The sequence below is a fragment of the Dipodomys spectabilis genome, unplaced genomic scaffold (genome assembly GCF_019054845.1).
Source record: "Dipodomys spectabilis isolate Male_0828 unplaced genomic scaffold, ASM1905484v1 ptg000024l, whole genome shotgun sequence".
In the NCBI taxonomy this organism is placed as follows: domain Eukaryota; kingdom Metazoa; phylum Chordata; class Mammalia; order Rodentia; family Heteromyidae; genus Dipodomys; species Dipodomys spectabilis.
In genome coordinates, this window is record NW_024870701.1 from 23804234 (window position 1) to 24092591 (window position 288358).

A 288358-nucleotide genomic window follows, 5' to 3' on the forward strand; every position below is an offset into this window, starting at 1 on the left:
AAGGCCCGTGCTGGGAGACAGAGTTCAAGGCTGACTCAGCTGATTATCTGGGTAAGCTTGATAATCGCACGTGTGCAACATTACCCTTCATCTGCTTCTCTACCTTCACACGATGGGTGGGGAGAAGCCCCAGAAAAAGGTTTGTCAATCCTATTTGAGTCCTTTGATACCCAAATCCTATCATTCTAAATTTGTGCCGCGCTCTAGGAAAGCAACCTGATGTCTACTGAGTGCATTCCAGTTTGCTGTTTTGTAGAGGGGAGTAATGATACTTTCCTTTCCAGGCATCTTGAGGATTAGATGGATTCATAGTGAAAATGAAAGGTGCCTAGTAGTGGCACACCATCTTAAAAGTAGTATTTTTTTTTTAGCATTACCATATAAATTTCCAAACTAGGAAAGTATGTCAAAAATAATAGGAAAGTGAGACATGTATAAGTATTCTTAGTATACATTTTAGACAGTCTATGAAAATTGCACATGTAGAAAAAAATAACCCAGGGCTGGGAAGGTGGCTCAGTGGCAGAGTGCTTGCCTTGCATGCTTGAGGCCCTAGGTTTGATTCCTCAGCACCACATAAGCAGAAAAAGCTGGATGTGGCGCTGTGGCTCAAGTGGTAGAGCACTAGCCTTGAGCTGAAGAGCTGAGGGACAGCACCCAGGCCCACAGTTCAGGCCCCACGTCCAGCAAAAAAAGAAAAAGAAAAAAACAACCCATCCACTTTTCCTAATTTCCTGATTTCTTTTTTCCTAAGCACTTAGCATCTCTTAGTATGTTGTTCTATATTTGTTGGAGCCTATCTAAAATGTTTGCGACATCAGCTCCTCAATTATATCTTTACCAGATATATCTCCAAAGTTTTCTATAACAGTGGCCATTACATAGTAGATAATATTTCATGAATAGAGTAAATGGATATGAGTTGTTTTGTCTAGGGATGGAATAAAACAGGTTTTGGTTTGGTTTGGTACTGGTACTAGGGTTTGAATTTAAGGTCTCTCATTCTTTGCTAAGCTTCCAACCCTCCTCCCACCTCCCACACCCTACCCCAGCTTGCCATTTGAGCTATAGCTCCACTGCCAGCTTTTCACTAGTGTACTGGAGATAAAAATCTCATAGACTTTTCTGCCACAGCTGGCTTCAACCTCAATCCTCAAATCTCAGCCTCCTGAGTAGCTTAGTAGTTGTGAGCCACTGGTGCTTAACTAAGTTTAGATAGACTAGGTGGAAGAGGAAAAAAAGACTAAATCCCCCATACACACCAACATACACACACACACACACACACACACACACACACACACACACACACACACACACACACACACACACACCATGCCCAAAAATGAAAAATCCCAAAATAGGGCATGAAGAAGAGAAAGACTTCATAGATTCAGTCTATGATGTGTTGCTTATAAGCTAATCATATAAAATAGTTTTGTGGATTTGGGATGGGGACTAAGGAGTGTTAATTTGTTATTGCTTTACAGAACAGCTGAGCTACATCCCAGCCCATAAAAAAAGTATCAGACTCTCCAGAACATATATGTATATATACTTTGTATGTCTTAAGGTGTGTGTATACAAATCTTTGAAAAACTGATTCCAGGACCTCAAACCCCCAGATGCTCTATACCCCTCACACCCCACTTCCAGAGATACCAAATTCTGCAGATACTTAAATCCCTCATATAAAACAGCATAGTATTCTCATATAACCATTTATATCTCTATATATACTGTTTTGCCTATTTTTTAATTTGCAGTTGGCACATAAAGTTACACATATTTATGAGGTGAGATGTTATGTTTTGAAAGCCTTTAAAAGCAGTTGTTGCCTGTAGTCGCCCTACAATGAAAGAGAACAACAGAATTTATTTCTCCTATCTAAGGGTAATTATCCACTTAGTGACCATTGCCCATCCCTCCACAGGCTGAAGCAACCCTCCTGCTTCAGCTTCCTGAGTAGATGGGGTGCCACATTGTCAAGCCACTATCAGTGACTTAGGCTGAAGTCTAAGTGACTCCCTGTCTGGAATACATTCACTGGCCTCCACCAATTCTTTTTGGCCTTTAAAGTTCTCAACATGCTACCTATAGTTAGGTGGCAAAATGGAACCTGCTCTTCCTTGATTTTACATTTTTCACAATTTGGGAAGGAGATAGAATACTATGGGGCCATGGAGAAGCCTACTTTGTGAAAGGCTGAATGAAAAGAGGAAACCAGGTAGATGTTACATTTCATATGAAAAAGTTAGGGATTCTGGGGGTAAAGGAGAGAAATAAGAGCTCTTTAGAAAGAAACTGAAAGGCTGGGCACCGGTGGCTCACACCTGTAATCCTAGCTACGCAGGAGGCTGAGATCTGAGGATTGGTTCAAAGCCAGCCCATACAGGAAAGTCCAAGAGACTTTTATTTCCAATTAACCAGCAGAAAACCAGAAGTGGTGCTGAGCCTCAAGTAGTAGAGATATGAAGAGCTCACTTTGAGCTGAAGAGCTCAGGGACAGCACCCAGGCCCCAGACATTAAGTCCCATGACTGACACAAAAAGAGAGAGAGAGAAAGAAAGAGAAAGAGAAAGAGAATGGAAGGAAGGAAGGAAGGAAGGAGGGAGGGAGGGAGGGAGGGGAGGAAGAAAACTCGAAGAGGGGCTTGAGGTTGAAGCTCAGTGGTAGATCACTTGGTTAGCATGCTCAAGGCCCCAGATTCCAACCATAGCACTACCAAAAAGAGAGAGAGGAAAAAAAACTCAAAGAGCTGCTTGAGAGGCCAAGGCAGAAAGATCAGGAGCTCCAGGGCAGAGGCTAGTCTCTAGCTAAAAAGTCTATCTAAAAAAGAAAATAAGTCTATCTAAAAAAGAAAACAAGTCTCTATCTTAAAAAGAATAAAGCAATTCAAAGGAATTAGGCTATAGCTTGTTAAGAGATGTAGCAAATAAAAAAGATTGACAAATTACAAAGTAGGTTTTTTTTTGCATGTATGAAAAGAGAACAATGAAACTCATTGAAATTGGGGGAAAGAGAGAAGGAACAATCATTCTCATTTTTGTGTTCCAGTATTGGGGCTTGAACTCAGGGCTCATGCTCTTGCTTAGCTTTGTTGCTCAAGGCTAGTGATTTGCCATTTGCCACACCTCTACATCTGGCTTTTTGTTGGTTAATTGAAAATGAGTCTCAGATGTGTCTGCCTGGACTGGCTTGGAACTAGGATTCTCAAATATCAGTCTCTTGAGTAACCAGATTACAGGCATGAGCATGCATGAGCACCCAGCTTCATTCTCATTTCTATTTTTGATAAACATATGCTAGGATTCCCTCTAATAAACTATCTTAATTGTCACTGAAACTTTTTAATCTCTTGAGAAAAATTTCAACCAATTTAAAACAAGCACCACAAAGAAAAAAACAACCAGTCATTTATATAAGGACTGCAATTCTCATGCTATATTGTGACATTCCAAAATTGACTATGATTTATGATACACAAGTCAACTAATAATCTGAAACCTTTCTGAAACTGTTTTACCAAATCCTAATCCAGAGTCTCTATTGCCCTCTGGTGGCAATTTCTCATTGGTGACATGTTCCACACATGATTTCCAGGAAAGTCATTCTATAAAAACTCTACTGTACACCACCCTGTAGAGGGAATTATTTCACCATTCCTGATAACTAATTCATTTCACAAAATTAAACCAGACTAGTTGTAGATTATTTCCATCTATTGAGACAATTAATTTGCAAGACAAGTGCATACCAAAAATGTCCAGCTACATTTGTGTGTGTGTGTGTGTGTGTGTGTGTGTGTGTGTCTGCATACACGTGCATGTGCTGATACTGAGGCTAATCCAGAGTCTAGGCGCTGTCTCTTAGCTTTTCTGCTCAAGCATAGCACTGTACCACTTAAGCTATAACTCGACTTCCAGCTTTTTGGTGGTCAATTGAAGAGAAGAGTCTCATTTTCTGAGTAGGATGGCTTTGAACCATGATCCTCAGATCCCAACCTCCTGAGTAGCTAGGATCATAGGTGTGAGCCACTGGCTCTTGGCTCCTAGCCTACATTTTTAAAAAACTCTTCCACAAACAGGCTCTCTTCTATTAACAGACTTTTGTTTTTATACCTTGAAAAGCACTTAAAATGAGTCTTTTACCTTCCTTTTCATAGCTTCCCTACTTAAAAAAATCAAAAGAGCTGAGTTGTAGAAGTAGCTTTTACATTCCCAAAACATCATGCCTGGGTAGTGCCTCCTTGGTATTGTTTGGCACTTATGGTTATGAGTGTGCGCCCCTTCCCCATCCCAACTGCTGGCATATTTTTGCCTCTGAGTTCACTTCAGCCTCTGCTTGTGGCCAGCCTCTACACATGCACACAACTGTTCTATCTTTCTCTTCTTGTGAGGATGCTAGGCCATTTTGGCTTAGAGTCCATTCCAACAGCCTCGTATCAACTTAACTGTCTCTTTCAAGAGATGATCTTGATTTCTAACATACAAATTGGGGTGTGCAAGAAAGGAAACAACAGAGTATTTTAGAGGAAGGAGAGGATGAACATCGATTGTGGAGTTAGAACTATTTGTAAACATAGGGACTAGAGCTTATCCTACTAAACTTGCTGTTTCTCTTAGGCATCTGTGAGTTTGTTTTGGAGAGCTGAGACTTCAAGAAGAAATAACAGGATGGACTCAAATTAATGTGGCACAATATGAGTATGTAGAGACCAGACATTGCCAGTGCCCCATCTACATCTCCCCAATATCTACCATTTCCTGAAACACCAGCCCAAGTTCTTACTGCCAGTAATAATGTTGTTGCCTGAAGACCTGGACCACTGGAATGCACTCTGCCACTATCAGAGACAGCCCAGAAGTAATACCTAGTATATGTATGAGTCAAGCAGAAAAGGTCAGATAATGTGATGTTAGGAAAATGAACCCTTAGATATGTATTTTAATGTTTTTTTCTTTCATGCATGTGTTTCTAACGCATTTATAAGATTATTTCTTTATTGCTTTGTAAGTCCCTCCCCCACAGTATAACCCCCACTTTCACTATATTTGATGTCCGTATAACTTGTGGAGGAGATGAGGAAAAACAAGTCGTTTAAGGATTCAGGTGGACCTGTTGCAACAACAAGAAGTACAAATTGTCATGTCAAAAATGAGCTTTACAATGTCGTGGGGGGGAGGGGGGAAGGGTTGGGGGGAGGGGGGAGGCTGGGAAGGGTGGTGAAGGGTAAACAAAGGAGGAGGCTGCAATGCTTGGTAAGAAATGTATGCATTATCCTGCCCATGTAATTGTAACCCCTCTGTACAGTATGTTCACAAATAAAATAAAATAAAATAAAATAAAGAAGTAACAGAAAAGTTGTGTGCCCCTTCTAGGAGCAGCCCTCTACCAGGAGTTCCAGGCAGGATCACACCCCAAGTACCAGCTGCAATATTCTCTAAGTAAGACAGACCTGGAATTATTATCCCATTTAATAACAAGGAAAAGGAGTAATGAAATAGTAAAATTCACTCCAGCAGTAAGACAGGGACAGTACCTCAGAGGAAATAACGTGGCAACTGACATAGACGAAGAGGAAGTGTGATAGGCTCCATCTCTACCTGGCCTTCCTGACCAGTGGTCTGGTATTCTGTAGTCTAACAATTGCAAATCAAATAAGAGGTCGAAGGAAGCTTGCACTAATGCAAAATAAATCTCCATCATCTAGGATCTTTATTTTACCTCAAATCAAACTAAAAGAACAGTAAAAGAAAAATATTACTTTCCACTCATGAAACATTTTTATGACCACACTGACCAATAGAAATATGAAATCCCTGAGGACTTGCCAACATAAATAATATACTCAAAATAGAATGTTCTGAGTACGTAGGAAAATTTCTTGAAACAATTTGGTACAGTATGGGGAAGTCAGTGGTCCTTTGCAAACTTGAGTTTCTCAAAAGGATGCCCAGCTGATGCAAGTTTCCTGTGATAGCAAAAAGTTGCCACGTTCAGTAGCACTGCATATTTTAAAAGAGGGGAAATAATCAATCTTCTTTTAATCAATTTGTCTATAGTCCTAGAAAACCTATTACATAGAGAAGGAGAGGAAAACATTGGCGCTTTGTGGTAACAGAATTTTACAACATACCCAATAAGTAATAGTGCTATTTTAACTTGCTGTAACTAAAAGTTACCATAGTCTCAAGGTGCAAATATACAAAAGGTATAATGTAATTTCCTTGCTGTTGGGTGACAAAGAAAGATCCAGATATTTGTGAAAGAGTAAGATTTGCTCTTTAAAGACCCCAAGATCTAGTATCTCTGTGAAGACACAGTATTGTATATTGCCTTTGAAACCGAAATTCTCTATGAGAATCATCAAAATATGATAGTTCATTGACTCTAGGACTTTTTGTCCTATGCTTTACTGCCTGACATTCAGATGAGTTTGGCCACCATACCCTGTTTTAGTTTATTGGCAACTTTCCATCCCACATTCCTGGTGGTACATTAGTATATCTATGACTTCTTAGATTAAATATGCTGTTCCTTAGTTCAATACATAATTACATAAATGAATCTGGCATTTAAATCTTGATGATTTTCCCAATTGAAAATAAAGCTAGGAAAAAATATATTTTGCCTTTTAAATTGTAGTATCACAAAGGGTTAGAAGAATGACTTTTTAGATTGGGCTGCTGTTCTGTCACAACAGCACAAAATTTATTTCATGCACCTGGGCTTTGTTTCCTCATCTGCAACATGAGAAAGTGCTCTTCGGTGATTTGAAGTCTTCCAGCCAAAAAGGAAGGTGATGACTTTATTTTATTTTATGTTATCTATTTTTTGTGCTAGCTACTGGGGCTTAAACTGAGAACCCGGGTACTGTTTCTAAGCTTTTTCCTTCATGGCTGGTGCTCTCTCACTTAAGCCAAAGCTTTGCCCCAGCATTTTGGTGGTTAATTGGAGATAAGAGTCTCATAGACTTTCTTGCCCAGGCTGGCTTTAAACCATGATCCTCAGATCTCAGCTTCCTGAATAACTGGGATCACAGGTATGAGCCACTGGCATCCAGCTGAGAAGATGATTTTAAAATCTTGCATGCTGAGAGTATGTGTCGCTGTGGAAATTTCAGTCTTGGTTCCAAAAGCCTAAGCCGCTTCTTCCACAGCTGATGGCTCAGCATCCTCTGCAGCTGCCTCTGCCCCTTCGAGTGCCAATACTCAGGGATAGTTCTGCTTCCAACTAGGAAAGAGAACTCATCCAAGTTGACTAACTGGCTGAGGAAGGAATAATTCTTCAGACTAGGGCAATTCTGTAAACTTTGCCAAACAATTATAGAGCTTTACTAACTTAAGTTGAACTCAATGCCTACAATAAATTTAGCATATCAAAAAATTACAGCAAGGGTTCACATCAAAGTCTTCATGATTTGGCTAAGATTCTGCTGCTCTGGCCGCCTCTTTCTGAGCCACAGAGCACCAAATGGAAAAAGCTTTCTTTTCTGAAAGAAAAAAAAAACAAAGAAATTGTATTAGAACATTCATATCATCACCCACTCTCATCCTGCAAATGCATTCAGACAATGTAAACGTGCTTGCCCAAATAGTGAAAAATGAATAATTCCATGTGATGACAAATGACAAATGTGACAAGTGAGATAATTATGGAAGTTTCTTAAGATGAATGACACATATTTATATTTTTGATACTCCTTTTTATTTTTGTCTGGTACTAGGGCTTGAACTCGACCTTGAGCTTCTGCTTAGTTTTTTTCTCAAAGTTAATGATTTACCACTTAAGCCACAGCCCTACTTTTCTTTTTTTTCTGGTTAATTGGAGATAAGATTCTCTTGAATTTGTCTGACCAGGTTGAATTCAAACCAGGATTCTCAGATCTCAGCCTCTTGAGTAGCTATAGTTATAAGCATGAGTTATGCCAGTATCTGGTATGATACACATTTTTAAATTCAAAAATTAAAAACTGTCTTTATCTAAACATATTAGGATTCAAAACTAGAATAGCAGCTAAAATTCAACAACTGTAATACCCATTGCAAATTCCTAAATCTTACTATTTAAATTTCAAAGCTAAGATTCACTCAAACATTTTAAATATCATAATTGTTCAACTAAATTATTATTTGTGTGTGTGTTGCAGGTGCTGGGGCTTGAACTTAGGACCTGGATATTATCTCTGGGCTTCTTTTGCTCAAGGCTAGTGCTCTGTGTTCTACTACTTGAGCCACATTGCAACTTCTGACTTTTTCTGAGTAGTGTTTTGGAAATAAGAATCTCACAGGCTTTTCTGCCTTGGCTGGCTTTGAACCACCATCCTCAGATCTCAGCCTGCTCAGTAGCTAGGATTACACATGGGAGCCACCAGCACCCTGGCTAGTTCAACTAAATTATTAACTAACCAAATCAAGGCTCTTTTCTCTAAAATTCTCTGAAATTCATCCAAATATGTATATAAATATTGAGCCTCTATTCATTGAGCTGGTACAGTAAGATTAGAGAAAGATAGCTGAAGTAAATGCATGGCACTAGCACCACACATTCACATATCCAAGAATTCATTTTCTTGGGCTCTGGGGAGTCCAAATGCTAGTTCCTACCATGTATGCTTTATCCATACAGGAAACAAAGGTAATAAAACTCATAGGAGTGCCAATGCTCTGTCCCTTAGCCATCATTTGCACCATGTCTAGAGAGCAGGTTTTACCTCTGAATTCCAATCACTGATTGACTTGCCATATCCACGCTCTGAATCTAATCAGGGCTTTATCCCTTCTCTCTGAGAAACAGAGCAAGGTTTTTGAAGAAGAAATTGTAAGTACATGAAAAAACAATTCTTGGAGGTCAGAAAGACATATCTAGTTAGAGAACAGAAGATTTTGTCTTCAGTTTGCTCACCTTTTACAGCAAAGTTACTTACATATTATATTTCTTTTTCTTTGTGTGTGTGTGTGTGTGTGTGTGTGTGTCTCCGTCATGGTGCCTGAACTCTGGGCCTGGGTACTGACACTTGGCTCTTTAGCTCAAGGCTAGTACTCTACCACTTGAGCCACAACGCCACTTCTGGCTTTTTCTGTTTATGTAGTGCTAAATCGAACCCATGGCATCATGCATGAAAGGCAAACACTCTACCACTGAGCTACCTTCCCAGCCCCCATATCAGATTTCTTAAATTTGTGTTTGACATAAACTGATACTAGCTGATTTATTTTTATCTAGTAAAAACTATGTGGCACATGTCCTATTTTAGCTAATTGCTATAAGTTAAAATATAGGTGCTTTGAATATTGAAGTAATGTTTGATGTGCTAACACTGTAGGAAATCACCATAGGAAACCTATTGGGTTTCAGTTATGAAATCAAACACTACAGTCAATGTCATCAACAGGAATCCAGGAAGGGTGGAGAAGAGGCTATTCCAGTTCTCCTATGACTTCTGGCATCCCAGTCACCCACTTCCTGTAACTCCCAGAAACTCACAGCATCAGGAAAATACAAAACTTCAAAACTTTTCTTTGAGCTGGGCACCAGTGGCTCATGCCTGTAATCCTAGCTACTCGGGAGGCTGAGATCTGAAGATTGTGGTTCAAAGCCAGCCCAGACTAGAAAAGTCTGTAAGACTCTTATCTCCAGTTAAGCACCAGAAACCCAGAAGTGGTACTGTGGCTCAAGTGGCATAATGCTCACCTTAAGCTGAAGAGTTCAGGGACAGTGCCTCAGCCCAGAATTCAAGCCCCACTACCAACCAAAAAAAAATTTTTTTTCTTTGCGTGTGTGGGTACTAAGGCTTCAACTCAGGACCTGGACACTGTCTCAGCCTCTTCTTTTTTTTTTTGTTGGTTGTGGGACCTGAACTCTGGGCCTGGGCACTGTCCCTCAGCTCTTCAGCTCAAGGCTAGCATCCTACCATTTGAGCCACAGCACCACTTCCAGTTTTCTGAGTGGCTTATTGAAGATAAGAGTCTCATGGACTTCCCTGCCCTGGATGGCTTTGAATCGAGATCCTCAGATCTCAGCCTCCTGAGTAGCTAAGATGACAGGCATGAGCCACAGGCTCCGGCCGTCTCAGCTTTTTCTAACACTTTGCTTTTTCTCAGTATTTTACCATTTGAGCCATACCTCTACTTCCAGATTTTTTGGTAGTTAACTGGAGAGAAGAGTCTAACAATTTTCCTGCCTGAGCTGCCTTTAAACTTTGATCCTCATATTTCAGCCTCCTGATTAGCTAGGATTACAGACATGAGCACTTGGGCTCAAAACTTTTAGTTAAACAAGTAACACATTCTCATCATGGGCAAATTAGAAAACAGGAATTTTTTTAAAAAAAATAATAATATTAGGAATATTCTTTCAGACTTTTTCTTTGCTCATGTATGCCTACATAATTTCACCAAGCATTTCATTTATTGTGTTACTTTGGCTTCACATTGGTGAAGAATGACTTTGACTTAGGGCATATTCAAAGTGCCTGAGTGCCAAAGAGACCAGCTATCATTTGATGATCTTTGACGACTCAGTTGGCAGAGTAGTGTTGAGTTCTCTTCCAAGAATTCTGTGGCTTGCTACTTCCGAGCAGGAACAATTAGGCACAGGATGGCCCCTGTGATGTGTTTGGTAGTATTTGTGATATCATTCATTTTATTTTCACTGACTTTTTACTTTTCCCTTTTAGGGAAGCAGGAATACAATAAAGACTAAATGACTTAGTGAGACCCATGTATGTTTTGTTTGTGAGCATGCCTAAATAGAGGTGTGTAATGGCTACCAAAAGAGCTTAACATCTAGCAGAGACTCAGAGAGTAATGAAAGGAAAATACCTTCCTTTAAATAAATATGGAGCAAGCCCAGTGCTGGTGGTTCATGCCTGTAATCCCAGCTATTCAGGAGGCTGAGATCTGAGGATCATGGTTCAAAGCCAACCCAGGCAGGAAAGTCCATGAGACACTGATAAACCACTCAGAAAAAGGCGGAAGTGGTGGTAAGGCTCAAGTGGTAGAATGCTAGCTTTGAGCACAGAGAGGCTCAAGAACAGAGCCCAGGCCCTGAGTGCAAGTGACAGGACAGGTAAAAAAAAAAAACAAAAAAAAACAGTATGGATCAGTCTCCAGTCATCTTTCAGTTGTAGGACTCAGAGATCCTGAAAGGGCATCATCTCTACCAGAATGCTGAGTCATAAAGAAACTTCTAAGGCTTCAGAAATATGATCATAAGTTCAACTTGATTATGTGAAAGTTCAAAGTTCTTACCATTGATGTTACTGATAGAGCAAACTGTAGTCATCGACCAAAGAATAATCAGGGTCACCTACAAAATGAAGAACATAGCACTAAGCTATTTTTTATAATAAAATCTTAGTCCTTTCAAACCTTGTCATTCCGCTTAAAGATTTGGATGACTGGCCTTTTATAAGGATAAAAATATATGTGGCACCAAAACCTATCATTAGTTGTCATGACTACAAGCCAGAGAACATTCTAGAAAATGCTGTTAAGATTTCTTTGCTCTTTTTTATCCAGGCCCAGACAGTAACATCTGTAGTGATCTTCAAAACTAAATAAAAGTGAAGTCCATATTATCTAGTAGTAATTATAAACTGACACAGAATAAACCATCCTATCATCCAAAAAAGATATACAGCTGGCGCCGGTGGCTCACACCTATAATCCTAATCTTAGGAGGCTGAGATCTGAGGACCATGGTTCAAAGCCAGCGCCCAGATTCTTGTTTGTTTGTTTGTTTGTTGGTCATGTGGCCTGAACTCTGGGCACTGTCCCTCAGCTCTTCAGCTCAAGGCTAGAGCTCTACCACTTGAGCCACAGCACTACTTCAGGTTTTTCTGCTTATGTGGTGCTGAGGAATTGAACCCAGGGCCTCATGCATGCAAGGCAAGTACTCTACCACTGAGCTACCTTCCCAGCCCCAAGATTCTTATAAGTTTCGTTTGGATTCTCTTGCATAAGCTATAAATACAGAGCATCACTTACCAAATTTCACTCTGTGGTAGAGTATTATAATAAGATTCTAGTAATGCAGGCTCATTCTCTCATTCTTTCTGTCTCTCTCCCTCCCTCTCTCTCTCTCTGCCTCTCTCTCTCCCTCCTCCCCCTCTCCTGTTGTAGGGCTGGAAATCAGGGCCTATGTGCTGTCCCTGAGCTCTTTTGCTCTACCACTTTGAGCCACACCTCTACCTCCAGTTTTCTGGAGATGAGTCTCATGGGCTTTCCTGCCCAGGCTGGCTTTAAACCACAATTCTCAGGTCTCAGCCTTCTGAGTAGCTAGGATTACAGGTGTGAGCCACCAGCACCAGCTTCAGGTTTGTTCTCTTGAGAATTTGATTCTATTAAGTTCTTTTCCCTTATTTCAAAATTCTAGTTATTCGGGCTGGGAAAGTGGCTCAGTGGTAGAGTGCTTGCCTTGCATGCATGAGGCCCTGGGTTCGATTCAGGCCCCACAATTGGACCAAAAAAAAAAAAAAAAAGAAAGAAAAGAAACCTAAAAAAATTCTAGTTATGTGCTGGGAAGGTGGCTCAGTGGTAGAGTGCTTGCCTTGCATGCATGAGGCCCTGGGTTCGATTCCTCATCACCACATAAGCAAAAAGAAAAAAGCTGGAAGTGGCACTGTGGCTCAAGTGGTAGAGTGCTAGCCTGAAGCTGAAGAGCTGAGGGACAGCGCCCAGGCCCAGAGTTCAGGCCCCATGACCGGACCCCCCCCAAAAAAAAATTCTAGTTATTCAGCCATAAATAAAACCTAAATTAAGAATTCCAAAAAGCCTTTCTAATGACATACCTGGTAAATTTTTAGGAATTGGAAGAGGTCCTCTCCTGTAAGAAAGAAAAAGACCTTCAGATAAATTCTTGTGTTTATAATGTTCTACTCCATGTTACAAGCATATTCTACTGTAATCAGCTCTGGTTTCTACACTAGAGGGTTAAGAAGGGTCAGATGACTGATGCCACTGATCTGCAGTCCCAACCTGTTGAAATGTAAGGATCAGAAATCACAAGATACTGACCATACTGGTCAGGAGCACAGAGCACTTCCCCCATAGCCCAGTCTGGTATGACCAAAATCTCAGCACGAAATCTCCTCCTTCATCCACATCTTCCTTTGCAGAATGGGAAACACAAACAGATCCTACCTTGTTGTGTTCATTCATATTAACCGTTTTTGAATAGTGCCTGGCATTCCTAAATTTTGATGGTAAACACATAATCCCTCTCAAACACTTTCCATCTTTCCTAAAACTGAATGGAAAATTCAACAGCTTAAACTGCTGCTGACTTTATATGAAAGAGAAGTTTCTCTTCTCTCAAGATTCTTTATAGTAGAATGCCAGGCACTGGTGGCTTATGTCTCTAATCCTAGCTACTCAGGAGGCTGAGATCTGAGGATTGTAGTTCAAAGCCAGCTGGAGCAGGAAAGTCTGATAGACTCTTATCTCCAATTAACCACTAGAAAACAGGAAGTGGAGCTGTGGTTCAAAGTGGTAGAGTGCTAGCCTTCAGCAGAAAAGATCAGGGACAGCACCCAGGCCGTTAGTTCAATCCCTGTGACAGAGGCGGCAGGGAGGGCAATTCTTTATAGCAGAAGCAGCAAACATTCCCTGTGGGCCCATTTACCGAATTAATGGTAAAGAGTTTAGGCTTTGCTGGCCATATGGCACCTCTGTTGCAATTCTCCTCGGCTCCAGTGAGGAAACAGTCATACATGATCCATTAATGGCTATGTTCCAATACAACGTTCCTCAAAAAGGCAGAAATTGAAATTTCATTTGACTTCCACATGTCATGAGACAATATCTCTCCTTTTCAATTTTTTCCAGCCACTTAAAAATACAGACACTCATCTTAACTCAAAAGCCCTAGAAAAAATTTAGATCAGATATGATTCACAAGGGGACATAGTTTGCTGGTTCCTGCTTTTTTTCTTCATATTTTTATTGTCATCGGAAAGGTGATGTACAGAGGGATTACTGTTTCATATGTCAGATAATGAGCATATTTCTTTTTGGACAATGCCACTCCTTCACTCTCTCCCAGTTTTCCCACGCATCCCCACCCACAAGTTGTCTAGTTCATTTTCAACATAGGGTCGACTGAGTCCCACTGCTGCATTTGTTCATTCTTTGTTCCTCCATTTCTGTGCTCTCCGTTGCCTCCTCCACCAGATAAATGAACAAACAAGACAAAAAGAAAAAAAAGCCTCATGTTTCCATTTCCTAGAATTCATTCAATAAATATTATTTTATACGATCAGAGGCACAGAGGCACTGCACCTTTGTGTTTCCTTCCCTACGTGGCTCCTGCTTCTTATAGTCTCTAAGAAGAAAAAAAAAAGTAATGATGGTCACGCTACAGCATGACATAGCCCTCCTTGGACTGTGAGTAATAAGAATCCATTTAATATTCATCCTAAAATGCTATTTTTATGTAATTGTAAATATGTACACGTTTTATTAATTAAAACTAAACTTGCCAAGCACTGGTGGCTCACAGCTATAATCCTAGCTACTCAAGGGTCTGAGGATCAAGGTTTGAAGGCAGCCCAGGCAGGAAATTCTGTGAGACTTTTACTTCCAATTAGACAGTAAAAAGCAGGAAGTAAAGCTGTGCCTCAAGTGGTAGAGCAGTAGCCTTGAGGAAAAAAACAAACAAACAAGGGATAGAACCCAGGTCCGAGTTCAAGTCCCCATACTTGAACAAACAAATGAACAAGAAAAAACTTTAGTCAGGTGCTGGTAGCTCATACCACCAGGAGGCTGAGATCTGAGGATCAAAATTCAAAGCCAGCCTAGGCAGTAAAGTCCATGAAACTCTTCTCTCTGATTAATCACCAAAAAACAAAACAAACAAACAAAAAAAAAAAACAGAAGTAGAGCTGTGGCTCAAGTGATAGAGTACCAGCCTCAAGAGAAAAAAGCTAAGTGACAGTGCCTAGGCCCTAAATACCAGCACAAAAACAAAGCAAAAAAAATCTTTAAAATTTAATACTCCTTCCAACATTAATAATAAAAACATTAATCGAATGTATTTTTCTTCACATGAAAGACAGCAGGTATTACCTTGCCAACTTAGGCCCTGTGGCCTTTCCTGGAGGAGCTGCATTCCGCTGTGGGCAGTAGAAATTCTCATACATGATGGGTGCTAGGAGAGTCATTGAGAAACAAGACAGTAAGATGGGGTAGTATCATCTGAGTCTGGAATATCCCCCAAGGACTCAAGTGTTAGAGGTTCCCAGCTTGCCATTATTGGGAGGTGTTAGTACCTTTGAGAGGTGTTACCTATTTGGGAAGGTAACTGAGATAACTATGGTAACTGAGGGTGTACTTCTGAAAGGCCATAGTAGGATCCTGATACTCATGAGGTAATTAATGGTTTTCTGGACCACATGCTCTCTATCATGACATGCTATGTCACCATAGACTCAAAAGCAATGGGAACAGCTGGCTGGGAACTGCAAGACTCTAAGACTGGGATCCAAACTCCTTTTCTGTTATAAGTTGATTATCTCAGGTATTGGTTGCAGTTACAGAAAGACTAACAACATTGCATGGAGAACTCTCCTTACCCTGCTATCCCCATTCAACTCACCTGGTGGAATCTGTCCAGTTTTGCGTTGGTTCACAAAATACTGGATGTCCTTCTCAATGCTGCACATTTCTAAACTCTTACGGACTTGTTCATACATCTAATGAAAAGAAGATGAATTGGTAACTAGAGGTATAGTGATGATGATTTTGAAGTGTTTCTTTGCTTGTTTTTTTAATTAAGTATATTTTTTTATTGTAAAGGTACTGTATAGAGGGGTTACAGTTACATGAGTAAGGTAATGAGTACATTTCCTATCAAGCATTGTTACCCACTCCTTTGTTTTCTCCCCTACTATCCCTTCCCTCCCCACCTTCCTAACTCCTCCCTCTGGCTTTAGACTCAAAACACTCCTCCTATCTCAGCTTACCAAGTACTAGGACTACAGGTATGTATTGTCATATCCAACTTGAAATAGCTCTTTAAAAAAATTGCCAGGGCATTGTGTAGTCATACCTGTAGTCCTAACTATTCAGAAGGCTGACATATAAGAATCACAGTTCACAGCCAGCCCAGTCAGGAAAGTCGGTGAGAATCTTATCTTCAATTAATTACCAAAAAGCTGAAGTAGAGCTGTGCTCAAGTGATAAGCATACTAGCCTTGAGCAAAAGTCTCAGAAACAGTGCTCAGGCCCTGAAAAAGCCCCAAGACTAGCATACATGCACACACACACACATACACACACACACACACACACACACACACACACACACACACACTAGTTTTTCCCACACTGACTATTTTTGAGATAAGGTTTTGAAAATGAACTATACAACTTGTGAGTGGGAACAGGAGGGAAAAACTGGGAGAGAGTGAGGGCAGGGGTGATGTTGTTCAGAAAGAAATGTACTCTTTACCTGACATATAACTGTAACCCATCTGGACACCACCCTTATAATATCAGTTTTTTATGAAAAAAAAAAACTTTGGCTGAACTTAAAAAATACCAATGGAACTAAAAACAACTTACCAAATCCAATGAGATAAGACTAATGTTACACAGAAATGCAAAGAATGATTACTTAACTTCAAGAAAAGTTCTTCCAGCTGGGCACCGGTGGCCCACGCCTGTAATCCTAGCTACTTAGGAGGCTGAGATCTGAGGATCGAGGTTCAAAGCCAGCCTGGGCAGGAAAATCCATGAAACTCTTATCTCCAATAAACCACTCAGAAAACCAGAAGTGTTGCTATAGCTCTAGTGGTAGAGCAGTAGCCTTGAGCTGAAGAGCTGAGGGACAGCGTCCAGGCCCAGAGTTCAAGCCCCATGACCGACCAAAAAAAAAAAAGAAAGAAAAGAAAAGTTCTTCCATGCAATCCTATGGGTTTTCCACATGTTTAATAATCATTCTATAGTAAGTGTCCCATCTAAGTGAAGGGAGCTGTTTATAAGGTTGTGCTATCCTGATTTAGTGCTTCTGAGGTCTGGGGGCCCTATTACTATAGCTGTGTACAAGTTAATTCTAGGAATATTGTTGAAGAAAATATTAAGCTCTTCAGTGATTGCTAGCCCAAGTATGGGTCAGTCTGCTAATACTTGCTGCTGTCTGGAGTCATCTTATCCTAGACTAGAGCCATCTCTGAGACTCATATTCATGCTGTGACATCTCTCTCTCCCAAACATTAAACTGCATTGAGGTTCTTTCTCTGTTCTCCTGGACAAACATTATTTTTTTTTTTTTTGTCAGTCATGGGTCTTGAACTCTGGGCCTGGGTGCTGTCCCTCAGCTCTTCAGCTCAAGGCGAGCGCTCTACCACTTGAGCCACAGCGCCACTTCCTGTTTTCTGGGGGTTAACTGAGATAAGAGTCTCATGGACTTTCCTGCCTGGGCTGGCTTTGAACTACGATCCTCAGATCTCAGCCTCCTGAGTAGCTAGGATTACAGGCGTGAGCCACTGGCATCCAGCTTTCACTTATTTTTTAAAAAGATTTTTTTATTACCAGGAATTCATTGTACAGGGGTGGTAGGTTATTGTGACATTTCCACACACCTGTTATTAGCCCATCAATATTAATCCCCTCTAACACTCTCCATTATCTCTTCTCCCACTTCTTTGTGTGTATGTATATGTGTGTGTATGTATATGCATGTGAACATGCATGCACACACTCGGGCTTGAGCTCAGGACATCATATTCTTGCTTGACTCAATCCTCAGATTTCAGCTTTTTGAGTAGCTAGGATTACAGGCTGGAGCCACTGACGTCCAGGCCTTCCCCTGCTTCTTGAATCAACTCCAACAGTTTCATTATTCTGTTTTCATACATGCATATAAAGTACTTGTGTTTGTGCTACCTTCACACTCATTTACTCTCTTCATTCACTTTCCTCCTCTTGCAGATACCACTCCCTCCTCTCCCCCTGCCCCCACCCCCGCCCTGGCAAGAGACCCTGTTTTCCTCTCCTCTCAGTTTTTTTAAGTGTATATTAGTTGTACCAAGGGGCCTCTGTGGTATTTCAACAAACTATGAATTTCTTAATTAGAAAGTCATGGTAGCAGCTGGGAAGGTGACTCAGTGGTAGAGTGCTTGCCTTGCATGCATGAGGCCCTGGGTTTGAGTCCTCAGCACAACAAAAACAGAAAAAAACAGAAATGGCACTATGGCTCAAGTGGTAGAGTGCTAGCCTTGAGCTGAAGAGCTGAGGGACAGCACCCAGGCCAGAGTTCAAACCCCACAACCAACCAAAACAAAAAAAAAAAGAAAGAAAAGAAAAGAAAGTCATGGTGGTAGCAGGGCATGGTAGTTACTCCTATAACTCCAGCACTAGTGAAGTACAGGCAAGGAGATTGTGAGTTTGAGGTTGGTCTGAGTTACATAATGAGATCTTGTCAAATAACAAATGAAGAAAGGAAAGAGGAAATGAGAAAAGAGAGGAGGAAGAGAGAGAGGAAGAGAGAGAAGAGAGAAAAATAAGTAGAAAATGTAAATGAGTGGGTCATATCATCATACTAAAATGGGCTCGCAGGTTAGGTGTTTGTCTGGGACCTTGTATCATGTCACTTGGCTTAGAGTGACTCATTTAACCTCTTGACTTCAAATAGAAGAGGGGAGCAGGGAGATGATGAACTAATAAGCCTTTGTTGGGTTCTTTCCACTCTAAGGAATCCAGTCACAGTGTCACAACCCTCTGTGGATGCTTCCAACTTACCTCATCGCTTGTGACACACTGTTTTGACAGCTGATTCACATGTAACCACAATGTATTCCGGAAGAAGTTTATTCGTTCACATTCTTGAGCTTCAAACACCTACAGAAAAACAATTACATGATTATACACATGCACTTGTTTACACTGGTTATGACTTAATGTCAACTCCTCATGATCTGCAAGCTGAGTGTCTAATTTAGGGTACTTCCCCCAGCACCAGGGAGAAAGGTGATAAACTCACCACAGACAAAAAGTACAAATGGATTCAAATTTCATATCAACACAAACAGGACTAGATAGAGTTCTTAGGCAAGAGGAAATGATGATCCCAGGAGACAAAGGTCTAACCTGAGTTCCAGCTGATATTTCCAAATGCCTAATGTGCATCTCTGCCCAAATAACCTGCTAGAACATCAGTTTCAACACACTCTCACTCTGGGGTGAACTAATTGTTTTTCTTTTCTTTTCTTTTCTTTTTGCTGGTCCTGGGGCTTGAACTGAGGGCCTAGGTGCTATCCCTGATCTTCTTTTGCTCAAGTCTAGTGCTCTACCCCATAGTGCTATTTCCAGCTTTTTCTGAGTTTGTTGGAGATAAGAGTCTCACAGACTCTTCTGCCCTAGCTGGCTTCTAACTGTGATCCTCAGATCTCAGCCTACTGAGTAGCTAGGATTACAGGTGTGAGCCACCAGCACCCCATAGAGGGTGAAGTAACTTGACTGGCAAGATGATTATGATTATTTAAGCAGTTCAAGAGGACATAGGAGACCTTGTACTTGTCTTTTTATCTTTGTGTATGTTTTAAGTTTTTCCTTAATAAAAAAATAGAAGTCACTACCTGAATAATAGGTTTTTGGGGTTTTTTGTTTTGGGGTTACTAGGCCTTGAACTCAGGGCCTTGTACTCTCACTTATCTGTTTTTACTCTAGGCTGGTACTCTACCACTTGGGCTATACCTCTTCTTTCAGCTTTTTGATGGTTAATTGGATATGAAGAGTCTCACAGACTTGTCTTTCCAGGGTGGCTTCAAACCACAATCCTCATATCTCAGCTTCTTGAGTAGCTAGGATTACAATCATGAGATGCCAATGACCAGCTTTGAATGACAGTGTTTTTGAGATGTAAGCAAATATGAGTATTTGAAAACTCAGGCTATTCAACAAAGTGGTTGATAGTCTATTCAATAGTATATGTTATATATACTAACATATTTTATAATATTGAATACTACAGCCTTCACCTTTAATAATATAAAATTTTAGAAGTTTTCAAAATAGGGAGACTAGCGTAATGAATCCCTGCCAATGGTTTAAATATTTATCAGTGGGGCTGGGAAGGTGGCTCAGTGGTAGAGTGCTTGCCTTGCATGCATGAGGCCCTGGGTTTGATTCCTCAGCACCAAATACGCAGAAAAAACTGGAAGTGGTGCTGTGGCTCAAGTGGTAGAACACTAGCCTTGAGCTGAAGAGCTGAGGGACAGTGCCCAGGCCCAGAGTTCAGGCTCCACAACACACACACACACACACACACACACACACATATACACACATACACACACACACATATCAACTCACTGTCCATTCTATTAACTGATATCCCTGCCAACCTACTTCCTACTTCCTGGGCATTTTGAAGCAAATGCATTATTCCACCTGTAAATATTTTACATATATTTATATACTAAAAAATGCTTACACACTAAAAATTATTTTGGAATATTTCACACAGAATAAGACAATAATATAGTGAATACTCACATACCAATCACCTAGCTTTACTATTTTCAGCCACTGGTAGGTATCATGGATCACATCTGTACATACCTGTCATCTAAGCACTTAGAAGGCTGAGGTAGGAAGAGTTCAAAGCTACCCTGGGCCACATAGCAAGAGTTTGTCTCAAACTTCCCTTAAATCAAAAATTTTTGGCCGTCCTTGTACCAGATCTTGTTAAAGTCCCTATGTGATTTTCCTGATCTCTGTCACCTTTCCCCTTCCCCAGAGAAAATCTAAATGTCATCATTTCTACGCAGGTTCTAATAATACCTATGTGTCCATGAGAGGTGTGTCATATTGTCTTGTATATGTTTTAAATTTAAAAGGAAATCCTCATCTGAGCCTTTATATGAATTCATATAAAGTTAAGAAAATAAAGTAAAATGGAATGCTTTCGTGGGGGGGATGGCATCATGGCATAGAGAAATCAAAGGAGAAAAATTAGAAACCACAAAGGCCAGGTGAGTGTGCAGCTCAATAGTAAAGTGCTTCCCTCCCATGCATGCAGCCTGGGTTCTACCATCACCAAGGATAATGAAGAAGCCACAAAGGCCCACTAGACCTCACACTGAAGGGTCCCTGGTAGCCCCCAAGAGAGAAGTGAGCTTCTTCAGGGAAGCAGACTGGGAAGGCTGAAATAAGAACTGGGAAATAGGGCTGGGAAGTTGGCTCAGTGGTAGAGCACTTGCCTTGCATGCCTGAGGCCCTGGGTTCGATTCCTCAGCACTACATAAGCAAAAAGAAAAAAGCCGGAAGTGGCACTGTGGCTCAAGTGGTAGAGCGCTAGCCTTGAGCTGAAGAGCTGAGGGACAGTGCCCAGGCCTAGAGTTCAGGCCCCATGACCGGACCCAAAGAAAAAAAAAGAACTTGGAAAAAGAACTTTCCTTCAAAAGATTAGAATGGGGCCAAGCAATGGTGGCTCATGCCTGTAATCCTAGCTACTCAGGAGGCTGAGACCTGAGGATTGAGTTACAAAGCCAGCCCAGGCAGGAAAGTCCATGAAACGCTTATCTCCAATTAACCACCAGAAAACTGGAAGTGGTACTATGGCTCAAGTGGGAGAGCAAAAAGCTCAGAGCCAGTGCCCAGGCCCAGAGTTCAAGCCTCATGGCTGATAAAAATAAAATAAAATAAAAGATTAGAATGAGGCTGGGAATGTAGTTCAGTAGAGTGGGCACATATAATTTTACTTTGTCTTGAGACAAACTGGCCTCTTATTTGTGGGCCTTTCTGCCTGAGCCTCCACAGTGCTCCAGTTCCAGTGGTGTGCCATGACACCCAGTGATCTGATGGGCTGGGAGGATAACAGCTGTTGACGTTCAGGGAACTGTGCCCTAGAGAGCAGGAAAAGGCCAGCTAGATGGGATACGAGCTTGCTAGATGGAAAGAGCCCAGTTTTCTACTCTCAGAGGAGAGAGGGGCCCTGTGAACTAGTGGTTCTCATTCTCCAATGCACAGAGATTGCTGGGCCCCCACTCCCACAGTTCCTGACTCTGGAGTTCTGTGGTTGAGTTGAGAATATTCATCTCTAACAAACCTCCAGTTGATCTGCTTCTGTTAGTCCTGGGGCCATGGAGTAGTCATTAGAAAGTGTGTAGACATGGTGACAGAAACTTGAGGAAGTTACCAAATTATTCTAAGTTCCTCTGGGAAATCGTGAGGTCATGTCCAGAAAACAAAAGGGCTAGTAGTGAAATAGATGGGAAGAGAATTTAAAAAAACAAACACCTAAAAACCAACATTCCAAAGCCTTCATTTCCTCTCTTCTAACCTAGCAAGTATAGGCAAGGTTCTCAGAGGTAATTACTGTGTGCATCCCACCACTAACTGATTCGGCTGGTTCAGGCCTGCCTAATCAAACATTACACTAAAATGGACACAGTGATACAGTGTGATCTGGATGGAGAAGAGGCAGAAAGATGAAGTTTGGAGGAGGCGGGGGGGGGGGGGGGGAAGTATTCAAGTTACCTGATGTTTTTCACTTAATTTCCTGATTTCTAACTTACTCTCAAGCTCCTTAACAAATGAGAATCGGGACTAAAATATGAGAGCAGGACAGGGTACTAAGAAATAGATGCACAGGGCTGAAGTCCTGGATCCCAAACCCCATCCCACCATTCTGAGCTGCTTCCAGTTCCAAGTACCTCACAGGCCTTGATGTGCTCGCTCTGCCAGTCTTCTCGGACCTTGTCCAGTGTGTTGATGTGCTGCATGTACACTTTGTCTGCAGTGGAAGGGAGGGGCCTGGGTTCAGAAACTAGACAGTTGGTCAGAGTTGTGGTAAACTCACAAGGCCCCCACAGAGCTTTGAACAATGTTAGAAAGTCATAATTCCTTCCTTCTCCCTACTTTGTATCCATACACTCTAGTAGTTTTTAGGATAACAGGTTTAGGATAAGGTAAGCCCACCACCAGCCCTCCCCCAATCCATGGCAGCAAAGCCCTCACCTGAGTCCTCCACTGCAGTCTTTGAAGTCGCCAGTTTCACAAACAGCTGTGAGGATACAATGTAGCAAGAAAGCAGCTGAGCCAGGCTTACATGAGTAAAACCCATGTAAAAGCAGTGACTATGGAGAGACAAGTTCTAGTCCAAGTCCAGACTAGGTTTCTCTCAAAAGTAAATCATTGCCTTTAATTTTCTCACCATTAGAAAGATGCAAGAGCATCTTGCCGTATGTCTTCATAAACACACCCCTGCCTCTAATTGTTAATAATCTTATATTCAGATCTTATAATATTAAATTTACAATCCTCCCACGAAAAGGCAATCTGACAACAAAGAATACATGAGGTTTGAAAACACATTAAAGAAAAAAGCAGATCTCTTATATGTCACCCCATATTCCTTAACGAGACATGATTTCCCTAACCCCAAAAATATGACAATAGTTTTTCTGGTTCACAGGACTCAAATATCCTGAATGAAGATATTACCATAGGCTTTGGTCCATATGTGTATATGTGCACGTGTGCGTGCACATGCGTGCATACATGTTGTGGACATTTTCTGGGGCTTGAACTCAGGGCCTGGGTGCTGTACCTGAGCTTTTGTGCTTAAGGCTAATACCACTTGAGCCACAACTCCTATGGCTTTTTGGGTGATTAATTGGAGATAAGATTATCAGGACTTTCCTGCCTGGGCTGGCTTTGAACCACGATCCTCAGATCTCAGCCTCCTGAGAAGACACTGGCACCTGGCCATGTCCATTTTTTAAATTAAGATTCTTAGTTACACCTGGGTGTAGGTGGCTCACGCCTGTAATCCTAGCTACTCAGGAGGCTGAGATCTGAGGATCACGGTTCAAAGCCAGCCTGGGCAGGAAAGTCTGTGAGACTCTTATCTCCAATAAACCACCAGTAGAGCACTGAAGAACTCAGGGACAGCATCCAGGCCCAGAGTTCAAGCCCCACGACCAACAAAAGGAAGAGAGAGAGAGAGAGAGAGAGAGAGAGAGAGAGAGAGAGAGAGAGAGAGAGAGAGAGAGAGAGAGAGGGAGGGAGAGAAAGAAAGAAAGATTCTTAGTTACTTATTTGATAGAATTTCATTATATAGCCCAAGCTGACCTCAGACTTGTAATCTTCCTGTCTCAACCTCTCCAGAGTGCCACCACTCTCAGTCCTTAGTTGACTTTATATGAATATAGGTAAATCTCAATTTTTTCAGTTTGGGAATCCTCCTAGGTACCTTTTCTTGTTGTTTTGGGTTTACTGCATTGGCACTCCGGTGCACAGCTTGCTCAGCCTCATCTTTGTCCCGGCATTTCTGTTCATAAACCTTCTTTGCCTTTGTTATTATGAACAAAGAGAAAAAGGAGACAAGTGAGTACACTGTAGTCCTGAAAAGCAGTCCCGTAGTGCTCAAGCCCAGCACAGATGAGGACTCTGGCTAGTGTTGGGATTACCATTCGTCATGGGCTTTGGAGAGCAAATGCTCACTCTGTCAATCATTTTACCTTCAGGATTTCTAAGGCTTTAAGAAAAAGGAAAGCCAGGCCACTTAAGATTAGATTTCCCCTAAAACACTACACTAATAAATAATAGTATCATTGAAATGTTATTTGAGTAGGGATATACCCTTTCACAGCACAGGATTTCAGAAAATATCACGATTACTCCTCCCCTCACAAAGGCAATGAAGTGTGACTCACATCCATAGTTTTCTTGAACTGTAAGTTTCTTTGTTTATGAGCAGCATCCATTATGAGTTCTGTCTGTGAAGATAATAAAAGTATTTTTATTAAACACAGAAACCATTATTAACATTAGAGTAACTTGAAGCTAAATAGTCCATATGAATTATTCTGTGTAGTTCTCAGACCTCCAAGAATGCAGGTTCTAATAATAAAGATATATCTCTCAGCAGAAAATGGAAACTAGAAACAAGATCTTATGTCTGATTGACAATGACCTTTGAACTTGGGCCATGGAACACCAGAGATTGAACCCCAGGTTTCTATGGCTCATGGCTCATGGATCACCTCTGAGCACTCTCTTCAGATTAGCTGAAATCAAGGAACTTTGGTTTCATAAAGAAATTTTAGGACTGGGTGTGGCTCAAGTAGTAAAACATTTGCCTTGCATGTATGATGTCCTGAGTTTAATCCCCAATACTGAAAGAATTCTGAAAATGTAAATACCGGATTACATTTTAAGAGTAGTCTTTAATATCAAGATACATCATACTCACAAATTGACCTGTTGGATTGAAAATCCTTGGTACAATTACTTATAATTAAAAAAATAATGGGCTAGGAACATGGCTTTGTGGTAGAATGCTTGCCTAGCATGCATGAGCTCCTGGGTTTGATTCCTTGGTACCACATAAACAAAAACTAAATAAAATTAACTTTTAAAAAAAAGAAGTACTTTTAGAAGGAAATGTAAACAAGAAAAAAATAATAAGTTATGAAAGTAAAAGGCGGTTGTAGATGTAGCTCAGGTGATAGAATGCCAGCCAGTGAGTGAAAACATAAGATACCAAGTCCAGGTCTGAGACAAAAAAAGTAAATGAATAAATAAAAATAAACAAAACAATAAATCTATAATAATGTGTTTTTAATATATAAAATAAACATTTGAGGAAAAGAGAGGTATTTATTCTGTAAATTTATGTCAATGCAACTAAATTAGTAACATAAATATCCATTTCTATGGTCCATCAGTGACACGCCTTTTGTTTTTCTAGCTGAGTTTGTTACTGCTGCTGCTGCTGCTGCTTATTTGACACAAAGTCTCACTCTGCAGCCCAGGTTAGCCCTGAATTCATGATCTTCCTGTCTCACCCTCACAAGTACTAGGAGTACAGGCATAGCTCACTATGCCTGGCACCAGTAACAAATCCTTTCCCAGCAATATTACCCAGGCAATATGAAGGAAGGAAGTGTTTACAGGACAGCTAAAAGACACTGCTATGCTATTCCTTTCCCTGGTTAACCTAGCAAGGGTCAATTGTTCCATCAAGTTCATCTAAGAGCAATATCTTCATCATTGTGGCTGGAATGATAATGGCACTAATAATAAAGATATATATCTCAGGGGCTAGGGGTTTAGCCCAGCGGAAGGGTGCCTGCCCGGCACGCGCAAAGCCCTGGGTTCGGTCCTCAGCCCTGGGGGGAAAAAAGAGATATATCTTTCAGACACAATCATAATGCCTCACATTTATCAGATGTTTCAGAAGTGGAAAAAGACTGTCCCATGGGCCATATAAAATTTGATATAAAACAGGACAGCCATGTATACTACTCATCAGCTGCCCATGGCTTGTCTGCCTGCGTTAATAATTTTCTATGGCCTATAAATGATGATATAAACATCCAAATGACCCTTTGCAGAAAAAAGATTCCCTAGCCCTGTGTGCTAAGCAGTTTTCATGCACCACAACAATAGTATGAGTACTATTATTTCTATTTTCTTGATGGTAATAAATTTAATAAACTTATCCCAAGTAGCAAATATCAGCAAGTAATAGAGCTAAAACTTGAACCCAGGAGCCTGACTCCGGTACTCTAGTTCCTAGTCATTAACCTAAAGCACCATTATCCCTATGATAGCTCAATAAAACCAACCAGCAGAACAAACTGAGAGATACAATGACTTCAAAATAAGCAGTGACAGTGATTTTGTGCAAAAATGATAAAAAATAATATTGACAATGAAATTCAAATGTAATTGCTTCTGAATCTATTAAAAACTAAGGGTTGCTGGGGTTTTTTGTTTGCTTGTCTGTGTCTTTGTGCCAGAACTGGGGCTTGAACTCAGGACAGTACCGGGGCTTGAACTTAGGATCTGGGCCCCATCGATTTTTCACCCAAGGCTAGGGTTCTACCACTTGAGCCACAGTTTCATTTATGTCTTTTTGCTGGCTAAATGCACCTACGAGTCGCATAGACTTTCTTTCCTGGGCTGATTTCAAACCTAGCTTCTCAGATCTCAGTCTCCTAAGTAGCAAGGATTACAGATGTAAGCCACCAGTGCCTCAACTAGAAATTAAGTGTTAACCCATTACCATATACATAGATAACAAAATATTTTCAAGATTATAGAGTATTTGAGATAGTCTCACTTCCAAGATGAACTTTGTGGAGAACATGAAATTCCCTTGAAAGAGTCTCAAAGGGCCTTCAGAGGGCCCAGTAGTCATCTTCCAGCCTGGCTGAAAAACAGGTACCAAGAGATGGTATCATCTGCTAACAGGAAAGAAGATAGAGACACTGAGAGCAGACAAGGCTTTTACTTCAACTCATGGCAGGTTTTTGTTATGACAGGCAGGGGCCTGTGGTTCACAGAAGTGACTGTGCCCCTCTACCAGGAGGAAAAGCCAAGTTTACTGATTTAATAATGCTTCCTGATGTGCTCTGGCTACTAGAACACATCGGTTAGCAATGTTGTTTTATGCCATCTCCTTTTTAGTCCAAATACACACTTCATCACTTTTCCAGTTTGGAGTTGCTACTGTCTTATAGTTGGTAGGTTGAGACAGGTCTCCTTATCTCCAAGTTAAAAAAACAGCACCTGCTCCAAGCACCTTGTAGGTGTAGCCAGTATCACCACTGACAAATATTTTCACTTCCTATCTGCCTTCAGGAATTCCTGGCATTTGAAAGTTGGCAGGAACCTAGAAAGCAGCTACCCAACTCTACCCAGATACAAGAGAGTCTTGGCATCCCAGATTTCACATGCTTTGCTCAAGGTCACCCAGTGACCTTCTGTCTACTATACCAAAAATAAGCCTCCTTTCCCTAACCATGACATGTTTACTTATAGGCTGACCCCAGAGAGTAAAAGCTCCTTTTTCAGATGTGCTGAGGGGGCGGGGAGAAAGAAGGTCCTTCTAAAACTCAGACTTTTTCTTTGCTCAGTCCAAATCTGGTGGAAATAAGAATTTTATTTGGCTAACACAAAGGAGAGCAAAACCACAACCATTTGGATCTAGGATGGGAAAGAATGAGGGAGGGAAAAACGAAGGAGAGATTTGTGAATGACCCAAATAACTGGAGGCAAATTCTTGAAATAGCTGCTTTATGGTCCGTTTTCCTGCTTGCCTATACTTTTCACTCTGATTCTACAAACTGGAAGCACCATTCTCAGTAACAAAGAGGCTCCTGGCTTTGGAAATGGCTCTCTACACAGACAGCACAAATCCCTTCAAAACCACTCTGATTTTCTCCCATGATTCCAAAACAGTGTGAACACCAGAGGACAGAGTGATTGGCCATTTTCTGTCTCTGTATATCAAAGACATTTCTGGGATGGAAAATAAGCCTCAGCATCCTTAAACATCCAGATTTCTGAGCATGCAATGCAAAGACCCCTTCCTTATCTGCCAACACCAGGGGTTTCCTGGCCTTTAACTGCTGGTACTTTCACACTATTTCTGCCAAGAGGTTTTCCTCAAACCACAGATGAGGTTATACATCCCCCACCTCTGATGCTCAGACGTCACCTTCTCTTCCCTATCTCCATAGAAGTCTCATCATGATGTATCATTTTCTAGAGTCACATCAGTCTATCTGGACATGCTCTATGCTTAGTGACAGTGAGATAGCTATGTCCTTCTTGGTGTCCATCCTTAGAAAATATGAGCTTTATGAGTGATTAGCTATAAATGTCTGACCAGCCATTCTACCGGTGCGTCTCCTACCAGTAAGGTCTGCCCCGGGCCATGAAGGCCCCATGTGGATACTTCCCTACCTCTTAGATAAGTTTCTACCCAGTATCTGTGTTACCTAGGTAACTGGCATACCAGGAAGCAGTCATCTCTCCCTCCTGCTAGGTTACATCCTAGTCTGCTCCTAGTCTTGCCTCTCATGTAACCATAGGAAGGGTCCCAGGCCACAAGGTCATATCCTTTCCCCTACCTGGACACACCTTTCCCCCACCTGGCCACACCTCTTCCTGTCCCTGACCTGGCCCAGTGCTGAGTTGCCCCTTTCATCTATGCCTTTCCACCATGCTTGGCAGGACAGCAGTTCAGTAAATAAACTTCTTTTTTTGGGGGGGAGGGTCAGTCGTGGGGCCTGAACTCTGGGCCTGGGCGCTGTCCCTCAGCTCTTCAGCTCAAGGCTAGCGCTCTAGCACTTGAGCCACAGTGCCACTTCTGGCTTTTTTCTTTTTGCTTATGTGGTGCTGAGGAATCGAACCCAGGGCCTCAGGCATGCAAGGCAAGCGTTCTACCACTGAGCCACCTTCCCAGCCCCGTAAATAAACTTCTTTTCCTGCCTGAATATCACTTGGTGTTCTCTTCATCTGTTACCTACTGAAACCTACCTATTTAATATACCCATTTACTGAAAAAATCTAACTCTTGGTTTTCCTTGAAAAGTAGAAATGCCTTCATTTCCAAAAAGCAGAAGGTCATAGTGTGTAAAGTTTGACCACTGAAAATGAGAAGTTAGTATTGACACATTTTCTCCTAACATGTTTGTTTTATCTAACTACAGAAATGATGAAAATCCTGAGCTCACTGTGATGCACAAAACTGCAAATTCCTTAATGAACTTTGGACTTGTCAATGTTATGAATGTATCTGCCTGCTAGAGAGGGAAGTTGGTTGATAGCAAGGAAGCTAAGCATAAACTAGTCTATTGCTTAACAGAATTCACAGCATGCTCTAACAATAATGACTTGGTCTGTGTAACTTGTTGGAGGGGAAGTTTCAGAAGCTTTGCAAAAACATCAAAATTCTACCTGAAAGGAACAGTGCTGGGCTGGGAAGGTGGCTCAGTGGTAGAGTGCTTGCCTCACATACATGAGGCCCTGGGTTCAGTTCCTCAGCACCACAAAAATAGAAAAAAAAAAGCTGGAAGTGGTACTGTGACTCAAGTGGTAGAGCACTAGCCTTGAGCTGAGGGACAGCGCCCAGGCCCAGAGTTCAGGCCCCATGACCAACAACAAAAAAAAGGAACAGTGCTTCTCAAAGACACTTAAAAACATGAGGAATAACTCTCCTCTGATCATACTGAAGGTATTTTGCTTCTGAAAATAAAATTTTAATCTCCATAGAAAGAAGGGCAAGCCTGGAACTGTCCTGTAAAAGGATCTGGCCATCTATTTGGTTAACATACATAGTGTGGAAAAAGATTTTGGGACAGATGTCCTCTTCATGTCTAATATATGAGCTTGAGAGAATGCGTGAAAGTACCTGACACAGTTTTCTGAAATGTTCATGTCTGCATTTGCTTCTGGAAAAGAGGTAGAGCACAAGAATAGGCTGAGAAATGGGATGAAGCTGTGGTTTGCTAATAGCAGTGTTTGAGGAAGCTATAAGGCAGGCAGGCAGGATCTTAAGATACCAATACTAACCCTAGAAACCAGTAGCTACCAGGGACCAGTGGACTCATACAAGGCAAAGTTTCCAAGATAGAAGGAGGGGTGGAGTAGGGAAAGGAGGGAAGAGAGGAAAGGAGAGAAGAGAGGAAAGGAGAGGAGCATTTTTGTGTGGGTGTGGAAACTGAGCTTTTCTGCAGGAAGAAAGGTGACATTTTCATACGTGTACAAATCCAACCTTTTTCTGTTGTAGCTTTTGCTTTTCCCTGAATTCTTCCATTTTCCTGGCCTCTTCTCTTAGAGTTTGTGCAAGGTGAATGTGACATTGAGCCACATTGTCTATTTCTGCAAAAAAAAAAAATTTAAGACAATAATTAAGATCAAATATATGCCTAAGCTTATGCCTAAGCTCAAATATACAGAACTATACAATATTCTAAACACACACACATATATACTACTGCTACCATGACTAAACATTGATATCTTCATCTTACAACATATGTTCTGAGTATCACTGTTGAATTTGTTTACCCTTTGTTCCTCCATTTTTATGTCCAAAGACAGATAAATGAAAAAACAAGACAAAAAGAAGAAAATAAAAACAAAAAATCCCCATGTGTTCTGGTCCCATCCTGTAAGATTCTGAACTACTGCCACAGTAGAATATTATATATATTGTTGACCATAAATATATAGCATATATGGTGAATATATAGTCTCTATATGGTATATATGTGATATATGATAGCTATAACATGTATATATACCATCACATACATGACATATATTGTGTTTCCTATATGATCACTGACTTATAACATGCTCCTCTGCCATTAGCTGGTCATATAGAAATTCCTTAGCCTACCTTGTCAGATAAGAGGTCAAAGACCATCCTATTCAAAAAAAATTATTTCCTCTGGTAGGACACCACTTACCTAACTATAGAAACACCCGAAGCACAGGTGTTTAGAAAGCCTCCAGCTTTTCTAAAGTATAGAAAGCCTCAGAAGCAGAGTCTGAGCACTGTAAGCTCTATGAGACACCTTAACTGCACAATTCCCTTTAAAGAGCAAAGTACCAGGCCTCACCCTCAATTTCTCAGCTTCTAGTGTGATGACCCCCCCCAAAAAAAAGACTATAAATGCGCAATTAGAAACAGAACAAACTCATTGATTATTAAGAATAGGGCCAAACTGGAAAGGCAGGATCTCCCTGTAGAGGAAAAAAAACTCCAGGCTAGTCATTAAAAGGAGAAATTCCAAAGATAAAGGCTTGAAGTAACTGAAGAGTTAAACAACGAGTTACTACCATTTGGTAAATAACAGTGAAACTAAGAAAGAGCCAGAAAACCTGGAAGGTGGTTTGATTTTGGGTGGGATAAGTAAGAGGTTTGGAATGTGTTCTGGTCAATATCAATTAAAACCAAAACCGGAAACTGAAAAAAGGGAAGTTGGGATATGAACTTTCCCTTGTGACTTATTGCCTTGGCTATTGGAACTGTAATCGCCATTTTGTAACCAGTAACTGCTAGCTCTGCTTCTGTAACTTGCTTCTTTGCCAATTGCGAAACTACCACTGGTCACCTGTGGGTGGCCCCCTTGCTGGTTTTTTTCCTATATAAGCCTACCCCATTTTGAGCTTGGTTGCTGCTCACTGTCTTGGTATGGTGAAGGGCAGTTGCCGCGGATAATATCCATTCCTAGCCCATTTGACTAAGTGTTGGTAACTCGTTTTGCCAATTGTGGGTTCCAGTCCCGCCACCCCCGGGAAATTGGGATACTTCACTAGTTGTCACCACAATAGAATAATCTGAACTACATAAAATCCTGCTGACTGGCTTGTCACCAGGCGCTCATGCCTATAATTCTAGCTACTCAGGAAGCTGAGATCTGAGGATCAAAGTCAACGCCAGTCCAGGCAGGAAAGGCCATGAGACGCTTATCTCCAACTAACCACTAAAAAGCTGGACGTGGAGCTGGGCGCCGCTGGCTCACGCCTGTAATCCTAGCTACTCATGAGGCTGAGATCTGAGGATCACGGTTCAAAGCCAGCCCGGGCCGAAAAGTCCATGAGACTCTTATCTCCAATAAACCACTAGAAAAACTGAAAGTGGCGCTGTGGCTCAAGCGGTAGAGCGCTTGCCTTGAGCTGAAGAGCTGAGGGACAGCGCCCAAGCCCAGAGTTCAAGCCCCACGACCAACCAAAAAAAAAAAAAAAAAAGCTGGACATGGGGCTGCGACTCAAGTGGCAGAGTGCTAGACTTAAACAAAAGACCAAAGACCTCAGGGGCAGAGCCCAGGCCCCAAATTCAAGCCCTATGGCCAACACACACACACACACACACTTCTGATGGCTGAAGTCCAAGTTAGATTTATAACCAAAGGCAACAATACAGAAAGAAGAACTTGGAGATTAAGAAAGCCTACTGTTGGCATGGTAATTCCTGCCTTCCATCTAAACTCTGGGTGGAGACAAATAGATAATTAGCCATACCTTGAGTTCAAACCCCATGACTGGCACACAAACAAAAAAAAAAATTCTGCTGGATGAAGTCCAAGTTAGATTTACAATAAAGACAACAATACAGAAAGAAGAACTTGAAGATTAAGAAATCCTGCTGAGGACAGGGTAACTCCTGCCTTCCATCTAGCTTCTGGGTGGAGGCAAACACATTAGCTATGAGAAAAACCACACAAAAAGCTATTATCTTTTCCACTGAAAACAATGCAGAAAAGTATAACTTCACTCCAGCAGATATGACCCTGACAGTGAATATCAGTATTTCCAAAGACTCAGTTTCCTTTCTGATCCTTTCTCATATTCAAGACGCATGATTAAACTAGAATGCCCAGGGGAAACATTTATAAAAGAAATCCAAAAACAAGAGGGAGCTCCATTCCAATAGGATGTCTTCCTGAGAGGATGACAGAAAACAGGGGCAGGAATCCTGTCATTCGTAGGACAGCATCCTGACTCTAGGGATAAAAAGAATAAATTAAGAATTAAGAGAACACTGAGATCTGAAGGATGTGGTTTGAAACCAGCCTGGGTAAAAAAGTCCATGGAGATTCTTATCTCCAATTAACCAGCAAAAAGCTGAAAGTAAGATGGAATTAAGTGGTGAGCACCAGTCTTGAGTGGAAAAGCCAAGTGAGAGCTTGAGGCCCTGAGTTCAAGCCCCGGTATTGCCCCTACACCATATATACACATGTACACACACACACACACACACACACACACACACACACACACACACACACATGGCAACATCTACTTTTTTCTTTTTAAAAAATTTTTCAATTAATTAATTTACTTTTTGCCGGTTCTGGGGCTTGAACTCAGGGCCTAGGCACTATCCCCGAGCTTCTTTTGCTCAAGGCTAGTACTCACCACTTGAGCCACAGCACAACTTCTGACTTTTTCTGTGTATGTGGTACTGAGAAATTGAACCCAGGGCTTCACGCATGCTAGACAAGCACTCTACCACTAAGCCACATTCCCAGCTCCTCTTTTTTTTTATAAGGTGCAAGTTCTGGACTTGAACTTGGTACCTGATGTTCTGGCTTATTGGTTAGTGCTCTACCAACTGAGCCATGCTGTGGCCTGTGGTGATGTCCCAGAAAAAGGAAATCAGACCATACAGAATAATATGCAAGGTTAGACTGGTATATGAGTCTGTCTGGTGGGGTGTGAGTAAGTACCTCAGTAACTGTATCTCTGAGTTAGAATAAAACAGTATAGACAATCCTCTAAATGTGCCATTCCCACTGAGGTCCCTGGACCAGTGCTCTGAGCATCAGTTGGGAACTTATGAGAGAGTCAAGATCTCAGACCCTACCCCACACTGCCTGAGTCAGAACAAGCCCTCCAAGTGAGGGCTAGAGTGAGAAAGCCAGAGGCACAGCATGATGACCAAGTGTGTAGGAGCCTCCTGGTTACCTTGGCTCTGCCCATTTTTCTCCCCTTGGGAGTTGCTCTCATCTTTTTTAATTTTACTCATTGTGAAATTGCTCTTCAAATTAAAACTTGCCTTTGATGAGGCAGAACTTATTTTGGCCCACAGGTACATTTTTTAGCTAGATGCCCATGGGTCATGCTTATAATCACAGATGCTCATGGTCTAATGCCTGCCTAAGCAGAAATGTCCACTAGACTCTATCTCCAAGAAACAGGGCTAGAGGCATAGCTCATGTATCAAGTGAGAACCTAGCAAGCATGAGGCCCTGAGTTCAAACCCCAGTATCACACACACACACACACACACACACATGCACACATAAGTTTTTAAAAATAACTTACGCTGCTTGAAGACTTCAAGGGCCCGCTTCAGGGTGCTATAAACCAAGAATATATATATACATATATCATTTCAGTGCTGGAAATTATCTTTACAGCTTTATTATAATCCCTTTGTATGATTCTCTCTGTCTATATCTTAATTTAGAGCTATGGATTCATCCTTGTGAACTTGAAAAGAGAGTGAAAGACCAAATGTTCTTAAAGTTGAATTCCCTCAAGTGAGAGAATTCCTGTCTTCCTTGGATAAAGATGCCAAAACTCTTTGTGCTACCATTTTCCCTGTGATAGTCTTGGAGCCATGGCTTCTTCATCATAAGAATATCAGCCAGCCAGGCACCGGTGGTTCACACCTGTAATCCTAGCTAGTCAGGAGGCTGAGATCTGAGGATCACAGTTCAAAGCCAGCCCAGGCAGGAAAGTCATTGTGAGACTCTTATCTCCAATAAACCACTAGAAAACCAGAAGTGGCACTGTTGCTCAAGCGGTAGAGCGCTAGCCTTGAGCTGAAGAGCTGAAGGACAGTGCCCAAGCCCAGAGTTCATGCTCCATGACTGACAAAAAAAAAAAAAAAAAAGAATATCAGCCATCCTTTAATGTATAGAAATTATAAATACAGAAATGCAAGGCAATAAAGAAGGGCTAGGAAGGAACCCTAGTTATTGGTTGCCTCTTTTTCATTCATTTATCAATCATCATAAACTTAATTGCCTTATACTATGGATCAGGAATTGTATCAGATTTTGGAGATCAATGGTGTAAGGCAGACACTGTCTCAGACTTCACAATCTAATGGAAGAGATATTGGACAAATTGTACTGTGTTAGTTTTTCTGTTACCACATAACAAACAGCAGCAAATCTAGTTGACAAATTAAAAACGTGTATATCATGTACAATGTGACATTTTAAAATCTGTACACAGTGTGGAATAGCTCATGAGAAATAAAATATGCATTATCTGCTATTCTTAAACTACTTCTTTTCTTTTTTCTATTTTCTTTTTTTTTTTCCGGTCCTGGGGCTTGAACTCTGGGCCTGGGTGCTGTCCCTAAGCTTTTTTTTTGCTGGAGGCTAGCATTGTACCACTTAAACAACAGTGCCCCTTCCAGCTTTTTTATTTAGTTTATTGGAGACAAGAATCTCATGGACTTTCCTGACCAGGCTGCTTTTGAACCACAATGCTCAGATCTCAGTTTCCTGAGTAGCTAGGATTACGGCATGAGCCATCAGTACTTGGCTTCTTACCATTTATTGTGCTGCAACAGTTAAAATTGACTCTCTAGGTAATTTTCAAGATTACAATAAATTCTTTCTGATGATAGTCACAATGTAAAATAATTCTCCTGAATCTACTTCTCTTAACGAAAAGCTTGTATCTTTTGACCAACGTCTCTCCAGCCTTGATCTCAGCCCCTTGTGATTTTGTTTTCATTTCTATTCAATTCTCTTTCAGAATTTCTTGGGTGCTTCTGAAAATCATCTTGCTCATGCTATCAATTAACTTCTTTATTTTCTTTAAACATATTGTATATATTTTGTTAATTGCAGAATGTGAAATCTACAAGCAATTTACTGCTTTTGTTGAATTCATACTAATTTAGTTTCATGTGTGCATTTATCTGTGTACTTGGACGTATGCAATTTAGTTTGCATGTGTGTGTGTATTCATGTGTGTGTCAGGTAGGTAGAGAACTTACCTAGGATTGTTTTAAATTAAACTTTTCATATGATGTTGATGGAACCCCAAACCATGCCTGTCCTACTAGGACCTCTGTAGGGACACAGACCTCCAAGCATCTCTGCAGGTGTCTATAGCACAGCTAAAGTAGTATTTAGGTAAATATAACTGATTAGGTCTACAGAGAGTAGAAATGTTAATGAGAGATTATGGCTTCATAATTTAGTTTTGCCTTCTTTCTGATTATCTAAAATTTTCACAATTTAAAACTTTTTTTTGTCAGTCATGGGACTTCAACTCTGGGGCTGGGCACTGTTCCTTAGTTCTTCAGCTCAAGGCAGTGCTCTACCACTTGAGCCACAGCACCACTTCTGGTTTTCTAGTAGTTTTTATTGGAGATAAGGGTCTCACGAACTTTCCTGCCTGGGCAGGCTTTGAACCTCGATCCTCAGGTATCAGCCTCCTGAGTAGCTAGGATTACAGTCATGAACCACTAGTGCCCGGCTTTGAAACACTTTTTTGAAAAGCATTAATTTTATGTTTTATCTAATAACTGCGCACCTTAACATGCTGAAGCAGAGGGAGCTCCAGTAGATCTTATCCAACTTAGAAACGAGAAATATTCATCTAGATACCTACTTGATCTCAGATTGTCCATAGGGCTTCTTCTTAGAGAGGCTGAGCAGATCTTTGCCATATTTCTCTTCAATCGATGCCCTGGGAAAACAGAAAAGAGGGTCACAGGTCATTTTTGGAGCTAACTCTAAAAGCCATCTCTAGATCTTTTCCTCCCAAATAGCTGGGTTTGCAAGCATGAGCCACGGGCTATATTAACAATTGCTTAAATTATTACCAGCCTTTAAAGAAACATTAAAAAATAGAGAAGAAGAAATAGAATAGAAGCCAAGTATGGTGGTACATGTCTGTAATTCTTTCATTTGGGATACTGAAGCAGTACAATCATGAATTCAGGGTCAGCATGGTCTATACAATAAGACTTTCAAACTCACACAAATAACTTTGGGAATATCCACATTGAGAAACTGTTGTTTATTTATTTACTTATTTTTCCATGCTGGGAACTAAACCCAGGGCCTTATACATATTAGGCATGTACTCTATCATTGAGCTACATCTCCAGCTGAGCAATTTTATCTAAGAGAGAGCGAGAGAGAGAGAGAGAGACTCTCCCTTTGAATTTACATTTCCCTGATTTCTACTGTGGTTGTACACCATGTATATGTTTACTGAACTTTTTATTTCATCTTCTATGTTGTCATCCTGTTTCACCTGAATATTTGGCCCTTTTCCTATTATTTGGTAGAAGTTCTTCATATACTATGAATATGGTACTTATTCTTACATTAAAAAGTTTCTCCATTTCTTTTTTTTAGCTTTTTTAAAATAACCTTTATTTAAGATGTGCATTGCAGAAAACATATATAAGCAAAGAGCAAAGTATTACTGCCACAAGCAGTTCAATGGGACATGACTACCTAGATCCTCCATATAAACACACCAATCCCTTTTAGGCAACTGAGATTGTATGGTATGTGTCATGCTTTTCCAAAAGTTGTGAATTCACCAATTCAAAAATCCAAAAGCTGCATGAAAATTTTGATAACGAAGATTAAACTATATCATATAATCTCTCCATTTCTTTATAAAATTTATTTTATTTATTTGCTTGTTTATTTTATTGTACTAGAAATTGAACTATGGGCCTTATACTTTTTAGGCAAGTGATCTGCCATGTGAGCATGCTCCAGTCCTCTAAATAACTTTATGTATTATATTAAAATAATATGGGCCAGGTGCTAGTGTCTCATGCTTGTAATCCTAGCTACTCAGGAAGCTGAGATTTGAGGATCAGGGTTCAAAGCCAACCAGAGCAGGAAAGTCTGTGAAACTCTTTTTTTTTTTGGGGGGGGGGCCAGTCGTGGGGCCTGAAATCTGGGCCTGGGCGCTGTCCCTCAGCTCTTCAGCTCAAAGCCAGGGCTCTACCACCTGAGCCACAGCACCACTTCTGGCTTTTTTCTTTTTGCTTATGTGGTGCTGAGGAATCGAACCCAGGGCCTCATGCATGCAAGGCAAGTGCTCTACCACTGAGCCACCTTCCCAGCCCAGAGCCACCTTCCCAGCCCCTGTGAAACTCTTATCTCCAATTAGCCACCAAAAAATCAGAAGTGGTGCTGTGGCTCAATGTGGTAGAGTGCTAGCTTTGAGTGAAAGAGCTCATGAACAGCCCCCATTCCCCAAGTTTAACTCCATGACTGACCAAAAAAAGCATATTTTTTACTTTTTTAATTAAGTAAAAAGCAAAGCATAGAGGACATAGTAAAAGTTCACCAAAAATAATTTCACTAAAAATAATTTGTTTTGAAACCTGGTAATGATTATAATGAATATACCTTTATATAAATACACAGGTTGGACAGATTGATACAACAAATACTTTTGAGGGATTTTGTTTTTTTTTGGGGGGGGGGGCAGTCATGGGGCTTGAACTCTGGGCCTGAGTGCTGTTCCTAAACTCTTCAGCTCAAGGAGAGCACTCTATCACTTGAGCCACAGTGCCACTTCTGGTTTTCTGGTGGTTAATTGTAAATAAGGGTCTCACGAACTTTCCTATCCAGGGTTGGCTTTGAACCATGATTCTCAGATCTCAGCCTCCTGAATAACTAGGATTACAGATGTTAGCCACTGACCCCCAGCCACAACAAATAATTTTTCTGTGTGTGCCCATCCTGGGGCTTGAATTTGGAACTGGGTTCTGTCCCTGAGCTTTTTGGCTCAAGCCTATAACTCTTCTACTTTAACCACAACTCCACCTCTGGCTTTTGGGTGGTTAACTAGAGATAAAAATTTCTTTCCTGCCTAAGCTGGCTCTGAGCTGTAATCCTCAGATCTCAGCCTCCAGAGTAACTTAGATTACAGGTGTGCACTGCCAGCACCCAATCACAACAAATGATTTTTAAACATGAAACAATACTGTACTGCTTTTTAAAACTTGAGTATGAAAACTGATCTTTAGTTTCTTGGGAGAAGAGGAAAATGAAGTAAAGCTGAAGGAATTGCTAAATTTAATTGTTTCTTTGCCACAGGCAAAAAAATGTTCACAAATCATACTTGTAAAATTAAAAGAAAAAGTTTATGAAAATGATCAAGAGAAGCCAGATGTCGGTGGCTCATGCCTGTAATCCTAGCTACTCATGGAGCTGAGATCTGAGGACCATGGCTCAAAGCCAGCCTGGGCAAGAAAACCATGAGATTCTTACCTCCAATAAACCACTAGAAAACCTGAAGTGGCACTGTGGCTTAAGTGGTAGAGCCCTAGCCTTGAGCTGAAGAGCTGAGGGACACCACCAAGGCCCAGAACTCAAGACCCACAACAGACAAAAAAAAAGAAAAAAGAAAAAGAAAAGAAAAGCATCAAGAGGATTGAGATGTTAAAATATTTCTTCTTTCCTTGCTTTCCTTCTTTTGTGGCTGAGGTGCATTTTCTTGGCTGCTGGCCCTCCTATTCTCTAGCAGGCCTATCTGTTTGCTCTGAAACTAGGTCAGTGAGTGTTCCTTCTTATCCTTCTGGCTTCACATGGTGCTCTGCCTCACAGTTGTAACGAGACCATTTCTTCTCATGCTTCTGCTCTTGGACTCCTTGTGAAGTTTTTCCCAGGTCCTGATCTTTCTCTAATTATAGAAACAAATGCATTTGAATAACAAAAAACTATTTCTATCTTTCTGAATTCCTATTGATTGAATTTATAGTCTAAATTATGATAGTATGCAATGAATAATAATTTTATTGTGTGTTAATACTGGGGCTTGAACTCATGGCCTTGAACTCTTGCTGGTTTTTTTTTCTCACAGCTGGAGCTCTTCCACTTGAGCCACATCTATAGTTCAGGCCTTTCGTTGATGAAGATAAGAGTCTCTCAGATTTGTCTACCCTTCTCTGCCTGGGATGGCTTCAAACCACAATCCTCAGCCTCCTGAGTAGCTAGAATTACAGATGTGAGCCACTAGTACTAGGCTAACATTAACCAGTAAATTAATGTTTAATTAATTAATGTTTAAAGGGAAATTACTGTATACTAATTTACATTAATGTTTAAAATGTTAACATAATTTAATGTTTTGTTTTGTTTTGTCAGTCGTAGGGCCTGGGCACTGTCCCTCAGCTCTTCAGCTCAAAGCAAGCACTCTACCACTTGAGCCACAGCACCACTTCCAGCTTTTTCTGCTTATGTGGTGCTGAGAAATCAAACCCAGGGCCTTATGCACGCAAGGCAAGCACTCTACCACTGAGCCACCTTCCCAGCCCATAATTTAATGTTTAAATTAACTTACAGGCAAAAAAGTTTTACATGCAGAATTGTGTTAAGGCCATTTATACTTTTTTAAATATATGCTGTATGTATGTCCTATCCTTTTGGAATTATGCCCACTAAGAGTGCTAGAGAATCTTTTGTGGTTTCCAGAAAAAAAAAAAAAAGACGTTATCTAACATTCTAACATTAAGGAAACCTCAGGCAGAATCTGTTCCCCATGGGAAACCCTAGAATGTGGTAAAGATGAATTTCCAGGAAGTGCCATGGCCTGCTCTTTGGAGAAAAGAAGGAGCTTTACTGAAGTGAAACTGCAGTCTCATCTGCTGGAAGCCAGAGGACCCACATGCAATCAAAAGAGGATGTTCTCTGGCACAAATGGGGAGTACCAGGTCCCAGGGCCTGAATGCAAGAGAGGAGTCACCAGGACCTCAAACAAATCACCACTGACTAGGGAGGCCTTTCCCTGTCTTCCCTCCATCCCAGTGCACCCTCTTATCTGCTTATCCATTTATGTCTTAAACATAGATGATGCATCCAGCATCCTCCTAGAAGCTAAGACCACAGAAATGAGAAATATAAGAATGCCTAGCAGAGTTCACAGCCTTGTGGAAGAGAAAGATGCCAACCAATACTATAGTTTACAACGAAGTAACCATGGCCATATGCAAATGTACAGAGCAAGAGATCCTATTCCTTTTTTGTTTCTAACTGCTAATTTATTTTTTAACTTTTTAATTGTAAAAGTTAACACATTAATCGGATATTTTGATGGGTTTCACCCATAAAGCATATGCCATGCTTTAATCAATCAATTCCATCCTCCCTATTGCCCTTACCTGCCTTCTCTTTCCCTTTCCCACCTCCACCCTATGTGCCTTTCTCCTTCCCTTTGTGGTCCTTCTATATTCAATTCATCTTTTTGTTGTTAGTTTTCCTTTTTCCTTAAGACAGAATCTCAATACATAACCCAGATTGGCCTTGAACAAGTTATCTTCCTATCTCAGCTTCCAGAGTGCTCGTAGTGCAAGAGTGTGGTATTATGCTCAGATTTTATTCTTTTTCCTTCTATTTTTTTGTTTTTTGTTTGTTTTTACATGTGATAGGAAACACACAATGTTTGTCTTTCTTCTGTGCGTGTGTATGTCAGTACTATGACTTGAACTCAGAGCTGTGAGTTCTTACTTAATTTTTCTGCTCAAGACTGGCACTTTATCACTTTAACATTTCTGGCTTTTTGTTGGTTAACTGGAGATAGAAGTCTCTTGCCTTTGTCAGCCAGAGCTAGCTTCAAAACTCCTCTATCCAGTCTAGAAATTGAACCCTGGGTTCAATTCCTCAGTACCACATATATAGAAAAAGCTGGAAGTGGTACTGTGGCTCAAGTGGTAGAGAGCACAGCCTTGAGCTGAAGAGCTCAGGGACAGCGCCCAAGCCCAGAGTTGAAGTCCCTTGACCAAAACAAACAAACAAAAAAACCACCTCCTCTATCCCTTCATCTTTAGGTCTCAGCCTCCTAATTAGCTATGAATGCATGCATGAGTCACTAGCACCTGGCCATAATATTTGCCTTTCTGTGTCTGAGTTATTTCATATAACATGATGATTTACAGTCCCATCCACTTTTCTGTAAACAATGCTATACACTTCCTCTTAAAACTACTTAGCTGGCTACATTCTTTACAAAGCTCCCCTTGAAAATCCCAGCTCTCTTTGCCCTGTCTGAACTTTCTCCGGTCTGACTTCCCAGACTAAGAATGATGCATATGCTCACTCCCCTCCATGAACTCATGGCCAATATCATCAAGACTTCATTAGCAGGCTTAAAGCAGCTGGAGTTCACCCACAACCTGAAGCTCTAGCAGCCCCCATATTAGAGTGGTACTGACAGTGAAAGCCTTTTGCCATATACCTGACATTTGGGTAGGTAGCTTATTTTTTTTTTTTTTTTTTTTTTGGGTCCGGTCGTGGGGCCTGAACTCTGGGCCTGGGCGCTATCCCTAAGCTCTTCAGCTCAAGGCTAGCACTCTACCACTTGAGCCACAGTGCCACTTCCGGCTTTTTTCTTATGTGGTGCTGAGGAATCGAACCCAGGACCTCGAGCATGCAAGACAAGTGCTCTACCACTGAGCCACCTTCCCAGCTTATTTTTACTGAATATGCTAGTTATTGCATCACAACTGAACCATGAATTCCTTGGGAAGATCCTGCTGTTAGCTCAAAGGGGATCTTACAGAACATCCAGTACAGAGCCTCCAGAAACAGACACTTTGATGAATCTCACTGCTGATAGCTAGGGACCAGGGTCAGAAGTCAGAGGCTCATGACTCATCCCCAAACTGTTTTATTGTGAGCTCCCCTCCCAGATATTCTGTTGGGAAAGTATTGTGGGTTGCCACCCCACTAAAATATTAAATATACTAAAGGCCCAACCACAGTCCTGCAGAGGATGGCTTTCTCTGGAACAGAGTCAATACAGATGTAATTAACTGAAAGGAGGACACTCTGAAGTAGTCCATTTCTTTATCCAACATGACAATGTCACCACACCATGTGAGGGTAAATGGGGGCCTTGGAAATGACAGAGCTGCAAGCCAGGGCACACCAAGGCCTGCTGGTGACACAAGAAGCTAGCAGGGGGCTGGGAAGGTGGCTCAGTGGTAGAGTGCTTGCCTTGCATGCATGAGGCCCTGGGTTCGATTCCTCAGCACCACATAAGCAGAAAAAAAAGCCGGAAGTGGTGCTGTGGCTCAAGTGGTAGAGCATTAGCCTTGAGCTGAAGAGCTGAGGGACAGCGCCCAGGCCCAGAGTTCAGGCCCCACAACTGGACCAAAAAAAAAAAAGCTAGCAGGGCACAGACCACAACATCCTCCACAGCCTCGTGGAAGGCCCAGTCCTGCCTCCCCTTACCCACAGCTCCATACCCTCCTGCTCTCAGAATCAGCCCCTGCCTCCCACTTGCCACATGGACCATGCTCACTGCCACCATAGAGTGGCCACTGTCACTTTCCACAGGAATCCAGATACCCTCCCCCACCCCACCTCCACACACACCTGTCAAAACCAAAACCAGCAAATGGCTTCCAACCTGGCCCGCCATCTTCAGAGGGGCCTATACATCATACCTTTCTTTTAAAAAGTCTTCAAACTCTTTGCAGGTTTTTCGGCCATTGTTCAGATGCTGGATGATGCTGTCATAGCCCACGGTGCTGAGGATGTCAGAGCTCTGGGAGGAAGAACAACATGGAGTCAGACCAGGAGCACACAGGCAGCCCCAGGGTATAGAGCCCAGACAGGGATAGGTGGGGGGAGAAGTCTGCATTGCCACATCACTGCATCTCTTTACCTCCAAGACATGAGACCAAACCTGAACAGTGAGCATTCTCACCATTGGAGGAATATATTCAACATGAGGAACCTAGAGGGCCACAGAACAGGAATGAACATGGAGGAGGGAGAGGTAGGCTTCAGTTCCTTGCTAGGCTTCTACTTACACCTACGTTGGGCCAAAAGAGAAGAAGGAGGGCAGATCACCAGGTACCGGATTGCAGAACAGCGGATAGCCAGGAACAGAGAAACCTACCAGCCGGGAGTCTCCACGAGGATCCCACCCCCACCCCTCACTTTCCACTGGAGCGGAGAGGCTCCATCCCACCAAAGCCGCCCGGCACCAGCAGCGCAACAAAGGGACCTGTTGGCAGACCACCCGCCCAATCACAATCGCAACGACCCGGCGGGGGCCACCCAACCCAGCCCGCAACCACCCCAACTGAACTCGGATTGCAACAACAACTGACGACCTACACCACACAGAAACAAACAGCTCCAGGGTGAGTACCCCACAGGGGACACTGTATCCCTCAAGGGAGACCAGAGCTGGAGGGAATCCCCAGACCCTGACCTAGACTCCCTACCCCAACACCCGGACCACAGGACCCACTAAAACTGGGAACTGTTCGAGAGCTCCACCAGCCGGTGGAGCACACTCTGCTGGCCAGGCCAGAGCAAGAGTGCCCCTGGAAGGGAGCTTAAATGCCCAAGCCAGGAACAGCGCCCCTGGGTCAAGACTACCAACAGTAGAAGAAATTTGAACTGTGTCCTCCAGGCTGCATAACCTAGGTGGTATACACAGCAGCACAGGCCCAACGAGCGCGCTCCAGGCAGGGGCTGGAACCAGGCCTGGGGATCCGGTGCCTGAGCAATACAACCAACTCCTCCCAACTGAAGTCAGAAGCTGAGCATACGCCTCAGCAGAGGGGAGAAAACCAGGAAACAACACTCCCCGGGAAGCACGCCTGTGACAACAAAAGACCTGGAGGCTCAGGACAAGAGAAGCCCAAACCCCACCAAAACTCCACCCATATACCCTAGGCTGGGAATTGGGCAACACAGGCTGCCAGCACCTGATAGTAAGCAGGAGCTCAGGCTGATAAGGCAGCTCAGCAATAGAGTGATAGTCTTGGATGTATGAGGCCCTGGATCTGATTCCTCAGCATCACAAAAGCAAAAAGGGTCAGAAGTGGGGCTGTGGCTCAAATGGTAGGGTGCCAGCCTTGAGCTGAAGAGCTGAGGGACAGCACCCAAACCTAGAGTTCAAGCCCACAACCAGCCCAAAACAAACAAACAAAAACACATCAGGAGCCCATAGCAGACTCCAGTATTTGGGAGAGTGCATCCAGAGCATCTGATCTTCCCAAGAGCACCCGTAGGAGCAAACACAAGCAGTCTAGGCTGCTCAACCCTTCCAAAGGCGGGAATTGCCAGCAATCTACAGCAGAGAGCTGAGAATCCTAAGTAAGTCAGAATAGCAGCTGGAAATAGGCTCCCAACAGAACCCAGATCAGGCACAGACTCTCTCTACCAATACAGAATCAGAAACCAAGCAAAGACAGACACACCAAAACAAAATTGAAGAGCAGTCTCCTGAACCTCCATGCGAAAATCACAGAGAAAAATCACAAGGTTTACCACCACCCAGGACAGCAAGCTCACCTCAAAAGCCAGCAGCCACGCAGGGGAGAGCCCCAGTGGGAGCAAAGCAGGAATGGAAGACAAAAGCTACATCCAAGGGTTGCTGGAGGCAATGACTCAAGAAATAAAGCGAGAAATGGATCAGAAATTGAAAGAGCACAAGGATGAACTATCAAAAGAGATAAAGGATATTGAACAAAAGTTGAATGCAAATTAGAAGCTGCACAAACCTCAGTAAGAAGTGAGATAAATGCCAAATTAGAGGTAATGCATACTCAATGAGGTGAGATCAGTACTCTGAGAACCAACATTGAATCCATAAAGGGATCCATTTCCTCCATGCAAACCACAATAGAAGCCACGGTCAACAGAGTGAATGAAATGGAAGGTAGAGTGTCAGATACAGAAGACAGAATACACCAACTGGACCAAAAAGTGACAGATATGGAAAAATCACTCAAATTAAACCAAAGGGAAATTCAAGAGCAAGCAGATAATGCTAAAAAATTTAACCTTCGCATAATCGGAGTGGACGAAGGTGAGGAATTCCAGAGCAAGGGAATGCAACACCTATTTAACAAGATAGTCAATGAAAATTTTCCCCACCTCAAAAACGACCATCTTAACTACATCACAAAAGCTTATCGAACACCCAACAAGCAAGATCCCAGGAGAAACACTTCTAGACACATTATAGTAAACATGATGGATCTGAATAATAAGGAAACAATCCTGCATGCAGCAAAAATGAAGAAGGAGCTATACTACAACGGGAAAAAAATTAGAATCACTGCAGATCTCTCCACACAAACAATGAATGCAAGAAAAGCCTGGGAAAGCACCATACGAGCCCTGAGAGCCAATAACTGCCAACCCAGACTGATATACCCGGCAAAGCTAGCATTCACATTCGATGGAGAACTGAAAACTTTTAATAGCAAAGAAAAACTAAATGAATACATAAACATTAAGCCAGCATTACAAAGAATTCTAAGAGGGGGGACACAACCTGAAGAAAGCAACCAGGAACTGGGACCTGCCCCAAACAGGCATTACTCAAAGTCTAACTGAGCAAGCACAGGAGGAAAGGAAAGAAGAAAAACTTAGGAAAACGGAATGGCAGGGACAACAATGCATCTCTCTATACTTTCTCTTAATATAAATGGGCTGAATTCGCCAATTAAAAGAAAACGAACTGAGGACTGGACCAGAAAACAAGACCCATCCATCTGTTGCCTTCAGGAGACCCACCTCTCAGCCAAACATACAAACAAACTCAGAGTGAAGGGGTGGAAAAGGATCTACCAATCAAATGCCCCCAGTAAGAAAGCAGGTGTAGCTATCCTGATATCTGACAAAATAAACTTTTCATTAAAATCAGTACAGAAAGACAAGGACGGACACTACATATTAATAAAGGGAACAATCCAAGAGGAGGATATAACCATCATCAACTTATATGCCCCAAATATTGGTGCACCCAGATACGTCAAACAAATGCTCTCAAACTTACAGAATAAAATAGATCCCAATACGATAATACTAGGAGACTTTAACACGCCACTCTCACCAAAGGACAGGTCTACCAACCAGAGGATTGGCAAAGAAGCTACCGAATTAAGTGAGGCCATACTTCAAGCGGAATTAACTGACATCTACCGAGTATTTCACCCTAAAACAACACAGTACACATTCTTCTCAGCAGCTCATGGAACTTTCTCCAAAATAGACCATATCATAGTTCATGCAAGGAACCTAAGCAAATACAAAGGGATCGACATAATCCCCTGTATCCTATCTGACCAGAGTGGAATCAAGCTAGCTCTCAATAACAAAGCATACCGCAGAAATTTCTCTAATACATGGAAATTGAACAGCACACTCCTTAACAATGCCTGGGTAACAGAAGAGATCAGAGAAGAAATAAAGCATTTCCTACAACTCAATGAAAATGAAAACACCTCACAAAGAAACTTGTGGGACACAGCAAAAGCAGTCCTGAGGGGCAAATTTATTGCCCTCAGTGCCCACATCAAGAGAATGGAGACAGACCAAGTAAATAATCTCATGTTGCAACTAAAACAGCTAGAAAAACAAGAAAAAATGGGACCTAAAGCTACTAGACGAAGCCAGATAACCAAATTAAGAGCAGAGATTAACCAATTAAAAAATCAGAAAACCATAACCAAAATAAACCAAACAAAAAGCTGGTTCTTTGAAAAAATAAACAAAATTGATGGCACGTTGGCAAGATTAATTAAAAAAAGAAGAGAGGAAACCCATATTAATAGGATTAGGGATGCCACCGGAAACATCACAACACGTACCCAAGATATCCAAACAATTCTAACAGACTACTTTCAAAAGCTATACTCTCTAAAGGAAGAAAATCTGGCAGAAATGGATGCATTCTTAGAGAAATACAAGTTACCCAAACTGAGCAAAGAAGAAGTTAACCAATTAAATAAGCCAATATCCTATAATGAGATACAGGAAGCTATCAAAAGTCTTCCAACAAAAAAAAGCCCAGGACCAGATGGATTCACAGCAGAATTCTATAAGACCTTTAAACAAGAACTAATACCCATACTCCTCAAGCTCTTCAGAGAAACAGAGAAGGAGGGAGCTATCCCAAACTCATTCTATGAAGCCAATATCACACTTATCCCCAAACCAGGCAAAGACCCAACCAAAAAGGAGAATTACAGGCCAATTTCCTTGATGAACACAGATGCAAAGATCCTTAACAAGATTCTAGCTAACAGAATCCAGAAACACATAAAAAAAATAATACACTATGATCAGGTAGGCTTCATCCCAGAGACACAGGGATGGTTTAACATACGTAAGTCAATAAATGTAATCCAACATATCAACAGAGCCAAGGTCAAGAATCACATGATTATGGCCACAGATGCAGAAAAGGCCTTTGATAAAATTCAACATTCATTCATGCTAAAAGCTCTGGAGAAAATAGGAATAGAAGGAACATTTCTAAAAACAATAAAAGCCATTTATGACAGACCAATAGCCAATATTATACTTAATGGGGAAAAGCTACAACCAATCCTCCTAAAAACAGGAACAAGGCAAGGATGCCCACTGTCTCCACTCCTGTTCAACATAGTCCTAGAACCCTTAGCCAGGGCAATAAGGCAAGAAAAAGACATTAAAGGGATCTGCATAGGGAAAGAAGAAGTTAAACTATCCCTTTTTGCAGACGACATGATACTATACCTCTACGATCCCAAAAACTCCATCCCCAAACTTTTAGAAATCATAAGTCACTTCGGCAAAATAGCAGGATACAAAATAAACCCACAAAAATCAGTTGCCTTCCTATACACTGATAACGCACAGGAAGAGAGGGAAATAAAGGGAGCAACCCCATTCACAATAACCTCCCCAAAAATAAAATATTTAGGAATTAACCTAACCAAAGATGTAAAAGAACTATTTAACGAGAACTATAAAAAGTTAAAGAAAGAAATTGCAGAAGACACTAGGAAATGGAAAGACCTCCCATGATCCTGGATAGGCCGACTTAATATAGTAAAGATGGTAATACTTCCAAAACTAATATACAAATTCAATGCAATTCCTATTAAAATCCCAATGACGTACATCACTGAAATACAGAAAACAGTCCAAAAATTTATATGGAACAACAAAAGACCTAGAATAGCCAAAACAATTCTAGGGTATAAAGACAATATGGGAGGGCTATCCATGCCGAACTTCAAACTCTACTACAGAGCTATAATAACAAAGACAGCATGGTACTGGCACAAAAACAGACCCGAAGACCAATGGAACAGAATAGAAGATCCAGAAATAAATCCACAGGCCTACAGCCAGCTGATATTCGACAAAGGAGCCAAAGACATACAATGGAAGAAACACAGCCTCTTCAACCGCTGGTGCTGGGAAAACTGGGCAGCCACATGCAGAAAACTAAAAGTGGACCCCAGCCTATCACCATGCACCAACATCAACTCAAAATGGATTAAAGACCTTAACATTAAACCTGAATCTCTGAAACTACTGCAGGACAGAGTAGGAGAGACACTTGAACTAATAGGCACAGGAAGGAACTTCCTGAACAGAGTCCCAGGGTCACAACAAGTTGGAGAGAGACTCGACAAATGGGACTACCTTAAAATAAAAAGCTTCTGCACAGCTAAATCTATTGCAACTAAGCTAGAAAGACAACCAACGAATTGGGAAAAAATATTTACCAGCAATATATCAGACAAGGGGTTAACATCCTGTATATACAGGGAACTCAAGAAACTAATCCCTCCCAAACCTAACAAACCAATTACTAAATGGGCAAGGGAACTAAAGAGGGACTTCTCAAATGAAGAAATAAAAATGGCAAAGAAACACATGAGGAAATGTTCATCATCCCTGGTGGTGAAGGAAATGCAAATAAAGACAACCCTGAGATACCACCTTACCCCAGTCAGAATGGCCCACATCCACAAATCAGCCAACGACAAATGCTGGACTGGATGTGGAGAAAGAGTAACCCTATTACACTGCTGGTGGGAATGTACATTTATACAACCACTTTGGAAAGCAGTCTGGAGGGTCCTTAGAAAGCTAAAGATTGACCTCCCTTATGACCCAGTCATACCACTTCTAGGCATCTACCCTGAACAACAGGAACCAATACACAAGGACACGTGCACCTCCATGTTTATTGCAGCACTGTTTGCAATAGCTAGGATATGGAAACAACCTAGATGCCCCACCACAGATGAATGGATCCAAAAATTGTGGTATCTATACACAATGGAATATTATGCAGCCATTAGAAATGACAAAATAATGGCATTTGCAGGGAAATGGATGGAGCTAGAAGGAATCATGTTGAGCGAGGTAAGCCAAGAACGAAGAGACAAACGGTACATGGTCTCCCTGATAAGTGGATGCTAAATCCAAAAGGTTAGGTGATACGACAAAACTAACAGGACTTAAGAAACAAAGAACTCCCGCTCATCTGGTTGAACCACTACTAAATATCCCCATGCTGCTGATCACAAATATGGTATATAACATGTGAACACTGTTATATATTACAGACTGTGGTAGACAATTTGCTCCAGGGAAGTTAGAATGAACTTGTGACTTTGAAATTATGTAATCATTTAATCACAATCAAAAAAAAAAAAAAAGAACCTCGGGGAAGGGAGGGAGGGAGGGGATGGTAGGGGGAAAACAATGGAGGGGGTAACAATGTTCAAGAGGAAGTGTACTCAGTACCTCACTCATGTAACTGTAACCCTCTGTATAGTACCTTTACAATAAAAAAAAAAAAGACTTAAAAAAAAAAAAAAAGAGAAGAAGGAGCCTGGTGCCCACTGGGACCTCTGCCATGCCATCATCACACTGCTGTGTGGAAACTGGATCAATCCACTGGTCCATTTCAACCAGGGACTATGCAAGTATTGTTCTTAAACTTGCCACTAAGCTTGGCCCTGACACTTTACCCCACAGCCAGTTAACCCACATGAGAGTCCAGGTATGTCTGCCCTGAGAGACACTTAAATCACTCCCCACTCCCTCCGCCCTTTGTTACTCCAGTTATTTTTCATGTAGGGTCTTCCATTTTTGCCCTGGGCCAGACTTGAACCACAATTCTCTTCCATGACCTCCATTGTAGCTGGGATCACATGTGAGACCATGCCTGGCTTGCTTTGTTAAAACTGGTTTCTCACTTTTCTTTTCCTCAGTGTAGCCTTAAACCACAGACCTCTAGGTTTGTATCTCCTGAAGAGCTGGGATTACAGACATGAGCCACCATGCTGAGCCACTCTAAATTAGAAGTTTGTTCATATTTCATTCTACTGTGCTCTCCCCAGATTGAGAACATTAGCTAAATTCCCCTGCCCCATAGCTCTAGACACAGAACATTTAAAAATCAAGGTTAATTCAGCCCCTCGAAGCAACAAATCAGCAACTTGTAAAGAATATCAAAGTATCCTCTAATGAGATTGGCTTTCTGCTTTCTACCCCATAGATACAATAGGTTGCCTGAGTCAGACTCCAGTCTCTATAGACTGAATCTAGATGTGTTCTGGAACTTTAAGCTCACCCCGGCAGCCCTGTCAAGTAGGACTTCACCAGGAGGCTCTTCTCCTGACCAGTTTGCAGAGCCAGGAGCTAAGAATAAACACTGGATGAACTTGAAGTCAGTCATTCACTCCCTTGTATACTGTGGCAGCAAATCTTGCAATGACTTGCACTGATGATTTACCCAGAGCTCTAGATAGGCACATTCTAGGTAAATAGCTAAATATATATCTAAATATAGATAAATAGATAGATAGATAGATAGATAGATAGATAGATAGATAGATAATAAATCTCAACCTTAGATTAAAAGATCTTTTCTGTGTTTTTTTATTTTGTTTTTGTTTTTGCTTTTGTTTTTTTGGCGGTCGTGGGGCTTGAACTCTGGGCCTGGGTGCTGTCCCTCTGCAGTTCAGCTCAAGGTGAGCGCTCTACAATTTGAGCCACAGCGCCACTTCTGGTTTTCTAGTGGTTTATTGGAGATAAGAGTCTCTCGGACTTTCCTGCCTGGGCTGGCTTTGAACTGTGATCATCAGATCTCAGGCTCCTGTGTAGCTAGGATTACAGGTGTGAACCACCGGTACCCAGCGTTGTGTTTTTGTTTTTGTTTTTGCCCATCCTGAGACACCTAGGGCCTGGGTGTTATCCCTGAATCTCTTTGTGCTCAAGCCTAGCACTCTACCACTTGATCCACAGGGACACTTCTGGCTTTTCTGAGTAGTTTATTGGAGATAAGAATCTCACAAGGACTTTTTGGCCCAGGCTGGCTTTGAATCGTGATCCTTAGATCTTAGCCTCCTGAATAGCTAGGATTACAGGTGTGAGCTACTAGCACCCGATAAAAGATCTTGACAAGGAGAAAACATAAAGCTCCTAATTGAGGGGCTTTTCTGCCCTAAGAAAACATCCAAAAGAAAGCACCTTGCAGATTTACAACCTATATGTCACTTATGTTGAAATAAGGAAGTTATTCTCTGGGAATCCCAAACTTCTCAGTTTTAGAACCACAAGATACAATTAAAGGGGGACACCACAGCAAACAATGAACCTGGAAGGTGGTAGAAATCGAAGAGCACACACAGAGATAAAGACCCAAAGACCAATCACTAACTTGAACCTTGTAATTATGAGTCAGACACAGGCCTTAGCTTGCTTCTCATGTGTCCACATTTGTGCCCACATCTCAACTTATTAGATGTGCTGTTCCCTGCTTTTTTGGCTTTGCCGAACAAAACTTCTATAAATTTCTGACTAGACTGGTCCAAAAGTCTTCTGTGACAATGTCACAAATTTGGTCATCATCCATGCCATGAACATGGCATGCTATGTCACAAACTTGGAGCCTCAGGTTAAGGACCCTGCCCTCTAAGACCCACCCTAGGATTTTAGACATACGATGGTGACTCCATTAGAATAGTTATGATGGAGATACAAATACAGATGATAGAGATAGAGATAATATAGAGATGATAAAGATAGAAATAGAGATGAAGGGTTAGGAATGTGGCTTAGTGGTAGAGTGCTTGTCTAGCATGCATGAAGCCTTGGGTTCGATTCCTCAGTACCACATAAACAGAAAAATAGCAGTGCTGTGGCTCAGGTGGTAGAGTGCTACCTTTGAGCAGAAAAAGCTCAGGGACAGTGCCAAAGCCCTGAGTTCAAGCCCAGAACTGTAAGAAGGATGAAGGAAGAAGAGGAGGAGGAGGAGGAGGAGGAGGAGGAAGAGGTGGTGGTGGAGGAGGAGGAGGAAGAAGAAGAAAGAAAGAAATGGAGATGAAAGGAAAAGTAAATTGGTACACAGCATAATGAACACAGAAAATCTTGGGTTTACAAAAATAGCACTAAATAAATTTAACAAGGTTGTAAGACACAAGGAGAATATACAAAAAAAATTATTTCTATATAAAAGTGGCCAAACAAAACATGAAAATGAATGCTTACACATTTATTACAATGAAATGAAAATTATAAACTATTTGGAAATAAAAGTTAAGATGGCCGGGCGTCAGTGGCTCATGCCTGTAATCCTAGCTACTCAGGAGACTGAGATCTGAGGATCTCAGTTCAAAGCCAGCCTGGGCAGGAAAGTCAATGAAACTTTTATCTCCAATAAACTGCTAGAAAACTGGAAGTGGTGCTCAAGCGGTAGAGCGCTCGTCTTGAGCTGAAGAGTGCAGGGACAGTGCCCAAGCCCAGAGTTCAAACCCCACAAAAAAAAAAGTTAAGATGTCTTGCAAAATTTCTTCACTATGAGACCAAGGGAGACAGGGAAGGAAAACAAAAGCACAATGTCTCTGGGCCTCTGATACTGTGTCCAGGAAATAGAAACAAGAGGTTGTTGTTTTTTTTAAGTTTTCTTTCTTTTTGTCTTGTTTCTTCATTTATCTGTCTTGGAGTGGGTGGGTAAGGAGGGCACAGAAATGGAGGCACAAAAGGTGGTGGTACTCACTAGACACTATGTTGAAAATGAACTACACAACTTATGGGCAGGAATAGGAGGAAAAACCTGGGAAAGAGTAAGGGAAGGGGTAACATTGTCCAAAAGAAACGTACTCATTAACTGACTTACGTACTGGTAACCCCTCTGTATATCACTTTTATATAATTTTTAAAAATTTCTTCACTTCAAATTACAAAAGTAGCATTGCTGAATTGAAAGAAGACCTAAATAGGGCTGGGAAGGTGGCTGAGTGGTAGAGCGTTTGCCTTACATGCATGAGGCCCTGGGTTCGATTCCTCAGGACCACATAAGCAGAAAAAGCCAGAAGTGGCACTGTGGCTCAAGTGGTAGTGTGCTTACCTTGAGCTGAAGAGCTAAGGGACAGTGCACAGGCCCAGAGTTCAGGCCCCACAACCAACAAAAAGAAATAAGAAGACCTAAATAAAGGTGCCAAAGCTATTACATGAGGAAAATGTTCTTTTTGACAAATGGTCCTAAAACAAGGACATTAATCTGCTGAGAAAAGAGTAGTTACTCATTCCTCATGCTATATGCAAAAGATAACTTAAATAATTCATGAATTCAAATGTTGTTAAAGGTTCCTCTCCTTGTTGAAGGGCAGTTCCTTTGTACAACTACTTAAAGATAATTTTTTAATCATAAAAATAAAAAAGTCCCTTTCCTAAACATTTTCCCAAGTTAGATAAAAAAAAAAACATGTCCAGGAAAAGACATATCCAAGATCATTTTACTCATAATAGTCCCAAACTAGAAACAACCCAATGTCTCACAATTGCTGGATGGATAAATAACTTGTGTTCTACTCATACAATGAAATACTATGAAATGACAAGAAAAGAATTACTGACTAAAAAAATGAAAATATTCTAGACACAAGAATTACTACATGATTCCATTTATATAAAGTTGTAGGACAAGCAAGACAAAGCTATGATTAAAAAAATAAGTCTAGTGCTCGCTTCGGCAGCACATATACTAAAATTGGAACGATACAGAGAAGATTAGCATGGCCCTTGCCCAAGGATGACACGCAAATTCGTGAAGCGTTCCATATTTTATCTAAAAAAAAAAATAAGTCTAGGGAGGAAGGGTGAACAAATGCAGTCATAGTAATCAGCAGACACTGTGGAAAGTGAACTACACAATTTGTGGACAGGGATGGGAGGGGGAAACTGGGAGAAATCGAAGGAAGGGATGACATTGTCCAAAAAGAATTGTATTCACTTATGAAATGGTAACCCTTTGTGCAATACCTTAATAATAACAATAAAATTATATTTTAAAAAATAAAATATAAATTAAAGCATACAGAGATGGTGGAAGAGTCAGGGAGAAATTACTGGAGATGCCCAGAAAGAACCAGGAGGGAACTTTCTGGCTGGAACAATGCTCTATAGAGATGTGGGGTGTGTGGTTGCATACAATTTTCAAAACAAACACTGTGTGTGTGTGTATATATATATATATATATACATGTGAGCGTGCACGCGCACTCCAGTACTAGGGCTTACACTCAGAACCTCAACTCTTGCTTAGTTTTTTTTTTTTTTTTACTAAAGACTGGTGTTCTACCATTTGAGCCATACCTCCACTTCTAGATTTTTGCTGGCTAAGTGGAGATCAGAGTCTCTTGGATTTGTTTGCCTAGGCTGGAGATCTTGGCCTCCTAGGTAGCTGGGATTACAGGCATAAACCATCAGCACCTGGTACTGTGTCTTTTCTACCTGCTGATTCCCAAGCTGGGATATATCATGAAAGTCCCCACTTCTTTATAATTTTTCCAAGTAGTTGGAATGCAGTCTGAGAATCACTGCCACAGGAAATATAAAAGTTACAAAGAACATCATGGTTTGTGACTGAAGGAACTTAGGAGAATTCGCAGAATGGGACAAGGAGGGTAAGAGGAGGACAACAGGAAAGTGCAAAGAAGAGGCTGTAGTTTGCATTTCATTTTATAACCCCCAGTTTTGAGTAATGCATACAAATTGTCATTGAGGCCTTTTGGAAGCCCAGTAATCCTGGCTGAACAGGGAAGAGGCCAATCGCTTTGCATTGCATACCAAGACTGGGTTTGTTTGAGGCCCAGGACAGCGTTCACATGTGTGTAGTAGCACTTTGCATCAAAGGACCACAACATGTTCCAGAAACAGAGTAGAATGGAGCAATTTCCATGTTTTACAAGTGGAAGAAATGACACACAGGAAGCTAATGTTTCACTATTGCTGTTATCAACCACAGTGAAGTGTTTCAATTATCTACAAGTATTACTATCCAAATTGTTCAGTTATTTATTAAAAGCTGCAGATTCCAGGTTCCAGTGGATCACACCTGTTATTCTAGCTACTCAAGAAGCTGATATCTAAGGATCATGATTCAAAGCCATCCCAGGCAGAAAGGTATATAAGATTATCTCTAATTAACCAGAAAAAAAGCTAGACTGGAGGCATGGATCAAGAGGTAGAGCACCAGTCATAAGCAAAAAAGCCAAGCAAGAATAGGAGTCCTTGAGTTTAAGACCTAATATTGGTATACACATAAACAAACCATAAGAAAACAAGAATTCATTTCCACACCATCCCTGATCCAGCATTGTTATACAAACCCACAGTCTGCCTACTTCACCTCCTATATGTCCCCTGCTCTGTCTCAGTTAGATCCACACCTGACATTTCCTCTCTCCTAAACTTCCTTCCTCTTCAAGTCAGCAGTTCACTGACAAATTAGACTTTACTGGAGTTCAAATAAATGAAAGGAGAATGAGAGAAAGTACTATTGAATAGAAGAACACATTAGGGCCAGGCTCATGTATGGAATCCCTCAGGAGACTGAGATCTGGGGATTACAGTTCAAAGCCCGTCCAGGCAGGAGAGACTATAAGACTCTTATCTCTGCTTAAACACCAGAAAGCTGGAAGAACTGTGGCTCAAGTGATTGAGTGCCAGTCTTGAGCAAAAAAGCTAAGGGACCGCATTTAGGCCAGAATGGCAGCCCCAGTACTGGCACACACGTACGTTTGCACACGTGCACGAGTGCACGCACACACACACACACACACACACACACACAGACACACACAGAGAGAACACATTACAGGAAAAGATGAGAAAATGTACACCAAATGTTGGAAGTAATTCCATTTTAGCACTTTTTCCCCTTATTTTCTAAGTCTCTAGAAGCCTTTGTTCCCTACCTCCATCCCTTCATAGCAAATGAAAACTCTCTTTAACCCACATCACAGGGGCTGGGAAGGTGGCTCAGCGGTAGAATGCTGAGAGTGCTTGCCTTGCATGCCGAAGCCCTGGGTTCGATTTTCCACATAAGCAGAAAAAGCCAGAAGTGGTGCTTGAGCTGAAGAGCTGAAGGACAGTGCTCAGGCCCAGAGTTCAGGCCCCATGACAGGCAAAACAAAACAAAACAAACAACAACAAAAAAAAACAAACAAGCTCCACACCAAAATAACCAATGATCCACAGCAGCAAGAGAAAACATGAAAAGACCCAGTGATGAATCTGGAGATTTGTGGAAATATCTGCAATGTAAAACACATATGAGACTAGATGGATTAAGGCTGGAAGACAGCAGTGTGTTCCAACCCAGGCAAAATAGAGGCCAAAGCACACAAAGTTTCCTAACAAAATCCTAACACCTTAGTCACAGCCCACAGTCAGCAGGAACTGAAACCCAAGCAGCTGTGGAGAAATCTGCAGGGTATTAAGAGGACACTGGGAGCTGGGCCAGTGCCCTGCCCCATACCAGGTGCCAAACAGAGCAGCTGGTTCTGACATTTGTGTCAAAACTACAGCTGATTAGGACTCTACCCTGCAGCAGGCTCCTAGCTTGGACATGATGACCACAGCAGCCTCAGGGCATATTTCTTAGTCTGCAGAGTCCACAGTGAAAATGAAAAGAAATGGGCCAGCCCAGCTCTGAGGCTCTCTAAATGCTTTCCTTTCCAAGGAAATGTTTTTTCTACATCCTCATTCCAGGTAGAAGCTACGCATTAGAATTTGTCAAATACAAGTATTTACTGGGGGCTGGGAAGGTGGCTTAGTGGTAGAGTGCTTGCCTAGCATGCATGAAGCCCTGAGTTTGATTCCTCAGTACCACATAAACAGAAAAAGCTGCAAGTGGCTCTGTGGTCCAAGTGATAGAGCGCTAGCCTTGAGCACAAGGAGGCTCAGGGATAGAGCCCAGGCCACTAGTTCAAGCCCCAGGACTCGCAAACAAACAAACAAAGCAAACAAACAAGTATTTACTTAGAAAATCAGAGATTATCAAAGGTTGAAAAGGGAAATAACAAAATGCTGAAACAAGGATACAGGTGGACCCATTATAACAATGAGATGTACAAGACACTATGTTGAAAATGAACTTTACTACTTTGGGGGAAGGGAGAAGTTGGGGAGGTGAGGAGAGAAGGGATGGTAGGGGAAAAACAACGGAGGGAGTAACAATGTTCCATATGAAGTGTACTCATTACCTTGCTCATGTAACTGTAACCCCGCTGTACAGTATCTTTACAACAAAAAATATTTAAACAAAAGAAAACCTCTCTAGTCATAAAAGAAATGCAAATCAAGACAACATTAAGATTCCACCTCACCCCAGTTAGAATGGTTATAATCAAGAAATCTAATAACAACAGATGCTGGTTGCATTGATGGTGGGAATGTAAACTTGTTCAACCACATTGGAAAGCAGTATAGAGGTTCCTCAAAAGACTCTACATAGAGCTCCCCTATAACCCACCAATCCCACTTTTGGGCTTTTACCCGAATGATCACAAACAAGGCTATACTAAAGCTCCCAGCACAACTATGTTTATCACATCATTATTTACCATAGCTAAGATACAGAATCAACCCAGATGCCCCTCAGTAGATGAATGGATCAGGAAAATGTAATATATTTATATATATGAAAGAACTCTATGCCTCCATCAGAAAGAATGAGACCGCCCCATTTGTTAGGAAAAAAAATTATATTAAGTGAAGTAAGCCAGGCCCAAAGAAACATAGGTCCCATGGTTTCCCTTATTTGCAATAACTAGTCTATGTCTAGGACAAGCAGAAAAGGTCAAAAGCTATTGACCATATATGACCATATAAGATGATGCTAAGCAAAATGAACTCCAAGATAGGGACACTGTGGTTTTATCTTTCTTGCTATTGTTTTTAATGTATTTATAATGTACTATGTGATTTTTTTTCTTTTGTATGTTCTTGCCCCACGGATAAACCCTGTTTTCACTGTATTGATTCTGGTACCCTGCATCTTGTATAACCATTTTTCTAATTTGGGGATGAGAAGGGAAATAACAAAATGCTGAAATAAGAATACAGGTTGACCCATTGTAACAATGAGATGTACAAGACACTATGTTGAAAACAAACTTTACAACTTTGGGGGTGGGGGGTAGGAGTTGGGAAGGTAGGAAGGGAAGGGATAGCAGGGGGAAAATAAAGGAGGAGGTAACAATGCTCAATAGGAAATGTACTCATTACCTTACTCACGTAACTGTAACCCCTCTGTACAGTAATTTTACAATAAAAAATATAAAAAGAAAACAAAATAGAATTAAATATACCAAAAAAGCAATAGCTTTAATATATACCAACAACTTGTGTGTGTGTGTGAGGGAGAGAGAGAGAGAGAGAGTATATCTGGGACTTGAACTCAGGGCCTAGGTGCTATCCCTGAGCTTCTTTAGCTCACGGATAATGCTCTACCACTTGAGCCATACATAGCATCACTTCTGGCTTTTCCTGAGTAGCTTATTGGAGATAAGAGTCTAACAGACTTTTCTGCCCAAGCTACCTTCAAACCACAATCCTCAGATCTCAGCCTCCTGAGTAGCTAGGATTACAGGTATGAGCCACTGGTACCCAGCCACAATAAGCGTTTTTAACTGTACTTAAAATATGGATGCCAGGGCAATAATAGTGATGCCTGTCTGTAATCAGCTCTTGAGAGGCAGAAACAGGTTAGGTGGATCGCCTCTTCTGGGCCAGCCTGAGACACCTAGAGTGACTGTCTCAAAATTCCAAGGGGGAGGAGAAGTAACTGCAGTATAGCCATAAAGCATGGAAACAGAAGTTAAATGTACATAATAAATGATTGATTAAGAGCACCTTACACAACATATTTGTTGACATAGTATGTTCAATACATTGTCTTTGATTTGCAAGGCATGGTTTAATGTATTATGTAAAAGTGTGAATGTAGTTTATTAAAATAGAATTTCTACTGGCCACCAATGGCTTACTTCTGTAATCCTAGCTACTCAGGAGGCTGAAATCTGAGGATCACAATTCAAAACCAGCCTGGGCAGGAAAGTCCATGAGACCTTTATCACCAATTAACCACCAAAAAAAGCCAGAAGTGGAGCTGTGGCTCAAGTGGGAGAGCACTATTTTTGAGTACAAAAACTTGGACAGCAACCAGGCTCTGAGGTCAAGCCTCAGAACAGGCACACACACACATACACATAATAGTATTTCTATCAACAATGTACATACATCTTTGATGCATTCATTGTTTTGGGTGATTTATGTTTCTGTTTTTCATAGAACAAACTAATGTCACTATTTGTCCCAGAAGTATTCCAAGAGATGAAGTTTTTTCCTGATAATGCAAAATGATGCTGTATTTTAAAAATAATAATGCACAATTCCAGATGTTGCTGTCTTTCTATGTAGGATACTGCCTTTAAAAAAAAACTATTGTTATTATAAGGGTGTTATACAGCCAGGCACTGGTGGCTCATGCCTGTAATCCTAGCTACTCAGGAAGCTGAGATCCAAGGATTATAGTTTGAAGCCAGCCAGGTAGAAAAGTCCATAAGACTCTTAGCTCCAATAAATTACTCAGAAAAGCTCAAAGTGACACTGGCTCAAGTGGTAGAGTGCTAGCCTTGAACTCAAAGAGGCTCAGGGTCAGTGCCCAGGCCCTAAGTTGAAGCCCAAGGATAGCCAAAAAAAATTAATAAATAAAAGTGATATAGAGAGGGGCTACAAATACATAAACCAGATAAAAAATACATTTCTTTTAAGATGTTGCCTTTTATACCAGAAGAGGAAATGGGAAAATATATTAATGTGCTTATTTGTGCAAAAAGGATAACCCAGAAATGAGTTAAATGAGTCATTTAAAAGTGGCAGCTGGCTTACTTCGCTTCAAATCATTTTTCCAAGTCTTTTTACTCCTTTATGAATGGTACAATATCATTCTTTCTAATAGATAAGTAGAATTCTATTGTGCATTGTCTTGATTCATTCATCTGCTGAGGGGCATCTGGGCAGATTCTTGATTATGGTAAATAATGCTGCAATGAACATGATTGTGTTGGTAGCTTTAATGTAGATTTGTTTGTGTTCTGTCGGATAAATGCTCAGGAGTGGAATTGCTGGGTCATAGGGTAACTCTACGTTTAGTTTTTATAGGAACTTCCACACTGAAGCCAGACTCAGAAAAACAAAGTTTCATGGTTTCCCTCATTTGTGATAGCTAGAATGTGCCAATAAATCTACATGTAAACACACTGGATGGTAAAAAAAGAAAAATACACTGGAACATTACAAATTATACAGGTCTCTAAGCTTTTACATAGTGAGACCAAAGGAGGATATTCTTAGGGGAGGAGAACAAAGGCACAATACCTATGTGCATCTGATCATATAAATAATGTTTATCAAAATAAACTCCAAAAAATTGAAATAAGAGATTTTTTTCTTTGTTGCTATATTTGTTTTATTTTCCTTTGTCTAGTTTTTTCATTTACCAGTCTTTGAGAGGGTAAGGGGTGCACAGAAATGGTGGGACAAAGGGAAACAAATGCAGCAAGGGTACTCATTAGATACTATGTTGAAAGTGAACTATACAACTTGTGGGTGCAGATGGGAGGGGAAAACTGCGAGGGGGGGGGGAGACTGCTTAAAAAGAAATGTGCTCATTACCTGATTTATATAACTGTAACCACTCTACACATCACTTTTACAATAACTATTTAAAAATGCATGAAAGGCAAAAAAGTGGCAGCTACAACCCACAGAAAAGAGGGCAAGGAATGAAACTGGAAGGAATGAATAAGGGAGACACTTCTCTGCTCTTGAAAGTAGTTCTGTCACACTTGTAGTCTTAGCTACTCAGGAGGCTGTTCTCTAAGGATCTTGGCTTGAAGCCAGCCCAAGTAGATAAATCTAATTAGCCAGCAAAAAGCTGGAAAGAAGGCCAGGCACAGGTGGCTCATGCTTGTTATCCTAGCTACTCAGGAGGCTGAGATCTGAGGATCGAGGTTCAAAGCCAGCCTGGGCAGGAAAGTCCGTGAGACTCCTCAATTAACCACCAGAAAACCGGAAGTGGCACTGTGGCTCAAGTGGTAGAATGCTAGCTTTGAGCTGAAGAGCTGAGGAACAGTGCCCAGGCCCAGAGTTCAAGCCCCATGATGGACAAAAACAAAAACAAAACAAAACAAAGCTGGAAAGAGAGGGATGGCTCAAGTGCTGAAGTGTTAGCCTTGAAAAGCTAAGCAAGAGCCAGGCCTTGAGTTCAATCTTCAATTCTGGCATGGAAAGATGGAAAGAAAGAAATAAAGGAAGGAGGAAGGGAGGTGGAAAGGGTGGAAAGGAGGAGGGAGAAGGGAAGGAAGGAAAGAAGAAAGGAGAAAAGAAGAGAGAATAGTAGAGGAAAAAAAAACGAACACAAATTAACAAGTTGGAAGAAATGCTAAAATGGATTACAAACAGAAATAGGAGAACCTCCCTCTTTAAAGTGCTGAGGATGGCCGGGCGCTGGTGGCTCACGCCTGTAATCCTAGCTACTCAGGAGGCTGAGATCTGAGGATCGCGGTTCAAAGCCAGCCCAGGCAGAAAAGACCGTGAGACTCCTATCTCCAATAAACCACCAGAAAACTGGAAGTGGCGCTGTAGCTCAAGTGGTAGAGCGCTCGCCTTGAGCTGAAGAGCTGAGGGACAACGCCCAGACCCAGAGTTCAAGCCCCACAACCGACAAAAAATAAAAATAAAAATAAAGTGCTGAGGATAAAGCCCAGAGCCCTGCACATGCCATGTAATCACTCTACCACTGTGCTACAACCTTAGCTCTCCCTGAACGCCATATGTACCCCAGGCTTGTATGGAATTCAGGTTTCTCCTGCGTCTGCCTCCTGAGTACTGGGATTATAGATGAGAACCATACATCTGGCTCCTGACTTTGTTTTGAATAACTGTGAAAGAAAAAGAAGAGAACTAATCCAACTAACTGGGAACACAGTATTCTAACTGTGCCCTCGTTTTTCCTGTTTTCTGATCTTCAGAGCATATTAGTTAGACAAAGGGATCATCTTAACCTAAAACAAATATAAGTACAAATATTAAGCTCTAGCTCACTTTTTTTTTTACAATTGTATTGCTAACAATCCTGAAAACTCTATCTATGTATGTTAGGATTCAATAAATGAGTGAATATATTGTGGGAAATGAGAAGTAGGTTCTCACAGAAAAGGGAAGAGTGGCAGGCTGGAGTCAATTCACACTATTTGGTAAGAACAAATTGTGAAGCTGAGCACCAGTGTCTCATGCCTGTAATCTTAGCTACACAGGAGGCTGAGATCTGATGATCCCAGTTTAAAGCCAACCCAGGCCGAAAAGTCTGTGAGATACTTATCACCAATAAACTACTCAGAATAGGCAGGAAGTGTGCTGTGGCTCATGTCATAAAGTGCTAGCCTTGAGTACAAAGAGGCTCAGGGACAGTCACAGGAGTTGAAGCTCCAGCACAGCACCCCCCCCACCACCACCACCAAGAAAGAACAAATTATACACATCTCTTCCTGATTCCCTTAATTTAATATCCTTTTGGCAGCTTGAAATTTGTCATGGAAGGGAGGTTCATACCATGGATAGTGGCAAATGCTGTAATTCAGACATTTGATGCATAGGAGAGCCATTGTTAAACATTTAGCATTACCTACACATCATTGGAAGGAAATGAAAACTAACAGGTAGGGGAAGAATACAATGATCCTGTGGTGGTAGAATGGACCTGGGGTGTCTTTGGGCAGAAATATACTTCCTAGATCTGTCCATTGAGAGATCTTAGAAACAATAACAGTAAGCTTGCTCTGAGCATAAATCTCAATTTCTTTTCTTCTTTTTCATATTCTTTCTTCTTTTCTCCTCTTTCTTCCTTCCTTCCTTCCTTTCTTTTTTCTTTTTTTTCTTTTTCTTTCTTTTCTCTTTCTCTCCCTTCCTTACTCTCTCTCTTAATACCCCCCTCTCTCCCTCCTCTTTTTTTTTAAATAAGTTTTTTATTGTGAAAATACTGTACAGAGGGGTTACAATCACATGAGCAAGGTAATGAGTACATTTCTTATCAAGCATTGTTGCCTCCCCCTTCCCCCTCTTTTTTTTAATGCCAGTATCAGGGTTTGGACTTAGGGCCTCCCACTTTCCTCTAGTCTGGCATATTTTGAGTTAACTGGAGATAAACTGTTGCAGATATTTTCTTCCTGGGCTGGCTTTGAACCAAGATCCTCCAGATCTCAGTCTCCCAAGTAGCTAGGATTACAGGCTTAAACCACCAACACTCAGCTCACAAATCTTAGCTTCTAAATATTATTCTCTACTTACAGAAAACAGAAATCTGAATAAATGGCAGATTCTAAACTAGGATAAGAAAATGGCCTATTAAGCCAATAACATCTTGTGACAGAAAGTAATCATGTGTTTAGTATCTAAGAGAGAGAATCTAAGTTTAAAAGCTCCTTACTAACCATGTCTTAGAACAATTTCAGCTTTAAAATCAACAGTAATGGTTCAAAGGGCACCAAAGGGGAAAAAAAGGATCCATTAGAACAATGTGCTGAGCTGGGTACCAGTGGCTCATGCCTGTAATTCTAGCTTCTCAGGAGGCTGAGATCTGAATATTTGGTTCAAAGCCTGAGGTCAGGAAAGTCTGTGAGACTCTTATCTCCAATTAACCACCAAAAATCAGAAGTGGAGCTGTGGCTCAATGTGGTAGTGTGCTAGCCTTAAGCAGACAAGCTCAGAGACAATGCCCAGGCCCTGAGTTCAAGCTCCACCACAGACAAAAAAATACAGAAAACATATTGAAAGAATGGATAGCTCTGACTTATATTCAAATGCCAACTTCATTATGCATGCACATGGAATTATAAAATCACTATACAAAAATGTACACATGAATGTTCTTAGCAATTTTATTCATAATTAGCTCCAAACTGGAAAAAAATATCGCTCAACAAGTCATAGAATAAATAAAACTATGTTTTGGTCATAAAATAAAATATTACTCAGTAATAAAAACTATAAATACATGGAACACACATAAGTGAATCTCAAAATAAGTGTAAGTAAAAGAAGCCAAATGAAAAAAAAATGTATTTAGGCTGGGCGCTGGTGGCTCACTCCTGTAATCCTAGCTACTCAGGAGGCTGAGATCTGAGGATCGCGGTTCAAAGCCAGCCCGGGCAGGAGAGACTGTGAGACTCTTATCTCCAATAAACCACCAGAAACCGGAAGTGGCGCTGTAGCTCAAGTGGTAGAGCGCTCACCTTGAGCTGAAGAGCTGAGGGACAGCGCCCAGGCCCAGAGTTCAAGCCCCACGACCGACAAAAAAAAAAAAAGTATTTACTGTGTTCTAATTATACAAACTCTAGTAGTGGTCTGGGAAGTTGTCAGTGATTGTCTGAGAAGGGAATGATGGAGTAGGACAGACTTCCTGAGCAAACTTTGGGATGAGGAATGGGTTTCTTGTCTTGATTATGGTGTTTTCATGAATGCACGCACATGTCAAATTCTATCAAGGCATATACTTAAAACAGTTGTCAACTGGGCTGGGAAGGTGGCTCAGTGGTAGAGCGCTTGCCTTGCATGCCTGAGGCCCTGGGTTCGATTCCTCAGCACCACATAAGCAAAAAAAAAAAAAAAAGCCGGAAGTGGCACTGTGGCTCAAGTGGTAGAGCGCTAGCCTTGAGCTGAAGAGCTGAGGGACAGCGCCCAGGCCCAGAGTTCAGGCCCCATGACCAGACCCCCCCCAAAAAAACAGTTGTCAACTATTTGGCAACACAGAAAATACTTTAATTAGTACTTGGAAACTATTTTAGTAATAACTGATTCCAATAAAAATCATCAATAGATGTTTTTTAAATGTACTTAGAATTTGTTTGAGGAAAAAAAGCAATGTTTACATGTATCTCCCCTCAAGATACTGATTAATTAAAGAGGACTTCACTAGAAACCTAGGAAACTCCACTGTGGTAGGCTGAATAGGGATCCCAAAAGATGTCCCCATTCTGATCCCCAGAACCTGTGACTTTGTTTCCATACATGGGAAAATGGACTTCGTAGATGTGATTAAAATCTTGAGATTGAGAGTTGATCCTGAATTATGCAGGTGGGCCCATTATGATCACAAGGACCCTTATAAGAAGGAAGCAGGAAAGTTAGTATAAAAGATGTAATGAAGCCGGGCGCTGGTGGCTCAGGCCTGTAATCCTAGCTACTCAGGAGGCTGAGATCTGAGGATCGCCAGCCCGGGCAGGAGAGACCGTGATACTCCTATCTCCAATAAACCACCAAAAAACCGGAAGTGGCACTGTAGCTCAAGTGGTAGAGTGCTCACCTTGAGCTGAAGAGCTGAGGGACAGCACCCAGGCCCAGAGTTCAAGCCCCACGACCAACAACAACAACAAAAAAAGATGTAATGAGGGGCTGGGAAGATGGCTCAGTGGTAAAGTGCTTGTCTTGCATGCATGAGGCCCTGGGTTCGATTCCTCAGCACCACATAAACAGAAAAAGCCAGAAGTGGTGCTGTGGCTCAAGTGGTAGAGTGCTAGCCTTGAGCTGAAGAGCTGAGGGACAGCGCCCAGGCCCACAGTTCAGGCCCCATGACCAACCAAAAAAAAAAAAAAAAGATGTAATGACAGTACTAGAAATCAGAGGAGGTGGGGAGAAGAGAGCTTTGAAGATACTTTTTCCCTAGCTTTAAGATAGAAGGAAAGGCCGGGCACCAGTGGCTCACGCCTGTAATCCTAGCTACTCAGGAGGCTGAGATCTGAGGATCGCGGTTCAAAGCCAGCCCCGGCAAGGAAAGTCCATGAGACTCTTATCTCCAATAAACCACCAGAAAACCAGAAGTGGCGCTGTGGCTGAAGCAGTAGAGCAGTCGCCTTGAGCTGAAGAGCTGAGGGACAGCGCCCAGGCCCAGTTCAGGCCCCATGACCGACAAAAAAAAAAAAAAAGATAGAAGGACAGAAGCTGGGTGCTGGTGGCTTACACCTAAAATTCTAGCTACTTAGGAGTCTGAGATCTGAGGATCGTGGTTCAAAAGCAGCCCAAGCAGGAAAAACTTTTTTTTTTCTTTTTTCTTTTTGGTCGTGGGGCCTGAACTCTGGGCCTGGGCGCTGTCCCTCAGCTCTTCGGCTCAAGGCTAGTGCTCCACCACTTAAGCCTCAGTGCCACTTCCAGCTTTTTCTGCTTATGTGGTGCTGAGGAATCGAACCCAGGGCCTCATGCATGCAAGGCAAGCACTCTACCACTGAGCCACCTTCCCAGCTCAGGAAAGTCTTACAGACTCTTATCTCCACTAAACTACCAAAAAAGCCAAAGGGGAGTTGTGGCTCTTCTGGTAGAGTGCTAGACTTGAGCAAAAGAAGCACAGGAACAATGCCCAGGCCCTGAGATTAAGCCTCAAAACTAGCACAAAAGGGCTGGGAAGGTGGCTCAGTGGTAGAGCGCTTGCCTTGCATGCATGAGGCCCTGGGTTCGATTCCTCAGCACCACATAAGCAAAAAGAAAAAAAAAGCAGGAAGTGGCGCTGTGGCTCAAGTGGTAGAGCGCTAGCCTTGAGCTGAAGCGCTGAGGGACAGCGCCCAGGCCCAGAGTTCAGGCCCCACAACCAGAAAAAAAAAAAGATTAAAAAAAAAAAAAACTAGCACCAAAAGAAAAAAAAAAAAAGAAGGAAGGTGCTGAAAGCCAAAAGCCAATGGATTATAAGCAGTTATAAGCAGTCTCTAGAATTGGGGGAACAGATTCTTCCCTAAAGCCTTCAGAAGGAACCACCTTACAGACTCCTCTATTGTAGTCATTTTATACTCGCATTTTATACTCCTGACCTCTTGAATTATATTTTTTTAATGTATGCTGCTTTAAACTACTTTGTAGTAATTTGTTACAGCAGTAACCATTTACTAATAGAAGGAACATAAGCCAGTACCTCTTAATTCTGTAAATAATCCAGCATAGCTTTTGTGTATCTCCTGCCAGAAATGCACTGCCTGCATCTAATCATAATGAAACAGGCAAACTCAAACTGATAGACATTCTACACAAAAACTATCTCCTTGAACTAATAGGCACAGGAAGGAACTTCCTGAACAGAGTCCCAGGGTCACAACAAGTTGGAGAGAGACTCGACAAATGGGACTACCTTAAAATAAAAAGCTTCTGCACAGCTAAATCTATTGCAACTAAGCTAGAAAGACAACCAACGAATTGGGAAAAAATATTTACCAGCAATATATCAGACAAGGGGTTAACATCTTGTATATACAGGGAACTCAAGAAACTAATCCCTCCCAAGCCTAACAAACCAATTACTAAATGGGCAAGGGAACTAAAGAGGGACTTCTCAAATGAAGAAATAAAAATGGCAAGAAACACATGAGGGAATGTTCATCATTCCTGGTGGTGAAGGAAATGCAAATAAAGACAACCCTGAGATACCACCTTACCCCAGTCAGAATGGCCCACATCCACAAATCAGCCAACGACAAATGCTGGAAGGGATGTGGAGAAAGAGGAACCCTATTACACTGCTGGTGGGAATGTACACTATACAACCACTTTGGAAAGCAGTCTGGAGGGTCCTTAGAAAGCTAAAGATTGACCTCCCTTACGACCCAGTCATACCACTTCTAGGCATCTACCCTGAACAACAGGAACCAATACACAAGGACACGTGCACCTCCATGTTTATTGCAGCACTGTTCACAATAGCTAGGATATGGAAACAACCCAGATGCCCCACCACAGATGAATGGATCCAAAAATTGTGGTATCTATACACAATGGAATATTATGCAGCCATTAGAAATGACAAAATAATGGCATTTGCAGGGAAATGGATGGAGCTAGAAGGAATCATGTTGAGCGAGGTAAGCCAAGAACGAAGAGACAAACGGTACATGGTCTCCCTGATAAGTGGATGCTAAAACCAAAATGTTAGGTGATATGACCGAACTAACAGGACTTAAGAAACAAAGAACTCCCACTCATCTGGTTGAACCACTACTAAATATCCCCATGCTGCTGATCACATATAGGGTATATAACATGTGAACACCATTATATATTACAGACTGTGATAGACAATTTGCTCCAGGAAAGTTAGAATGAACTTGTGACTTTAAATGAGCATCATTATTCCACAATACTGTGAATTTCCGGAAATTATGTAATCACAATCAAAAAAAAAAAAAAAGAACCTCGGGGAAGGGAGGGAGGGAGGGGATGGTAGGGGGAAAACAATGGAGGGGGTAACAATGTTCAAGAGGAAGTGTACTCATTACCTCACTCATGTAACTGTAACCCTCTGTATAGTATCTTTACAATAAAAAAAAAAAACTATCTCCTACTCACGTGTCAAAGTCAAGTCACCTGGAAAGACTTGGGAACTGTTCCAGATTAGAGACCAAAGCAATTTAACAACTAGATGCAATGCTGAATCCTGAATAAAAAATGTTTTCTTCCTTTGCTATAGAAGAAAGATGTTATCGGCCACTTGGGATATTTGAGAAAGGTCTATATATTAGCTAATAGTATTATATTGATATTATTTTCTGATTTTTCTTAAAAAAATCATTGTGATTGCAAGTAGTCTTATATGTAGAAAATGTATCCTTTATATTTAGAAAATGCACATTGAAGGGTTTATGGATAAAGAAAACTTAAGCCTGTTCCTTTGTTTTTCACGTGGCTCAAATAATAATGTATGCTGAGAGCAGATCACCAGTGCATGCTTGTAATCCCAGCTACTCAAGAAGCTGAGATAGAAGAATTCTTATGCTCCAGGTCCACCTGACAACCTAATAAGACCCTGTCTTTAGGGAAAAAAACAACAACAATAACAGCAGGTGAGTATGTAGCTCAATGCTAGAACACTTGCCCAGCATTCAAAAGGCTCTGGATTCTAGTATAAGCTTGACTAAAAAAAAGTGATGTGCATATATAAAAAGAGGGAGAAGCCAAGCACCAGTGGCTCATGCCCATAATCCTAGCTACTCAAGAAGCTGAGATCTGAAGATTTTAGAACAAAACTAGCTGGAGCAGGAAAGTATGTAAGACTCTTATCTCCAAATAACCACCAAAAACCCAGAAGTAGAACAGTAGCTCAAGTGATAGAGCCCTAGCCTTGAGCAAAAGAGTTCCGGGACAGTGTCCAGGCCTGGAGTTCAAGCCTTAGGTCCAGTAAAATTAATTAATTAATTAATTAATGGTAGAAGTGGATAGGGGGATTCTCATATTTGAGAAATGCAAGTAAAGGGCATATAGGAATTATTTGTTTTACTTTTGCAACTGTATTTTTTTAAGTTAGAAAGGCTAAAGTTCATCATAACAAAATATTACCCAAGTAGAATAAAAAGTGACAAATTGAAACCGGATGCCAGTAACTCGAGCCTATAATCCCAGCTACTGAGGAGGCTGAGATCTAAGAATCATGATTCAAAGCCAGCCCAGCCAAGAACGTCCATGAGACTCTTGTCTCCAATCAACCACCAGAAAAACCTGTGGCTCAAGTGGTAGATTGCTCACTTTGAACTGAAGAGCTCAGAGACAGCACCCAGGCCAAGAGTTCAAGCCCCCATCTGACCAAAAAACAAGTGACAAATTGAAAAGGCCATGATGTCTAATCAAGGGATAAGTTACATAATGAACCTGAAATCAATACTGTAAACAACCAATGTTTTGGGTTTTTTTAATGGATAAGAGCTGAGACCAATGTCTCACAGCTATAACTGTAGCTATTCAGAAAACTAAGATCTGAGGATCATGGTTTGAAGCCAGCCTGGGCTGACAAATCTGAGAGACTCTTATCTCTAATTAACCAGCAAAAAAAAAGTCAGAAGTAGAAGTGTGACTCAAGTGGCCAGGTGGCAGAACACCAGTTGTGAGCAAAAAACTGTCAAAGCATGAGGCCCTGAGTTCAAGCTTCAGTTCCAGACACTCTTCCCTTCCCCCAAAAAAAGTAAAATGGATAAATTGCTTTTTTGTTTTGTTTTTTTTTTTTGGGTCGGGTCGTGGGGCCTGAACTCTGGGCCTGGGCACTGTCCCTCAGCTCTTCAGCTCAAGGCTAGTGCTCTACCACTTGAGCCACAGCGCCACTTCCGGCTTTTTTCTTTTTGCTTATGTGGTGCTGAGGAATCAAACCCATGCATGCCTCATGCATGCAAGGCAAGCGCTCTACCACTGAGCCACCTTCCCAGCCCCAAAATGGATAAATTGTGACACCTTCTCACCATGGGATGTTACAGAAATGAGAATGGATAAACAACTGCACACAGAACAGGATTAATCTCATGGCATAATGTTGAGTGAGAGAAAGACACAAAAGAAGAGATACTGTGTGATTCCACTAACACAAACCACAAAATAGCCAACATTAATGTAGGCTGTTAGCATCAGCAAAGGTACTGGTTACTGGGTAGGGTCTGGAAGAGAACATAACAGCTACGATAACTTCCTGTTATGTTCTGTTTCTTAATCTTGGTGTTGACTGCATGGTCAGTGTGGTCATTTACGATATTAGACTGTCACCTTCAGGGGCATGAGAAATTTTAATTTACACACTAATTGGGAGAAGAAATCTGAGAATTGAAGAAGGGTGTTTTAAATCACAGAAAACATTAAAACACTCCTGAGAGTACTACTGACATTCATGCTAAGAGTTTTCCAGTTAATAAAAAGCAAACAAACCAACAAAAACAGCTGAAGATCTAGAGGGTGCTGGATTTAGGCCTCCCTAGTCTAAATGTGGGACCAAGGGAATAGAGTGAAACATCAAACCTCAGCAATCCAGAACTCAAACTAAGAAATCAAGCCAGATCAAACAACCAATATGTTGCTACTACTGCCAAAAGCAAATATAGAACTGGAAACCAGGAATCCAAAGTAGGTCAAACCTAAATGCCCAAAGGCACTACACTAACGTGTGTTCTTTTCACTCGAGTGTGAGCTGGAGCCGCATCCATGGAAATTTCCGAAGCCTGTTACCTCCTCATTACAACAGTATTTGAAGGTCTCTCGCCTCTGCCCACATCCTTCTGATGAACTAGAGAAAGTAAGGGGAATAAATGATGGGGTATTAAGAAGCAATGTAACTGTAAAGACAGGAAGTCTGGAATGCGTTGCCTAGTTGCTAGCTAGGAAACCTCGGTTTCCTCTTCATTCCAAGAAATTGCAAGTTAAAAGAAAGTATGTCATGTTAATGACAAAAAAAAAAAAATGTTTTTCCTAGGGTGAAATCTGGAGGAGTCTAAATTTCGCTTGTCCTAATAATTCCTAAGTTGGTGGTGGTGGTGATGTGGTGGTGGTGGTTCCAGGGCTTGAACTCAGGGCCTTGGAGTGGTCCTGGGCTCTTTTGCTCAAGGCTAGTGCTCTACCACTTTGAGCCACAGTGCCACTTGCATTTTTTTGGTGGTTAATTGAAGATAAGAGTCTCACAGAGTTTTCTGCCTATGTTGGCTTTGAACCTCAAGCTTCAGATCTTAGCCTTCTAAGTTGCTAGTATTACAGGAGTGAGCCACTGGTGCCTGGCTTAAGTTTTAAGATTAATTCTACTAATCACTTTCATTCATCATCTTAATTGTTTTGTACTGGAGCTTCAATTTAGGGCCTGGGTGCTTTTTCCCCTAAGGCTAGCATGCTACAACTTGAACCACAACTGGTTAATTGAAGATAAAAGTCTTACAGACTTTTCTGCCTAGGCTGTCTTTGAATTACAGTCCTCCCTGAGATCTGAGTAGCTAAGATTACAAGAATAAGCTGCCCACTCCCACCTCATCATATCAATTGTTAAAATTAATTTAACTGCAAAGACACTTTACTCTGGACACAGCAAGCACCGTGCACAATGCCACGTCCTTAGCACAAGGACTCTTTTATCATTAGAGGCTTGAGCTCAGGGTGGTTAGCTGGATGATTTGTGTAAGCCATTCAAATAATGAGCACCACAGGGTGTAGAGCTCATATGACACCAGTCAAGGCCAGGAGGGTTGCACCTGCCCTTGGCTGTTGGTCTTGCCTGCCACATATGCGGTTCTTTCTGGATCCATTACAAATCACAACTCTCTCCTAAATGGCTGCATTTTTCCTAGATTCAGACTGTCTCAGATCTTTTAAGCTTCCAGCATCAACATCTGAAACCTCACCCACAAGACTCATTTCCTGTTGTGCTGATAAGAGCTGGACAAGACCTTTGGCCTTGGGCCCTTCACTTTACTTTCTTCCTGGAGGAGCTCCATAGTCACAGTCAGGTGCTTTGAATCTGCAACTCAGCTACCTCCTTTGACTTTGAGCCAAGGACACTTGAGAAGAGTACAAAGATCCCTCATGCGCAGGTACCCACCTGCACTACCCAGAGAAAGGTAATAGCCTGCCTGTGTCATCCAGAGAGAGGCCTGCCCACCAAGATGATGTCTCAGGGCTGAGGCTGGTCAGAATCCATTTTGACCAATCAGGTGAGAGTTCTGCTAAGCAGAAAGGCACTAAGATAGGTGAGCAAGAAAGTCTGAGGTTGGAACAGACAATCCACAGACTCAACTCTCAGTACCAAGACCTGGGCAACTATAGAAGTGCAAGGACTATTGTAAATGTTTTTTATTCCTCAGAGTGAGGTCTTCTTGAACCTCTAATTCAGGTCCCACAGAGCAGGATCTGGATCTCCTGGGATGGAGAAAAGTATCTGTGCTTGATAATGAGATATATATAGATAGATAGATAGATATAGATGTATATATATATATATATATATATACCCTTGGAGAGGACTCCCAAAGGTGGAGCCACCCAGATCTGGAGCAATAGACTTTGATTCCTGTATTTCTAGAGCTTTAGGACATTTAGGACCACTTATGATCCTATCACTCCCAATAAAGACAGGTTAAATAGTGTATTGGTCCTCTAATCAGTATAGAATCAAGCACTATATATATATATATATAAATGTGTGTGTGTGTGTGTGTATATATATACACATATATATGTATATATATATTTGTATGCCTAATATATATTAGCCTAATATATATATATATTAGCCTTTTTTCCTATACATGCATACCTATAATAACATGCATACCTATAATAAAGTTCTACTTATAAATTAGGCTCAGTAAGAGATTAAGCAACATGGAAACGTAACGATGAAATTCCACTTTGTATAATTAATGTAAGCTAATTTTAAAAAGAGATTAACTGACAACAAAAAACAGAACAACTATACTAATATAATGAAAGTTATGTGGAGTTTTCTCTCAGAAAACATTTTTATTATACTTTTACTTCTTTTTGTTGGTACTGGTCTTTGAACTCAAGGCCTCACATCATCATCTGATTTTCTGGAACTCTGCCTCTTGAGACATGTCTCCAGGATTGCTTTTTGCTGGTTGTTATAGAGATTAAGCCTCTCATACTTTTCTGTCTCGACTGGCTTTGCACCACAATTCTTCAGATCTCAGACTCCTGAGTATCTAGGATCACAGGCATGAGCCACCAGAACCCAGGCTATACCTCCACTTTTCCACTTAAAGGAAAAATGCCTTTACTTTGGCATATTTAAGTGTCAATGTCACTATCTTGTGTTATGAAGTCATTATTAAATAAAATAAGGGCTCCTTGAAGGCAGCTCTATGACTAGCTGATATTATCAAATTAGTTCTAAAGGATGGGTGAGAATGTTGAAAGAGGTGACATTGATCAAAATATATTGCATGCATAAACTGCTTGTTAAATGGCAAAAAACAAAGTTACTAAGTGACTAACAGGAGATTAGTGCATACAATGTGGATAAATGAACTGAAGGATGACCACCTGCCAGCAATGAAAAGGATACAGACAGCCGGGCACCAGTGGCTCACACCTGTAATCCTAGCTACTCAGGAGGCTGAGATCTGAGGATCGTGGTTCAAAGCCAGCCTGGGCAGGAAAGTTCATGCGAATCTTATCTCCAATAAACCACTAGAAAACCGGAAGTGGTGCTGTGGCTCAAGCGGCAGAGCACTGGCCTTGAGCTGAAGAGCACAGGGACAGTGCCCAAGCCCAGAGTTCAAGCCCCACGACCGACCCAAAAAAAAAAAAAGAAAGAAAGAAAGAGAGAAAGAAAGAAAGAAAGACAAGGATACAGACTTCATCACATGATGCACACTGGGCTAGAATGTTGCTCAGTGTTAGATGCTTGCCTACCATGCATGAATGAAGTCCTGGGTTTGATTCTTCAGTGCTACATAAACAGAAAAAGTTGGAAGTGACACTGTGGCACAAGTGGTAGAGTGCTAGGCTTGAGCAAAAAGAGCAAAAGAAGCTCAGGGGCAGTGCCCAGGCCCTGAGTTCAAGTCCCAACACTGGCCAAAAAAATAAAAAAATGATGTGCAACTTAAAACATTTGACTTGGGCTGGGAAGGTGGCTCAGTGGTAGAGTGCTTGCCTTGCATGCACGAGGCCCTAGGTTCCATTCCTTAGCACCACATAAGCAGAAAAAGCCAGAAGTGGTGCTGTGGCTCAAGTGGTAGAGTGCTAGCCTTGAGCTGAAGAGCTGAGGGACAGCGCCCAGGCCCAGAGTTCAGGCCCCATGACTGACAAAAACAAAACAAAAACATGACTTATTTCTGGAATTCCATTTAATTTCTTTGGACTACAATTAGCCATAGTAAACTAAACCCCCTGGAAAGGAAATTGAGGTAAGAGGGAACTACTGTTGCATTCAAACAGGATCAAAAACTAATCACTGTGAGGAAAGATAGAGGTGAAAGGTCATGGCAACTGTTTGTCTGGAATTTCAGTGTATGTTCATCACTGTGCCAGTACTGGCACTAGGACTCAGAGCTTGCTTGGCTTTTTTGCTCAAGGCTTATGCTCTACTGCTTGAGCCCCACCTCCATTTCTGGGTTTTTGTTGGTTAACTGAAGACAAAAGTCTCACAGACTTTCCTGTCTGAGCTAGCTTCAAACCTCAGTCCTGGGCTGGGAGGTGGCTCAGTGGTAGAGCGCTTGCCTTGCATTCATGAGGCCTTGGGTTCGATTCCTCAGCACCACATAAGCAAAAAGAAAAGAGCCGGAAGTGGCTCTGTGGCTCAAGTGGTAGAGTGCTAGTCTTGAGCTGAAGAGCTGAGGGACAGCACCCTGGCCCAGAGATTAGGCCCCACGACCGGATGCAAACAAAACAAAACAAAACAAAAACCCTCAGTCCTCAGAGCTCAGACTCTTCGAGTAGCAAGTATTACAGGTGGAAGCCATCAACGCGTTCAAGTCTAGGGCTATTATTCAAGTGGCAAAGGCCTGCTCAGCCCCCAGTATTGCCAAAGAGAGAAAAAAAATAAACAAATAAAAGTCTAGAAAACCGGGTGCAGGTAGTTCACGCCTGTATTCCTAGCTACTCAGGAGCCTGAGATCTGAGGATCACAGTTCAAAGCCAATCCAAGTAGGAAAGTCTGTGAAACTCTTATCTCCAATTAACCACTAGAAAACCGGAAGTGGCACTGTGGCTCAAGTGGTAGAGTGCTAGCCTTGAGCTGAAGAGCTGAGGAACAGTGCCCAAGCCCAGAGTTCAAGCCCCACAACTGACAAAAAATAAAAAAAAAGGTCTAGAGCTGAATTCTCAGTTTCCCTATCCAAATATCCTCCCCAGCTAAGTGCTATAACATTCCTCCCTATAAGATACTTCACAAACAGGAATTCAGTCTTCTCGTTGTATGCTATGTGCTATTTTAGACTTTACAGACTCGTACTCTCTAGCACCCCTCCCACAAGACCTTCTCCAGAACCTTGCCCTTTCCCCCCCACTACTGTTAGCCTGTCTCACTGGATTTTAGGCCATGTGAGTTACACACATCTACACACATTTTACATGCATGTATATATAAGAATATGTATTCAAATGTATGTAAAAAAAGAATATCATTTTTAATAGTTTCTAAATTTATAAGTAACTATGGAGAAGGAAGCAAAACTATTTGGAAACAAGGAAATACAATAAACACATGTTCATTCTCCCTGGTAATAAAAATGCAAATGGAGATACAAATCAAAGAAATGAATGACAGGAAAGTAAACTAGACTCAATGAAGGGAGGGGTACCAGCAAAAGCAGGAGAATGAAGAGAGTGGGGGAATGAGGATGAATATTTGTATGTATGCAAATAGAATAATGAAATCTGTTGAAATGATTTTAAGAAGAGGAGTAAGAGGTAAGGAAGAGTGATGGTGGAAATGAGTTTGATCAGGATACACTGTATACATGTATGGAAATGTCACAATGAAACCTCCCTTCTACAACTAACATATGCTAACAACAAACCTCATAAAAATGCAAATGAAATGGATTGAAGCACCAGTGTTTGACTTGTACATGGAGAAAAAACTACAATAGCTACCAGTCATAAAGTGAAACAAGAATCTTCAGTAATTGGAAATGTCAAGATCATGTCTACCCTTTCAGAAAAAGTTTCATGCTGGACACTGGTGGCCCACACCTGTAATCCTAGCTACTCAGGAGGCTGAGATCTGAAGATGATAGCTTGATTCTATATATTAAGTATTTAACGAGTCCTATCATTAATTAACTGTATTTTAGTCAGCTGCTGATAGCACTCTGACTCTATCACATACAGGCATTGGAGCAGGTGCTACAGGAATAACTCGACAGGAGTGTAACTATATAATGGAGTATAACTATATGAAAGAGTATAACTATACAAAGGAGTACAACTATACGAAGGAATATAGTTATATGTGGTGGCCATGGGAGGCCAGCCCTGAAATGTTTGCCCAGCCAACTCTAATCCTATTAGACAGAAAGTAAGTGAGACTCACAGGCTGGTGTCCTGGTTTCTTGATGAAATAGAAGTGAGATCACGTGGAACAGAATTTCAAGAAGAAAAGGTATGAAATTATCCTTTGGAAAGGTATAACATGGCTGGACAGTGACAAGTTCTGTCATGTGTTTCCAGAAATAGATGTTTAAAGAATCCAAATTCTCACTGAGTACCGGTGGCTCATGCCTGTAATCCTAGCTATTCAGAAGACTGAGATCTAAGTATCACAGTTCAAAGCCAGCCCAGGCAGGAAAGCCCATGAGACTTTTATCTCCAGTTAACCACCAGAAAACCTGAAGTGGCACTGTGGCTCAAGTGGTAGAGAGCTTGCCTTAAGCTGAAGAGCTGAGGGACAGTGCCCAGGCCCAGAGTTCAGGCCCCATGACTGACAAAAAAGAAATAAAATAAAATTGAGCAACAGCCTAAGCATTGTGTAAAATAGCATATGGGGATAGGCAATGTGGAGTAGCTGCTGTAATAACATGTTTTCTCTCTGTTTACTTTGTTGCTGGTAGTGGTCATGGAGCCTGGACGCCCTGAGCTTTTTCACTCAAGGCTAGCGTTCTACCACTTTGAGCCACAGCACCACTTCCAGTCTCCTCTATGTTTGAAAAAAAAAGGGGGGAGGGGAGAAAGTCTCCTTATAGAAGCCCTGGCTCCATTCTGGTAAGATCCCAGAATGACCAGTTTCCAATTGGATCTGAAGGTCAGCACTAAGTCAACAACAGGATAATGCATTCAGAGGGCCACAATACTTCCCCAGGTCAACCCCCAGGTAAAGAGAAAGGTGCTACCCATGGCAGGTAAAGAGTGCTGACTGCAAATAGGAAACTGCTCTGGCCCAGGAGCCTTGGGGCCCATAAAGACATCAAGAGATAGGTTGGGCCTCTATTCCTGTGAGACACCTGGAAATCAGGTTCTCCCGTCACCCTGGCATGCCTACATCTGAAAGGACTACTTGATCTGAGCACACCCACATCTGAAGAGCTCTATGTCTGACCATGCCAAAGACTGAAATTTTTTTTCTTCTTCAGTTGGAGGGGCTGCCCCTCTAGAGCTCTGGAAACCACATCACTGGTCATTATTACACGAGGAACCACCCGAGTTAACCAAGAAAAATTACACAGTACTGTTTAGCTAATGAGCCACAAAGAACTTACACATCCGGAAACGTAATAGAAGTAATACTAAAGTATGCACCAAGACCAGACAAACTTAGTTGGAGTGGATCCCACTTTTGAAGAATACTGAGAAATTCTCTTTGGGAGTTAACCATAGGCTTTCAACTTCCTTCAAACTTCCCTTCCTTGGGCCTGAGATAGATCTGTTATCCCTGCCCCTCTTCTTTCCCCCCTCACTGCTCCTTCCTAAGCACAAGATCTTCACCCAAAGATCTTCAGTGTGTGTGTGTGTGTGTGTGAGAGAGAGAGAGAGAGAGAGAATGAATTCTAGGGCTTAGAATTTTTTGTTTGGTTTGTTTTTGCCAGTCCTGGGGCTTAAGCTCTGGGCCTGGGCACTGTCCCAGAGCTTCTTTTGCTCAAGGCCAGCACTCTACCACTTGAACCACAACACCACTTCTGGTTTCATCTGTGTATGTGGTACTGAGTAATTGAACCCAGGGCTTCATGCATGCGAGGCAAGCACTCAACCACTAAGCCACATTCCCAGCCCCTGTCCTTAAAATTTTGCTCAAGGTTAGCACTCTACCACTTGAACCACAGCTCCACCTCCAGCTTTGTAGTAGTTAATTGGAGGTAAGGATCTCATAGACTTTCCTGCCTGGGCTGGCTTTGAATCTTAGATCCTCAGATCTAAGGCTCCAGAGTAGCTAGGATTGCAGATATAAGCCACTAGTGCCTGGCTTCCCCTCTCTCCTCCCCCACTTCTTATCTCTTTATTCTTTCTCATTAAATAACTGTTGCTTTCCACTTTTGTGCTCTCTCTCTCACTCTCTCTCTCTCTCTCTCGCTCTCTCTCTCTCTCTCTCTCTCTCTCTCTTTCACACACACACACACACACACACACACACACACACACACACACACACACACACACAATGTCCTGATAGTAACAATAACTAACCATTAAAAGTGCTTGCATGTACCAGGAAATGTGTTAAACTCTCTTTTGGAATCCTCATAAGAAGCATTCCTATGAAGCAGAATTTTGTCCTAGTCTCGTGCTTGGTAAAAATGGAAGTTTTGGGAGTAAAGTGATCTGCACAAAGCCAGGCCATCTCAGACCACCTGCTGACTGTTGATGACATTCTGGTATAACCATGTTCTTCCATGAGCTTTTTCACTGGGACACTCTTTCCAAGGATAGAAATCACCTCTACAATCTGACATCAGACAGTACCCACTGACATGCTTGTACTAATTGTCTAAATATAGAATGCTTCTAAACTCTGCTTCCTGACACCCTGTCCTCTCCCTTGACCACCTCCCCATACCCAGCAACCTTCGCCTGGTATGCAGAGTTAGAAGGCGAGGCAGAGGAGAGCTCTGCACTGAACTAGCCTTGGAGGTGCTACACCTAAGTAAATATTGTTAATATCATATCTGCCTCTTCCTACTTCTGTCTTCACAAGCCAGTTCCCCCTGCTGACTTCCTGATTTCAGGGGCCCACATGTTGCTCTCCAGTTCCCCTTCTATAGAACTGCTTCAGCCACCCCTCTCCCATCCCACACCTCTTCTCTCTGCTATTCACCTTCAACTGACTGGCCTGGCCTGGGCTTTGCCCAGGTTTCTCCAATTTCCTTCCCTTCTTTACTGTCTCCACACTGGAACAGACCCCTCCACCTTTGGTCCAATTTGTCTTTAGCCCATTCTAGACACTTCCCACTCCTAGCTCTTCCCTCCTCCATATTCCTTTTTCAAGGTAGGAGCTTGTTTTAGGCCTAGGCTAGCCTGGGCTGCCATTCTCCTTCTTGGACTTCCCCATGTTATGATAACAGGTACATGCCACTGTTCCCACCCTTGGGTGAGAGGCCATTCACTGAGATGGAGTCTCACAGACTTCTTTTGCCCTGGCTGGCTTCAACTGAGATTCCCTAGATCTCCAACTCCCAAGTAGCTAGGATGACAGGTAAAGGCTTTAAACCACCACGCTTAGATCCTCCTCCATATTCTTAAAATCAAGGCTAAAAGCTGCCCTCCCCACCTCCCTTCCTCATGAGACATGCTACCTTCTAACCAAGCTTGTGACAGGGAGTAGTTTCACCCCTGGAAATGCCCCCCTCCTATTATAACACTGAAGACAGAGAGAGTTTTTCATGAATATTAGCTCTAGTAAACCAATAGCCAGCTGTGTTTCCAAAGTTTTCTCCCTTATCCAGTCACAACTTTTTCATCCTTGAAACAAGAACATGATGTCCATCCTCTCAGCTCTATCTATAGCTGCACCCAGCCGGCTCCCTGAGAGCAAGGACCCCTGACAAGCACCCCTTCTCTCTACTCCCTTTCTCTCAAGTCCTGGCTGCTCGTGTCCTATACGCCTGATCCAGGGCACACATGTGCCAACCACAATGGCAGTCCCTGGGAGCCTCGCTCATGGTGACACCGTGGCTACCCTCCAGAACCTCATGAGAGGAGCAGAAAGAGAAAAGCAGATTTTTTATGAACAGTTCAATAATGGCCCGATATCTACCTGAGCAGCTGGTACAGACAGCTATGCTGGGACTTGCTCACTCCATACCCCTTTCTTTTGTGAGGCACCTACTGAGCAGTGAGTCCAAACAGATGGATTATTTAACAGCTTTCAGGCACTGGGAATATTGTTTAACTTTTCTATCACTCAGTGACATCACCCACAAAATGCTATTGTAAGTAAGCTACCCCATAGTGTAGCTAGGAGGCTTAACTGAACAAAACATATAAAACATTTAGAGCACTGGGCACTGGTGGCTCATACCTGTAATCCTAATTGCCCAGGAGGCTGAGATCTAAGGATCACAGTTTGAAGCCAGCTTGGGCAGGAAAATCTGTGAGACTCTTATCTCCAATTAACCATCAGAAAACTGGAAGTGGCACTCTGACTCAAAGTGGTAGAGTGCTAGCCTTAAGCAAAAAAGCTCAGGGACAGCACCCAGGCCCTGAGTTCAAACCCCATGACTGACCAAAACAAAAAACATTTAGAGCAGTGTTGGACAGTCTATGTATAGTGATGTTAGCAATCATTGTTTTTATTATTTGACAAATGGAATTAGGAATGGAAGATATCTTTGCTAACTGTCTCACAGACTAAGGCAATTTCTGAAAGTATAAACTCAGAAAGTGCTCCCCTAGCCCCAACCTCTAACTCTCAACCCAGACTTCACTCTGTCCCCACCCCTGACCATTCCTGCAAGGATGTGTATGGAACAGCTGAAAAAGGGGGCTGCCTTATTATGGCCAGGGAGCCTCTGAGGATGAAGCTTCAGCAATTATCAAGTCCCGTGTCCTGTTGGCTTTTGACTCATTTGATTCATTGAACAAATACTTGGTGAGGATCCATTGCATGCTAGCCTGTGCAAAGAACAGCAGTGTTGAGAACTGGGACACATCTAACCACAAGTACTTGTGCACTCTACACCATCAAAGTTACAAGCTGGCAAATGCTAGGAAGGAACAGAACACATATAAACAAAAGCTACTGGGTACAATGGAGAAGACTTCTTGGTGCCAGCTGCTACTAGCTCACACCTGTAATTCTGGTTACTCAGGAGGCTGAAATCTGAGGATCATATAGTTTGAAGGTAGCCTAAAAGGAAAATCTATGAGATTCTTATTTCCAATTAATCAGCAAAAAGCCAGAAATAGAAGTATGGCTCAAGTGGTAGAGCACTAGCCTTGAACAAAGAAGCTGAGGGACAGCACCTGGCTCTGAGTTCAAGTCCTAATATTGGCACAAAAGAAGAGGAAAAGGAAAGACAAGAAAGGAGATAAGAGCAGAGGGGAGGGGAAAAAGAGGGGAAGGGATCAAAGAAGGTAAGGGAAGTCCTGGTGGAAGTGATATTTGTCTCGGGGCTGGGAAGGTAGCTCAGAGGTAGAGTGCAGGCCTTGCAAGCATGAGGCCTTGGGTTCGATTCCTCAGCACCACATAAACAGAAAAAGCTGGAAGTGGCGCTGTGGCTCCAGTGGTAGAGCGCTAGCCTTGAGCTGAAGAGCTGAGGGACAGCGCCCAGACCCAGAGTTCAGACCCCATGACCGGCAAAAAAAAAAAAAAAAAGAAGTGATATTTGTCTTGAGATCTAAAAAGTCTGCTCTGTGCTCAGTGCCTATCACAGGACTCCAAAATCTGACATTCTCTCTGAAGAATCCTCAGACCTCCTCTTAGGGCCAGCTTTGTCACTGTTGACCCTCTCTGTGATACTACCCCAGCCGTGATACTACTACTTCACTTGACAGGCAGGCAGTGACACAGAAGGACCCAACCTAGACAGTATGTCCTGAGGTCACCAGCTTTCTCCACCCAGAAACTCACTATGGAGAGAGGGACCTGCTAGGCAAATCTGAAGCTAAATGGAGGACAAGCAAAGTCCCAAGTAAGGAGCTAGACCCTTTCACAGCTTGGACCAGGTCTCAGGAGGCAACTTCCTATCCTAACTTAAAGGGATTAGGGGCCAGGTGGCTCACCACCTATAATCCTGGCTGTTCAGGAGGCTGAGATCCAAAAGATCTTGGCTCCAAGCCAGCTGGAGGGGGGAAGTCTTCAAGACTCCATTTCCAAAATAACCAGCAAAAAGCAGGACTGGAGGCATGGTTCAAGTAATCATAGAGTGCCAGCATAACAAGCAAATAGAGTAAATATGAAGCTCTGGGTTTAAACCCCAGTACTAGCAAAAAATAAAATAAAAGGTACCGTCTCAGAATTAAAGGGCACAGATTCTTGATGGCTACCTGGGAGTGACAGAACCATCACAAGGACTGTTAGGAGGGGAAGGGGGTGATCAGGAAAACCAGCTGCCTCCAAACTAGACCTTTCCCGGTGAGGTAAGAGGGCCCCATGGGCTGGGGAGGAAACTCCAGAGAACAGCTGCCAGTCCAAAGCTCCAGCAAAGAGCACCCCTCTGCCTACACATTCCCTAGTAAAGGTACTCCTCAAGAGTGACTGCCCTGTCAGCCTGGCAAAGCTCACCCCCCCACACACACACACACTGCTCACCTGGCAGCTCACCCTCCACCACACACACACACACACACACACACACACACACACACACTGCTCACCTGGCAGCTCACCCTCCACCACACACACACACACACACACACACACACACACTGCTCACCTGGCAGCTCACCCTCCACCACACACACACACACACACACACACACACTGCTCACCTGGCAGCTCACCCTCCACCACACACACACACACACACACACTGCTCACCTGGCAGCTCACCCTCCACCACACACACACACACACACACACACACACACACACACACACACTGCTCACCTGGCAGCTCACCCTCCCCCCCCCACACACACACACACTGCTCACCGGCCCAGGCCCCAGGCTCAGCCTTGAGGATCACTGGTGACTCAGCTGGGACGGGGTGACCCTTTTTTTTTGGGGGGGGGGGGGGGAATCCATTCCTTATGTCCTGATCTAAGGTGTCCCCTGCTATATCCGTCCTCGGAAGTTCTCAAGGTGAGCCCTAACTAAACACTGGCTCCAAGAACTTGTAAATAAAAGGGGGTGAGGGTTAGAGGGGGCCACAGCACCGGGGGCCACAGCACCGGGCATGCGTTCTGGGTCTGCCCTGGAGCGGGAGGACTGGGCCCCTATGGCAGCCCTGACCTCAGCCCGTGCCCTGACCTCAGCCCGTGCCCCGGCGGGACGTCAGCCGCGCGCGCCCCGCAGACTTACCCAAAAGTTTCCCTTGAACAGGGAGCCCGTCATGCCGGCGCGTGTCGGGGCAGCAGGCGGGACCGAGCGAGCGGGGTGTCCTGACGGTCACAGCCCACTGGCAGGCACGTCTGAAGTCCACAGTCGCACCGGGAAGCCGCCCCGGGCCCTAAGCCACACCCCCGGTGGCTCTGCGCTCCGCCCGCCTGGCGCAACTGGATGGACACGCGCCGTCCCGACCTGGACCCGGGCAGAAACTCTGGGCCAGAGCGCCTGGCAATCGTCATTAGCTGTGCGTTTCCGTCTCCTTCTTCCTGAAGGACTGGTCCTGTCCCGTCTGTGCCCACGAGGCCGCCCTGACCTAATGCTCACACAGACATCCAGGTTCCGTGGAGTGGTGAAAGGAACCCGGGCTCCAGTCCCTAACACTGCAGAGAGTCGTGTGCACGACTAGGGGGCAACAGATGAGGTCCAGGGTCACGTTTTAGTCTAAAATGTCAAGGGAATGTCACTGCTGCTCCAGAAATCTAGGTCACATAGCCTGAGCTTATCTAATGACCCAGGATCTTTCCCTGACAGTAGGAGCCACCGCTTCCTTCCTCTTCCTCCTTGTGTCACTCTTGAAAATAATAACCCAGGGCAAGTCAGACTCATTTCTGCCTTGTACTTATAAAACTGAGCTGGAAGACAAGTGTTACTTGTGCCCTGTGCCACATGCCCATTATGTGCTACAGAGCCCAAACTGCAGAGAGGGTGAATGACTCACTCAAGACCACAGCTTATTTAAAAGGCTGGAGAGGCCAAACTTAGAGGTCAGAGACTAAGAAGGCCAGCTGTCAGTCCTGGGGCTGACCTGCCCAGAGCCTGGAGTAAGTGCTTTTTTTTGGGGGGGGGTCTGGTCGTGGGGCTTGAACTCTGGGCCTGGGCGCTGTCCCTCAGCTCTTCAGCTCAAGGCTAGCGCTCTACCACTTGAGCCACAGTGCCACTTCCAGCTTTTTTCTTTTTGCTTATGTGGTGCTGAGGAATCGAACCCAGGGCCTCCGGCTTGCAAGGCAAGCACTCTACCACTGAGCCACCTTCCCAGCCCTGGAGTAAGTGCTTAAGGAGGGAAGGTTGAAGGTCAAGGTTATCAAGACTAGTTTATGCTCAGCCCACAACCTCAGGCTTAGAGAAGCAAGCAAGTGCCAGTTCTAGCTAAGTCCAAGCACTGGGAAAGGGCAGTTACTTGTGACTTCGATGACCTCTAAAAGGTTTTGCCCAGTAACTCTACCCCAAGTCCCACTGTGCTCCAATTCTATTAACATAGTCATTCATAGCTACAAAGAGGAGAGATTGCCCTAGCTCTCTCCAAGGACATAAACCTGTTTACTGGGTTACTCAGGTGCTTTGAAAGCAGTAGGGTAGCACCAAAGCAGAAAAGCCTGGCAGTGCTAGCAGGGGCAGCAGAGACCATATGGTGATCTAAACTGAAGTGAGTGGGGAACAAATAGCACTTTTAATTGGGGTGGCCCACTACGGTGGCCCATATCTGTAGTCCCAGGTACTTACTTAGAAGGCTGAGATGGAAAATAGAAGTCGAAGGCCTTTTTAGCACAAGACCCAGTGTGAAAACAAACTAAAAGAAAAAAGAAACAACAACTGGGAGTTGAACTCAAACTGGTACAGTGCCTACCTAGCAGACCAGGAGGCCCTAAACTCAATCCCCTAGTACAGCTAAAGAGAGATGAGGGAAGAGAAAAGAAGTAACTGAGAAAGTGCCAAGATTCCTTATGGAAAGTTTAAATACTTTGGCAAATATTTTAGTTAATGTTCTTATTGTCTATGCTTTAATTTTAATGCATGTACTATTTTTAAAGTCTCAACAAGTTCTAATGATGCATGATTTTCCTGATACCTAAGATCCTTTCAATCTAACTCTCTTCCACCATCTGGTGGCAAAATTGGTCCATTGCACCAGGAAATATTCTTCGAATATTTATTAAACATAAGATTGGGGAAAGTATTGTGTTAAAAAGATAAGTAAAGCGCAGGCTAACTCTAAGGGTCTATAAGAAACTTAGGATCTTTTACTAACAAAGTTAAATAATATTACCACAGCAGTACAGAAGAATCCCCAGCACTGAAAAAAAAATTACAAAATTAGGCAGCTTAAAGCAATTAACATTAGTTTGTCATTTCTTAGAATCAGGTTGTAGGCAAGCCAAGGTTGCTGGCATCTTACAATCACTTTCATGCTTACTCCCCTACTGGTTGGTAGCTTGTAAAGCTGCTCCCAGAATAGCAACCTGCTTTCCCCCAGAGCATGAGGAGCAGAGAAAGAGAAGAAAGAAACACTCAGAAGCAACATTATTTTTGTAACATAATCTCAAGTCCTATTTTGAGCCATGTCATCAGCAAATCACTGGAGTTTCTACCCAGCTCAGACCTCATCTCATGCCTTAGTCCATCCCCTACCCTCTGTCTGAAAGGATATTCTCATTCAGTTCAGATACACTGAATGTGTGTTTCCTGCCTATTATTAGTGGTCATCCATGTACAAATAAACACTTCTAGCTGTTTGCTTGGGCAGGAATGCCTGACAGAGCTCAGTGCATGCACAGTCATCCCACTTGGGAATTCTCTGGTCTCAATATTGGTTAGAAACCTTTCTATTGGGAAACAAAAACCAAGACCAGTCAGAGAGAGAGAGAGAGAGAGAGGTGAGAGCGAGAATAATTAATTCACTCCGCTGAAAAGTTGTTGGCTAATACTGACGTTATGCTCTGCTGGATTCAAACCATCACTGAGATCTGTTTCTTCGCCTTTGAGCCTTGCCTTTGTTGTGCCAGTTTCATTCCAAACTCTGAATGGCAACTTCTAACTACACAGATAATCAGGTTATTATTCTGTTTAGATAGATAGGATCTATCTATCATCTATCTATCTATCTATCTATCTTGTTGGTTGTGGGACTTGAACTCAGTACCTGGGGCTCTGTCCTTTAACATTTTTGCTCAAGGCTAGCACTCTACCATTTGAGCCACAGCACCCCTTTGGGTTTTCTAGTAGTTAACTGGAGATAAGAATTTCAAGGCCGGGCGCCAGTGGCTAACGCCTGTAACCCTAGCTACTTAGGAGGCTGAGATCTGAGGATCACAGTTCAAAGCCAGGAAGCTGAGAAGGAAAGTTCGTGAGACTCTTATCTCCAATAAACCACTAAGAAAACGGAAAGTGGTACTGTGGCTCAAGTGGTAGAGTGCTAGCCTTGAGCTGAAGAGCTGAGGGACAGCACCCAGGCCCAGAGTCCAAGTCCCATGACTGACAAAAAAAAAAAAAAGAATTTCACGGACTTTCTTGTCCATGCTGGCTTCAAACTTCAATCCTCAGATTTCAGCTTCCTGAGTAGCTAGGGTTACAAGTGTGAGCCACTGGTACCTGGACCAGGACTAGGTTATTCTATTTTTTAAATATATAATTTTATGGTCATTAAGGTATTTACAGAGGGGTTACTATTTCATATGTCTGGTAGAGGACATTTTTTTTTTTTGGTCATGGTATTATGGCATGAGCCACCAATGCCCAGCTAAGAGTACATTTCATTTTGGACAATGTTGCCCCTTCCTTTGTTTTCCCCGTTTCTCCCTCCTGTCCCTGCCCACAAGCTGCATAGTTTATTTTCCACATAGTATCTACTGAGCATCAGGTTATAACTTCTTAATTTCTCATCCCTTACACCAAGCTTCTGCAAAGCTACCACATTTCCTTGTTGTATATCCAAATTAGATTCCAATGTCCTTGTCAGGCCCTACCCTGCCTACCCATCCCCCTCCCTCACGTGTAGGCCCCAGCCCTTGAGCCAGGCATTCTGCTCATTACCCTCCTTGGCCAGCCCTCTGGGTGGTGCCTCCTGCTGCTAGCTTTCCCATCAACTTAAATTTCTCCAGTCCTCCGTGTCCTCTCAGTTCCTGAATTTCTAGAACTTGTCATCTTTATCCCACAAAGTAACCTTCCTTCTCCACCCACCTGCACCAGTTTCAGTTCTTATTGAATATCTTACCTCCCCCAAAAGACTGCAGAGCATTGCAGGGTAAGGATAAGATTTCTCTCCTACAATAATTAGGACTCAACAACAATAAAGCCAGCCAGGGGGTTCCGTGGATGCCTCAATAGCAGTGCTCCTTTTATTTCAGGTCCCACCATCTGATCCTTCCCTTCTAAGGAAACCTGGTAGAGGAGCAAGTGGCCTGAGTTCAAGCCCCAGGACCAATACCACATAAATAAAACAAATAAAGCTGAGTAAGAGTGTGAAGCCTTGGAGGTAATAATGCTCGATAGGAAATGTACTCATTATCTTACTCATGTAACTGTAGCCACTCTAGAGGTACAGTATCTTTACAATAAAAAAAATATTAAAAAAAAAGTTTGAAGCCTTGAGTTCCAGCCAACTGAAAGGGCTCCCAAAAGTCAAATCTGGGACAGTTTAAACAGCAAAAGAAACCCAATACTGGATTATTCTAATCCAAAGCATAAAATAGGTAATTATGAATCCATGATATAAATGATTGAATACCTAAATAAAGGGAACATAAACAAATCTCTTATGCATAAAAATTCCAAATAGATTAATAGCCTTCAAGGAAGTAAAGCAGTATCCCTTAAGTGGAAACTTTTAGTGATTTCCTTCCAAAGAATCAGCATGGAAGGGAACAGAATGGAGTAAGAAGAGACAATAGCTCAGGCAGGTGGTCAGTGAAACTTCATGTTGATAGTATGGGCCCTTAATATCATGTGATGAAAATGGAACATTACCTCTGTGCCCTTCCCCCTGAAACTTGTAACCCTAGTCCAACCATGAGAAAAGTCTCACATAGCCTCAAATTGAACAGCATTCTATAAATATCTAGCCAGTACTTCTCCAAACCATCTACAAGGTCTACAAAGTCTGAGAAACAGCCCAGGGGAAGCTAAGTAGATCTTTAAACAAGTGTGGTATCCTGGAAGGAATTAGGTAAAAACTAGAAAATGGAAATAAAGTTTGTATCTTAGTCAGAAATACACTATATACTTAACACACTATTGTGAAACTTCATCATCCCCTGGAAGTTATTTGTTACCTGACCAGTCAGGGTTGTTTGAAGTAAAAAGTTTAACAGATGGGCTAGGAAGGTGGCTCAGTGGTAGAGTAGCTTGCCTTGCATGCATGAGGCCCTGGGTTTGATTCCTCAGTGCCACATAAGCAGGAAAAGCCTGTGGCAAGAAAAAGCACTGTGGCAAGTGGTAGAGCGCTAGCCTTAAGCTGAAGAGCTGAAGGGACAGTGCTCAGGCCCAGAGTTCCAGGCCCTACAACCGACAAAAAAAAAAGTTTAACAGAAACTTGAGGCAGCTGTTGCCAGAATCGACCTTTATGGTTAATTTGTTCTAACTGGCTACACCTTGGACCTCTGGAGAGTAAAACTCAACAATGCAGTTGCTGTCACCATGCCAGAAGCCTCTACTGGTAATTTTGTTATTGTTGGTGGTGGTGGGGCTTGAACTCTGGGCCTGGGCACTGTACCTGACCTCTTCAGCTCAAGGCAAGTGCTTTACCACTTGAGCCACAGCACCACTTCCAATTTTCTGTGGTTAACTGGAGTTAAGTCTCCCGGGGATTTCACTGCCTGGGCTGGCTTTGAATCGAGATGCTTAGATCTCAGCTAGGATTACAGGCGTGAGCCACCAGCACCCAGCTCCTACTGTTAATTTTGCTGTGAAGATGCCTGCAGTGTGTGTGTGCATACACACACACATACACACACACATGCAGACCTGGTACTGCTGTCCTGAGAAGTCAGCAAGGTTGACCCTTTGTTGGTATCTGAGGTATCTGCCTGGTAAGCAATTTCCTGTAAGTGACATCAGACTTTCCCTAAATGCAAGAGTGCCTTGTTGTGCCTATACTAGATGAAAACACAATGTGGTTTGTCCTGATCATCTGCACTCCTCTAGAAGTTTGAAATATTGGTACATAGTGGGCAATGTCTAGATGACTGGCCTTTGTAAAGTTCTGGGGCAGTGAGCTTTCCTGGTGATACTTCACATACATCAGTTAGTGGCTGGAGCAATTACATGCATCCTGTCACTCCACTGGGAGACCTAATGGTTCCTTCTACATTTCACCCCAAGACTATTGTCGCCTTGCATCCTTACTTCAAACTGAGTACTACCTCCATGCTGAATTCTGAATTCTACCCCATCACTGACCTCAGGAGCCAACACATAGACCTAAATGTGAAGGGGCCAGGTGCGGTGGTACAAGCTTAAATTCCAACACTAGAAAAGCAGAATCAGGAAGAGGAAAGGAGAAAGGAAGGAGTAGGAAATGTTCCACATTGGAACCTCATTAATTCCAATAGCTTTATATCATATTACTTTTGGCCATCTCTTTTGTACGTTTCTCTTTGCAGATATTATCTAGAACGGATAAAGCCATAGTATTTTGATTGCCTAACACTGTGGTTAACAAATATTTAAAAGAATTTGAGCAGTGTGCTGGTGACTCATGCCTGTAATCCAATGAAGTGCATCCTGAGATCTATGGACAGACTTTGGTACTTTTAAGCAACTCTATATTTTTCCTGCCTAAGTAACTGTGCACGAGTGTTTGGTCATTTTGGGGTGAGGATAGGGAGGGGTCCGTGGGGCTTGGCTGTTGACTCAAGGCAAGGTCTCAGCATACAGCCCACCTAGCTGGAATTTAAATCCTCTGCCTCAGCTTTCTAAGTGGGCCATGACAAATACAGTAAACATGTTCCCCTTATTAGGAAAGAGGACAATGGAGATTGATGAAGCAGGAATCTGAATGTAGGTCAGTGGTAAACCACTTGCCTAGCCCTGGGTTTGATGATTAGCATGGAGAAGGGGGATGCTACCTTTGTGACTGTGAAGATTCCCTAAACAAGACCAAAAATACTTACCACACTGACCAATTTGATCATAGTTAAAACCTGCTGAGGCAGGCATGGTGACACACACTTGTAATTCTGGCTAACGAAGATAAAGTGTGAAAGCACGTGAACCACTTGGTGAAACCTTATGGGAAAATAGAGCAGTTATTCATGAGAACCATTATTTCTATTCATTCTGATGTCTCCCATTTTTTGTCATATTATCTTGGGAATTTTACCTTTTTTCATAGTTACTAATTGTGGGGCTTGGACTCAAGGCCTGGGTGCTGTCTCTGAGCTCTTTTGCTTGAGGATAACACTATACTATTTTGAGCCACAGCACCACTTCCTTTTTTTCCGATCGTTAATTGGAGATGACTCTCCCAGACTTTTCCTGCCTGGACCTGCTTTGAACCATGAACCTCGTATGTCCTTCTCCTGAGTAGCTACAATTACAGGCATGAGCCATCAGTGCCTCACTACCTGTCTTTTCTTTTCCTACCTAGAGCACCACTTTGTTGAACTAAGGCTTCTGGACAGAGAGAACTTACTAAGTCAGCTCTTCAATAGCAATTTGCCACATAGGTTCAGTTATCTAGTTTATGAATTTCTCTCCTCAACCACAGCCCTGTTGATTGATTTAAAGAGAATGAGATGAAAAACATTTCACCAATTCCTCAACATTTCAGCCGGTTTAAATAACACAAAGCACAAAAAACGACCACACAACACGGAAGTTTTATTTTTCACGTGATTTCTGTACATGAGGAATATGAGAACTGTTTTATAAATGGAAACAATTTTTCTAGAAGAAGCAACCAACCAGTATCTGATATGAATCCATAGGCATTTATGACTCGAAACCAGCCAAGAAGTTTGTTACAATCTCCTTCAGCTTTGCATCTGATTCCTCTGAGATCTTCCCATCAGCCCTATTTGGAAAAAAAGCAGATTTTAAGTTGTGACCTGGACAAAAACTTAATGAATAGGTTAACTAAAACTAAAAAAGAGTAACATTTCCTATCTTGAAATTTTAAATATTTAGGGCTGGGAAGGTGGCTCAGTGGTAGAGCGCTTGCCTTGCATGCATGAGGCCCTGGGTTCCATTCCTCAGCACCATATAAGCAGAAAAGCCAGAAGTGGCGCTGTGGCTAAAGTAGTAGAATGTTAGCTTTGAGCAGAAGAGCTGAGGGACAGAGCCCAGAACCAGAATTCAGGCCCCACAACCAAAAATAAATAAATAAATAAATATTTAGGGACTGGAAATGTGGCTTAGTGGTAGAGTGCTTGCCTAACATGCATGAAGCCCTGGGTTCCTCAGCAACACTTCAACAGAAAAAGCTGGAAGTAGCTCTGTGGCTCCAATGGTACAGTGCTAGCCTGAGCAAAAGAAACTTAGGAACAGTGCCTAGACCCTGAGTTCAAGCCCTTATATTTAGCAGGGTGCCGGTGATTCATGCCTATAATCCTAGCTACTCAAGAAGCTGAGATCTAAAGATTAAGGTTCAAAGCAGCACAGGCAGGAAAGTCCTTGAGACTCTTATTTCCTAATTAACCACCAAAAAGCCACAAGTGGAGCTATGGCTCAAGTGGTAAGAGCATTAGCCTTAAAAAAAAAAGCTCAGGGACAGTGCCCAGGCCCTGAGTTCAAGTTCCAAGGCCAAGACATATAGGTAAGACAGACAGACAGACACAGACATCTACACACCCACACCTACATGAGTCCATTAACTACATTCATACCTGATATTGGCCAACAAGGATTGGTGCTGGCCGATAACATGAGACAAGAAAGAATTCTCAAATTTTGTGATCTTGCTGGGCTCCAGTTTATCAAGATACCCCCTTACACCCGCATAGATAACTGCCACTTGTTCTTCAATAGCCATGGGAGCTGGGGAGAGAAAAACAAATGAATTGGTGAAACAAGTAAAATGCCATGTTACCAAGATCAGAGAAACTTTTCTTCCAATTATTAACATGTCTCTATCCCCTACTGTCATATTCTCATCAATCTACATCTCTACATGATATTCTTTCTCACCTCCTTCCTAGTAAACAGAAGCATAATCTTACAGTACAGCTAATAACCACTGTTTATAATCTCAAAGTGTTTAAACTGTTTGGGGAGTCTTTTTTCTTTTTTGATGGTGTTGGAGATCAAATCCAGAGACTCACAATGCAGGATAAGCACTATCCCACGAAACCCACCCAACCCAATACATTAATCTCAGTAAGAGTATCTAAAACCAGTTTCCTGGCAAGATAGAAACATATATTTTAAAAATTTTCCCAATCTTGTAGATTAAGAAAATCTATAGATTTTGATCATTGAAAATGTTAAAACAGATCTAGGGCATTTTCCTGGTGATAAAAGTTCACAGCATTTATGCTATGAAGGTAACGATATGTGATGACTAATTAAGTGAAATAGTCTACCTTTGATAAAACATACAAACCTATGGTACATGATATCTCTCTGTAGGCCTGAGAAATCCCTAACATACAGTAGAAGTTCAGCCCTTAAAGAACAACTCACAATACTGTCCTTGCTTCAGCAACTCAGTCAGACGCACACCACGACTCAGGAGTTGTTGAGTGGCAGCATCAAGATCAGAGCCAAACTGGGCAAAGGCAGCAACCTCACGATACTGAGCCAACTCCAGCTTCATGGTACCCGCCACCTGAAACACAGAGGTTACAGTAGTCCAGAGCACTACGTAGCTGATGTGCTATTAAGACTTAATAGCATTCCCTTTCCCTGTCAAAATGGTGTATCATTTTCATTACCTGCTTCATGGCCCTGGTTTGGGCAGCAGAACCAACACGGGACACAGACAAACCAACGTTAATAGCAGGGCGAATACCTTTGTAGAACAACTCTGTCTCCAAGAAAATCTACAATGTAAAAATAAACAAGGCTAGCTACTTAAATTAAGAAAACAACTATTTTAAAATTTAAGTCATTATGCCAAAAAACTGAAACATGAAAACTTGAGGAAGAATGCTAAGTAACCAATTTTTTCACAACTGAAACTGATTTTAGATGTTCTATTACTGAGATTAAGACATGTTAGGATAAGGAAAAGAACAGTAACATTTATATTGAAATACATATGGGAGGTGATAACAATCTCAAGGATGTATTTCAAAACTATCTAGAGGTGGTGTTGGGCACCTGCAATCCTGGGTACTCAAAACACTGAGATCTGAGGATCAAGGTTCAAAGCCAGCTTGGGTATAAGTTTGAGAGACTCTTATTTCCAATTTACCACTATAAAGTGAGAAGTGGAGATGTAGCTCAAGTGTTAGAGAATTCCAACCTTGAGTAAAACACGAAACAGCTAAGGGACAATGCTCAGGCCTTGAGTTCCAGCTTCAGTTTTGGCACAAGCACATGTGCGCATATACACACTCACATAGTCAGGAGTGGAGAATCATAAGGAACAAACATACAGAATGAGAAACATTACCCTGTGAAATAATTGAGCTGACAAATATGTGAGGTTTTATTAGTCTACTCTCCTTTTATAAACATTTGCAATTTTCTGTAAAAAAAAAAAAAAAAAAGGCAGTTGTTCATAGCCATTAGCCTCTACTAACTGTCTTGTAAGTATCCAACCATTTCTTACGTTTGTTTTAGTTATTAAAATAATACCTGTCCATCAGTGATGGAAATGACATTCGTTGGAATGTAAGCAGACACATCACCAGCCTGTGTTTCTATAACTGGCAGAGCAGTCAAGGAACCACCACCAAAAGAATCATTCATTTTGGCAGCTCTCTCTAGCAGCCGGGAGTGTAGGTAGAACACATCACCAGGATAGGCCTCACGGCCAGGGGGTCGGCGGAGCAACAGGGACATCTGACGGTAAGCAACAGCCTATGATACAGAAAGGGTTATCATTCAACCTAGTAAACAAAGGTTCCATTTGTCAACTACTACTCTATTGCAAACATGTAGATTACAAAATGTTTCTTTTACCTGTTTCGATAAATCATCATAGATGATCAAAGCATGTTTGCCGTTATCTCTGAAATACTCTCCCATAGAACAGCCAGAATAAGGAGCCAGGTACTGAAGTGGGGCAGCATCAGAAGCAGTCGCAGATACTACAATGGTGTACTTCATGGCATCTGAGGAGAAAGAAGTTTCACATTTTGCCAAAGTTTTCAATATTGTGGTCTTCAATCAAAGGCTACTGTCATAAAATTGCCTATGTGGTAAAATTCACTATAAGAATTAACCAGAGGTGGGGGGTGGGGGGAGTATGGGAAGGGATGGGAAGGGGAAACAAAGAGGAGGCAACAATGCTTGATAAGAAATGTACTCATTATCTTGCCCATGTAATTGTAACTCCTCTGTATGGTATTCTCACAAAAAAAAAAAAAAAAAGAATTAACCAGATTGAGGCTGGGAAGGTGGCTCAGCAGGGGAGTGCTTGCCTTGCATGCATGAGACCCTGGGTTCAATTCCTCAGCACCACGTAAGCAGAAAAAGCCAGATGTGGTGCTGTGGCTCAAGTGGCAGAGCACTAGCCTTGAGCTGAAGGACCGGACCCAGGCCCAGAGTTCAAGCTCCATGACCAAAAAAACAAAACAAAACCAGAATTTACCAGAGTCAGGGGCTGGGAATATAGTTCAGTAGCAGAGCACTTGATTAGCATGTAACAAAGTCTGGGTTTGATCCCTGGTACTACATTATGTAAAAGTAACCCCTCTGTTCACCACCTTTATAACAATAACAAAATTAAAAAGCTAACCAGATAGGCATAGTGATACATGCCTGTAATTCTAGCTACCTGGGAGGCAGAAGCAGGGGTTTAGGGCCAGCTAGAAAGTTATGAAACCACATTTCAAACCAACACTAAAAATCTCAAAACATAAACAAAAAGCTTAGTACAAATGGGAGAGCATTTGTCTTATATATGTGAAGTGCTGGAATCAATATGTAACATAGCAGGAATTACGTAGTCAAATAACATCCATTTGAAAGAAACAGATAAAATCCTTAAATGCATTGTTGTTTTATATCATTTTCCTGGTTTTGCTTACATATAGCATATACATATGCATACATATGTATGCACATACAACATAAATATAATAGAAAGTTCAATTCATTAGGGTTAAACAAAGCTGTTCTAAAGTTAAAATTAAGGAATTACGGTAACAACAGGCTTCAAGTTCTTTTAATACCTGCATCTGTCAGTCTCTTTACCAACTGGGCAACAGTGGATCGCTTCTGACCAATAGCAACATAGATACAGTATAGCTTCTTCTTTTCATCAGTTCCCTCATTGAAACGCTTCTGGTTGATGATTGTGTCAATAGCAATGGAAGTTTTCCTTTAAAAAAGGAAAGTAAACACAAATGCCATTAGTACTTCAAAGGAATTCCTAAAATTTATTAATTATATTCTACTCTCTTTATAGCCAAAGCATTTCCCTTTCCAAAATGAAAAAGTAACCTCTGCCTAAAGTACTTCTAACATAATCTTGAATCTTTACCCAGTCTGTCTGTCGCCAATAATCAGCTCACGCTGACCACGGCCAATCGGCACCAAGCTATCCACAGCCTTAATGCCAGTCTGCATGGGTTCCCGCACTGAGATTCGAGGAATGATTCCAGGAGCTTTCAGGCCCACTCGCCTACGGCTCTTGGAACCAACTGGACCCTGTTTTAAAAAAAAAAAAAAAAGTTTTGTTAAAATTAAAAGGAATCCTCTGAATAATGCGTTTAGATGTTAGTAGTTGCCATTACATCTAATAAACACTAAACCCACCTTTCCATCAATGGGATTACCAAGGGCATCTACCACACGACCCAAGAGCTCATCACCAACTGGAACATCCACAATAGCTCCTGTCCTCTTCACAATATCTCCTTCCTTAATCAGTTTATCATTCCCAAACACGACAACACCAACATTGTCTGGTTCCAAATTCAGAGACATACCCTAAATAAAGACATAGCAGGGAGATTGACAGAAGGGACAAGATTGATTAGAATACGTTGAACATGTGTGTAAATGTAACTAATGTGAGCTAATAAAAAATATTTTAGAAGACATACTTATGAAGCTAGAGCAATTTTCTTCCCCTTATACCCATACAACATGATATACAAATTATGGGTGAGGGGTAGTACCTTTCTACATGGCTTATAGTATTTTTCCAACCTTGGTTAAGACTCTTAAAATGGCAACATGTTCCCTTGAATAATCTTTTTTTTGGGGGGGGGTCCGGTCATGGGACCTGAACTCTGGGCCTGGGCGTTGTCCCTCAGCTCTTCAGCTCAAGGCTAGAGCTCTACCACTTGAGCCACAGCGCCACTTCCAGCTTTTTTCTTTTTGCTATGTGGTGTTGAGGAATCGAACCCAGGGCCTCATGCATGCAAGGCAAGCGCTCCACCACTGAGCCACCTTCCCAGCACCCCCTTCAATTATCTTAAAAATAGCATTATGTTAGCCTAACTTGCTCATTATCACATCCTAGAAGGAATGAAAGAAACCAAGAACTTGAACAGGCTAAGCTTCTTTCCAATGTCATTTCCTTTTTCAATGTCATTACTTTAAGGCAAAGGATTAGTTTGAATAAAAATTTAAGACAATTTATCTTTTATCTTTTTATCTGTGAGAAGCTCCATAATAAACAGTTTTGTGGTTCAAAGCCAGCATTGGTAGCAAAGTCTGTGAGACTCTTCACTTCAATTAACCACCAAAAGGCTGTCACTGTAGCTTAAGTGGTAAAGTGCTAGCCCTGAACAAAAAAAAAAAACACTTGGGAATAGAGTCCCCAGTTCAAGCCCTAGGACTACGTGTGCATGTGTGCATGAAGGTGCACACGCAAGTACACACACACACACCCTATGTAATAAGAACCTATACTCATCATGTTAAAATTATTTAAAACTATCTAACCGTATTCCATTTAGAACAAAATTTCAGGACTGGAAGCTTGTGTGGTATAGCCCTCTTCCACTAGGTAGCAAGCACAAGGCTCAGAGCTCAATCTCTAGTACTAGAAAAAAGTATTTTTCATTAATATAATAGCAATATATCATCTCTCATAATTACAACTGTTAAGACATTAGGTCCCTAAATCATGTCTAAAGTATAGGAAAGCATCTGGAATGTCATTGTAGATACAAACTCGTATCAAGCCCTGGGTTCAATTCCTCAGCACCACATAAACAGAAGAAGCTGTGCTTTCAAGTGGTAGAGGGTTAGCCTTGAGCAAAAGAAGGTCAGAGACAATGCCCAGGCCCTGAGTTCAAGCCCCAGGACTGGCAAAAAAAAAATTACACCCTTATAAAAGTAACAAGGTCATTAGGGGAACAGTACTACATACTATATTTGGTCTACCCAGATGCCCTATGCTTTCCCCAGAGAACCTACAACTTTAATTTTTCACTCTACTGGTTGACTAAGCTCAGCCAAAAAACAAAGTGAACTTCTATCATCAAAGCTTGACAACCTTTTAATACATTTTCTCTTACTGGCATACAAAGCCAATGGCTTTCAACTTTCTAACAGAACTGGTACGTCTTTTAAGGTTTCAAAAGCTTTTACCTAAGGTCATCTTATGAACACTTAGAATAGACTTGAATTTCTTGAAATTTCGGTGAAAATTTATGTTTAAATCAGCCCATAAAATACAACATCTGGCCAACTAAAATCTTTGAAGTTTATCTTCATCTTTATGACAAGAAGGAAAAAACAAAGACCAAAAATATCTAAGGCACCTGGGCTGAAGCCAGGAGATTGAAAAATTCTCAAGACACCTTCTCAGGCAACAGTTGGGTGCAGAGGCACACATCTGTTATCCCAGCTTCAGCAGGAAGCAAGTAGGATCTTGGTCTATGCTGGAAAAAAAGCCAGCTCCTATCTGGCTCAAGCAGGAGCTTGAGGGCCTACCTAATAAGCTCAAAGAGAAGTTTAGATTGAGTTTAGATTGAGGCATGGCTCAAGTAAATTCCAAACTCTTGAGCCAAAGAAAGGAAAAGAAAAAATAACAGTTTGACACAATTTCTGCTTAATTGATAGTAAAAATATGTAACCCTAAAGCAGCAAATTCTCATTAAAGGTTCCTACCTTTAATCCTGAAGAAAATTCTACCATTTCTTCTGCTTGAACATTCCTTAGCCCATGTACTCGGGCAATACCATCGCCAATACTTAGGACTCGTCCAGTCTCTTCAAGATCAACAGAGGTATCAGCTCCAAGAATACGCTCCTCAAGAATAGAGGACACCTCGGCAGTGCCTGAAAGAGGGCACTTCAATTAAAAAATAAGCCATAACCACGATCTCTTCACAGTTTATTCCTCAGCAACATAAAAACTACCCAGTTATATTTTTACTATGCTTTTTATTGTAAAAATACTGTACAGAGGGGTTACAGTTACATGAATAAGGTAATGAGTACATTTCCTACCGAGCATTGTTACCTCCTCCTTTGTTTTTCCCCTACCATCCTTTCCATCCCCTACCGGTACATTCTGAAACAAATTCTCTACCACTACCACTATAAAAATGAAGAAACTCAAGTGGTTGAGAGAAAAATGTTCTGCAGAAGACAAATGTAAACAAGAGGTTAATAAACAGTTAAGCATTAGTTTCCTCTACTCCTTAAATGTTCTACCATCCTCTGCTTTCTTTTTTCTTTTTGCCAGTCTTGGGACATAACTCTAGGCCTAGGTACAATCCTGAGCTCCTTTATTCTCAAGGATAGCTCTCTACCACTTGAGCCACAGCATCACTTCAGGCTTTATCTAAGTAGGTTATTGGAGTTATGAGACTCATGGGCTTTCCTGCTTGGGCTGGCTTTGAACTGCTATCCTCAGATGTCAGCCTCCTAGGTAGCTAGGATTATAGGCATAAACCACTGGCCACTGGCTCCTGTTATAATTTCTAAGGAATCTGTAGTTACAGTGAAGCCTGAACTTTTTAAAATAAATGCTATAAAAAGCATAATTTAGTCTGGAGGCATAACTCAGTGGAAGTGCACAAGGACCAGAGTGCAAACCCTAGTATCAATATTTTTTAAAGCATAATTTAAAATCTCCTCCTCCTCCTATCCTAAGGCTTGAGCTCAGGCTTAGGCACTGTCTTTGAGCTTTTTTTTCTTCTTCTTTTTTTGCCCCAAACTAGCACTCTACCACTTGAGTCACAGTTCTACGTCTAGCTTTTTGGTGGTTAATTGGAGATAAAGAGTCTCATGGACTCCTTGCCCAGGCTGCTTTGAACCATGATCTTCAGATCTCAGCCAAGATTGACAGAGACTAGCCATCAGTGCCTGGCTTATAATGTTTTGCATATCTATTTATTTATTGCCAGTCCTGGTGCTTAGAACTCAGGGCCTGGCCTGGGCACTGTCCTTGAGCTTTTGCTCAAGGCTAGCATTCTACAACTTGAGCCACGGCACCACTTCTGACTTTCTGTTCATGTGGTACTAAGGAATTGAAACCAGGGCTTCTTGCATGCTAGGCAAGCACTTTACCACTAAGCCACATTCCCAGCCCAAAACATGTTGCATTTTAAAAAACTTCTCTTTTAAAAACATCAAAGTTGGGGCTGAGAAGGTGGCTCAGTGGTAGAGTGCTTGCCTTGCATGCATGAGGCCCTGAGTTCGATTCCTCAGCACCACATAAGCAAAAAGAAAAAAGCCAGAACTGGCACTGTGGCTCAAGTGATAGAGTGCTAGTCTTGAGCTGAAGAGCTGAGGGACAGCGCCCAGGCCGAGTTCAGGCCCCATGACCGGACCCCAAAAAATAAATAAATAAATAAAAACATCAAAGTTGGGGGGAGGGAGAGAATCAAAGTACAATTGGGAGAAAGTAAGGGAAGGGGTGATATTGTCCAAAAAGAAATGTACTCTTTACCTTACTTAGGTAACTGTAACCCTCATATATACAACACCTTTATAGTAATCAATTTTTTAAATCAAAGTACTACATTCTTCATTTTGACATATAGAAAAATCCTAATATACACAGCCAAGTATAACCTCAGTATTAAGAGTACTTGCTATTTGTTTTATATCTTTCCTTTCAAACAAATAGTTCTGAGTTTGGTCAAATACCATGGAAGTATTTGCAACAATAAACAAAATTCTGGTGTTTTAAAAACAAACTGTACTTGTCTATAAATGTACAAAGGTCCCAGATTTGCCATCCCCCCCCCCCCCCCAAAAGCTCTCACTATATCTCCAAGGATATTCCAAACAACAGCAGCTTCTTATGCTCAACTCCAATCCCACTTCTCCAAGTATTTGTCAGGTACAAGGTTAACAGCTACTGTCTTTGGAAAAATAAAAATCTATTGATATGAACTGCTTATTTTCTAATTTGGGGGGGCAGAGTATAGAAATATTCATAAATCAGAAAATTTGGGTTTATCCAAAAGGAACTATCAGAAGCAGCTAGAAAACCTACTAAGGCAAAACAAATGGTATACTATGGCTTAAAAAAATGAGAAAAATAAAAAGTTTAATGGAAAAAAAAAAAAATCAACCTTCACAATGCAGATTTAGAAATAATGACTTACCAGTCTTCTGAAGGCGGGTGTTAGAAGCATGGAGGTTCCTTGCAGCAATGAAAGATGATCCCAAAGCATTTTTGGAGACCTAGTGCAAAAATAATCTTAAAATTTTGAACTTTATAAAATTCTAAATAAAACTAAAAAATTTAAACAAATTAAGGCTGATCAAATTACTGGGTGAAAAATGTTAATTATAGTTCTAAGTATTCTGTCTAAAATTTTAACACGATTTAATCATATGAGAAAGCACCTTCTGACTTAACGTTATGCGGTTCCTGGCACACAACAGGCACTCTGTAAGTACTATCATTTTGACCTCAGATTTCACTTAAGTAGAAATCTCACTAAGATAAATGTATTTATCTCAATATGTTTATCAAATATATATGCCTCAATATATTTCCAACTCTTAAAACAACGCGCACACACACACACAAAGAAAACAAAACTGAGTTACAAAATAATGTGAAATTAAGAGAGGTATAGCATATGCACTTTTTCTTTTACTGCCCTGGCCAAATCCTGCAGCAACTGGAACGTGGACATCTTTATCTTTCCTTCAAGGTTAAATACTGTGACGTCAATTCTGAAGCCACTACCATTAAGATTAAGACCTTGCTGAAAATAGTGTAAAATGCTTTTCTGCTAAGAGGAAAGAAACCACGATGCTGCCAGTAGCTGCGTTAGGACAGCAAAATGGCCAATATATGTACCTCACCTTTCAAGTTTAGGTTGCTTTTATGAAGAACATTAAAAAGTAAACGCTTTTTTCCAGGACATAAAAGTCATACTCTTGGGGCTGGGAAGGTAGCTCAGTGGTAGAGCGCTTGCCTTGCATGCCAGAGGCCCTGGGTTCAATTCCTCAGCACCACATAAGCAAAAAGAAAAAAAGCCGGAAATGGTGCTGTGGCTCAAGTGGTAGAGCGCTAGCCTTGAGCTGAAGCGCTGAGGGACAGCGCCCAGGCCCAAAGTTCAGGCCCCATGACCGGACCCCCCCCCCCCAAAAAAAAAGTGATACTCTTAACTACCAGGGAGATAAAAATAAGTAAGGAGGAGTGATGTCAAGGCACCAAGTGTATATCTCAAGGGCAAAAATCTCCAGAATCTACATGAAAAGTAGCACAAACTCAGGGCCCCATGAAATTCTCTTCGGCACCTGTCCGATTGTTTTCACGATCGTTTGAGTAATCAACCCTTGAAGATCGCCTCCCCGAGGGGAAAAACAAATCATTTACTCCTTCGCTCCGATCTGACCTCGGACCGGGGCACGCTGACCTTCATCCAATGTCAGGCTCCCCCCACCCAGGGCTGACGGCAGTCCGCTGACCTTCGGCGGTGCCAGACCCCGACCGACAGGACCTGGCCCGCCCCGGGCCTCGGACAGCACAAGCCCTGACCTTCAGCGCAGGCCCCCGGCCGGGCCGCTCTCGGACAGGGAGTGAGGCCCGGCCCCCGGATAACACCGAGGTCACCGCCTCCCGGTCGCCACGGTGCACCGTTCCGTGCCCAGGCCGATGGCGGCCACCCGTGCAAGATGGCGGCGCTCGCCCCGGCCCTTCGCGCTCCCCGCAGCGAGCTCGAGCCAGCGCCCACCGCCCGTGCAGCCCCGCGGGGATGCCGCTGCCAGGCCCCCGCAGCTTACCAGCCCGGCCCGCCGAGGGAGGGCACGGGCTACGGCCGCGGCGACGCGCACGGACAACATCTCTGCAGCTCCTCGTCGAGTGGGTCCTCCGCAGCCGCAGCCTCAGGACTGACTGGGACAAAATGGCCGAGCGGCGGCGAAGGTCAAAGCAGCCGGCCCACCTGACCCGGAAGTACTGCCTCTCGCTTTCGCCTCCGGATGCAAATCCACTCTTTTTTCTTTCTTTCTTTCTTTTCTCTGAAGCGTAGTATCTTTTGGAGGTTTAAACCCCAAAACGAGTGGCTAGACTGTGGCTGGCCTCTGCCCTGGGGTCTGTCGTGCCTTTAACTTGGAGCTCTCGAGTCGACCTTGCGGTTGCCCCGACAACCACGTGAGTAGCAGTTCCCGCAGAAGTGCGGTTCCCGGGCCTGTGGGCGGAGCTGGCTGATGGGCGGCCCCGGCCCGGGAGCGCCGCCCTGGCGACCCGGAGGACTCACCGCGCCGGTGCCCGAACACCCTGGTGCTGGAGCCTAGGATGCACAGTGAGACCCCGCAGGGCTGGGGCACCCGGGCCGCCTCCCACCCCGTAGGTCAACCTGCCACTCAACAGTCCCCAGCGCAGACCTTGAGGGAAACTTTGGACCATCTTGACGTCCATACCATGTATGATTTGTATTCACCTTAAAGAATCAACTGTTAACGTTTAACCTAAAAGAATCTTGTATGAATGAGATAAAACTGTTTAAAACTTCTGACCATCACAGGGCAGTAATCCACACTAGCACAGAAGTTGCTCAAATTGATTGAGAATAGTCCCGAAGCAAAAGTGTCACTCTAGGGCGGGAAGTGGGTTACTCAGCAGTAGACACCTGCCTAGTAAGAGTGAAGGCCTGAATTCAAACCCCAGTACTGGCAGGAAAGAAAAAAAAAGTCAAACGATATGGTAGACTCTACTGGGGCTCAAGTTTTCTTTAGCCAACAACTAGTTTTATAATATTGTAGACTCGACTTTCAGAATGCAATAGACATCATTAATCCACACAAATGAACACACACCACATACTTTCTATACCTACCTACTCTATGAAATTGGGGAGTTCCTCCTCCCGGAATATTTAGAGAGAGAGAGAGTGTGTGTGTGTGTGTGTGAGAGAGAGAGAGAGAGAAAGAGAGAGAAAGAGAGAAAGTGTTTGAGAAAGAGAGAGAGAGAGAGAGGAGAGATTAGCTCAGAATTTGGGGGGAGGGTGATGCTGAGTATTAATTATGTCAAAGCAGAAACTATTAAAGTTGATTTCACCTGTAACTTGTAAGAGGCATCTTTCAGTTCCAGCCAACCAAATCTTGGCTTACATTCAAAGCCAGGGTTTGAGTATCCTGAATTTTAAAAAGGTCATTACTTCGTTGGGCAATGGTGGCTCACACTTGTAATCCTAGCTACTACTCAGGAGGCTGATACCTGAGGATCGCAGTTCAAAGCCCACCGGGGCAGGAAAGCCTGTGAGACTCATATCCAATTAACCACCAGAAAACCAGAAGGGTGCCGTAGCTCAAGTGACAGTGTGCTTGCCTTGAGCTGAAAAGCCCAGGGACAGCACCCATGCCCAGAGTTCAAGCCCCACAACTGACAAAAAAAAAAGTCATTACTGGAATTGGCTTGGCTGACCAAACATGGTCAGCAATCCCTTGCTGATATTCTATTTTCTTTTCAAGGTGAGTCTTAGTTAACTGTAGTAATTCTCCTGGGAACCAGGGGTGAATATAAATAAACTTGACAGGAACAAAATGTGTCTAGTAAAAATAACAATATTGCTGAAATATTTTGTAAAATTTACAATGACAAAGGACACAAAGCTTCCACTCCCCTAATTCCCAAGGGTTGCAACCATTTATGGGAGATTTAGCTACTGAGCAGAAATGTATTTTTTAATAAAATAAAAATAAGGAGGGGGAGCATTGATACAAGGCCCTGAGCTCTTCAGCACTGCCAAAAGTAAAAATAAAAGCCATAAAATATGGTATTGGGGGGCTGGGAAGGTGGCTCAGTGGTAGAGCGCTTGCCTTGCATGCATGAGGCCCTGGGTTCGATCCCTCAGCACCACATAAGCAAAAAGAAAAAAGCCGGAAGTGGCGCTGTGGCTCAAGTGGTAGAGCGCTAGCCTTGAGCTGAAGAGCTGAGGGATAGCACCCAACAGAGTTCAGGCCCCACGACCAGACCCCCCCCAAAAAAACAAAAAACAAAAAAACAAGGGAGGGGGTAACACTGTTCCACAAGAAATGTACTCACAACCTTCCATACATAACTGTAACCCCTGTGACATCTCCCTTGTAATAAAATATTTTAAAAAGAATATGGTATTGGTTACTTATAAGATTCCTTTGAAGATGGTTTTGGTGGTATTAAAGGTTGAACTAAGGGCCTCACACTAATTTTGCAGGCCCTCTACCTTTTGAGCTACCTACACTAGCCCTTATTTTAGTTATTTTGGAGAAAGTCTCCATGTTCACCTGAGAAGATCTATACCAGGATCCTCCTATTCATGCTTCGCCCACAGAATAACAAGCATGAACCACTACACCTAAGTATTGGTTGAGTGGGATGTTTTGGTAACTTTTTGCTCAGGCTGGCCTCTGAACCGCCTCAACTAGCCTGAAAAGACTTAAATCATTTTAAATATACTACATCAGAGATGGTAGTGTTGCTGAAGTGTTAGAAGGAGTACTTGCATCGCATGTGCAAGATCTTGAGTTCAAACCTCAGTAACACAACAAAAGGAAGCAAAGAAGGAAGATTTAATACAGGAGAAAGGTAACTGCATATGTCTAATTCACAACTGCATTTAAATCACATATTACAGAAAATTTTGTGTATCATTCTTTGAAGTGTCTGCTTGTCCTAGTATACTGGATAGGTGATTGCTAGAGGCACTGTGGATTATGAAGCTTCCAATTGGAACCAGAAGACTTTGATCAAGTTGTATAACTACTACCTAATTTCAATCCTTTGGTTCATGTATATGTGTATTAATATGTAGATAAGACAATGTGTCCAGCTCTTTTTTTTTTTTGAGTCCGGTCGTGGGGCCTGAACTCTGGGCCTGGGTGCTGTCCCTCAGCTCTTCAGCTCAAGGCTAGTGCTCTACCACTTGAGCCACAGCGCCACTTCCAGCTTTTTTTTTCTTTTTGCTTATGTGATGCTGAGGAATCGAACCCAGGGCCTCATGCATGCAAGGCAAGCACTCTGCCACTGAGCCACATTCCCAGCCCCGTGTCCAGCTATTTTACAGAGTATTTTTTTTTCAATTGTGGGGCTCAAACTCAGGCCTAGGCATTGTCCCTGAGCTCTTTTTGCTCAAGGCTAGTGCTATACCACTTGCCCATCTTTTATGGAGTATTTTAGAAACTATGAAAATGTATAGAAAGCTGAATGTGCTGGTGGCTCAAACCTGTTAATTCTAATTATTTAGGAGGCTGAGATCTGAAGATTGAAGGATCAGATTTCAAAGCCAGCTCTGGCAGACAAAGCTGACAGTTAACCAACAGAAAGCCAAAAGTAGAGATGTGGCTCAGAGTGCTAGCCTTGAATGGAAAAAGCTGAAGGACAGCACCCAGGCTCCGAGTCCAAGTCTCAGTACTCTAATATTTGCCCATCTTTTACAGAGTATTTTAGAAGCTATGAAAATGCACAGAAAGCTGAATATGCTGGTGGCTCAAGCCTGCTAATTCTAACTATTCAGGAGGTTGAGATCTGAGGACTGAAGAGCTGAGAATCATGGTCTAAAGCCAGCCTGAGTAGAAAGGTCTATGGGACTCTTACCTCCAAATAAGCGCAAAAAAAAAAAAAAAAAAAGGAGCTGTGGCTTAAGTGGTAGAGAGCCAGTATTCAACAAAATAATTGAGGCACAGCACCTAGACCTTGAGTTCAAGTCCCAGTAATGGCACTAAAAATAAATAGTAAAATGCAAAACAAAAACAAAAAACACAAACCCATTGCCTCAGAAAAACGAAAGTACTTGGCTGAGTGTGTGGCTTAGTGTTAGAGCGCTAGCCTTGAACAAAAGAAGCTCAGGGACAGTGCCCAGGCCCTGAGTTCATGCCCCGGTAGTTGCACCACACACATAGACACAGACACACACACACACACACACACACACACACACACACACACACACACACACGAGTTTAAGATACAACAGCTCTTATTTTAAGGGTAAAATTAAACACTTAAAAGTTTATACAGTTGTGTTGTAGAATAAACACAAACATGGGTAAGAAAGGGTTCAGGTTCTTTTTTTTCTTTTAGTTGGTGGTGGGGCTTGAACTCTGGTCCCGGACGCTGTCCCTCTTGCTCTGTCAGCTCCAGGAAAGCGCTCTACCACTTGAGCCACAGCGCCACTTCCGGTTCTCTGGGTGGTAAATTGGAATAAAGAGTCAAATCCAGCCTGGGCTGGATTTGAACTGCGATCCTCAGATCTCAGCCTCCTGAGTAGCTAGGATTACAGGTGTGAGCCACCAGCGCCCAGCAGTTTCGGGTTCTTTTTAAAGACACGTCGATTCAAACGAGAAATTAAAAACACAAGTAAGAAAAGAAAGACATGCTGTTGGCAGCAGTCATTCTTCGCATATTTTATCCACAGAGGGCGCAAAGAGCTGCAATGTAGCACTCATGGTCATCGATCTGTCTTGAATCAGTGGTCATCAGCAGGCTGCATCGCAGCACTTTGGAGTCGGACTAAAAACCACAATTCCCAGAAGCCCCGGGCCCGGCGGGGGCGTGGCCAACGGCGTGTGGGCGGGCCCTCCGAGCGCGCGGGCCGCTTCTCCCGCGAGGTGTGGTGCGAGGAGTGGCGGGAGCGGCCGCGATGGAGGCGCCGGGCGAGAGAGAAGCGCAGGTGATGGGGCTGGAGCGGGCTTGGCGGGCCTCCGGGGACGGCGCCTTCGGTACCCACGCGCCGCCAGCGGGCCTCCTGTGCACACGTGGTGTTTTCGATTCCTCCCCATTCGACGCGTCCCCTCGCACCCGGGAAAGGGCGTTTTCCTTCCCTTCCCGGACCGTCCTTTTCCTTTTTGCCGGGCCCGGCCTTGAACGCAGGGCCTGGGCGCTGTCCCTGAGTTGCTTCTGCTCAACCCCTTGAGCCACAGCGCCGCCACGTCCGGTTTGTTTTCTGTGTATGTGGTACCCAGGAATCGAACTCAGGGCTTCACGCGAGCTAGGCAGGCACTTTCCCGCTGAGCCACATTCCCAGCCCCCCCCCCCCCCCCCCCCCCCCCCGAGCTGCTGTGTCAAAACTCCAGCGCGGGACCCGAGAGCCCGGACCCACCTCCTACCTTGTCCCAGCGCTGCGCACTGCTGCTTCCTGCTGGAGTGTTCACTCGGAAGCCGCATCCCACCTCGGGCACTGAGAGGTTTTGTCGTGTGTTTGAGACAACTTGTTTTTTGTATTGTTTTGGGTTTTTTGTCGGTCGTGGGGCCTGAACTCTGGGCCTGGGCACTGTCCCTCAGCTCTTCAGCTCAAGGCTAGCGCTCTATCACTGAGCCACCTTCCCAACCTGAGACAACTTGTTTTTCAAACCATGCACCTGTAATTATGCTTTCCCATGTGTGCATTAAACAAAAAAGCATTGCCAGATATCCTGAGTTTGCAGCTTTGGAAAGAATAGATTGGTTTCTGATAATTTTGACTTTTGTGCCATTTTTTTCCATTGTGTTCACTTTTTTGTGTTATGTATGTGTGCCAGTCCTGGGGCTTGAACTCAGGGCCTGGGTGCTGTCCCTGAGCTTTTGTTCTCAAGGCTGGTGCTCTACCACTTGAACCACAGCTGTTCTTCTGGCTTTTTGGTGGTTAATTGGAGATAAGAGTCTCAAGGACTTTATTGCCTGGGTTGGCTTTGAAACATAATGCTCAGATCTCGCCTCCTGAGTAGCTAGGATAGGCTTTATCCTTAAGTTATGATGTGATGTGGAACACCACAATTGTCATAGAAAGTAATTTGTTTTTGAGCACATTTAAGACATATTCTAATAGTGCTATTATACTATAATATTTGCCTTTCTTTTAATGGTTAGGTTGCTGCATGGTTGAAGAAAATTTTTGGTGATCATCCTATTCCACAGTATGAAGTGAACCCAAGGACCACAGAGATTTTGTATCACCTTTCCAAACATAACAAGATCCGGGACAGGGATGCCCATCTGGTAATAGAGGACTTGAAACAGAAAGCGAGTGAATATGAATCAGAAGGTGAGATCAAGTCTAGAATTTTGGATGAAATAATAAATAGAGATAATCAAATTTTATCATACCAAAGTTTACAAGATTTGTTTGTATATACTACTTTTTTTTTTTTTTTTGGAACCATTCATGGGGCCTGAACTCTGGGCCTGGGTGCTGTCCCTCAGCAATTCAGCTCAAGGCTAGCATGCTACCACTTGAGCCATAATACCACTTCCGGCTTTTTTTTTCTGCTTATGTGGTGCTGAGGAATCGAACCCAGGGCCTCATGATGCAAGGCAAGCGCTCTACCACTGAGCCACCTTGCCAGCCCTATACTACTCATTTTACTTCTTTATTTTACCTAGATTTGATTCCAAGTCTGTTATAGTACTACTTTCCAAATCGTATATTACATTATAATACATTTTATTGGCACTTTGGTAGCAAATCATGAATAGTAAAAGATAAAAGCCTAAACTTACTAGCTTAACATAAGATGTCTTATAGCTTTTATTTTACATTTTTTTTAGTCTGTTTTCATGCTTTAGTCACAAGGAACATTCAGGACATGGTAGTTATGAAGTGGAATTTCCTTAGGCATATGTAGTATGAAAAAGTTCATTCAAGTCACCTATTGGTTGATTGATTGATTGATTGACTGATAGATTGTCCATCGTGGACCTTGAACTCAGGGCCTGATAGCTATCCCTGAGCTTTTTTTTGTTCAGGCTACCACTCTGTCACTTTGAGCCATAGCACCACTTCCAGTTTTCTGGTGGTTCATTGGAGATAAAAGTCTCATGGACTTTCCTGGCTGGGCTGGCTTTGTTTTTTTTTGTTTGTTTTTTTTTTGTCGGTCGTGGGGCTTGAACTCTGGGCCTGGGCGCTGTCCCTCAGCTCTTCAGCTCAAGGCGAGCGCTCTACCACTTGAGCTACAGCGCCACTTCTGGTTTTTTCTGGTGGTTTATTGGAGATAGGAGTCTCACAGTCTCTCCTGCCCGGGCTGGCTTTGAACCGCGATCCTCAGATCTCAGCCTCCTGAGTAGCTAGGATTACAGGCGTGAGCCACCAGCGCCCGGCTTGCTGGGCTGGCTTTGAACTGCCATCCTCAGATCTTTGCCTTCTGAATAGCAAGGATTATAGGCATGAGCCACTAGCACCTGGCTTCACCTATTGTTTTATAGTACAAACTACTAAAGATTGAAAATAAGTTAAAAAAAATTTTTTTGAACTGAGAGTCTCACACCTGTTCGGTGGACCTAATATTGCTGCACTATGCCTCTGTCCCTTTTTTGCCCTGGTTATTTTTCAGATAGGGTCTTATTTCCTTCCCAGTCATGTTCTTCAACCCTGATATGCCTATGTCTTGTTATGTCTCATGGTTGCTGGGATGATAAGTACATGTCACCATACCCAAGTTTTGTTGAGATGGAATTTCTCAAACTTCCTGCCTAGGCCTTGAACCTCTGTCATCCTAATCTCAACTAGCCACATAGGTAGGATGATAGATGTATGATACTACTCTGTTATCAATTAAAAAGGGGTCTCAAATTTTACTACTCAGGCTGATCTGAGCTACACTTCTAGTCTCAGCCTCCTAGATACTTAAGACTATAGGTGTGACCCACTTGCACTTGGCAGAAGTTTAGATGTGAGAATGTATCAAAGGGAGAGGAAGTATGATCCATATTTGCCCTATATTTAACCAAGTGGGTGGTTTGTTGTTTTGTTTTGTTTTTTGGGGGGGTGGTTTTTTTTTTTTTTTTTTGTCTGTCATGGGCTTGAACTCTGGGCCTGGGCGCTGTCCCTCAGCTCTTCAGCTCAAGGCAAGTGCTCTACCACTTGAGCCACAGCTCCACTGGCTTTGAACTGCTATCCTCAGATCTCAGCCTCCTGAGTAGCTAGGATTACAGGCGTGAGCTACCAATTTCTATTGTATATGTACTTTTTCCAGTTGGATTTTAAAAATCACCATACAGTAAAATTGACTAATTTGGTGTGCTGTTTCAACAGACTAGACCAACTCCCACAAAACAATTCCATCACCTCAAAAATCTCCCATATACTTATTTCTCTTTTTACTGCTAATAGAGAAGGAAGGAGTAGTCTTGGTTTGAAATACCCCAAACACTCAGCTTCAGTGCTGAATTGTCCTAGATTTTCTAGAATAGGTTAATTTGTTGTTTGCCTTTTGGACAATTTCCAGGGTCCTTAAATGGTTACTTTTTTTTTTTTTCTCCTCCACAATTTTCACATTTTGTTGGAAGGCAGATCAGTAGCAGGTCACACTTGTACTAGAGTGACCTCCTAGTCAATTCAATGAAAGAAGAGCTGGGCTCACACCTGTAATCCTACCTACTCAGGAGGCTGAGATCTGAGGATCTCGGTTCAAAGCCAGCCTGGGCAGGAAAGTCCATGAGACTCTTATCTCCAATAAACCACTAGAAAACTGGAAGTGGCGCTGTGGCTCAAGTGGTAGAGCGCTTGCCTTGAGCTGAAGAGCGCAGGGACAGTGCCCAGGCCCAGAGTTCAAGCCCCACGACCGACCCCCCCCCCCCCCCCAAAAAAAAAAAAAAAATCTTTTTTTTTTTTTCTCTTTGCTGGTCATGGGGCCTGAACTCTGGGTCTGGGCACTGTCCCTCAGCTCTTCAGCTCAAGACGAACACTCTACCGCTTGAGCCACAGTATCATTTCCAGCTTTTTCTGCTTATGTAGTGCTGAGGAATTGAACCCAGGGCCTCATGCATGCAAGGCAAGCGCTCTACCACTCAGCCACCTTCCCAGCCCAAGACAACTTGTTTTCAATAAAGCCCTGATACATACTACAGCCTGATTGGACCTTGAAAGCATTTTTCTAGGTGGGACCACAGTCACCAGGAAACACATGGTATATGGTTCATGTGAAATGTCTAAAATAGGCAAGTAGAGACAGAAGAGGGGTTGTTAGGGTCTCATGAGTTGGGAGATTTGAAAGTGATAACTAAGGGATGTGGGGTTTTTTGTGGTGATGAAAATAATCTGGCAAGGGTTGGGAAGGTGCTCAGTGGTAGAGTGCTTGCCTTGCTTTCATGAGGCCCTAGGTTCAATTCTTAGCACCACATAAGCAGAAAAATCCGGAAGTGGCACTGTGGCTAGCCTTGAGTTGAAGAGCTGAGGGACAGCGCCCAGGCCCAGAGTTCAGGCCCCATGACCAGCAAAAAAAAAAAAGAAGAAGATAATCTGGCATAAATTGTGTTGACAAATATACAACTCTGTCTATTGTAAAGAGCTACTGAATTGAATAATTTAGTGAGTAGATTATATGACGTGAGTTGTACTCCAATAAAGATAGTGAAAGAAAAGATATCTTAGTACCTGCGAAATTCTCTTGTCTTTTCAGCCAAGCATCTTCAGGACTTTCTCATGGAGAGTGTGAATTTCTCTCCTGCCAGTCTGTCTAGCACAGGGTCCAGGTATCTGAATGCTTTGGTTGACAGCGCTTTGGCCCTTGAAACAAAGGACACCTCACTGGCAAGGTAATTATTGTTAACAGTTTAATTGCTGTTCTCATAAGAGAGCTAGTTAGTTCTCAAAGTAATCCTGTATAGAAAATTAACAGAACACCAAATTTTAATTAACCCATTACTTTTGTTAGTGAATAAGGTTAATTCAGAGAAGTTTGATATTGGTTAACTTTGTAGTGTTTTTTTCAGGATTTGGTTGTGAAGGTTCTTCTCGTGTATTTGGAAAGAAAATTGAGTATAGGTTAGGGACCTTCCTTCTTTGTGATAGACATTTTACTTGTATAAATGACATGGCTCCAGAGGTTTGGTTTAAATAAGTTCTCCAAACTAGTAAGTGGCAGAATTGAGTTTCTAACCCAATCTGAGTCCAGAATCATTTTTGGTCATATCTTAGCTAGGACTACTACTACAGTTAATTATAATCAGAACTGCACAGCTGTTCTGCTTAATTTCCAGAATAAATGTCTAGAATTTATAAATAAGCTTTGAGAGTAGTAGCTGGGCACTAGTGGCTCACACCTGTAATCCTAGTTAGTCAGGAGGCTGAGAAAGATCTGAGGATTGTGGTTCAAAGCCAGCCCAGGCAGGAAAGGCCTTGAAACTTTTACCTCCAATTAACTACCAGAAAACCGGAAGTGGTGCTGTGGCTCAAGTGGTAGAGCACTTGCCTTAAGCTGAAGAGCTGAGGGACAGTGCCCAGGCCCAGAGTTCAAGCTCCATGACCACCACCACCAAGAGCAAAAGAGTAGTATTTTGGGTATAAAAACATGCAAGCTATATGGCAGTAGCAATATAGACTTTAGTCATTCTGCTGACACCAAATACCAGTTTTAAGCTCAGTGTATAAATACTGGGGAAATAGAGATAAATAGATAGTAACTACCTTTACTTACAGTCTTTGCTTACAGTCAAATGGACATGTGAAACAATAGTGAGAAGGCTGTAACATTACAAGAACATTCAAACTGTAAGCACAATGACAAAGATACTAGTCCAGGATAAAAATGAATCATCCTGAATTTTGAAGGACAAATGGAACTTTGCCAGATGAAATACTTTCCAGACAATGAGAAAGCATGTTAAAAACAAGCTGGGCGCTGGTGGCTCACGCCTGTAATCCTAGCTACTCAGGAGGCTGAGATCTGAGGATCGCAGTTCAAAGCCTGCCTGGGCAGCAGAGACCATGAGACTCCTATCTCCAATAACCACCAGAAAACCGGAAGTGGCGCTGTAGCTCAAGTGGTAGAGCGCTCGCCTTGAGCTGAAGAGCTGAGGGACAGCGCCCAGGCCCAGAGTTCAAGCCCCACGACCGACAAAAAAAAAAAACAAAAACGTATAAATTGCTGGGCTGGTGGCTCATGCCTGTATTCCTAGCTACTCAGGAGGCTGAGATCTGAAGATCACAGTTCAAAGCTAGCCCAGGCAGGAAAGTCTGTGAAACTCTTTATCTCCAATAAACCACCAGAAAACTGGAAGTGGTGCGGTAGCTCAAGGGGTAGAGCGCTGTCCTTGAGCTGAGGAGCTGAGGGACAGCGCTCAGGCCCAGAGTTCAAGCCCCTTGACTGACAAAAAAAAGAAAAGAAAAAAACATATATAAAGGGGGGTGGGGGGAGGATGGGAAAGAATGGGAAGGGGCAACAAAGGAGGAGGCTACAATGCTTGATAAGAAATGTACTCATTATCTTGCCCATGTAATTATAACCCCTCTGTACAGTATTTTCACAATTTTAAGAAAAAAGAAAAAAACATATAAATGATAGGTAGCTGGGTGCCAGTGCTTCCATGTGTAATCTTAGCTACTCAGGAGGCTGAAATTGAGGATCACAGTTTGGAGCCAGCCTGGGAAAATCCTTGACACTCTTACCTCCAGTTAAACACACACACACACACATATGTATATGAAATAATCTGATTGTATAAGAATCTACATAAAGATAATGTCATTTTTAGAAATGACAAGTAACTCATTATTGTCCATAATGTGTATAAATAACCTGAATCTTCTTTTAGTTTTATTCCTGCAGTAAATGATTTGACCTCTGATTTTTCTCGTACCAAATCCAAAAATGAAGAAATCAAGCTTGAATTGGGAAAACTTGAAAAAAATCTGACTGCAACTTTAGTATTAGAAAAATGTCTACAAGAGTAAGTGAGTTGAAAGTTGACAATGTGGGGCTTGGGTGTGGCTCAGGTAGCAGGACATTTTCCTAGCAAGCAAGCACAAGGCCCTGAGTTTAAACCCTACTACCACTGCGGGGGAGGGGGGGGGGAAGTGTTGGTGATTTTGACTTTGACTAACAAAGGCAGGCATCAATGGCTTATACCTGTAATCCTAGCTACTTAGGTAGCTGAGATCTGAGGATTGAAGTTCAAAGCCAGCCCCAGCAGGAAAGTCCATTGAGACTTATCTCCAGTTAGTGACAGAAAAAGCCAGAAGTGTCACAGTGGCTCAAGTGGTAAATGTTAGCCTTGAGCAAAAAGAGCTTAGAGACAGAGTCAGGCTCAGAGTTCAAGGCCCAGGACCAACCAAATAAAAGACTAGTGAAAGGTTTTTTTGGGAAGTAGGTAGAATTTTAATTTTTTTTTTAATACTCATTTAACTGAGGAGGAAGAGAAGAAGAAAATGCTTTTCACTTTACTTCTAAAGGGATCTCAAGAAGGCAGAGCTACATCTGTCTACTGAAAGGGCCAAAGTTGATAATCGTCTTCAGAACATGGATTTCCTAAAAGCAAAGTCAGAGGAGTTCAGATGTGGAATCAAAGCTGCAGAGGTATGTATAAAGGATGGAATACAACTAGCTCTTTTTCATTTCATCCTCATAAGTAGGCAGTATTAGTTTCTCTTTTTAAGAGTGAGAAGACTGCCAGAAGAGGAAATTTGCTGAAAGGTACATGACTACTTAGCACAACATCCAGATTCAGAGTTAGGTATTAGGCTCTGAAATTCAGGCCCTTACATTTAGAACCTATCTTGCTATATAAAATATGAGTTAAAATGGATTTATTTGTGTTATATACTTTTAATTCCAGTAGTTGGGAGATGGAGGTAGGAGGATCTAAAATTCAAGGCAACCCTGGGCCTTGAACTGTAGGAAGTGAAATCCTATAACATAAAAGAACATAGATTTCTCCTGTGATTTTAGCTCCTCTTTACAATGTTTAAAATATTCCCTGGTTGTCACTTTCAAAATAACATTTTAACTGAATCCTCTTGTATTTATAGGAGCAGCTGTCAGCTAGAGGCATGGATGCTTCTCTTTCTCATCAGTCCCTAGTAGCACTGTCAGAGGTGAGCTTCTTATCTTAGTCTACTTTCTGCTGTTGCAACAAAATACCATACTGGATATTTTATAAACAGTGGAACAGGGCTGGGAAGGTGGCTCAGCGGTAGAGCGCTTGCCTTGCATGCTCGAGGCCCTGGGTTCGATTCCTCAGCACCACATAAGCAAAAAGAAAAAAGCTGGAAGTGGCGCTGTGGCTCAAGTGGTAGAGCTCTAACCTTGAGCTGAAGAGCTGAGGGACAGCGCCCAGGCCCAGAGTTCAGGCCCCACGACCGGACCCAAAAAAAAAAAAAAAAAACAGTGGAACATTATTTGGTTCAAGGTTCTGGAGTCTGGGAAGTCTAAAGCTTGAAAGGTCATATCTAGGTAGATCTTGTTATGCCCTTAGATGGTAAGAGGGAAAGTGAATATTTAGTCACTTACAAGAAATGCTTGAAAGCTGGGTGCTAGTGGCTCATGCCACTAGCATGTAATCCTAGCTACCTAAAGGAGGCTGAGATCTGAGAATCACAGTTCAAAACCAGCCTGGGCAAGAAAGTCTGTGAGATTTTTTTTTTTTGGGTCCAGTCGTGGGGCCTGAACTCTGGGCCTGGGCGCTGTCCCTCAGCTCTTCAGCTCAAGGCTAGCGCTCTACCACTTGAGCCACAGCGCCACTTCCGGCTTTTTTTTTTTTTCCTGCTTATGTGGTGCTGAGGAATCGAACGTAGGGCCTCGTGCATGCAAGGCAAGCGCTCTACCACTGAGCCACCTTCCCAGCCCCAGTCTGTGAGACTCTTATCTCCCAATAAACCACTAGAAAACTGGAAGTGGCACTTGGCTAGAGTGGTAGAGCGCTAGCCTTGAGCTGAAGAGCTCAGGGACAGTGCCCAAGCCCAGAGTTCAAGCCCCATGACCAACAGAAAACAAAACAAAGAAATGCTGGAACTTGTTCTTTTCATCAGTCACCATTTGTTCCAAACGGGCATTAATCTATTCATGGCTAATCACCTCTTGGAGGTTCCTTTTGTTTTGTTTTGTTTTTCCCTGTGTGCATCAAAGGATTTGAATTTAGTCTTATACTTGGGTGCTCTACCACTGAGCCCTTTTTTTGCATGTCTTTGTGTGGGCACGCCAGTCCGGGGCTTGAACTCAGGGCCTGGTCACTGTCTTTATCTTTTGTGCTCTAGGCTAGCTCTCTACCACTTGAGCAATGGCTCTACTTCCAGCTTTTTGGTGGTTAATTAGCTATGAATTTCAGACTCTCTTGCCCAAGCTGGCTTCAAATCCTGTTCCTCAGATCTCAGCCTCTTAAGTAGTTAGTATTACAGGTGTGAGCCATTGGTGCCTGGCTTTTCCTCACTATTTATTTTCTTTTCCTTTGTACTTTTTTATCTTTTTGTGGCCTAGGTATTGAACCCAAAGCCTCACACATATTAGGCAAGCTTTCTATCACTGAGCTACATTGCCAGCTATACCTTTGTACTTCATGTTCATCAGTATTAATATCTTTTTTTTTTTGCCAGTCCTGGGGCTTGAATTCAGGGCCTGGATGCTGTCCCTAAGCTTCTTTTGCTCAAGGCTAGAGCTCTACCACTTGAGCCACAGTGCCACTTCCAGCTTTTTCTGTGTATGTGGTACTGAGGAGTTGAACCCAGGGCTTCATGCACACTAGGCAAGCAGTCTTACCACTGAGCCACCTTCCCAGCTTAGTATTAATAACTTAATTACTTCTTGAGCTCTGTATCTTAACATTTGTTTGGTTTCTTTTTTTTTCTTTTTCTTTTTTTTTTTTTTTGGTCAGTCATGGGGCTTGAGCTCAGAGGTAGGGTGCTGTTCTGAGCTCTTTTTTGCTCAAGGCTGACACTCTACCACTTTGAGCCAGAGCTCTACTTCCGGTTTTCTGGTGATTAATTGGCAATAAGAGTTTCACAGACTTTCCTGCCTGAACCATGACTTCAAATGATGTCTTTGAACCATGATCCTTAGATCTCAGTCTCCTGAGTGAGCCACCAGCGCCTGGCTGTTTGGTTTGTTTATATGCTACTTTAGGCTAGCATCTTTATTGGAGTCAATGAAACATTATTGGCTTATTTATTAAATTTAAAAATCTGGGATGCTATCTTTGGTGTTCCCCTCTCTTTCAGTGTAGAGCAAATGTACAGGTTCTCAAACTCTTGTGACTTCAGAATCTCCAGTTTATTCTTAGTAAATGGAATTGTAATTTTTCTATTTTAAGTATCTTGTTTCCACTGGAGGCCAATTTATTTGAAGTTCTTTGATACTTCATGTAAAATATTTTTGGGGTGTAGCTCAGTGGTAGATTGCTTGCCTAGCAAGTATGAGGCTCTGGGTTAGATCTGTAACACCATAAAAAAAAAAGTTATACATATCCAAACAGTAATACTTTCTTGTGTTTTATTTCAGAAATAAACTATTTCATTGCATTGTAAGTATTTGCTATGCTGTAACTTTTTTTACTTTCAGAAACTTGGGGAGTTAAAACGACAGACTATACCTTTGAAGAAAAAATTGGAGTCTTATTTAGATTTAATGCCGGTAATTATTTTCATTTTTCCTCTAACTTTCCCAAAAGATACTTAATGGTCATAAAAATAGTGAGTTTGTGTTTAAGGGTTTAGTCAGTGTAGGCGAGTATGATGGCTCAGTCTATATTGTCTAAAGCAGGAAGATCTCAAGTTAGAGGTCAGCCTGTGTTCCATAGTAAGACACCCCCCCCATATATATACACAAACACACACACATGTGTGTATATATATATATACATACATGTATACACAAATATAGACACACATACATGTATACATACACTATATGTATACGTGTATATATACATGTATATACAACATATACTCTCATCTCCAATACATACACACATATATGTATCTATTATATATATATATATATATATATGTATCTGTATATAAACATATACATATATAGATTAGTAAATAAAGTCAGTGAATTCCAATATTGAATGCATGTTGGATACTTTGCGGCATGGTATTTTTCCCCTTTGTATCTGATTTGAAGCACTTTGTTTTTCTTTAAAAGAATCCATCTCTTGCTCAAGTGAAGATTGAAGAAGCAAAGAGAGAATTGGTAAGAGGTTCCCATTTTTCTTTCTTCAAATTTCTTAAAAGTAGTAAAATAAATGCTGATGTAGCTAAAGCCCCTTTCACCTTTTCATCTTAACTAGATCTTGGAAGTTAACTGCAGTACCAGAGTTGCTCTGTTATTCTCATACATCTTGTAATATTGTTGGGTTATCTTTGTGTATATTTTTCTTTTCACGAAAAGTGCATGATGGTATTTTATGTGTTTTAAGGCTTTACATAGCTACCCTAGTAGAAAAGAGGGATTGAAAGATATAGAATATTCTAGTTACCAATGTTCTACTTACCAAAGGCAGGGCAAGAGTTATGATTCAATGCTAGAATACATGTGCAGGGCCCTGGGTTCATCTGAAGCACTGCCAAAAAGGGAAAAACTCTCTGTGGTAGCACATGTTTGTAGTCCTAGCTACTCAGGCCTACCTACCCTAGAGGTTAATGCAGCAAGTCTCACCTAAAAAAAAAGATAAAAAAGAATTAGCAAAGGCATAAAGCTAAAATTGGAAGACTTTTCTAAGCAGCGGCAAGTGATAAAGTATGGCTATTTAAGAGTATACAGCCTGGGGATGGGAAGTTGACTCAGTGGTAGAGTACTTGCCTTGCATGCATGAGGCCCTGGGTTCAATCCCTCAGCACAGCGTAAGCAGAAAAAGCTGAATGTGGCACTGTGGCTCAAGTGGTAGAAGGCTTGCCTTGAGCTGAGGGACAGCGCTCAGGCCCAGAGTTCAGGCTCTATGACCGACAAAAAAAAAGAGTAACAGCCTCAGTGTTTATGCTAAGTATGGTTGGCGCATGCCTTTGATCTCAGCACTGAGGAGGCTGAAGCCAGATGATCATTAGTTTAAGGCCAGCCTGGACTATGAAATGAATCCCAGCTCAATACACACACACACACACAGAATCCCAGCTCAATACACACACACACACACACACACACACACACACACACACACACACACACACACACACACACACACACACACACACACACACACACACACACACACACACACACACACACACACACACACACACACACACACACACACACTAGCTAAGGTAGCAAGATTTCATGTTGAAGGCCAGCCTAGACCTTGTTTGCTTGCTTGCTTGCTTTTGTCCTAAAGAAACCAGGTACTGGTGGCTCATGCCTGTAATCCTAGCTACACAGGAAGCTGAGATCTGAGGATCATAGTTTGAAGCCAGCCCAGGCAGTAAAGTCCCTGAGACTCTCATCTCCAGTAAACTACTCAGAAAAGGCCAAAAGTGGCACTGTGACTTAAGTGGTAGAGGGTTAGCCTTGAGCAGAAGGAGCTCAGGAACGGTACCCAAGCCCTGAGTTCAAGCCCCAGGACTAGAAAAAAAGAAACCAAGGCTGTGCATATAGCTTAGTTTTAGTGTATTTGCTTAGCAAGGCCCTGGGTTTGATCCCAGTACCAAAAAGTCAGTGAATAAATAAAATTTGTTCTAATATTTTCTCCTCTCATCTTAAATATCATTAGAAATTATAGCATGTCATCTTTTCATTTGAGATATGGAATTTATGATATCTTTTTCTTCTTTTAGGATGCCATTGAAGCTGAACTTACAAAGAAAGTAAACTTGATGGAACTGTGACTAGAAATATGTAAACAGGCTGGGATTGTGGCTTAGAGGTAGCGTGCTTACCTAGCATGCATGAAGCCCTGGGTTCGATTCCTTAGTACCACATAAACAGAAAAAGCCAGAAGCGGTGCTTTGGCTCAAGTGGAAGAGTGCTAGCCTTGAGCAAAAGAAGCTCGGGACAATGCTTAGGCCCTGACAATGCTCAGAACTAGCAAAAAAAAAAAAGAAAAAGAAGAAGAAAGAAAGGAAGAAAAGAAATACATAAACATGTTTTCCCTAACAGAGTAAAGCAAATAAGACTTTAAAATATTTTCCTTTAGCTTTGCTTAATAGCAATTTTTGTGTTCTTGCATGATATCCTTTGATAATTCTTGTTCTGTATTGCATTTTTGTACCAAAAAATATATGAAAAAGCACTTTCTGTTACCTGTTTGTTTTTGTGTGTGGTTGGCAGTTAAGAATCTTCAGTAGGAGCTGGGAAGGTGGCTCAGTGGTAGAGCGCTTGCCTTGCATGCCTGAGGCCCTGGGTTCAATTCCTCAGCACCACATAAGAAAAAAGCCGGAAGTGGCGCTGTGGCTCAAGTGGTAGAGCGCTAGCCTTGAGCTGAAGAGCTAAGGGACAGCGCCCAGGCCCAGAGTTCAGGCCCCACGACCAGACCCAAAAAAAAAAAAAAAAGAATCTTCAGTGGTTCTATTAGGTGGACATAACAAAAGCTGTCACATGTGCTTCTATCAGCAGTAAGGTTTTGCACTTTATTCTCCAGGGGTTTGCTGCTACTGTTCTTTCTGATCAGTTCATCTGCTTACCTCTAAATGTTAATATATTCAGGAATTTATGAAGAAAATATGACCTTTAAGTCAGCAGTAGAAAAATAGATAATTCTACATATAGGGCTAGATCCATACTTCAGGTCTAGGTTAGGATAACTCAAGGAACAAAGATTAAATCGAAAAAATTTTAAAAATAAAAGTACTAAGCCAGGTATCAGTGGCTCATGCCTATAATCCCAGCTACTTTGCAGGCTGATACCTGGAAGATTACAATTCAAAACCAATCTGGTCATAAAAATCTGCAAGACCTTTGTTCCTTGAGTTATCCTAACCTAGACAATAACAATAGAAGTGATCAGTAAAGGGGATGATACCTTTAAAATGTGTTTAACAGAGCCACAAGAAGTAGTACACACCTGAATCTCTGAACTAGGAAATCTAAGGCAGGAGGATTGAATTTTAAGACTAACCTGGGATACATATTGAGACCCTGTAAAGAAAGAAAGGAAGAAAGAACTATCAAGTCGAGCTGAGAGGGTTGCTCAGTGGTAGAGCACTTGCCTTACATGCCTGAGGCCCTGGGTTCGATTCCTCAACACCATATAAGAAAAAAGAAAAAGCCAGAAGTGGCACTGTGGCTCAAGTGGTAGAGCGCTAGCTTTGAGCTAAAGAGCTGAGGGACAGCGCCCAGACCCAGAGTTCAGGCCCCACGACCGGACCCCCCCCCCCCAAAAAAAAGAACTACCAAGTCAAAAATGTATATGTAAGACAAAAAAAAAAAAAAAACCCAGTAAATTTAAAAAGATACAAATACAAAGCAGAACTCTGCTGTGAACTGTCACTCCCCCACACTTGCTTAATTTATGTGTATAGAGGAGGTGATGGCATGAGAGTATTATGCCGAGGTCGCAGGACCCCCACCAAGAAGACCACCGAGAGTCAGACTCTACAGCTGTTTTATTTAAATGGGCTGCAGCTCCGGCCTCCTCCTACACTCGACACAGCGGAGCCCAGGAGGAGAGCCCCGGCTAAGGATTTGCAGGTCTTAATAAGGGCACACAACCAGGTGGTTTAGCACCACGTGTTGCTCTGCTCTGAAACAAGCAACAAATGGTCACTGCCTCAAATACTCTAACCTTTCAGCTATCACTAGCTTTATGAAATGTCCCCAAATTCAGATGTCTGAATTCTAGTTTAATAGAGTGGCACAACTGGACATAGATGAAAATGAGCTAAGCAATTCAAAGGCAGTGATAGGAGGGAGGGAATAAGAGGGAAAGAGGGAACAGCTTATGCTAAACAAAAGGAAAGAAATGTAAATATCACCTGATAGGGAAGAAACAGTTGTATTGTCAAAGCTTATAGAATTCACAAACTTTGGGGCTGGGAAGGTGGCTCAGTGGTAGAGCACTTGCCTTGCATGCATGAGGCCCTGGGTTCAATTCCTCAGCACCACATAAGCAGAAAAAGCCAAAAGTGGTACTGTGGCTCAACTGGTAGAGTGCTAGCCTTGAACTGAAGAGCTGAGGGACAGTGCCCAGGCCCAGAGTTCAAGCCCCACCACTGACCAAAAAAAAAAAAAAAAAAAGAATTCACAAACTTTATAGACCATGATAATGACAGTTTGTCTTGCGAAGGTTAAAATGTGTTTGTGACTTTAAGTATCACTATTCCACAATACTGTGAAATTTATGTAATCACCTAATCTCAATTAAAAAAAAAAAAAGTGGCACAGACTTAGGGAACATTGCCTATCGAAGCATTATCCCTGGAGGCTTACTGTCCCAATGTTCTGCCTTCTGAGAGTGGCAGTACTATAGAAATAGATGTGCTTTTGCCTATATTAAACTGAGAACTCTGACCTAGGCAGAGGTTTGAGTTCTCATAGAGTGGCATTAGATTTGAAGGCTGAAGGCTTCGGCTCTGTGGGAAGCACGTGAGGCTGGAAATTGGGAAGAAATACAGCATGAATGAAGAGATGTTCCCTGTGAAACGCTGTCTGATGCTATTTTAAGAGTGGATTGAGGATTGTGTGTGTATGTCCTTGCAGCCTGTTTAGTTGCCAAGGGGACTTTTTCTTGTGGATTGTCACAGGAACACGTGACAGATGGCTCACCCCAGGCTGGCTGTGACCCTGTGCCTGAACTACTGATGTGGGTTGGATGAGACACCACCCAGAGAGACCAATCTGCGAGCTTTATTTAGTGCCATGATGCACAGACGTCCTTTTGATCTCAGCCTGCTTCCTCTCGCATTGTGTGGAACTGTATTTTTAGGCTTATCTAGCAGTGCCAAGCTCCCACGTGTGCAGTTTTCTTGAAATTCTGCAACAGTGGTTGTAGGCTGACAGCCTGCCTCCACAGTGCTAGGAGGAGATTGCTCTCTCCCTCTCCTCAGGATGCAGATTTTCTGTACCATGAGCTGCAGACACTGAGCGTGGAAGTTGGCTCTGATGCTATCAAGCAATGTGACCTTAAAGATAGCATGTAAACTCTTGGTGCCAGATGGATACCACAGCTTCCATGAGTTCACTGCTCACTCCCTCACTCATTAATCTTAATAGTGGGGTTATAGAGATAAATAAGAATTGTCCCTCAGCCTCAAAGAAGCTGTTTATTATCAATCCACAGACTATCAGACTGGCAGAGACTGTCCTGTCTAAATTTTAGCCTTGTGTATAGGGACACTGAAGCCTCACAAAGTGACTACATGTCTCACTGTCAGGTTTGATACCCTGAGTTCTAGTTATCCTTACCAGCATCATTCCTCTGCATCACTTGCTTTTGGCTAAACGTTAACAGCTTAATCTCAGTGTGTGTGTGTGTGTGTGTGTGTGTGTGTGTGTGTGTGTGTGTGTGTGTGTGTGTGTGTGTGTTAAAGCTAGCCTGGGCTTGATCTGAGTGCTTTAGCATCCCTTATGCTGGATTTACAAGTATGCACCACCACACTTGGTCAGATTTCCCGTCCTCAAACCTAAGAACAAAAAATTTTAAACAAATATAAATATAACAGGAGGCTTGCTGATAGCTCAGTGGTAGAACGTGTAATTAGCATGTATGAGGCCATAGGTTCAATCCCTAGTTGCCGTAAATAAAAACTCTATTTTTAGTCACAAAATGACTGCTTATGTATAATTTCAGTTATTCAAAATGATATAAAAATTCAGCCCAAGATGGTGGCAAAAGCCTATAATCCCAACACTTACAAGGATGAAGCAGAAAGATGGAAAATTTGCAGTCATTCTGGGCTACATAGTTAGAGCCTGTCTCATAAAGAAGAAAAACAAAAAAGGGTACGGTTGTAGCTATGAGGCAGAACACTTACTTAGGCTGCCCAAAGTCTTGTGTTCAATCTGCAGCACTGAAAGAAAAGAAAAACTATATGAGCTTTATAAATCTAAGCATTAAACTAATGAAAATGCCAACTTTCATCAGATGGGTTAATTAATTTTGGTACTAGTCCTGGGCTTGTACTCAGGGCCTGAGCACTGTCCCTGAACTTTTTTGCTCAAGGCTAGTGCTTAACCACTTGACCCACAGCCCCATTTCTAGCTTTGATTAACCACTAGAAGTGGTTAATTGGAAATAAGAATCTCACATACTTTCCTGCTCCAGTTGGCTTTGAACTGTAATCCTCAGATTTTAGTTTTCTGAGTAGTTAGGACACAAGCATAAGCCTCCATATCCCAGAAGGCTAGTTTATTTAAATGAAGCTAAGCTGTGTGTGGTGGTACAAGCCTGTAATCCTGGCACTTGGGATGCTGAGACAGAAGGATCCCAAGTTTGAGGCCAGCTTGGGCTACATAGTTTTAGACAAATCTGGCTACTTAGTGAGAATCTGCCTCCAAAATGAAACAAAAAAGAGGAGTCATACAGTATTTGTGTTCAGCTTCTTTTACCCACATTAGATGAAGGCTTATCTACAATGCTTCATGTAGCAGTTTATTTTTATTGTCTTAGAGTAGTAGATCTTAAGAGAGGGAGCTGGGAGGGGATGTAATACCCCTAGAAGAAATATGACAATGTCTGGAGACCCTTTGGATTGTGAACTAGGGGAATATTACCAGCATTTCATGGGTAGACGCAGTAGCCAGTCTATAGTTCACACACTAGTCTCCACAAGAAAATCATCAGGTCCAAAATGGCAGCAGTGCTCTATTTTGTTTTATTTATACATTCTCTTATTGAGGGACATTTGTGATGCTTCTATTTGAGGTTTATATGAGTAAAATTTCTATGTATAGCATTTGCATATATTCTACTTCCAACTTTTTTTATCTGCCTCTGCTGGCTTCAAACCAGGATCCTCATATCTTAGCCTCCTGAGTATACAAGACTACAGGTGTGAGCCACCTATGCCTGGCTGAACTTTGCTTTTTATTCCAGCACACATAAAGAGATATTACTTAGATATTCCCATCCCAAATAGCTCTGTAACCTGTCCCACCTTGGATCATGTTTGAAAGGCATGGAAATCAACAACATAATTTTAGCCACCAGAGGGCAGTCACATCTTTAAACTTCCAAGGAGAGTTAAGAGGGGACAAACGCAGCCTTTGAAATGCTATCCTTTTTTTTGGGGGGGGGGGGGGGGGAGGGGGAGGAGCCGGGTCTGAAGCCAACTTAATGAATCAACAGGGCACTCATTCCAGCAGAGACATAAGCCCAAAACTCAAGCCACTCTTCTGACTCAGGCCTGGAATTGCACCAATTTACCGTGAGGCTGTGGTTCCTCTAGTGGAGGATGATGTAATGAAAATTAATTGGTGCCCTGATGAACTAGATCAGAGGAGTCTCCCAAACCAATCATTCCTGGGAACCTCTGTGTGTGTGTGTGTGTGTGTGTGTGTGTGTGTGTGTGTGTGTGTGTGTGTGTGTGTTTGGGGGATGAGGGGAGGCTTGAGCTTACACAGACCAGTCAAGAACTCACTGAAGAGTGAGTCAGCAGCATTTACTAAACAATAGGAGTGGGGGGGGGGGGTCCACTTTCATTCTGGGTTTTGTTGTCCTCTCAGCTTTTTTTTTGTTGGCTGGTTGGTTTTTGCTTTCCGTTTTTGTCAGAGCCTATCAATCTAAGGCTTGAGCAGTTTTGATAAAGCCTCAGCAAGGAAGACTCAGGCTCTCCCAGCCCCCAAACCCTATCCATGGATGCAAAGCCTACCTGAGAAGAGGAGAAGAGATATAGAGAGAAAAATGGCTAATATTTCAAAGATCCTATGCCTCCATCGGACTGGGAGAATGCAGGTGTGTACGGTAAGAACTCAGTGAGCATCAGTTACTACAGGTTCATGGTGTCTTACTGGAATTTCCAAAGCTCTCAAAACCAAAAGGGTTTCCATAATTTATTTGACAAAACCTGATCTGACCTGAATTCATTCACCTGAGCTGCCATGTGGTCAACTTCAGAAGTCTAAACATGTCATGACTGGTCCTGTCCCAGATGCCACTCTGGGGGGTTATGAGTTTCTGGTATAAACACCTGCTTTCTAGAATCTGAAACAAAGCTAACCCCAGGTACCTGCATCTCTGTGAAATCTGGGCTCTCTGTTTTCTCACTACTGTTACCTGGCTGTGTGGTAGACAAATCCTAAGCAGTTCTAAGGTTCTCATCTACTGCTGTTCAGGCCCTGTCTGACTCCCTTCCTCTGAGTGTGGGTGGGACCTTGTGAGGGTTCATTTATGTCTCATCTGGGCTGAAATTTAAGGATACCTAGAGAATTGCTAGATTGTTAAGGATACCTAGAGGACTGCTAGATCCTTGTTTCTGATGGTGGAGGTGGGAGGATTTCCAGAGATTAGCATGTGGAGCTGGGAAGGTGGCTCAGTGGTAGAGTGCTTGCCTTACATGCTTGATGCCCTGGGTTCGATTCCTCAGCACCACATAAGCAAAATGAAAAAAGCCGGAAGTGGCGCTGTGGTTCAAATGGTAGAGCTCTAGCCTTGAGCTGAAGAGCCGAGGGACAGTGCCCAGGCCCAGAGTTCAAGCTCTACAACCAGACTCCCCCCCAAAAAAAAAACAAAAAAAAAACAAAACAAAACAATGATTAGCATGCAAGCTGGTAGACTATGTACGAAACTGACTTCCATGCCGGTGGGTTCTACCGATCAGCTTAGGGGCCAGATAGAATAAAAAAAAGCCAGAGGATACTCTTCTCCTGCTTTTGGATTCCAGGGCTTAGAACAGTATCCTCTGAGTACTTAGGTCTTTAGTTTTCCATCATAAGCTTCCCTGATTCTGAAGCTTTCAAACATGGACTGAGTTACTGGTATTTTGGGACTGCGGTAGGAATCCTCAGCCTTCATGATCACTTAAGTTCCCCCTTCCCTTCTTAAAAAAAAAAAAAATCCCGACTTGGAATGTCTCTTAGTGGTAAGAGTGCTTGTCTAGCATGCATGAAGTCCTGGGTATCACATAAACAGAAAAAGTCAGAAGTAGCACTGTGGTTCATGTGGTAGAGTGCTATCCTTGAGCAAAAGAAGCTAAGGGACGGTGTCCAGGCCAAGTTCAAGCTCCAGGACGAGCAAAAAAAATCTCTCTCATTCTCCTTTTCCTTTTCCCTCTCCCTCTCCTCCTTCCCTCTTCTCTTTCGCCTTCTTTTTCTATGTGCTGGTCCTGGGGCTTGAACTCAGGATTTGGGTGCTATCCCTGCACTTTTATGCTCAGGGCTACCACTTGAACCACAGCTCCACTTTTGGCTTTTTTTCTTTTGATCACTCATGGGACTTGAACTCAAGTGCTTGAATTCAGCCCCAAGGTACTGTCCCTGACCTGTTTTTTTTGTTGTTGTTGTTTGTTTGTTTTGCTCAAGGCTAGTAGCACTCTACTACTTTGAGCCACAGCTCCGCTTCTGGTTTTCCGGTGGTTAATTGGAGCTAAGAGTTTCTCAGACTTTCCAGCCCAAGCTGGCTTTTAACTGTGACCCTCAGATTTCTGCGTCCTGAGTAGCTACAATTGTGTGAGTCACTGGTGCCCAACTCTGTTTTTTTCTTTTTTCTTTTCTTTTTGGGATAGGGTCTTCTTGTATATACCAGGTTGGCCTTGAATTCACAATTTTCCTGCCTCAGCCTCTTTGAATGCTGGGAATACAGGCAGGCATCACCATGCATAGCTAGCTCTATCAATTTTTTTTTTATATACTTGGTTTTGATTTGTTTTTTGTTTTTGTTTTTTTTTTTTTTTTTTGGTCTGTCGTGGGGCTTGAACTCTGGGCCTGGGCGCTGTCCCTCAGCTCTTCAGCTCAAGGCGAGCGCTCTACCACTTGAGCTACAGCGCCACTTCCTCTATCAATTTTTCTATCTATCTTAATGTTGGTTCTGTTCCTCTGAAAAATCCACTTAATATAGACTTGTGACTTGCTACCCCCCAACAGAATCTGGCAAAGATGGAGAGTTTTAAATATATAATTATTATCTCGAATTAGTTGATTTTCATTCAATCAAAAGGAATTGGGCTGGGGTAGCTCAGTGTTAAGTGTTACTTAGCATGCATAAGGTACTTGGTTTGACCTCTAACACTGCAAGGGGGGAAAAGAGAAGAGAGATAGAAAAAGAAAGAATTACTTTTGGTGGTCACGACTTAATCAGATAAAGCCTTTTATTTTTCTTTTTATTGCCAGTCTTGGGGACTGAACTCAGGGCCTGGGCACTGTCTCTGAGCTTCATTTTGCTTAAGGCTAGCACTCTATCACTCTAGCACCTCTTCTGGCTTTTTCTTTTTATGTAGTACTGAAGAATCAAACCCAGGGCTTCATGCATACTAGGCAAGCGCTCTACCACATTCCTAGCCCAGACAAAACCTTTTAAAAGGTCTCTCATCTCTGAGATGAGAGACAACTTCTCAGCTGTTGGCTTTCAGAAGTAACTGTGCTATGAAAAGACCTATGGAGGGGCCAACTTGGCAAAGAACCGTGAGAAGTCTTCAACTGTGATAGCACTTAGCTGACCACCAGCAGGAAAATAGGACCCCAGTCCTACAATTGCATGAAGGTGAATTCTTCCTATAGCCTGGAAGGGCTTGGGCAATCTTTCCCCACTTTGTCTCCTCTATGAGACCATAGCCTCAGCTAACACTGTGGTCTCAGCCTGCAAAGACCAGGAGCAGAGTTCAGAGTCCAGCTTGGACAGCCCACTCACAAAATCAAGTAAGTGTGTGTTGCTTTTAAACACATATCGCCAGTTGTTATGCAATGCAGACAAATTTAACCTCTCTGAGTCCCAGCTGCTCATCTGGAAATTAGGGAGATAGTAAGACTAGGTCATGCCTAAGTACTTTTCAGGCTCTGTCTGTCAGGGCTTCTATGTATAGATCAGATGCTGAATGATCTAGTGTTGGAAGATAGAACAGCCCTCTCCTGAGTGAGCAGATGGGGGCTATGGGTGCCAAGGATGTGTGTTGTTGAGGTGGTTGGTGCATAGGCAGAGAAAAATGTGACAGCTGAAGATTCACCCTGAGTCCCCCATGACCCTTCTGCCATTCTGGATGCTGCCCGCAGCTGGCACTGGTCCTGGCTACAGAGAGGATCAGTTTTCAGGAGCAGGAAAAACAAATGTTTTCTTTCCCCTACTTGTAAGGCAGGCTCCACTCTCCTAGGCATCAGCTATAATCAGTTAAATTTAGGAGAAAGAGAAGAGTCCCTTCCAACAATCTCTGTGGAGGCATCTGAAACTCTTGGGCTTGTTCTATAGAATTGACCTGGAACCTCACAAGTGACTGAGTTAGGGCAAGCATCAGGATTCCTGCTGGTTCTTGGCAAACCCTTGGCAAGATTGTGCTTCTATGTTCTCCCACCTAGCCAGTTTGCCCAGACTCTTTACTTCCCACATCCTCTCCTGTCTGACCAAGGGGTCTCAGACCACTGATTCACTGAGGAGATAGCATTGACCCTCTCTGCCTTCCCTCCCTGGGACACTCCCTCATACACAGCTGACACTCTCATCTGCCTGGCTAAAGGGATTGGCTCTTATTAAATTCCTTGGAGGATGATCTCATTAAGCCTTGTTATGGGTCACTTCTATTTCAGGGAGAATAAATTTCTTACAATCTATGGGGCAGCTAGTTAATGGAAACCTGAGGAGGGTTGGGGGAAGGAAGGCCTAGAGGTAGTAGGGAAAGCCTGAAAGTGTCTTACCAAACAGGTTCCTGGGTGCTGATTGGAAGACGGAGGCTGGGGGTACATGTGAGGGAAAATGATAAGGAGAAGACCCAGACCCTGGGGGAAAGGAGACTAAAGCTAGTGTCAACGGCAGCCTGATGCACTGAGATAGCCTCCTAGCTACCTACCTCCCAGGCCTCTTTGCTCACCCCTGCCAGACACACGAGTCCAGACCAGTGATAAGGTTCTTGGCCAGGATGTGGTCACAGCAATGGAAAAGAAGGAGATATGAGAGAACTTGGAAACAAATTTGATCCAGGGATGAAGGAGAGGAAGGAGCCCAAGATGACCTTTAAAGATCCCTGGAGAATGGGGATAGGTGCCAGAGTACAAGCTTGGTAGAGACTTTGGATCAATGCCAAGTTCACTTCTCTATTGTTTCAAGAATCCCTCCTCAGTCATGCATGGAAAAACAAAACAAAACAAAACATTTCTTGTCTCTAGTCTTCCTGCTCTTCAACCACTTACTCATTCCTGCATGCGTTCAGCATAAAGGAATGAAGACCTGCTTTGGTTCAGACTCTCAGCTGAACACTAGAGAGGTAAATACAAATAAATAGGCCTCTTAAACCTCCTGAACACCTGCAATCTATTTAGAACACTTAGCTTCTTCAGAATCTCTTTAATTTTAACACCCTTTTTTCTAAGTTCTGTTAATCTTCAGAATGTCTGCTTCAGAGAAAAAATTCAAAGACCAGGAAAGTTGCAGGTTAGAGACCACAAAATCAAATGAACTTGTGATTTTTGTTGGCACTGGGAGTCAAGTGACCAACGTAATTGTGTGGCCTTTCCCTGCTCTCTTATAACCCTCTAAGCCTAGATTTCAATATCTATAAAAGGAGAGTGATCAGGCACTAGTGGCTCATGCCTATAATCCTAACTTCTCAGGAAGGTGGAATCTGAGGATCAAGGTTTGAAGCCAGAGGTTCAAAGCCAGGCTGGGCAGAAAAGCATGTGAGACTCTTATCTCCAATTAATCACCAAAAAGTCTGAAGTAGGACTGTGCCTCAATTAGTAGAGCAACTGGATTAAAAGGCTAAGGGACAGTGCACAGGCCCTGAGTTCAAGTTCCAGTATGGACACAAAACAAAACAAAGCAAAAAACCAAACCAGGAGCATGTAGGCTTTTATACAGTACTGAAGATGAACTCAGAACCTTGCACCAAGCACTCATTTGGGCCATCCCCTATTCCTTTTTTTTTTTTTTTTTTGTCATTCATGGGGCTTGAACTCTGGGTCTGGGTACTGTCCCTCAGCTCTTCAGCTCAAGGGAAGCACTTTACTACTTGAGCCACAGTGCCACTTCTTGTTTTCTGAGTGGTTTAATGGAGATCAGAGTCTCACAGACTTTCCTGCCCAGGCTGGCTTTGAATTGTGATCCTCAGATCTCAGCCTCCTGAGTAGCTAGGATAACAGGCATGAGCCACTGGAGCCTGACCCCTATTCCTTTTTGTGTTTTATTTTTTGAAAGAGAAACAGAGAGAGAGAGAGAGAGAGAGAGAGAGAGAGAGAGAGAGAGAGCGCTGTCAGCTTTACATCTTCTGTCTTTGAGGCTAGATCCTCTCAACTCTGTCTCTCAAGTAGCTTGGACCACAAGTGTGCACCACCACACTTGACTTGACTTAGGTGGTTTCTGAAAACTCTTTCACATTTTATTTCTGTGTTCTTATTTTATGGATATGACAGTGCTGGAATGAAGCTTAGTGGTAAAGTGCATGCCTCAAATGTGCCAGGGTCTGGGTTAACAAATTAGATTTCTACATAAATGTGAGGCAGTCTTCTGATTCAGGAAACAATAACTATGTGAACTCCCACACAGTTCACAAGGTGGCTTGTGACTTCCACTCCTGACTCCTTGCATTTCTGTGTGGAGAGGGCTCCATGTGAGCCACATTCCTGGTCTCTGGCTTGTTTCTCTCTCTCTCTCTTTTTTTGTCAGTCATGGGCGCTGTCCCTCAGCTCTTCAGCTCAAGGCTAGAACTCTACCACTTGAGCCACACTGCCACTTCTGGCTTTTTCTGCTTATGTGATGCTCAGGAATTGAACCCAGGGACTCATGCAAGCACTCTCCCACTGAGCCATCTTCCCAGACCCTCTGGCTTGTTTTTTCTTAGGAAGAAAAACTCAGTTGGAGCACTGCAAGGAAGGAACTTAGCACACTCAGCTCTTGCTGTATACCTTCCCTTTAGAGCTCACATGCCTACAGAGAAGGTTATATTCTGGTCTACTCACCAGGCAGAAAACCTGCATTTGCGGGGAAGGGCTGACATTGTCCAGCATTCTCTACAACTGCATGTGTGTCCATCTGTACTTGCTATCACATAATAGGTAGTCCAGGGGAACACGTATTTGTACTGTGTCCTCCAATAGAATTTTATTTGCCATAAAGTTTGTGTGTGTGTGTGTGTGTGTGTGTGTGTGTGTGTGTGTGCTGGTATTAGGGTTAGAATTAAGGGCCTGGATGATGTTCCTGAGCTATATTTGCTCAAGGCTAGCACTCTACCACTTGAGCCTCAGGTCCAATTTTAGCTTTTTGGTGCTTAATTGGAGATAAGAGTTTCATGAGTTTCCTGCCCAGGCTAGCTTTGAACCATTATCCACAAATCTCAGCCTCCTGTGTAGCTAGGATTACAAGCATGAGCCACCAGCACTCAGCTATAAAGTTCTCATTTAAATGTTTACCTCTTTCCTATGTCTTATTTCCCAATTGGTTCCAAACTTGAGGAAAGAAAGGGTTATTTATAATGCATACCCCTGTTTCAAAAAGAAGAAAAGAAATATAACCCCTTATGGTTCATGTTCCCAATGAGCCTTCCTTGGGGATTTTGTTCAATTTTTTGTTTGTTTTTCTAAACTCCTCTCTCATTATTGTCTTCAACCACTCTCAAATGTGTGTCTTCCTCAAAGTATACTCATTCATTACATTGGTACATCTATCTAGTGTGTGTGTGTGTGTGTATGTGTATGTGTGTGTATGTGTGTGTGTGTGTGTGTTGATAATGGGGGGAGGGGTTGTACTCAGGGTCTTGAGCTCTTGATTGGCTTTTCTATCAAGGCTGGTACTCTACCATTTGAGCCACAGCTCTATTTCTGGCTTTTTGCTGGGTAGTTGGAGGTAAGAGTTTCTAAGATTTATTTTCCTGGGCTGGTTTTGAATTTCAGTCCTCAGAGCTCTGCTTCTTGAGTAGTTAGCATTATAGAAATGGGCCATCAGTGCCTGGCTCTCTCTCCTCTGTGCTACAAAATTCTCTTCATTCTTGGAGTCATGGCTCAGAGCTTTCCTCCTAGATGAGTCTTCCCCAAAGAGGCCTAATATGAAATGGCAGCTTCGTTGTCTTGGTTGCTGTGGTTCTGGATGCATATTTCCATGCTGCTGTCATACAGGGCTAATGTTAGATGACCTCATGTCTATCTTCCCCACCAGGGCAGCATAGGTTCAGCACTATATTGGAAAGGCTTCTTCTGCTCATGTCCATGTACCTACTTAATGTCATTGTTTGCTTTAAAAGGTGTACCTTTAATGAGAGAGTACAGGATACATTATGACCTGTTCATTTGTATGTTTCTCATAGTATTCTGCCCTACCCCTTCCATTTCCAGTAGACTGTCAAGCCCTTCAGTTTGTGTCATGGTGGGGTAGATTTGAGATGATGGACTCTTAAAGCGTCTATGGAAAACCTGGGGAAAATAGAGAAGGATTCCATGGGAAGCTTTTCAGTATTTGTCGAAAAGACCTAGGACATTCCATATTTGAATTTTTTTTTGGCCTAGCTGGAATTGAACCTGGGTCTTGTGCATGCTAGGCATGTGTTCTACCATTGAACTGTATCACCAACAAATCACCCAAACAAACAAACAAAAAACCCAAAACAAAAGTAGAGCTGTAGTTCAAGTGGTAGACATCTAAACTTAGCAAAAAAGCTCAGGGAGGGGCTGGGAAGGTGGCTCAGTGGTAGAGCGCTTGCCTTGCATGCCTGAGGCCCTGGGTTCGATTCCTCAGCACCACATAAGCAAAAAGAAAAAAGCCAGAAGTGGCGCTCTTCAGCTGGAGCTGAAGAGCTGAGGGACAGCGCCCAGGCCCAGAGTTCAGGCCCCACTACCGGACCCAAAAAAAAAAAAAAAAAAAAAAGCTCAGGGACAGCACTCAGGCCTCAAGTTTAAGCCCCAGTTCTTGCACACATGAAAAAGTATTCATTTCTATAATTCATTGTTTTTAAGACAGGAAGTCTAAAAACCTTTAAGATTGAGTCCTAGACAAGGAAATTTAGATATTTGTTAGAAGTGGAGGTAGGTAAGTAGGGTTGTAGTTCTGGGGTTTTAAATGATGAGAAATAGCAGTTACTGGGTGAAGGAAGGTACTGTGTGTGTATAGTGGGGAAAGGATATTTGTGGCCAGCCTAGGCTTCATAGTAAGACCCTGTCTTATTATGCCAGAGCAGCTGCACTTTCGCTGAATGTGTGTGCGTGTGTTTGTGTGTGTGTGTGTGTGTGTTGGTAGTAAGCTTTTACGTGCAAGACTAACTCTCTACCACTTGATCCACAGCTCTACTTCTGGCTTTTTGCTGGTTAATTGGAGATAAGAGTCTCACAGAGGGTGGGAATGTGGCTTAGTGGTAGAGTGCTTGCCTAGTATGCATGAAGCCCTGGGTTTGATTCCTAAGTACTACACAAATAGCAAAAGTTGGAAGGGAGACAGTGGTTCAAGTGTTAGAGTCCAATCTTTGAGCAGAAGAAGCTCAGGGACAGTGCCCACCCAGACCCTGAGTTCAAGCCCCAGGATTGGCAAAAAAAGGAGTCTAACAGACTTTCTTTCTTTCTTTTTTTTTTTTTTTAAAGAAGTCTGTGAGACTCTTTTTTTTTTTTTTTTTGGGTCCAGTAGTGGGGCCTGAACTCTGGGCCTGGGCGCTGTCCCTCAGCTCTTCAACTCAAGGCTAGCACTCTACCACTTGAGCCACAGTGCCACTTCCAGCTTTTTTCTTTTTGCTTATGTGGTGCTGAAGAATCGAACCCAGGGCCTCATGCATGCAAGGCAAGCGCTCTACCACTGAGCCACCTTCCCAGCCCCCTCATAGACTTTCTTCCTAGAGCTGGCTTTCAACTGTTATCCTTCTAAGTAGCTAGGATTACAGGCCTGAGCCACCAGAGCTAGCTGAAGCTCTACTTTTTGCTCAAAAGGGAAGCTGGTAAAAAGATGGTATGACTTTGGGCTCTGAGGCAAACTTAGAGAATCATCTCTAAAGTCCCCTGCTCAGGGGGGCTGGGAAGGTGGCTCAGTGGTAGAGCACTTGCCTTGCATGCTTGAGGCCCTGGGTTCAATTCCTCAGCACCACATAAACAGAAAAAGCCGGAAGTGGTGCTGTGGCTCTAGTGGTAGAGTGCTTGCCTTGAGCTGAAGAGCTAAGGGACAGCGCCCAGGCCCAGAGTTCAGGTCCAAGACTGAAAAAAAAAAAAAAAAAAAAAAATCCCCTGCTCAGGGTAACAGGGAAAGGAAGAAATTCAAAGGCTGTGAGGCCTTTTGAAGCTGCCTGGTGGGTGTCCTGTGGTTCAGGGCTGGCCTTTCTGGCAGTGGCCCCACCTAGCCATCCTGCTGCTTCTGTAAATCTTTGCTTTGTCTTTTTACTGGGGATCCCATCCTGTCCCCCCAGGCCTGGTGTCTTTATACAACTCCTCAAGAGAGCGGTCACAGGAGACACTCTGCTTTTTAATTTTGGGTTATTGTTGTTGCTGTCAGTCTTTTGAAGTGCTTTGATGAATGCTTGTATTGTTCTCAAGCTCCAGCTTTTTCAAATGATCAGCACATTATAAAACACAATAATGAGTCTAATTCCCCCCCCCCCCCCCAATATACATATACAATGGCATTGCTAAATCCCCCAGATACTTATTGAGTGAAAAGAGTTTGGGATTTGGAGACTTCAGAGCTGGTTTGGTCCCAGCACTACCATTTAGTGCTGGTGACCTTGGGTAAGTCACCCATTCATCCAGTATTTCTTTGGAATCTTCTTGCCTTAGTCATATAATCTCTGCAAAATAGTAACAATACGTACTCTAATTACCTTTCAGGCCACTTTTAGAGAAGCTAATAAAATTAGACTTACAGAAGAGTTCAAATTCAAATTCAGCTTTATTCAAATTTAATTGTTGATATTAGAAGGGAAAAAATGGACTGGGTAGTGAGGCTCTGAGTTTAATCCTCAGTAATGCTAAATAAATAAATATTTAAAAATAGAGGATTGAAAATATTACTTGCTGGCAAAGCCTAGGCAAGCCAGGGATATATAGCAAGAATCTGTATCTTGCCCATGTAATTGTAACCCCTCTGTACAGTATTTTCACAAAAAAACCCCTTCAAACCCCCTTCAAAACAACAACAAAAAACAACAACAACAAATAACAGGCCTTTGGTAATTGAATTTTTTCTCCAGTCCCTCTCCTTTCTCTGGAATCAGGGGGTAGGGTCTGGGCTTGTGGTAGGAGATGAAGTACAGTGTTGAAAATTCCAACCCTCTAATCATGTATTTGGTTTCTTTGGTGACAGGTTCCCCCATCCTATAGCTCTCTAGGGACCATCCAAAGGTCAAGCCATTAGGATCAATGCAAGTAAATCTAAGGTCTCAGAGTCAGCTTGCTAATGATTAAGTCCCGCCCTGTGTCCCCACCTGTTTACAAAAATCTGTTACTATTTCCTGGTACTGTTTTTCCAGTGTGACATACAAATTCCTGCCCCAGTCACAACAGTCTCGCTACACTCCTTCTTGGAATGTGACTCTCCTCCCAATTTCTGTAGTCCACACAACACCTTCATAACACCTCTTCTCAGAACTGATCCTACCCCCAAATTCCCATAGTCTATGTAATGTGACCCGTGTGATTGCCCCCTAAAATTTTGTTTAAATTCAGCTTATAACTGCCCATGCAAAGCAGCCTGGCAGGTCTGTCCCCCAACAAAGCCTTGAGATCATATTGGTTGCTCTTGCTCACTCCTCATTTCTTACAGTAAGGTGGATAACAAGACTACTACAACCAGAAATTCCCAGGGTATATGTGTGTGCAAGAACTAGGAAGTCCTCATAGATATTCAAATACTGTAATTTTTGGAGTTGGAGATGAGACAGTGGAAAGGAGAGTATTATCTAGGGCCCTTAGGAGCCAAGTCTTTCATTCCCAAGTTCTTCATCTTGGTGACCATCCATATGGTAGCTCCCTAGGGTTGGAAGTCTTTCCTTTTTCCACGCTTTCCTTTCCCTATCCTTCTTCCACAGTCTTGGGTTTCAGCCTTTTCTCCCAGAACTTCTATGAGTGGTCAATTTGAGTCTTTCACTCCCTCGTTAACAAGTTGACAGTGGATCAGGGGAGGATCTAGTTTTCTGCTGGTCTTGACCATGACACTCAGTAAAAGTCTAGGTAAGAACCTCATGTATATCTTTCCCATTAGTGCTTAAAAAGTTAAATCCTGTGAGCTGGGAGTTACAGATAGGTCAGTGGTATGGTTATTCTTAACATATATTAAACCCTAGGTTTACTTGCTTGGACCAAAAATAACAAATAAGTAAATAAATAGATAAATAAATCAAACAAAGCCTAGGTTCTTTATGTTTTTCCTTCCAACCTCCTTTTTTCCTGGCTTTTCTGGTGTTCAGTCAGGAGACATCCTGACCCAAGTTGTTCTCCAAATATCCTAGACATTCAGCCCCTTCCCCAAGGTCAGCTGCTGAATACACTTGTCCCTCAGTCAGGAGCGTTTATTGAGTGTATTCTATCTGCCAGACCTTGTAGTAGACATTAAGGGGCTAGGGAGGGTGACCTGTGTCTGGAGGGCGCAGGTTCTTTTTCTCCAGTTTAAACATATTGAGGCAGGTTCTGGACTTCCCCCATCTGTTCTGTCTCCAGGGTTCCAGCCCTTCTAGTCTTTCACACACTTGGAACCTGGCAAGACTTCCTTGTTTTGACATCCTTTCAGGTCTGAATCTCAGTGCTGATTTCTCCATTTAGGACATGGACACTGAGTGCACTTGAGGAAGGCCAAGCAGGATATCAGGGTCTCCACCCTCATGGCTCTACTCTATGGTATGTATGATAGATGATATCAAACATGCACATGGGGGTACATATTATGAAGGAAACAAACAGGTGCTCTAGTGTAAAGTGGTGGTGCTGGTTAGATGAGGTTTCTCCTGCCCTCAGAGGAAATTGGAGTTTTTGGACCCCAGCCCCCAAATCCTGGGATTCTACATAATAAGTCTGGCAGTTCACAAACCCTATGTGCCAAATAAAGAGACATGGTGATGGGTAGAGAAAAGATATTTATTATGTGATACAGACTAGATAGCATTTCAGGCTATTCTATCCTTGGAATAAAGACATAACTCTATAGATAAAGAACTGGGGAAAAGGAGAGAATGGTATGCATTAACAGTTCCAGGCATAGGTGTGTTCAGAGTTTCAGTAGTCATTGTATGGGTCCTTGTTTTGGGAGTGTTGCTGGACTCCATTACTGGCTTTATCATTTGAGGAGAGGAGTGTGGTCAGTATAAACGAAGTACTGATGCCTGGCAGGTGATCCAGTCCTTACTGGATCCCAAGATGGTTGTAAAGAGACTGCATTGGAGAATGGCCAGGGCAAAGGAGGCAGATACAAAATGGAGAATTCATAGCTTAATCCTGCTTTTAATTTGTGGGTCCAAGTAAGGAGTCAGTGCTATTCAGCAAAAACAATTTAAGCACCTACAAGGCTCAACATCTTATTGTACAAGGTGATTCCTTTCATTAAAAAAAGAGAGGAAAATATATACTTGCTGGTAAATTAAAAACTGCTTTTTTTTCCCTGTCAGTTGTGGGTCTTGAACTCAGAGCCTAGGTGCTGTTGTTCCTAAGCTTTTTTGCTCAAGGCTAGCACTCTATTACTTTAAGCCTCAGGGCCACTTTCTGTTTTCTGGTGGTTAATTTGGCAGTAAGAGTCTCATTGACTTTCCTGCCCCTGCTGGCTTTGAACCAAGATCTTCAGATCTCAGCCTCCTGAGTAGCTAGAATGACAGGCATGAGCCACTGGGCCAGGCTCACTTTTTTTTTTTTTTAAGTTAACAATTGTTCTATATTTCACCTGATTGGAAAGAAGGACTTGGTTCCAGAGCACTTTACCTACAACAGAAGAGCCATTCAGCCTAGGGGACATGTCCCTCCCAGCCACCCTTGCCTGCTTTCTCGCTTCACTTTGATGGCATCCTCTGTACTGGTCCATTCTGGTTCTGGTTCCGTGAGAACTTGTTGATTTGGAAAAACAATTATGTTCAGATGGAAATTCACTGTATTGTAGTATTGTGAATCTATGTGCCTTAGGACTCCCAAGTTGTGACTTGGGACACTGCCACTGGAAGGCTAACCCCATTTTAAAGTATCTCTCTAAACCAAGAATTGTGTGTGTGTGTGTGTGTGTGAGCTTGATATTCTTTGCTCATTTTACCTGTGAAAGTTAATATAAGGCTATCCTTGTTGGACAGGTAAGAATATTAGGTCTCAGGGACATTACAGTCTTATTCTAGAATTTGGCAGAACTAGGTCCAAATTCTATTAGACTCCAGAGCATCAGGTCTATCATTGTCCTCTGAATGCTTCTTTTATAAAAACAATTATTATGATTCTTTTGCTTATGTGGTTCTGAGGAATGGAACCCAGGGCCTTAGGCATGCTAGGCAAGCACTCTACCATTAAGCCACATAGCCAGCCTTCTGATGTTTCTTAATCAGGGCCTTCCATAAAGAGGATGCGTCTTTTTTTTTCTTTTTAAAAATTAATTTAATTTTATTGTAAAGGTGATATATAGGAGTTACAGTTACATAAGTAAAGTAATTAGTACGTTTCTTGTTGAACAGTGTTACCTCTTCCCTCCTTTTCACCCACTTTCCCTCCCCCCAAAGTGTAAGATTTATTTTTTTTTAATTTTTACTGTGCAGAGGAAGCATCTTGTTTTCATTAAAGGATGCTGCAAGGCAGAGCAAGTAAAGTTAATTCTAGAAGCAGTGACTTGGCTGAACAATGTTTGTGGCTACCAAAGTGCAGAGAGTTAGCATTTCTCCAAATTTCACTGCCTTATGCCTTTGTAAACTGGGATTTGTAAACCATCAAACTTATAGGGTTATTATGAGTATTAAGTGAATGAATGAATCCATTTAAAGAGTATGGTGCTTGTCTGGTAATAGTAACCATTTTAACAAAAGTTAGCTATTATTCCTTTTGTATAACCATTTATCCTGAGACAGAAAATCCCTGTGTCTATAGGCAGTAAGCAAGAATGAATGGACTATATGGGGTATACAACTAAAGGAAATGAAATCAGTATGTTGAAGAAATATCTGTACTTGTATGCTTATTACAGTACTATTCACAGAAGCCAAAAGATGGACTCAAATTAGGTGTCTATTGACATGAGTGAAGTAAGTAAATGTGATATATGTATTAGAATCATATTGAGCTCTAAAAAAGAATGAATTTTATCATTTGCATATTTGAATGGAAAGGCATGGTATGAAGTGAAATAAGTCAGGCACAGAAAGACAAATACCTCATTCTCACTTATATGCTGAAGGGTTAAAAAGTTGATCTCAGAGTAGGAGGGTTGTAAAAGATGTGAGAGAGGACGAGATGGAGAGAGAGGCTGGCTATCAGATACAAAGATATAGCTGGGTAAGAGGGAAAACTTCCAATGTTGGCTAGTGCAATAGGATAATGATCGTTGACAATAATGATTAAAAAGTAGCTAGTAGAGAGGCTGTGACTATTTCAACACAAATAATACACATACAAGGTGATGGATACTGTCACTTACCTGTCTGATCATTACATATAGTACATGTTTTGAAATGGCACCCAGTACCTAGCGAATAGCACCATTATTTTATGGCAATAAAATATAAAAAATATAATAGTAAAGTTGGGTGAACGAGAGGAGTTTGAGGGAGTTGGGTCTAAAGGGGTGACTTATGTGAGGGTGAGTGTGGCCTCCGTACTGTACAGACATACAGAATCTCCTCCAAGGAAGGTTCTAGAACAGTTCTTTAAAAGGTGGAGAACGCTAACGTTTTCTTCTCAATCCTTTCTTCTCTCCTGAAACCCTGCGCTCCCTTTAGGGAGCTAGATCTTGAGTTGCGAGGTTGTCCTCAGCATCTTCTCGGGAAGCCTTCTTCCTGCCAGGTAGCCTGCGGCTGCATCACCTTTCTCCACGTGCAGAGTCCAGCAAGTGTTCCTCTTGGTCCTCACCTTAAGGATGGGCCGACAAAACCCGGGATCCGCGGGCTGCAGAGTGGAACTTGGGGCTTGGGGAGCCCACAGGACCGAGCGGGGTCGGCTTGCCGGCCGTCCCACCGTCTCACCAGCAGGTGGCGCGCTGCTCGCCAGGCCCGCGGGTTCCTGGGCCGAAACTTGAACGGGATCTTGGTTCCACAGCGCCAGAGCGCAGCCGGGTCCCCCAGAGCCGAGCGGCTGTTTTCTTCCGAGAGGAGGCAGCGGACTCCCCGCAGGAGTGATCGAAGGATCCAGACATCGAGAGCTTCCCTCGGGAAGGCTTCAGGAGCAGGTGAGTGCTGGGCAGCACACGGGAAGAAGGGCAAGACCCTCCATTTCTTAAAGCGTTGTCCTTGTCTTGCGTTGAATGCTGTTGTTTTTTTTTTTTCCCCTTTTGGGAAAGACGTTTCTGGAAGGGAGTTTTCTGAACCAAAACAGGGCGCGCGGGAAAAAAGTCCTAGAAGCCGGTGTCCTTGCTCTGGCGCTCTGCAGCGGGAGGAGCGCGGAGCCGGGCCCGCCAGGTGGCGCTGTCTGGCTTTCTCCCGGGCCTGGGGCTCCAGTCCCTGGAGGTCTCCCGCCGCAGCGGCCACTCTAGCCATGCGGGCGCGGACTCGGTGGTTCCGGGCGGAAGTGAGGCGCAGAGCGGAACGGCCTCTGGTGACATTTTCTTGGGGCGGCGCGGACGGCTGAAGGGAACTGGTGGTGGAGTCGGTGGACGCTGCGGAGGCGGCGGGATTCGCTTTGACCTCAGCGGGAGGCTCGGACCGTGACGCTCGGCTGCGGGCGGGCGCTGGCGCTGAGGCGGCGGCGGCGGCGGCCCTCGCTTCCCGAGTCCCCGCGGGCCGGGACAGTGCCTGTCGGGGTCGGTGCGTGCCCCGACGGGGCGCGCGGGGCGGCCGCGCGGGACGGAGCGGTCGGGGCGCTCAGGTGAGGCGGGAAGGGGCGCCGGGCCGCGGCCTGGCCGCTGGTCGAGCCGCGGGGCCCGGGCTGCGTTCCGAGGAGGGCTCGGGCGAGGCGCTCGGGGTCGGGGCCGTGGGGGGAGCGAGCTCTGCGGTCCGCGTCCGGCCGGGGGAAGCCGGAGGTTCGTTCCCAGCGTCGGCGGGAGGCGCAGCCGGCGAGGGGGAGCGGGGCCGTCCCGACCGGCCGCCGGTGACCCTCGTGTCCTCCAGCCCGGCCGAGCTGTCCTCTTCCTCCCCGCGGGCCGGCCGGAGGGGCCGCAGCCCCCCAGGCCTCCGGGGCGGCGGCTTCGCGGCCCCCTGGAGTTGTCTTCTTACAACTCGAGGGTTCCCGGCCCGCGGCGGGGCGGGGGGGGGGGGGCAGCTCCGCCGGCTCGGCCGCCCGAGGCCGGCGCCGACACCTGCTCCCGCCGCGCACGGTCGGGCGGCCTCCCCGGCGCCGCGGCCCGGGAGACGCGGGGAAGGGTTTTCAAGCGGGCTCGGCGCTGCTGCCTGCAGCGTCTGGGCGCTTCCGAGCCCGTCCGTCCCCAGATGCCCGGGGTCCGTGGGAGCCAAGTGTTAGCCTGCAAACCTGACCTCTCCCGGGGAGTTGGTTAACTTTCCTTAAAAGCTGGCAAAGACGTAAAAACTGATGATCAGGTGAAAGAGGCGCTTGCTTTTCTTGATTTCCCAGCGTCTCTCTCCGTCTCTCTCTGGCTGGCTGCGTCTGTCAGTCTATCCGTCTCTCGTCGTGCTATTTATGCGGCAGCCCCTATGTAGTCGGTATATTTTCCATTCTCAAAACACCACTTCCCTTCCTCTTGACTGTAAAGGCTATTTAGCCCAGATAGGTCTGGAATTCACCACCCTCCGGTCTCAGCCTCCCCGAGTATTGGAATTTACAGTCGGTCTCACTATTAAAATGAGCCCGATTCCCAGCACAAACTAGCGGCTCCTAGGTTGCAGGAAAGACGTCTCCCTCTCAGATTAGTTTATGCTGAGGTGTGCTTTTCGTATTTTGCCTGAGCTTTTGCTTTCTGAATCTTTCTACCCAATTGCATGAAAATCCCACTGATGATGCTTTATCAAGGTCGGACCTCTTAATTAGAAATGCATCTGGCAGTTTTGCTAAGGCTATTAGTGTGTAGATTCATTGGACACATGCTAACAGTTTGAATCGCTCCATTCTTCTCTTGGGATATTTTAAGGATGGAGGCTATTAACTTTCTAATGTAGTTTTGCTGATCCTGGCAATCTGGATTTCTCCAGGAATTAGAGCATTGCTTTCTGGTTTAACAAGCATTTTTAGAGGCCTACAATGGATAGTTAGTACCTGATGTCCAGAGAAACTATAGCAGTAACTTTTTTCCATAGCAAGTATTAATATTTTGCTCAAGTAATATTCCTAATATAATGTTTAGCAGAGTGCTGTGTGCACAGTAGGCACTCAGTAAATACGCAAATTATGAATTAAATTTGAGTTCTGGTAGCCAAGATATAATTGACTGTAGTGAGTGTGTCCTGCTTTACAAGAACTTGAAATCCAATCACTGATGGCTTACACCTGTAATCCTGGCTACTAAAGAGGCTGGGATCCAGAGAATCGTGGTTCAGGGCCAACTTGGGCAGAAAGTCTGAGACCCAATCTCAAAAATAACAAGCAAAAAGCCAGCCTTGCATTAATCATGAGTACTGTAGAACAAACAGTATGAAACTATGTGTGAGTGTTTTTCCCTCTTAACTTTTTAAGGTTTGGAAATGGCTATGTATTACAAGTCCAAACCTTGACTTGGTAGCTTTGGTCAATTATCTTAAACTTTCTTTAGATCAGGAAAATTAAAGTAATGCATAATGTATGTTTACTTCTTGAGAACACCTGTAATAAAAAGAAATATATTTTAGTATGTGTTCCAATGAAGCATATTGATTATTATTATTAATCTATTTTTTTGTCGGTCGTGGGGCTTGAACTCTGGGCCTGGGCATTGTCCCTGAGCCCTTTTGTTCAAGACCAGTGCTCTACTAGTTTGAGCCAAAACTTACTTCTGGTTTTTGAGTGGTTAGTTGGAGATAAGAGTCTAAGGGGACTTTTCTGCCTAGGCTAGCCTCCAACTGTGATCCTCAGATCTCAGCCTCTTGAGTAACTAGGATTACAGATGTGTGCCACCAGTGCCTTTCTGATTTCAGTACATTATTTTAAGAAAGAATTTAGGACCTAAAATTTTCTTGGTTACCTGTAATTATATATTGATTGTCTGCTGTGTGCCAGAATTGCTGTAATTTGCAAGAGCTGTAGTTGAGAGTAAGACCAGTAAGTTCTTGGTGCTTAAATAACTGCAGCTTTTTTTTTTTTTTTGGCTGGTCTTGGCGCTTTTGAACTCAAGGCCTAGGCACTGTCCCTGAGACTTTTTGTGCTCAAGGGTAGTGCTTTACTGCTTGAGCCACAGCACTACTTCTGGCTTTTTCTAAGTAGTTTATTGGAGATAAGAGTCTCATGGACTTTTCTGCCCAGGCTAGCTTAGAACTGTGATCCTTAGATATCAGCCTCCTGAGTAGCTATGATTACAGGTAGGTGTGAGCCACTGGTGATTCGCTAACTTTAGCTTTTTAATTTGCAGTTTGAGATGGTTTCCAGTTAAGTGTCCTGGACTAAGAAACAGGCTAAGTGAAAAAATATTGAATATTAAGCTCTTGAATGATCTGGTTGGGCCAATGTGCCTTGAGTTTTCAGAGATTGGTAGAGTAGATGGGAGGTAGGGCCCATTGTGAAGATAATTTTAGTTTGCTAATGGGTTATGGATTTTCTTTTAGGAGGAAAAATTCAGTTGGAATAAACACACCTCCTACTTCAGTCATCTTAAGTGCTGGGATTATAGGCCTGTGCCACCATATCCAGCTTCCCAAATCTTTTTTTTTGGTCTGGTCGTGGGGCCTGAACTCTGGGCCTGGGCGCTGTCCCTCAGCTCTTCAGCTCAAGGCTAGCGCTCTACCACTTGAGCCACAGCGCCACTTTCGGCTTTTTTCTTTTTGCTTATGTGGTGCTGAGGAATCAAACCCAGGGCCTCATGCATGCAAGGCAAGTGCTCTACCATTGAGCCACCTTCCCAGCCTAGGTCTGTGGAATGTTGAGGTTTAATTTCTAGTTAGGTCAAGGAAGCAGTGTTTAAGGTTGAAAGCTTTCTTCTATAATAAAGGATTCAGTAGGAGGTGAGAGGAGAGGAAGAGAGCAGGATCTGTAAGTAGATTCATGAAGCAGCAAAGAGATTGTAGTTTGGATTAATTTCTTTTTTTTTTTGTCAGCCTTGGGCCTGAACTCTGCGCCTGGGCGCTGTCCCTCAGCTCTTCAGCTCAAGGCTAGTGCTCTACCACTTTAGCCACAGCAGCACATCCCGGCTTTTTTCTTTTTTCTTACGTGGTGCTGAGGAATCGAACCCAGGGCCTCATGCATGCAAAGCAAGCACTCTACCACTGAGCCTCCTTCCCAGCCCCCCCAAATCTTTTTTAGCCTTGATCAATTGTATCTGCTGTCCTTATTCTTTCAGAACCTTTATTATTGAACCTAAGGGAAAGAAGCACTGCTTCTTGTGTGGGCCGCTTTTCTCAGAAGAGTGGGAATGATGTTCAGTCATTTTCACACTCAGCCTACAAAGCTTTTTGGTAAAAAGGAAGGAGCAAGGTAAAACTAAAAGGTTTGTTGATTGTCCTTTTTTTTTTTTTGTCGGTTTTGGGGCTTGAACTCTGGGCTTGTCCCTGCGCTCTTCAAGGCCAGTGCACTTGAGCCACAGTGCCACTTCCAGTTTTCTAGTGGTTTATTGGAGATAAGAGTTTCACGGACTTTCCTTCCCAGGCTGGCTTTGAACCGCGATCCTCAGATCTCAGCTTCCTGAGTAGCTAGGATTACAGGCGTGAGCCACCTGTGCCTGGCTTGTCCTTATTTTCTTTTATGTCCTTAACATGCCCTGAGTGGAAACATGTATGTATTATACAGATTTATTGGAATATATTAGTAGCAGAGAGAATACTGTCATTTAAAAATACTTTAAAATACCCAAGTGACTCAGTAAAATAAGTGACTCAGATGTAATTGGTTGTCTTATTCAGGATTTGTGGCTTTAACTTACATGTTTTAAGTTTTGTTTCTATCCCCTTTTGTGTCTTTATTCAAAATAAGGACCCTCCTCTTTGTACAGAGTGTCACTTAATAGTAGGAAGACTGTACAAGTCCCTAAGTTATTAACTTGGTTTTATTTAATATTGAATCTAGCTGGATTTCTTTTGGATTTCCTAGTTTAGTGACAGTTAATCAAAAATAGAAATCTTATCAGCAGACCCTATTTTGTTTGCACATGGGGTGTATTTATACCTGGTTAAATTAAAAATCCACTTACTAAGTGCTCAAGGGCCCCGAGGGGTTGGATATATGGATAAAGTTTCTCCCCAAAGAAAGTCTACTGAACCAGATGATGTCTAAGTTTTCTTCCTCTAGAATGTAAAGAAGAGAAATATTCCTATAGGAAAAAAGTAAATGTACTGAATTAAACAACAATAACAAAAAATATAATTGCTTTGTGGAGCCACTTATCCTTTTAATTTAAATCAGGTATTTGGAAGACAAGCATTTTTCTTTTTTCTTTTTTTGTCTGTCATGGGGCTTGAACCCTGGGCTGGGCGCTGTCCCTCAGCTCTTAAGCTCAAGGCACGTGCTCTACCACTTGAGCCACAGCGCCACTTCTGGTTTACTGAGTGGTTTATTGGAGATAAGATTCTCATGGAGGGGCTGGGAAGGTGGCTCAGTGGTAGAGTGCCTGCCTTGCATGCTGAGGCCCTGGGTTCGATTCCTCAGCACCACATAAGCAAAAAAGAAAAAAGCCGGAAGTGGTGCTGTGGCTCAAGTGATAGAGTGCTAGCCTGAGCTGAAGAGCTGAGGGACAGCGCCCAGGCCCAGAGTTCAGGCCCCATGACCGGATCAAAAAAAAAAAGAGTCTCACAGACTTTCCTGCCTGGGCTGGCTTTGAACTGTGGTCCTCAGATCTCAGCCTCCTGAGTAGTTAGGATTACAGGCGTGAGCCACCAGTGCCCGGTAAGCATTTTTCTTAAGTTGGTTTCTAAGCTTAGTAGGACATGACTGGAGATGTAACATTATTTTTTGTATGCCAGTTCATTTACAAAATGCTTGTTCATTCACTTGAAACTCAAGTGAAACTTTGGGTGTTGTTAAATCAGTTCTGATTGTTGTTGAGAGAGCAACAAAATCTGTTAAGAGTTACTTAGAAGTTATTTCAAAGAATGTGTGTAAACTAGAATTTTATCATAAGTACAGTTAACATTAGAGAAACAAGATACTAATCAATAATTTACTATTTTTTCTTGTTGTCTGACTAAATAACTTTCTTAATGTCTGGAGTCAGCATTTTGTTGCTTTTTAGAGAAAGGTATTGTTGGGGATAGGGAAATTGGGTGTGGACTCTAAAACAGGACTGTTTTCCTTTCTGTTTGAAGAACAAAAACTTCATGTGGTTAAGATTTAAGCAGTATCCTGCCTACCTTACTTTTTTTTTTTTTTAATGGTACGGTCGTGGGGCCTGAACTCTGGGCCTGGGCACTGTCTGTCAGCTCTTCAGCTCAAGGCTAGCACTCTACCACTTGAGCCACAGCGCCACTTCCGGGTTTTTTCTTTTTGCTTATGTGGTGCTGAGGAATTGAACCCAGGGCCTCAGGCATGCAAGGCAAGCGCTCTACCACTGAGCCACCTTCCCAGCCCATGCCTACCTTACTTATAACCTAGCATAAAAGCATTCTCCCTCCTCTCATTGCTAAGGATCAAACCCAGGGCCTAATGAATTTTTAGCAAGAGAACCTTGTTCTTAAGTCAACATTTAATCATCATTGGTTTCACATTTTTCTCTACTGTAAACAATATGGTATGGACCTGAGGGTATGTGTAGTGGATAGATTTTTGGCAACATTTTTGGGACCTCTGGTTTCAGCATATGTGGTGACTCATCTTTATGTGAATTGTCTTCAAAGAAAGAGAGAAAATGACCAGAGCAGAAATCTTAAAAATTACTCTTGATTTACAATAATGGTGCTTTTGAATGAGTACTTACAAAGGTCTCTTTGGGGAGAGTGTGTGTGTGTGTGTGTGTGTGTGTGTGTGTGTGTGTGTGTGTGTGTGTGTGTGTGTGTGTGTGTGTGTGTGTGTGTGGTAACTTTGTTGGCTTTCTACTTGATACTAGTTTATTCACAGCCTTGGTAAAGGACCAAATACCCTGTCAGAAGTCATAGTATCTGCAGTATGAAGTGATTTGAGGAGTGTGTGTGTGTGTGTGTGTGTGTGTGTGTGTGTGTGTGTGTGTGTGTGTGTGTGTGTGTGTGTGGTAACTTTGTTGGCTTTCTACTTGATACTAGTTTATTCACAGCCTTGGTAAAGGACCAAATACCCTGTCAGAAGTCATAGTATCTGCAGTATGAAGTGATTTGAGCAGCTATTATCACTTGGCCTATTTATAGTGCTTGTATCAGTGAGAAAAGATTGGCTGGCAAGCAAAGCTATTCTGTTCTGGTTGCAGTCTTAAGTTTATATTTCAGTTTATGGTAGGACAGATTTAGCATATTATAGATGAATTGGTTTAGTTTTGTTAATTTTACAGTTCTTTTTTGTACTCTAATCCTTTAATATTTGTATCTCAGCCAACTTCACCCTTGAAAGAAAGAACACCAAACAGATATTAATTGCACTAAAGGAAATTAATAATAATTCCTAATATCATATGGTAGTGTTTGGGTTTTCATTATAAGTGGGTTTCTGTAGTTATTCAGTTCATGTCAAACATGGTCTATATATTGTTTCACAGTTATTTTTTGTCTTATGTTTTATGTAGAAAGGTAAAAACAAATTACTCTGAGAAATCATATTGATTTTATGTAATGGAGTTTTGTTTGCTTGCTTTTTCTTGCAGGACCCGAGGCTTGAACTCAGGGCCTGAGTGTTGTCCCTGAGCTGCTGTGTTCAAGGTTAGCACTCTACCACTTGAACCACACCTCTACTTTTTTTTTGTAATTCATTAGAGATAGAGTGTCACAGATTTTCTGGCCTGGGCTGGCTTCGAACTGTGAGCCTTACATCTCAGTCTTCTGAGTAGCTAAGGTTACAGACATGAACCATCACCTGGCTGGGGATGTATGGTTTTTGTTTTCGTCAGTCATAGGGCTTGAACTTTGGGCCTAGGCGCTGCCCCTGAGCTCTTCAGCTCAAGGCAAGCATTTTACCATTTGAGCCACAGCGCCACTTCTGGTTTTCTGGTGATTAATTGGAGATACAGAGTCTCACGGATTTTCCTGCCCAGGCTGGGTTTGAATGGTGGTCCTGAGATCTCAGCTTCCTGAGTAGCTAGGTTGACAGGCGAGGGCCACTGTCACTCAGCTCTGGGAATGTGTTTTTATAGTAAGTACTGTTAATAAGTAAACAGGTTATTTCATTAGTCTTTGTGATATCCCTCACCCCCCTATTGGGGTTTGAACCCAAGACCTTGCAGTTTTTTGCTAGGTAGCCAAACCTCCAGACCTTTCGCTTTGGTTATTTAGTTAATTATTATCTTTGCAGGTATGGGAGATTGAACTTGAGTTCTTAAGCTTACTCAGCCCTCTTGCCATGTCTCCAAATTTTTTTTATTTTGTTTTTTCCTGATTATTTTAGAGATAGAAACTCATACAACTGATCTTTGCAAGAGAAGACTTACCCTGGTTCTTTCCTTTGTGTGTATGTTTGCCTTTCCTGGGGCTTGAACTCGGGGCCTTGCCCCTGTCCCAGAGCTTTTGTGCTCAAGGTTAGTGCTCTACTACTTGATCCATAGTTCTGCTTCTGACCTTTTGGTGGTTAATTGGAAATAAAATTCTCACAGACATGGGCTGGAAAGGTGGCTCAGTGGTAGAGCGCTTGCTTTGCATGCATGAGGCCCTGGGTTCAATTCCTCAGCACCACATAAGCAGAAAAACAAACAAACCGGAAGTGGCGATGTGGCTCAAGTGGTAGAGCGCTAGCCTTGAGCTGAAGAGCTGAGGGACAGCACCCACGCCCAGAGTTCAGGCCCAGGACCGGACCCAAAAAAAAAAAATTCTCACAGACTTTCCTGCCTAGGCTGGCTTCAAACTGTTATCCTCATATCTCAGCTTCCTTAGTAGCTAGTATTACGGGCATGAACCACCAGTGCTTGACTATATTTGAAATATTAAAATTGCTTATCCTACCAGAAGCAGTTCAGAGGAACTCCAGACCAAGTTGTCTGCTTGCCTACTTCTGACATACTCCAAATTTTGCCATATTTGTTTTATTGTTTCAAGGTTTCTCATCTAGTAAGATGGAAGACTTGACAGTCAGTGCAGGTTTTTGTTTTTGGCTTTGCCACATACTGGTCTAAGTGTTCTTCCCTTTGCTTTGCTTCTTCTCTTTTTCCCTTCTTAACTCCAAAGAGGTTGTGGTCATCACTCTGTGTCTCTGTTTCTTATTGTTTCTTCTACAGTGGTAGTACCATTTTTCCCCAAACCTTTTTTGTTCTTAGCAGGTGACCTTTTCCTTTTCATAAGACAGATGTGATTATACCAATGTAGAACATGACAGAAGTCAGCAGATGTTGAACTTCAGACACTGCCACATCTGCTGGTAATGTACATACTCCATAGTGTAGCTCTTATCTGCCACGGAATCACTGAGCACCTGGAGGTTGGATAGGCTTTTCAATCCTTTGAAATGCCTTGCATCAGCTGTGTTTGGGAGCTAGGTAGCAGCAGAGGGATAGATTGCAAGAGGTCAGTGCCTAGAGCCAAGAGAAAAGAAAAGGTGCTTGCTCTTGTTTGCTTTAGCAATCATCTTTTTCCAGCAGTGCTTTTATATGCCATAGTCAGAAAAGTCAGGTAATTATTGTTTTCTTGAATTATTACTACTGTTGCAGTTCCCTCTACCATTGAGTTTTCACAGTACCATATTCTTTTTATTTATTTTTTATCCTATCCTTAAACTCAGACCCTCCTACTTCTACTTCCTGAGTGTTGGGATTACAGTCATGTGCCACCATCCTTGGTTTACAATAATGTGTTCAACAAGCCAACTTGGTTTTTTGTTTTGTTTTTTTTTTTTGGGTCTGGTCGTGGGGCCTGAACTCTGGGCCTGGGCGCTGTCCCTCAGCTCTTCAGCTCAAGGCTAGTGCTCTACCACTTGAGCCACAAGCCAACTTGTTTAACAGTGTAAAATGACGTTTGTTTAGTAGTGCTGAGGTCAAACCTGATGCCTCACTCATGTTAGGCAAACATTTTACCATTGAGAGTTGTATACCTGTACTGAGTTACATTCCCAGCCCTGTGAAATACCTTGTTCTTCCTCTGCCTCCCCAACTCCTGTTCCCTTCCTGGCCTCTCACTGTACCTGGGGTTTGAACTCAGTGCCTCATGCTTGTCAGGTAGGCACACTGCCTCTTGAGCCATGTACCCATCCCTCCTTGGTTTTGCAAGAAAGGTTTCAAGCTCCATATGACCTCTGTATGAAATGTTGATCTTCTTGATTCAGCCTTCCAAGTGGTGAGAGTATAAGCATGTGCTACTATGCCTGTTTTATTTTATTTATTTTATTTTTTATTTTTTTGGGTCCGGTCGTGGGGACTGAACTCTGGGCCTGGGCCCTGTCCCTCAGCTCTTTAGCTCAAGGCTAGTTAGTGCTCTACCACTTGAGCCACAGCGCCACTTCTGGCTTTTTTCATTTTGCTTATGTGGTGCTGAGGAATCGAACCCAGGGCCTCATGCATGCAAGGCAAGCATTCTGCCACTGAGCCACCTTCCCAGCCCCACTATGCCTGTTTTATGAAGTAATTTAAATCTTTTTGTGATGATTTTCAAAATTAGCAGGAGTAGGTACATGCTTCTATTAGAACAGTCTTGCTTCATTTTAGATTTATCTTCATGTGCTACAATTTGTTTTGTTTTTATTCTTCCCACTGCATGTTCCATTCCCTGTCCTCTGTGCTTGTTCATGTTCAAGAAAACGAAACTAAGATTTCAAAGCATCTTGGAGAAATTTCAAAACAAAACGAAGAGAAATTTCAAAGCACCACTGGCTCATGCCTGTAATCCTAGCTACTCAGGAGGCTGAGATCTGAGGATTGCAGTTCAAAGCCAGCCTGGGCAGAAAAATATGAGACTCTTATCTCCAATTAACCACCAGAAAAACAGAAGTGGCACTGTGGCTTATGTAGTAGAGTGCTCACCTTGAACTGAAGAGCTGAGGGACAGCACCCGGTCCCAGAGTTTAAGCCCCACGCCTGATTCCCCTCCCAAAAAAAACCCTTGGATTCTTCCCCCTCTTCTTTTTTGCTCCCCTCTCCCCCCATATGGGGGCTTAAGCTCAGGGCCACAGGGTCTCAAGCTCAGGGCCACAGGGTCTCAGCTTTCTTGTTCATATCTGGCACTCTGCTATGGCTTGAGTCACATTCCCAGCCCAGCTTTTTGCTGGGTAATTGGAGATGGGAGTCTCATGGACCATTCTGCCTGGGCTGGCTTTGAATCACTGCCATCAAGGTTTCAGTCTCCTGTATAATGAGGATTATAGGTATGAGTGGTGGGCCTCTGGGCTTGGAGATTTTATTTGAAATATCTACACAAAATCTAGCTAGGAGTTTAAAACAAGGTAACTAAGAGTGTGTGCGTGTGTGTGTGTGTGTGTGTGTGTGTGTGTGTGTGTGTGTGTGTGTGTGCGCGTGCGCGCGCATGTGCGCGTGCTCGCGCACTTTTTGGTGTTTAATTGGAGATCAGAGTCTTACAGACTTTCCTGGCTGAGCTGGCTTGTAACCATGATCCACAGATCTCAGCCTCCTGAGTAACTAGGATTACAGGTATGAGCCACCACCGCCCCACTTAAAAAAATGATTTTAAAGAACCACACAGATTGGTATGGATTCTGTTTTGCTTTGAATTTTGGTTCTAATTATTAGGGAAGCTACTACCATTAAAAAGATGAGTTATTAGTAGATGCAAACTGAAATCTGTTTTATGTCATTAGTGTAATTGTCTTGGAGCAGAAACTTCTGTTGTCTTAGCTTTAGTTCTATTCTTTTGTGGTCTCATGACTTTTTGTGTTTTTTACTACAGTAAGAAGCAATCATTTGCCTTAATTTTTGGTGTTAGAATGGTGCTTATCATTTTTTTTTTTATTTTTTTTTGGTGCTTATCATTTTTGAACCACAGATTCAAAAAAAAAAGTTGCAACTTTTGGGTTTTAAAGCTAAGCCTGTTTAAAAATAAAACCAACTTGAAATTTTTGCTTTGATTAGACTACTGTAAGGCTAAACTACAACTATAATTCTCTTGTTATATGGCATGTTTTCCTTTTTATTGATGAGCCATTTGGCATGCTATAGTCATAATTTTATGTGCAATATATAAAACTGTTCAGATGTAGTATTAAAGAAATAGTGGTTGTGAGGTTTTAATAAAAGCCATCCAAACAATGGATATTTCCTTTTTAGGGAAGGGTATCAGATTAGCACTTAAATATATGAAGTAGCTTAGTATTTATTGTTTAACCACTAATTGTACTCCTATTGTTATAGCCGTAGATCAAAGCAAAGATATGTTGTATTGTTTGCATATTTTGTATCTGCTACTTTGAAAACATGTACATTATTTTATCCAAAAGGCATGTGTTATATTAATGATGTGTTTGTAGTTAATATCAGTGATGATGATTGTTTTCTTTTTTTCTTTTTTTTTGCCGGTCATGGGGCCTGAACTCTGGGTCTGGACACTGTCCCTCAGCTCTTCAGCTCAAGGCAAGTGCTCTACCACTGGAGCCACAGCGCCACTTCCGGCTTTTTCTGTTTAGTGGTGCTGAGGAATTGAACCCAGGGCCTCATGCTTGCAAGGCATGCACTCTACCGCTGAGCTACCTTCCCAGCCCCATGATGATTGTTTTCTTGTAGCATAATTTCTTAATTTCTTTCAATGTTTTTGGAACTATTAACATGAACACATATAACATAAATAACATTTAAAAGTATTACATGTTTTTTGTTTGTCCAGTTCTGGGGCTTGAACTCAGGGCCTGAGCACTGTCCCTGTGCTTCTTTTTTTGCTCAAGGCTAGCACTCTACCCAGTTGAGCCACAGTGTCACTTCTGGCTTTTTGTGTGTATGTGGTACTGAGGAATTGAACCCAGGGCTTCATGCATGCTAGGCAAGCACTCTACCATTGAGCCACATTCTCAGCCCAAAAAGGTTACCTTTTTTAAAAATCAAAATTTCCTTAAGATTTTATTTCAGTTAAATACTTAAAAAACCAAATGTCTAGTACTTCATAGCCAGAGGACCTAGCAAAAATGTCTTTTGTTTAATACATATTTTGCTTTTGCTGGTGTTGGCAATTAAACTCAGGGCTTAATATATGGGCTCCACCACTCATCTGTACCACTGAACTTCATCCCCAGATCGGCTTAAAAAATACTGAATTGTTATGTTAACAACTGTTGTATGTTGTTAAACTTGTATTAAGTATGAGCCATGTACTAGTTGCTGTCTAGGTGCTGCAGTTGAGTGATCAGTGATAAAGTCCCTGGGTACTTATTTTTTGTGAGGCAGATAATAAACACATAAAGTAATTTTAGATGCTTTTTTGTTTTGAGATAGGGTGCTACTAGCTAGCTCAGGTTGGCTTTAAAAGCTTTCTTTCGGGGGCTGGGAAGGTAGCTCAGCGGTAGAGCGCATGCCTTGCAAGCATGAGGCCCTGGGTTCGATTCCTCAGCACCACATAAACAGAAAAAGCTGGAAGTGGCGCTGTGGCTCCAGTGGTAGAGCACTAGCCTTGAGCTGAAGAGCTGATGGACAGTGCCCAGACCCAGAGTTCAGGCCCCATGACTGGCAAAAAAAAAAAAATAAAAAAAAATAAAAGCTTTCTGCCAGTCTCAGCGTGTGTGCTATTCCCCTCACCCCTTCTCATTCTCTTTTTTTTTTTTTTCACCAAATAGAAAACAGTAGAGTTCAAGTGAAAGAATTCCTTTTTTTTTTGGTGCCAGGCCTGGGCTTGAACTCAAGGTCTGGTCACTGTCCCTGAGCCTTTTGTGTTCAGACTGCTTGAGCCACAGCACTACTTCTGGGATTTTGAGTGGTTAACTAGAGATATGGATCTCCAAACTTTTCTCACTGGGCTGGCTTTGAACCATAATCTTCAGATCTATCTCAGCCTCCTGAGTTGCTAGGTTTATAGGCGTGAGCCTATAATTTTCACTGCCTGGCTGAAAAGAGACATTAACAGCCTTTAGAGAAGGTCTTCTGCTATGTTCTGAATGTTTGTCTTGCCCAAATTTGTAGGTTGAAATCCTAAACCCCAAGATCATGGTAGTATTAGGTATGGGGCCTGTGAAAGCAATTAGGCCATGAGGACTCTGTGAGAATGCAAGGGATGAGAGTGTCCTTATGAAAGAAGCTGAAGAGAGATTTCTTGCTCCTTTCTTCATGTGAGACGCAATGAAAATGAGCAGTTTGTGATTCAGGAAGCAGATCCTTAGTAGACACCAAATCTGCTACATCCTTGTTCTAGAAATAAATTTCTGTTTAAGCCACCTGGTTTGTGGTATTTTGTAGTGACCAGCGAAAAGGACTCAGATACCTTTTTAAGATGAATTTGAGTTGAGACTGGAAAATTAAGGTACCTGACTGAGAAAGACCTAGAGGAGAGCTTTCTTGACAATGGGAACAGGAAAGTTTAGACACTCTTGAATTAGAAAAGATCTTGTATGTTGAAGGATCTGGACTTCCTGAGGGAAAAGAAGGCTGAAAATGAGATTTGAGTGATATATGCCTTATGGGCCCTAAAAAACAAACAAAACTTAACTTTTACTATTTTATTTTATTTTTTTGGCACTCTTTGGGCTTGGACTCTAGGCCTGGGCGCTGTCCTTCCGCAAGCATGCTATCACTTGAGCCACAGTGCCATTTCCATTTTTCTGGTGGTTTATTGGAGATAAGAGTCTTACAGACTTTTCTGCCCGGACTGGCTTTGAACCATGATCCTCAGATCTCAGTGCTCCTGAGTAGCTAGGATTACAGGCGTGAGCCACCAGTGCCAAGCTTTAACTTTTACCATTTTTTGGATTGAACCCAGGGCCTTGATCATGTTAGGCAAACCCTCTTTCAATGAGCTATATCCCTATCCTTTAAATTTAAATTGGAATCATACAAAGAAAAACTGTAAGTCTAGGCAAGAAACAGTCTTATTTATTTTTGTGGTTTTGGGATTCAACTCTGTGCTTAGCAAGCTTTCTACTGCTTGAGAGGGTGTTATGCTCCTAATTCTTTTTGCTTTGAGTTTTTCAGATATGATCTGGGACTAAATGCCTGGAATAACACCTTAACTAATCCAATTTTTGCCTCTAGAGCAGCTAGAACCAGAGATACATGCCACCACTTTTGGCTTGTTTATCTTCTTAAGAGTGCAGTGTAGATACTCCTTGATTCATACAAAATAACATGTTATCGCGTGTTTTTGTGGGCAACCAAATTCTAAATACCAGACTTCAAATATGTAAGGAAAATGTAACTAAAAAGTCTGTATTAAAACCTTGTTGGAAATAGTGGTACATGTTTATAATCCTATCTACTTGGAAGACTCAAGCAGGAAGAACACAACTCTGAGGCCACCTGAGCTCCTATGAGACCTGATTTCTGAATAGAAAAGGGCTGGGAATGTAGCTTATTGATAAAGTGCTTGCCTGGCATAGGCGAAGTTAAACTGGGTTCAGCCTCATAGTACCACAAAAATAAAAAATCCTTATCTTTAAAATGTATAACCTAATGTGTCTTTTGCAAAGATCCAAATGTTCAAAATATTCTTGTTAGGTTAAAGGTAGCTATATGTGTAGCTTAGTCCAATCTTAGGCTAAGAAGGCAGATTGGAAATTCAGAAAGTGTTCTAAAAATAGCTTTCTAAATATAGGTTGGCCATTGACCTACATATTCTTTTCTTAGAAATGAGGATTATGAATTTCAGGTTAGCTATGAACAGTAGTTAATGGAAATAATTAAAATGTTCTGAAAACCTAAATAGAATTGTTTGGAGATAATTGTCAATGTAGATAGACCATTTATTCTGTGTAATGTTTTAAAACTGCAACAATGAGACATACAAGATACTGTTGAAAATGAACTTTACAACTTGGGGCGGGGCGGGGGGTGGGGGGAGGAAGAGTTGGAGAAGTGGGGAGGGAAGGGATAGTAGGGGAAAAACAAGGGCAGGGCTAACAATGCTGGATAGAGGAAATGTACTCATTACCTTACTCATGTAACTGTAACCCCTCTATACATTATCTTTACAATGAAAAAAATATTAAAAAGTGCAAAACCCCCTGCACACCCCTTCTCCCCAGTGCTGGTATTAAACTTATATTCTACCACTAAAGTACACCCTAGTTCCCAAACAGCTTTTAAAAACTAAATGTACTTGATGCCAGTGACTCATACATGTAACTAGCTACTCAGGAGGCTGAGACCTAGAGGATCACCATGTGAGAGCAGCCTGGGCAGAAAAGTTTGTAAGACTCCATCTCCAATTAACTAGGAAAAAAAAAAATGCTAGATTGGAGGTGTAGCTATGAACAAGAAAGCTAAAGAAGAGCCTGAGACCCTGAGATTAAACCCTGGTACCACGAAAACAAAACCCAAAACTTTTTATATCTTTTGAAATATGTTTTTTTCGTATATGCGTAACAGTGATTGAGGTTGTTTGTCTTTTTTATTGTTATTACAAAGGTGATGTACAGAAGAGTTACAGTTACGTAAGTCAGGTAAAGAATACATTTCTTTTGGGACAATATCACCTCTTTGTTTTGTCCCAGCCCTTAAATCAGTTTTTTTTTTTTTATTTCTAAGACAGTACTACTTTAATGTAATACCTTTTGTTGCATAAAAATGGTGCTGAGGGCTAGGAAGGTGGCTCAATGGTAGAGTGCTTGCCTTGCATGCATGAGGCCCTGGGTTCGATTCCTCAACACCACATAAGCAGAAGAAAAAAGCCGGAAGTGGCGCTGTGGCTCAAGTGGTAGAGTGCTAGCCTTGAGCTGAAGAGCTGAGGGACAGTGCGCAGGCCCAGAGTTCAGGCCCCCGACCTCCCCCACCCAAAAAAAAAATAGTGCTGAAATTTAATGGAATAATTTAGCAATAAACCATCATCTCTCACTGTGTCTCAGAGTCAGGTGTTCAGGAGCAACTACTTGGCCTATTTTGATTCTATCATGAGTTCGCAGTCAAGTCAGCTGAGGAGTATACCATCTATAAAGGTTTGATGTGTTTACAAGGTGACTACTTACTCACATGGCTGGGAAAAAGGTTCTAACTTATAATGTAAGCCTCAGTCCTTCCCACGTAGACCTTTCTAGGGCTGATGAGCATCCTGGAGTTGTGGTTGCAGCTAAATAGAGAGAGAAATGAAGAGTGAGACAAATGAAAAGAGAAAGCAAGTAAGCCTGGTAGTAACTACCTTCCTTAGGACCTCACCATGGAAATTATAGGACATGACTTCAACCATCTTTTATTAGATATAAGCGGCTAAGTAAAGCCTATTCTAGGCAGAAGATGGATGATAAAGGTTTGTTGCTAAAATTAACACTTTTTTAAATCTTTGTATTTGAACTCTGAAGCTTCATGCTTGTTTGGTTACCACTGGAACTACACCTCTAGCCCTGCATTTTGCTGATTACTTTTGGAAATAGAGTCTCACAGAATTTTCAGCCAGGATTGCCTTTTTTTTTTTTTTTTTGTTTTTCTTTTGCTGATCGTGGGGCTTGAACTCTGGGTCTGGGCACTCTCCCTGAGTTCTTCAGCTCATAGATAGTGCTCTACCACTGGAGCCACAGAACCGGTTTTCTGGTGGTTTATTGGAGATTAGAATCTCATGAACTTTCCTGCCCGGGCTGGCTTTGAACCTAGATTCTCAGATCTCAGCCTCCTGAGTAGCTAGGATTACAGGCATGGGCCACTGGCTCCCAGCTCAGGGTTGCCTTTGAATTTCCAGAATAGCTAGAATTATAAGTGTGAGCCCAGGTACCTGGCTAGGCATTGCCTTTTAAAGTGACGACCATCAAGATTTTGTAAACTTTCATTTATTTTTTTATTGCTAGGGATTGAACTTAAAGACCACGTATGTTCTAGGCAAGTACTCTACCCTGTGAACATTATCAGACCATCAGTTCCTTTGTTTTGGCTCCCACATTCCAGATACCCTAACCTCTTAAGATCCCCCAAAAGTGTCATCCTTTTTTGACATGCACTCAGTCTAATAGCATTTAAATGAAGTCCAAGAGTGGTTGAAGTTTCTAAAGTCTCCCATGCTAGCCCAGGCTGGACTCAGGATTTGTAATCCTCCTGCCTTCACTATCCAAGTGGTGGGATTCATGGGCCTTTACTGCCATGTGTGGCTCCATCGCTTACTTTTTTGTGCTCCATTATTGGTATTTTGTTCAAATCTATTTTCTAGTTTGTTAGTTTTCAGCTCTAATCTGTTCTGTTCCTCCTGTGTTTCCATTTTTGAAAACCCCATTTGGTCTAGGTTTTTATTTGAATGTACAATATAAGAAATAAACTTTTAGCTGGGCACTGGTGGCTCAAGTCTGTAATCCTAAAGTGGACAGGCCTATTAATATTGGCACTTGGAGGCTAGGGCAAGAATATCGAAAGTTCAAGGCCACCCTGGGTTACATAGAGACCTGTTTTGAGGAGAAAAAAAGGTGGTTAGTTAAATGTCCAAACTTAAGAATAAAGTAGACATAGATAAACATTTTTCTCTTAACTACTTGAAGTCTTTCAAACTCAACTTTGTATGAACTGATCCAGAGATCAACAGCATATGGGAATGCTTACTAGAACGGTAGTGGTAAGGGATTGTTTCCTTGGTACTACTACTTTGATGATGCCTAGACTAGAATCACCTTTACTGCTTCAGTTGCACTCAAAAGACGTTGTTTCATGTGCAGACTTTCTGTTAAAACTTGGTGTTGCCATATTTCTGATGATGCTGGCCTATCTCTGCCTGTCTGCCTTTATATTCAGCCCAGCAGTTGTAGAGTTGCTTTTTGCTTTTATTGATAATTTTTAAAGCAATTCTGTTTCTTTTTTTTTCTTTACTGAGAAGCTTGGAGCTGTGTCACCAGATCTGCAATGTCATAGCTTACATTATCAGCTATTGTGATTGGTAACACTGTTAGTCCTTTAGTTATAAGGCTCCATTGCACAATTACTTTGTCTTGTTATCAGCAAGCTGTGTCACAGCATGTGCCATCATTTTAGACAGCCTCTTCCATAAACTGCTCTAAGAATCCTTCACAGTTCAGGCAAAAGCACACAAAGAGCATCATGCAAAGATTTTCCTGCTTCGTCTAAAATTTGTTGACTGGCACCATGTAAAGAAATGGTATATGCTTTACCAGTGGCAGTCCTAGAAACATGGGTGAGTTTGTCTTCATCACTTATGACTTTCTTTCTTTTTTTCTTTTTTTTGTCGGTTGAACTCTCGGTCTGGGCGCTGTCCCTCAGCTCTTTAGCTCAAGGCAAGCTCTCTACCACTTGAGCCACAGCGCCACTTCCATGACTTTCTTAATAACTTGTAACCTCCAAGTTTCATCAGTTCTGTATAATCAATGTTAGAGACAGTTTTGCCATCTATGACAAGAGCTAGTTGTCTTATGCTTGCAAACTTGCATGCTCAATGGCCATGCTGTGATCAGTACCAATGAGATGTTCAGGACAATGATAAATTAGTTACCTGTTAGTAGAGCAGTTTAGTCATGACTAAGAATTTGTTCAATTTTTTTTCCTCCCTCTTCTCTATCTTCCCCCTTTCTGCCTTGTGCATGCTAGGCAAATGCTCTACTATTGAGTTATACCCGCTGCCAGTAAATGCAGATTTATTTAGTTTTTACCTTAAAACATTTTTGTTTGTTTTTTTTGGGTCCGGTCGTGGGGCCTGAACTCTGGGCCTGGGTGCTGTACCTCAGCTCTTCGGCTCAAGGCTAGTGCTCTAGCGCTTGATCCACAGCGCCCCCTTCTGGCTTTTTTCTTTTTTTTGCTTATGTGGTGCTGAGGAATCGAACCCAGGGCCTCAGGCATGCAAGGCAAGTGCTCTACCACTGAGCCACTTTCCCAGCCCCGAGGTACTGAAGTTTGAAAACTCCAGGTGCCATGCTTGCTTGGCTGGTACTTTATCACTTGAGCCACACCCTGCAGCCCTTTTTGCTTTAGTGAATTTTTGGATAGGCTCTTGAGTTTCTCCCTGAGCCAACTTTAGGTCCTGATCCTACCTATTGCCTCTTGCATAGCTGGGATCACAGCATGGGCCCACCATATATAATTCATTGATTGAGACTGGGTTTCAGTAACTTTTTGTCCAGGATGGCCTTGAACCACAACCTCTAATCACTGCCTCTGGAGTAACAGATTACAGGTGTTAGTCACTGAGCCTGTCAAGCAGGTTTGGTGTTTTTTCCATAGTAATAGAAGCCATTGTGAGGGGCTAAATGTAGTATTATCAGATTTGTGTGTGTGTGTGTGCATGTATGTATGTATGTATGCGTGTATGTACATGTGTGCACGTGCTGGGGTTTGAACTCAGAGCCTGGGTGCTGTTCCTGAGCTTCTTTGCTCAAGGCTTGCATTCTACCACTTGAGCCACAGCTCTACTTCTGGCTTTTTTGGTGCTTACTTGGAGATTAGAGTCTCATGGTTTTGAACCATGATCCTAGGATTGTGGGTGTGAGCCACTGATGCCTGACGTTGTTGTTGTTGTTGTTGTTGTTAAGACATAGTCTTTTTTTTTTTTTTTTGGTTGGTCATGGGGCTTGAACTCTGGGCCTGGGTACTGTTCCTCAGCCCTTTAGCTCAAGGCTAGCTAGGGCTCTATCACTTGAGCCACAGCACCACTTCCGGTTTTCTGGTGGTTTATTGGAGATAAGAGTCTCATGAACTTTCCTACTCAGGCTGGCTTTGAACCACAATCCTCATATCTCATTCTCCTAAGTAGCTAGGATTACAGGTGTCAACCACTGGTGCCCAGCCCAAGACATAGACTTACTTATGCCCTAGGCTAATTTCAAATTCTGGTACTTCTTCCTCAGCTTCCTAGATGAGGGGTTGACAAGTATGAACCACCACATCTGGCTCTTCAACTCCATCTTTATCTTATAGTACACCATGGCTTTGGACTCTTCCAGCACAGATGTTCCTTCCATAATCATGGGACATAAAAGTGATAGAACAGTTCCCTGGACTCTGTCCAAAGGTAGTTTTGCAGGGTGTTTGAAATCAAGCCTTTTTATTTCCTTAATCCACATCACAAAGAAGCAATATGGATGCTCAGTGGCTGGGGTTTTTGCTACTACAATATAGGCTTCTTAAACTGAGTAGAAGATTCAAAGTTTCTGATAGCTCGTGTTATTTTAGTGCTTTTCCCCCTTTTCTTTCATCTGTGAGATACCATATAAAATAAAGTTGAGACCACAGAGAAGATGCTGCCAACAGCCCTGAGCAGCATCCACTTGCTATTGTTGTCTGTGGCCATATTCAAAGCACTCAGCACTTTCTGGACTTAGTGAGGTTATTTTGTGATGATTTTGTGGATAACAAGGTGTATGTGAAGCACTCTAGCTCTGACAAAATATCGATCTCTGTTTTGTTTTTTTTTTTGGTCATTTGTGGGGCCTGAACTCTGGGTCTGGGCGCTGTCTCTCAGCTCAAGGCTAGTGCTCTACCACTTGAGCCACAGTGCTATTCTGGCTTTTTCTGCTTATGTGGTGCTGAGGAATCAAGCCCAGGGCCTCATGCATCAAGGCAAGTACTCTACCACTGAGCCACCTTCCCAGCCCCACAGATCTCTCTGTAGGCACTCTGCTTCTCACTGAAATGCAGCCATTCACCAAAAGCTTGGGCTCTACTATTGTAAATGGGTTTCCTTTTTCCTTCATTTCCTGTTATGTGTATGTCTGTTGGTTATTCTTCACTGTTTGCATTTCCATGAATGGAGAGGTAACTTCCTGTTTCAGTACCATGGTCCAACAAAGCTCTCATGGGTTTCTCTGCTGCCATATCTGATGCCTCATGGTCTCTGGACCCTGCTCAATGGGGTGCAGTATCTCAGGGCTCTCACTGTCAAAGTTTTGCTGTTAATGCTGTTAATGAGAATGGGACTTCTAGGCATAGTTTTGTTTTTGATACTGGGACTGGTGCTTGAACCAAAGGCTGATATCCTTGCTCATCTTTCTTGCTCACAGCTAGTAGTCTATCACTTGAAATGTGCTTCCAACCAGGCTTTTTTTTCCCCAGTAGTATTTCTTTACTTATTTTGCCAGTCCTGGGGCTTACAGGGCTTGGGCATTGTCCTTGAGCTGCTTTTGTTCAAGGCTAACACTTTAGCCACAGTGCCACTTCCATCTTTTTCTGTGTACGTGGTACTGAGGAATAGAACCCAGGGCTTTGTGCATCTTTCAAGGCAAGCACTCTACCACAAAGCCACACTGCCAGCCCCTCAGTAGTTATTTAAAAATTAAAAAAAAAATTGTTTGTATAAAAATGATATACAAAGGGATTATATTTTCATAAGTCAGGTAATGAGCACATTTCGTTTTTAGACAGTGTGACCTCTTCCTTTGCTTTCCCAACCTGGGTTCTTGCTGTTTAATTGCAGATGGAGCTTATTGGACTTTTCTGCCCCAACTGGCTTTTCAAACTATAATTCTCCATGCATCAGTCTCCTGAGCAGCCAGGATTACAGAAGCATGAGCCACTGGCACCTGGCTAGGCAGGAGTGTCTTGATACTTGGTTTAGTAAAGCCCATAATCTTTAGACTTGAGACACTACACTACCATGTTTTTCCTGGACTTCTGGCTGCCACTAAACAACTGATTGTTTTTGGACTTAGGGTCTTTACTAATAATGATGAATGCCTTAGTAGAGATCTTGGAGAAGCTGATCTTGGTGGGTCTAGAGAGTTGTTTCCTGGCATTGTTGGGAGAGGTCCTGTTAATGCAATCTTTCTGCTGCTTACTGTGGTGTCTGTTGAAGAACTGATTGTATTTCTTTTTTTCTTTTTTCTTTTTGGGTCCAGTCGTGGGGCCTAAACTCTGGGACTGGGCACTGTCCCTCAGCTCTTCAGCTCAAGGCTAGCACTCTACCACTTGAGCCACAGCACCACTTCCGGCTTTTTTCTTTTTTCTTATGTGGTGCTGAAGAATCGAACCCAGGGCCTCATGCATGCAAGGCAAGCGCTCTACCACTGAGCCACCTTCCCAGCCCCTTGATACTGTTTTTTTTTTTAAACAATTTCAATTTTATTGTCAACGTGATGTACTGAGGGGTTACAGTTACATAAGTAAGGTAGTGATTACATTTCTTATCTGACTTGTTACCCCCTCCCTCATTTTCTCCTTCTTCCTCCCAAATTGTACAGATCATTTCAAACATATTGTCTTGTGAGTATCGCTGTTGCCTAGTTTCCCACTTTGTCCATTATCTCACTGTTTTGTTGTTTCCCTTCCCCCTTCCCTAGTTCAGATAAACGTATATACAATACCCAGAGTACCAAAATCGAATACAGTAACAGGAGATAAACCATAGGGAGGAAAACACAAAAGAAAAAAAATCATGTAGTACATTGAGAACAACACCAACAAAGAAAAACCTCTTGTGTCCATGTCTTGGAGTTCATTTCACTTAGCATGATCTTATATGGTCATATGTACATAGCTATTGAGCTATTCTGCTCATCTGCTGGGTTTTTGAATTCAAGACCTTGTGTTTGCCACCTGGACTATGCCCCTATCCCAGAATGTTTTTTTTTTTTTTTAAACAACTACTTAAAATAATTTATTAAGGTATACAGAGGGGCTACCATTTCATAAGTTAGGTAATGAATATATTTCTTTGACTACTGTTATAAAGCAATTACTTACTTGCTTACTACTACTAACAGTACTACTAGTAATCTTACTACTACTACTAATAGTATTGATTGATTGACTGTAGAGCTAGGATAGAACCCTGGTCCTTATATAGTTACTGAACTGCATTCTTATCTCAGTAATAGTGTCATTTAATGGGTTGGGCTTTTTGTCAGCTTGTGGTTTCAACAGAAAAGTCCCTGTGGTAACAGTAAGCTTGTAACTTCAGATGATTTCAGTTGGATATTGTCACATCAGGAAGGACAATACTGTTTTAGTTCATTTTAATAGGACCATCATGTCATTATACTTGTGTTAAAGTATTATGATGATTGTTCAAAACTGAAAGTGGTAAAGGCAAGCCTTTCTTCTTTTGAGTCCTTGATGATTTTGTATAGCAATATGTCAAAACCTTCAGGACCCTTTCTTGTACTGGTTGGTCTTAGGTAAGACTCATTAATCATGATCCTTTCTCACAAGTCAAAATCTACAGAAAGTTGTTAATCATCTTAGAAGAGCTGTTAGAGAAGGTAGGCTTCTTTCTCTGTGCGTTTTATGCACAGCTTTATGTCTTTTATTTCTCCAGAGATAATTTCTTGTCTGTTACTTGATGCATGAAAGTAACATTTTTTTCATGTAAATGTTAAAAGTGTTTTCTCTGTTGACTATGCTTTTTCCCTGTTGACTATGCTTTCTCTCTATCTGTCCTTGTATTGATGTTTCTAAATCTGTATCCCTAACCTCATTAAACCTAAGGCCTTATGCACTCTTCCTAGTCTCATGTATGTATTTTCTTTGAGAATTGTATTTTCATTTTCTTTTGTGTGTGTGTGTGTGTGGGGGCGCTTGAACTTTGGGCTTGAGCATTCTCCCAGAGCTTTTCTTTTTCTTTTCTTTTTTTTTGGGGGGGGGGTGTCCGGTTGTAGGGCCTGAACTCTGGGCCTGGGCACTGTCCCTCAGCTCTTCAGCTCAAGGCTAGAGCTCTACCACTTGAGCCACAGCGCCACTTCCGGCTTTTTTTTTTCATTTTGCTTATGTGGTACTGAGGAATCGAACCCAGGGCCTCATGCATGCAAGGCAAGCGCTCTACCACTGAGCCATCTTCCCAGCCCCGAGCTTTTCTGCTCAAGGCTAGTGCTCTACCACTTTGAACCACAGTGCCACTTCCGGTTTTCTGGTGGTTTATTGGACTCTTAATTCTCATGGACTTTCTTGCCTGGTCTGGCTTTGGACAGAGATTACAGATGTGAACCACCTGTAATGTGCCTGGCCATATTTTTCATTTGCCTTATTATTATTTTTTTTCCCCTTGAGTCAGGGTAGCTCAGGGTGTCTTTGAACATGTGACCTTCCTGCTTGTAACTTTTCAGTGCTGGGGTTATAGGTGTGAGCCACCATATCTGGCTCTTTTACCTTCCTTTTTTTGCTTTTAATTTTAAAGGACTTTCTAGTGATTGTTTCTTTCATTTCTAGCCTAGCTTAGTGATCAGCCAGTGATTAGACAAGTTATAAACACCTGGAGCCAGTAAGAATTTATTCTTTCCTGATGAATCTATATGTGGATAGAGGAGAGCATTTTAAAGGTGAGATCTTAAAAATCGACCTGTGGCTTTCACTTACAGAAATGCTTTTGACATTGTACTTTTTTTTTTTCTAGTTGGGCCTTGGGTACTCTCTTTATTGATGAAATTGTCATTTACATTTATAATACTTGGATGTAGGTGTGATTTACCACTGTACATTGAAATGAGATTTGTCAAATAATACATACCTGTACGTAGTCAGGGTCTGCCCTGTCTTGTAACTACATCAACTCCCACTGTCCTTATGAGAAATTCATCAGTTATCAAACATCAATACTTAAATGTATTTTTTCTTTTTGTTGTAATGTGGTTATTTGCTTTGTGCTGGTTCTGGGGCTTGACCTCAGGGCTTGAATGCTGTCCTTGAGCTTTTTTGCTCAAGGTTGGTTTTCTGCCAACCACAGCTCCACTTCCCACTCCTTGGTAGTTAGTTGGAGAAAAGGGCTAATTGGCACTCAAGTAGTAGAGCACCATCCTTGAGCAACAAACTAAGGGACGGTACCCAGACCCTGAATTCAAGCCCTATAACTGGTAACCCCACCAGCCTCCCAGAAAAAGTTAAAGTCAATTATTAGGAAATGGAAATGGATATCCAATTTTTACAATAATACCAAATTGCTATTGAGTTACTAATTGATTACTTGCTTTCTGGTTTTTCCTTTTTCTTTTTGGTTTGGGTCCTGGCAAGCCTGAATTCTCTGCCTCAGTCTCTTGAAGTGCTGAAGATTACAGGCATGTACCACCACACCCAACTTATTCTAGAATTCTTGGAATCTTCTGAGAGTCCATCCTACTGTTCCTACAGCTTTGTATTTAACTAATGGAGTCATTAAAATAATTTCTTCGCACACTCTTCCTTTTTTCCTTTGTTATGCTTGCTCAACAAAACAGTAGTTTTAGTTAAATACAAATTCATCACCTCTGCACTAGGATTCATAGAGCTATACTTAGAAAACACATCAACATGTACCAGTCTTTAAGATTGTGACAACTCGTAGACTGAGTCCTCACTGTTGTCTGGAAATCATATACTGTACTTTCCTAGTTTTTTTTCAAATTACTAATATTGTTTCACACCTGATCCTCTGATCAGTCTCATCACTATCTGTATCAATCAGCTTTGTATCAGTTTAATGAAATTTCTAATATATGTCTTAAGAAAAAGAATTATTTAGTTCACAGTTTAAAGTCTGAAAGTTCAGATGGGGTAACACTGGGATTCCTTGCATTGTTCTGTCAATATATACAAAAGATGACATGTGTGAGGGCTCGTCACAGATACATATATGAAGCATTTTCCTCGTGGCCTCACATGAGTGATTCCATTATGATACTGATAACCTAGCATATTTTCCCTTTTGATGAAGATCTCTGTTTACATATCAGCCATTTTGAGATTAGATTTGATTATTTGGAAGGCAGGATGAACCTGTTCTTTTGCTCTGATTTCACATTGGGGGAAGTAATTAATAATTGACATTAAAATTCTCTATATGCCATAGGTGGTGGTATGCCTAGTAATCCAGCATTTGGAAGACTGAGGAAGGAGGGTCATGAGTTCTAGGCCAGTCTTAGCTACCTGTGAAGTTCAGACCACTGAGAAGGAAAAGACCCCCAGACGTGTATAGCCACACTTGAGCAGAATTCCAGCAGCACAGCTTTCAGTATTTCACTGTCACATTTAATTTTGTCTGTTTTGTAGGCTAGGCTATCATTGTAAAATGTTGAGCCAACACTACTCTGTTAATAATTGTACTTTCTCAGAAATACAATAGGTACAAAGTTTAAAAAGGATAATACAGAGCACAATTATTAGTAATAATATAATAATTATTTTTGTGCCAGAAACCTAGGCCTAAAGCAACTAACTAAACAAATCCAATGACTGAGAGGGGCTGTTGTAACCTTGTGGCTTGTTCCCTTAATTTGTATAATTGGGTTTCAATTTACCCAGTGGAATTTATTGAGGTACATTATGTAGTGTCACCAGTAGCACAGACTCTACCTTGTTCAGCTAGCAAGTAAGTAATCATGAAATATTCTGTTATCCAAAACCACTGTAGCAAAAGAATTTAATGAATGCTGCTCTGGGGCCTTTGTAGTGGAGTCTTCTATATAAAGAGTAGCAAATAGACTCCTTATGTCTTTTTTAATAGCTGTGTCATACCATGGTCCAAGAGACCCTAATCTGGAGTCACTTTGACCAGGTAACTCATTTTGACCCATTGGTGTGGTGAGACTGGGCTGGTCCAGTAACTGGTTTTGAATCTGACAATGAAGTGGTAAAGTATCCTGTGAAATAAGAGAATAATATCTAGATAGAGATATGAGGCAAGATAGTAGACAGGAGGAGGATATTAGAAATGGATAAATGATTGATCCAGTTGAGTGTAAGAGGTTATGAAAGCCAAAGTAATGCCAAGTTACAGGGAGGTGAGAGTAGCATGAGCTGTGTATTTGTAATACCACATAGGAAGGGTCTGCTTTTAGATTGGAGGAGAAAGCATCATGGAAGAGAATGTGGTTCTAATAGATGTTGCATATTTGGTACTTTACTGTAAATTCACTGTGAATATTAATCCAGAAGATTGAGAGCTTTTTATTCCTTATATATCATTCACAACAATTTTTAACATTTTCTACTATGTGATGATCTTTATGTAACTCCTTCCCTACCAAATCCAGTAAGTGCAGTAAATAACCTTGTTACTTATAAAGATTAAGCTTTAAGTATGACATCTTTTCATCCTGTGTTTAGGTAATTTTCTTTTGATGCCACTACAGAGAGTTTTGTTAGAACTTGGATTTTTAACTTCCTATGACTTATGACTTTACCCACTAATATTTAATTATAATAAAATTCTCCTATGAGGGAAAGCCTAGTAGAATTCACTGAACTAAAATGAACTTAAATATAACAATACAGTCTTTAGAAGACTTTACATAGAATTTTGAAAGAATTCTTGTATATGATTGAAAATTCAAGAAGTATAAAACTACACATAATATCAAGTCTTGTATTTCCTCATTCATTTTTCCTTTCTCAAGGCAACTGGTATTACCATTTTTTTTCTTTCTTTTCTTTCTTTTTTTTTTTTTTTGGTCAGTTGTCGGGGATGAACTCTGGTTCTGGCGCTGTCTGTCCCTCAGCTCTTCAGCTCAAGGCTAGTGCTCTACCACTTGAGCCACAGTGCCATTTCCAGCTTTTTTCTGCTTATGTGGTGCCAAGGAGTTGAACCCAGTACCTCATGCATGCGAGGCAAGCATTCTACCACTGAGCCAACTTCCTAGCCCTGGTATTACTATTTGTAACTATCCTTCAGATTCTATGCTTTATATAAAGGAACTCATTATTTTTGTATTCATTTATTTATAATTATATTATTGCCTTTACTTACATAAAATATTATGCCTTTTTTGTTCATTTAAATTTTCTTAGGAAGAGATAAGAGGATTGTGGTTTGAGGTCAACCCTGGCCAGACCCTATCTCAGAAAAGAAGCCAGATATGATGATGAAGCCTAGGTGGAATCCTTACTATTTAGGAAGTAGAAGTAAGAGGATGGTAGCCAGAGACTGACCTGGGAAAAAGTGTAAGACCCTGTATGTAAAACAAATTGAATGGTGGTAGAATAAGTATCTAGCAAGAAGGGGGGCCTTGAGTTCAGTCCTTAGTACTGTCTCCCTGCAACAAAAGACTTTTTTGGGAAGAGGTTCAGAATTGTTCCATATTACTATACAAAAAGGTTTCTCATTCTTTTTTTGTGTGTCAGTACTGGGGCTTGACCTCAGGGCCTGGGCACTGTCCCTGAGCTCATTTGCTCAAGGCTCATGCTCTACCATTGAGCCCCAGATTCACTTCCTGTTTTTTTTGTGGTAAATTAGATGTAGGAGTTCCATTGGCTTTATTGCCCAAGCAGGCTTTGAACTCTGATCCTCAGATCTGCCTCCTGGGTAGTTAGGATTGCAGATGTGAGCCACTAGTGCCCAACTAATTTGCTCATTCTTTTTTTTCCCCCCTTTAATTTATTGTTGTTTTAGTGGTGATATGTAGTGGGTTACCATTACGTATATCAGGTATTAAGTATATTTCCTTTCAAGCAGTGTCATCTGTTCACTCATTCTCTTCCTCTCCCTCCCTCCTCTCTCCACCTATGAGTTGCATAGTTCACTTTCATCAGTGACCAGTGTAGCCAGTGTGTTCTGCCTCTGTACTTTTTCTGTTTTTCTTCTGATTTTGTGTCCTCTCCTACCCTCCTTCAGATGTTCATGTGAGTATACTGTACATAAGGTAAAGAATACAGTCATTAAAAAAAAAAGAAAAAAAACTAACACAAAAGTCCTTTGTTTCCATAAATTTGGAGTTCATTTCAATATATATTATTTTATATAAATATGAAGATATGCTTGGGTATTGTATTTGTGATTCTTTCCTAGGACTGTCCCTTTTTTGGTCTCACTAGAGTTTGCATTTTAACATCCACATATCAGGGAGAATATGTACCATTTGTCTCTCTGATCTTGGCTTACATAACATGATTTGTTCTTCTTCATTCCATTTCCCAGCAAATGAAATCCATCCTTCCTTCCTTCCTTCCTTTCTCTCTTTTTCTCTCTCTCTTTCTTTCTTTCTTTTGTGGGGCTTGAACTCTGGGCCTGTGTGCTATCCCTCAGCTCTTCAGCTCAAGGCTAGTGCTCTATCACTTGAGCCACAGCGCCACTTCGGATTTTCTGGTGGTTAATTGGAGATGAGTCTTTCAGACTTTCTTGCCCAGGCTGGCTTTGAACTGTGATCCTCAGATCTCAGCCTCCTGTGTAGCTAGGATTATAGGCGTGAGCCAGTGGTGCCTGGCTTATTTTATTCTAATGGCTGTGTAAAATTCCATTATATGTAGGTACCACATTTTTTGGATCCATTCATCTATTGTGGGGCATCTGGATTGTTTCCATATCTTGACTATTGTGAATAGAATCACAATAAATATGGATGTTCAGATGTCATTATATCCTGGCTTGTGATGCGTAGGGTAGATACCTAGGAGTGGTATGACTGGGTTGTAGTTTTTATATGTTTTGTGTTTTTGAGAAACTTCTAGACTGCTTTCCAGAGTGGTTATACTAGATAACATTCCCACCGGCAGTGCAGTAGGGTTCCTTTTTCCCACAATCCCTGCTAGCATTTGTTATTAGAATTCAAAATGTTGGCCAGTCTAACTGGGGTAAGATAGTATCTCAGCGTTGTTTTGATTTGCATTTCCTTTAGGGACACGGATGATGAGCATTTCCTCATGTGTTTCTTTGCCATTCTTACCTCTTCTTCTGAGAAGTCTCCTTTTAGCTCCCTGTCCATTTAGTAGTGTATATTGTTTGGGAGGGGTTAGTTTCTTGATAATTTGCACATTTTTTATTTATGTTTTAAAAGCCAGATATATTTTTTAAAGATTATGCTTACAATAAGTAAATTATGTAGTGAAGAAACATCAAAATAAAGTTGATGATGGGCTGGGAAGGTGGCTCAAGTGGTAGAGCACTAGCCTTGAGCTGAAGAGCTGAGGGATAGTGCCCAGTCCCAGAGTTCAGGCCCCATGACTGGACCCAAATAAATAAATAAGTAAATAAATAAAGTTGATGAATAAAAAGGCATATCTGAAAGGTAGAGTAGTAGACAGTTCTTTTTGTTCTGTTTAGAATGTGGAAGGAAAGAAGTAGACTTGTTGAAGTTACTTTTTCAGGTGAAACATTTTGTCAAGGGAAGTGATTAACACTGGCTTTTTTTCCTCCCTCAGCCAAGATGGTCTCTTCTTCCTCAGCATCTAGAGGCAGTCAGTTTTCTGCCATGTAGAAGCAATATATCAGAGCCACCATCAGGGCAGAGGTGGCTGGGATCACCTAGTTGGTCCACCAACTCTTAAGAGCTACATTGTATAGGCATACTCTGATAAACCGACTGGTTCTATTCATGGTTGATTCAAGTTTTTTGTGACTGATTTGAAGGACTGGTGTGTACATGTGTAGGCATATGCGTGTGCGTACCCCCCACCATAAAAACCAAAAGCAGTGCAGATTAATTTGTGCTGTCCATGCGGTTTATTTCCTGAAGAAGTAAGATTAGTTAATCTAAACAATCTTTTTTATTTTTTTGTTGGTCATGGGTCTTGAACCCTGGGCCTGTGCGCTGTCCCTCAGCTCTTCAGCTCAAGGCTAGCACTCTACCACTTGAGCTACAGCACCACTTCTGGTTTTCTGGTGGTTTATTGGAGATAAGAGTTTCAGGGACAGGAGCTGGGAAGGTGGCTCAGTGGTAGAGTGCTTGCCTTGCATGCATGAGATCCTGGGTTCAATTCCTCAGCACCACATAAGCAAAAAGAAAAAAGCCGGAAGTGGCGCTGTGGCTCAAGTGGTAGAGCGCTAGCCTTGAGGGACAGTGCCCAGGCCCAGAGTTCAGGCCCCACGACTGGACATTCCTCCCCCCCCCCCCCCAAAAAAAAAAAAAAAAAAAAGAGTTTCAAGGATGGAGTGGGAAGGTGGCTCAGTGGTAGAGCGCTTGCCTTGCATACATGAGGGCCTGGGTTCGATTCCTCAGCACCACATAAGCAGAAAAAGCCGGAAGTGGCACTGTGGCTCCAGTGGTAGAGTTTCACAGACTTTCTTGCCTGGGCTGGCTTTGAACTGTGATCCTCAGATCTCAGCCTCCTGAGTAACTAGGATTACAGGTGTGAGCCACCGGTGCTTGGCTCTAAACAATTTTTTAAGATTTCACTGTTTTTTGTGTGTGTGTGTGTGTGTGTGTGTGTGTGTGTGTGTGGTTCTAAGGGTCTTGTACTCTTCTACTGAACCCCAGATTTCAGCTTTTTTTTTTTTTTTTTTGGCCAGGTCACTGTCTGAGCTTCTTTTGCTCAAGGGTAGCACTCTACCACTTGAACCACAGTGCCACTTCTGGCCTTTTCTGTTTGTGTGTTACTGAAGAATTGAACCCAACGCTTCATGCATGCTAGGCACACACTCTACCACCATGCCACATTCCCAGCCCCCAGATTTCAGCTTTTTATTGAATGTGACGCAAAAGAGGATTAGTCAAAAAGACCAAAGCCCATGTTATTATTACACTCCTTAGATTCTTCTTTCTTTCTTCTCAAGAGGTCAGAGCCTCCTGCTGGCCTAGTGGCAGGCCAACTACAAGAGCAGATCCAACAGCCCCTTCACAGTTGATGAGGTTCTCAATGTTATTGGCCAGTATCAAAAGGCTCAAAATTTATACCAGCTGCTTTAATAAGGGTATCACTCTTATTTTCCATGCAGAGTACCTGATTCTGGAGAATGAGAAGAGTAGATGTAAGTGACCTTAGAGATGAGTCTGTGTTTTGTACAAATGTGGGACTGTGCTGATGGCAATGGTGCCAGTTTCAGACGACTAAAGGCTTCGCCCCAGTGTGGCCTTAGCTTCATCAGAAGCTTGAAGAAAGAGGCAGTGAATTTATTTATTGTGTTGAAAAGGTTTAGTGCCACTGCCTTTGAGAAATTAGATATTTGATGTTTTATAATTGAGATTACTTTTGAGTATATATCTCAGCTATTTCTTTTTTTTTTTTTTTTTTTGTCGGCCGTGGGGCTTGAACTCTGGGCCTGGGCGCTGTCCCTCAGCTCTTCAGCTCAAGGCAAGCGCTCTACCACTTGAGCTACAGCGCCACTTCCGGTTTTCTGGTGGTTTATTGGAGATCAGAGTCTCACGGTCTCTCCTGCCTGGGCTGGCTTTGAACCGCGATCCTCAGATCTCAGCCTCCTGAGTAGCTAGGATTACAGGCGTGAGCCACCAGCGCCCGGCTTTATCTCAGCTATTTCAACGTAAAAAAATTATTTTTTTTTTATGTGCTACCAAAGAATCAAACCCAGGCCTCTTGCTTGGTAGCCAAGCATCCTATCACTAAGCCACATTCGCAGCCCCAGCTATTTCAACTTTAAGAAAAACACCTTTATTCTAGAATATATAAATTGGTTCTCAATAGAAGACTGAGCATACTTTATGACACTTTTAATTTATTCCTCCCTCTGTTGGCTTTCAGAAGTACTGCATTCCTTTTGGACCTGTGTTAAGAAAAACTTTATGCTTATTTTCATTCAACTAAAATATTAGTAATGCTACAAATATGCTTATGAAATAGATTATATATAGGAAAGTTTTAAATTAATAAATGTTCCAGTGCCTGTTTTTCATGATTGTATTAAGGAAATTATCAGCAATTGAGAACAAAGTTACGAAGAACAAAATCTAGATATATACACTGTTTGTGTTCACATTAAACAAAAAGTAGATTTGTCATGTTAGTTCAGTGAATGGATTTTTTTTCAGGTATTTTCTAATTTCTGTCTACCATAGATTGAACTGTTAGATAACTTGGTCAAGACAACTAATAGAGGTGCTATATTGCAGCTCACCAGTCTACCAATGAATTAATGCTTGTGTCTGTGTCTTGAGGGACATCATGGTCCTTGCCTTCTGTAATATCACAGGTAGAGGGAGAGAATTTGATTTGCCTTGCACATACTTAGCATTGTCTTAAAATCATAAGCTTAGTTGAGTGCCAGTGGCTCATGCCTGTAATCCTACCTACTCAGAAGGCTCAGATCTGAGGATTGTGGTTCAAAGCCAGCCCTGGCAGGAGACTCTGTGAGACTCTGATCTCCAGTTAACCACCGGAAAACTGGAAGTGGTGCTGTGGCTCAAGTGGTAAGTGCTAGCCTTGAGCTGAGGCCCAGAGACCAGGCGCAGAGTAGGCTTATAAAGTTTGTACTGTTAAGATCACAAACTTGTGGTTAAAGATTATGTTCTGTTCTCATGATTGGAGTTACATCTCTCATAGTTAAGGTTAGGATGTCAGGTTCTAAATTCAGCATATAAAGTGCAAAATGTGCCGGGCGCTGGTGGCTCACGCCTGTAATCCTAGCTACTCAGGAGGCTGAGATCTGAGGATCGCGGTTCAAAGCCAGCCCGGGCAGGAGAGACTGTGAGACTCCTATCTCCAATAAACCACCAGAAAACCGGAAGTGGCGCTGTAGCTCAAGTGGTAGAGCGCTCGCCTTGAGCTGAAGAGCTGAGGAACAGCGCCCAGGCCCAGAGTTCAAGCCCCACGACCGACAAAAAAAAAAAAAAGGTGCAAAATGTGTATCAGATTTTTTTCTAAAGAGTTTTTCATAAAGCAGACTTTTCTGTATTGATAAAGTACTTGAACTGTGCTTTACTGGCTATTATGAAACACCATCTGCTCGGTGAGAGGGATATAGGAACTAGGAAAGACTAAACAGCAAAGTTTTTTTTCCTTGTTGTTTTTGGTTTTGCTCAAGGCTAGAGTTCTGCTACTTGAGCCATAGATCCACTTCCGTTTTTTTTTTTTTTTTTTTGGTGGTTAGTTGGAGATAAGAGTCTCATATCTCACAGACTTTCCTACCTAGGCTGGCTTCAAACCATGATCTTGAGATCTCAACCTAGTGAGTAGCTATAGTATTACAGGTATGAGCCACTGGTGCCTGCCTGTCTTTTCTCTGAGATAGATTTAAATAGCTCAGGGTGACTTTGAACTCAGGATACTCCTGCTTCAGCCACCCAAGTACTAGGATTACAGGCTTGTGCCACCAACATCTCACTGGTCTTTCTCTTAATTTCCTTGTTTAGCAGCTGCTTTTTAGGGAACAACAGATTTGATCCATATAATTATTGCGATTTTTTTTTTTGGGGGGGGGGAGGGGTTGGTTGTGAGGCCTGTACTCTGGGCCTGGGTGCTGTCCTTCAGCTCTTCAGCTCAAGGCTAGTAGTGCTCTACCACTTGAGCCACAGTGCCACTTCTGGCTTTTTCTGGTTATGAGGTGCTGAGGTGTCGAACTCAGGGCCTCATGCATGCAAGGCAAAGCACTCTACCACTGAGCCACCTTCCCAGCCCACCTGTAGTCTTTTTATATTCTTTTTTTAAAGTTTTTATTTTTAAATTGTTATTAAAAAGGTAATATAAGAGAGGTAACATAAGTCAGGTAACGAGTATATTTCCTTTTAGACAATGTCACCCTTGTTGACTAGATTCTTTTTTTTTTTTTTTTAATGTGAGAGGAATATTTTAGAGTATTAAGAACCAAGACTTCACATCCTCAAAAGTTTCACAAAACCAGGGTATAAAACCTCTACCCCTGGGAGCTGGGAAGGTGGCTCAGTGGTAGAGTGCTTGCCTTGCAAGCATGAGGCCCTGGGTTCGATTCCTCAGCACCACATAAGCAAAAAGAAAAAAAGCCGGAAGTGGCGCTGTGGCTCAAGTGGTAGAGCGCTAGCCTTGAGCTGAAGAGCTGAGGGACAGCGCCCAGGCCCAGAGTTCAGGCCCCACCACCGTACCCAAAAAACCCCACAAAAAACAAACAAACAAATAACCTCTACCCTTGCAGTCTTTCCTCAGGCAAATGAAATACTATTATACTCTGGCAGGGTTGGAAAGTAGGGTTGTAATGATTAATTTACTCCTATCCACTGATTTCTGATTTTTTCCCATTGGCTTTCTCTTTGAGGCATTCTTTTAATTTGTATTAAAATCAAGCATACATCTTAACTAAAATAATGTTTTTGGAGATTCCTTTCTTGAGTACTTTATTTAAAATAGTCTTTATTTTTACTGGTACTGAAGATTGAACCCCAAAGCCTTTTTTGTCCAAAACAAGTGCTCTTCTGCTTAGCTACCTCTTTAGCTCTGTTTTAAGTTGTAAACTTCAAAATCTTTAACTTGGTTACTTGCTGGGTTTGCAAGTTTAGTAAAAGAAAAATAATATTGTGCCAGTTTTGATAGTGAAGTCTGCTAAGATTTGATAAATCCTTTGAATTTGTAGAGTCTCTTCTCCTCTCCCCTACCAAGTCCTGGGGCTTGAACTCAGGGCCAGAGACGGTCCCTGAGCTTCTTTTGCTCAAGGCTAGCATGCTACCACTTTAGCCACAGCTCTACTTCTGGCTTTTTCTGCTTATGTGTTAATGAGGCATCAGACTCAGGGCTTCATGCATGCTAGCCAAGCACCCAACCACTAAGCCACATAGCAGTAACCTTTGTCACTCCCTTAGAAAAGTTGGTCTGTTGTGTTAATTAAATAATCTTCCATTTCTGTTCATTGATCTCATGTGTTTTCATACAGGATTCCAGTTGCATCCTTGATACCGTTTCCTAGACTCTGCTCCATGATTTAATGTGAAATTCTGAAATGAAGATGGAGGAGGCAGTGGGAAAAGTTGAAGAACTCATTGAGTCTGAAGTCCCACCAAAAACCTCTGAACAAGAGACAGTCAAGGAAGAAGATGGATCTGTAGAACTGGAATCCCAAGTTCAGAAAGATGGTGTAGCAGATTCTACAGTTCTTTCTTCAATGCCCTGCTTGTTGATGGAACTGAGAAGGGACTCTTCTGAGTCTCAGTTAGCATCCACAGAGAGCGACAAGCCGACAACTGGCCGAGTCTATGAGAGTGACTCCTCTAATCATTGCATGCTTTCCCCTTCCTCTAGTGGTCACCTTGCTGATTCAGATACTTTGTCTTCTGCAGAAGAGAATGAACCCTCCCAAACAGAAACAGCAGTAGAAGGAGACCCTTCAGGAGTATCTGGTGCCACAGTTGGGCGCAAGTCTAGGCGGTCCCGTTCTGAAAGTGAAACATCTACTATGGCTGCTAAGAAAAATCGGCAATCCAGCGATAAACAGAATGGCCGAGTTGCCAAAGTTAAAGGTCATCGGAGCCAAAAGCACAAGGAGAGGATCAGACTACTGAGGCAAAAGCGGGAGGCTGCTGCAAGGAAGAAGTACAATCTGCTACAGGACAGTAGTACCAGTGATAGTGACCTGACTTGTGACTCAAGCACAAGCTCATCAGATGATGATGAAGAGGTTTCAGGGAGCAGCAAGACAATCACTGCAGAGATACCAGGTAGAGGATGTTTTTTAAACTGACTGTAAAGCATCGGATAGCATTTCTCAGCTGTCAGGTTCAGTTAGATGAGTGACACTTGGAAAAAAATCCAGGAGACCTGCAGCTCTGTATATAAATTTGAAGACTGCAGTCTATAAACTAGACACGAATAATTCAAAACAAAAAATAAAATGTGTTCTAAAGTTTCCAGTGCACTTTAGCACATCAGCAAAAAACAAAAACAACAACACAAAAAACAAAAAGCAAATAAAATAAGTGGTTAATAATAGGGGCAGTATTATTTTTAAGTAATGGAATTTCTCACAAGTCTCTTTTCTTTGTAACATTTTCTGAACTTCCCGTATATTGCCTTTGTAGCACTGCTTAAATTTAATATTTACTGTTCAGCATTACTATTAAGTATGTTTTCCTCAGGAATAGGCACCTTGCTTTATCATATGGCCTCTGCACTTGAGCTTCTGGTGTCTGAAATAACACTTTCTATCTTTTATTAAAGCTTCCTAATAATTATTCTTCTTAAAACAGTTGAGTTTCCCACACAATTCAATGAATGATAAGATAGTTACCATTATTGCACATTTTTTAATCCTAAATTGTTACATGGGAAAGAATTCCCCCCCCAAAGTTCTTCTTTATGTCCCCTAAGCTTTAGAATTGTCTGAAATTTGCTTGTTCTAGCTCTCACTGGTATGAGAATAGTGTATTTATTAGATGTCGGGTATACCTGCTTTCCCCTTAATATTACATCTGACACTGTAATACTGCAAAGGCAGTCTTCAGATTCATAGCAGAAGAAAAGTGGCTCTTAAGTGGTGAGGTCTCATTATTGAAGACATGATGAGGAAGGTTTTGCAAACCACCTGATGTTTAATAGATTATGACAACATTGTATATTGCTGTATTAAAGAGGAGGAAGTTTTTGGTTTTCTAAATTTTTATAGCTCACTATCGTCTTTCCTCTCCCCTAGTTTTCTGAAAATTTCTGTTTCTACACATAAAACAGCATATTGCTGATATAACAAGATAATTTGAGACAAATCATATTGGTTAATTAAACCAAATGAAGAAAAACTCAGTGACAAGAATGATTTTTAAAAAATATTAAGGATGTTTAACTTATAATAAAAGTCTCATCAGTATATTAAATTTGAATTTCAGAAGTCTTTAGATATACTTTTTGCTGATGTAATAACTTGAATTCCTTTGCAATTATTAGGAGAGAATTTATTTATGAGAGAAGCAGACTTTGGAATTGTTCTAAGGCAGGTTCTAGGTATATTTCAGTTTTATGGTTAGTATTTTTTAAGCCTTATTAACAGTTGTAAATTGTTCTTGTGTTCTTATACCCTGTTCTTATTTATTAATCAAGATATGATGGACTTCTTGATAACGTACTTAATTCTACGTATTAAATAGTGTTCACCACTTGAACACTTTGCCTTTTTGTGGAAAGGGAGAGTGTGTATAAACAAAATTCTCTTTAAAGATAGAGAATTCCATTGTAGAGGTGACATAAGAAGTGTCTATGCACACTCTCCCTATTTGGCTTACATATATCGGTTTTTGTGCTTTGTTTATATTTTACCACTTTGACCATTGTTTAATACTTCGGAAACATCAATGTTCTGTTTCTCATCTGTTACGAATTGTATATAAATTGAACACCAAAGTAAATTAATCTGAATCTATAATTTAGTTTCTATTTTTTATACTACCTAATATGATTTTGACTTTTGAAAGTATGTAGCTGTTTCTGAGGTAATGATACAGAATCAGATGCTAGTGTAAGATAAGGCCTCTGAACTATGCTGTTTGTGGAGGTGCCATTTGGACAAGACAGACGTGAATGTTGTAATAATTATTCAAAGCAGCAAATATGGAACAACCTAGAGTTAAAGTATTAGGAATTTCAGGTCAACTATCCATATTGTTATGTCTGAAAAGTTGTGACATGTGTTTTGAATATAACAATCATGTTTACTTTAATTTTCTGGGTCCCATTATGACTTTGGGCAAGAGGGGAGGCACATACACCCTTATAGAAACAGCAGTTGTTGAAAAGTTGTATTATGAACTGACTTGAGTGCAACAACATGGACATTCAGATGAACTTAAACTGGATGTGCCTAAGAGAATCTCCAGCTGTTTACACAGAATGGAAACCAAGTGGCGAAGTAAAAACTGAGATTCTTATTATACTGATTCATCAAGGTACAACCAATTTAGTAATTCAGAAAATGCTTTATTTATAAACTTTTGTTTGGCAACAGCTTAAATATTGAAAGAGTTATCCTGAATGTACTGTACTCCAAGTTAGTTAACACTCAGTGTATTTTCTTTTAAGGAGTGCAAATAATGATGCAGACCAATACAGTGCATGATTATGTTTACTAATTTATTTTGATGTCTTAAGCAACAGATATTTCTGAAGTTTTTTTTTTTAATCAATTGACAAGCAGCATAGTATTATCACTATACTATTTTCTTCTTGAAGCTTTGGAACTGTATGGATGTTTTAAGTATTTGGAGGTACATACCAAGATAATCCTGGCAGACTTTGATTTGAGGACTTAGAGATGAACAAAGAGAATATTTTATAGTAAACTTATAGTATTTATAGTGAATTAATGTAAAAATACTATCTGGTGGTTATCATTAGTATGCAAGTATTTTATTGAATATCTCCATAGGTTGTATGCTTTATATTTGCAATTTATGATTGGAGCTCTAATTTTCATTGAGGGGCCAGTTTCTCTGTAAAAATTATTCTGTAAAATTAGCTCTGTAAAATTTGCTGTGGGATTTTGATTTTAGTTAATATGACTAATGAGCATTAGATTTCATTCAGTTCAAGAATTTGCTAAACAGACATGTATATCAGTGAAACATAGATGGTAAAAAAAAGTTTTTCCAGAAACTAACTTTTTTATAGCATACAGTGAACCTCACTCAGGTAGCTTTATTTCATCTTGACTGTGATAGCCTGCTTTTGTGTGCTCTGATTGTCTGCTATATAAATGACCTATTCAGACTGAGGTCCCCAAAACAATATGCAACAGCTGGTTTGCCTTTTTTTTCTTCTTCTTTTTTGAGAGTTTCAGGAAGTGTTGAGCACAGCTTTCAAAGGTCACCTGAATTTTCGATCCATCTGATGTGGTTATCAGCCCAGCCTCACTGAGACCATCGTCTCAACCCTCATTATTCACCATAAATATTTATGCACTGAAATGCATCATCACAAGTTATCTTTTTTTTTTTGGGGGGGGGGGTCCGGTTGTGGGGCCTGAACTCTGGGCCTGGGCACTGTCCCTCAGCTCTTCAGCTCAAGGCTAGCGCTCTACCACTTGAGCCACAGCGCCACTTCTGGCTTTTTTCTTTTTGCTTATGTGGTGCTGAGGATTGAACCCAGGGCCTCAGGCATGCAAGGCAGGCGCTCTACCACTGAACCACCTTCCCAGCCCTATTACAAGTTATGTTATCTCACAGTTTTTTCACCCCAGCAGTAGAGATGATTATACTTGGTGGGATTCTTGTGGAAATTAAAAACAACAATACCTTCTCTCCCCCACAACTTCTGCCACTTGAACCACACATCCAGCTTGGCTTTTTGCTGGTTATTTGGAGATGGAGTCTTGTGGATTTCTTGGCCTGGGCTGGCTTTGAACTGTGATTTTCTACATCTCAGTCTCCTGAATAGTGAGGTTTACAAGGCATGAAATCTCAATGCCCAATTCAAAACAAAACAGCAAAACATTTAAAAAGTAGTATTGTTAACATTTGAATGTGTTGCCTCCCATGAAATATGTCATACTGGGTATTTTTCTGTCTTTCTTAGAGTTTTTAACCAAAACAGTAAATAATCTCTAAGATTCTCATTTTGATGGCTTAACTAAAAACAGCTCCCCTAATGTTGGTCATTTGACATTTTTATTTTACATTTATATTATTAGAAAGGGTAAGAACTCTTAGAGGTCTTGACAGTATACCACTGTACTACTTAAAAAAATCTATTGTGTATTTCAGGAGTTTAAGGGTTTATTTATGTGTGTGTACATTAGTTCTATTATGGCTGGGTTTTTCTTTTGTGTCAGTTCTGGAGCTTGAACTTGGCCTGCGCACTGTTCTTGAGCCTTTTTTGCTCAAAGCTAGCATTTTATCACTTAAGCCACAGCCCCACTTTGGCTTTTTTTTTTTGGGTAATTAATCGGAGATGAGAGTCTTAACAGACTTTCCTGCCAGTGCTGGCTTTGAACGTGGTTTCAACCTCATAGGCATGACCCTGTGTTGCTGATTTGGGGAAAGAATTATATGTTAAGATTACTTAAAAAAATTTTTTTTAATTGTCAAAGTAATGTACAGAGGGGTTATAGTTACTTAAGTAAGGCAATAAGTACATTTGATCACTAGTGAATTACAAAAATCATGTTTGGCCATTTATATTCTTTCAGTATGCAGTTTATCATATTCTTTGCACATTTTCTTTCTGGCACATGATTTTTTCCCTTTTAATTTGTGAATTCTTAGCCTATTGGCGATTTCATTGTTTAGGAAAGCTTTAATGTTAATTTAAACAGTGGGAACTAAGAGTAAACTAATCCCCTTAGCTCACATTGAGAATGTCATGAAGCACAGAAATTGATCCCCACGGGGTTGAATATGAAGTGATACTCTTAGTGGATAAATGCCCTATGTCTGCCCTTTTGGAATGGTTATATTTTGGTATTTAGAAGAACCCCTCAATATACTGATAGCATTGAAGCAGAGCAGTTAGGTAAAAACTATTTCAGCGTTGTGAATGTAAGCCAGGCAGATAAATTTTGTGCAGTTTTAAATCTAGTTATATATTTAAAAATCATTCCAAACTTCTGATGCCCAGGTTTCATTTAGTCTGATTAATACAAAATTTTGGGGATACCATCCTTGTCATCAGCTTTTTTTTTTTTTTTTTCTTGGTCAGTAATAGGGTTTGAATTCAGCCTGGGTGCTGTCCATGAGCTCTTTTGCTTCAAGGCTAGTGCTGTATCACTTTGAGCCACAGCACCACTTTGGTTTACTGAGTGTTAATTGGAGATTAAAGTCTCATGGATTTTCCTGCCCAGGCTGACTTTGAACTGCGATCCTCAGATCTCAGCTTCCTGAGTAGCTAAGGTTACAGGCATGAGCCACTGGCACCTGGCTTTGCCATCAGTATTTTTTAAAGCTCCTCAGATGATGACAGTGAACAGCCAGGGCTATGTACTGCTCAGTTAAGTGATACGTGAACTGGGACTCTGTGGCATTTCTTTATACACACAGCTCCTTGTAAAGCTGAAGCAGGGGACTTTTCAGCCTTAGACTTCAGGCTATCCTAAGTAATATAGAAAGACTCAGTTTCAAAAGGGAGAGGGGGAGAGAGAGAGAAGAAATACGTTAAGTCTCTAAGATAAAAATTATGAAACTGGCAGTGTGGGTCATTTGAGTGCTTTTACTACTAATGGATATCAAGTTCTAAATAATGGCATCTAGTTTTTAGAAATCATATTATTTATACAATATGCACAGTCCTACGGTAATGAACAAGCATGAACACCTCTTAATTCCATTTAACTGATTATTTTAAAAGCATATGTTGGCTAAATGTGCTTTTTTTGTATGTTATATCTGGGTGTTAAATTTACAAGCCTTGAAGTCTTACGGGTATCTGTGGCAATTTCCCATGTTAAAAAACCAAGGTATTTTCAGCCTGCTTTTTCTAGCTTATTTTCTTAAGTGAGTGCCTATATTAACTTTGTATATGCAGAAGCATAAGCTTTGCTTTTGATATGTCTTTTTCTCAACATAGGATATATTTTAGGGTTAATAAACAGACCTGTCTGTGTTTAAAATGAAAATGTAATCCCTGGTGTTGTTGTATAATATGCTTTATTGTTTTAGACCAGTTTTGGATTCATAGAAAAATTGAGCAAATTTTTCATATACCTTTGTCTCTATATACAGCCTCTGACTATCAGCATCCTGCACTCAAGTGTACATTTTTTTTACAATGATAAACCTATAATGATAGGTCATTATCACCCTAGAGTAGTCATTTATTGTTATGGTTTGCTGTTATCCTAACTCCTGTAGGGTTTGAAAATGTGTAATTGTATCCTATTATTAAGGCCACATTAATACCTTGCTTTTCAGTGTTTACTGTGATATGTGGCTGCATTTTGTCTGACTGCTCTCAACATAAATTTTCTCATATTATTTTCTGAATTCACTTTTTTTGTATGTTGGTGTTGAGGCTTGAACTTGGCTCCTGGGCACTGAACCTGAGCTCTTTTGCTCAAGCCTGGTTTTCTACCATTTAAGCCACAGATCCACTTCCAGCTTTGTGGTTAATTGGAGATAAGAGTCTTGGATTTTTCCTGCGCAGGCTGTCTTCAAACCACGATCCTCAGATCTCAGCCTCTTGAGTAGCTAGGATTACGAGTGTGAGCCACCAGCACCTGCTCTTGAATTCACCTTTTAAATGCCTGGTTTTGTATTCATTGAGAAATTAGTAATACCAGAATTTAAAGCAAATCAAAGTTACCATCTGATTTTTTTGTCCTATACTTGTATTTACATAGCACATATAATGAGGATTAAAATTTGACTGTCTTTAAATTCTGTTTTGGCCTGGCATGGTAGTGTGTGTAATTTCAGCTTCTTGAGAGGCTGAACCAGAAAGGCCAGCTTGGGCTTCATAGCAAAGACCAAAACATAATATAGATATTCTATGTAGTTTGATTTTTCCTTAAGATAAACATACTACACCGGGGAAAAGGATGTCTCTCTTGAAGATCTCTACATATAATGAAATTATCTTTAAAAAAAAAAGAAAATGAACAGGAAAGAGTAGCCTGAAAAAAGGGAATAAGGTAAAATTAAAGTGAAATGGGTCTTTGTTCATGAGATTTTTAAAAAATTTAATAGGTAGAATTGAGCCAAAATAGGTACTTTTTAGGCATAGAAAAATGTGTAGCATGATTCTTAGTAACTGCAGCTTTCTTTTATTTGTGGGATACTGTGTTTGAACTCTGGGCTTCATGTTTGCCAGGCAGGTGGGTGCTCAATCCCAACTCAGTGTCTACAGCTATTCTTGATAATGAGACATTCTTTTGTATCTTCATAAACTGCCTTTATATAGTATAAAGTGAGCCATGAGGTACATACCCTGGGATAATTATGATAGAGCAATTCATAATACTGTTCTATAAGACTTTCTGACAAAGGTAGATGGTATCGGCTAAGATTGATTATACAACCACTTATTCATCAAGTATTTATGCAATTTGTACGCAGTATTGGAGATACAGTAGTGAATATCTCTTCTCTTGTAAAACTTAATCTTTCATGAGGAGACAAACAGTAGATGAATTTATCTTTGCTACCAGGTAGAAATATATGATAGGAATAATAATAAAGCAGCATGTAGGCGATAAAGGCGACTGGGATTGGGGTATAAAGTTATTTTAGATGGTATAGTCAAGAGTGGTCTGAGGAGATAATATATTTAATAGGTCCCTGAGAATGAAGAGCATAATATTATTACTTTGTTAAAGGTCCAAACCAAAGATGATCTAGTACCATGATAAATAGTACATGTATACAGGATCAGATCCTAAACTGGAGTCCTTTGAAAATACTCTTGTACTGGATATTATAATAGCTGTCTGCATATTCACATTTGGAATTATCCTGTATTATGTGTAAACAATTTTCATGACTGCAAAGACAGCTTAAAGCCATTAATGTTTTTTTCCACAGGGAAAATATATAATGTGTAGCATATCCCACATTTTACCACAGAATCATTTTTTAATGACATAGCATATAGGGTACTGATGTTTATACAGACTGGGGTTTGTATAAAGCTTACCCAGAGATACACTTAGATTCTATACATCCTTTATATTGTTTTCCATAGTATTTTTTTTTTTTTTTAACATGGAGCTATTTGGGGAAGAGGAGGTGGTATTGAGGTTTCAATTTAGGGTTTTGTTCTGTTGCTTTGTTCTATGCTCAAAGCAGGCACTCTACCACTTGAACTATAGCTCCATTTACTGTTTTGTTTTTATTTTTTATTTATTTTTAATTTTTTGCTAGTTAATTGGAGATAAGAGTCTCTTGGATTTGTTTGCCTAGACTAGCTTTACACTAGGATCCTCAGATCTCAGTCTCCTGAGTAGCTAGATTACAGGTATAAGCCACTAGTGCCCAGCTCCACTGGTTGTTTTTGAGATAGGGTTTTACTTCCTGCCTGGAGCTACCTGAATCACTGTACTTTTTTTTTTTTTTTTTAACTTCCGGACAACAATAAGTGTGTATTTCTAGTCTCTTCTGTTGAGATGGAGTCTAGTGGACTTTTCTGCCTGGGCTGACTTGGAATCTCTATATTTCTAAACTTAAATCTCAAAGTATAAATTTAGAGCTTTGGTTGAGAATCAGTCAGCTGAGAATTATTATGTAATGATTACTGATCAGTTGCTGAATTAATCTTTTAGAATTTTTAAATCAAAGCAGTTAAAATATTCAAGGTTCTCAAGGCTGTATATTAAAATATCTGAACTTTAAAACAAAGTATTTAAAAAACCTTGATGCCTTGAAATTACCCTGGATTTTTGTTTTGTTTTGTGTCCCCTCCCTGGAAGGGTAGCCTTTGAACTCATGGCCTTTTGCTTTATAAACCATTGATTTTTCATTATTGTTAAGACTACTCCAGGTTCTGTGTTCAGCAAAGGCTGAAACCAGTAAGGTAGAGGCAGATTCATTGAAACTGTGAAAGGGTAATAATATCATATTAGTTGTTTAGTCTTTGAATAGCTTACTTTTGTTTGGTTGAAGAATTTAAATGTTGAATATCAATTCTGTACCTATCAGTCTTAGCAATGTTTTTGCCATTTTCCTGAGTATGCATGTTTTAATAAAAATACTTTTCTGAATTAATGATATTTATCAAATGGCCTCTGTCTTTTAAGCTGGCTTCAGTTGTGCTGGGGGTTCTGAAGGACTGCCCAGAGAAATTTCAAGATTACTTGACAGGGCTGTTGAAGTCTGTGTGATAAACTTTTTCTGAGATATAGAGTCAGAGAAGTCCGTTTATGAATGGGAAAACTTAACTCATCTTGACACTGGTGGAACCAGGGGATCTAAAATGTGATTAGTTAGCCAAAGAATTTCTCCTATTACCCAACCAGGTGCTTATGTGCCTGATTCTCAAGTACTGCTACAGCAACCCTTTGTTGATTCCTTTTTTTTTTTTGTTGGTTGTGGGGCTTGAACTATGGGCCTGAGCACTGTCCCTCAGCTCTTCAGCTCAAGGTAAGTGCTCTACTACTTGAGCCACAATGCCACTTCTGGTTTTCTGGTGGTTATTTGGAGATAAGAGTTTCATAGACTTTCCTACCCAGGCTGGCTTTGAACTGCAATCCTCAGATCTCAGCCGCCTGAGTAGCTAGGATTACAGGCATGAGCTATCTGCTCCCAGTTTCCTTTGTTGATTCTTACATGACTTGTGGAAATGTTGCCAATGCATTAGAATTCCCAAGGACCTAACAGATTTTCAGTTACCATTGCTTCATTTTTTTTCATGACAAAAATATAAGTAAAATTAAAAATTGAGAATTTAGGGGCTGGGAATGTGGCTTAGCCTAGCATGCATGAAGCCCTGGGTTTGATTCCTCAGCATCACATAAACAGAAAAAGCCAGAAGTGGTGCTGTGGCTCAAGTGGTAGAGCGCTAGCCTTGAGCACAGAGAGGCTCAAAGTACAGTACCTAGGCTCTTGAGTCCAAGCTCCATGACCTGCAAAAAAAAGAGAGAAAATTTAGTAAATCTTAATAGGCAACAAGTTAATCTCTTAGCATTTATTCTCCAAAAGTTTTGTTGACTCCCTTCTGATTTAAATCATGTAATTCCCCTATGAAGATCAATGAGTAGATGTACTACGTGAACATTTTAATATAATTTTCCATGTCATTTAGTGAACTAATTTATTTATTGTTATTTGTAATATTAAATAGCATATATAGGAAGAATATATGATTTTCTTTCTTTCTTTTTTTTCTTTTTTTTGGTCCAGTTGTGGGGCCTGAACTCTGGGCCTGGGCACTGTCCCTCAGCTCTTCAGCTCAAGGCTAGTGCTCTACCACTTGAGCCACAGTGCCACTTCCAGCTTTTTTCTTTTTGCTTATGTGGTGCTGAGGAATTGAACCCAGGGCCTCAGGCATGCAAAGCAAGCGCTCTACCACTGAGCCACCTTCCCAGCCCAGAATATATGATTTTCTTGAGGAAATATTTACTCTGTGCCAACTTTGGTGTAGGGGAAAGCTGATTAGGCTGCAGTTTGATTTCATTCACGAGAAAAATAGTATAGTGGTTTCCCCTTTATTGGCAGTGGATATGTTTCAAGACTACCCCCCCCCCCCCCCCCCCCAGTGAGTACCAGAAGATGCATATTAAACTATTCTTCTCTGTCTCTTGTCTGTTCCCTCTTTGCTTATCCCTGTCTCTCTTTGTCTCTCTTTCTTCTTTTCTTTTTGCCTGTACCAGGGTTTGAATTCAGGACCCTGATTGCTAGGCTTTTTTATTTCTCTGACACTGAACCATTTGACTCATGTTTCTTATCTGGTGTTTTGCTGGTTTGTTTGGAATATGGAGTTTTGCCATCTTTTTGCCTGGTGTGACTTCAAATTGCAATCCTCTGGCTCTCAGTCTCTTGAGTAGCTAGGATTACAAGTGCAAGCCACTGACACATAGCTTTAGACTTTCTTTTTCTGTACATAGATCCCTATTCTAAAGTTTATTTTATAAATTGGGTACAGTAAGAGATTAACAACAATAAAACAGAAGAATTACACTCTAATTGGAGGTATATGAGTGAGTTCTCTCAAAATACCTTATTGTGTTATATTCACCCTTTTGTGATGATATGAAATGCTACAGTGCCTCCATGATGAGATAAAGGGAGGTAAATGATGTAGGCATTGCCACAGAGTTGGGCTATTATGTAAGGATTATTTGAACAAAACCTCTGTGATACTGAAACTCAATCTGATGAACCAGAGGTTCTAGGTATCAGGTAGCATATATAATGTGGATACATTGGACAAAGGAAATGATTTACAAGAGAACTAGATGGTGGGAGATTTCATCACACTACTGTTTTTTGTTTTTGTTTTTGGTCGGTCGTGGGGTTTGAACTCTGGGCTTGGGCACTGTCCCTGCCCTCTTTAGCTTAAGGAAAGCGGTCTACCACTTGAGCCACAGAGTCACTTCTGGTTTTCTGGTGGTTCATTGGAGGTAAGAGTCTCACAGACTTTCTTGCCTGGGCTGGCTTTGAACTGTGATCCTCAGATCTCAACCTCCTGAGTAGCTAGGATTACAGGTGTGAGCCACCGGTGCCCAACCTTTTTTTTTTTTTTAATTAAGTTTTGTGTCTAAATATTTGGAATTTGCAATTAACCCATAATAAACAGTTGAACTTTCCTCTATTCTAAGAAGTTTCAAATGGAAAAGTAGTTGTGATTTTTTTTTCTGTCAACACTTGATTTATAACAATTGGGAGTTAATTTTGGTGGAAGACTCGTTAATGTTTTCAATATTGTTAAAAAATATGTTTTGGTAACTTGTCTGGGCATAGCGTGTTATGTGCCTGTAATCCTAACACTTAAAGAGGCTGAGACGGGCCCATGAGTTCCAGGTCATCCTGGGCTACGTAGTGGTAACTGGTTCCAAAAATAGAAACAAAATAAAGCCAGCCAATTACACATACGTGTATTTTTGTATATACGTGTGTATATAGTTATACATATTTATATGCCTATCTATACATACACAAAGGTACTTTGATGAATCAGACTGATGGCCTCTCTTACTACATAATGATTGTCAAGTTTTTTGAACTGTATATTTAACCAGTAGAGATGTGTTTGAACCCCAAGAATTTTTACCATAAAGTATATAGGAATGTTTTATGTGTATGTAGGTACACGCATGTGCATATATTTGTGTATATATGTACATAAATGCATAAAATGCATACATACATGGTTTTATATCAATAGAAAAATAGGAAGAGTTGTGGATGACTGAATGAATTTTTGTGTGTGTATGTGCTGGTACTAGCGCTTGAATTCAGGGCCTGGTTGCTGCTCCTTTTGTTCAAAGCAGGTGCTCTACCACTTGAGCCACACCTTCTCTTAAGGTGTTTTCATGGTTAATGGGACAGAATAGTGTCATGGACTTTCCTGCCCATGCTGGCTTCAAACTACAATCCTCAGATCTCAGCCTCCTGAGTTAGCTAGGATTACAGGTGTTTGACTAAATTTTTACAAACCTATGATCTTTAAAGTGTTTTCAGTGGAAGTTTATTCTTTTTACCTTTATCATGGGATCACAGAGTTTACTAGAAGTAGACTTTTAGACAGAAATTCTTAATTCCAGTATGTTAATGAGTTTTAAATGCATGCATAAAGTTTCACATACTTAATAGTATTCTTTTTTGTGTTATGATTAAAAATTTAGTACACTAAACATATCCTGAAAAAAAAAAAAAAACTTAGGGCTTCTTGCTTGTTTGGCTTGCTTGCTCAATTGCCACTCCACCACGTGAGCCATTCCTTTAGTCTGACTGGTTATTTGGGAGGAAAAAAATCCTGTAGACTTTTCTGCTGGAATTGGCTTAGAACTGTAGTTCTCATTGAGAGACAAAGAAAAGAAAGGAGAGGGGATTAGAATGGGGAGAGGGGAAAGGAAGGAACAGGAAACTAAGGGTTTTCATTTCCTTTTATTCTTGAAAATATTTTTAGGGGCTTTGAAGGTGGCTCAGTGATAGAGCGCTTGTCTTGCATGCATGAGGCCCTGGGTTTGATTCCTCAGCACCACATAAGCAGAAAAAGCCCAAAGTGGTGTTGTAGCTCAAGTAGTAGAGCGCTAATCTTGAGCTGAAGAGCTGAGGAACAGCACCCAGGTCCAGAGTTCAGGCCCCACGACTCCCCCCCCCCCAAAAAAAAAAAAGTATTATAAATGATAAAGGTGATATACAGAGGTGATACAGTTATGTAAGTCAGGTTAAGAGTACATTTCCTTTTGGACAATGTCACCCTTTCCCTTGCTTTCTCCCAACATTTTTATTTTCTCAGTGCCTTGAAGCTAATGTGTTACTGTTTCAAGGATTTCAGGATCATTGTTTTGAAAATAGATTCTGCTTTAAAATGAGAACATCTTTCTTAGACAATTTAAAATTTTCTCCTTCAAAATAATGTACTTTTGTATTATGTACAGTGGGTTATTGAATTATTCTCTACTGACATGTTTATATTCCTGAGATTACAAGTACTAATACTAGTAAGTGAAAATTACTTTAGGATCATATGATGATATTTTTATATAGTTTTTAAGTGCCTGTTTCCTTTGAACTACCATTATTGTCCAAGAATTTTAGGAAGGATATACTGTACCCTGTTTCAATTTATTTGTTGTCTGTAAAGGGCTGATACTGGCTGGAAACATTTTCAACCTACAACACTAATCTAGACATGGCTTCAATACTTAAGTATTAAATCTTTTTTGTTGTTGTTTATTTTGTCAGTTGTGGGGCTTGAATTCAGGATCTGGGTGTTGTCTCTGAGCCTCTTTGTGCTCAAGGCTAGTGTTCTACTATTTGAGCCACAGTGCCACTTCTGGTTTTTGAGTGGTTAATTGGAGATAAGACTCTCAAGGGGGGCAGTGCTAGGGATGTGGCTTAGTGGTAGAGTGCTTGCCTAGCATGCATGAAACCCTGGATTCAATTTCTCAATACCACACAAATAGAAAAAGCTGGAAGTGGTGCTGTGGTTCAAGTGGTAGAGGGCTAGCCTTGAGCAAAGAAGCTCAGGGACAGTGCCCAGGCTAAGTCTAAGGCCCAGGTTTGGCAAAAAAAGACTCACGGGGACTTTTCTGCCCAGGCTGGCTTTGAACCATGATCCTTAGATCTCAGCCTTCTGAGTAGCTAGGATTACAGGGATGAGTCACCAGCACTTGGCTAGAGTTAAATCTTTTTTTATTTTTGGGTCGGTCGTGGGGCCTGAACTCGGCCTGGGCGCTGTCCCTCAGCTCTTCAGTTCAAGGCTAGCGCTCTACCACTTGAGCCACAGCGCCACTTCCGGCTTTTTTCTTTTTGTTTATATGGTGCTGGGGAATTGAACCCAGGGCCTCAGGCATGCAAGACAAGTGCTCTACACTGAGCCACCTTCCCAGCCCCTAGAGTTAAATCTTTTATGTAGACTATTTCATCTCTAAGAGCATATAGAATTTTTGTTTATCATAATTTTTATTTTTGGCTTTTTTCATGGTAGTGAAAATTAAAAGGACTAAGCTACAGATTTTAAAAAAGTAATTTCATTTAAAAATTACTGAGTATTGTTAACAAAAAAAAAATAAACTTGGATATATTTTCAGTAATCAGTCTGCAGCCTGTTTTCTGCCCACTTTGTGCCAGTCTAGTGTTCTAGGACATTAAATACTTAATCATCTTAAGAGATTTTGTTTTTTTTTCCTCGGTTGTGGGGCTTGGACTCTGGGCTTGGGCACTGTCCCTGCATTCTTCAGCTCAAGGTAAGCACTCTGCCGCTTGAGCTACAGCAGTTTTCTAGTGTTTTATTGGAGATAAGAGTCTCATGGACTTTTCTACCTTGGTTGGCTTTGAACTGCGATCCTCAGATCTCTGCCTCCTGAGTATCTAGGATTACAGGCTGAGCCACTGACACTGCCCTTCATCTTAAAGAGAATTTAACCAGCAGATTAGAATGATCTGGTTGAGTCACTTAATAGATAATAATGACTCTTTATCAATGTGTATTTTATGTGTATAATTGAAATGAAATAATCAAAACCTTATACTTTTAATTTAGAAAACAAATAGTGAAGTTAAAATCAATATTTGATTTTTTCTAGTTTAGAAGCTGATCTGGATTCTTGTGGTTGTTTTCAAGTCACAGTTGTGTCTAATCTCAGGGATGTGTATATTTGGACATGCATACCCATCATTAGAATTCTGAAGTAATTCTGATTTTCATTAATGTTATTTGTGTCAAGTGGTTGAAGGCAGATAACTATGTCATATGCTCCTATAATTTCTAACAAATTCAGGCTATTGATACTCATTCATTTTCTAAAGTTAGGGATAAAGATACCCACATATATCTGTGCATTGGTGGCTCACACCTGTAATCTGGCTACTCAGGAGGCTGAGATCTGAGGATTGTGGTTTGAAGCCAGATGGGGCAGAAAAGTCCTGACACTATTATCTTTAATTAATCACAGAAAAAGCCAGAAGTGGATCTGTGGCTCACGTTTGTAGAGCACAAGGAGCTCAGAATGCCCAGAGTTCAAGCTCTAGAACCCCCCCCCAAAAAAAAAAATCAATTATGATGAATCTATTTTTTTACTTCTTTTCCTTTTCTTTTTTTTTGTCAGTCATGGGACTTGAACTCTGGGCCTGGGTGTGCTGTCCTTCAGCTCTTTAGCTCAAGACTAGCACTTACCAGAGCCACAACACCACTTCCTGCTTTTTTTGTTTATGTGATGCTGAGGAATGAACCCAGGGCCTCATGCATGCAAGGCAAGCACTCTACCACTGAGCCACCTTCCCAGTCCCCATAAACACATTTCTTAAAAAATTAAATAGTGTGCACTTAAAAATTTTAACTAGCAGACTAAATCAAAGAATAGGTGAGAACTAATTTATTTTGCTTTATTTTTTTATTACATAACATATATTAAACAGCAAAGGTTTGTGGGTATAAATATCTTTGATTTACACATAATTTATTGCATAAGAGCTATATGCAAAATCTAAGTCCAGGGCTGGGAAGGTGGCTCAGTGGTAGAATGCTTTCCTTGCATGCATGAGGCCCTGGGTTTGATTCCTTAGCACCACATAAACAGAAATGGAAGTGGTGCTGTGGCTCAAGTGGTAGAGCACTAGCCTTGAGCTGAAGAGCTGAGGGACAGCACCCAGGCTCAGAGCAGGCTCCATGGCCAAAAAAAAAAAAAAAAATCTAAGTCTACTTGTTAATGAAAAAATAAAATGTGAAGTCTTTTCTTGAACATAAGACCCTAAATTAATATTACTTATAATTTATACCTTTTTAGCTGGGCGCTGGTGGCTCACCTCTGTAATCCCAGCTACTCAGGAGGCTGAGATCTGAGGATCGTGGTTCAAAGCCAGCCCGGGCAGGAGAGACTGTGAGACTCCTATCTCCAATAAACCACCAGAAAACCGGAAGTGGTGCTGTAGCTCAAGTGGTAGAGCGCTCGCCTTGAGCTGAAGAGCTGAGGGACAGCACCCAGGCCCAGAGTTCAAGCCCCACGACCGACAAAAAAAAAAAAAAATAATTTATACCTTTTTTAATACATTAGTTGCATAAAGGGGATTTTATTGTGACATTTCAACACATATCTAAATGTGTACCAGTCAATCTAACCCCCTCTTTCACATTCCCTTACTGTTCTTGAAACAATATGAGTTAGTACCAAACATGTTTTATTACTCTGTTTTCATACTAATTACTTTGGCCATGTTCATCATCGTATTTATTTATTTATTTATTTTTGGGGGGGGTCTGATCATAGGGCCTGAACTCTGGGCCTGGGCGCTGTCCCTCAGCTCTTCACCTCAAGGCTAGCACTCTACCACTTGAGCCACAGCACCACTTCTGGCTTTTTTTCTTTTTGCTTATGTGGTACAGAGGAATCGAACCCAGGGCCTCATGCATACAAGGCAAGCACTCTACCACTGAGCCACCTTCCCAGCCCCATCTTTTTTACTTTTAATATACTCTTGACTTTGATGGTAGCATTAAATTTATGGTACAAGTGGCAAATAGACTTTTTATGATTACCATATGGGCAAGTTACCTTAACAGGTGACTTCCTAAAATAGTTGTAATTTTACTTGCTTAATTTGCTTTTTTTAGTTTTCTTTTAAAAATTATCTAAATAGTACAATGAGGGCATGGCAAAAATTTTTGTGGTGTGCTGCATGTCAGAAAATACAGTATCAGAGCAATTACAACAACTTTACTACACTTACACATTTATTATGTAAGTTTACTTTAAATTAATTTGTTGTTAAATTTATCACTTGTTCTGTAAAAATTTTTCTCAATGAAAAATTCATTCAAAATCTTCCCCAAAGCATTTGCATATTGCCTTTAATAATAACATAGATGAAAAACTTGTCATATTAGTTTGTCTATAAGTTATCTAAACTTACAAATTACGAATTACGTGAAAAACTTCAGTTTCTGTACTTCCATGATTTTTTTCTTATGTTTTTATTCTCTTTCAAGTTGAGGGACATTAGTAGGAACATTAGTTTGTACCAAACTAGTAGTGTACTAGTATTGAGTAAATATTTTCAATATTGTGTTAAATTGTCATAGTGCAAAGTAGGTGTCATTAAAAAGTGAAGGATTATTTATTACAAAGTATATTCCTTAGTAATTAAGTCTTCTTATCAATAATGTTTTTAGGATTTGGAAAGAATGTTATTAAATTACTCTATTTAGTTTTCTTTTTATCTTTTACCCATCTTGTGCATCTGTAACTTCAGATTAATAAAAAATTTGAAAAATATTTTTTGTTACTCCATTGAGGACAGTGTTATATTAGTGATTTCAAACCAGTAGTTCAAATTAATTATTCCTGAGTAAAAAAACCCTTTCTATAATGAAACAAATGGTACTAGTTTGTAGCTAGAATAACAAGATATATATCTATATATCTATCTATATATATCTATATATATATATATTTTTTTTTTGGGTCCAGTCGTGGGGCCTTAACTCTGGGCCTGGGCGCTGTCCCTCAGGCTCTTCAGCTCAAGGCTAGCGCTCTACCACTTGAGCCACAGTGCTACTTCCAGCTTTTTTCTTTTTGCTTATGTGGTGCTGAGGAATCGAACCCAGGGCCTCATGCATGCAAGGCAAGCGCTCTACCACTAAGCCACCTTCCCATCCCCTCAAGTAATATATTTTATGTGAGGTTTCTGGATCTTTCTGTTTTGTAGTTGCTATATTGAAAAAGTAAAATTAAACTATGTATGTAAAGAGGTCAAGAATCTTTTCCTTTATAAGCTCTACTAAGTTATCCTATTAAGGAAAATGGTAAAATGTAGGTTTTGAGTAATCAAGGGGTTGAAATGGTTGAAACTTTAGCAACCTATGTAAACTTCTCTGTCTTTACTAGTCTAGTACATGATTTTTGCATTCTTCCTTTATGTAGTACAGTTATTTAAGTTTTGTTCTGTATATATCAAAGTTCTCAAAGCAGTCAGTCATAATGATCTCTTCAAATGTCTATCTCTCTATTTCCAAGTTCTCTTAAAATATCCAGGTAAATCACCTAAGTCATCTGCGTATATGTGTGTGCATGCATGCTCAAGGGTTCACATGTGCGCATGCTGTTTCTGGGGAATTGAACTTGGGGTTGAACTTAGCCTGGGTGCTATCTCTGAGCTTTTTTGCACAAGGCTAGTGTTCTACCACTTGAGCCACAGCCCCACTTCCAGCTTTTTTTTTTTCTTTCTGTGGTTAATTGGAGATAAGGGCCTCATGGACTTTTCTGCCTGGGCTAGGTTTGAACTACAATCCTCAGATCTCAGCCTCCTGAGTAACTAGAATTACAAGCATGAACACTAGCCCCTGGCTCTAAGTTATCTTTTGAATAAACTCACTTGATTTGTAACTGTCTTATTTCTAGTTGGTGATGAAGTGTTAAATTGTCATTTTCTTTTGGTCAATATTTTAACTACTCTGAAAGTCTTGAGTCTATTCCTTCAAAATGCTAGCCAAACTCTTCATCACTCATAAATGCCTTTTCAGTAATTTGTCAGTGTGAGGAAATTTGATAAAGGTTGAACATTAATTAACAGAGTATAATGGAAAAGAGCTCAATTTTACTTTTTTGTGTAACAAATGGTTTAACTGCTAAACATAAAATTTCTTTGTATATTGTTGTATTTCATTTCTAGCTATCTCTTTATCTTCTTATATATTTCTTATATATTTTTCTTTTTACACACATCCTCCCTTCTTAAGTTCCTTGACTAGGAATTTTATTTTTATTTTTTGGTCAGTCGTGTGGCTTGAACTCTGGGCTTGGGCGCTGTCCCAGCACTCTTCAGCTCAAGGTGACCGCTCTACCACTTGAGCCACAGCGCCACTTCCGGTTTTCTAGTGGTTTATTGGAGATAAGAGTCTCACGGACTTTCTTGCCCAGGCTGGCTTTGAACCAAGATCCTCAGATCTCAGCCTCCTGAGTAGCTAGGATTACTGGCGTGAGCCACTGGCGCCCGGCTTTGACTAGGAATTTAAGAACCCTTCTTCAGATCAAAAGTTTTCAAATCTCAGTATCTTGAGGCTGATTATGATGTGTTTCCCTTTCACATTTTTCTTTTTTCCTTCTTCTTAAAAGCTTTTATTATTATAAAGGTGATATACACAGGGGTTACAGTTATATAAGTCAGGTAATGAGTACATTTCTTTTAGGTCAATATCACCCTTTTCTCTTGCTCTCTCCCAGTTTTTCCACTCCTGTCCCCACCCACGAGTGCTATAGTTCATTTTCAATATAGTGTCTAGTGAGAACCACTGCTGTGTTTGTTTTTCTTTTTTTTTTTTTTGAGATGGTAGTTTAGACTATTTAACACAGACTGGCCTTATACTTGTAGTACTCCTGCTTTAGTCTCCTAGGTGCTGGAAATGCAGATGTGTGGCACCACAACCAGCATTCCTTTCTCTTGATGTTGTAGGTAGTGGCATTGGGGTAAGGAACATGATCCTCTGGTGTCCTTCAGCAGCAACCAGGAAGATTTTTTCTGTTTAGGATATTAGAAAGACCTGGTATAGCAGAGAAGATGAAGTAATTCTCTTTGGAATTTGTTGTGATACTATAATCATAGAAAATAAAACTATGTAGCAGCGCATGATTCCACCTTTTCTTGAGTCTTAGAGTGTTAGAGAAGGATAGAGGAGCATAAAAGAATTTTGTTCCTAAGTGTCTCCAGGGTACAAGAGGACCTCCAGTTCTAGATTTTTTTTTTCACTAGACTATAATGAGAGACTAACAACACTTGTGTTAAGTGGAAATGCTGTGTAAGCAAGGATGATACTAAATATGGGCTAATCCAAAATGGTATCTATTTAGTTTTGACAAACATTTATATGAATACATGGAAGCTAACATTTCACTTCAAACAAAAATACAAAACCTGTGTTTGTGATGATCTCATATAACTTAAAATTAGCAAAGCATTTACTTAACAAGTTGAGTTCATGTTTAAACAGAATGTGGCACCAAGTGAAGTTGTGATGTTTTATCAAAGATTTTTTTTTTGCTGGTCCTTGGGCTTGAACTTAGGGCCTGGGTGCCGACCCTGAGCTTTTGTGTTCAAGGCTAGTGTTCCAAAGAAAGCTCCAAGGAAAGTCTCAGGACTTTCCTGACCTAGCTGGCTTCAAACCTTGATCCCTAGATCTCAGCTTCCTGAGTAGCTAGGATTACAGGTGTGAGCACCACACCCACCTCATCAAGGCTTCTTGAATGCAGAGTTTATGCAGCAGAGAAGTATACATGATAAGGGAAGCAAACATGGTGATCAAGTGGGACAGTGCTGCTTATAAGTGGGGCAATGGGCCAGTATTGGAACAGTGTTGTGTTCTATTATGCCTTCTTTATCCCCAGACATAATTTATGAAGAAATGGGGAGTGAAATAATGGATCAGAGTCATAACAGCTAAGTGGGTAGGAAGATCTTTAAGCTGTGTGTCTGCTGCCAAAAATCTGTACTTCCTAAGCTTCTCATCTCCAATATTTTCCTCTTTCCTTTGACAGTGAGAACAGCTGTAGTGTATGGTTCCACCTAATTTGGGAGTCAGGTTTCTGGTCTGTTTAGTAGACAAAAGTTGGATGTGGTTGAACATTCTTTTAACCCTAGCTTCCTGGGAGGTTGAGACAGAAGAATCACAGATTTGTGGCCAGCCTGGGCAATTTAGCAAAACATTGTTTCATAGTAAAGTTTCTGGGGCTATAGTTCAATAGTGGAATGTTTACCTGGCATTTGCAGCATCCTAGGTTTAAACCCCAGTACTATCAAGGTGGGGATGTGGTAAATTGTGTAACTACTTTGTATACTTTTAAAATGCTGTGCTTCTCTTAGTCTAATTTGAAAGATAAATTTGTCATGGATAAGCACAACAGAGGAAAAGTTAGGTTTGGTAAATTGCTTTGTTTTTGTGACTCATTTTTTTTCTGTAGAATATATTTGAAAAGGAAACATTAAGCATTGAAAATTTGAAGGTCGTAAGACAGACTGTTGAAAATCATAAAAGAATAAACTCCCTTGTGTTTAGGAACATGTGACAACACAGACTATTTTGTATTTTGGTATTTAAAAAGTTAAAACCTTTTATGGGTTAGGAAATAATGAGAAGTTATAAACCTAACATAAAACATATAAGTTGATTTTTGTTGTGGTGGTGGTGGTATTGTTTCGTCAGTCGAGGGCTTGAACTCTGGGCCTGGGCGCTGTCCCTCAGCTCTTCAGCTCAAAGTGAGCGCTCTACCACTTGAGCCACAATGCCGCTTCCAGTTTTCTGGTGATTAATTGGAGCTAAGAGTCTCATGAACTTTCCTGCCCAGGCTGGCTTTGAACTATGATCCTCAGATCTCAGCCTCCTGAGTAGCTAGGATTATAGGCATGAGCCACCGGCTCCTGGTGAGTTGATTTTTTTTGGGGGGGGGGGGGCGGTTGTGGGGCCTGAACTCTGGGTCTGGGCACTGTCCCTCAGCTCTTCAGCTCAAGGCTAGCACTCTACCACTTGAGCTACAGCACCACCTCCGGCTTTTTTCTTTTTTGCTTATGTGGTGCTGAGGAATCGAACCCAGGGCCTCAGGCATGCAAGGCAAGCGTTCTACCACTGAGCCACCTTCCCAGCCCCATGTTGATTTTTTAAAATAAAAAGTAGTTGTTGGATTTTTTGACTTTATAACAACAAAATTTTCTAAAGATTTTAATCAGCCAGGCTTGGTGGCATACATTGGTAATTCTAGCCCTTGGTGGCAGAGACAGGAAAGAAACTTTGCCCCCAAAAGATATCAGTTAGGAGGAGTAACAGCACATGGATATAGATATTATATGACTGTGTTAAAAATTACCTTTTTAGAGAGATGCTTATTGTAGAAAAATTAACAAATTCACTTAGAAATTTTATATCTTGAAGCTATGACAGCCACCATAATTAGCATTTCTTCATAAATTATGTCCGGGAGACTACTGGTTGGGTAACTTTATATATTATATAGTAGAATATGCTTATGTTAACGATTACCTCTTTAAATTGTAATATTTATATAATTTTCATGAAGTGGGCTATTTTGATGAAAATCAAAAAAATCTTTTAGTAGCAATTCAGTTGTTCTAACAGCATAGAGGAATAATCAAATGTAGAGCAAGGATAGTATACCTGTGTTTATCTTATAATGAACTGACAGTGTAAATAGGTAATTTCTCCCATTTTCTTAGCTCGTTTTTGGTGGTGTAGTTTCTTTCTTTCTTTTTTTTTTTTTTTTTAAGAGGTACTTTTCAAATGCTGGGAGGGGGGGGAGCACTATAAAATCGTACTTGTGTTTCAATTCTGTTTAGCAAGAGTCAATTTTTAAAAAGAATACCACAAATTGTCACCATCAGTTAGTTAATATTCATTTACTGATTCAGAGTTCTAGCCCTAGTGCCAACTGCTTTCAACTTATTTAATCTTGGTTTGCTAATGATAGGTGTAAGATGATCTTGGAATACGGGATTCCTAACTGTCTCTCATCGAAAGAGGGAGTTGGAAAGGCTTCATTTCCTTCTTTTATTAAAGATTATATATTACTGACTTGTCCTTGTTTGAGTATATTGGAAATGGAAAAATGACAATGATCATAATTTATTTTAACTGTTAAGTATTATAATTAAAATATGAACATTTTGCTGTCTTTATGATGAATACTAAATTTAAGCTAAGTTATAAGGTGTGCTGTTTGGAAATATGGAAGATACAAGAATGAAGCCAGATAACAAGTTTATACTTGTATTTTCTACTGATGAAGACTTTCAGACAAGTTATTTCCATGGGTAGGTGATGTCACTCTGCATGTATATATACACTTATACTTACTTGCATGATTATACATGTAGGAGTGGTACAATTTTGACTTGACTGTTGACCTGTGTCCTCAGTTTGGGGGTGGAGGTGGGGAATGTGAGGACAAGAGGCTCTGAATGGTATCAGTGATATGTAGTTTAAAATAAATTGCTAATTTGGTAGAAACTCCTCGGGGCGGGGGGGAAGGAACCAACATAAAGCTGTTTTAAAAGTAGAACATACGGTCAAATAGTCAATATTGTACTTGGCCCTCATATTTTCTGCACCCAAATATTTGGACATCACACAATTCCATAATAATCATTTAAAACTCTGACGAAGATTCCATAGAACAATGTAAGTTTCTTTGGAAGAGAAAAACCCCAAAAATGAGCTCTTTTTTTTTTTCTCTCCCCATTTGTTGGTAAAATCTATTACCAACTGAAACTAAGGCCATATTGTTAAATTTTGGTGAATTTGATTTATCCTTTTAGGGAAATTGGAAATAATTTTTGAGAAGTCAAAATTGTTATGATCGTCAGAATTTCATATTGTGACATGTCTGTTCTTTATACGGTTGCACCTAACAGTTCATTTGCTCTTGTGTTTGATCATTTTTCATTTAAAATACGTTGTTACATAAATCTATGGTCTACTAGCTAGTTTTAGGTGATTCATCACAGTTGTGTTCCATGATTTTGTTCCTTGACATATACACAATGGATATCTGTGTTAAAATAGTAACATTGTGTTGTATTTCTTTATCCATTGACATCTGTATTTCTGTGTAGTCAAGACTTTCATAAAATAATTGTATTTAGAATTCATTTGTTGAGTTCATAGTTAAAATCTTTATGGAAACAAATGGTTTGCTTACACTTCATGTGTAGTTGTTGAAAGGGAAACAATTCCTTTAGCATTCTAATGTGGGAGTAATAGAGGGATTTCTTGAGTAAAAACTTTGATTTTTGCTTTTGCTATCATGTTAAGAAAAGGGAAGCTGTGCCATTTTAAAGCATGTATCTATTCTTCCAGCATGAAATATTGAGTTTTTTTTTAAGCACGAATTGCTACCATATAATTACTTTGGAATTTAATTTACCTTTTTCAGCTAGTTAGGATGATTTGGAGTGAGAGAGACCTATTATTTTTCCAGTAAGAACTATAATACCTTCCTTTAAAATCACTTATAAAATTGTATATTATTTACTTGAAGTGTGAGCTGATTGTCTTTCTCAGGGAAAAGAAAATATAAGTATCCCTCACAAGACATCCACAGCAAAATTCTGAAAATGAATTTGTTGCATTTTCTTTTAGTAGGATGCTGTAAGGTGTATAACATCTCTGCTTTTATAAAAGGGCTTTACTAGAAGTAAGTTAGTTAAATCAAACTCTGGTGTTAACTTTTTAAGTAATACATATATATTTGATTTTTTTTTCCTTTCTAAATCTAGCTACTAAAAGAATTAGATTCATTGGATTTTGATAGTGAAGTGTCTTTCCTTTAGAGAGTCAGTTTCACTTTCCTTGTGATCATCCCCTTTTTCTTAATTTGTTGCTCTTTAGAAGTATGGCAGGAATTTGGTGTAACATTGTTCAGTATAGTCTTGTCTTCTGTTCTTCATAATGACACTCCTTTTCCTCCAAGAACGTGTTCCTCACCTCTATAAGCTCAAATTATCTTTTCACCTTTAGATCATGCACAAAATTCTTGATTTATAAAGTGTAGTTTTTCCAGTCAGAATAATATGTTAAGGCAATTGGCATTTAGAGGGCTCTTAATTTCTGAAGTATTTTTCACCCCACAAGTTAGATACAAGTATACATTTTCTTTCCTCCCTAGATGGACCTCCAGTTGTAGCTCATTATGATATGTCTGACACCAGCTCTGACCCAGAAGTGGTAAATGTGGACAGTTTATTGGCGGCTGCAGTAGTTCAAGAACACACTAATTCTGTAGGCGGCCAGGACACAGGAGCTACCTGGAGGACCAGCGGGCTTCTAGAGGAGCTGAATACAGAGGCAGGTTGGTCTCTCCTACCCCCTTCTCTGATGATGTAATGTGCATGTGTCCTGGCAGCTATTTCTCCTGGTAGTGGACCTTGCTGACAGAGCTGGCCATGTATAATAGACCATTTAGTATTGAAATGATCGTGACTATCCAGTCTTGCTTTTTACAGATTTGGGTAGCATCCCATTTATTTTCCCTAATCAGAGAGCAGGAAAAATAAGGATATGTAAAACAAAGTGTAGGTAGCAGTTAGTTTCAATAGGGTTATTTCTTGGATTAAAAATGCCCAGCACATGAGAAAGCAACCCAGATACCGAAAGATTCTTTAAGCAGTTCTTCAGACTTTACTCTCTAAATAGCAGTATTGCAACTAAGATGGGATACTGTTGAAACTCTCCCAGCAGGACTGTTCATCTACAGTTCTGAAGCTTGCTGGGTGGCAGTGTCTCTATTGATTCCTCCATAGCAAGTTCTCATTTGCCTTTTTAATGCCTTTTAGTTTCTGCCTCAAATATCTCAGGAGGAAAAAAATCTCTTTGTATTGCATTATTTATCTTAGTTCTGTGATTATTCTTTCAGTTATATTTATTCACTGAGAAAGACACTACTTACACCTTTGAAAACCTTACAGTGTTTGCTTTAATATCTTCTTTGAATATTCTATAATTTAAACCTTTTTTTAGGCATAATATTAAAGGGGAAGGAATGTGAAAATACTGCTTATATACTGTACATTTTCCTTAAACTGTTTTTGAAGGATTATAGACATTGATTTTATGTGCTAATTTAGTAACTTAGTCACTTCCTAAAATATTTTTATTGAATATGTTTTATGAAAGTTGATTTATGGTTTTGAACTCTGTATTAAAATAGAACACCACTAATTGTTCTGAATTCCTTTTATAATCTTTGATTAGATTAAAGAAAGATCACTAGTTAACCATCTAATTAATTTATTATGGCTAATTTGAAGACTAGTTTTATTTTGGCTCTGATTTGATTGCCGATTACGTCTGATCTTAGACCAGTTGTTTTCTCTGAACTTTATTTTGTGCCAGTATTGAGGCTTGCCTCGTTCTCTGGCTTGCCCTTTTCTGCTCCTGGCTGGCACTTGACCACCTAAGCTGCATCTCCAATTATAGCTTGTTTTTGGTTAATTGGAGATTATTTATTAACCCAGTCTGGCTTTGAACCTCGATCTCAGCCTCCTGAATAGCTAGGTTATAGGCATGAGCCAATAGTGTAATATGGCTGGAGTTATTTATTTATTTATTATTGTTGTTGTTGTTGCCAGAGTTATTTATTATTGTTATTGTTGTTGTTGTTGTTGGTGGTGATGGTGTGTGTGTGTGTGTGTGTGTGTGTGTGTTTGTGTGTATGTATGTATGTGTGTGTGTCTGTGCGCGCATGTGCTGTGTCCCTGAGTTTTCTTGCTCAAGATACTCTACCACTTGAGTCACACTTCCACTTCTGGCCTTTTCGTTGGTTAACTGGGGATAAAAGTCTGTGGACTTTCCTGCCTGGGCTGTTTTCAAACATGATACTCAAATCTCAACCTTCTATGTAGCTAGGATTACAGGCATGAATCACCAGTGCCTGGCTAATTTTTTTTTTAAATTTAAATTTAGGTCTAGATTCAGCATATGAGAGGATACAGTTATCTGGCTTTATGAGTATGGCTTATTTTGCTTAATATATTAACTTCAGTTTGATCTATTTTTCTTCATGTCATTATTTTATTCTTTATAACTGAGTAGTATCCCACAGTATATATGTATATTTATATATACTATATATAAAATGTGTGTGTATATATATACATATATACATAATATACAAATATACACACATATGTACACCACATTTTCTTTGAGCTACTTGATCTATTAATGAGCAGCTAGATTTATCCCATGACTTAGTGGTGTGATAAGCATGGGTATGCTTATACAGATGGTCTGTTGTGTGCTGACTTGTAATTTCTTCAAGTATATATCCAAGAGTAGTATAGCAGTGTCATATGGTAGTTTGAATTTTAGATGAACCTCTATATTGATTTGAATTTACTAATTTATATTCCCACGAGCAATGTATATCTTTTTCCCTTCATATCCTCACCATTATTAGTCCTAGTAATTTCATTAGATTCAGCCAAATAATTTAAGGTTTGAAGTCTTAAATATCAGTAAAGCTACTAGCATTAGGGATAGTAATCACATTCAGGTTCAAGTATAGTTTCATGAACCAATTCATGAAAAATTAATTACAGAATTCCTGTGGGTATCAAAATCCCAGTATGCACATCTTCTGTGTATTTTCAGTCATCTCTGGATTGCTTTTTCTCCCTGGTGCCGGCGTTTGAACTCAGTGCTATGTACTCACTCAGTTTTGCTTGCTTGGCTGGTGCTCTACCACTTGAGTCATGCCTCTAGCCTGGCTTTTTACTGGCTATTTTAAAGATGGAGTAGTTCAGACTCTTCTGCCTGGTTTCGAATCATAGTTCTCTGAATTCTCTTAAATTTTTCAGTAGCTGGGTTCACAGGAGTCTTACTTGGGTTACTTAAAATATCTATTACATTATAAATGCTTTGTGCATAGTTGTTATATTGTTTAGGAAATAATGTCCAAACAGTGTATATATGTTCAGTACAAATATAACTTTTCCCCTAGTATTTTTCATTCATAGTGGGTTGAATACATGGATATGGAACTCCTAGGGAAGTAATAGTTAGCTTTTTAAAATTTAAAACCTGATACTTGGGTAACTGCCACCATCTTTTTTAAGATATAAAATATTGCAAAAGTAAGCTGGGCGCCAGTGGCTCACGCCTGTAGTCCTAGCTACTGAGGAGGCTGAGATCCGAGGATCACGGTTCAAAGCCAGCCCAGGCAGAAAAGTCTGTGAGACTCTTATCTCCAGTAAACCACTAGAAAACCAGAAGTGGCGCTGTGGCTCAAGTGGTAGAATGCTCGCCTTGAGCTGGAGAGCGCAGGGACAGCGCCCCAGCCCAGAGTTCAAGCCCCACCACCGACTAACAACAAAAAAAAAAATTGCAAAAGTATGGGAGGGGGAAAAGAAAATCTCCTTTTCCCTTCTTACTCAGTAAATAACCCAAATTTGGTATTTAATGTTTGGTATTTTCATATTTCTTTGTAGCTTTTTGCAAGTGTTGATAATCGTTAGATGTGAGACTAGTTCATTTTCTTCTGCCTTTTAATGTTCAACTATATGAATATTCTCTCATTGGACCTGCAGGGGTCCTATTTTTAAATGATACTGTTATTAAGATTTGTCACTCTGGGTACTGGTGACTCATACCTTTGCAATCCTAGCTACTTAGGAGGCTGAGAGATCTGAGAATTACGTTACCAGGGTCATGAAAGTCCATAAGAGTCTTATTTATTTTCAATTAACCATCAAAAATGCCAGAAGTGGCAGTGTTGTTCAGGCAGTAGTAGCCTTGGGCACAAAAGCTCAAGGACAGGCCCTGAGTTCAAGCCCCAATATTGGTATGCGCATACACGCACACACACATGCGCAAACGCACACAGAAAAAAAGTCATATATCCTGTATGTGTCTCTTGGTATATGCATATATAACATCCCTGGAATATAATATATAGAGAGAACACAAGTTTTATTGTAATATAAATGTATAGGTTTGGCTTAGCATATAATCTCAGTTGAACATTAAAAAAGCCATTTATTTGCTCTTTCAAAGTCATTTTTACTTAAATATGACAATGTAATTATAGGAATGTAAGTAAAATGTACTATCATCATCATCATCGTCATCATCATCACCATCATTATTGGTTTGTGTCTACCAGTACTGGGGCTTGAACTCAGAGCTTTGTGCTCTCCTTAAGCTTCTTTATTACTGGCGCTTTACCATTTGAGCCATGTCTCCAGTTCCAGTTTTTTGCTAGTTAATTGGAAATACTAGGCTGGCTCTAAACTATGTTTAATAGCATCTTAAGGTTGGGATGTAACTCAGATAACACTTCAGTATATGCCAGACCCTGGGTTTTTTCCTAGCACTGGGAAAAATTAAAACAAAAAGCTCAGGAATTATAACTTCACTGGGTGGATAGGGTCATACAAAGAAGCATTAGAGAAAGCAAAGCACAAAAGTGGAGTAAAATTAGCACTACTTTAAAGGTTGTTAATATCATAAGTGAACTAACATACAGAGTGCTTAGTACAGGTTATAGCAAACACATGGTAAGTTCCTAGTAACCAGAATTAGGCTAATAATAATTTGCTGAAGTAGACTCAGTAAGGAACTGTGTAGTGTGTCAGTCAGTGATTTCTAGTTTATTGTCCTTCCCTGAAGTAGTAGTATTCCATCAGCTTTGTCTGAATACAGAAATAATTTAGGGTGCCTCTAAAAAGTTCAAATCTTCTGTTTCTCCTTAAGATTATATTAGTAAATCTGAAATAGGGCCTGGGAATCTCTTTTTAGTGATAATTCCTAGGTAGCTCTTGGATCCAGTATATTTAGGAAACTACCATATATCTTTTTGTAGGTGAGAGCCTGACAGACTTTCTTGTCTAATAGCTTTGAACCTCAATCCTCATATCTCAACATTCTGGTTAGGATTACAAGCATGAACCATTGGGGCTAGCTAGACTTTATAATATGATCAGAAATATAACAGATCAGAGACAATGTAGAGTCTATTGACTTTTGGAGTTGTATTTTTTTTTTTTTTCCACTTCTCCTCCTCCCAGTTTTAAGTTTTCTGTAATGTTTTTCCTGGAAGAATAAACACAAAGTAGTAATTCACTTTTTTTTTTTTTTTGCCAGTCGTGGGGCTTGAACTCTGGGCTTGGGCGCTGTCCCTGCGCTCTTCAGCTCAAGGCACTCTTCAGCTCAAGGCCAGTGCTCTAACGCTTGAGCCACAGCACCACTTCTGGTTTTCTAGTGGTTTATTGGAGATAAGAGTCTCATGGACTTTTCTGCCTGGGCTGGCTTTGAACTATGATCCTCGGATCTCAGCCTCCTGAGTAGCTAGGGTTATAGGCGTGAGCCACTGGCGCCTGGCCAATAATTCGCATTTTTTAAAGCTAAAGGAGCAATGACTTAAGACTTGAATCTTTACTTGTAAGTAACGACTGCTGTCATCCAATTTGATGCTTTCCTGTCCAGTATATTGCAAAGATGCAGAGCTTTTTTTTATATTTTTTTTGAGTTAATTTCGTATTTATTTTTCAAGGACTGTGAATGGCAAATACCTTCAGATTTCTTCTCCCTTCCCCTTTTAGGGATTAAACTAAATCAAATTTGTTCTGAAGTCTATGGCAAGACAAGGGTCCTTAGCTTTAGAGTTTGGACATTTGGGGTAGATACCTATCTATTGTGGTCAGACCTTATTCTTGCTAGATTTCCAAAATAACTTTCATTTCTTTTGAAGACAAAAGGCCATTATAATTTAGTTATTGTTTTGTTGCTGTGCTCCTACTACTCTGCCTATCTGCCTACCTCCCTATCTTGGTAATTGTTTCTGATTTATTTATGTGTCTGTAATGGGAGGACAAAAAGTTTGGAACTTTCTCATAGAGTGAAAGAAGTTATTTTTAAAGATCTACATGGGCTAGTATCTACTCAGAGATAGCCTGTTGCTGTAAGAGCTAAATATAAATGCTCTGCTTTATTTTTGTTTAATATATGGTAATTGTGGCATTTATGTATATAAATGTATATGTATATATGGTAAATGTGGTATTTTCTTACAGAGCTTGTTTTTGTCTTAGAACTGGAAAAGACAGTTTTTAGACAGCATTTGCAGAATACCAGAGCATTTTTGGTGTACTTTTATGTAGGTATTGTTCTGCCCTTGGGTTCATATGAAGTTATATAGTGAGGTGGGGGTAGGAACAGAAAAGGCCCACAGGCCCCAGAATTTCAAGTTCTGCAATGGAGCTTGAAGGTGAAGGTGGTTACATTGAGAAGAAAGGACTAATGGTCCCTAGTCTAAAACAGATGCAGGAGAAGAGACATTCCCAAATGCCTGTTGCAGAGCATAACATTCTTAGTGAATTTGCTAAAGTTAAATTTTCATGTTTTTCAAGTTAATTTTTATTTATTTTTGTTATTATTATAAAGGTGATGTGCAGAGGGGTTACGGTTATGTAAATCAGATAAAGAGTACATTTCTTTTTGGATGTCACCCCTTCGCTCACTCTCTCCAGTTTTTCACTCCTGCCTCACCCACAAGTTGTGTGTTTCATTTTCAACATAGTGTCTAGTGAGTAGCACTGCTGCACTTTACTCTTTGTTCACTCTTTGTCCCTCCATTTCTGTGTTCCCTCTTACCCTCCAAGAAGATAATGAACAAACAGGACAAAAAGAAAAGAAAAAAAACAGCAACAACAAAAACAAAACAAAAAAAACCCTCTTGTTTCCATTTCCTGAAGTTTATTTCGATAAATATTATTTTATTTGACCAGATAATTTTATTTTTATTTATTTTTTTGTTGGTTGTGGGGCCTGAACTCAAGGCATAGCACTGTCTCTGAGCTTTTTCACTCAAGGCTAGTACTCTTATCACTTTGAGCCTCTGTGCCACTTCCAGTTTTCTGGTGGTTAATTTGAGATAAGTCTCATGGACTTTGCTGCTTCGAATGGCTTTGAACCACAGTCCTCAGATCTCAGCCTCCTGAGTAGCTAGGATTACAGGCATGAGCCCCCAGCACCAGGCAAGATAATTTTTATTTTTTGCTTAGCTGACTTGCTATTTGCATGACTCATTTTCTAATGTCTCTAATAGGAAATGTGGCAAAAATTCACCCCTCCCTCCCTCTCTTTCTTCCTCTCTTCTTTCCTTCCTTCCTTGAAGAGTGAAAGAAGTTTCCTTCCTTCCTTCCTTCCTTCCTTCCTTCCTTCCTTCCTTCCTTCCTTCCTTCCTTCCTTCCTTCCTTCCTTCCTTCCTTCCTTCCTTCCTTCCTTCCTTCCTTCTTCCCCCCCTCCCTCCCTCCCTCCCTGTCCCTCCCTCCCTCCCTCCCTCCTTGTCCCTCCCTCCTTCCCTGTCCCTCCCTCCCTGTCCCTCCCTCCTCCCTCCCTCCCTTCCTTCCTTCCTCTTGCCAGTCCCTTCATTTTGCTTTTAGTCTTTCGCTAGAGTTTTATAGCTTTTGCCCAGGATGATCTTGGACTGCAGTCCTTGTGTCTCTGTCTCCCAAGTATTACAAGTATGTACACCATGCCCTCCTGTGTAGGAGTTTTTAACATGCACCTGAGAGTTTGGACTAAACACCTTCATCACTATCTTGTCCCTTATTTTATATCATATCTTTAAAACTAAGTAGTGCAGGGTTTGTAACAGTTCTAAGTGCCATGTTTGGATTGCAATTTTTGTTCTGTGAGACAATCTTGATCATGACCCAAGCAGGCCTGCAACTCACTGTGTAGCCCAGGTAGACCTTGAACTTGAGATCTTCTGAGACAGCTCTGAGTTCTAGGATTACAGACATGCACCAACATACTTGACTTTCAGATTGCAATTTTCATGTCCACAATTACTCTGCTAACATTATTTGGATTGATCTAGGACTGAAAATGGTACAGTAATTACTACTTTTTGGATCTTTATTGGATGAGTTAAGTCAGAAGAATCTCAAATACTGGTTAAGGGTAATTTGTATAAAATTTAACAAATGTAACAATGAATTTCATTCCTTACCCATTCTTTTTTTTTTCTTGTCTGTCATGGGGCTTGAACTCTGGGTGCTGTTCTTGAACTGCTCTTCAGCTCTACCACGTGAGCCACAGTACCGCTTCGTTTCCTGGAGGTTATTTGGAGAGTCTCATGAACTTTCCTCCTGCCTGGGCTGGCTTTGATCCGTGATCCTCAGTTCTCAGCCTCCTGAGTAGTTAGGATTACAGGCGTGAGCCACTGGTACCTGGCCCCCTTTTCCATTCTTAAAAAGTAAAAGTGTACTAGTAGAGTGATCCATCCTCCCCTCCCCTGCCCTCCCCTTCTTTCTTTCTTTCATCATGGAGCCTGAACTCTAGGCCTGGGCACTGTCCCTCAGATCTTCAACTCAAGGTTAGCACTCTCCCACTTGAGCCACAGCACCATTTCTGGCTTTTTCTGCTTATGTGGTGCTGAGGAATCAAACTCAGGGCCTCATGCATGCAAGGCAAGCACTCTACCACTGAGCCACCTTCCCAGCCCCTTCAGTGATGTTTCTACTTCTGAAATGAGCTTTGGAAGTGTAGGTCAGGATGAGGGGGTCACTTAGTGGATACTGATTTTCCAGAAGTACTGATAACTGAAACATGTCACAAAATAGCCCTATCAAATAAATTAGAATTAGAATTGTGATAGAACTGGGCACAGAAATGCTTATGAATTAACTGATTCTGTTTTCTCTCTTTCTTTCTCTCTTTCTCTCTTCTCCTCTCTTCTCTCTTCTCTCTTTCTCTCTTTCTTTCTTTCTTTCTTTCTTTCTTTCTTTCTTTCTTTCTTTCTTTCTTTCTTTCTTCTCTTCTTTCTTTCTTTCTTTCTTTCTTTCTTTCTTTCTTTCTTTGTCTTTCTTTCTTTCTTTCTTTCTTTTCTTTCCTTCTCCTTCCTTCCTTCCTTCCTTCCTTCCTTCCTTCCTTCCTTCCTTCCTTCCTTCCTTCCTTCCTTCCTTCCGTCCGTCCGTCCTTCCTTCCGTCCTTCCGTCCGTCCTTCCTTCCTTCCTTCTTTCTTTCTTTCTTTCTTTCTTTCTTTCTTTTCTTTCTTTCTTTTCTTTCTTTCTTTCTTTCTTTCTTTCTTTCTTTCTTTCTTTCTTTCTTTCTTTCTTTCTTCTTTCTTTCTTTCTTTCCTTCTTTCTTTCTTTCTTTCTTTCTTTCTTTCTTTCTTTCTTTCTTTCTTTCTTTCTTTCTTTCTTTCTTTCTTTCTTTCTTTCTTTCTTTCTTTCTTTCTGTCTGTCTTTCTGTCTTTCTTTCCTTTCCCCCTTTCCCTTCCCTTTCTCTTTCTTTCTCTTTCTCGTCAGTTGTGGGCTTGAACTCTGGGCCTGGATGCTGTCCCTCAGCTCTTCAGTTCAAGGCGAGCACTCTCCTACTTGAGCCATAGCGCCACTTCTAGTTTTCTGGTGGTTAATTGGAGATAAGAGTCTCATAGACTTTCTTTCCCCCGGCTGGCTTTGAACTTCAATCCCCTGATCTCAGCCTCCTGAGTAGCTAGGATTACAGGCATGAGCCACAGGTGCCCTGCCTGTTCTTGCTTTTATATAATTACTATTGTTTAAAAGCATCCAGTGATTAAGAAGGAAGAGTTTGGTTTTACCAATAGTGACTCTTAAAATTTGCCTTTTAAGTTTAATTGAATTCACTTTTTTTTTTTTTTTTTAGGATCAGGGTAGATTTATTTATTTTTAGATCATGTGAGTCCTTTATTACAAGTGACTTTAAGTGCTTGTTGGAGCTCAGCTCCTTCCTTGCTTCTTAGTGAGTAGGCACAGTTTAAGGTGTTTGTCCACATATAGTAACTATTCATGATAGCAGAATTTTCTTTTTTTCTTTTTTTTGCAAATTCTTTATTGTGATTAAGTGATTACATAATTTCACAAATTTCACAGTATTGTGGGATAGTGATGCTTAAAGTCACAAACACATTCTGACTTTCATGGGGCAAATTGTCTATCATGGTCTGTAACATTTATGAGTTCTATGCACTTTGACAGTATAGTTATTTCTTCTACCTCGGGTGATATGTGCATTCCTTTCCTTTTGCATAGCATCAGCTGTTCCCTCTTTCCCACTCGTTCTCCCTCCCATCGCTGCCATTGAGTTGCTTAGTTCATTTTGATCAATGTCCAGTGCAGATGATGGGTCCCACTGTTGTATGTTTTTCCCTGATTCCCTCTAGTTCTGTATCTTCCTCCTAGTTTTCCTCCATTGTGCACATATATACCATATATGTGATCAGCAGCATGGGGTTATTTAGTAGTGATTCGACCAGATGAGTAGAAGTCCTTTATTTTTCAAGTCTTGTTAACTTTGTCGTATCACCTACATTTTGGATTTAACATCCACTTATCAAGGAGACTATGTGCCATTTGTCTCTTTGCTCTTGGCTAACCTCACTCAACATGATTTCTTTTAGTTCCATCCATTTCCCTGAAAATGCCATTATTTTGTCCTTTCTAATGGCTGCATAATATTCCATTTTGTTTAGATACCACAATTTTTGGATCCATTCATCTGTGGTGGGGCATCTGGGTTGTTTACAGATTCTGGCTATTGTGAACAGTGTTGCTATAAACATGGAGGTGCATGTGTCCTGGTATCCTGGCTCCTTTTGTTCAGGATAGATGCCTAGGAGTAGTATGGCTGGGTCATAGGGGTAGTCAATATTTAGCTTTCTGAGGACTGCTTTCCAAAGTGGTTGTATAAGTGTACATTCCCACCAGCAATGCAATAGGGTTCCTCTTTCTCTGCATCCCCTCCAGCATTTGTCATTGGCTGAATTTAGGATGTGGGCCATTCTAACTGGGGTAAGGTGGTATCTCAGGGTTGTCTTTATTTGATAGCAGAATTTTCAAGTGTAAAGAAAGAGACTAAGTCAGGTACCAGTAATGTAAGTATAAGTAAAACCATTAATGCATCAGTGCATGACAGTGAGTGAGAATAATACCCAAGAAGGAACAGGCTGATGGTATTGGTACAATAGAATGGATGGTGTAATTTAGAAATGATTAGAATCTTAAAATTGTGGTTAAGAGTAGCTTCATTTTTAGAAGACTGTAGGAATGCCAACATTTTTAGGAAACAAGACATGTAGCTGGGCACCAGTGCCTAAGTCCTATAATCCTAGCTACCCAGGAAGCTAAGATCTCATGATTACAGTTCAAAGCCAGCCCAGGTAGGAAAGTCTGTGAAACTCTTTTATCTCCAATTAACCACCAAAAAGCCAGAAGTGAAGCTGTGGTTTATAGTGGTAGAGTACCAGCTAAGGGACAGTGTCCAGGCCTTGAGTTCAAACCCTAGTGCCGACACAAAAACAACAAAAAAGCCCCAAATATTATGCATTGCATATACACCTTTATCTCCCCCCTCCCCCTTCCCTGTCCCTTTCTCTCCCTCTCTCTCCCTCCCCCTCTCCCTCTCTCTCCCTTTCCTCCCCTCTCGCTCTCCCCCTGTCCCTCTTGCCCCCTTCCTCGCCTGTTGTGGGACCTGAACTCTGGGCTTGGGTGCTCTCTCTCAGCTGTTCAGCTCAAGGCTGGTGCCCTACCACTTGAGCCACAGCACCTCTTCTGGCTTTTTTTTGCTTATGTGGGGCTGAAGAATCGAACCCAGGGCCTCATGTATGCAAGGCAAGCACTCTACCACTGGGCCACCTTCCCAGCCCCTACATCTTTCTCTCTTAAATCAGTTTCTCAGTACCACATCACTCATTTCCCTATAGTCAGACTTCTTAGAATTTGTCCTGTCTTCATTCCATTATTCTTCAGTTTTGCTACAGTGGCTTCTGCCCTCACTCATGAGACTCCCCTTTTCAAGGTTCATCTGTGATCATTGTATCTCAGTTCCTATAGGGTTCTGTCAGATCTTCTTACTTGGCCCCTCAGTTGAGTGTTATAAACCACATCCTTCTAGAAATGTGTTTTAGTGTCCATGACATCGCACCTTTGTGATATTCGTTTGCTCTGGGCTTCTTTTCCTCTGTTTATAACTTTTTTAATCACATTCATCTATTTTTTTTTTTTTTTGGTTGTGAGGCCTGAACTCTGGGCTGGGCACTGTCCCTCAGCTCTTCAGCTCAAGGAGTACTCTACCACGTGAGCCACAGCGCCACTTCTGGCTTTTTCTGTTTATGTGGTGCTGAGGAATTGAACCGAGGGCCTCATGCATGCAAGGCAAGCACTCTACCACTGAGCCATCTCCCAGCCCCTAATCACATTCATCTAGATTCTATTCTATGCTTCCTTCACTCTTATGAATGATTTTCTTGTCTACACTACTGCTGAGGATTTACCAAGTGTTTGTTTATTTTCTAGACCAAAGAGATTTTGAACAGATATCTAACAGCTTGTTGGATGTCTTGAAAACACATTAACAGCTACCTTCTGCTTTCATTAGTATACTATATGGCAGTATATGCTAGTTGCCTCAATCAGAAACATAAGCATTTTTTTAAGTTCCTATGTTCTTTCATTCTCAGCATCACTAATACACACACACACACACACACACACACACACACACACACACATGCACACACACAAAATTAATTAATTAGTTAATTAATCCACCATTTTGTGTCTTTCCCAGTTCAGCACAGTCCTTTCTCACCCAGGAAAGTTAAACAGGCTAACTGGTTGACTTGCCTTTAGTTTTCCTGTCTTGATGTCAGTTTGATTCACTCTACCACTGAGCCACCTTCCCAGCCCTGATTTCTATACTTCAAAACAAAGCTCTTTGAAGGTAGTAAGCCAGATCATGCCACTCAGTCCTCCATGAAGATCTTCCAGTGGCTTTCCTGTTCACAAGATCAAGTCTAGATTCCATGATCCAAGTTCTGTTGATGTTACTAGCCTTGTTCTCATTTCTCTTTCAGATCGATTTATCCCACATTTCACCAAACTCACCTGAAGGCAACAAAACATTCCTTGTGCTACTTATTACCTGTGCCTTATCCTTCCTGAGAGCTTACCCTCCCTGATTACCCTCTAGCCCGCAGAACATTCCTTTTCTATGTAGGGTACTCAATTTTTTTTTTTTTTTTTTGAGAGTAGGTTTCACTGTTACAGCATCCCCAGCTATATATCACTCTATATTACCCTCCTGAGCACTGGGGTTACAATTATAGACTTGTACCATCGTTCTTGAATTCTAAGCTAAGAACTTAATCTTCAAGAAAGACCTCCATCTTTCTAGTATAGATGGTTTAGGGCCACAGTGCGGTGGGTTGTTTTTATGTAGCATAATTTGTAGCATGCCATGAACCAGTACTTATAGGAATATAAAACTGAAGTAAATGATGAAGTTTGCTTGAGTTACTGAATATGATGGACAAATTGAAGGCTTAAGAAAAAGTCTATCTTTAGTCCCTCCCAGAAGTAGTTAGAACAATGTGCACCAAGATAGGATGGGGGGAGGGGAGAGGAACAAGGGTCTACATTTACCAATTCTAGACTTACCCAAATTTTATTTTTTTTAACCTCTTTTTTTTTTTTTGGGTCTGGTCATGGGGCCTGAACGTTGTCCCTCAGCTCTTCAGCTCAAAGCTAGAGCTCTACCACTTGAGCCACAGTGCCACTTCTGGCTTTTTTCTTATGTGATGCTGAGGAATGGAACCCAGGGCCTCATGCATGTAAGGCAAGCGCTCTACCACTGAGCCACCTTCCCAGCCTGTATTTTTTTTTTAAACCCTAGACTGAATAAAACTGTTGTCTGGCAAATGTATCTTTGGTCTGATTGCAGGGTACTTTATTAGTGTCCAGTGGCAGGATTATCTCATAGGATCCATGTCAAACTCATGTAGACTAGCTAGTTTTATCTAGGAGACATTTTCACTTTTCAGTTCTGTCTTCACATATGTGGATCTTTGTCAATGGAAGAAAAAGAAGTAAAAATAGGAAATAATTGTCAAAACAAAACAAAAAAACCCCTCAGCAATCTCATTCAAACTTGAGTGCTTTTCAGTTTTACCTTGCATCTACACGTGTGTGTGTGTGTGTGTGTGTGTGTGTGTGTGTGTGTGTGTGTGTGTGTGTGTGTGTGTGTGTGTGTGTGTGTGTGTGTGTGTGTGTGTGTGTGTGTGTGTGTGTGTGTGTGTGTGTGTGCCTGTGTGTGTGTACTGGTCCTGGGGATTGAACTCAGGGCTTGGGTGCTATTCTTGAGCTTCTTTTACTTCAAAGCTAGCACTTTGTCACCTGAGTCAGAGCTTTATTTCTATGTTGTTTTTGTTTTTGTTTTTTTGTAGTTTATTGGAGGTAGAGAGTCTCATGGGCTTTTCTTCTTGGGCCTGCTTTGTACCTGGATCTTCAGATTTCAGCTAGGATTAGAGGTGTAAAAGATTTCAGCTAGGATTAGAGGTGTGAGCCACCAGTATCTGGCTCACCTATATATTGTTATAGTGGTACATGTGATACTTTGTATTGTATGTATTATACATTTCCCCAAATTTCTCCCTCGTGCTACAGTAACTATCTTTGGATGTCATAACATTTGCTTCTTTAAATCTTTTCTCTTAGGCGAGACTCTCAGGGAATGGATTTATAGGGTCAGAGAATGTAAAAAAATTATAAAATTTGCCTTGGAGCTGTCTCTTTTATGAAAGGGTTACAGTGAAAGGAGATAGGAATCTGAAAGCATAAGACTTTTTAATACCTCAGCAGATTGGCAAGAGTAGCGAGACAAAGGGAGGGTTATGTGTGTGAAAGTTAATTTTCAAGTATAGAGAAATAGTTTTGTCAAAGATGGTGTACGTTAATACTTTTCTTTGTTGTCTTTTTTTTTTTGTTGGTCAGTATGAACTTGAACTTGAGGCCTGGACACTGTCCCTGTTCTTTTTTTTCTCTCTCTCAAGGCTAGTAGTGCTTTATCACTTTAAGCCACAACGTCACTTCCGGTTTTCTAGTGGTTAATTAGAGATGAGTCTCAAGCACCTTCCTGGCTGAGCTGGCTTTGAGCCATGATCCTCAGATCTCAGCCTCCTGAGTAGTTTATAGGCATGAGCTACCCATGTCTGGCAACACATAAATACTTTTTAAATAGTAAATAAAAGTTTGTATCCATTACAACTCTTGAGTTAACTTTGAGGCTTTTAGAAACTCATTCTTTTTAGTTATAACATTCAAGAGCTGAACACATAAGTTGAATTATTGAAAGTCTTGCTAGAATTTCTAGCTTTTAAAACCATGTATTTTGATGCTGTGTCAGCCTGTGTTGAGAGATGTCTCTGAAGCTCATGCTTTCTGTAGGATTGGAGAGAATGTGTTTTACTGCATCATAAAATAAGCACTTTATAAAGACCCTTGTGAAAAAGTTATATGCTTTAGTGTCACAGACTGTTGTGCTTTTCCAGAGTGTGTGGTTTATGTCTAATGAAAACTCTGTCAGTAGTATATACAGGTCATGTTTCAGTGGCTCAGAGCCCAGATTGTCATCTCCTTCTAGTCTTCCCTTTTAGAGATAGTTTGGAGTCAGATTTTGTCAGATCTGCATTCTTCAGAGATAAAGTATGTTTAGGCCTTGCATAAAACATTCCAGTTTAAATATAGTTATTAATGATTGCTTTTATTCTACTTATCCCTTTGAACATTTCTAGTTGAGAATTTTGTTCCACTAAAATGCTAAGGAACAGAGAATACTTTATCTCCTCTAGATGGTTATGCAAGTCACTTAAAAGCAAACTAGAATGGAATACAAAAAGCATTACAGATTAAAATGCAAGGTATTTGAGTTTACCTAGATATATTTAGATGGAGATACTAATTAAAGTATTTTAATTTTTGTTTTCTAAAGAATAAGAATTTAGAGGCTTTTGAGTCTGTACTTTTAAGTCTGCTGTAGTGTTTAATATATGCCATGAATATGTATTCTGTTCTTTTAAAGCCAATATATAGTTAAATAACAGAACACTGCCCCAGCTTATTTGACATGGGTAATAGTTTTGCTGTGGCAAGCTCTTAACAGGGTTATTCTGTTTTCTGTGTTTAAACCTTGATGAGAAATCTGTCAATGAGTTATTTCTGCTGTTTTTGAGAAATTAAACTAGTATTCTGTCCTTCCCCTCCCTCAGGTCATTTGGATCCAGGATTCCTAACAAGTGACAAGACATCTGGCAATGCACCACTTAATGAAGAAATTAATATTGCCTCTTCAGATAGTGAAGTAGAGATTGTGGGCGTTCAGGAACATGCAAGGTAGGTTATTAATCGGGAGTATTTTGGCATTTTAAGTTGTGGATTTTACTTTAAGTAGGAAATAAGAGATTAGAAAACTGGATTTCATGGTATGACTAGCATTGAAAGGTGGGATTCTATCATTTTTTTTGGTCTTAAACACTTTATTGAGATAGGGTATGAGCTTCAGAATGTGTTGCATATTGTCTCATATTAAGAATATCTCAAATTGGATGCTGGTGGCTCATGCCTGAAATCCTAGCATTTTAGGAGGCTAAGAGCTGAAGATCATTGTTCAGAACCAGCCTGGGCAAGAAAGTCCATGAGACTCTTACTTCCGATTAACTACTGAAAAGACCAGAACTGGAGCTGTGGCTCAAGTAGTAGAACACTACTAGTCTTAAGCAAAAAAGCACAGGGATGACACCCAGGCTTTGAATCCAGTACCCAAAACAAACAAAAATACCTCAGTCATAGATGTATGTGAACAAGAGCTGAGTTTTTAAAACTTTTAGTTTAAACAGATAGCTTGACAGATTTTTCTCCTAAAGCAGAAGTATCGCTGCTTTTCACCTCATTCTTTCTTGGCTTTCATGTTACTTTGAAATACATTGGGAATAAACAACTGGGAAGGAAATATGCATTAGAATCATATCTTTTATAATTAAAAAATTAAAAAAAACCCACAGTTGACTCCAGTCAATTTGTTAACAATTTTATGAAGTATTGCATTTTTTAGGGTAGGAGTGAGCCATCTATGGTAATAGGCTAAATCTGGCCTGCCTCCTGTTTTTCTATGTTTGAAATTTTAGAACAGTTTCTACCCTTTAATTTGTGACATGTGAAAATTACATGATATTCAAATTTCATTGTTAAGGTTATGCTAATGGAGTCATGCTAGTTCATTTTGGATATCATCAGTGGCAGAGTTTATATGACCTCAAAATTTTAAGATAAAATCATCTAAGCATTATAGGAAAAATTGCTACCCATTGTTTTAATATATGTTCATCAGCATTGATTTTGGCTTTTTCGTAAGTGTTCTTTGGATTCATTCATTTTGTAGACGTGTTTGAACCATTTCTGAACTAACTTAAGTGACTTTAGCTACGTTTTAATTAGTTAATGTTTTTTTGAGGGAAGTGGTACTGGAGTTTGAACTGAATGCTTTGTGATTTATAGGTACTCTACTGGTTGAGCCATGCTTCTAGCCCTGGTACTAGGGTTTGAACTCAAGAGTTTTGTGCTTGCTAGGTAGGTGTACCTTTGAGCCTTGCTTCCCAGTCTTTTTTGCTTTAGTTATTTTCAGGTAATGTGTTGGCTTTTTTTCCCGCCAGCTAGCCTTGAACCATGATCCTACAAATTTCTACCTCCGAATTAGCCAGGATTACAGGCATAGGCCCCACATCTGGCTGGCTACATCTTCAATTTTATGTGAGAACATTACTTTCAAGGAACTTTTTTTTTTATAGCTATGAAGCATCAAGCTGTGATTACTTCTAACCCATTGATTTTAATCTTGGGGGAAACGTATTTTATAGGTGACAGATCCATTTGGAAGTCTCAGGGGTAGTTAATATTTTCTGTATAAAAGATTGTAGAGTTCATAGATTCTGTTGGATTATTTTCAACTAGTCCTATAACATTTTAATGTTACAGGATTTTTAATGGGGTCTTTTGGTTTAGAATTGTGTAGAGGGAGTCTCACTTGACTACTATCTTTCTAAAATTTTTCAGTTGTTTGTATAGAAGCAGCCTGTTAATCTAAGATACTAGGAAGCAGGTAGGCAAGAGACTTTCTTGTTGGTTGCTTCAGAGTTGCCCCTTTAGGCGCTTGCATCTCATCTGGAATTTATTTCTTTTACAGGTCTAGGGTTGCAGTTATGAAGTATTGATGTGCTTCTGGCAGGGTTATCGCTTGGAAAAAGGTTTTAGGTTTTGACCAACATCTTTTTGGTTCTAATTTGATTTGCATGTATAGATGTTTTGTTTGGACTTAGTTGTCCTATTCTTACTTTTGCTTTTGATATTCTACATTGCTGTGAGTTTTCCAAGAGTTTTAAAATTCAGACTTGGTCCTTGAGTTGTTCTCTTTGGGATTGTGTTGCTTTGGTTTGTGTTGAATGTTATTTCTCCATATTGGAAGAATTTTTTTTTGACTTTTGCACTCAGTAATTCTAGTTCTGATATGTCTCCCATTTGATAAAGTTCTTTTTCTTGCATGCTAATATATCTCTCTGTTCTTTTATTTTGGATTTTGATGTGTCTACTTAGCATCTGTTTCTTGTAGTCATCGATTAGAAAGCATGTTTCTGAACTAATGGTTTAATGCATCCTTTATGGCTGCCTTATATTGCTGTGGTGAGCTCCTGACATCTAATTTGTTATCATTCCAGATGGTCATTGTTGGACAGTCGAGTTTCACAAGATGTTCCTTGCTAGTAAGATGAAGACTTTCCCAATCTCTCTTGTTCTTCTGTGTCTATTTAATTTTACCTGAAGTTTATGACTCTCATGTCAATATTTTTTCTTGTACTTAGTCTTTTTTCCTGTTCTTTTACTAGCCTTATTGATAATTTTCTTAGGAAGAAACATGCATATACTGTAGTATAGATCTTTCTTTTATGAGACAGGTTTTTTTGGTGTGTGATAAATACCCAGGGCTTTTGGGAATAACCAGATTCAATTAGTGTGTTAATCCTAAAGTCATTACTGTTCATGTTGGTTTGTCCCTCAGCAAATGAAATTGACACAGAAGGTTTTGTATTTAAACTTAGAGCTCCATCGAGCCGATTGTTAACATTGACCCTAAAAAAATCTAGGGAAGGAGACCTAGATTTCATTAAAATCACAAAGTTTTGTTTCATTTTCAGTTAGAAAAGTAAGTAGGAATATTTTCTAAGAGGTTCCCTTCAGGCTCTGTGAACAGAGCAAAAATGATTAATTTTTAATGTTGTTTTCTTAGACTTAGTGAGCTAAGTAACTATATCAAAAACTGTTCATCAGAGCGTACTGTTTTTCTGTTTTGTTTTTGTTTTTTCTTTTCTGTTGTGAAACCTTTCCTGTATTTGTTTTACTATATAAAAAGCAAGAAATCATTCTACCAATTTCTAGCATTTTGGGAAATGAGGTAGGAGCTTTTTTTTTTTTTTTTTAATTTATTTAAAAGTAAATCCAGGGAGGTGGCATGCGTGTGTAATCTCAGCACTCAGTAGGCAGATGCAGGAGGATCTGAAGCTCAAGGCCAGCCCCAACTACATAGCAAGACCCTACCTAAGAAAGAGCAAGAATGGGAGAAGAAGGACGGGGTGCAGAGGGTACAGGGAGGAGAAAGCCAAAAGGACAGAACACCTTAATATATTTACAGTTTGTTTCATGCCTGTGCGTGTTAATGCTGCATGAGAACAAAGCATTAAAACCCTGCTAGAGCTTGGCATCAAGGGCTCATACCTGTAATCCTACATACTCAGAAGGCTAAGATCTGAGGATGATGGTTTGAAACCAGCCCCGGCAGGAAAGTCCATGAGACTCTTGTTTCTATTTAACCTCGAAAAAAAGTTGGAAGTAGACCTGTGACTCAAGTGGTGGAGTGCTAACCTTGAGCAAAAAAAAAGTTTAGGGACAGTGCCGGAGCCCTGAGTTTCAAGCCCCAGTACAAGCTCCAAAAACCCCCAACCCCAGCAACAAAAAACTCCCCACCAGCTATATGTTCTCCTGCCCTACTCCATCCATAATACAGAAAAGCATATGGGATAAGGTATGCAGGTCTGCTTGCATAACAAAAGTTGAGCACAAGGGACAACTCTGCAGAACCTACAGCAATGCTTGTCCTACTTCTTCCTTTTTTTCTGGTGAATTCTCTATTGTTACACTTGCCTTATTAAAAATAGTTGAGCCGGGTGCCAGTGGCTCACGTCTGTAATCCTAGCCACTCAGGAGGCTGAGATCTGAGGATCACGGTTCAAAGCCAGCCTGGACAAGGAAAGTCCGTGAGACTCTTATCTCCAATAAACCACTAGAAAACCAGAAGTGGCGCTCTGGCTCAAGCGGTAGAGGACTTGCCTTGAGCTGAAGAGCTGAGAGTGGCGCCCAAGCCCAGAGTTCAAGCCCCATGACCGACCAAAAAAAAAAAAAATACTCGGAATGTTTTTCCAGTACCATTCTATTTATTGTACCTTTAAAGCTATTTATTTATTTGATTTATTTTTGTGGTATTGGAGCATAACAATTGCCTTTTGCTTGTAAAACAGATATTCTACCACTTGAGCACCACCTTAGTCTCTTTTGGCTCTGGGTTACTTTTTAGTGTCTTGCTTTTTGCTTCAAACTATAATCCTCCTACCTGTGCCTTCTGAATACCTAGGATTACAGGAATGTACCACCATACTCTACTTGTTGGTTCAGTTGATAGCCTCAGTTTTTGTCTAGGTTGACATCAAACACAGATTCTTCTTGTCTTTCCCTCCTGAGTTGCTGGGTTATACGCATGAGCTACCTTGTTTGGCATCTGGCAAGTTTTTGTTTTTTTGTTGCTGTTGCTATTTCTGGATTTGTGTCAAGTAAAGCTGGGGAATATAGTTTAGTAGCAAGAGCACTTGTCTAGCAGTGTCTGTACTTGATCTCCAGTACTATCTCTCCCCTCTCTCTGTCTCTGTCTCTCTCACGCACACGTGCGTGCGTGCCTATGCACACACAGACACACAAATGTGCTTTCTATTGTGTGTCTAAGGTTAAAAAATGTGCTAAAAGGCTGCTTCTGGTTCTATTCTTGTACCTACTTCCTATCATTTTGTTCAGAGTGATTGAGGCAGTTAAGCCATTAAAAATTCAGTGTTCATTGGCTTATAACACAACGACTTTATAATATTCCACTGGCTTATAGCACATTATAGTGTGAGCTTTAAGTTTTGCACACTGGTCATCTCCAGCAACCAGCACTCAGATCAAGAAACAGAAAGTTTTCTTGTGCTACCTTCCTCTCACAAATTTTCTTTTCTATTTCCCCCTCCTGTAAGTACTATCCTGACTTCCAACAGGATAGTTTTCCTTGTTTTGGTCACAAATCTAAGTCACTGATGACTGTAGAGGTCACTCATGTTATCATGATAACTCATGTTATCAAATAACTCTAGCAGTTATTTGAATGGTTAGAAGCAAGTGTGGTTGCCTAGGCAGAATGGTTATTCTGTTGAGTAGTGACGTATTGTTGTGTAGAAATAATCATCCAAAACTTGACTTCTAGTAATTGATTGTGGCACTTCTGCCTTTGAGATCTCTGGACACGGATTTATCTTTCAAGGGAGCTCCCCACCTCTGACTGATTCTCTTTTGGGAACTATCCTCTTATTAAAGCTAAATAGGGCCAACACAGCTTTGGACCAGACAAGACTATCACATGCTTCTGAGAATCTCAAAATTTGAAGAGAAAGAGACTTAGAGGATTGGGACTTGTGCCATCAGTCTTACATTTTTTTCAGAATACCTAGTGTCTTCCTAATGATTCCCCATTTTTGTTTAAAGTAGCTTAACATGGTTTCTGAAAACAAGAATCACTTATAACTACAGAAGTAATCTATTTAGATAGTTGACAGAGTGCATTATCTCTTCATTCTTCTCTCCCACAGCCCTTTCTCAGTAGTAAACTTGATCTTTAAACCTCTCATTCAGTCTTCTTCCTATACCAGACACTATAGGATCTGTTTTGCTTTTATCAAATGCCCTTTATCAAATGTCCTTTTATCAAAAGCCAAGCATAGTTTAGAACTTTAAATATATTATAGACTGAGGAAGGCGTAGCTATGTACTGGAAAATGACCCCTTTAATGGAGGCATGATGAGATCCTTTTTAAAATCCCAATATTATAGTGTTATTACTTAGGGAGCAATATAGAGTAACAATTGGGACTATATCCCTTTATTACTATGAAGATATTACTAGAAATTCTGTGAAAGATTGCATTAACTTTCTTGATAGCCAAGTTTTCCCTGAATTCTTAATGCAGTTCTAGCCAGCATTACTTCAGTTAGTTATATACAGATGAGCTTTTGAACTCTGGGAAAACCTTACTTTGTTAATTTAGGTCTGCGTTTGTATTCTGTTGATATCTTGATATGTTCTATCTCACCAAAAAAAATCCTTCACACACTAAGAAGGTGACAACATAATATAGAAAGTATTGAAGCTGAAACAGACCTACCTTGAAGTTCCTTGGCCTACTATTTCACTACTATAAGCAATGTGACCTGACCTGAGCAAATCAACCTCAGCCTCAGTTTTCCTTTCTGTAGTGTGTGGATAATAACCTCTATTCTACCTCATAGGTCTGTTGGAATTGTCAAAAGAGGTAATAGATATAAAACTGCAATAAACAGTATTCTGTTGTCAGTCATCAAATTGATGTCTTTTTGTTGTTGTTGTTGGTTGTAGGGCTTGAACTCTGGTCCTGTGTGCTGTCTCTGAGCTTTTCAGCTCAAGGCAAGCACTTAAGCCACAGCACCATTTTGGGGTGTTCTGGTGATTAATGGAGCTAAGAGTCTCACAGACTTTCCTGCCTGGTCTGGTTTTGCACCACAATCCCCATATCTCAGCCTACTTAGTAGCTAGGATTACAGGGATGAGCCACAGGTACCCCGCTCAAATTGATTTCTTTTTCTGGCATTTTTCCATGAGTACATGGTCACTTAATCTGATCTTGATGGGTTGGATGGTTTTGGGCTTGACATTGAACTTTATGTCCTTTATTTTAATGCTCAACTAGGTAATCTTTGAAAATGTAGTAGGCTCTGGATTATAGCTGTTTTTCATGTTAACAAATGTTAACAGGAACAAATCTCCACTCAGAACAAATCTGTGTTCTTCCCTATGCTCTGGGGCCACAAGGAGATCCATTCCTTAGACTCTTAGCTTTCAGGCTAGCCTTCGAAGGTACAGGGCATTTTCCTGGGGGCTTCAACATCTTTGGACAGTTTTTTGTTTTGTTTTGTTTTGTTTGTCATGGGGCCCGAACTCTGGGTGTTGGCGCTGTTCCTCAGCTCTTCAGCTCAAGTGTAGTGCTCTACCACTTGAACCACAGCACCACTTTGTTTTTTTCTGCTTATGCAGTCCTGAGGAATCGAACCCAGGGCCTCATGCATGCAAGACAAGTATTCTACCACTGAGCCACCTTCCCAGCCCCATTTGAACAGTTTTTTAAACTGATTCTTGTTAGTTGCTACCCTTTGTTCTTTTGAACCTGGTAATGCAAGTAGTTTTAAGCCAAACTTAGACATCTCCAGAGACCATGGTGCTCATTTTAGAATAATTTTCAGAACAGCTGCTCAGGAGCCACTATAGTAGTTTATGTGATGAAACTTGTGCCACTTGTTACTTCTCCCATATGCTAAGAGAGTACGAGTCAGTAATTTGATGTGAGTGTAAGTAGCTTGAGCATCCTGCCTTCCTCTCATGAGTCAAAACTCTCTGTACTTCTCGAAGAGGCTCACACTTCTATTGTTTTACTGCAGCATTCAATTCAAGCTGTCAGTATTTCTGAAACAATTTTTTTCCCCATTGAACTCTTGGTGTGATTTGTCAGCAGACAAGTCTTGTCCCTATCAAAGGTCCTTTTAGGGAGTGCACCCACCTTGTTACTTTCACTGAAACAAACAGGAGCAGTTCTGCTGAGTGAACCTAGTGTTTCTGTTATGACACTTTCAGGAGAAAGGAATCGATCCTTTATGCAGGACCAAATACTTACAGACTTTTTTGGTTTTACTGTCACTTTAAAAGTATTATTTACCCAAATATGTTGTAAGACAGATTTTACTTGTTTTATTTCATTTTCATTTGTTACAAACTAAGATCGAGTAAATATTCCCTGTTATGAAGATCATAGAGATTTGAATGTGTCCAGAGAAATATCACCTAACCCATTGTTAGTGACAGAGGTAGGCACAACTCAGGAGCTGATGGAGATAAGGCTCTCAGCCTTATTACAGCTGAAGTGGGAGAGAAATGAAAGGATAGTGGTGGTACCTTTGAGGCAGACAGACATGGATGAGGAAGAGGAGAAGGGTTTATTGATTGTGGGGTTCATTAAATTGCATAATTAGGTCTAGTAAAAGTATTTTTCAGTACAAGTGTGGTCATATTGTCTTGTATTTTTCCTCTAGTGGATTAGCTATACTTTTTCCTTTACTCAATTACAGGTGTGTTCATCCCCGAGGAGGTGTGATTCAGAGTGTTTCTTCATGGAAGCATGGCTCTGGCACACAGTATGGCAACACCCGGCAGACACAGTCATGGACTGCTGTGGCTCCTCAGCAGACTTGGGCTTCTCCAGCAGAAGTTGTTGACCTTACCTTGGATGAGGATAGCAGACGTAAATACCTACTGTAATGCAATGTCACTGTGTCTCCTCTGCACTGTTCCCTTTCACTTCCTCTTCCTCTTTGTGACATGGAAGTTCATTGTCATAGCTTCAGCTTCAGAAGCTGTTTGTGGCATTTGTAGAATTGAAACTCATGGAATCCCTATTTCCCTCCCTCCCTCCCTCTTTTTTCTTTAAAAGAAGTCATTTAGGAAAACAACTTACCACAAAAAATAATTTCTTTTCTCACTCATTAAGAACATATAATAATTACTTTTTATTAAACACCTTCATTTTGTTTGGTGACTTTAAAAGGTCACCTTCCTTTTGAAATAGTACTTTAATTGCCAGGTAAAGTGTATTTTAGTTTTTTAATCTTGTATTTATTTTTTTCTGTAATGACAATATCCAGAATTGACCACTATCTACCCGCTTCACAATCACTCACCTTAGGGCATTTGCACATGTCATTCAGGTCCATATGGGCACTTGTGGGGCATGTATACTTAAAAATAGAACACAGAAGTGTTACAATTCTTTTTTTCTTTTAGCTTAAGTACTCTGACTTCTTTCCTGACTTTGTACCTGGTTGACTTCCCACAACACAAATAATTGGCTTGCCGTTTTTGATTTCTAATACTAGAAAGGTGACTTAGTTGGTCTCCTTGTTGCAATAATTCATAATAACTCTTTGGAAAATGTCTCATTTGGAGCAGAGGCATTTTTGGAAAACCTACCATGAGGTTTCCTAAGCATCTGAAGAGAGTATTGAGAAATCAGTGGGAAAATCTCTTTCCCTTAAGCTTTTCTCCCTGGTTTATCCAAATAACTGGAGAACATAGAAAGCTATTACTTAGGAAAACTATGAAAAGTTATGTGATTTATGAAGCTATAGGCACTTGCAAATCTGAGAGGAAAGTGCCTTGTTTCATAGCTTGTCTCTCCATAAAGAGTGTTTAACAACTGTTGAACTGGACCTGATGCTGTATTCGGACATTTTTCTCCTCTTATCTTGTAAAAGTATATATACTATAAGAGAAATCACAATATAACATAAAAAGTCAGATGCAAAGCACATTAATGGAACTGTAAGTCTTATAGATCTAAAAGGAGTAGCAAAAGGTAGTAGAAACTTCAGGGAATTAAAGAAATGCCAGCATAGGAGTTTTGTGGCATTAGTTGCTACCTTTTTTCCTGTGACATGTTGTAGTTACTAGTGAATTATTTTAAAAGCAATACCTAGAATTAGACACTATGTATTCTGCACAGGGAGGAGTGAAGTATTTATTGGCTCAGAAGACTTCACCTTTTTTTTTTTTTTTTTATTTTTTTAATGTTTGGGTTTGCTTTTTTTGTTCTTTGTTTCCATTGTTACCATATGTCATTGCTCTGGCCTTGTGCCTCTCTTCCCAAATGCCTTGGTGGCTCTTCCTGATTATAAGAGTATGAGAACTACTATTTTCTGTTTCCATTCAGTGAACACATACTGACTAAGTGCCTGCTCTGCATAAGCACTATGCAGGGTGGGCACTGTGGAGGCCGCTGAGATGAATGAGACACAGCCTTGCATGTGCATGCATGAAATTGCCTGGCTCTGCTTGCCTGGCCTTTTCTTCTTTTTCATAGATAGACAAGTTTATTCTTTCCTGTTTCTTTTCTACATGTTGCTTCTTCCATGGGGGATGTATTTGAGCATGTGTTCCTTAATCTTTTCTGACAGAATCTCACTTGATCTGGCCTCTGTTCTTCACTAGTGCTTCATTTTTCCCTCTATCTACTTCGAATGAATCAGGCATACAAGGCCATGTATTAGCACATCGTACATCGTTCTTTCACATGGCCACAATCCTAGATAGAAACCAAAGACCCAGAGGCCAGAGCAAAGCAGGACCTTCTTAAGATTTACTATTGGTATATCCTTGGGCCTTCACAACTTGATTTAGGATTAATTTATTGAGTTTTACTGTTACACGTACATTGTTTTTTACTTGAATTAAAATACTCAACAAAGCAGAAATGTATAATTTCTGGTCTGTGTTTTCCAGGAAAATCATTGGTAAGAGAGTAGAGTGGAGTGTATGACTTGAAGTTTTTGTAGTTTATTTCTCATCCCCCCCATCCCCACCCACCAATATCAGGGCATAGCTCCATTTTAAAGAATGTTTTTGTATTACCTATTTTCATGTTAATCGTGTATTTTGTCCAATCCTATGCAGTGGATGATTGCTCATGACATATTTTCTTTAGTCCTTAGTAGTCACCCTCTGAAAACTTTTCAATGTGCTTTGTGCACTGTGGATTGGGGGCAGAGTGGAGTTACAACTGAGCTCTTTTCTGGCCTTTTAAGCTTTCATATAAGGCACTTTTCCCTTCACTTCTTTTTCTAGTTCCCTGTCTATCTGGCTTGATGCACCAGAACAGAGATTTAGGCATTAAGATATGAAAAGAGATGGAATGCAAGGAGATGTTAGAGACAGCTTTCTCCCATCTTATATTGGGACTTGTTCGCCTAGTAACTAAATGAGAGTATGTTCCAACTCCTCTTTCATTGTTGTACCCAGAAAGAGAGCAAGATGATTTCAGGCAAAGTGTTAATGATAACATTCTGTGATATACGACTCCCATATTTGAAATTTCTTTTCAAGGGATTGCTTTCTTAGCCAAAGTTTCTTATTTGGTAGCATAAAGAACTAATTATGCTTCCAAAGGACATTGTTCAAAATAATACTTCTGTGGTGCATCTGGGTCATAGATTGGTTTATGACACGAACTTGGTTAATTTTCTTCCCCATCCAGTTTGAAAAAACATCATCATTATAACTGCCCTGTAACTTAAGGTTGCTGCTCTTCAGTTTTTGTTTTTTTTTATTTTGATGATAGGGGTCTGATTAAATAGACTCCATTATATATAACTGGGTATCCCATAAACTGCTTTGTCATCATTTGTGAACATGAACCACCTGATTTGTTAATTTAGTCATTTGTTCATCTTTTAACAGATTAGCATCAAGGGTAACTTAACAAATTTGTTGCCTGCTTTTCATACTGTGTCACAAGGTTCTTCAAAAGCCTGGGACACACTTTTGTCTTTTTGTTTTAACCTTTTCTTTTTGAAGGCAGAGTTGAGCTCCCATCCCTGTTCCCCAATATGTGTATGATGTGACTTCCATGTATATAAAAGTGATTGCACCCTAACCAAACTTCCTCCAATTGTGCACTGTTTGTTTAAAATAATCACATATTTTAGTCCAGTACTGTTGTTATTTTTTCCATTTTATTTAAAACACTACTTACTCTTTTAACAAGTTTTAAAGGGTAGTGATCTTAAAAAAAAATCACTGGATAACTAGGAAATTTTTTTTTTTTTAAGAGCACAAAGGTTGTTGAACCTTTTGCTCCACTTACCATGAACATAAAATGTCAGCCATTGTATGGCTAGGAACCAATGCACTTGGTGGTTAACAGATCTGCTGTTGCTGGCGTTTGAGTATGAACTTGATGCAGTGACGACAAATCATTGCGTAGAAGTAATGTTTTCAAAATGTGCAACTCTAGTTTTAAAATGAAATTTGGTTCTTTACATTCATTGTTTAGTTTTTGTTTCCATTTAGTATTTAATGGTCTTTGGAGAAAAAAAATAATAAAACAGAGTGTTATATATATTTTTTGGTGCAAGATAAGATTTTCTGTTTTTTGAAATAAGTCTGTTAGCATAAAGGTTAAACTATTTTAAGACAAAATAAAAATAGAGTATTTAAACAATGATATTTTCTGAGGATTTTTTGTTTGTTTGTTTCCTGCTTCAGTTATTAAGTGGCGTCTGGAGATGTTCCCAAGTTACCCTTTGGATGTGAAAATGAGCTATATTTTGTAAATAGACCATTACAAGATGCCTGGTATTCTAAGCAGTAGCTGATTCCTGTTCCCCAGATTTTTGGCCAAGTAGCCTGTGATACGTTGGCACTAGGTGAAAATAGCTTTGTATTAGTTCCTGTAGCCCCACCTTCTCTCCAGCTAGGACCAATAAAGTTTAAGAGAAAACTGAAGGCTTTCTGTTGCTGGATACCTTAAATTCATCTGCTGGTTACTTCCCAGAGACTGGTGTGCCGGGACAAAATGCCACAGCTGCATGAACTTTGCACATGGTTGAACCTTGAAGCAAGTATAAGGTGTTTCAAAAATAACCCCACCAACTTTCCCCCTTGTTTCATTCTGTTTTCAAACTGGTTTTTATTTGATTATCAAGGTGAAAGGAACTGCCATATTAACGTTTTATGACCAGCAACTTCACAAGAAAAATCATGAGAAGCAAGAAGAGAGAGAAAGAGGGAGGGAGGGAGAGAGAGAGACTTGTCCTAATTAAAACACCCAACTCTTGAATGTCTCAGTTTTCCCTGTGAATTTTTGGTTTGTTTTGAACTGAAAAGAGATTTATTAACAACTGAGAAGTGAACTATTAACAAGTAAGAAATATTCTTGTATGTTTGAAGTGTTTCTTTTATACTACCTGTGTCTGAGACCTAGACAAACTGGTGCCTATGAGGGACTCTTTTTTGCTAGAAGAAAATTGTTCCTAGGACCCCACTTTTGAATTCTTTGGCCCTTGGGTGTTGGCTTTGAAGAACAGAATAGGAACAAGTAAGTAAAACAATCTGTACTAGTACTTCATCTCACGGGGTTCGTCATTCTATTCTTTACTGGCTTTTGGCCCTTACTGGCTTGCTTTTCACAGTAGATGCCAGCTATCTACAGTCTCAACAGAAAAATTAGATAAATCTTTACTAAGTGTGTGTGTGTGTGTGTGTGTGTGTGTATCTTCAGCTTCATTATTGCAACCAAAATAAGATGAATTTCTTCAGGCTTTTATTTTAAGCCTTTTTACTGCTCAGTGGCATGGCCCTTCAAGATTATCAGTAGGTATGATTTTCTTCCCTGTTAATGCACCAAATTAGGAAAATTTCCAATAGAACTTTGAGAATATGCCTGGAGCAAAAGAAGGTGAAACAAAGACTGATCATGAGTATCAGTGAAAGTCACATGGCACACCCATTTGCCCAAGGTGGGGAGGGTGGGTGTATGATGGGGATTGTGGTGGTTTCTTTCTGCCAAGCCTGGTATCCCACTTGGTAGAGTGACTGTGTAAAGGATTGGAACAGTGCTGGCAGCAAACCATAGCAAGGATGTGTGGCAGCAGCAACTGGTGTGATCTGCCTTGGTAAAATTTATCTATTATCTATTTAGCTTCTTGAAACTCTTCAGTGAAAGAAGCTCTTGGGGATTAGCTTTATCCATTGTGTACCTGTTTTCTTTCTGTGACAGTTTCATGTTGAGAGGAAAAAGGTGAAGTGGTATGGACTTTGAGCCCTTGCTCTTGTGGCTGATTCTGAAGCAAGTACATCTGACTTCAAGGTGGATATTGCAGCAGAGGGAATCAGACCAAAGGCTAAAAGTCTGACCCAGGAATCGGGAGACCCCAGAAAGGCCACATGCCTGCCAAAGGATTTAGTGTCTGTACCTATAAGGTGAAGAATCTCCTTGGGTTCTTTTCTGAAATGTTGAGCTGTCATTTTAGGGGATAGCTTATTGTTCAGCAGAGCAACCAAGCTTTTCAGGCAGGAACTCAAGAGAGCTGCTCACTCCAAAAATCTGTTCAAAGAACTACAGTTTCTTCCTCTCACTAACACCCACACAATCTTGACTATCTACGAACTCTTTATTTTCAAAGTTTTGAAAGAATGTTTATTTCAAAATTTCCACATGGGGTAAGAAAAATAGTACAGACTGTTACCCTAATTTTACAGATTGGAAAATTGAGAACAGAAAGAGTAACAACAGTTACCCAAATTCCCATAGCTTGATTTGCAAGAGCAGCTTCTACAAATTAGGACTTTTTTAACTTTAAGGGGGAAAAAAAATTGAAGAAAAAAATACACATTTTTCTGCCTGTTTTCCTTCATTCTTTTTTTTTTTTTTGGTCGGTTGTGGGTCTTGAACTCTGGGCCTGGGCACTGTCCCTCAGCTCTTCAGCTCAAGGCTAGCCCTCTACCACTTGGGCTACAAGCCCCTTCCGGTTTTTTGGTGGTTTATTGGAGATGGGAGTCTCACAGTCTTTCCTGCCCAGGCTGGCTTTGAACCGCGATCCTCAAATCTCAGCCTCCTGAGTAGCTAGGATTACAGGCGTGAGCCACCAGCGCCCGGCTTCCTTCATTCTTTTAGCTACTTTACTGTGGCCTCAGAAGAATTTAATGTCTTCCTGAGTAGGTAATATTTGACTGGTTTTCTTCTCTTAGCAAGTCACAGATTTAAACATACTCCATCAGAACCACATATCCGATGCATCTCAGCTCAGGATCTGGGGTAAGCACAGAAGCTTTTACTATATATAGATTCGCAGAGTTTATAGAATATGAGAATACATATGGCCAGTAAAAATCCGGAAAAGGTGTTTGGACTGGCTTCTAATTATGCAAATAAAAACTTGTATTGCAGGATGGTATTTCACATAGGTAGGGATGCATTTGAGTCCAATGAGAAGATAGGACAATGGAAACTGCTTATCTGTGTATTTGGAGCATAATTTGCTTTGGCAATTAAGAAAACTGGAATTGTCTAGCAAAGCCGAATGTCTACGTACTCCATAGCTGAGCAGTTCCACTCCTTGCAGTTATATCCTGCGGCAGGGCCCAGCTGTGGTTGCAGCCTATGTCAGGGAGTTTTGCAGTCATTTCAGTGTCATTTATAACCCAGTTCTTATTACTTCCTTTAAGGAAAGAGGCTAACAGAAAATAAATAGAGACAGTAGTAGCACATGCAACTTCTGTTTGTTAGATACTGGTACATATACACAAAAAGCTACAAGATACACACACACACACACACACACACACACACACAGAGGAAAGCTCAAAATGTAAAATATATTTTTTACTGTGGATTGTAGTTTAAAAGAAAAGATGTGGGAAGACATGATTTTGGGGAAACTAGTTTGTGTGTTCAAAATGCTTGGTGTCACTTTTTCTAGGTTTTGCTATTTCAGTGTGTATTCATCAAGAGGGTGGCGATACGGTCAGTTTACATAGTACTAAACCACCATGGAAATTAACAAACTAGAACTCTGTAAGTAGATTAATCCTAGCAATGTGGACTGGAGAAGAAGCAAGTTGAAGAATACATATGCTGACATTTATATGAAAAATTTAAAAAGTAAAAACAATACTGCATGTTGATAAAGGATACCCTCATAAGTAATAAGAGCAAAATGAGACATAAGAATGATAAACACACACACACACACACACACAAAAGAATGATAAACACTGGGGGGGAGGCTGGGAAGGGATGTGAAGGGTAAACAAAGGAGGAGGCTACAATGCTTGATAGGAAATGTACCCATCTTGCCCATGTAATTGTAACCCCTCTGTACAGTATGTTCACAATAAAAAAAAAAAGAATGATAAACACTGAATTAAAGGTATAGCTATTCCTCTACTTTTGGAAAAGGAAGGTTAAAAAGGTCAAGGACTTCAACTTTATTGGTAAAATTTCTTCATTTGGGCAGTAGGAGCACAGATGTATGTTATTCTTTGTATTCTTTTGTGTTTCTTGTCACACTCAGTGTTTTTTTGTTTTGTTTTTTGTTAGTCGTGGGGTTTGACCTTTGGGCTTGGGCACTAGCTGCCCCTGAGCTCCTCAGCTCAGGGCTAGCATTTTATCATTTGAGCCAAAGCTCCACTTCTAGTTTTCTGGTCGTTAATTGGAGATAAGAATCTCACGGACTTTCCTGCTGGGGTTGGCTTTGAACCTTGATCCTCTGATCTCAGCCTCCTGGGTAGTTAGGATTATAGGCGTGAGCCACTAGCGCCCGGCACTTGTGTCTCTTCAATATTATATAATGAACTGGGTACAAAGAATAAAAGCTATTTTGTAGTTGGGTGTGTGTGGCTCACACCTGTAATTTGAACTATTCAGGATGTTGAGATCTGAGGATCATGCTTTGAAGCTGGCTGGGGCAGGAAAATCTGAGACTATTATTTCTTTTTTTTTTTTCCTCCTGTTTTCTTCTTCCTCCTCCTCCTCTTCCTCTTCTTCTTCTTCCTCCTCCTCCTCCTCCTCATTATTATTATTACATTTAAGTAGTTGTACAAAGAAGCTCCTATCCTACAAAACAGTATATGAGTACAAGGTGAGACTGTTATTTCTGATTAACTATCAAAAATTGAAAGTGGAGCTGTGGCTCAAGAACTAGCCTTGAGTAAAAAAGCTCAGGGACAGATCCCAGGACTAGCACCAAAAAAGGAAACAAACAAAAAAAAACTTTATGACTTCTTTGATGTTAGTAGAAATGAGTAAGAACTAATTCTATTTAGATTTAGAACATTTCTTAGGTATGTCACCAAAAGCACAACCAACAACAAAATATATAAAGTAGATTTTATAAAAATTAAAAGCTTTTGGGCTTCAAAGGATATACCATTAATAAGTTGAGAAGACTGACAGAATAGGAGAAAATATTTCTAAACATTAATCTGGTAAGTGACTCGTATCTATAATATATTAAGAACTCTTACAAGTCAAAAGAAAATCTATTTGAAAATGGACAAAGGATTGGAATAGACATTTTCCAAGGAAATCCAAAATTAGTCAATAAGCACTTGAAAAGATGCGCTGCATTAACATGCCTTCATTGCTGAACAAACCTGAAGTGAGGTACTACTTCACACCCAGTAGAATGGCTAGAACCAAAAGGCAAGTACCATTTTTTTTTTTAAAGGCAAGTAGCAGCAAGTATTGGGGAAGTAGAGAATTCACAGCCCTCCTACTCCTGATGGGACTAATAAAATAGCACAGCCACCTTGGAAAACAGTTTGGCTATTCGTCAACTGGTTAAAGTTCATTCAATCATAAATAGTAATGAGCCTGTCCTAGCTACTCAAGAGGCTGAGATCTGAGGATGATGGTTTGAGGCCAGCTGGGCAGAAAAGTCCCCTTGAGACTCTTATCCCCAACAAGCCATTCAAAAACTGAAAGTGGTGCTGTGGCTTAAGTGGTAGAATGTTAGCCTTGAGCACAAAGAGACTCAGCGACAGTGCACAGGCCCTGAGTTCAAGCTCCACAACTGACAATAACTAGTAATGATTCATTAATCATCCTTAAAGTTGTTATACTAAATGAAAGAAGCCAGCTTGGAAAGACTTCACATTCTTTTATGTATAAGAAATCCACTGAATTATCTCCATAAAAGGTGAATTTTGTGATATGTGAATTAGATATTAAAAGATACCACCTATTTTGGAATTGAGGGTAAGGTACAGTAAGCTGTTAATATATTGGCTTACAAACAGCTAATGGGAAGGTACAACCAAGTTACAGGGGATCCATAAGATCAAGATGGCCATTTTTTAAAATTTAATTTAATTTTTATTTTTTCCCCCTTCCCATCCCTTCCCATCCTCCCCTTGCCCCCCCACCCAATCCTCCCCGCCCTCCCCCCCCACCAAAGTTGTAAAGTTCGTTTTTGACATAACAACTTGTACTTCTCATTGTTGCAATGGGTCCACCTGTATACTTATTTAAACGACTTGTTTTTCCCCTTCCCCTCCACAAATTATACCGACATCAAATACAGTGAAAGCAGGGGTTATACTGTGGGGGAGGGACATACAAAGCAACAAAGAAATAATCTTATAAATGCGTTAGAAACAATTGCATGGCCATTATTAAAGGCAAATGTGACCAACTTTCTCATTGTTCAGGTACTACCCTGACTGCCAGTAAGACTTTAGGAGATCAATCCTCTGAAGAGAAGTGTGGCTTGCTGAGGTATGCCATTCAAACCTAATGCCCAAGAGTGAAGATTATTCAGAAAGCACATAGTTTTAATTCTCTGCTGGTGAGTACTTATGGACTTCTGGCGAAAGCTCTGGACAGGAGTGTATAGGGTTTCCCTTAGGGAACATATATGTCTTCCTGGACCTGTAGAGGGATTGGCCTTCTGGTTTTTATCCAGAGAGTTTTATAACCATTGTAAGGGGTCATATCTGGTATTTGACATCTGCTAAAATGACCATATAATGCCATTACACTAAATAAAATGCTAGTATATTGAGTTGGGGAGAATCTTAGAAATATCAAAGATTATGTTGCCATATTTTCCAAACTTGTTTTCTAGCTCCGAGAGTCACTGTCACTTTCACTATGGAGTTGGTGGTGTCCTTCAAGGGTGCTGAGTCAAAGGATGTCAGGATTTTGGCTTTAGGCAGTAATGGGTACTTCTCTTTCATCTCCTATATTTTCTACATCTCCTGAAAATCTTGCCTAAATTCTGCTGATTAGCATTGTGGGTTCCTGCCAAAGTTTACTTGTTACTACATTAAGTGTGTGTGTGTGTGTGTGTGTGTGTGTGTGTGTGTGTGTACACCATTAAAAATGCAAACCTTTTTCTTAGTGGTGTAATATTAAAAATCCTTTCAGCAGCTATTAGAACACACTGGAGTTATGGCAGCCACAGGCTCCTAGAAATCCTAGTTTTGGCAGATGGGATGTTACTATCAATGTTAGCCTCTGTAGGTCCTACAGGCTGACCAGGGGGAGTAGGGTAAGCACTCTAGTCACCCAGGACAGAGGCTACTTGTCATCCAGATATGAAGTATTGTATTATTTTAATAATCAACAGAACCAAACTAGTGCATTCATTTGACCTCTTTGTGCCTCAGGCTCCATACCTGCAAATGGCAAAGCAGTAGCCAAGTTCACACCATCATCTTGTCAGTCCTACACTAGTCTTTGTGAGGCTAGTTTGTTTTGTTTGTTTGTTTTTGTGGGAGGTGGGGCCTGAGCTCTGGGCCTGGGCGCTGTCCCTCAGCTCTTCAGCTCAAGGTTACCACTTGAGCCACAGTACCACTTCCAGCTTTTTCTGCTTATGTGGTACTGAGGAATCGAACCCAGGGCCTCATGCATGCAAAGCAAGCACTCTACCACTGAGCCACCTTTCCAGCCATGTGAGACTAGTTTGAATGAGAAGTTTGGCCCAACAAAACTGATCCATAGGCTTACTAACAATTTCACAATAGCACAATAGCACATGTAATGCTGATGACACGTGTTCTTCTAAACATGACTGAAATATCTTTTAAGAAAATAGCAAGCTGGGCTGGGAAGGTGGCTCAGTGGTAGAGTGCTTGCCTTGCATGCATGAGACCCTGGGTTTGATTTCTCAGCACCACATATGCAAAAAGAAAGAAGCCGGAAGTGGCACTATGGTTCAAGTGGTAAAGCGCTAGCCTTGAACTGAAGGGAGAGAGCCCAGGCCGAGTTCAGGCCCCACAACCAGACCCCCCAAAAAAAATGGGACTGGGAAGGTGGCTCAGTGGTAGGGTGCTTGCCTTGCATGCCTGAGGCCCTGGGTTTGATTCCTCAGCACCACATAAGCAAAAAGAAAAAACCCGGAAGTGGCGCTGTGGCTCAAGTGGTAGAGCGCTAGCCTTGAGCTGAAGAGCTGAGGGACAGCACCCAGGTCCAGCATTCAGGCCCCACAACTGGACCCCCCCCCCCAAAAAAGAAAGAAGATAGCAAGCAACAGTTTAGTTAAGTGCTCACTGGCATGGGGCATTGAAATATCTAAAGTCCTAAGCCTGGGGTTCAAGTTCTGCTTTTTCTGCTATCAAGCTATGACCTATGAATCCAGCCACCTCTATGGATCTCATCTTAATTGGTGCTGGGGATATTTGTGGGCTACCATCATTTCAAGGTGGAGAGAGGGACAAATAAGTAATAGGATAGCATCAGTGGGTTCACTGTACTTTAGAAGTTGCAGATTCAAATGGCTATAACAATAAGGCTGGTAACAGAAATGACACATCACACCAGCTACCAGAGGGTAGATGAGTGTGGCCACCTGGAGAGACTTCATTTTGGCCAACGAGAAAGCTGCAACTCTTAATATAGAGTATAGTTTGGCATTGCCAGAATTCATGAAATTTTTCACAGGAAACAGAAATCTGTTTTAACAGTGAAATTTTTAAAAGTGAAATTTCTAAATGTTTACATGTGTCCAGTGTCCAGCCTGTTGAATATGTCGCTAGAATAGATGGTGCAGGAAGAAAATGAAAATAGGCTGGACCCATCCCTGATCGGCCACCTTCCTCATGCCCTACCTCAGAATCTTCCCGACATGGTAAACCATAGTGAACCTGAGGTGGCCTGGCACTCCATTCAGTGAAGGCTGCTGAGGCTGGGCTGTAGGTGAGCAACTCCTATAAGAGTTGCTCCAGAAGCTGTGGTAATTTATGTTCCTAGTCTGATTATTTCCTGGATTTGTCTCTTAACTTTGCTAAATAGAGTGGAGACAAAGTCTGTCATAAGTCTTGCCAGCTATATAACCTGAATAAATCCTATTTGGCCTGGCTTAGCCTGGAACTATGTGGGCCAAACAAAACCTGTGTGCCTGCCTGAATTAGCCTGGGGGTTGCCAGTTTGCTACTGTTTGCAAATTGTACTCATTCAGCCAACACTTAAGTATTTGCTATGTGGTAGGCATTTGGCCAGTTCTCATTCTCAAGTGGCTGGCTCTCTCTAGTGTAACAAACCATAGTCAAATGCAAGATCAGGACTCATTGCAAGGGGGTGTGAGAGCAAGAAGAAGGTTTCTTCAGTTAGGTGGAATGGAATGAATAAATGGAGAAAGGGCTCTTGGCAAAGGTTGCAACTTCTTCAGCTAAGTTTAAAAGCTGGATAGGATCTATGATTTCTGGCAAAGTAGAGGGTGAAGGGTATGGATGAGAATCAGTGTGAAGGCCAGGTAAGGTGTAGAAGTGAGAGCATGGTGTAATAGAAGAACTGCTAGTAGGGAGAAAGGGAGAGGGAGGAGTGGGGAATAGTCCTGAGACAGGGCAAGGTGACAAAAGACCTAGAGTCCCTCATGAACACCCCACCGACATGCTGGAAGCCATGATCATCCTCAAAAAGCCACGTTTAAAGGTAGGAAGTAGATAAAACAACTAGAATAAAATTTACCTCTGAAATGCAGATCCCTTCAGGTATTTTTATGGAGGGAAGAAGAGAGCAGTTTTTTTTTTCTTCTTCTGGTGACAAAGTACATTAGGAGTGAATTGATATTTGGAGGTGGAAAGCTTTAGGAAGTTTCTATAGGAATCAGACAAATAATGAAAGCTGAAACCAAGGCAGTGATGTGTGGAGTGGAAAGGAGAGCAGAGTGAAGAAGTACTTAAATCTATAAGTCACAATGAGGTGTAAAAAAGAAAGGCTGCTAGGTATTGCACTCATTGAATAGAGTACAGAAAAAGGATCACATTGGATCAGATGTTTGTAGGAGCTCCATGCCACTCTTAAGGTGAGAATAAATTTTTGACTCGTACTCTTCCCTTTATTGTTAGGAAGACACAGTGTCCTTTCGGGGCAAGTAGATAGCATACTAAGGATATACTTCTCTAGCCCATTCATTGGGTGTGTTGGGGCAAGGAAGGGCTCTGGAAAACAAGCCAGCCTGCAATACAGGCTGCCTTGCTGCTTAGACTATGGATCCAGCAAATCCAGGGATGCTGGAGGGATTCAGCAGTACTGAAGGATGCAGTGTGAAGTCTGGACTCCTAAGGATTTTGAGAGGCTATGTCTTCTGCTACAGAGAATTAGCCACAGTTTTGTTTGTTGGTTTGTTTTTCTGGTGCTAGGGCATGAGACATACAGCCTTCTGCATGCTAGGCAAGTCCTCTACCACTGAACTACACACGAAGCCCTTTTGAAAACCATCTCCTAGCATGCTTTTGAGCCCTGGTAGAGACAGCATCTGACTCGGAGACATTAATTGATCAAAGCGTCTCTTACACTTCTTGTGAATTGGATTTTGTAACATTCAGATAATAAGTTCAGGCAGATCCAACAGCAGTCCATTTTAAGGTGGAAGAAGTATATCCAGGGTTGGGTATGAGCAAGGTCTGAGGCTTGCAAGTAAGTTGTGCCTCCAAATCACTTACTGATGTGATGTAGTCTTCAGATTACACCAAGGGTTTTCTTGTAACCACCTGATGAAGGAAGAATAATCCCAGTCTGGTTGAGTGTTTAAAATGGACAACTGAAGATATTCCCAGAAGAGGAACACAACATACTATTTATGGAAATGAACTTAGGAAATGGAAACGAGGTGTTTTTTTTTTCCTTTGTTGTTGTTTTTGTTCTCTTTTCTTTTTACCTTGTTTGTTTTTCTGTCTTTGGGAGGGCAAGGGACACAGAAATGGAGATACCAAGGGTGAGCAGATATAGCAGGCAGTATGCTGAAAATAAATTATACAGCTCGTAGGTGGGAACAGAAGAGGAAACTGGGAGAGGAGGGGAAGGAGTGACATTGTCCAAAAAGAAGAGTATTCTTTACCTGACTTTTGTAACTGTGACCCTTGTGTATATCAGCTTTACAATAACAAAACAGTTAAAAAAATAAAAATTAGAAAAAGAAAAATGGACAATGGAGCTAGACATTGGTGTCTCATGCCTAAAATCCTAGCTACTCAGGAGACTGAGATCTGAAGATCATGGTTCAAAGCTAACTTGGGTAGCAAAGTCTGTGAGGTTCATATGTCCAATTAATTAACCAGCAAAAAGCCAGAAGTGGATCTGCAGTTCAAGTGGTAGAGTGTCAGTTCCTAGTACTACTAGGATAACAAAAAATGGAACTACTATGTTCTCTTTAAGCTCCATCGAAAGATAGTGGTTAGCACTAAAAACTGCTCTAGAAACCGATGGGAATCTGCTTTGTTTTCTTAACTCAGTGTGGCTCCTTTGGCCTGCCTCGCTGACTCCTCCCTCTCTCCCCCTATCCCATCCAAGCCTCAACTCCAGCCTTATCTGAAAATATGAAACCATAGGCACGGAACAACATCCTAAATCCCAAACAGGACAGACTACAGTCCAAGAAACTCTCATCTCCGACTATACTTAAAAGCCCTAAAACCCCCATGTTGTCTACTCTATGGAGTCCCTCTGTGGCAATCATTAAAGCCCATTCTTGTCTGTTGAGGTCTCTACACTCTTTCTGTCATCTGCTTGATCTTTCCCTAACAGAAACCTGTTCATGAAAAAACACACTTGGAAATGTATGTTTTTCATAAAGACATACATCAAATCTTGGCTTGGAATCGAGCTAGCAAGTGGCTTGATTGGTTTGTTTGAAGGAAATAGATGGGAAGAAGAATGAGAAGGTGGACAGATGTGAGTAAGAACAAATACCTGCCAAAGAGCGTCCACTACAGGTGATGCTGAACAACCAAGTAGACAACACAACTCTTGTGGGTCAGCCTCATCCTCCAGGCTTATGCCTGTAAATGCAATAGCCATGGTGAAGAAAGAAAGATAAACTTGGGTCCAGGGATCAACTTACTTCCACTTTTGACCAGTCTGTCAGCATATAGACAACTTTTGAATCCTTGATCAGCCAGTTGCAATAATACATTGATTACCCTGTGTAATCAATGGAGGAAGCCCATCTTTTTTGGATTATAACTACTATAGTGTAACCTGAGGGTTTCTCAGGTGACTGATTTATATCTACTGCCTTATAACTACCTATTTTTTAGGCAAAGGGGATGGGATGATGGATATTTCGCTGCGGGTATGGTATATAATAAATTTGTAGAAGCAGAAAGAATGATGGATGGATTATTGAAAACCAAACTAAGGTCACAAGTCAAGGATAGTCCAAATACAGCTGATACGTGGTACTATCTCTAGTTGGCAGAAAACTAGAGGGAACTGAGGATGGATGCAAGGTTGATCTGTCTTACCATCAAGCCCAGATGAATTCATACCAGGTGAAAGAATGTCTGAAGCTGAGAAAGTTGCTCAAGAGTATGTCTGGAGCTCTGGCTGCAACTATGATATGGCACTGCAAACCACTAGAGGGCCCAGACCTCTCAGGTGTAAGTCTGGGTCAACCCAACAGACAAAGCAACCTGAATCAGCTGAAGTGCCAGATGACAATGAGGAGGTAAAGGAAGTTAATGAATAGCAATTTCAGTCTCAAGACCTGCTCTAGCAGTGAGCGGGGCTCTAGTCTGTCCTACTTGTCTTCTTTTTTCCCACCCTTTTTCTTTTGTTGGTCATGGGGCTTGAACTCTGGTCCTGGGCACTGTCCCTCAGCTCTTCATGTCAAGGCTAGCATTCTACCACTTAAGCCACAGCACCACTTCTGGTTTTCTGGTGTTTTATTAGAGATAAGAGTCTCATGGACTTTCTCACCAGTGCTGGCTTTGAACCATTATCCTCAGATCTCAGCCTCCTGAGTAGCTAGGATTACAGGCTTAAGCCACCAGTGCCCAGCCCATTCTTCTTCTTGTACAACATATGTTTACTTGATTATGATTGGCTACCATCTTGAAGATTCAGTGACAGAATGGACTTCATGTGAGTCATGAGTGGACCATCTGGGGAGCCCTAAAACACATTGCTGTGGCCAGCCTCTGACTTCAGCTACAACTACAGTAGACAGTTCTGTGTGAGCTTGGATTCAGTCTGACACCACTCTAGCTCAAGAGCAGGGAGTATATCATTTTACAGTTTCTATTTCAGGGTTTTCTCAGGAGTTTGGTTTGTATAGTTCAAGGTCAGCCCAGAAGTTAGGGGAATTAGGGCCTTGGGACAAACCCCAATAATGAAAATGGGAGCCAGTTAATAAATGCCCCAGCCTCACATGCCCCAGCCAGAGGGCAAACATTTTAGTCTCTTTTGGTTGGACAGTTCAGGAAGGCATTCTGTGTGCTGCTCAGGAGAGCCCAGTGGAATTGAAGCCCCATTGCTCATGGCAGTGATGATGGACCTACTGTTGTTTTTTTCCTCCTTTACTTCCTCACTGTTAGTTCCTCCTATTCCTTGAGGCCACCTCCCAGTTAAGTTATCTGCACCCAAGTTCTTGTCTCTGACTCTGCTTCTAGGAGAATTCAAACTAAGAAAAGGTGACATCACTTATCAAATGGGAATGGGCAGAGACAGGGGTCACATGACTGGGAAATTCTGATTTATACACTAGCAGATAAAACTACAGGTCTAGGGAAAGCAAATCTATAAGACTAGAGCAGAAGCACCCTTCTAAGCCACTCCTCTCGCCTAGTTGGCATTTGACAATGCCTGAAGACATGTGTGGCTGGCACAAGAAAAGAATGGGTGCTGCCGTTGCCATGCAATGAATCGAGGCCATGGCTGATACACTGCACAACTCTCAGGCCAATCCCCATAACAGAGCTAGCTATCCCCAAACCTCAGGGGTGCTAGGGTAGGGAAGCTACTCTAAGGAGATTGCTAAGGAGCAGTGAGCAGGGATATCTATGAAAACCACATGGCTGAAAAGGCCAACAGGGCCTTGCTGCAGGGGATCCGATTGTTTTAACAATGTAGACCCTTGTCAAAGCAGTTTTACCAGCAATGTGGTACAACCAGCCAGTTTGGAATAGGAGAGGACACAGCAGGAAAGTAATTCATGAAGACCAGCACAGGAGCTTGGAGATTAGGGAAAGAAGAAGGTGCCAGGATATTAGCAAAGGAGCCCCAGCATCAAGGAAAGACAAACATGTTGTTTGTGCTAATGAAGGGGGTCTGGACAGAATGCCTTGGGATATCATATACAGTACCAGGAAGCAAAGTATAAGTGATCTGGCTTGGTCTAGGTATGGGAAGCCTTCCCTGAGGCTGGAGACAAGGGTGAGGATAGTTCTGCTACTCTGGTGGGAAGCAGTGCAGGTTGTTGGTTCCTGCTTTGGTCTTTGCATGTCTAAGAGAGAGGTGGTCTGCAGGGACACATGGTAGGGTAGGAAGTCTGCTATTAAAAACTACTTGATTGATTACCTATGGCTGTTTATTGTACTGAGATTTGCCATGCAAGTCCCTGGGTTCTTTGTCCTCTGATATGTTTCAGAGGCCAGCACAGGGAATTCAAGTTTCCCGAGACAGTGTCTCAAACTCCCCTGCTCTTTGGCTCTGTGAAACCGGTGTTTTCTAGACTTGAGGCTTGTATTCTTCAGGTCACTTCTGCCTCTCCTGGTTCCTGTCTGCATGTGCAATCCCTTTTGTGCTGTGGACTTAAAATAGATGCAAAACCCACCTGTTGTTTTCTAGAAACCCCCTTTGTCAGACAGGGTCTTGGGTCCTTTTGTGTCACAGAAGTCTAGTGGAGGAAGAAGACTTTAGGTTTTCCTTAAAAATTACAGTTCTATCAAGGAAGATGAAATGATTACGGGCTCGGAGGGGTGACCACAGAAAAAATGACCATAGGATTGAAAGCCAGACAGTAGCTGTTTTGGAAATCAAATCATGCAGTTGGACAGGGCCCTCCTACCATTCCTTTCTGCTGCAATGCCAGTGGAGCCCAGCAGAGGCCGACTTCGCTCTTCCCAGCGTCTGCCCAAGTAGCTAAAAATACCTACTTGATTGAAGATGCCATGGAGGCTTCCCCCTGCCCCCCCCCCCCAAATTTTGTAAAACTTTTGAACCATGATTCACAGCAAAATAAACACTTTATGCCGTGACACAGTATGGATTTAAATGCTTATATTTTCCCCTGGGTACATGCTGACCCATATTTTTCTGAGAATCATTCATTCAGAAAATGCACAGGCACACACACACCTATACCCATCCCTGATCTGACAACCCACTGATGGATGGAGATGTGTCTTCTGAAACTGCATGAATCTAGTCTGGGGCACGAGAGAATCTAGTGTGGGTCACCTGGAAAAGGGCTTTTCTGTACTGTAATTAAAAGTATAATCCAAGCTGGGTGCTGGTGGCTCACACCTGTAATCCTAGCTGCTCAGAAGGCTGAGATCAAAGAACCACAGTTGGAAGCCAGCCTGGGCTGAAAAGTCCCTGTGAGACTCTCCAACTAACCACCAGAAAAAAAAAAAAAAAAGGAAACAAAACACAGAGAGCACTGTGGCTCAAAGGGGTAGAGCGGCACCTTTGAGGGAAAGAGCTCAAGGAGTGTGCCCAGACCCTGAGTTCAAGCCCCACGAACGACCAAAGAAAAAGCATAATCCCATCTACCCTTCTCTCCCCGGGGTCTCTGTGCCATGTGTGCTCATCTGTCTCAACAGCACTCAGGTGCTAAGGACAGGTCCCCTCCCCTCAGTAGAAGCAAGGCCCAGAAGGCTTTGGTGAAGTAAGGTGGCTCAGTGGTAGAGTGCTTGCCTTGCATGCATGAGGCCCTGGGTTCGATTCCTCAGCATCACATAAGCAGGAAAAGCTGAAAGTGGGGCTGATGCTCAAGTGGTAGAGTGCTAGCCTTCAGCTGAAGAGCTGAATGACAGCGCCCAGGCCCAGAGTTCAGGCCCCATGACCGACCAAAAAAAAAAAAAAAAAAGTTCTCTCTTTTTTGATTTCTCCTTTGTTTATCCTGTTACACTAAAATCCTTGCTAAATTCTTGCTAAACAAACAAACAAAAAAGCTGTTGCCAGGCATGTTGGTTCATGCCTTATAATCCCAGCACTCAAAGGCTGAGGCAGAATTTCAAGTTTGAGGCCATCTTGGGCTACTTAGTGAGATTTTGTCTCAAAACAATAACAAAAAACAAAACAAAAAAACCACCAAAAGGAAGTTGGGCTGTGGAGGCAGGACATCTGAGTGCAAATCCTGTTCCATCCTTGCCCTTCAGCTCTCTGTTCCTTACCTAAGTATGGTTATGTAAGGATCAAACATGTCTAAGAAGTAGTATTGGGATGGGGGTTTCAAGCAAAAATGGAGTTACAGGCCAAACTAAGCATGAGTATTTGTAGACGTAGAGATGGCAAGACAATGCTGAAGAGCTAAAGGACTAAATCACAGAGGGCTCTGGATCTGAAGACACTTGGAAGCGAGGTGATGGGAAGCCACGTGGGGATGTGTGTGGAGGTGTGTCCCAGAGCAGAGGGTCAAGGGCAGAGGAGAGCAAGCAGGAGGCTGGGCTGAAGATGGATGAGTGGCAATGCAGAACGAATGAGGTGAGACAGCAGGGCTTGGAGTGGAAGAGGAAGAGGTGGGGAAGTGTTGGGAAACCAGGTGGTACAGTAGCAACCTAGTATCCAGTCCCAGCATTCAGCTTTCTCTTCGTTCTGGCCCTAAGGCTGGGCTCTACTTTCTGAGAACTGTTTTGAAGTAACTCTTCATTATTGGTTGAAGACAGGGAAGGTCCTTTCCAGGCAGGGTAACTTCTTGTCACTTGACTGTGCCATGTGTGTTCCTACCTGCAGGAAATCAGGCCAGGCACCCATGGCTCCATGCCTGCAATCCTAGCTACTCATGAAGCTGAGATCTGTTGATTGCAGTTTGAAGACAGCCCAGATTCTTATCTCCATAGTGAACATAAAAAACAAACAAACAAAACCCAAAACCCCCTGGAAGCAGAGCTGTATCTCAAGTGGTAGAATGATGGCCTTGAGCCAAAAAAGCTCAGAGACAGCGCTCATGCCCAGAGTTCAAGCCCCAAGACTGGCACAATAAAATAACTTTGCTATCAGTACTGCTCCTCCTCCACGCCAAGGCTCACCACCCCTCAACGTGATGGTCCTGAAAATGGATGGAGCCACTATGTCAGTCCCTTTGCTCTAGCAGCTCAAACAGTTTCTAGGGGGTCCTAGAAACTGACAAGGGCCTCTCAGGTCTCTGTCCCTCCCTAGGCCTAGTGTTTTGTCAAGCTAATGTGGGGTGAGGCCCCCTAGTTGGGCTGGCAGGGAAGCTGAATTCAATTACTGGCCTAGAAGGTCTTGGTGAATATTAGATTATCAGAATTGTCAGCTGGGGCCTTAGTCCCTCAGGGCTCAACAGGAGAGAAGAGGGGACAGAAACTTGTCACAGTGCCATCCAGGCCTCTGGATGAAGTACATTCCTAGTTTTGCAACATGTCCCCTCTCCCATCCCGTAGTGAGAGGTAGAGAAGCTGGGCTTGGTCCTATGTGGGATCCTGTCCAGCTCCTCCAGTCATCGTCTCCCAGTGCCTGAAGTGGAGGTGAAGAATGCTGCTGGTGCTGGGGAGAGGCGGGACCAGCCAGTGCTAAAGGAAAACCACTGAGGACTCACTGTGGCCTATGGCTAATTAGGTTGCATGGGATATATAAAACCCATTAAACCTAGGTTTAGAGTCATGAATCAGTCATTATGCACTGGCTAAGGGTTGTTGATCAATGCAGAAGCCTGAGTTTCCTTGAATCTCAGTTTCCTTATCTGCTCAATGGAGGTAATAATAGCAGTTATTGTTCAAGTGATTGAAACTTTAGTTACACATAATCAGTGATATGATAGAGTGATAAGTGGTATATATATACCACACACACACACACACACACACACACAATGAAGTCCTTAGTGGGCTAGTGGTAGATGTGCTATTCTTTCTGGTTGATTTACTAGAGGAATTCCAGAAAGGCTGCATCTAGAGCTGGAGTGTAACTCAAGTGCCTAGCTAGTGAGTGTGAGGCCCTCTGTTCAAACCCCAGCCCCATTAATAAAAAAGATGAGACGACTGGCTCATCCAGAATGGCCTGAGGAGATAGGGCTTATGGGATGGGTTAGAGAGCAAGGACTAGCCAGCAGAAGGAGCAAAATGTCCCAATGTCCCAAAAGAGAAGAATACAGTTCTTGGCATGTAAGTTTAATGTCACTCAACAGCATTCTAGAATTATTAAACAGATGGTCTGGGAGCACTTTACAAAGAACCATACTTGTTTCAGAATTAATTCATTAAATCATGTCAAACCAAACTCTCAGTGACTTTCATTACCAACGATACTTTCCCCCCCAATTCACTCAATGTGTTTATTGTCAGCCTGACAGGAATAGCAAAGGCTATCTTGACAAAGCACTGAACAAAGTTTCCCATGCTGTCTGTTTGTGCATGAGAGGCAGATACGAGCAGGGGAATTTTCCATTGTTAGGTCTGTAATGGTGAAACCACAGGACTTTAGTCCTATCACTGAAAAGCTAGAAGAATCTTAGTGTGATAACACAATGGAATAGGTGGTACACCTCATTTACTGGAGATTTATTCTAAGACCTCTCCCCGCCCCTTCCCCCATGGATGCACACATACCTATGACAAAGCTTTTATTGTTGTTTTTTGGTTTTGGTACTGGGGATTGAACTCAGGGCCTTACTCTTGCTATGTACATACTCTGCCCCATAATAAAGTTTAATTTATAAATTGGGCACACTAAGATATTAGCAACAAAAGCTAGTAATAAAATAGAGCAACAATAAATTATTGAAAATTTATGAATTGTTTCCATGGGTAAGGGATGACTTATGAGCACTTAAGCAGTTAACTATTTAAGGGCTGAAGGTGTAGATCAAGTAGTAGAGCTCTTGCTTAGCAAATGTAGGGCCTTGAGTTTAAACGCTAGTGCCACCAAGACAAAAAGTTTCTTTTTTGGGGGGGGGCGGTCGTGGGGGCCTGAACTCTGAGCCTGGGCGCTGTCCCTCAGCTCTTCAGCTCAAGGCTAGCGCTCTACCACTTGAGCCACAGCACCACTTCCGGCTTTTTTCTTTTTGCTTATGTGGTGCTGAGGAATCGAATCCAGGGCCTCAGGCATGCAAGGCAAGCCCTACCACTGAGCCACCTTCCCAGCCCCAAAACCAAAATTTTCTATTTAAAAGCAAAAGATAAGCCAGGTGCCAGTGACTTATACCTGTAATCCTAGCTACTCAGGAGGCTCAGATCTGAGGATCATGGTTCAAAGCCAGCCTAGGCTGAAAAGTCACCATGAGACTCTTATCTCCAATTAACCACTAGAAAACTGGAAGTGGTACTGTGGCTCTAAGTGGTACAGTGCTAGCCTTGAGTAACAGCTCAGGGACAGTGCCCAGGCCCTGAGTTCAAGTCCCATGACCAATATAAGTAAGTAAATAAATAAATGAATAAAGCAAAAAATACTAGCAGGAATTGAGGAATAACATTGTCTATTATACTTTTCTAATAATAGAAATATTGAAAGTTCATGGTAGAAAATTTGGATAAAAAATGTCATAAGCAAGTAACAAGAGACCCCTATAGTACTTCCTAGGGTTATGATTTAATAGTGTGTCCAAGAATGGCAGTGTGAATGGATCTCGGGAGATAAATTTAAGACAGCGAGGGGTTCAGGATTGTTGAATCTAGGATAGGAATCCAGCTGTCATTCTTTTTTGGCAGGCTGTCATAGAGAATTTGTAGACCATCTTGTCCTGTTCAAGAGAATAGAGGTAGAACATGGGGGCTCTGAGGGGCCAAGTTCAGCTCACAGGAAACCAGAGTCTTCCAGGGAGCAATCCTGCTTGCTGGTGGGAAAGGCTATCTTGGGAACTCACCTTGCCTGTGAATGGGGAGAATTCAATTAGAAGATGGTTCTTTACTTTCCCATGGGTTATAAAAGACACCCTTCCTGGTTCTGGCTCCTTTCAAGTTTAAGGTCTATGTATCCATCTGTAGGAAAAGACATAAAGGTGGAAAAAACTGTTTGGCTTATCACATAGGGAGAGGAGTGCCTTCAGTTTTTTGTTTTTTTTTTTAAGAAGCATAAAGTTGAGTACACTGTCATTGAAAATGAGATGACAGGAAAATGACTTTTTGTGTATGTGTGGGCCCATCCTGGGGCTTGAACTCAGAACCTGAGCACTGTCTCTAAGCCTTTCGCTCAAGGCTAGTGCTCCACCACTTGAGATATACGGCTCCACTTCCCGCTTTTGGTGGTTAATTGGCAATAAGAGTCCCTCAGACATTTTTTCCTGCCTGGATTGGTTTCAAACCACAGTTCTCAGATCTCAGCCTCCTGAGTAGGTAGGATTACAGATGTGAGCCACTAAGCCCAACCAGAAAAATGATAATAAAAGCATGCTCTATGGGAGATGCTTTTCACTATTGGTCTGTTTGAGCTTTTCCAATTTTTCTACAATTGGCTTACTTTCAAATCCAATAAGTGTCATGTTATAGTAGATGTGTTTCCTCTGTAGGTGAGGATGCTTCAAACAGCATGTCGGGATGAGTGTAGGAGGGAGCATTGTTTAGGTAGATCTATATGGTGGGTTTGACTGTAGAGGGTCTTGAAAGTCAGGCAGAAATGTTTTGATTTGATAATCATTCTGGTGGGAATAAACATGACATTTGCTGAACCAAATTGTAGGTTGATGATCTAACAAATAAATGTGTACATGGAGACATAGAGACAGACTACAGTAACTGAAATGGAAATGGAACCAGTCAGGCTGTCACACACACAAATTACCATTGGCTGAAAAGCTTAAACCAGAAAATCGCTTTTTTCACAGTTTGACAGACTAGGAAGTTCAAGACCAAGGTCCAACACTCCCTAGTTTCTGATGAGGGCCTTCTTCTTGGCCTGAAGAATCTGCTTTCTCGCTGTGTCCTGTCATGGCTGAGAAAGGGGTTCCTGGACATTTTTTCATCTACTTATGGAAGCACAATCTCATCTAGGGTCCCACCTTTATGACCTCATGTAATATTAATTAGTTCCCAGTGAACCTATCTCTAAATGCTATCACTATGGGTGTTAGGTTTTCAATATATGAATTTCCAGAAGTGACATTCATTATATAACAAATCAGTATAAAAGTAGGCAGTATGGGATTGAATGAGTAATTATTCATTTACTCATTCATTCATTTATTCATCTATTTGCTCATTCAGTTGAATAACACTTATTAAGCCCTAGCTGTAGGCTAGACACTGGGTTGTATACAGTGAGTATATACATAGTGATGGATGACTGTACAATGTACTAGATGGTGCTGTTTATAAACTCTACACCTGAGAATCCAGGTAAAAAGCTTGCAGTCTCAGATATAGGAGTGGTAGAATGAAAATTACCCTGGTAATTAAAAAAGGTATCCTTGGGTATGATGGCACATACCTGTAATCTCAGAACTCAGGAGGTTAAGCCAGGAGGAACACAAGTTAGAGGCCAGTGTTGACTATATAATGAGAGCTTGTCTAAAATAAAAACAACATAATCTGATCCTGTCTAAAAGAAAAATAAGCTGGGCATTGGTGGCTCATTCCTAATCCTAGCTACTTGGGATGAGGCTGTGATCAGGAAGACTGTGATTCAAGGTCAGTCTCAGCATATACTCAAGATCCCTTCTCAACTCATTGTTGGACATGGTAAGACACACTGTGATCCTAGCTACTGGAGGCTGAGAGGAGGAAGATCACAGTAGCCTAGGTAGAAAAGTCTTGGAGGTTTCATTTTAATAGAAGACGTTGAGCATGGTGACATATGCCTATCATCCCAGCCAAGGTGGGAAGACAAAGGGCAGGAAGTAAGACCCTATCTCAAAAATAACCAGTGCAGGGCTGGGAAGGTGGCTCAGTGGTAGAGCGGTTGCCTTGCATGCATGAGGCCCTGGGTTCAATTCCTCAGCACCACATAAGCAAAAAAAAAAATAAATAAATAACCAGTGCAAACAAAAAGAATGTCTGTCTAGCAAGTGTGATCCCCTGAGTTCAAACTACCAAAAGTAAAAAGCAAGCAAACCAACCATAAAAAAGGTCTTTGCTGGCTTCACAGTTGTATTGAAAATCCCTTCAGCACTCTGAACAGGAGCAGTCACTGTATACCACAGGCCCTTGGCATTCAGCAGGTAATAAGGATTTAACTGGGTACACGTAGGGTTTGACCCAAACCTCAAGTTATGAATAATTATTTCCTTGGTCAACATGATTCCAACAAATATTTCCTGAGCCTTATCCTCATCCACCATGCTATTGCTTAATGCCAACCCTAAGAAGATGAGACATAGTTATTACCCCAGAGGAATCCACAATGTGGCTGTCTGATCAAGGAGAGCCACCACTGGAAGTAGTAAAGTCACTTACAACAGACTAATGAGACATGAACCAAGAGGAACCTAGATAAAGGTGTAGTCTAGCCTGTGGAGTCAAGGAAAGGACCAGAGGAGGTGGCACCTGAGTTGGCCTTTCCAGGCACAGCCTAGCTACCTGGAATATACCTTGGCACAGTCTGATCGTGCCAACAAAATAAACACTGTGGTGTTTATTTTACTGTCGTGACAATTTAGCATCTGCCCCCTCACACTCTCCTTCTACCCAAAGCTGGAGCCCTCGAGGAGGGTAGGGCCCAGTGCACCCATGAATTGGTCAAACGAATGGAATGAATTAGAGATTAGTGAGAGAGGGCTTGGATGCAGTAATCTCAGAGATGACTGCAGCACTGGAGGGCAGGAACCAAGGTCTGGAAAAGGGAGCACTTTCCTGCTGACAGGTGGCCCCTGGGGGCTGTGTAACACCTCTCAGTGCTACTGTGGCCCAGACTCTGCCCCAGCACTTTCTCCAGTCGCCTGGCTTTCAAGAAAGTCTGTTGGAGAATATCTTTCCTGTGATCTTGGGACAGTGTCTTTCAGCGTGCACACGCTCCCCAGCCTGTGCCCCATGCTTTCCGTCTAGCACCCACTTTGGGTTGCCTGAGTCTTCCCAGGCCCAGCGCAGGCACTCCTGCCTCCCAAGAGTCTTGTCTTTAGCATGATCTCTCCACTCGTGTTCCTGTCTTATTTGTATCTGTTCAGGAGTCTGCAGCTCACAATGTCCTTTGACATCTGTTAGCTCCAAAGTGAGATCAATAACCTGTTTTATAGCTTAGGAAACTGAGTCCTGGGGGTGAGGTAGGGAAGGGGGGGGGAAGGTTATCGGTGGTGGGGCTGGACTGAAACCAGGACTCCTGAAGCTACATTCTTTGAATTTTCCAGTTCTTGAAGTACTACCCTGAACACATGTGTCCTTCCACCAGATGTGAAGTCCCCAGGCTTTTGGAGTGTAGCTCAGTGGCAGAGTATAGGCTTTGCATGTGTGAAGACCTGAGTTAATCTCTAGCACTCCAAAAATGTTGCTAAAGGGGAGCCTAAAAATTATTATTATTATTAATAATAATAAAAATATATTAACGATATTTTTGCAGTGCTGTGAATTGAACCCGGGACTTTGAACATGCTAGTCAAATACCTGTACCACTGCACTATACCCCCACCCCTAAATTTTTTTGTGTGCCAGTACTGGGGCTTGAACTCAGGGCCTGGGTCCTGTCCCTTAGCTTTTTCATTCAAGGCTAGTGCTCTGGCAGTTGAGCCACAGCTCCATTTCCACCTTTTTTATAGCCTGCCTTGGCTGGCTATGAATTAAGAGCCTTAGATTTCAGCCTCCTGAGTAGCTAGGATTATAAGTTCTGGAGAAGAAAGATTTGAAAGGAGCTAGTTTAAAATACATTATCCTGATCACTGAATATATAAGAACAGCTTTGATCCTTAGTAAAAATGGAAGTTCAATCTTATAATACATACCACAGTTCTTATTTGTTATTCTTTCATTCTTATTCTTTGTTTTATTAATTTGTTATTTATTTGAGACAAGGCCTCAGAGCCCAGATCAGCCTAGTCCAGGCTGACCTTAAACTCATGATCCTCCTGCTTTCGTCTCCCCAAGTGCCCAATTCTGGGATTATAGGTTTGTCCCATTATACTTGCAATTTATGAACTTACTTTTATGTGCTGGGTATTGGACCTAGGATCTTTTTTAAAAAAATTTTTAATGGTAAAAATAGTGTACAGAGGGGTTACGGTTACATGAGTAAGGTAATGAGTACATTTCCTATTGAGCATTGTTACCTCCTCATTTGTTTTACCCCTACCATCTCTTCTCTCCCCACCTGCCCAACTCTCCGCCCCCCCTCCCAGTTGTAAAGTTCGTTTTCTACATGTATATCTCATAGGATCTTTAACATACTAAACACATGCTGTACTGCTCAGCTACATCCCCTAACCTGCCATATTTTCAATTTTAAAGTTGGGTCATATGGAATAGAATTTGTCAGGTATTTTTGCTTTTAGATATATCAATGATTTGAACAAGAAAACTTGAACTACCATGAAATCTTATAGCTCATATGCAAAAGAAACTGTTGGAGTTTTTTTTGCAAGTTTAGCAACAATCCTGAACGTTTACATGACAATACCAATCATGTTTGTGAATGTGAACATTTTCTAAACAAATTATAATTTTTAAAAAACCTAAGTTGTATCAATAATGGTAGAGGAAAAAAGTAAAACATCTCTATATTTTCTCTGTGATAAAACAACTCTACAAGCTGGGCACTGGTGGCTCATACCTGTAATCCAGCTACTCAGAAGGCTGAGATCTGAGGATCATGGTTCAAAGCCAGCCAGGGCAGGAAAGTCTGTGGAACTCTTATCTCCAACTGAAAATGGCTTTATGGCTCAAGTAGTAGAGTGCTAGCCTTGAACTGAAGAGCCAGAGTTCAAGCCCCATGACTGACCAAAACAAAAAACATGAAACAAAAAAAATAAAAGAAACAACAACAACAAAACCAACTCTACAAGCCAGGTGCCAGTGACTCACGTCTGTAATCCTAGCTACTCAGGAAACAGATCTAAGGATCCCTGTTCAGAACCATCCCAGGCAGCAAAGACTATGAGACTTTTATCTCCAATTAACCACCAAAAAAGAGATGTAGCTCCAGTGGTAGAGTGCTATCCTTGAGCAAAACAAAACAAAATCCTACAAAATTGTCAAAGCCTGTGCAACGAAGAAAGATGGAAGAAAAATATAATGGGTGTGGGTTGGGCTGTTAATAAAAACATTATTTTTCTGGTTTTTGTGATATTTGTGTTTTTTCTTGGGTTGATTATATGTGCTATGTGTTTCTTAATAAATGCTTACATTTGTATTAATTTTGCATTGGATATTTTGTATTATTTTTCTTCTAGAGGCACTCACACGAATCTATTTTTCTATATATTATTTAGGCCTTTTTCTCTGCCTTGAAAAGCCTCAAGAAAAGACTCAACAACTCTCTGTGGACTCTCATGTCTTTCCTCTCTACCAGGAATGGAGCCATGACCTTCCATTAGACCTTGTCTTCCAGGGAGAAGTAATTAAAAAGCTGATTAATTGTGTGATGACCATCATTCCTACAAAGGAAAAGCAATATGCCCAGAACTTCATTCAATCCATACTTCAAACCACTAGGCCCAAACTACTCTTTCACTGTGGTAACTTTCTACCATACAGCCAGCCCATCTTGCTAGCTCAGTCTAGGCCTGCAGATGTCCTGAGGCACAGGGTTTGGCAGTGGGGTGACCAGAAGGCAAATCCCCGCGGGTTGGAGCCTCTGCGCTGGCTGGCCTCGTGCTTCAGGTTCCTTGGGATATTCATGTGGTCACATCTACACCCTTCCACCTAGCTTGGAAATAGGTAGAATCCTGAGTTGGAGCTAGAAAAAGAAGCAGCCTGGGGGCTGTCTCTGGCTGTGCTGACAAGGACTGAAGCTGTTTCTTCCTGGGTGTGAGGGGGGAAGGGGCAGGTTTGGGGATGGCAGAGTGTGGGTGGGAAAATCTTCCCATTGGTCAGAGTTGCACACTACCCTAACCTATCCTGACACGCAGCAGGGGTTGGGAGAAGACAGGTGCATGTTGGAAAGTTTCCCAGGCCAATCTGATACTCACTGTCAGGGGGAGAATCATGGCCCCAGGGGCTCAGGAGAGAACTGGTGAGCCCCTGGGGACCCCGATCTGCTCAGAGATGAATACAGACCTCTGCTCTAGAGGAGCTTGTAGCTGCCTCTGAGGGTTAGCGTACCCTCGGTGAGTGCTTTTGCCTATCCTCTCACAGACTATTTGACTCTGGACCAGTTACACCACCTTTCTTGTCTCTAAAGGAAAAGGATGGGAGCCTTTGTCTTGAATAGGTAATGCACTGAGCACAGAATCACGTATGCCACTCAAATCCTTGATGTTAGCCATGGCTACTGTCTCCTCCATTAACTTCAGACAAGGAAGAAGAGAAAGAAATATTGTCCATGGAAGTGGTGGGCCCTGGGCCCTCTCCTTCCTTAACTCAGAGGAGTAGAATGTCAGTGGCCAGAGACTTGAAAGCCAGCCCAGTCAGATCTGCTTTCAGCCCAAGCTGGGGACCACAGTCCTTTTGTCTGACTCTGGGGAGACTGGTTTCGGGAAACCAGAGAGTCTCTGGTGTCACCTATATCTGTCTCTTCTAGGGACCGTCCCCAGTGCAGTTTTTCCTTTTTGCCATGAACAGGTGTGGAGCCAGGCACCACAGCTGGCAGCCAGAGGGGTCAAGGCTGGTACAGGCTATAGGGTAGTTTTACTTAACAGGGTGCCTGGCCTCTTTATCCACTTTGTTGGCAGCCTTGATCCCCAAGGGACTTGGGGCACTTTGACTACCAAAGCACCTCCTATTTAGAGGCACATGGGTTTAATGAGCTAGTTTTTGTGGAGGTGTTGGGGACCAAATGTATTCACACTTAAGGCAGGGAAATGCCTTGTGGTTCTCAAATGGCAGCAGAGCCTTTTCTTCCCAAATGCTTAGGTTGGGGAGAGAGTCAGGGGGGCTTGGCATAGTCCATGCCACACATGCAATAGTCCCTAGGCACCTCTGCAGGCCCCTGGGGCAAGGCAGCACAACTGTCCAGACAAGAAGAAAGGTGTATGTGTGTGTGTGCGCGCGCGTGCGTGTGCGTGCATGTGTGTGTGTGTGTGTGTGTGTGTGTGTGTGTTGGGGTGGGGATGGGGTTCTCCTCAGTTACAGGAGCCTCCGAGACCCACTTGATCTCCATTCTTTCCCTTCACACTGCCCCCTCCAGGTCCTAGAGCCAGTGAAGGCAATCCGTCAGCACTTGAACTTAGAACCCTCTTCACCGGTTGCTGCTGGGCACTGGTAGTAGCAGTGGACCGAAGGACAAGCCCTCTTAGCCATCCTCCTTAGCTCCTGACCTGCAGCCCCTCATCCCATGCTATGTGTAAGTCCAGAGCCACACTTTCCATGGCCTAAATTTGGAGTCTGTATCAATCTCTAGAGATTCCCCTGTTTGCTCTCTAATCCTGGGGAGGGGACAAAAAGGAAAGTTATTTTTCTGTTGTTGTTGTTTTTGAGTCAGGCTGGTTGGTCTCGAACTTGTGATGCACCTGCTTCGCCTTCTGAGGGCTGGAACTCCAGTTGTGAACCATCATGCCCTACAAAAGTGAGGATAAATGCTAATATAACACTTCCTGGGCCCAGCGTCAGGGGCAGAAGCATTTTCCCCAGAGCCAGCTGGGCACACGGGATGAGCTGCCAGCCATATTGTGTCCTCTGTCCTGACCTTCACTTCTGCCTGCCCTGTAAATTGCCTTCCGATGTCTCCAATATCCATTGTGTCACTCACCCCCTAACAAAGGAAAACACCTCAAATCGATCCAGCTAGCAAGGGGGCAGCCTCCCCATGGACATCCTCTATTCTGTGAGTGGGCTGAGGAGCCTGGGTCTTGCTGAGTGGTGAGGGAGCCAAGGTTTTAGAGCCTGGTCTTTGCAGCTCCTCTGTTCTCACACATCCTGTACCCGAACACCAATTTCCCTGTTTTATTCTCTGGCTGATATTAAAGCTGGTGTTTTTACTCCCCACCATGGCAGTTAGAAGTAATAGATTTGCTGCTTGGTGCTGGTGGCTTACGCCTTTCATCCTAGCTACTCAGGAGGCTGAGATTTGAAGCATCAAAGCTTGAAGTCAGCCTAGGCAGAAAAATCCGAAAGTCTATTAGACTTCATCTCCAAAAATAACTAGCAAAAAGCTAAGCTGGAGGCATGGCTCAAGTAATTAAAAAAACAGCTGAGTGAGCAAGAAGAGCAAGCTAGCAGAGTAAGCGTAAGGCTCAGTATTCAAACCTTCGTACCAGCATCAGAAAAATAAAAGTAATAGCTTTGATGTACATACAGCCACATGGATGAGCTTAAAAGAGAATCCGAGAAAAGCCAAAGGCAGTTCTATAACTCAGACCACTTATGTTAATTAAAATTATATGCCCATAAAAATATGAAACCTATTAGAAAGATATCCAAGGAAGGAAAGAGAGGAGGGAGTGGGTAAAAGAGAGAGAACTAACACAGGGAGAAGTAAGGAAGGGAACAAGCTCTTCACAAATCACCTCTGACTTCCAGAAATAAAATTAGGGTTTAGCCAGATGCAGATGGCTCACCCCTGTAATCTTAGCTACTCAGAAGGCTGAGATCTGAGGATCATGGTTCAGAGTCAGCCTGGGCAGGAAAATCCATGAGACGCTTATCTCCAATTAACCACAAAAGCAAAACAGAAAAACCAGAAGTAGAGCTGTGGCTCAAAGTGGGAGAGTACTAGCCTTGAGGGGGAAAAACAAAAACAAAAATAAAAAGCTCAGGGACAGTGCCCAGACCCTGAGTTCAAGTGTTCAAACAAACAGAACTATTGGATAACAAACAAAATTATTGGATTCAGTCTCTCTCTTTCTCTTGCTCTCACTGTGTGTGTGTGTGTGTGTGTGTATTCATATAAAAGCATAAAGCCTATACAGTTTTCAAAGATGAGGAATTATAGCCATGTAAAGTGTCACAGTGTTCATCCTGTGTCATTAGCAGTCGGCTGTCTGGGTGTTTCTCTGCCTGGATGGCAATCAGGTAGATGAGAAGTTCCTCCACTTAGTCCATGCCCTCGGCAAGTCTTTGTTACCCTTAGCAAACCCTTAGCACCCTCTAGTGTTGTAGCTTGTCTGTGGCCTTGGTTGCTGGTACCCTTAACCCCACAACAACCAGTAGTACAACTCCCAACCAGTAGTACAACTCCTGGGCCCCACCTGTCGGGGCACTTAACAACTCATGCACCTTGAATGTCAAATGGAATCCACAGCATTTGACAGCTGATGACAGCTCTTGACACATGGACCCATGGCACTTGACACCTAGAAACAAGTATTATTCTCCTCCTGCAAGCTGGCCTACAGTCTCTTCTTTTCCTGGCTCCTCATTAGTTTTATCCTGGCCACCACTGTTGTCACTGCACCTGTTATCACTACACCCCTGGGGCAGCAGTGGCTGCTGTTTACAGCTGCACCACTGCCTTTTACCACTGTTATGCTGTTAGTACTGCTGCCCAGTCTCTACTGCCACTGCTGTCATCACCAGGCCTGCCCTGGCACTGGCATCGGCTTCATTACTGCTCCTGTGTTGTTGGCTGCTGATGTCAGTTCTGATGCTGTTGCAGAGGTTGCTATATGGTCACTTTTGACTCTGTTGCTGCCACTTGGTTTTTCTTCATGTTACCAACTCAGCCATACTACTAATGATGAAAATTCAAAAGTTAAGAAAAGACCAGTCAGGAGAGGCTTTATTGTCACAGCTGACATCCAAAATGAACTGAGCAACGTGCTTACATATCCAAAAAGGGGTTGTTTTGGAATATCTATACCCACCCTGGCAGTCCCTTTATAGAATAAAACATTATGTTTCTACCAATCCTGGAACAAGTCCGCATATCACCAGTCATGACAGTCCCTTATATTAGGGACTGTGTCTGCACCAATCACAAGTTTTCTGTTGGCTCTGTGTGAAAACAGCTGTAGAGTCATCTAGAGTTCACTGAAGCAAAAAGCCTTCAGGAGCTGGAGTTGTTGTTATTGTGGCAAGCAGCTATGGTTGTTAGGTAGCTTCCTCAAGTTCTGTGCAGTAACCAGTACAAGTATGAGGGCAATCTGCTGAGCTTCTAAGAGGAGTGAGTCATTGTATCAGTTTCTCATAATAACTCTTTATTTGTTATTTTCACACTGGAAATTACACAGATATTCTATATATTAAAAGCAAGAGCAAAATATGGCGATTCATGATTGGAATCACAGCATTTGAGAAGCTAGAACAAAATACTCTTGAGTTCTACGTTATCCTGGGTTGCCTAATGAGATTATCATAACAACCAAAAACAAACAAAAGAAACCTCTGAAAATCAACAAACAAATCTCATGAATGTTCTGGAGAACTCTAAAATTGAGTTCAGATAAAAACAACTATATTTCACATCAGTCAAATAACCATAGTGAAGGAAAATAAAAACACACAAATGATCTTTGAACACAGTTCCTTAATCACTTACCTTCAGTCTTTCATACAAACAGAACAAGAAGTAGGCTTTGATTTCTTCTTGATTATCTCTCTTTTTGTAGTGATGTGAAGAGTTGGAACAATTGAAAAAGTAGAATGGGGAATGTGGTTTATTAATCCTCGCACTTGGAGGGCTAAGACAGGAGCATTGAGAGTTGAAGGCCAGTTTGGACTAATTGGCAAGTTCTGGACCAGTCTGGACAACAAAGGGACACTCTGTCTCAAAAAAACCAAATCAACCAACTGAACAACAGAAGCCAAAACCACCAACACCAACAATGTATCAATGTGACAATAAAAACAATGCTTAAAATGTTTCAAATCAACCCAGGTGCCAGTGGCTCATGCATGTAATCCTAGCTTCTCAGGTGGCTGAGATCTGAGGATCACTGGTTGAAACCAGCCTGGGCAGAAAAGTCCATGAAACTTTTTTTTTCAGGTAAAATTATTTATATTCTTTTATGCTTTGCTTTAGTTACCCTCCCACTAAAAAGATTCTATTTGTTCTTTGCAAATTCTCAAGCCAATCTGATCACACACATGCATATATTTACATATTTACAATATATTCACACATATATACATATATGTACACATACATTTATGTATTTATGCCCATCTATTATAAATATACACACATGTACATGCATCGATACATGTATAAGTACACAATATCTTCTTTATAGAACACAATAAAGATCTGAAAACACATTTCATCTTCAAAAGAATACTTTTCTAAGTTAGGTAACACTTGATGTATGAGGCTATCTCTATATCTTACTATTGATCACTTTAAAAAGTTTTTATTTATTCATTTTAAATATATTTTTATTTTCTTTAGGTATCTGTGCAAAGGAGTTGCCATTCAACAGAGCAGTTTATGAGTATGGTGCCTCTTGACCAATCACATCTCTTTTAACCCCTCCCATACCACTTCTTCCCTCACTTTACTTAATTTTTAGGTTATGTATTGAATTTTTTGGGCATTTAACACAGCAATTCATGTATACAATACATCTTGGTCTGCCTCAGACCTTCAACATCTTCACCCCCTTCTACCCATCCCTTCCCTTGTTTTTCTGTTTTGTGGCATATACAATGCATTATTGCCTGCATTCTATTCATTTCCCCTGTTCATCCTTCTATCCCTCTCCGCTTGCCCCCTCCCTTGCAAGTACCCATTTCCTAGTTATCTCCAGTTAAACACCAAAAAAAGCTGGAGGTGGAACTATGACTCGAGTGGTAAGAGTGCTAGCCTTGAGAACAAAAGTTGGAGCAGTATCCAGGATTTGAGTTCAAACCCTAGGACTGGCACATACACATGCACAGAAAATAGTTCTAAATCTTCCAAGTGTTACAACTACAGTATGGTTGTGTAATAGAACTTTTTTTTAAAAAAAAGAAATATGTATACAACCTTTTCCAAGTACCTTTGAATTTATTACAAAATAAAAAATTCAACAAAGAATATAAAAGCCCTGGTTAGGGCTAGAAGTGTAGCTCAGAGTAGAGCACCTGCTTAGTATTAATGAAGACCTGTGTTCAATCCCCAACAATGAGCCATAAAAGCCCGAATGTATCATGCACTTAGCACACATAGAACCCTGCTGGGCTTTTCCTGTTGCTTCATTTGATCTGCATGGTGCTCTAAACAAGAGATGAACAGACCAAGGCTCCGTGAAGTTAGCTTATTTGCACAGGTCCTAGTGACAGTAATTCTCTTGGAATAGATTCAAGCTGGGTCTCCCTAACTCTGGAATCTTCGGCCCTTACCTACCAACCTCTCTCAAATGTTGAATGAATGAAGTACTTCTCTTCTCAGTGTGAAAAGTTAATGAGTTGACAGTAGCCAGTCAGAAGAACTCCCAGCATGCTCTGGCAGTAATAACTTGGCCACGGGAGAGCATGAGGGATGCTACAGACACGGGACCTTCCAAGATGACAGCAGAGCAGATAAGTGGAGAAGATAAGTGGAGTTCAGTCTTGTCTGTGGGTGCTATGTGGGATGGGGAGACTGGGGAAGGACTGCATTGGAGAAGAGCCTGGAGTTGCTGTTGAACCTGGAGAAGCCACTCCTCACCATAACTTCTGGCTTCCTTGGGCCTCTTAGCAAGTGGTGTCAAGCTGTGCTCTGGGAGAAACTATGTCCCTGTGTTTTGATTATTCTGTTTCTTCTTCAGCCAAATGAAAGAGCTGATTTACTTCCTCAGGTTACTTTCTGTCCTCCAGAGGGCCTGGAAGGCCAGATGCCTGCAGGGAATAGGAGCTGGCAAGCCCTGATGTCCAGCCCAGGGATGGTCACATGTTGCGACAGAGCCCTGTGGGCAAAATCACAAGGAACTGTGTCCCGACCTCAGTAGCATGGGACCCAGGCTCTGGTTTAATCACCCACACCATGGCCCCCAGGAGTAGTGAGTTTGGATATGCAGCATGGCATTGGTCCCAACTCAGGGCTAAATGAGATCTTCCAGAAAGTATCAGGAGACCTCAGGGAGCAAGTAAGGAGACAATTAGCTATGACCTTGGATTGAGGAAGGATGTCTCTGGTTATCTGAAAGGGAAAACAGCTGCCACTGGCCAAAAAAGGATCCCATCACTAGCCATCTTGAAGAGCCCTTGATGAGCAGCTGAGGCAAATGACATGTGCAAGTGGTATGTGCCTTGTTCTCCATTCTTTGTGTAGGGGCAGGTAGGAGGCTGCAGGGGAAGGGTGGCTGCAGACCCTAGCCACAGCCCTGAGTGATAGTAGACCCAACTCCCCCATCTGTAGCTCCTCAGCACTTCCATTTGTTCTTTCAATCCCTACTGCCCAAGGAAACCAACTTGGATTCAAACTGAGGAGAAACTTACAAAGGTTTGCAAAATGGCAGGTAGCCTCTGTGAGCGGAGCTGGCTGGCTCTCCTAGTCAAACAGAAGCAATGACAAAGAGCACCACCATCAGACAAGGCCACTTGCGGCTACACCGTTCATGATTGAAGACCCCCTGAGCATGAGCTCAGATGAATACAAGAATCCTAGAGAAGCTGATGCTCATGGGCAATCCCAGTTTATCAGAATTCATCCTTAGAACCTGTGAATGTGACCTTATTAGTCAAAAGGTTTGCAGATGTAGTTAAGGATGATATCATTCAGGGTCATCTGGTGGGCCCTGAATCTGATGACAAGTGTCCTTAGGTAGACAGTAGAATGCCCAGAGGCACAAAAAGCCACAAGGCCAGAGGCTGGATTTGGAGTGATATAGTTATGGAGGATGGAAAGCTTGGAGCCACCAGAAGTTGGAAGAGAGAAGAAAGATCTTTTCCCTAGAGCTTTTGGTGCAAGTCCAAACTTTCCTGGCATTTTGAACTCCTGACTTCACACTGTGAGAGGATAAATTCCTGTTGTTTTAAGCACCAAGTTTGTGGTGATTTGTTATTACAGTTCTGGTGATACCATCTAGGGCCTGGTTTCATTTTCTCAACCTATTACAGAATGAAAAGGCAGGAAAACATTTAAAGGTTTATTTGAAAATGTAAGCACAACAGCAAAATGGATCCTTTGTGCATGAAAGGCTTCCCCAAAGCCACACCACCCCAGGAACTGGCAGCTCTGTCTTTCTCAGGGCCTGACAGACACAGGGACCCCTGCTCTCCTCCTCCCTAGGGGTGAGCTCCTGGTCAGCTTGGTTGAGGGATGGGCTTGCACTGTGGGGAGTCTCAGGATTGTTCTCCATCCCATTTTGAGCACCTTTCTATTTAGATGAAGGCTGCGGTGGGGGAATGCATGGTGGTGTGTGTGTGTGTATGTGTGTGTGTGTGTGTGTGTGTGTGTGTGTGTGTGTGTGTGTGTACACTGGGATTTGGACTCAGGACCTGAGTGCCATTCTCTTACCTTTTTCTCTCAAGGATGGCACTCTACTACTAGAGCTATACTTCAAGCTTTCTGGTGGTCAGTGGAAGATAAGAGCCTCATGGACTTTTCTACCTGGGCTGGTTTTAAACTGTGATCTTCAGATCTCAACCCCCTGAGTAGCTAGGATTACACTGGCAATATTACTAGGTTTTAAACTCAGTCTTGGGCACACCTTTAACCCATTTTGCTTATGTTTACTTCAGGTAGGTTCTCACATTTTTGCCTAGGGCTGCTTTGGACCTAGAGCCTCCTACCTCTGCCTCCTGAGTAGCTGGAGTTTTAGGTGTGTGCCATCATACTTGGCCTGTGTGACACTTTCTTAATAAGTAGAGCCTATTTTGTCCATGGTACATCAATTTGGGAGCCCGTTGCCACCTGTTAGGTGCATGCACATCAAATATTCATTTAACAATGATGTAAACACCGATCCGGAAACAGGCTCTAGGAATCAAAGGTAAAACAGCCCCTGCTGTTCGCATCCTTATATGTTACTGCTTTGCCTCCTACAACATCAAATGTGGCCTTGATTGTAACAAGCTATGGGGAAGATATAAACCCATTTCAGAGATGAGGAAACCAAGATCCTTAGTGCTTATGTGCTGTCTAAGCTATTTTCCTATTTTCTAAGCTATTGGCAAAGTGAGTGTGGAGCCCAAGTCTGTCCTCTCTAATACCCCTTGTGTGGGAGGATTCTTCCAGGAGCCACTGCCTAGAGGGTCTACAACTCTGATTCGTGGCTTGGGCTATCTACCTCCCATCCTGAGGCCATCTTGGGGTCATTGTAGCCCTTAGTCTTCAGTGCCAGCCTTGCGTTCTCAGCCACTGTGGGTAGGAAAGAGGAGATTTTGGGTGGAAAGGGCCTGAGGTCTAGAGTTGGGCTGGCTCATGCCACCGTGTGGCACTGGGGAGCAGAGGAGGCCTAGAGAGTCTTCAAGGCCCTCCAATGAGGGGTTTGGGCCAGAGCATTTTCTTTTTTATTTATTGTTATTGAGGACCTGTACAAATTCAGGTTGTGAAGGAGTACAATGCTTCTTGGGTAATGTCATTGGTTCCCTCATATTCCCCCTCCTGTCTCTACTCACAAATTGCATCGTTAGTGTTTCACACAGTGTATATTGAATCCAATGACTGCACGTGCTCACTCTCCCTTCCTTCTTCATTCCTATGCCCCTACCCGCCATGTTTCCATTTTCTTTTTTTTCCTTTTTAATTTTATTGTCAAAGTGATGTACAGAGGGGTTACAGTTATATAAGTAAGGTAGTGAGTACATTTCTTGTCTAACTTGTTGCTCCTCCGTCATTTTTTTCTTTTTGTTTGAGTGGGTTTCCTTTCGTTAAATGTTTCTTCTGTTGATAGCTTTGTTTTTCAATATTTAACATGGGCACTTTCAAATATTCGTTTTGATAAATAATAGTTCAGTTGTTCAGAGGAGTTAGGCCTTTGGATTCTTCCACTATATATACCTTCCTTAGTCAGTTTGTTTGTGTATGCTATATTTTAGATTTAGCTTCCACATGCAAGGGAAGACATGCACGTTTTTCTCTCTGAGCCTGACTTACCTCACTTAACAAGATTTGTTCTAGGTCCATCTATGACATTCCCTTCTCTTCCCTCTCCTTCCCTTCCTTTACATTTGGTTTCCACCCTAATCAGCCTACCTTCCTTACCCTAGTAGCTTCCTCATGATGAGGACCTCCCCCTTCCCCCAGAGCTCTGGTGACACATGGCCAACAGGAGTGTGACTAAGGAGGATGGGCAAGCCCATAGCCTGCAGACTTGTAAGGTTGTATGCCATTTTTCACCTCTGCAGCCAGAGCACTTGGATGTATAGTCCAGCTCCTCCATACCCTGGTTCTGAGATCTTAGGCAACTTGCTGACCTTCAGTGCTTCAACTTCCCTATCTGTCATACAAAACATAGCAATAGATTCAGTCAGGGTGAAAGATGGCTAGTAAGTTCACAGTGTAGCATTCTCAGAACAATGCCAGGTGTATAATGAGTGACAAGTAAATAGGAGTGACAATAATTGTCACTTATCCTTTGCTCATGTGATTAGCTCTTGTCAGTAACACTGAGTGGAAACAATAGGTCACTTCTAAGACAAGAAGTGTGGGTTTCTGAGAAGTAAGTGTGCCTTCTCCCTGTTCTTGCCACCTACACAGAGGAGGTTACTGGTTTGGAAGACACTAGAACCTGAACTCATCAGGTGGGAAATGCTGCCTGCCTGCTAGTCAGAAATGCCCATTATTTGTAAAGGAGAGGTATAGTTTGAAAAGTTGTGACTTATTTGGTATAGTAGCCAAGTCTAATGGGGAAGAGGCTGGAGATTTAGAGAAAATTTGATTCTTGGTGATACTTGAACAAGGTTTGAAGAGTGAATAGATATCACAGCGTTGGAAGTGGGGTTGATTGGGGAACAGAAGAGTTCAGAATTCAGCTAAAAATTCAGCTGAATTGTTGAAAGTAACAGTCAACCCTATAAAATCGCTGTTTATGAAGCAGTGGGTACCTTGGCCTTGGAAGTTTATAAGCAGAGACTGTCAGGAATGGTGCCCTGGGCAGCATGCAGGATGGGATGTCCTTTGCTGTCCCCCTCAGCTCTAGGTCAGCCCTAGCCTTCAGAAAGAAGGTCACTGGGACCATTCCACAGCTTTCTTCGGAGCTCTCTGAGCCTGGAGTGAAAGTCCCCCACCTCCACCCTGTTACCTACCTACAGTGGCCACATTAATTGGGTATACTGAGAAGCCACCTACAGTTCTCAACGTTGCCACCAGGCTGTGTTCCAGAAATCTCTATGTGAGCCAGTTTTTGGAACTATGAATGCATTTCCCCATAGAAACCGAGTTATAAATGGAGGTTGGGTTTTCAGGCCAGTCCACAAATTTCTATTTAACTCATCACGTTCCTGAAGTTTATTGTTAACAGTACAATGCTATCTGCACTGGGTCACCATTTATAGGGAGGTTTATGTACGAAAATATGTTTCAGGTTCCAATTTGGATGCAGACATGTATCTAATTTCTACTGCGTCATTTAGCAGTAGCATGTCGGCAAAGCTGGAGGATGGGGGGGTATTTTGGGGTACTAGCAACTCCATACCTGCTCCCCCTGTTAGACAGAAAGCTCTGTACTATAGAGGTCCTGAATTGGTTACAATTCTACCATACCAAAGCCCCAAGATATAGTGGGGCAGGACAGTAATTTAGCTCTAAATGCTTCTCCTCCATCTTGGGCCAACCAGTCAAGGTGCCTGCACACACTCATTGGTTCTGTTTGGGAAAGAACTGAACTCTGATTGAGTCAGGCAGGTCCCTGGTTGCTGGCAGCCCATGTGTAAGCCACTTGGTAACCATCTGTCTGGGAAAGCTTTATCAGTAAGGGGTGATGGAGGTATTCAGAGCCAATCCATTTGAGTGCTTGGGGATTAGGGATACGAAATAGCAAAGGGCCAAGTTAGCTGGTAGCCAGGAAAAACTGGGATGGAGAAACTTATTCACAGTCAGGATTCCAGGATGCAAGCAACAGTCACCAACTCTTGCTGATTAAATGGAACACATTTCTGAAAAGAGCCCCAGGTACACACTGTAGGGGATCTGGCCAGAGCCAGTCTGCCTGCGGTAGACTGGAGAGCTCTCTGGCCAGGGAAAATCAAAAGAGAGTCAATGTACATGGAAGTAGCTTTCAACCAGTGATGAGTGGGATGTTGGTGAACAAATACTCAAGCATTCATTATTGAGATAAGTCTGAGGCCTGTTGTACACTGACTTCTGGAGCTCCCAGCAGGACTGCTCCAGTTCCCCTTAGTGGTGGCTGACTTGATTGCATAATAATCTGTGGCTATGGAGAAAACCATTGTAAAGCATACTGCCTGTTCTATTTTCTGGGAGGTTCCTCAGGTCAGACTTCCAACCCTTCTTCTGTATTGAATTTCACACGTCTGCTCTCATGTTTTTGATGTTCAAGAGCTCTTCTTTTTTTGTTCTCTAAATGTTCTTTTAAAAATTAACACCCTGTTCTTGAAACACAATGTCTTATCTTACTGCTCTGGGGCTATTAATGATCTTTAATTTTTTTTCTCTCTTCATTGTGTCTGTTGTCTCCATGATATCTAGTCTTCATTTTTCTTAGCAGAGCTGTTAGGAAACTGAGTCATGAGGAAAATGACCTCAACAGACCAGATCAACTTTAATGGAAAGTTGAAAAGGGAGAAAGTCAGGAGACAGAGGCATGGCACAATGTGGGCAGGGATGGGTGGAGGGACTTAAATAGGGTCAAGGTGAGGGGCAGGGTCCCAGGTAGCTGGGGAGTTCAAAGAGTTTCATGAGTTTATGGTACAGGTCCAGGAGCCTATTGTTTGAGCAAGTTTCCTGCCTGTCATCTGAGAGGGCCAGGGAGTGGCCTTTCATCTTTAGATTTAAGATTCTGAGCTGGAGACCAGGCTGGAGAAATTCGGGATGATCTCCTGGGGAAGGGAAAGTCAGGGGGCCAAGCTATGAAAGCAATATTGAGATATGAGAACAAAGCACATTCCCATCAAGAACTTTTCCAGAAGTTGATAACTTTTGGTCATCTGCTTACAATTATGTCGGTGGATGAGAAGGAACCAAAGTGCTGAATGTAACTCTGAGTAGGTCAGTGGAACCTGTTGACTTTGAAGTTCATGCTACTGTAAAGTGATCTTGGTGAACCCCATGTTAGGGAACCCCTGATCAAGAGTCAGCCTCTTCATTTTATATAGTGAAATCCCTCAGGGATATCTTTTCTGGTCTCCTGTCTGAAAGTGTATTTTGGAGGTGTTGAGTCTGGTATGGGGATAAAATTTGGTAGGTGCAGTGACTTCCCTGTATAATGCTTCTCTTTCTTCTTTCAGGCAACAGATCTCCAACCTCTGCTCTGAGGAGTTCAGGTACCCAGCACTATTAGGTGAGAGAGGGCACATAGAGGATCTGGCTGCTCTGTAATGTTCTAATATTGTTAGTCCCCTTACTTCCAATCCTAAGGGGCCCACAAAGTCAGCTATAAGGTCCTTGGAGAATTTTGTAGTAAAATCAGATCTTTCCTTCCACTCCTTGATTCAGCTTCCTCAGGCTTGCCCATTGCCAGTCACCAGTTTTCTATTCTTTAGCCCCAAATGCATTCCTATAGTCTTCTTTTTGTCTTCCTGTCTTTTTGGTTCATGTCTTTTCAAACATCTTTTTATTGGTTCCAGTTTACTATTTGGAAGGGAGTACACACAGGTGTGTGTGTGTGTGTGTGTGTGTGTGTGTGTGTGTGTGTGTGTGTGTGTGTGTGTGTGTGTGTGTGTGTGTGTGTGTGTGTGTGTGTGTGTGTGTGTGTGTGTGTGTGTGTGTGTGTGTGTTTGCAAGCTGCCAGTTTGGCCTTTCTTATTGTGCTTCAATTCTTGCCCCAAGCACTGAGGTTGTTGGTAGCCTCAGTCCTGTTGACTTCATCCTTCTGAGACTTACAGTTAGGCTGGGATCACACAATTGCTTCTGATTGCTGTGGTTGAAAGGCACATTCTCTGTAGATAAAGCCGTCACCTGCCCAGGCCTCCTAGAGTTCCAAAGACCTTTAGCTCCTTCACAGGGAACTGAGGGTGAGGAAGGGGTAGGCCAGTGGGCTCTACTGGGTGACAGAGGTGGAGCCCAGCCATGCATGGCCAAGCCAAACAAACTGAGCAATTGAAATGTGCAATACTGTTCTCTTCGAATTTCTGTGGCTAGGTACGATGGATGGAAAAGAGAATGGATCGCATACTAGAAAGACAATGGCCCTATCACTTTGGGTCTTATTCAAATACTTACCTCCAAGGCCTGATTGCTTTTGGATTCAGCTCTCACCTTTAGCAGAACCAAGGCTGACTTTTGTGGGTCAGGTAAGCTCCTCTTTGCTGATGTCAGTTCTTGCTCTGGGAGTTATAGCTCAGGTCTGTCTAAGGAACAATATCACTCATAGATTCTGTTGCTGCTTACTTAGTGTCCATGGATTCTTTTCTGCCCATCAATTTATATGGCTGGTATTCAACCTACCTTGGGGTGGGTCACAAATGGCCAATGCCTCTCATAGCAATCACATCTCCTATGTCATTGACAGTCCCAAGATGGCTATGCCAGGGATTATGAATACTTTCACAGTTCTGGCCAATAGGATACATATCTGGGCAGAGAATGGAAATGGTAAGGAAGATTGTCCTTCCTGATAACAATGAAAGACACAAAGAGAAAGAGCCCTTCCTCCTTTCCTTTTCTTCCTGAAATGGAAACTATCATGGGAGGATATGATATAATACTTGAGCTGGGAAGCCATGTTGCAACCATGAGGCAATAAATCAGAAAATCAGAGCTCAGACATTTTGATTAGTAGAAACATAAAAGAACACTGGCTGCATGCTGGGGGCTCATGCCTATAATTGTAGCTACTCAGAAGTCTGAAATCTGAGGACTGAGATTCAAAGCCAGCCTGGTCAAGAAAGTGTGTGAGACTCTTATCTCTAATTAGCCACCAGAAAACCATAAGTGAGACTGTGGCTCAAAGTGGTAGAGTGCTAGCCTTGAGCAAAAAAGCTCAGGGACAGCATCCAGGCCTGGAGTTCAAGCCCGATGACCAGCCAAAAAATAGAAGGTAAGAGACAAACTCATCACTGTCAGTGAGGTGGAAGTTGGGTCCCCACTTGGCCTTGCTGGCATAGGCAAGGTAGAGCCATTTTTCCCCCCGTAGAGTATTAAGCAAGCACAGCACAGTTCAAGCCCTATGACCTACAAAGAAAAAAAAAAAAAAAGAACACGGGGCCTCAATTACACTGTTGAGCCTCTAAACTCATTCAGATATCACACCTACCCCAACAGTAGGGCATGGAAAGTTAGCAGTATGTGAATTTATGGTTCAAGCCTCCCATCACTAAGGGTTTTTTGTTTATTATAGACCACGCTTCTGGCTCTTTTGGTACTTAGCACCAAATCTACACCTCATTGGAATTGAAGGTGTACTAAACTAGCAATTTATTAACTCTATTTATTGAGTGTCTCTTATGAAACAGGCACTAATTCAGATACTGGATTGGACATCCAAAACCAAATTCAGAAGATATGGGAGGCAGCAACCAGAAAGAGAAGAAGCAGGATTTCTCCCAGTGCTGTCAATCTACTGTATAGCCTAGTGGTGTTGAGCACAGTGCTAAGCACTTAGTATTCAATCTACATGCCAGCCTCTTGTGGGAGGTACTGGGATTAACCCCATTTTACAGATGGAGAAATTGAGGTGTTTTTCATGATAATATGGTTAGTAAGCAATGGAGCTCTGACAGACCACTAGAGAGTGCCCCTTTATCAACCAGGAGGGAAAGAAGATGCTGTAACAGAGAGAGCGGGGAGAGGTGCCAAGCCCTCAGACAGCTGAACAGTGAGGGAGGAAGCAGGGACAGATCCTGCCGTCAGACAAACAGATGGAGATTCATCTCACCATTATGGAATCCACCATGAGCAAGCAGCATGGGACATAGGGCGTGTGAGGGGGAGGAGGCCTTGTCCTGCCCTGAGGATACTTGCAGCACCAGCAGACACCGGCAGAAGCTGGGGGAGCTGTGTCTGGGATGGGATCGAGTTTTGTTCGTCATATGTCCAGTGCATCCCAGATCATGCAGGAGGGCCATTGTAAGGAAATACTGGTGATATTGTCCCAGTAGTAAAAGCATGACTCGAGGAACCCACTTGGAAATTCCTCAAAAATGTTTCAGATGGAACTATTATAGGCCCAGAAATTTCTTTTCTAGATATATGTCTAAAAGAACTGGGTACAGAAACTCAGGGATTTATATACTTATGTTCATAGCAGTGTTATTGACAAAAGTTAAAAGGAGAAATGACCCAAGTATCTGTGGATACATGAACGGAGTAACAAAATGTGGTCTATATGGGCCATGAAATAGTATCCAGCCATAAAAAGCAGTGAAGCTCTAATGCACGCTACAGCACAGAGGAACCTTGGGGACATTATGCTAAACGAAATAAATCTAAAGGACAAATATTTTATGATCATATATATGTGTACATATACACACATATACACATGCATACGCATACACATGAAGATCCTTAAATGGGTGAATTGATAGAGTCAGAAAGTAGATTAGAGATTAGAGATTGGGGAGGTGGGAAAGGGATGATGAATGGGTTCAGAGATTCTGTGAAAGCATTCTGGGGGTTTATGAAATTGTCAATGGACAGAATGTTAGTGTCACTGTGTTTGGTGCAAATATACACTTGAGATGCTTAAAAGAGTGACTTTTACCGGGGCGCTTGTGGCTCATGCCTGTAATCCTAGCTACTCAGGGGGTTGGAATCTGAGGATCTCGGTTCAAAGCCAGCCTGGGCAGGAAAGTCTGTTGAGACTCTTATCTCAATAAACCATCAGAAAACCGGAAGTGGCGCTGTGGCTCAAGTGGTAGAGCGCTCGCCTTGAGCTGAAGAGCGGAGGGGCAGCGCCCAGGCCCAGAGTTCAAGTCCCACGGCCAGAAAAAAAAAAAAAAAAGAGTGAATTTTATATTATATATGTCTTACCATGAACAAACCAAGCTGTTGCACCTGGGGCAGTTTGTTGCACCTCGCTCTAAGCCTTTCAGAGAAACAGAAGTGAGAAGATATAATCCTGGCCTTGGTGTCAGAATAGAAGGAAGAATCTAAGAGCACACGCAAATCAGCAACCCATAGCCATGGGAGGGCGAAGCCATGGTGGGAAGGGGTTGTGTGGATCTGGGAGTGTGTCCCGGTCCTGGTAGAGGGGTGAATAGGTAGGAATGATATTGAGCTTCTGCAGGCAGGCAGATGGTGAGATAGTGGCTTCGGCCAGGGTGACACCCAGGGAGCAGGGTCATTGTGGGGGTAGGAGAACACTTCCTGCCACCCAACCACTCATGCTGGGGATGCTGGATCTGACTCTGATGCAACTTTTAGGAAATGACTGTGTGTCCCCGACATTCTCACGTCAGGAATCTCCAGGTGGCTCATTGTCATTTGACCTGTGCACCCACTCTCACAGCTTTGGTGGGAGGCCTGGGATGGGTGTAAGCCACCTCCCCAAGCACTTTAGACTTTCTCGTCAGCCTTGGCTGCTGTCTCCACAGGAAGAATCCTCCAGGTTTAATAATCTGAGGGTCATTCATATGGTGGCTGATACCCGAAATCCCAGGGTGACACAGCAAGGCTGTAAGTTTGAGGCTAGCCTGAGCTACATAGAGAGACTGCCTCAAAACAACAACAGCAAAAAACAACCCAAAACAAGTACCTGAGGGTCAGAGAGTGTTGGCACAAGTGGGGAGCCTGGGGGTACACATTCAGATGAACCCCTGAATTTACAGGCAGACCCAGGAAAGCAGTCTGGAAAGGAAGGAAGGAAGAAGCCCCATGACATGGGAAGCCTGTTGCGAAGTCTGAGCACATGCTGCTAGGGGAGGCTACTGCGAGGATTTGCTTCCTGAGGTGGAGATGGGCTGGACTTTAACAATCCCTTCTGGTTCTGAGGGTCCTTTCTATGAAGCCTCTCTCCCTGTGGATGACAGTTCTCTTCCTCCTTCGTTGAATTCAACACTCCCCATCTCTCTTTGCTTTGGAACAGCTCTTACTGACCATCAGTCTTCAATTCATGCCTAATGAAGCAACCTGAACACACTGAACACACGGGAGGCCAGCCCATATCTGCCTTGCAGAGGGACATCCCTGGAGGCCTGGCCAGCCTCTGCTCCCTTTCCACCTTCCGCTGCTCCACAGGGTTTAGCCCCTGTCCTAAACTTTCCCATCCTTTCCCTGTGGGTCCCCAGGACCAGCCTTAGAAGTCAGAAGTGGCTTTCTCTGGGACTCTGCTTACATCCACTCTCAATGCTTGGCCCAAACCTAAAACTCTATCTTTAGAGTCTGGAGACTTCTGACCTCAGGCCAGTGACTCTCTACTTAAAGAAGTGCAATCTCAGGTTGCATGGATGACAGGGGACCCAGGAGAGGGAGTCAAGAGGCTCTGCAGGTCAGTTCAGCTGTCCTGGTGGCTATGCTGTGGGGCTGAACTTCCCACTGAGCTCCCCAGTGTGAAGAAATCAGCTGCTATAAAGTTGGCAGGTCAGAAGGGCAGTGCAGAAGGCAAGACTCACCGCTTTTTCCCAAGGCTACATGTTTCTTTTCTTTTTCTTTTTTTTTCTCCCCTACTCTTCCTTTACCTCACCCCACCCTCTCCTCCCATCTCATCCCCTCCTTTCCTGTCTCTTCCCCCTCTCCTCTCCTCTTTACTTTGTTGCTGCAGCCTCCTGTTTTATAATCCAGGCTGATCTCAGACTCTATTCTCCTGCCTTTACTTCCCCAAGTACTGCAACTACAGAAATGTGTCACCAACCTGGTTCCTAGGACCAAATTTTAAACCTTAACCCAAAGGATCAAGGGCTTTGGTGGCATTTTAAGGTACTATGCCTGGTTTGGGGAGAATATTGAGGGGGATAGGATGGGATCTCTCAAGTTAAAATGAGGCCAATGCTGTAAGTAAGGAATGCCAGTCTTGCTTCTGAGTCCGGGACAGAGAGAAATCAATGAATGCCTGTCATATGGTGCTGTGGAGACTCTTGAGATGTGCCTGGGTGCAGCCTCAGTCTTCTACCCTATAAAAGGACATGCAGAGGCATAGGTAAGAGGGTTGAAGATGCTGAAAAAGCTAGATTGATTCCAACTGCTGTCAAAGTCCCAACCACAGGTCTCAGGCCCCAACCTCTTCTCTTTCCACAAGCTCCATTTCCAAAAGATGATGCAGTAACACACAGTGTAGGCTAAGCAAAAGTAGGCACAGAGTTAGAAAATAGGCTGAGTCACACATGATAAAATATTGGCCTGGGAACCTACTATTGTCAAAAAGAAAACCCCAGTTCCTGCTGGATTATACGCAGTGTTTCTCCTCTCTTGGCAGGCTCCAGGGCAATAGAGCCATGAAAGGTAGAGGTGTCCCTCAATCACTCCTGCTCAGGAACTTGAGGGGGTCCTCATTGTGACGGACGGATGTAGAGCAAGCCCCCCTGTGCCAGCAGAGTGCTAGGTGCTGAGTGATCAGAGCACAGCAAAGCAGACCCATGCCACCCTCTTGCCTCCTGCTAGATCTCAAAGCTAGAAGAAGGAGCTCTGCTTGTTAAAATCCAGGGTCCCAGGTCCTGTCTGTGGGGTCCTGGGTCAGAGTCTCAAGGGCTGGGACCTGAGGTTCTGCCTTTCAAATGAGGTCTCCATCTAATTCTTATGCATGCGTGTAAGGATGGTGGATCCAGTGACTGATCTGCATCCTCTAAGTGCTTGTGTTCTGCCCCTCACCCACTCTACCAGCCAAAGAGGAGGCCACTGAGGAATCTAGAAAACTAACATGAGGTCATAATGTCTCCATTAGCGACAGGAAAAGCCTAAATCATTACATCCTGTCCCACCTAATATGTTCAATATGCCCTCAACAGTCACGGAATGTATTTAGGCTGCTTGTTTCCCCTTTCCTGGTGGCCTTACCATGCCCATGGAGACAGTGTGTCTGCTTGTGAACGTACAACTACCTCATTTTCATAAAGCTGAACTGCCTTGCATCACAGCTAAAATGTGTCGTCTCTGTCTATGCACAAGAGGAGCCAGTGGACACACGTAATTTTACACCTGACTGTGGGTGGGAAAAATGAGAGAAATTTGCAAAAGTATCAATGGCTTCAGTGAAGACAGAAATTTGGTGCTTTCCTATCTTAAAGGAATTGTGGGGAAGCAGTCTGAGGTTAGTATTTTATGAAATCAGTCAGTAACCAGGAGCCTTCAAGCCTACTTCTTCATCATCCTCAGCCTATACTTTCTAATTCGTGCTCTGTATGATGGCTCAGCTCCAGCCCACTCTCATCTCCTGATTAGCACAAATAAAAAAGAAGAGAGGCATACCTCCTTACTTCGAAGAACTCTTCAAACATGAAGTTCTGCTTATATTCCATGGGCCAGAACTTAGTTACAAAATCACATCTGATGGCAGAGGATTCTGGGAAATTTAGTCTCTGCCCACCCTGGCTTCTCCCCCAGGTGGCCATATGTTCAGTTAAAAGTAGAGGTAGTATTTTCTTTTCTTTTTGGTGCCTGTCCTGGAGCATGAACTCGGGGCCTGGGCATTGTCCCTAAGCTTCTGTGCTCTAGGTGAGCTACAAAGCACTCTACCACTGGAGCCATAGCTCCACTTCTGGCTTTTTGGTGGTTGATTGAGGATACAAATCTCATTGGCTTTCCTGCCCTGGCTGGCTTTGAACTATGTCCTCAGATCTGTACCTCATTAGTAGTAGTAGTTCATTGGCGTGAACCACCCGTGCCCAGCACAGCATCATTTTCTGACTTGCCTCCTTTAAGGAAGCTTTTTGTAAAAGAAATGCAGAAAAACTTAAAAAAAAAAAAAAAAAAAGAAAGCTTTGTGTGCACTGGCAGCATTCAGGGATTGGTACTAGTGTCTTTCTTGCTTCTTTACTCATTACCTACTTTATGTAACTGTAATCCCTCAGTACATCACCTTTATAAACAATTTTAAAAATAAAAATAATAAAAATTAAATACTAAAAATAAGTAAAAATAATAATAAATGAAAATAAAAAATAATTTCCTCTCTAAAAAAAGAAAAATTTCAAATAGAAACAAAACTAGAAAACTATCATACACTTTTCATATATCCTTTTCACCCAGTTCCCACAACTCCACAGTCAGTGGCAATCCACAGAGGTCTGCGTTCATCTATGCCCATATTTACTCCTCCCTCTTCCTCAGAGAAGAAAGAACCTTGTACTGTCGATTAAAAATCTCTTATTTATATGACAATATAGACATCATGACAATGCCATTAACCTTTCTAAAATCAAGAATTCCTTATTATCTTGAAGAGTGAGTGTTTGCATTCCCCAGCTATCTTTACAGCTTATTCATTTGAATCACATTTCACAGATGGTGAAGCACTGTACTGAGTTGTCTGATCCTATCTGTTGTCTACAGGTTCCTGCTCCATCTCCTTCCTTCATCTCCTAGGATTTGAACAAATGATTGATTTTGTCTTGTAGAGTTTCTACAATCTGGATTTTGCTGATGACACCCGCAAAGTATCTTTTAGTAGACATCTCTGTTTCCTGTGCTCCCCATCCATGGCTATTACCTGGAGATTTGTTTGGGTTCAGGTGTTGCTTTCTAGAAAGACTCCTTCAAGGTGGTTGTGTATTCTCCCATCAGGGGACATGTGTCATGTCCCATTACCTTCTTTTTGGTGATAGCCACTGAAGGTCACTCCATTAGGATAATATTCTTAGTATATCATTTTCTCCATTTTAGCTAAAACTTCTATAAAGAGACATTACTTCTCATGAAGATTTCACTGTCTTGAAATAACGGAGTTTGCAAAAGTAAGTTAGGTTTTCTGTTTGATTCCTTCTCTCTCTTTTTTTAAATTTTTTTGGGTCCAGTCGTGGGGCCTGAACTCTGGGCCTGGGCGCTGTCCCTCAGCTCTTCAGCTCAAGGCTAGCGCTCTACCACTTGAGCCACAGTGCCACTTCCGGCTTTTTTCTTTTTGCTTATGTGGTGCTGAGGAATTGAACCCAGGGCCGCATGCATGCAAGGCAAGTGCTCTACCACTGAGCCACTTTTCCAAAAGTAGGTTAGGTTTTCTGTTTGATTCTTTCTCTTGGCAAAAATCTTAGCATCCTTTAAATGAGCTTTAACTTCTAAGGAAGCCATCCCTCAACATTCCTGTTTCTGGTTCCTTTCCCCAGGACTTCAGCATTTAAAAGCCCCACCTTGTTGCCAGGAGGTGTAGAGTCTTCAACACTTCAGCCAGAAGAGGATCGTGAACTCTTCTTTGCTTCATTTCCTATTGGCCCATACCTGTGTGAGAGCTGAATTACTTCATCCAATGTATATCTCTGGCACTTCCTGCAACATGGAACTCTGTTCAATGACTATTTTGGGACCCAGGAGTGAATGATACTCTTCCCTGATCCTGTCCATCTATATCCCAGCTCTGCAATTTGGCTCTCTCTTATAGCTTATTCATGCCAAGCTCCTGAGGCTTTCCCTCCTTGCTCCCTTTTTTTTTCTCTCTACCCTCCTCTTTCTCCATCTTCTATCTTCACTTTTTTGTGCCATTATTGGAGCTTGAACTCAGGGTCTCTTATTTTCACTTTTTTTTGTTGTTGTTCAAGGCTGGTGCTCTACCACGAGTTACACCCTTACTTCTGGCTTTTTACTGGTTAATTGAAGATAAAAGTCTCATGATCTTTTCTACCCAGACTAGCTTCAAACCTTGATCCTCAGGTCTCAGCCTCTTGAATAGACAGGAGTTCAGACATGAGCCGCCAGCTCCTAGCTTTCTTTTACTTCTTGATCTTTGGTCAAGCTTTGCTCCTTTGACCCAATTCTTCCCCCATTTTCTCAGTTACAAAAAATGGATTCATACTTTAGAGTGCACAGTGACCCATGGGATGTTTTGATGATTCAAGTCTTCTCATATATTTCTCTGCCTCATTCTCCTGCGGGGCTGTGGGCAGCTTCTCTTGCATTTATGGCCTGCTCCCACAGGACTGTCAGTACCTGGGGCTGAGTCTCCTCCTGCACAGACTGCATCTAGAATCCCAACATACTCAGCACAAAGCTGTTGTGACACCAGTCACAGAGGGTTCATTGATTGAAGCACAGCTGTTTTTGCACAGATTTTGAAAGCTGTCTCTACTTGATGCCAACACACCATAGAGAAGAGCAGGAATTCTGACATCAGGCTTGGAAAATTTTGATGTCTACACAAATAACATGGTAGATTTGTTTTCATTTGTTGAGTCAAGGATAATGGCAGTCATAGCCTAGAGCTCCTGTTGGGTTCTATGTTAACTTTTTCTTGCTGCAACAAAATACTTGAGAAAAACAACTTAAGGGAGGAAAGATTTACTTTGGCTCATGGTTTCAGCCCATGGTCAGATGTCTCCATTGTTTTTTGTATTCAAGATGAGATAATCACCTTATGGTGAAATGGTACATGAAAGAGCTGAACTACTCTCTGCATGTTGGTAAGATAGAAAGGAGAGGGGAGAAAGGGAGTAAAAAAGAAGAGAGAGAATGAGAGAGAGGTAGAGAGGGAAATTCCAGGCCAGGGATAAATGATCTATATCCCTATATCCTCTGATTAGGCCCCACTTCCCAATAGTCCTAATAGTCTATTCCGTGGTTGGTAAGGTTAATGCCCTTGTGATCCAATCACTTCTCAGTAGAGCCTTTAGCTGGGGACCAAGCTTTTAACACATGAGCCTTAGGGGACATTTATATTTGAACCAAAAACAGACTTTACAGTTGTTCTCAAGATGCTTCTGGACCCAGAAATATGTTAAACTATAGAAACCTTTCTGTAGTGGCCATAAAGTGAAATATGAGGAATCAAAGTTTGGGTCAGTGACCAGTAACAGTGTTTTATGTTTATAAGGTTATCTTTTTCAATTTTGTATCAGGAAGTATGGATCAACTCTCATGTTTTACTTGACATACTTCTGGAGTCTCACAGCTAGTACCAGGTGCTAGGTATTGATTGTGGTGAGGGGTGGAAAGAATATACAAAGGAAAAATAATGAGCAGAGTATTTCTGCAAATCTTTCTTTTCTCAGAAATCTGCTTTTTTGTTCTTCTATAGACTTTAACTGTATTTCTACAGTTCTGCATACTTTCTAAATTTATTTATTTTTATTATTAAAGACACTAGCTAGTTTCTCATTTGATCCTTATGGTAAATGTATAAAGTAGATCCGGCAGGAAATTGAGGATGAGAAATGTTAGGTGCTTGTTTAAAGTTTACATTAAAAGTGAAACATTCCTCTAATCCACAACCATTCCTTTTTAGCAGAAGGCTTAAGCCTATGAGTGGGTGTTGGTATACTGGAGCACACAGATTACCTGTCTGCTAGGTTTTTCTGATGTGTAATAGGAAAGTTATAGGTCTTTCTGATGTGTAAATAGGAAAGGTACCATTATTAGATAGATTCACCATTTCCTTTGGTTTACATTTCTGATTAGTTCCTTGATGATTACTCACTGTCTATTGGATGTTCTGTGTCAAGGTATAATTTACATTTCATTAAGAAGTAGGCAATTGCTGGGCACTGGTGGCTCATACCTGCCATCCTAGCTACTCAGAAGGCTGAGATCTGAGGATCAAGGTTCTAAGCCAGCTCAGACAGGAAGTCCATTAGAAAAAAAAGCCAGAAGTGAAGCTGTGGCTCAAGTAGTAGAGCTCTGACCCTGGGTGAAAAAGCTCAGACATAGTGCCCAGGTCCTGAATTCAAAAACCCAGGACTGGCACAAATAAAAAAGAAGTAGGTAATCATAAATGACAGCTGAAGAGAAAGAAGTCATGTGCAAGGAGAGATGGATAAATGAAAGGAAAAGAACTAAAATATAAATAGCTAGGTAGTATTCTATGAATTCTCCCATAATTAACTTATTGGTCCACACATTAATTCTGTGAGGAAAAGGGCTATCATTATGTTCATTTTGCAGATGTTGAAACCAAGACCTAGAGAATTAAAATACACCTGAGGTAATCACAGCCAGGCAATCTGATTTCAGAGTTTGTATCCTAACCACTCTCATTTCAAGGCCAGATTAGGTACTCATAAGCCTTGATGAGCTGATCTAATATACCGTAAGATTTTTTAAAAACCACGTCCACTGAAGCTACAAAGGTTTTCCTGGAGCTAGCAAAAGGCACTAAGTGATAAGAACTAGCAAGTTTTCCATACTTGATTTAGTAATTCTAGTCCTAAAAGTTTGTTTAAACTGACAGTTCAATTAAAGTAAGAAGGAGTTTGCATAAAGAAGTTCATTGTATGTTCTATAATAAAAGTCTAGAGTAAATTAAGGTATGAGTAAGTAATTTCTCAATATGTTCACTGGTTGGACTACTAAGAAACCATTTAAAATGGTAAGTATAAAGACTAGGTAAAAGGGCAGGAGAATGCTTTCTATGTTTAGACAGGGATAAAATGTGGATTGTTATGGCAATTTGTATATAAGCAGATTGGCAGAACCTGAAAAGGAACAGGAAAGAATGCTAGTAGTCTTTTTGTTCTTTGATATTTTAAAATTAGTAGTGGCATTATGTTTAACCGATAATGATAAAAGAGCTGGTGGTAAAGGGTTGGAATGATAGAGGCAGACACTGGGGACTATGGGTGGAATTTGTCTTTGGTTGCTGTTATCCCTAAGTACTCCAGTGGCAGCCAGAGGGGTTTAGAGTAAGGAAGAGGAGCTCTGTGAGACCAGAAGGGCCATTGCTACTAGAACTACGGAAGCTGTCTAGGTCACTTTTTCTCTTTTGTCTTCACCTTTGCTTACCTCACCTATCCCATTCTTCACTTACCAAGTCTTAAACTCCTAGAAGTCGTTTTCCTGGGATCAACCCCCAACTACTTGCTCAGCTCCTATCTTCCTGGCTGACTGCTCCTTGGAGGTGGCATCCTTGTCCAGCACCCAAAGCTGATGACCCTCTCTGCTCCCAGTAGGCTGGTGGAGCATGGCCTGTTGAAGGTCTCTGGGCTGCTAGGGCTAGGATCTCAATTTCATCAGCACCTACTGCCTGTGCAGGATTAACTGTGTGGTCCTCCTCATCTCTAAGGCCTGATAAGCTAGGTTGGGTTAGGTTCCTACTATTATCATCTAGTTTTTACCAGATTCAGTAAATAAAGGAGCCACTGGATTTTGCAGAGAGGCTCCAGGGTAAGAAATGCCCTCTGTCTTTCCACTGATGGATGAGACTCAAGCAGCCTCTGGCCTTATGTTCAGTGAGCCTAGTCTGAGCATAGCCCTAGGAGATTTCATAGCAGATGGGCTGGCTGAGTTGGCACCAACGTGGTTTTAGCTGTTCATGTCGGAACAAGGCTTTTTGGGTGAATACTCTTTGCTTCTGTCTCTTGAATACCTGGCTGGCCAGCCACCGTCCCATGTGACATGGTAGCTGTGCCTCCACATGTGAGTCTGCAGGAACCTGATGTCATCTGTCTGCCTGCAAATGTGGAAGTGGGCGTGTCTGTGCACATGGCCTGGCGTCCCGGGTTTCTGGACAGCAGTGTCTTTTTATAGATTGTGCACACGGCTCAAATGAACGAGTGGTTTTCAAATTAGCAAATGATTGCAAGCTTTGTCTTCACAAGTGCAAGACTGCGGTGCATCGAGAGCCTTGGCTGCTCGGGTCTTACCTGTATCTGCATTGTGTGTCCCTTCTGTGTGTCTTTGGGAATGGGCTCCCGGCACGTGTCCTGCGTTAACAAGGCGTTGGTTCCGTTGTGTGAATGTCTGTGCGCAGTGCTTAGGTCCAGTTTGCGGCTGTTTGCTTGCCTGCCAGTTTTACTTGCGCCCAGCAGTCAGGCTCTGCACGTGCGGCAGCCTCCATGCGCACGTCCCTGTGTGACCCGTGCGCGGTGCGCAGGGACCTCGGGGTCGTGTGCACTCCGTGCGCTCGTGCCCGGCTCTGCACTAACGAACGCACTTCCACATGTCTGAGAGCACGTCCCTCTCCATTTGTGCATTTTGTGTGTGCACGCCGCCTCCCGTGTGTGTGTGTGTGTGTGTGTGTGTGTGTGTGTGTGTTAGGGCATTGCCCGCACGCTCCGACCCACGGAGCAGCAGCGACCCTCACTGGGTTCCACGCGTCCCGTGGGGCCGACCCCTCCTCCGCGGCGCCCCGCAGCGGGCCGCAGCGATTGGCCGCAGCGATTGGCCGCCCGCTCGCTCCCCGCCGTCACCCCGCCCCCTCCCCCACCCGCGCGCCCGCGGTCCCCGCTGTCCCCCGCGGTTCCGGCGAGGCCGCGCCGCGCTGCGCTCCGCTCCCATTGGCTGCGCGCGCCTTTGTGTGGCGGCAGCTGCGGCCCCAGCGCCTTTGAATGTCGAGAGGGGCCGGGAAGGGAGCCTTTCCATGGGCCATCTGTCTCCCCGCCAGCCGCCGCCCCACCGCCGCCCGCGCCCCGCGCTCCGCCTCCCGCCCCGGCGGTTCCCGCAGCCTCGCCACCGCCCGCGCCCGCGCCCCGGAGCCGCGCCACAAAGGGCCCGCGCGCAGCCGCCGCCGCCGCCGCCGCCGCCGCCGCCGCGCGAGGAGCCAGGATGGTCCTGGTCCACGTCGGCTATCTCGTGCTTCCCGTGTTTGGCTCTGTGCGAAACAGAGGTATCGCTTTTTCCTTTCGGGGTCTGCTTCGGAGCGTGGATCGCCGCAGGCACCGGGGCGGGAGTGGGAGCCGCGGGTGGCCGGGGGGCTCTGGGCACCACCGCGAGGACTCAGGGAGAGCGCTGGCTGCTCTCCACCCCATTTGGGGGAGACCCCCCCCCCCACCCCGAGTGTGGGGACAGCCGCTCTCGTGGGAGCTTTTGTAGTGAAGTTAGGGTTTGGTGAATTTGGGTCCCTCCCTTCCCAGCCCCACTCCCCCCACCCCCCAATTCTTTGCGGTGGACGTGGTTCCACTGAAATCACAGCCCCTTCCCCTAAAATACCTTGCCCTGTGTGATCGAAAGAAGATGAGAGAAACGTGTGTGTGTGTGTGTGTGTGTGTGTGTGTGAGAGAGAGAGAGAGAGAGCGAGAGAGACAGAGAGAGAGAGAGAGAGGATGAATATGAGAATGTAAGCTCGGTTTTCTGTGGTCGTGTCCCCCCCTCCCCCGTGTGTGTTTTCTGTTATATGTGTTTCACAGCTCTTCAGTTTTTGGTACTTAATACCGATGGTTAGTTGGGATCTGGGCATCTGACCCATCCCATGCCCCCGCCCCCACCCTCTTGTGGGCACTTGCACATTTCCCCATCCTCTCCCCCCCACCTTTAACCCTTTTTGTGTTATTGCCCTTACTCTCCTCCGCAATTGTCTTTGTGTGACAGTTGCATTTATGGGTTCAAGATTCGTGTGTGTATGTGACTAGGTGCATGTGTGTGTGTGTGTGTGTGGTGTGAGTGTGTGCGCGCGCGCGTGCCTGTGCCTCAGAGGGAGATCAGACGCGCGCTGCCGTGCATCCCCGGCCGGGCTGGAGAGGGTTGTCTGGCCCTGGGGTGTTGTGCTGTGTGAGCGGGTGAGGTGGGAAACTGCCCTCACGTCCGGACTTTGCCCCCATAGCTGTCGACTTTGTTTTTTAACTGTGATCTATGGGGTGTGTTTGCACGATCCCCTTTCCCCACATCCCCTTTCCCCTTACATTCTGCTACAAGAGCTTGATTTTTCCCCCCTCCTCTCCTCCCCCATTTCTTCCATTTTCTTTTAATCAAAATTTCCCACCTCCAAAGCAAATCCAAGATGCATTTCAATTCATTTTTTTTTTCTTTTTGTATTCTGCCTCTGGACTCACATTTCTCTTCTTGGAAATGTTTCTTCTCTCCCACTCCACGTCTGCTTACATTCCTGCTGGCTAAGGCCCTCCTTAGGACCCCAGCCACTTCCCCTGCACACTGAATGATGTCTTCCCTGCTGACCCGGCTCCCCTATGGAGTCAGGGTGGGGGTGGGGTCCAGGCCCAGCGCTTTAGTGCGCCCCAGGGGCCCGGACTGGGCCAGGCTAGAAAAGCCGCGCCCTCTTCCAGCCCAGCTGTCTCCAACCCTGCACCCAGAACCCAAAAGGCAAGGTTCCCTACCCGCCCCCTCCCCCCCAGGCCTGTTTGAACTGCAGTTTTTTTTGTGTGATGATAGAATGATGACATTCTGCATTTATCAAATCTTTTTT

General features: G+C 41.8%; 5 protein-coding genes and 1 non-coding gene across 10 annotated transcripts in view; 4 read left to right on the forward strand and 2 right to left on the reverse strand.

Moving 5' to 3' along the window:
* Nucleotides 1-11255: 11255 nt before the first annotated feature.
* On the reverse strand, nt 11256-85183 carry Pstpip2 (proline-serine-threonine phosphatase interacting protein 2). The gene is made up of 14 exons (XM_042675315.1): nt 85062-85183; nt 43717-43817; nt 36903-36980; nt 34587-34621; nt 30523-30629; nt 24668-24730; nt 24205-24303; nt 22968-23013; nt 22664-22743; nt 18747-18845; nt 15601-15697; nt 15072-15153; nt 12797-12831; nt 11256-11313 (listed from the first exon to the last, which is right to left on the reverse strand). The coding sequence occupies exons 1-14, from the start codon at nt 85092-85094 to the stop codon at nt 11264-11266; spliced, it is 1005 nt and encodes a 334-aa protein (XP_042531249.1). The 5' UTR covers nt 85095-85183; the 3' UTR covers nt 11256-11263.
* On the forward strand, nt 55053-55159 carry LOC122104444. The gene has a single exon (XR_006146917.1). It is a non-coding gene; the product is annotated as a U6 spliceosomal RNA (small nuclear RNA).
* Nucleotides 85184-92662: 7479 nt separating the features above from the next.
* Nucleotides 92663-104279, reverse strand: Atp5f1a (ATP synthase F1 subunit alpha). The gene is made up of 12 exons (XM_042674981.1): nt 104126-104279; nt 102490-102568; nt 100038-100207; nt 97728-97901; nt 97453-97619; nt 97142-97290; nt 95928-96079; nt 95601-95825; nt 94733-94840; nt 94482-94626; nt 93686-93836; nt 92663-92874 (listed from the first exon to the last, which is right to left on the reverse strand). The coding sequence occupies exons 1-12, from the start codon at nt 104183-104185 to the stop codon at nt 92793-92795; spliced, it is 1662 nt and encodes a 553-aa protein (XP_042530915.1). The 5' UTR covers nt 104186-104279; the 3' UTR covers nt 92663-92792.
* A 4621-nt stretch (nt 104280-108900) lies between these two features.
* Haus1 (HAUS augmin like complex subunit 1) lies at nt 108901-122241 on the forward strand. 2 transcript variants are annotated; one of them, XM_042675132.1, is made up of 10 exons: nt 108901-108993; nt 110169-110343; nt 113696-113831; nt 115830-115964; nt 116467-116590; nt 117043-117108; nt 119564-119635; nt 120152-120199; nt 121777-121837; nt 122077-122241. In XM_042675132.1, the coding sequence occupies exons 1-9, from the start codon at nt 108964-108966 to the stop codon at nt 121825-121827; spliced, it is 837 nt and encodes a 278-aa protein (XP_042531066.1). In that variant the 5' UTR covers nt 108901-108963; the 3' UTR covers nt 121828-121837; nt 122077-122241. The 2 variants fall into 2 exon arrangements, with proteins under 2 accessions (XP_042531066.1, XP_042531065.1); XM_042675131.1 differs by having other exon boundaries at nt 108902-108993; nt 121777-121833; nt 122073-122241.
* A 20988-nt stretch (nt 122242-143229) lies between these two features.
* CUNH18orf25 (chromosome unknown C18orf25 homolog) lies at nt 143230-232266 on the forward strand. Of its 4 annotated transcripts, none has more exons than XM_042675103.1 (5): nt 143230-143306; nt 179641-180421; nt 205441-205623; nt 221344-221467; nt 229634-232266. In XM_042675103.1, the coding sequence occupies exons 2-5, from the start codon at nt 179707-179709 to the stop codon at nt 229821-229823; spliced, it is 1212 nt and encodes a 403-aa protein (XP_042531037.1). In that variant the 5' UTR covers nt 143230-143306; nt 179641-179706; the 3' UTR covers nt 229824-232266. The 4 variants fall into 4 exon arrangements, with proteins under 4 accessions (XP_042531037.1, XP_042531036.1, XP_042531040.1 ...); XM_042675102.1 differs by lacking the exon at nt 143230-143306 and adding an exon at nt 143662-143941; XM_042675104.1 differs by lacking the exon at nt 143230-143306 and adding an exon at nt 150943-150963.
* Nucleotides 232267-286764: 54498 nt separating this feature from the next.
* Nucleotides 286765-288358, forward strand: part of Rnf165 (ring finger protein 165) — a 90634-nt gene continuing 89040 nt past the window's right edge. The window contains exon 1 of the mRNA XM_042675283.1: nt 286765-286825. Within this exon, the coding sequence (XP_042531217.1) occupies nt 286765-286825 (61 nt within the window). The remainder of the gene's footprint in view (nt 286826-288358) is intronic.

Bases quoted from the DNA above. Each gene is read 5' to 3' on its own strand.
- Pstpip2 (XM_042675315.1), bottom strand. From the start codon at position 85,094: ATGACGGGCTCCCTGTTCAAGGGAAACTTTTGG. The intron at 30,630-34,586 runs GTAAGTTATTTT...TTTTTTTTGCAG, and splicing joins CCTTGAAGTCTTCAAGCAGC to AAATAGACAATGTGGCTCAA. The intron at 23,014-24,204 runs GTACCTAGGAGG...GTATCCTCACAG, and splicing joins ACCCAAAACAACAAGAAAAG to CTGTTTGTGAAACTGGCGAC.
- Haus1 (XM_042675132.1), top strand. From the start codon at position 108,964: ATGGAGGCGCCGGGCGAGAGAGAAGCGCAG. The intron at 113,832-115,829 runs GTAATTATTGTT...ATCTTCTTTTAG, and splicing joins AAGGACACCTCACTGGCAAG to TTTTATTCCTGCAGTAAATG. The intron at 119,636-120,151 runs GTAATTATTTTC...TTTCTTTAAAAG, and splicing joins CTTATTTAGATTTAATGCCG to AATCCATCTCTTGCTCAAGT.
- Atp5f1a (XM_042674981.1), bottom strand. From the start codon at position 104,185: ATGTTGTCCGTGCGCGTCGCCGCGGCCGTAGCCCGTGCCCTCCCTCGG. The intron at 102,569-104,125 runs GTAAGCTGCGGG...TTTTTGCACTAG, and splicing joins TCCCTCGGCGGGCCGGGCTG to GTCTCCAAAAATGCTTTGGG. The intron at 100,208-102,489 runs GTAAGTCATTAT...GCCCTCTTTCAG, and splicing joins CACCCGCCTTCAGAAGACTG to GCACTGCCGAGGTGTCCTCT.
- CUNH18orf25 (XM_042675103.1), top strand. From the start codon at position 179,707: ATGAAGATGGAGGAGGCAGTGGGAAAAGTTGAAGAACTCATTGAGTCT. The intron at 205,624-221,343 runs GTTGGTCTCTCC...CCCCTCCCTCAG, and splicing joins GGAGCTGAATACAGAGGCAG to GTCATTTGGATCCAGGATTC. The intron at 221,468-229,633 runs GTAGGTTATTAA...ACTCAATTACAG, and splicing joins GGCGTTCAGGAACATGCAAG to GTGTGTTCATCCCCGAGGAG.